At 40.9% G+C, this 271,771-nt stretch overlaps 25 protein-coding genes and 5 long non-coding RNA genes across 58 annotated transcripts; 13 read left to right on the top strand and 17 right to left on the bottom strand.

Moving 5' to 3' along the window:
* Positions 1-1,943: 1,943 nt before the first annotated feature.
* wipi1 (WD repeat domain, phosphoinositide interacting 1) lies at positions 1,944-14,877 on the bottom strand. Of its 8 annotated transcripts, XM_086055631.1 has the most exons (14): positions 14,827-14,877; positions 14,158-14,470; positions 9,681-9,763; positions 8,822-8,991; positions 7,850-7,946; positions 7,240-7,337; positions 6,416-6,508; positions 5,893-5,963; positions 5,620-5,727; positions 5,134-5,295; positions 4,221-4,328; positions 3,788-3,888; positions 3,431-3,531; positions 1,944-2,695 (listed from the first exon to the last, which is right to left on the bottom strand). In XM_086055631.1, the coding sequence occupies exons 2-14, from the start codon at positions 14,253-14,255 to the stop codon at positions 2,645-2,647; spliced, it is 1,341 nt and encodes a 446-aa protein (XP_085911757.1). In that variant the 5' UTR covers positions 14,256-14,470; positions 14,827-14,877; the 3' UTR covers positions 1,944-2,644. The 8 variants fall into 8 exon arrangements, with proteins under 8 accessions (XP_085911757.1, XP_085911761.1, XP_085911763.1 ...); XM_086055635.1 differs by lacking the exon at positions 14,827-14,877 and having other exon boundaries at positions 1,944-2,690; positions 3,381-3,531; positions 14,158-14,656; XM_086055637.1 differs by lacking the exon at positions 14,827-14,877 and having other exon boundaries at positions 1,944-2,690; positions 14,158-14,656.
* Positions 14,878-16,070: 1,193 nt separating this feature from the next.
* On the bottom strand, positions 16,071-22,463 carry LOC147134740 (actin-related protein 2/3 complex subunit 1A-B). Its single transcript, XM_086056163.1, has 11 exons — positions 22,460-22,463; positions 21,505-21,524; positions 21,159-21,282; positions 20,536-20,640; positions 19,700-19,922; positions 19,307-19,414; positions 18,479-18,685; positions 18,109-18,184; positions 17,428-17,618; positions 17,079-17,166; positions 16,071-16,520 (listed from the first exon to the last, which is right to left on the bottom strand). Exons 1-11 carry the CDS (start codon positions 22,461-22,463, stop codon positions 16,515-16,517), a joined length of 1,152 nt encoding a protein of 383 aa, XP_085912289.1. The 3' UTR covers positions 16,071-16,514.
* A 212-nt stretch (positions 22,464-22,675) lies between these two features.
* Positions 22,676-30,535, top strand: prkar1aa (protein kinase, cAMP-dependent, regulatory, type I, alpha (tissue specific extinguisher 1) a). The gene is made up of 11 exons (XM_086056315.1): positions 22,676-22,771; positions 23,775-23,962; positions 24,800-24,958; positions 25,929-26,020; positions 26,107-26,168; positions 26,540-26,586; positions 26,837-26,995; positions 27,157-27,217; positions 27,333-27,454; positions 27,695-27,776; positions 28,278-30,535. The coding sequence occupies exons 2-11, from the start codon at positions 23,789-23,791 to the stop codon at positions 28,448-28,450; spliced, it is 1,131 nt and encodes a 376-aa protein (XP_085912441.1). The 5' UTR covers positions 22,676-22,771; positions 23,775-23,788; the 3' UTR covers positions 28,451-30,535.
* Positions 30,536-42,383: 11,848 nt separating this feature from the next.
* Positions 42,384-46,292, bottom strand: LOC147134738 (ADP-ribosylation factor-like protein 4D). Its single transcript, XM_086056088.1, has 3 exons — positions 45,856-46,292; positions 44,246-44,830; positions 42,384-43,195 (listed from the first exon to the last, which is right to left on the bottom strand). Exons 2-3 carry the CDS (start codon positions 44,687-44,689, stop codon positions 43,031-43,033), a joined length of 609 nt encoding a protein of 202 aa, XP_085912214.1. The 5' UTR covers positions 44,690-44,830; positions 45,856-46,292; the 3' UTR covers positions 42,384-43,030.
* A 1,319-nt stretch (positions 46,293-47,611) lies between these two features.
* jpt2 (Jupiter microtubule associated homolog 2) lies at positions 47,612-52,358 on the top strand. Its single transcript, XM_086056560.1, has 5 exons — positions 47,612-47,838; positions 49,420-49,571; positions 50,414-50,565; positions 50,758-50,794; positions 51,143-52,358. Exons 1-5 carry the CDS (start codon positions 47,783-47,785, stop codon positions 51,406-51,408), a joined length of 663 nt encoding a protein of 220 aa, XP_085912686.1. The 5' UTR covers positions 47,612-47,782; the 3' UTR covers positions 51,409-52,358.
* A 2,015-nt stretch (positions 52,359-54,373) lies between these two features.
* On the top strand, positions 54,374-84,856 carry mapk8ip3 (mitogen-activated protein kinase 8 interacting protein 3). 10 transcript variants are annotated; one of them, XM_086054646.1, is made up of 35 exons: positions 54,374-55,163; positions 56,554-56,823; positions 58,073-58,193; positions 58,469-58,539; positions 59,071-59,153; positions 59,846-59,869; positions 61,247-61,394; positions 62,779-63,013; positions 63,096-63,198; positions 64,588-64,706; positions 65,625-65,636; positions 66,121-66,138; positions 66,869-66,926; positions 67,554-67,706; positions 68,087-68,144; positions 68,910-69,061; positions 69,465-69,521; positions 70,028-70,198; positions 70,487-70,646; positions 72,394-72,444; positions 73,048-73,137; positions 73,576-73,731; positions 74,148-74,313; positions 76,035-76,232; positions 76,340-76,523; positions 76,596-76,715; positions 77,176-77,256; positions 77,370-77,437; positions 78,400-78,548; positions 79,976-80,147; positions 80,266-80,379; positions 81,095-81,133; positions 82,057-82,221; positions 82,586-82,732; positions 83,489-84,856. In XM_086054646.1, exons 1-35 carry the CDS (start codon positions 55,128-55,130, stop codon positions 83,611-83,613), a joined length of 4,074 nt encoding a protein of 1,357 aa, XP_085910772.1. In that variant the 5' UTR covers positions 54,374-55,127; the 3' UTR covers positions 83,614-84,856. The 10 variants fall into 10 exon arrangements, with proteins under 10 accessions (XP_085910772.1, XP_085910765.1, XP_085910763.1 ...); XM_086054647.1 differs by having other exon boundaries at positions 54,375-55,163; positions 61,247-61,298; XM_086054639.1 differs by lacking the exons at positions 65,625-65,636; positions 66,121-66,138 and having other exon boundaries at positions 70,520-70,646.
* On the bottom strand, positions 81,171-88,640 carry nme3 (NME/NM23 nucleoside diphosphate kinase 3). Of its 3 annotated transcripts, none has more exons than XR_015089973.1 (6): positions 88,511-88,640; positions 87,390-87,520; positions 87,205-87,306; positions 86,835-86,947; positions 85,834-86,011; positions 81,171-81,193 (listed from the first exon to the last, which is right to left on the bottom strand). XR_015089973.1 is itself a non-coding variant. In XM_086054653.1 (5 exons), the coding sequence occupies exons 1-5, from the start codon at positions 88,554-88,556 to the stop codon at positions 85,897-85,899; spliced, it is 507 nt and encodes a 168-aa protein (XP_085910779.1). In that variant the 5' UTR covers positions 88,557-88,640; the 3' UTR covers positions 84,904-85,896. The 3 variants fall into 3 exon arrangements, 1 of the variants encoding a protein (XP_085910779.1); XR_015089972.1 differs by lacking the exon at positions 81,171-81,193 and adding an exon at positions 84,904-85,192; XM_086054653.1 differs by lacking the exon at positions 81,171-81,193 and having other exon boundaries at positions 84,904-86,011.
* On the top strand, positions 88,358-91,016 carry LOC147134734 (uncharacterized). Its single transcript, XR_015089974.1, has 3 exons — positions 88,358-88,493; positions 89,163-89,216; positions 89,985-91,016. It is a non-coding gene; the product is annotated as an uncharacterized LOC147134734 (long non-coding RNA).
* Positions 89,929-91,887, bottom strand: mrps34 (mitochondrial ribosomal protein S34). Its single transcript, XM_086054652.1, has 4 exons — positions 91,744-91,887; positions 91,248-91,583; positions 91,075-91,117; positions 89,929-90,345 (listed from the first exon to the last, which is right to left on the bottom strand). The coding sequence occupies exons 2-4, from the start codon at positions 91,563-91,565 to the stop codon at positions 90,047-90,049; spliced, it is 660 nt and encodes a 219-aa protein (XP_085910778.1). The 5' UTR covers positions 91,566-91,583; positions 91,744-91,887; the 3' UTR covers positions 89,929-90,046.
* Positions 91,888-92,269: 382 nt separating this feature from the next.
* On the bottom strand, positions 92,270-96,598 carry spsb3a (splA/ryanodine receptor domain and SOCS box containing 3a). Of its 3 annotated transcripts, none has more exons than XM_086054650.1 (7): positions 96,528-96,598; positions 95,524-95,720; positions 95,271-95,445; positions 95,003-95,190; positions 94,813-94,915; positions 94,552-94,677; positions 92,270-93,784 (listed from the first exon to the last, which is right to left on the bottom strand). In XM_086054650.1, exons 2-7 carry the CDS (start codon positions 95,647-95,649, stop codon positions 93,393-93,395), a joined length of 1,110 nt encoding a protein of 369 aa, XP_085910776.1. In that variant the 5' UTR covers positions 95,650-95,720; positions 96,528-96,598; the 3' UTR covers positions 92,270-93,392. The 3 variants fall into 3 exon arrangements, with proteins under 3 accessions (XP_085910776.1, XP_085910774.1, XP_085910775.1); XM_086054648.1 differs by lacking the exon at positions 96,528-96,598 and adding an exon at positions 96,176-96,353; XM_086054649.1 differs by lacking the exon at positions 96,528-96,598 and adding an exon at positions 96,180-96,353.
* A 246-nt stretch (positions 96,599-96,844) lies between these two features.
* atp6v0ca (ATPase H+ transporting V0 subunit ca) lies at positions 96,845-102,010 on the bottom strand. The gene is made up of 3 exons (XM_086056321.1): positions 101,764-102,010; positions 99,291-99,474; positions 96,845-97,955 (listed from the first exon to the last, which is right to left on the bottom strand). Exons 1-3 carry the CDS (start codon positions 101,837-101,839, stop codon positions 97,751-97,753), a joined length of 465 nt encoding a protein of 154 aa, XP_085912447.1. The 5' UTR covers positions 101,840-102,010; the 3' UTR covers positions 96,845-97,750.
* A 947-nt stretch (positions 102,011-102,957) lies between these two features.
* Positions 102,958-106,923, bottom strand: ypel3 (yippee-like 3). Its single transcript, XM_086056686.1, has 5 exons — positions 106,565-106,923; positions 105,302-105,420; positions 104,912-104,955; positions 104,340-104,448; positions 102,958-104,159 (listed from the first exon to the last, which is right to left on the bottom strand). Exons 2-5 carry the CDS (start codon positions 105,416-105,418, stop codon positions 104,070-104,072), a joined length of 360 nt encoding a protein of 119 aa, XP_085912812.1. The 5' UTR covers positions 105,419-105,420; positions 106,565-106,923; the 3' UTR covers positions 102,958-104,069.
* Positions 106,924-108,112: 1,189 nt separating this feature from the next.
* Positions 108,113-112,972, bottom strand: gdpd3a (glycerophosphodiester phosphodiesterase domain containing 3a). 4 transcript variants are annotated; one of them, XM_086055715.1, is made up of 10 exons: positions 112,346-112,972; positions 112,021-112,063; positions 111,516-111,651; positions 111,002-111,047; positions 110,765-110,883; positions 110,352-110,441; positions 109,649-109,782; positions 109,461-109,520; positions 109,184-109,235; positions 108,113-108,615 (listed from the first exon to the last, which is right to left on the bottom strand). In XM_086055715.1, the coding sequence occupies exons 1-10, from the start codon at positions 112,482-112,484 to the stop codon at positions 108,487-108,489; spliced, it is 948 nt and encodes a 315-aa protein (XP_085911841.1). In that variant the 5' UTR covers positions 112,485-112,972; the 3' UTR covers positions 108,113-108,486. The 4 variants fall into 4 exon arrangements, with proteins under 4 accessions (XP_085911841.1, XP_085911844.1, XP_085911842.1 ...); XM_086055718.1 differs by having other exon boundaries at positions 111,516-111,646; positions 112,338-112,465; XM_086055716.1 differs by having other exon boundaries at positions 112,338-112,464.
* Positions 112,973-114,393: 1,421 nt separating this feature from the next.
* mapk3 (mitogen-activated protein kinase 3) lies at positions 114,394-126,123 on the bottom strand. Its single transcript, XM_086054914.1, has 9 exons — positions 125,606-126,123; positions 122,839-123,021; positions 121,970-122,159; positions 119,923-120,039; positions 119,730-119,844; positions 119,514-119,645; positions 119,184-119,293; positions 117,794-117,922; positions 114,394-117,549 (listed from the first exon to the last, which is right to left on the bottom strand). The coding sequence occupies exons 1-8, from the start codon at positions 125,821-125,823 to the stop codon at positions 117,803-117,805; spliced, it is 1,185 nt and encodes a 394-aa protein (XP_085911040.1). The 5' UTR covers positions 125,824-126,123; the 3' UTR covers positions 114,394-117,549; positions 117,794-117,802.
* A 1,553-nt stretch (positions 126,124-127,676) lies between these two features.
* Positions 127,677-131,237, top strand: nudt9 (nudix (nucleoside diphosphate linked moiety X)-type motif 9). Its single transcript, XM_086054916.1, has 8 exons — positions 127,677-127,826; positions 128,057-128,335; positions 128,828-128,917; positions 129,435-129,521; positions 129,672-129,783; positions 129,885-130,031; positions 130,249-130,333; positions 130,449-131,237. The coding sequence occupies exons 1-8, from the start codon at positions 127,729-127,731 to the stop codon at positions 130,592-130,594; spliced, it is 1,044 nt and encodes a 347-aa protein (XP_085911042.1). The 5' UTR covers positions 127,677-127,728; the 3' UTR covers positions 130,595-131,237.
* Positions 131,238-132,546: 1,309 nt separating this feature from the next.
* LOC147134726 (uncharacterized) lies at positions 132,547-137,331 on the top strand. Its single transcript, XM_086055724.1, has 12 exons — positions 132,547-132,847; positions 133,616-133,727; positions 133,909-134,002; positions 134,137-134,191; positions 134,303-134,443; positions 134,523-134,683; positions 134,921-135,019; positions 135,126-135,271; positions 135,819-135,990; positions 136,092-136,204; positions 136,499-136,583; positions 136,662-137,331. The coding sequence occupies exons 1-12, from the start codon at positions 132,730-132,732 to the stop codon at positions 136,716-136,718; spliced, it is 1,353 nt and encodes a 450-aa protein (XP_085911850.1). The 5' UTR covers positions 132,547-132,729; the 3' UTR covers positions 136,719-137,331.
* A 1,108-nt stretch (positions 137,332-138,439) lies between these two features.
* rabep2 (rabaptin, RAB GTPase binding effector protein 2) lies at positions 138,440-145,831 on the top strand. 2 transcript variants are annotated; one of them, XM_086055600.1, is made up of 12 exons: positions 138,440-138,652; positions 140,024-140,176; positions 140,819-140,889; positions 140,971-141,309; positions 142,058-142,153; positions 142,249-142,347; positions 142,511-142,624; positions 143,286-143,364; positions 143,477-143,488; positions 143,691-143,845; positions 144,295-144,411; positions 144,659-145,831. In XM_086055600.1, exons 1-12 carry the CDS (start codon positions 138,607-138,609, stop codon positions 144,761-144,763), a joined length of 1,386 nt encoding a protein of 461 aa, XP_085911726.1. In that variant the 5' UTR covers positions 138,440-138,606; the 3' UTR covers positions 144,764-145,831. The 2 variants fall into 2 exon arrangements, with proteins under 2 accessions (XP_085911726.1, XP_085911725.1); XM_086055599.1 differs by having other exon boundaries at positions 143,283-143,364.
* An 81-nt stretch (positions 145,832-145,912) lies between these two features.
* Positions 145,913-161,628, bottom strand: atp2a1 (ATPase sarcoplasmic/endoplasmic reticulum Ca2+ transporting 1). Its single transcript, XM_086055598.1, has 25 exons — positions 161,503-161,628; positions 161,286-161,422; positions 159,847-159,864; positions 158,943-159,025; positions 156,469-156,573; positions 155,241-155,379; positions 154,959-155,039; positions 154,802-154,887; positions 154,330-154,485; positions 154,085-154,226; positions 153,512-153,678; positions 153,341-153,429; positions 153,160-153,262; positions 152,950-153,081; positions 152,721-152,846; positions 152,345-152,563; positions 150,783-150,894; positions 150,481-150,704; positions 150,149-150,369; positions 149,652-149,854; positions 148,982-149,067; positions 148,730-148,863; positions 148,452-148,569; positions 147,969-148,086; positions 145,913-146,185 (listed from the first exon to the last, which is right to left on the bottom strand). The coding sequence occupies exons 2-25, from the start codon at positions 161,401-161,403 to the stop codon at positions 146,175-146,177; spliced, it is 2,991 nt and encodes a 996-aa protein (XP_085911724.1). The 5' UTR covers positions 161,404-161,422; positions 161,503-161,628; the 3' UTR covers positions 145,913-146,174.
* Positions 161,629-171,534: 9,906 nt separating this feature from the next.
* On the bottom strand, positions 171,535-197,375 carry nherf1b (NHERF family PDZ scaffold protein 1b). The gene is made up of 7 exons (XM_086055133.1): positions 197,246-197,375; positions 195,798-196,712; positions 179,160-179,330; positions 176,563-176,716; positions 174,137-174,180; positions 172,870-172,980; positions 171,535-172,609 (listed from the first exon to the last, which is right to left on the bottom strand). Exons 2-7 carry the CDS (start codon positions 196,347-196,349, stop codon positions 172,472-172,474), a joined length of 1,170 nt encoding a protein of 389 aa, XP_085911259.1. The 5' UTR covers positions 196,350-196,712; positions 197,246-197,375; the 3' UTR covers positions 171,535-172,471.
* Positions 192,040-194,434, top strand: LOC147134723 (uncharacterized). The gene is made up of 3 exons (XR_015090077.1): positions 192,040-192,168; positions 194,176-194,224; positions 194,312-194,434. It is a non-coding gene; the product is annotated as an uncharacterized LOC147134723 (long non-coding RNA).
* On the top strand, positions 195,738-196,881 carry LOC147134722 (uncharacterized). Its single transcript, XR_015090076.1, has 2 exons — positions 195,738-196,003; positions 196,065-196,881. It is a non-coding gene; the product is annotated as an uncharacterized LOC147134722 (long non-coding RNA).
* A 211-nt stretch (positions 197,376-197,586) lies between the features above and the next one.
* LOC147134720 (ras-related protein Rab-37) lies at positions 197,587-206,727 on the bottom strand. The gene is made up of 9 exons (XM_086055134.1): positions 206,174-206,727; positions 205,243-205,353; positions 202,132-202,173; positions 201,430-201,496; positions 201,224-201,276; positions 200,862-200,927; positions 200,183-200,239; positions 199,988-200,064; positions 197,587-198,779 (listed from the first exon to the last, which is right to left on the bottom strand). Exons 1-9 carry the CDS (start codon positions 206,282-206,284, stop codon positions 198,674-198,676), a joined length of 690 nt encoding a protein of 229 aa, XP_085911260.1. The 5' UTR covers positions 206,285-206,727; the 3' UTR covers positions 197,587-198,673.
* Positions 206,728-213,120: 6,393 nt separating this feature from the next.
* Positions 213,121-223,442, bottom strand: xylt2 (xylosyltransferase II). Of its 2 annotated transcripts, none has more exons than XM_086056296.1 (11): positions 223,208-223,441; positions 219,175-219,718; positions 218,702-218,877; positions 217,608-217,810; positions 217,150-217,230; positions 216,313-216,529; positions 215,843-216,019; positions 215,492-215,748; positions 215,187-215,382; positions 214,697-215,030; positions 213,121-213,461 (listed from the first exon to the last, which is right to left on the bottom strand). In XM_086056296.1, exons 1-11 carry the CDS (start codon positions 223,337-223,339, stop codon positions 213,139-213,141), a joined length of 2,640 nt encoding a protein of 879 aa, XP_085912422.1. In that variant the 5' UTR covers positions 223,340-223,441; the 3' UTR covers positions 213,121-213,138. The 2 variants fall into 2 exon arrangements, with proteins under 2 accessions (XP_085912422.1, XP_085912423.1); XM_086056297.1 differs by having other exon boundaries at positions 213,251-213,461; positions 214,788-215,030; positions 223,208-223,442.
* Positions 220,613-221,896, bottom strand: LOC147134719 (uncharacterized). Its single transcript, XR_015090186.1, has 2 exons — positions 221,652-221,896; positions 220,613-220,760 (listed from the first exon to the last, which is right to left on the bottom strand). It is a non-coding gene; the product is annotated as an uncharacterized LOC147134719 (long non-coding RNA).
* Positions 223,443-225,392: 1,950 nt separating the features above from the next.
* LOC147134717 (uncharacterized) lies at positions 225,393-232,115 on the top strand. The gene is made up of 5 exons (XM_086055999.1): positions 225,393-225,680; positions 226,237-226,346; positions 228,355-228,447; positions 229,464-229,634; positions 231,199-232,115. The coding sequence occupies exons 1-5, from the start codon at positions 225,530-225,532 to the stop codon at positions 231,376-231,378; spliced, it is 705 nt and encodes a 234-aa protein (XP_085912125.1). The 5' UTR covers positions 225,393-225,529; the 3' UTR covers positions 231,379-232,115.
* A 974-nt stretch (positions 232,116-233,089) lies between these two features.
* On the top strand, positions 233,090-237,557 carry LOC147134716 (uncharacterized). Of its 2 annotated transcripts, none has more exons than XM_086056742.1 (10): positions 233,090-233,262; positions 233,566-233,692; positions 234,562-234,663; positions 235,176-235,277; positions 235,402-235,539; positions 235,637-235,774; positions 235,839-235,887; positions 235,983-236,009; positions 236,567-236,593; positions 236,685-237,557. In XM_086056742.1, exons 2-10 carry the CDS (start codon positions 233,633-233,635, stop codon positions 237,242-237,244), a joined length of 1,203 nt encoding a protein of 400 aa, XP_085912868.1. In that variant the 5' UTR covers positions 233,090-233,262; positions 233,566-233,632; the 3' UTR covers positions 237,245-237,557. The 2 variants fall into 2 exon arrangements, with proteins under 2 accessions (XP_085912868.1, XP_085912869.1); XM_086056743.1 differs by having other exon boundaries at positions 233,095-233,262; positions 235,405-235,539.
* Positions 237,558-238,230: 673 nt separating this feature from the next.
* Positions 238,231-252,189, top strand: recql5 (RecQ helicase-like 5). Its single transcript, XM_086056474.1, has 19 exons — positions 238,231-238,396; positions 238,575-238,696; positions 238,777-239,298; positions 239,844-239,940; positions 240,015-240,126; positions 240,208-240,370; positions 240,480-240,562; positions 244,974-245,183; positions 245,256-245,349; positions 246,005-246,041; positions 246,144-246,202; positions 246,812-246,882; positions 247,363-247,453; positions 247,552-247,704; positions 248,493-249,088; positions 249,489-249,531; positions 249,596-249,799; positions 249,889-249,961; positions 251,339-252,189. Exons 1-19 carry the CDS (start codon positions 238,285-238,287, stop codon positions 251,458-251,460), a joined length of 2,964 nt encoding a protein of 987 aa, XP_085912600.1. The 5' UTR covers positions 238,231-238,284; the 3' UTR covers positions 251,461-252,189.
* On the bottom strand, positions 240,581-244,154 carry LOC147134715 (uncharacterized). Its single transcript, XR_015090205.1, has 4 exons — positions 243,956-244,154; positions 243,729-243,854; positions 241,421-241,539; positions 240,581-241,348 (listed from the first exon to the last, which is right to left on the bottom strand). It is a non-coding gene; the product is annotated as an uncharacterized LOC147134715 (long non-coding RNA).
* A 982-nt stretch (positions 252,190-253,171) lies between the features above and the next one.
* On the top strand, positions 253,172-260,138 carry cdr2l (cerebellar degeneration-related protein 2-like). The gene is made up of 5 exons (XM_086055437.1): positions 253,172-253,545; positions 256,142-256,254; positions 257,194-257,342; positions 257,635-257,799; positions 258,388-260,138. Exons 1-5 carry the CDS (start codon positions 253,467-253,469, stop codon positions 259,262-259,264), a joined length of 1,383 nt encoding a protein of 460 aa, XP_085911563.1. The 5' UTR covers positions 253,172-253,466; the 3' UTR covers positions 259,265-260,138.
* A 30-nt stretch (positions 260,139-260,168) lies between these two features.
* Positions 260,169-271,400, bottom strand: arhgdia (Rho GDP dissociation inhibitor (GDI) alpha). 3 transcript variants are annotated; one of them, XM_086055440.1, is made up of 6 exons: positions 271,265-271,400; positions 263,024-263,219; positions 262,807-262,890; positions 261,559-261,635; positions 261,425-261,488; positions 260,169-261,346 (listed from the first exon to the last, which is right to left on the bottom strand). In XM_086055440.1, the coding sequence occupies exons 2-6, from the start codon at positions 263,211-263,213 to the stop codon at positions 261,144-261,146; spliced, it is 618 nt and encodes a 205-aa protein (XP_085911566.1). In that variant the 5' UTR covers positions 263,214-263,219; positions 271,265-271,400; the 3' UTR covers positions 260,169-261,143. The 3 variants fall into 3 exon arrangements, with proteins under 3 accessions (XP_085911566.1, XP_085911565.1, XP_085911564.1); XM_086055439.1 differs by lacking the exon at positions 271,265-271,400 and adding an exon at positions 269,807-269,948; XM_086055438.1 differs by lacking the exon at positions 271,265-271,400 and adding an exon at positions 264,135-264,690.
* Positions 271,401-271,771: the final 371 nt, after the last annotated feature.

The following is a 271,771-nucleotide window of genomic DNA, read 5'->3' as shown; positions in this document are numbered from 1 at the left end:
GTAGATGAATGCTTCTTTTGTTGATTTTTTAAAAATTCTGTTTGTATTTGTTTTATGCTACGTCTCAATTTAATTGTAATTGTGGTTTGTACTTTTGAAAGGAAAACTATTCCAACCAATGGATTGACACTTAAATTATTCTAATTACAAATAAACTCACTGACTTAAGTGACAATTGTTGTGTTTGGCTTTGAAGATAAGGCCAAGTACATTGCTGTCTCAGAGCAGACGAAAGTAGCTGCTGTTACATAGTCCAAGTTCAATGAGTGAAAGGTGCACAGACATCTGTCCTATGATAACTCCTGCGCTTTGTTATGTCATAACTTTCCACGTGATTGTTGGTTTTAAATGCATTACAAAGCTGAATAAAACCATGTCAATAATGTAATAAGGTGACTTCACAGATTTTTTTTCGGGAGGGGGGGGGGTTCAGTCATTTGGTTATTTCCTTTATCCAGAGAGCATTTTTTTGGTCCTCTCTCAGCGGTATGTCTCTCCTGTTTGCTTAAGTTGCATAATGCCACACCAAGCACATGCTGATAACCCAAATGCTTTTTGTTGAAGCCCTGTTAGGCCTTTACAGTAATCTATACAATAAAAAGAAAAAATGAGAACATACAAGTCATAAAAGTAGCGGACCATTGGACTTGAATGTGGATGAAATGTGATAAGTTATGATAATAAAGTAGATGGGCAGTATTATGTCATGGCTGCCATATTCATCACTATTGCCATAGTGATTGTAAGGCTTATCTTACAATCTTATCTTATCTAAGTATAGATCAAGTTCCGTTTTTTTTGGAGCTGTAGAAAATTTTGACTTGTGAATGAAGGTTTGCTATTAAATGGGCAGCTATTAAAAAATCCACTGCTGAATAGCATGCAGGGGTTTTAAGCTTGGTTAAAGCGGGTTGGCTGCTAAAGTGTGGATAATACTTCCGCTGTATTCCTGACTTCCCAGTCTGAAGAGGGACAGGTGACTGGCGCAGTGGTTTGGGCCACCTGATCTTAATAAGAACAGCTATTAGAGCCATAATCAGTCACTGGGTTGGTATGGAGCTCTCGAACTGCCTTTGAGTCGGTATGGGGTCCGAGAGCAACCGCTGAGCCAGTACAGAGTGTTGGAGCCCCTGCTAAACCATTTTGAACCCTAAAGTTGTCACGGCTTAGCAGAGCAGGTTTTGTGCTAACACTGCTATTTCGAACTGTTCCAAACTCCTTCGACCTTGTCTGGTGGAAAAAAACAGCTCCAAACCATAAATCACCATGCTCAAGTGTGTACGCTAAACAAAATGTTAACCTAGCTCCATAACATTGTAAGTAAGCACTAAAATTTCAGGCGTCTACCAGAAAACCAGAAAGACAGGAAAAGCCTGAACAGATTACATTTTTGGGGCGTTTCAGATGCACTTTAAATTGTGCCAGGTCTATGTTAACTTTTACATAAATTTGGATGTGATATGAATACACTGGCTGACTGACTGAACTCCAGAGTAGCATCTTCCTTTATATGGCAATAAACATCTTTTGTTTGTTGAATTGATTAAACTTAATGACTGCGAACAAACAGTATTTAATCAGTTTTTGAGAACCTTACCTTTTCATGTCAAGTATATGTATATAAATATTATTAGTAACATATTAGTATGTTCCCGATGATCTCTTGAAAAAGAGTGGTGCCAACTCATGGTGAACTTTTGACTGTGTATTGGAATATTGTAAATCTTATTATTTATTTTTTTTGCTGACAGCTTAACATACTTATGCAACAATGGTTAACACCTTTATATAAGCAGTAAATCTTTTGAAATTGGACCTGGGACTGATGTTTACTTAACTAAGTGAACCCGCAGCTGTTTCAATAAAAAATGTCAATGCAATCTTAATTTGTTTTGGTTTGTTTTTACTAAAAATGTATTGTGAATGAGAACAATGAAACAAAATGCCGTTTGCCAGTTTTATGCCACTTTTTCTTGTTTATTTGTTTTTGGTCTTGTGCAATAAGCAAATACTTTGCTTTTGTTATATAAATGATAATAGTCACATACAAACATACAGTACATATACATTTTCCAGACATGTATTCAGGACACCAGCACTTGACTCATGTCAACACAGTAAAATAAAATACACATTAAAAATGAGATATGTTACGAATATAAACTAAAGATATTATTTAAGCAAAACATGTTGCTACAATAATACACCTTAATAAAATATCTGTCAAGTAATAGAGTTTTGAAAATCATGGTTACCGTTGTATTGCTGTCCCAGCATGCACCTCAAATAGTCATAAAATACTCAAGCATAAACTCCCTGATTTCCTTTTAAGTTGCCATTATCACTGAATAAAAATGAAACCCCCAATCTCACGGGATATTTTGAGTAAAGTTGGAGGCTTGAGGCCACCTTGACAAAATCATGGTGGCCTCAACAATTATGGTATTGTTCTGGAACATACTACCAAAGTGGCACATTTCTGAAACTGCTACTGTATAAGAGTCTTTTCAATTGTTAGTGCCTTGTTTCAAAGGGTTAAGTCTTCTATTTTTTTTCATCGCTGAAAGAAAAAGTAGCTTGGCACCATGAAAATGATATTCCTGCTCATTCCGCTTGCTTGGGCTTGTATGTGACCTCAACCACCTCACGAGCGCCTTCCCTGGCCAACTCCAGTCCCATCACGGCACCAACTAATCTATCAAAAAAACATGAGTAGATTTATTAGTTTGGTCTCCACAAGATATAAAAGGCAAGTTTTTAATGATGGATAAACCTAAAACTTTGGTAAAAAAAAAAAAAAATCTTAAAAAGTTGCACTTTACTTTTTGTCAAACAATCTGAGGCATGATGCCCATCTGCAATATCGTTCATTTGTGACTTTTTTTTTTTTAAAGGTTTTTCAAAGTCAAATTCACTTGAAGCCTCTGACACACAGTTTCAGGTCAACGTTGTCTAAGAATAAAACACTAAATTTGAAGGTTTATGCAGATTTAATTTTGAATAAATCTGCATGTACTGATAAAACATCATTCCTTTTGACCCTTTTGTATTTTCGCACAGTCGACACCAAAGGTTTAGCGGAGTGACCTTAATACTCTAAGGTTGGATCAAGGTTCATTCAAAAAACATGGCTTGACTAACAAAATATCTTGTAAGATACGCAAACTTTCCATAACTCATCGACCAGTCATCATTAAATGTGTTATTCCTGAATCCAATTTTATTGGTCTTTTGCATATTTCCTAGATTTTACATCTTTCTTTGTTATGTTTTATGTCATTTCCGCTCCATTTCTGCTTCTTGTTACTGTTCAAACTAGTGTTTGTAGAAAACATGCGAAATAAAAACATTGTCATCAGTTTTACAAAGTAGAATGTTACCGGCTTTACTACAACAGGAACTTGCTTAGTTAGCACTTCTGGATGCTCACAGGAGGAAACTCGTTCTCATCATCAAGACACACGGGTCCATCAGCAAACTCGTGTTCTGGGATTACTTCCCCGTTCTTCGCCCCACCATCTTCAGAGTAGCCTGCAGTGGAGAACAGATGAAGCAAACACAAACGACTCAATAGTTTTAATGAGCAAGTATACAACAAAAGAATTTAAATTTGGGTCTCACAAGCTTAGGGCAAGCACTGTGGTTGTGCAGACAAATTTGGCTTACATTTCCATTGCCATCTTTTACATACTCTGCATAACTGTAGTGCAGTCAATAGCTTTCTTATCAGTGTCAGTCAAAGTCTTTATGTCATAGACAAAGTCATCAACATTGTATGGCTACTAACCAGTAAGAGTTGCTGTGATGGGATTAGAAGCTGGTAAGGCAACAGTTGCAGCATATGAGGGACACGCCTGTGCTGCCATCAGGTCATCGACACCAAAAAGCCTAAAAGAGGAAGAACACATTTCTTTATGAACAACTCATCATTTTCTGTATGTAGACCTAGAGCATGTATATTGGACTGTTTCATTAAATGCTGTTTTTTTTCTGCTTACAAGCGCTAAGAGGATCACAATAAATGTCCTTCATTCTGTGACTTTGATTGAAAATTCAATTTGGTCATCTTTCAAGACAACATAAAACTAAAACTAATACCTAAGCCAATAAAATGATACTAAAATGAAGTACTTGCAAAAAATAAATAAAAACACATAAAAACTAACTTTAATGAAAAATACCAAACTATCATAACCCTGGATGCAGCTCTCTGGCCTGACCTGTGATTGTACGCCAACATGCATTCGCCTCCGTCCTGTGGGTTCACATTGTAGATGAAAAGTTGGCCATCAGCTGTCGCCACCAGCAAACGTGGTTGCTTCTGGATCCTGAAACAATGAATTGGATTTTGAAACATTTATAGCCATCTAGGGGTTGAAGCAAATACTCGACCATTCGACACCTCAATTTCATCGTGGCACACATGCTTTAAATTATTATTTGCTAGTCACGGGAAAGAGGTGATGGGTACTCAATGAGACTATCAAGGATAACAGACATCCTTTTAGCTTGCCAGGTAATACATCTTTACAGCACACAAATTAAGACAAACATCTGACATGTCACTAAGATACTTCCAACTTGGATTTGCTTAATTTATATACACTTAGAGAGACTGGGAAGTCACAGTCGGGGTTTTAAAAAATATATATATAATATATAATAAAAATAATATAAATATAAATAACATTGACTGAACTACAGGTAGCACACACATGAATGACAAAAAACTGTATCATAAGTACCCATCAATGACAAACATTTCTGTCCTTATTGAAAGCAATGCACCCTGGGAGCCATCTAAATCGGCGCTAATGCTAATGCTCGGCCGCTAACACTAGCTGACATAAAGCCTCACGTCAGCCGGCAGGAAGTGTCGGTCTGTGTGACTGAGACTAGACTTCATACAGCAATTTTTTTTCTTCCATTTGATTTTTGGGAGAAAAATAATAACTCGGTTATGGTCACCATAAAGTCGCTGGCAAATTTGAAGTTGTTCAACCCCGATAGCCACCTAGCTAATACAATTTGTGATGTGAACTAGGTAAAGGCAGGTATAAATGTCATAAAAGTTTCAACAAACACATCATTGCAGCATGAGCCAAGAGGGCCCTGAAAAAAAAAAAGTCTTACATGGCCAGGGCACAAACATTCTTCTGGCCTGATGTGACGAGATGAACTGTGGCAAAGGCGCGGTCCTGGCTCATCATACCAGATACTTGTGCGGGTAGGTAGCTGCTGGCTGCTGTGAACATCTTCCCCACATAGGCTGACCAAGTGGCCGTCTCGTCTCCACTGTATGCAGGAAAAAAAGTTTGCTTCAGATACAAACGGGTGGAATCGTCGTGTGCTTGGAACTGGCCGTAATGTGTATTCTAGGTGTCTACCCGTACCACAAAAATCTAGGGCTGTTTTTTTTTTGGGGTGCGTACACTCAGCGTAAAACCGGGCGGAACTTCATTTTTGTGCCAGCGCAAGTCTAGTCGAGCTTGTATGGGGCCATGCTGCGCCTCTCTGGGCGTTATTTTAATTAAAGTTTGTATGTGCTTGTGTAATTTTAATTAACAAATGCTTGTGTGTGTGGGCGGGGGTGAGGGGAGCGTGTGTGTGTTTGTGTACCTTGGTCCTACTTGCTCCAGTTTAAAGATATGTACTGTTTCAGTGTTGCTGGAAGCACAGAGGAACTGGGCATCGGGGCTGAAGGACAAAGAGCTTATGTTGACATACCTGCAGACAAAGCACAAACACATGACAACGGTAATTTACATTTTTAAAGCTGTCTTAATCAGGGTTATGACATTAAAAAAAAAAAAAACTTATCTTCATACAGGTCATGCGGTGATTTTATAAATTGATGCAGTATATAGATGCATAATGCGATAGATATCTGACCTCTTCATGCCACGACGGAACTCAAATAGACGGAAGCCCTCAGGAATGGAAAACACTCGGATTACAGTGCCCTAAGAGACAGATAGGATGATCTTTACCCTCCTTTGCAAGAACAATGCACATACAACCAGATGCTGAGGAAAGCTGCACAGGGACTTTCAGTTGTAAATAATGTAGCCACCAGTGGAACACTGCTCAAGGACACTTGCAAATGGTCACAAGGGCCGGGGATCGAACCCACAAACTCTGGTTTGGGAGACAACCACTCTACCAGTGAACCATGCCGCCCTCACATATGGAGTGGTCCTCGAGTTATGAATGACGAACAACCCTTAAGAGTATATGACATTAAGATTCCAAATATAGACAAAATTATCTTTGCAGATGGACTTTTGGGTGGTAGGTATGATGTTTGTACTCTGAATTCTTTTCTTTAAAAGAGGCACATTAGGACACATCGATATTAACCCAACACATGTCAGATTTGACATGTAAAAATGTTCCAAATGTAGGTCGGGATTACCCGCTCGGAGGCGCTGGCCAGTTTGGTGGCTGAGGCATTGAAGCAAAGAGCTGCCAGAGGACTGTCGTGTGCCGGGACCATCGTCACTGTGCTCTGAAACGACCAACAGGATTTTACAAAAGTACAAAATATTTCCATATGTGTTCACAAAAATTCTAATTTATCTGGGCCCGAGCAGCGACCGCTGTAGGAATTCTTCCTGTTATTATTATTCAGCTGATGAATCTTAAACATGCCCGAAAAATCTGTTATTAGTTTATTGTGCAGTTTTAAAAAAAAATGTCTCAGTATCAATTTTCAAACCAAGACACAGACAGAATATTTGACAGTAAAACAGGAAAATAATGTAAAATGATCATTTAAAGGTGCACTTACTTTTTTCCTTATATTTGGCGGTATAATAATCACTATGCAGTTGTTGCAATACAATATGTAGTGTAGTGTATTACAACTGTATTTACCTTGACTTTTTTTGTGGAACATAGTTGAGCTACAATGTTTTGCAGGAAAATTACAATAAATAAGGCCTGAGTTACTGACTGACTGATACAGTATTTCATGTAAATGAATTGCCACTATTGCCATAGTTAATGGATGACAGCCCAGCCATGACACCTTGCCAACATCAACTACTTGTCTGAATTTAAAACTGTAATCCATCTTTTCTTTGTGTAATCACATCATCTGCTCTGGAGCCTTGTAACCAACACTGGAATAATATTACCGGTAGTTATTTTCTGAGTTGTAACAATAGTAACAATAATACATGTACTTTCACTAGGAAGTATATTTGTTTTCTGTCTTCGGGGTTTTTCTTTTCTTACCATATTTTTGGCATCATAAACGATAATCTCTCCCATTGTAGTGCTGCCAGGGTATGCCAGGTAGGAGTTGGAATGATTGGTTGATAGAGCACAGAGGCCTGAAAAGAAGGGATTTGAGTGCAAATGGGAACAAATAACGGAACATAAGAGCAAGCTAGTAGAAAAGAGCTCTTGTATCTTTGCATTTTACAAAGAGAACAACATTGTCAAAACAACTGTTCACACATAAACAATGATTTGTATATGCCGAGCCAGGACCACGCCTATGCGGGTGGGATCGTCTCCCACTGGATGTTAGGGAAGCGACCTCTACTGCAATTCTTAAACCGTACCTTTTTACCCAGTATTTTGGAAGTCTAGTCTGTAAATGTATCATCGTCCTTTTGTGTTTTATTATTTTTAAGTATTCAGTTCTTTTTTTTGTGCTTGATTTTAATGTGAAGTGTTTTAATTATACATAATTTGTATTCTAAAGTGTATTGGGGACATGTACCACGGTAATTTTGCATTTTAAATAAACTGAAAGTCTGTAAGTTTCAGTGGTGGGTATAGTGTTGAAATAATAGTCACGTTCACCCCACGAACCAGCCCATGTACCTCTAAATCTTACCAGAAGGATTGGACGGAATGTTGAGCACAGTCTTGAGCAACTTCATATCTTTGATGTTGTGGATATAAATGGATTCCTCAAGGCACACAACAAGCCTCTGCATGAGAAAAACAAAGACAATCTCTGTGGTATAGAAGTGGTTTATGTGTGTTCCGGACCTCCATTAAAAAAAACCCCACAAAACTAGACCCCATTAGTACATTGTGTAATAACAACATACAAATTAAATCCCTTTTTGTACAGCATTTAAAGTGGAAGTCAACCCAAACATATTTTTTCAAGAATATCTTATATGCAAGCCCACTAGTTGAAACCAGGCACTCTGATTAATATTGCGTTTGTGCAATAAGAGTTAATCCACTCGTTTTTAGCCATCTCTGGGGGCGGCCATTTTGTCACTTCTGTCGACTGAAAATGACATCACAAGTGCTCAGGGCTCAGGTAACGACCAATCACAGCTGACCTGTTTTCCGAGCCGTGATAGGTAGTTACCTGAGCCCTGAGTAGTTGTGATGTCATTTTCAGTCGACAGAAGTGACAAAATGGCTGCCCCCGGAGATGGCTAAAAACGAGTGGATTAACTCTTATTGCACAAACGGAATATTAATCAGAATGCCGTGCTTCAACTAGTAGGCCGGCTGGGAACATATTCTAGAAAAAAAATGTGTTTGGGTTGATTTCCTCTTTTAAAGCAGAATGTTTCACTCATTCACACCGATAAACATTAACAAATGAAATTTTGGTAGCTCTCCTTTCCCAGAATCGAGGAGTGAACTGGAAGTCAAAACAGCAAACCTCTAGTTGCAGCCAGCCACTGTTTTTCAATGTAAGGAGTGGAATAGGAAGAAAACAAAACATTCTGGATCATGGCATCAAGTTGTGATTTAACTAGTTCACAGCAAGAGAAAACAAACGAGGTGTGATTCAAATGGTGTAAAACAAAGCTAAGCTTTGACGCCGCCACCATCTTACATGTCTGTTGAGCTTGACAGCCAGGATATTGTTTGGGTAGCTGTAGTTACAAATCTCGGTGCCTTTCTTGAAGTGATAGATGTTCATGCGCTGCGGCATGGTGGTGCTTACGACGACGACCAGACTGCTAGAGAAGAGACGCTCCACGATGTAGACATTGGGAGCCTCTGCTAGGACAACACAAGCCAAGGAGATCCAAAAATGGGATTAATACTTCTCATTTTCTTAGATATACTCTATATGATTACGTGAGCGGATATCTTGATCTAAGTTTCACAATCAGGTATAGGAAAGAATTAAGCAGTAGTAGTAGCCACACAATCATGATATGTGGATATGATAACAGGACTCGTATTATTTTATCTTTGCATATTCATTGTTAAAACTCACTGTTAAACTCACTAAATTATTGAATATACCACATAATTAGTGGTTCCTTTGTATTATATGTTGTGCCTTTGTTGATTAAAAAAAAAAAAAACACAATTATACTGTACTTATACTATATTGTACTTCGTCTACAGGTATTTGTTGAGTGTAAGAAAAGGAATCTGATTTAATGTGTGCTTCACTATCATATTGACATTTTTTGACAGCACATTGCCTAGCATGTGACATTGGAATACAGGTCAATCTGGAACAGGAAACTATAGATAGTTAAGTGTTGATTTTACCTTTCATGTTGTCATTTATGGTACTTGGAAAATGTCAAAGTGCACTGTGTAATATCAACAAGTAATCCCTACAAGATTAGCTAGTTATTGAGAAAAAATAAGATCCATGTATCAAAGTAGATTATGACGGTACACTGAACTTTTACTCCTCAACTGTGGGTAAAAGGTCTAAGTCTCGTACTAACCACTCTCATGAATGCAGTCCAGTTTATCCACTGTGGTCAAAGAAAACAGCTTGTACCCAGTCTTTGTTCCCAACGCCAATGACCTGTAAAACACACACACACACACACACATATATACACGCAATTAGTGCACTGAATCAAATGTTTCTTAATATATTATCCATCCATCCATTATCTGAACCGCTTAAGGTTCGCGGGCGTGCTGGAGCCTATCCCCGCTGTCTTCGGGTGGAAAGCGGGGTACAACCTGAACTGGTAACTAGCCAAACGCAGGGCACACACAGACAAACAATCCTTCACTCTCACAATCAAGTATATATAAAGTATATTCATTCTTTTGGGGGAAAAGAGTGTACCATGTTTTGAAGTGAACCTGATTAAGGTGGATATTTGGTGCTCTGTGAGCCAGTGTCTGGTGATGTCACTCATGCAATAGATCAGTGAGCTTGCCTGGGCTTCAGAGCCTTCCCAGGCCCAAGCAATCCCACTTTAACAGAAGCAAGTTCAATAACAGGTATCACATTCAGTATAATGAAAGCTGAGTTAGTATTAAATACACAAGCATGCTGAGAACAGATGTGTTATGGTCAACCAAAGTAAGTTTGTGTCGCTGTATCATTGAGCCAACTTTTCCCTCTGTTATGTGGCCATCTGTATTATGGGTACTTGGAAATTTCTCTCTCAATTCCGAGATGTTCGGCCCAATGTAAACTGGTGCTATGATTAGAATCAATTACAATTTCTTACAATCTGCTTTTCATTACAATGGTCCTATTGAATAACTAAATTATGCAGCAACTGTATAGATTATTCTTTAACTTCATAAACCAGGGTATTTTCATATGATTCTAAGGTAAGGGTTAGCATGTGAGGCACTGCTGCTCCCCCTGCTGGCCATTCTCTGCACGAGAAGAGTAAAAAACAAACAAAAAAAAGGGGTGGGAAAAAGTACAGTATAATGATTATAACATTAAATGATGATCCATTTTTGTTCTATGGTCCATGCTTTCCATTCAATTCTTTCATTTTCAATCCAATAATTATCAATGATTTCATCATTAAAATAGCTGAATGTGTGTAATTCATGTTCAAATACATGGGCAGGAATTGCATTACATGTGCCTCCACTTACCACATACACATTCATTGCAAGTCTCACACAGTTGGCGCATGCACTCACACAAGAGACATTGCTATTTGTCTATCACCAATAAATGTGTTTTGTCAAATATCTACGGCATATGCTGACATTCAACAGCCTGTCTAATATATTTAATGATGTGAGTGAGCCAAGAGACAGCAACAGTAAATTCCATATTTTGGCGAAACCTCTTAAATCAAATCCAAAAATCTCCACTTCAATCACAACGTAATTCTTAAGATTTCAAATCCATTATGAACGAGGCAAAAGAATAAAAACGCTTACTGTCCAAAAATGTATCAGCCCAGCTGTAGGAAATAGTAGGCATCTGTTTGCCATCACTTATTTGACTATGCCAGCTGATCAAAACACTGAGAAATTGAATCAGTAACATCTCAAACAGCCCTGTTGTGATAAAAGTGTACTCAGCTGACTTCTCAAATGAAACAGAGCAAGCCATCAGAAAACAAACAGTAAAAATGACACACTAACTTTCTCACCAGCAAGCTGGTATCCCTTGGGAGCATCACATTGGCTATTTTCACCCTGTAGCTCATGAAGTAAATAAAGGATGCAGTGAGTCACTGAAAAAATATATGTACAGTGGATATGTCTACACGCCCCTGTTTAAATGCTGACGGTTTTTGTGATATTAAAAAATGGGGCCAAGATAAATACTTTTCCACAGTTAATGTGACTTATAACCTCTACACGCAAAAGGAAAAAAAATACATATTTTCAAGAGGGGAAGTAAAAATAAAAAACTGAGATGTGGTTGCACAAGTGTGCACACCCTCTTATAACTATGGACGTTGCTGTGTTCAGAATGAACTAATCACATTAGAACTCATTAAACGGGAGGAAATAAACGGTACTTTTTTTTTTCTTTCATCTGTGCGGATCGCTGCGGTCCGGTACTGATCCGCAGCCAGGTAGTTGGGCTGTCATATATATTCCAACTAGTTCAAGATTGGGTGGGGATTAAAATAATAGTTCTTATGACTGATCATTACACTCATTGTGAGGTAATGACTCCTAGCTAGAACTGCCCTATGATTAAATAGCAGCTCTGGAATTCACACATACTAACGCTGTGCATCTCTCCTAATACGCGCAGATTTCTAACGAAAGTTCAATCTTGGTTTTAATGGGACATAGCACATTTTCCAACATGTTTGGGAGATTTTGTTGACATTTTTAAGCATAGTTCCAAAAAGCTATGTTTGGCGCAAATGCATCACTGATCATCATCAAAAGAACACCATACCTGCGGTGAAGCATGGCAGTGGTAGCATCATGCCTTGGGGCTGTTTTTCTTCATTTTGGACTGGGGCCAAAGAGGGTGGCAGAAATTATCAACAGTTCAAAATGCCAGTCAAGTGTTAGCACAACACCTTGAGATTTCTGCTACAAAGCAAAAACTAAATACAAATCAGAGGCACTTTAAATGGTGGCAGGTATCTCCTGACTCCCACTGAACAAATTTGAATGATTGTTCATATTATAGTTTATTTTGAACAAAGCCACATCCCCAGTTATATGACAGTGCGCACACTATTGCAACCACATTATCGCAGTTGTTTTTTAAATTCACTTGTACAGGTTAGAGATCATATTGATGGGTTCAGAATAGGTTCTGAAATTATTTATCGTAATCTTAATTTTATATCACACAAGTGTGAGGTGTGTTGGCGTTTGGTAATAGCAATGCCTTCAGTGCCAGGACATGTTCTGCCAAACCATCTTTTTGACCAGCCTTGTGTTACCTACCCTGCTCATATTCATGTTTACATAACATCTGTGGACTCAGCAGACATAAACATACTGTATTTGGCAGACATCTGTTCCTTTTTATGCATTTGCTGAATGTCTACTCTTCACTCCTGATCAGTCTAAGATCGGTACATTCCTGTCCTGCCTCATCCTGTTCACAGCAAGACTCCTGCAGAAATGCAGAAAATAGAATACGGAAAGTACACGGCACAAAGTAGAGGCAGTATTTCATGAAAATTGCCTTTTTAAAATACCAGGCTGACTATACATCAACCATCAGAGATGAGCATCCATCCTCTTATTGTATAGACCGCTAACTGCTTACAGACAACCATTCACACTTTCCTATTTTTTTTCATGGGTGGGACCCATGAGGCAGTGGGACAACTCATCAAGTTGCTGTGAGGCAGCATTGCTAACCACTCACCACTGTGCTACCGTGGTGCATGATGTCATCTTCCAATTTAAAGGAGTGATCTTTAAAGAACAGGTTGCTATTTTTGTCCATGACCATATCGACTGAATATGAGTATGCTTGCCCGAACAGACAGCATGTGCACGGTGCAAGCAGTTTATCACTCAAATCATTTCAAATGATTTAGCTCACTGCTTTTTTTCCATGCAATAGGCACCACTGAAGCTCATAGATGTTGCCAAATGCTAAGGGGCTGCAAAGGATGCCACTGCCGGACTCATTGAATTTGTTCAAGACTTATCAGAGGTGATTTGAAATAAAAGAGTCAAAATTACTGTCTCAGTTCTATGCATCACATTTTAGAGTCTTACATAATTACACATGGAAAAATAGTTTGTTTTTGGGGGGTTTGCCTGTTTTACAAAGGACAGATGTGATAAGGTAACAGTTTCCCATCCGTACTCAGCACTACAGGGGGGGACAAGAAATCGATGTGTCATTCTGTTAAATATGTGGCGAGTGAAACTGTTTATACAATTTAAATGTCTGTCGTTGTATTGCTGTACTAGTTCTAGATGCACAAGTTACGCCCGATTTTGGTAGACTGCCATCATTGAGCAAGGAAATGCGACATACCGTATGTGTGTGATTATATTTCAGGTACAAATAATTAAAGATGTCTGGTTACTGAATTGTGGCTTTCATCTTACAAGGAAGCATACTTAAAAGAAGCACGGGCCATTTATGTGCAGAATCGCATCATAAAACGCTCAAGCTCTATAGTATATCCTTTGTGAGAACCCTTCTCGTTGTAATGTAGGTTTTGATTAAAACACAAGCTGACTTAATGATAATGATAATCTGTAGGCTAATAGACGACATCAGTTACTTTCTCAGGCTTGAAGGCTGTACCAGAATCATGCAGCTGTTTTTATAGAGGTTGGCCCGCTGCAGCACGTATGATGTCAACACATGAATGCACTGACACTGTGGGTTGACCAGAGGGAAAAAAAAAAAAACATTGACTAGCTGGAATTTCCGTGTTTCTGAATACTCTTCGTAAAGCGACATAAGCGTCAGACTGCATGGAGGATGAATTTCAGACGGAAGCCCCAAACAAAGTCAGACACTTGTGTCTGATTCCTTACGTGGCGTCTTGGTTAAACGAGGCGCATCCAAACCGGATTCCCGGTCCGTCCGGTCCGTCCGGTCCACTAGGCCCACTGGCACCCACAAGTGACTCCATCCCGATTCCCAGCGACCTCCTTCCCTCCCTCCGCCGTGGATTGGAGGCCTGGGATCGGCTGCACCTCTTCGCTCGATGTCGGCGGAAGACGACTCCAATGTGGCAGAAAAGTGGAACGGGAACGTACTTGTAAATTGTCGAGGCAAAGTCGGAGGTTTTCTCCGTTCGAAAAATGCAGTTTCAGTCCCGATATTTTGGGAGGACGGTTTTCGGACCTTCAAGAAAAACAAGGGAAGAAAAGAAGCAAAACAAGAACAGCTGACTGCGTGACGTCACAAACTTGCCTCTTCGGATTGGTTTGTAGCGGAACATGTTTCCACTGGTTTGGATTATGATTGGTCTGACGTGAAGTAGTGTGTTTTCATTGGCTAGTTAGTGTAAGAGGGCTTTTGTTTTAGTCAGTCCATTCCTGAGATGCGGCTGCACTTATCCAGGACAGGGAAGACGCTTCAAGCGTACTTTGTCGTCCAAAACTGACAAATTAAACTAGGATACAATTCGTACATACAGCGTCATTCAAAAGATTGTACACACGCTTTCTCATTCGTCGCTGTGTAGAGTGTGGGCGGACCTGGGATTGGCTGTTGTGGCGTCATCAAAGGTGAAAGCGCAAAGAAACATGCCGCGTTAACGTTGGCTCAAGTCTGTGACTATCAGGGTTTTAAATTAACTTTTTTTTAAACACCTGACAAAGACTCTCTAGAGTTACCAGCCAATCAGGATTTCCACTAGCCATTTTTTTAAACTTTAGGTCCTGTTTTTATCTACCTCTACCTTCTCGCACTGGTTGTGTGTCTGAATGTGTGAAATAAAGCCATTCATGAGGCTGCCAAGGATTTGGGTTAAACGTTTTTGCGTAGCCTGGCATAGTATTCATTGGAAATGTAGACGTCACCGCCACACGGGTACAAATGACTGAGAACTAAAGGGTTGGGCGTTGTTTGAATTTGAACGAGTCCAGTTCCGATTCTACGATTATTTTGATTATTTTTATTCTTTTTGGAGTGTCCATATTATGCCCATTCATTTTTAGCAGCTTGCAGCACAGACTAAAATAACAACGCCCCGTGTCTTATTTGCCTTTCTTGTACTGTTACTTACCTTCTACACTGATAGCAAGGAAGGAGAGCAGAAGAAGTTTGTCCTCATCTCTCACTTCTTTGTTATTCGACCAATCAGTCATCATTTGATAGGGCCACCAGCCATACCAAAATCTTGAAAAATCATTGTTTTGCTTTATTACCTCGCTGTTTTTTTTGTTTTTTTAATCTTGCATGACCTAGTTTAGTTAGTTGGTATATAAGAGTCACAATTGTAAATTACAATGTGTAAGTTTCTTTCAGAAACAGTCATGGTTGGATTGATTAATTTTGATTTCAAGGATTTATTATATGCAACGTATAATCTTAAAACATATTATCAAAGGTGGTACTCCAGGTTAACTTGAACCCTTGCTAAACTCTCTTTGTTCAAAGAACCTTAAGTTTTCAATAATTAGTCCCCCAAGGGACTAGAGGTTGACATTCCATCAGTACATACAGTATATATATGGTATAGTAATAGTGACAGGCTAATATTTGAAATTGACCCCGTGGAAAATGAGATTATGCATCTCAAGGAGCTATTCTTGTAAAAAAAAAAAAAAAAAAAAAATTTAAGTTTACAATTATAATTGTTAAATGACTGTATTGAAGTGATTTGGAGAAATCAATGCATGTAAAATAATAACTGTGAAAAGTGATGCAAAATTGCAATTTCAGCACAGATTTTCTGACAAAAAATAAAAGTAAAAAACAAATCCATTTCGTAAAAAAGTAGGTGAAGTAGACACACTTTATTTGCTTGTGGCTGGCAGGATTTGGCCACTGGGCCATGAGTTTGACGCTTGTGCTTTTACAGTTAGTAAAATAAAGAAATAAAATTGAAGACCTTCTTTCAGACTTAGCAGACTGCTGAAGATATGTCATTGTTGCATGGGCCTCATTTGAGTGACCTTTAAAGAAGTACTCTGTAATGTACTGTGGCAGGAGTTGGGGGTAATCCAAACTATGCGGAAAAGGTTATAGGATGTCGACTTATTTCAAAGGTATTTTATTGAAAAATGATGGTACAGGTGATGCTGACAGTATTTTCCAATCATCTAAATCAGTTCCATTATATCACTTTCATTGTGGTTATTTGCAGATACAGTATAGCCAACAGCAGAGGAGTCTGTACGGATTGGTGGAACCAGACCCATGACCAACAGCTTGCTTTGCGTCAGTGCTGCAAAACAAGAATACATGTTAGAATCAATATCATTTGCTAATTGTGTGATGGCAATAGTAAAATAATACATTGATGTTGTTGCTGACAGTAGCTGCAGACATTCAAATAAAACATATCAAATATGTATTCCTCAAAATTCATTCATCAATCAATGAATATAAACCTCAGAATAGAAAAATGTTGGACAGGAGTGTTTGACAGGTGATTTTTGTCCCAGTACAAATCATCAATTTTCCTAATAGTAGCAACACAATACCATGATAAAAAAGTTAAAAATAAAAAAAAATTTGTGTGTGCAAAGTTTGGTTGATTCAACTACACATTACTCACCTACAGTGTGTACACATTCCCTAGTGAAGTCAATGTTTCATTTGACCCGGTTTTCTTTTGTCACTGTCTATTTTTTGTCCTTTTTCCAATGTGGTGTTTAGTCAATATTGTGTTATCTAATCCACAGAAAACTGTGCCAACAGGTAACTTGTGTGATGTTTGAATACATACAAACATTTGACTATTCTTTATTTTTCCAATAACCTTTTGGCACATATATTCTACCTTAAAATCCCACATAACCATGGCTCCATCCAGTCCCACACTGCTGAACTTCTCCACCCTAGCTGTTCCCTGAACAACACACAACTGCCTACAGGACACAACAGATGTGCACAAAAGACATGGGCATAGGTGAATGGGCATTTTATGTACGATGGCATACATAACAGAAGAGCACAACAAGTAATTATAACATAATTATAATACTATATGTGGAAATGATATCAATAGTATACAAATATGTGGATGAACATAAAAGCACATTGATACACTATGTTCAAATCCAGATGAACAATGATTGATTGTTTTTTAATTCAATGTTAGTGAAGTGGTAAACAGCAATTCCTCTTACGTGATGCTGTTCTGGTGAAGGGTGTCCAACTCGTTGCTGACGTCCTCAGTCGCCCTCTTATCTAGATTACGGAAGTGCCGCATGGCTGAAATGCCACTTTTGGAAACTTGCTTGGGAATGTCTATCTTCTTTACAAGTTGCAGAGAGCCTGGTCCCTTATAGGTGAACTGGTAGGGACAACAGTCATGCCCCTGAGAGAGATAAATGGGTGTTAAATTACCACATCACAGCAATTAGGTGTTAAAACAACAGCTATTGTGTTAAAAACATACTTTGTAAGAACAATATGTGAGTATGCCATGTTTATTGTTTACAGGCAGTTCAGTTTTTATTTAAAGTTCAGTTCAATTTGCTCTATACTGCACCATCCTCTTAAATCTGACCAGCATCTTCTCAATCTTCCCAAATCTATCATTTGTGTGCAGAGTTACAATTTTTTTGTATGTACATATACAGCATATATGTAAAGCTTTATTGAGACCAACTCCCTGCTGAAAACCAGGGCACTGAGATTAGCTGAAAGAAGCAAAAATAAAAAGCTCAACAAAGCTGAAAAGAACTGCACAGTGGGAGTCCTTGTTTCCTTATCAACCAACTTTTGGTCACGGGCTGTGTATAACACACACATGCATGCATGCATGCGCAAAAACACAAGTGTGCACATGGCAGGTCAATAATTACCGCGGCAACAATCTCAGTGGGGCTGACAAATAGGATGCTCAGCAGTGGAAGACTGTCAATAGTCAGCTGTGTTGCCCTGGACAAACAAGTGATCAACAAATAACAGTATGTCAACAGAAAAATATGTTTGCTTCACATTTTCATATTTATAGTTTCATCAAACATCAAAAATCCTATTAGCATCCATCTCAACATTTGTGAACTGGTCTACATATGATTTTTTAAGCAAATTACTGCCATCTGCTGTCTGCCAATGGACCAGCTTAAAACACAACGTTTTAAGTTCTTGTGGGGCTTCAAAAAAATACCATAAACCAAATTAGCCAATAGTTGCTTTATGTATTGAAGTTCTTATCTCAGTAGTACTCACTCCTTTCCCCGGGTAGCATCAGCCACAGTGATGCTGCTGTTGTGGGCCACCCAGGCCAGCTGGTCTCCACTGGGCGAGAAGGAGACACTGTGAACCCAGCCTCCACAGTCCTTATTCTCAAACATCACCTCCCCAAAAGGCATTTTGGCCCCCCAAGCAGTAGGTCCAGGCTTGTCCTCGATGTCCTTTATGTAGGCTGAGAAAATCCTAAAAATTCCAAGCACAGAGTTTGGAGTTAAATTACATTTTAATTTGATCAATTGGAAATGTTGAATGCTGTTTTCAATACTTTCATTTTTAAAAAAAAGCTATTTTCTCGACATTTTCCAGTCCATACAAAAATTATATATAATTTCTTAATACAAGTGCTGTTTATCCATTGTTCTAAAGTTTAAGTTGATCAGAAAGCTGTCTGTCTGTACATTATGTGTGTGCATTATGTGAAGTTTGTATAGAATGGTGCAAAATATTGCTTCCTTGAAATAGTCATGGTAATGAACCCTTTTCAAAATGTAAAAAAATACAATAAAATACTGTATCTCTAACTCAAACAACCGCTTACATGTATTTATTTTTTGCTTTAATTTACCATGGGATTCATTATTTTGGGCTCACCATATGTTATATATAATACAATAATATAATAATAATAATCCACACTCTGAGCACCATATCTGGTTATAGTAGTTATTATTTTATTATTTGACTACTGGTTCAATATTTCAGTGGGGCATATACCGATAGTCATATTTGAAACCTTGGAGTTAATTTAGCCAGTCCAGTAAAAGCACTTCCCTCCTGCACAATTCAATATGGGATTAGGAATACCTGCAGTGGAGGTCCGCAGACCCAGCTGCCAGAAGAATGTTATTGGGATGCCAATCCAGGCTCATGACAGTGGAGCGAATGGGCTTTTTGATGTGCTTACTCAGCCACCTGTTGGTGATGATGGAAAGATTGAAATGAAAAATGTATGAAAAAAAAAATACATTTGGTTTCTACATTAGGTGTCTGAGTCTTCTATTGGACACAAGCAGCACACGTAGCATCAAATTAGTGAGACACTCGAATGGCGCTGTTTTAAAAGCAGAACGTAGCATGTGTTCATTTTTGTTTGTGATATTCCTCCAAGAGGAAACTCATCACAGGTCATTCGATCAAGGTACTGTATGTATGTGTACTGCAGTAAAGTAGGCCTACGTGGGTCCACCTTGCTATTACCAATCATTTTCCTTCTCAAAATAGCAGACAGAGATGAGTCGAGCTCCACTGCCTAAGGCAAACTTGTTCTCCAGAGGTGACCACTTTACGCAGGTGGCCGCGCGGTTGATTCGTACGAGGACCAGAGTGGGCTTCCACGAGCCATCCTTCAGAGTCCACACGTAGGCGTTGCGGTCAGTGGCACAGGTGACGATGCGATTGGACTCAGGTGCCCAGTCAATGCCTGTGAGGTTCCATTAGAGAACAATTAATAACGTAAAGCTCTTTCTTTGGAGTGGAAATCCTAAATTCACTTTCAACTCACTTCATAGTTTAACGGTACAGTCAACCCAAAAATTGTCTTTCCAATATGTTCTATGCGCCTCCACTAGTCTAAACACAGCATTCTAATTAATATTGCATTTGGGGAATATGAGTTAAGCAGCAAAAAACACCCGTTTTTAGTCATCTCAGTGGGCAGCCATTTTGTCACTTGCTGTGAACTGAAAATTACATCACAGTTGCTCAGGGCTCAGTTAACGACCTGCTTTCTGAAGCTGAGTCATGCTGAGTATTATTTGATGGAGTTGATATTTAATGTACAATTACTAAACCTTATTGCTGTAAGCCACTTAAGAGTGCAGATATCAAGGCTGGACACCTGTGTAGGTTGTGGTAATGTATACAGGATTGAGCATCAGAATTTTTGGCATGTGTTACACCTTATCCCCAAATGACACACAATGCACTTGGGAGAGGTAATAGAGGTAAATCAAATACAAGAACAAGACGTCGTTAAACATTTGAAGTTGAAGGCACCCATCTAGGTACTGTCAAAGTGATACAAGCTGTTGTACCTGTGATACGTCCACTGTGCTCAGTAAGCTCATGGATCTTGATCCAGTCTCTGCCTTTCTTTTCATAAATGTTCACCACATTGTTGTTGGGGCTTACTGCAATCTCTGTATGGAAACAAATATTCACATTTTTGTATTGATTTTCAAATGTATTATTGGCTGGACTTCATCATTCCATTCCTATCTGTCTGTCTATCACTAATAGTTGAGCAAAATTTGATTAACTTTCATACACTGTTATGTTATTTTTAAATCAAATCTAGACAATAAAAGTGTTGTGTTGGGAGCGGTGTAGTGTGTCTTTTATCAACTGTAAACCACGATGAACAGTGTGTAAAACAAGACACAACAATACGCTCGGCAGTGCTCAACAGTATCAGTGTCTCTTTAGTGCATTTGCTGTTTTGTAATCAGATTCCTTGTGGTTCCACAGGCAGCATTAATGCAATTACTGGACAGAGAAAATGCATCTGCATGCTGCAGTGTATACAGTTTGTGGACCCGCCCTGTTTTGAAGGTTGAGATAAATACACTATCACAATTGTGCACATCCACAAAGGTTTTCTTAAGGTGTGTTACTCCATAAGAAAGCACACGGGTACAAGTGGTTAACAGTGTTTCACCTACGTGTCCTGTTTTTATTCCAGGTGTGGCAAGAAAGTGGCTCCAGACCAAAACTGTAGCGTGACATGTCTGAACAAAGATGGGAGAAGCTCTTGGAATGTAGCTACCTGCCCAGATGGTCTCCTGAAACAGAGATCGGGGAGGAGCACAGGGAAATACTTTGTTGTGAAAGAGACAAAAAAGAAACAGCATCCACTAAATGTTTTTAGCAATATCTTTCAGCCCTCTTACTTAGCACCATATTTTAATATCACTTATTCTGGTGTACACACAGACATTTAGTCCTTTATGGGCAGACTTGCCTGTCTTGTCGTGTTAATAATTGTTTGAGAAAATAATACACACCTTTTCAGGAGTGGTGCATACTGTGCAAACAGGATTTTCCTTTGCCTTTACTATTTATACACCCTCATCCTAACAAGAAGAAAACTTTGATTATTTGTACTTATCTTGTTAGTCAAAATGCTACTAAAAAGCAGGGGTATTCATTTCCAGCTTCCTCAAGCAAGTAGAGGCAGCAATAATGATAGTCACAACATCCAGGCAGACTAATTGCTAAATGCATTTTTTAGCTTTATGGATCAAATAGCAGAAATTGAATTTGCTGAGTCGATGCGACAAAACAATGAAACAACCACGTACCTTTTGTGTGGATCAGATGAGTAGTAGAGTAGTTAATAGCTGTATATTCGTGGACTCTGGGCAGTCGACACGAATGGAGCTGCGCAGTCGTACTACAAGGAAGTCGGTGTTATTACTGAAAGGAGTGAAAGAAAAGTGGGTGTGTCTGAGTGTCAATGTGGAGTGTTGAGTTTAGCATATGGACGGTGCAACATACAGTATCATTTCAGATGTGTACATGGGCAGGGGTATGTTTGATTATTAGCAAATTTAAGATGGTTGTTTTTAGTCACGCTGCCCTAAATAAATACAATACAACTTAAAACTTACCTTAAATTATATTCATTTCTTTTCAATGGTACGTCTATGCGTTTATCAGGTATAATTAAGGTATTATCTTCCAGTAGCGTGTATGCTGAATTATAATGAATATTATTTATATTTTTTGGGGGTCCAATCCGAATTCAGATTTTATGTATTGCCTTGTCAGTATAAGCCCTAAGGTTGCTTCAATGCCATAAGATGATCGACCCATGATGACAACCAGCTAGCTCTGACTAAACAGCATAAATGCAGTATTTGTGAGGAGCAAAGAAAGAAGGATGGATTTTGCAGCATTTTTGATGATGTATCTTATTTAAAGTTTTCTATTCAGTTCAGTGTGTACCCCGACTCTTACCCATGCAGTCAGCTGGGATAGATTGTGATAATGTACAGTATTCAATAATAAATAAATAAATAAATAAATAAATAAATAGATGGATGGACGAATAAATAAATAAAGTGTGATAATATATTTGATCCGAGTCCCATAGATTTTCTAACTTTCCTGAAGAATACTCCGTCCGTTTTCAGCAGACGGTTATGTAACTGAGCTCCTCATACAGAAGGTACTCTTGAAAACAGGAAGTTAGCGTGAAACCGTGGTAGCGGAAGTAGTTTTCTACGGCCCGAAAAGAAAACAAACAGGGAAAGCTCCGAGCGGGACTTGGTAAGGACTTTTGGCAAGTTTGCATTTTTAGCTGCAAAGTGTAAATGTTTTTGAATAAAAGAAGTGAAGATTGAAGATGCCTCTAGTTGGCATTTTCCATCGTTTTGGGGCGTTAGCTTGTGCGGTTTAAAAGTTAGCTTTGTTCGGAAATTAAACATTAATTGCAATATTATATGGCACCTTTGACTTATTTTCAGACTTGCAACATTGTCTTTTAGTTACTAACACATAGACAGACACATTGACATTTCATTCCCAACAAACAGTTAGCGGTTTGTACTGCTAATAAACTTTATTATAAATAAGCAGAGAGTTAGCTTGAGGAAAGTTAGCGATACCGCATCAGTTACTGTAAGCGAATTGTCTACCACTTTGTGTTCTCCGTGTGTTAGTGTACAAAACACCGTACGTAATGTACAATTTTTTTTTCAACAGTAGTAAATTCAACCAAACACTGTTGCTAGTATTCAATATGTAGCTATATATAAAAGAATTTTATATGTAATACTAATAATACTTCTTTTTTAGCACAAGTGAAAGAGAAAAAACATCATAATGACCTTAGAATGGTATGACTGTATGGGAAAAATAGACCAATGCTATTAATTTGGCAAGAGGGGTTGTTCTAACTGTGCACTATTGTGTGACCATGGATACTGTTTACATCACTTTAATTGCAGTTTATTATGGCAGTTACAGTTAGAATATTGAAAGAATACTTAAAACACTTCCTCTACACCTAATAAAGGTTCCATGATCGGGACATTGTTCCTCTTGACTCTTATTTCTATTTGCGTTGTTTTCCTTTAGGAAGACTAGTTTCAAACTATAAACAAATTAAAAGTTGACCAGTGTTTGAGAATTTAGATTGTTTATGCCATCCCAGGTGCACTGTAGTTTGTAATTATTGGCACTAGGAACCTTTTAAGCATTGCAACCTAGTTCTTTTAAGCAAGTCCTTCCTACTACCTCTAATTATAATTTCTTTCTCCTCCTGTTGTAGATCACAAGAGAAGGATGGCTTCATGTAGTACAAGCAATGAGGATGAGCGCAAGCTGCGAGAATGCGAGGTCTATGTTCAAAAGCACAACATTCAACAGGTGCTAAAAGACTGCATTGTCCAGTTGTGCACCGCCCGGCCTGAACGACCCATGGCGTTCCTCAAGGACCTCTTTGAAAGACTGGAGAAGGTTGTTTTTTTACACAAAAATTCCGATATACATTAGTTAGATTGGCTTTACTATGTGGTTCACTAGGGCTGATCATCATAGTATCATTTTTGACATGATCCAAAAAATGCTGCATTGCAGTACTGACTATATTGCGACTGCCACATTGTTCCCATTGTGGACACACGTCAGTGAAAGAGAGCAGTGTGTCAGCATACAATGTTGCAGCAAAGGTGGAAATACAATTGTGTCATTAGTCAGGATTGCTGTAGAGCGTAGGCCAATCGTGATTCGATTGTGTTTTTTCACATGCCGTTTGCTTAATAACAAGCATGAGGTAGACATACTTGTGACAACTTGGTCTGCTGTCAGCTTAACAAATCTGCAGCGGAAGTCATACGGCAACATTTATCTTTTAGAATATACACTTCTCAAAAGGTGAACTATTTATTCTAGATTGAATTTCAGCAAACTACTCACAAATTATAATGGCTGAAAGGGGAACTCAACCCCGAAATGTCTTTAAAATAATATGTTCTATTCATTAGTCTAAACATGGCATTCTGATTAATAATGCTTTTGTGGGATATGAGTTAAGCAGCAAAATCCACCCGTTTTTAGCCATCTCAGGGGGCAGCCATTTTGTCACTTCCGTCAACTGAAAATGACATCGCAGTTGCTCCGGGCTCAGGTAAAGACCAATCAGGGCTCACCTGTTTTCTGAAGCTTCCGACAGCTAGAAAGCCACCCCACCTTCTGAGCCATGGTGCTATGTTCGTTTATGTACTCAATATTTTTATTTACGAGAAGTAAATGTCATGAAAATGAACACAAAATTATTGCTATTTCCACCAACAGGAGGAGATCCAGCAAATGGTGTTACAGCAGAAATCCACGGACTCACGTGAAGATGAGGTTTCACCACCTATGAATCCTGTGGTGAGGGGCAGGAGCAGGAGAGGTGCCATCAGTGCTGAGGTGTACACGGAGGAAGACGCTGCCTCCTATGTCAGAAAGGTCGGGCGAAAAGGCACTGCTCCAAATTTGCACATAGAAGTGAATGCTGGACTATTGTACCTTGCTCTGGGCACTGAATACGTTTTATTTTTTCAGTTTTATTTTGAGCATGCTCTCGTTTGTGTGTAATGTAAACACGTGGTCATTTGAGTTGGGCGCTTTATGTCACGTATGCAGTGTAAAAGGATGAACAGCCAAGTGTGCATCCGATAGACAAACAGTGGGTGGCAGTAATGCGCAGTATGAATTGGTCGCCAACTGCCAAAAAGAAAATAACCCTTTCTGTCTGTCAAATATTTTGCTTTGCAAATACGAGCTTGCTTAAACTGAAAGTACCTGACATCTGTCCAATCAAAACATAACACAAATGCCTGTTTTGCACAAGAGTTGGTGGAGGTAGATGGTACATACTGTAGATTCCAAAATACATTTTGGTATCCAGTAGCAGCAGCAAGCACAAGTACAAAAAAAAACCCATCACAAATATATCACAGCAAACAAACATTTATGTAAAGTCGTGAGTTAAAGGTGAAATTTAAAGGGCAAATATGCTGTAGTAATTACATTTGAAATTATAAGATATACACGTTTTTGTGGGAGGCTTGTAGAAAGAAAGATTTCCTCAGTCTTTCCGTTGAACAGAACACACTTTTAACAGACGTCTGGCTGGAGACCATCCAACTTTGAACAACAAAATAGCAGGCAAATTAATACGTTTCTGGACTCCGGAGAGAAAATGCTCTCTCTAAACAGAACCGAAAATGAGTTATGGTATGCTACGCTTTACGCCAGTCAGGAAGAGTGGCCTATAAGCTCAAAAGTATGTTAATATAAGTAGTATCAAATATTTATAATATCAAAAAGATTTGTTTCTTTTCACAATAGATTCCTGAGTTTTGACACATCCCTCTAACTCTTTCCCCTCTTGCACGCTCTCTCTTTCATGCGTTCTTTTTCCTTTTTCTACCAGGTTATTCCAAAAGACTACAAGACCATGGCAGCTCTGGGCAAAGCCATGGAAAAGAACATCCTATTTGCCCACTTAGACAGCAATGAGAGAAGGTATCACACCATTCCAGTCGGCGAACTGCTAACAATCCTTGCTGAACATTTTTTTGCTCATCAAACAGTTGTTTTTGGTATTTCAGTGACATATTTGATGCCATGTTTTCTGTCAACTACATTGCTGGAGAGACAGTCATCATTCAAGGTGAACTGATTTTTGGTCTTTATGTGAAGATAAGGCTGGAACGACATGAGTATTTCATATCAGTCAGTTCATATATAAGTAGTAATTATTCATTTAACCCAATCAAAATAAACAATATTAAATGGCTTCGTGAAAAATTACACTGTTGTTGTGTATATTGTAATGTAGTGTAATCCGCAATGTTCTTTACATCCATGCTTTCCTACCAGAGCTGTAAATACATATTTGCGGATAAGGTAAAGATGCTACCCCAAAAGTAGCGTTGATTCAGTTCCATTAAAATTCACTCGTTGTTCATACGATATGTAGCATCTAAAATCGCTCCTGTCACAACAAAACCTCACAAACTCTCTTATCTTTTCCTGTTTCAGGTGATGAGGGAGACAACTTTTATGTTATCGACCAGGGGGAAATGGATGTAAGATTACTTTCGTATTTTTGGATACAACTGCAGACAGCATGCATTGGCTAGTGCTAGTAGAACCGTGGCTGTGTCCGAATGTCCGTCCTTGTCCCCTAAAACCTCGTTCACTGTACATTCCCGCCCATATGATAGTTCCCTCATTCTGTTTGGCGACTCGGACAGCCAGTGAACCACCGTACATTGTACGATGACACTAAATTGTGGCGGGTCGTAGTGACTGCAAGCTCTCTGCATCTCCTTGTAGGTATACGTGAACAATGAGTGGGTGACCAGCATTGGTGAGGGCGGCAGTTTTGGGGAGCTCGCCCTGATCTATGGGACCCCCCGAGCGGCTTCTGTTCGTGCTAGGTCCGATGTCAAGCTGTGGGGCATTGACAGAGACAGTTACAGGAGAATACTCATGGTACGCAGTGCTTTTTCACAGTGCATGATAATATTAATAACGCTAACAGTGTTTATTACATACATATATGTATACTAACGGCCATATTGTACATATTATACGATATACAGTTTGTACTCAGACACTGTACATATCAGTGAAGTATTGGATTTGATTTGTAGGGAAGCACTTTAAGAAAACGTAAGATGTATGAGGAGTTCCTGAGCAAAGTTTCGATTTTAGGTGAGTTTAAATGTTTATTTTGAGTCTTAAAAATGTGTGCATTCAGACATCAGGTTTCTCTTTTAGACTTTTTTTTTTTTTGTATATGCTTCATTTTTCCTTTACTTGTCCACAGAGTCTTTGGACAAATGGGAGCGCCTGACTGTGGCTGATGCCTTGGAGACAGTGCAGTTTGAGGATGACCAGAAAATTGTTGTGCAAGGAGAGCCCGGTGACGAGTTTTTCATCATCTTGGAGGTATACGCCATCTTCTGAGGCTGGATTTGCACTGCATGTCTAAGTGCACAGTTCCGATTCGATATTCACCCAGATAAGTCAGAGCGCAGACTATTGCAGAAACAAGCATTCATGTCAGACACCCTTCATACGCCATAATCTAATGATTCCATTGACGTTACATCAAGAGGTTGACATTAGACAGTCCACCTATTATATTTATTTGTATTGCTATTCAAGTCATCCTTTTTGTGGCGTCAGGGGACAGCAGCAGTGCTGCAGAGGCGGTCCGAGGATCAGGAGTTTGTGGAAGTTGGAAGACTTGGACCATCAGATTACTTTGGTAAGCTCTAGTCAAGCAGAAGACCCTGATATCTCGAATCTCAAATACAATGACTGGATTTACGAGGTGGAAAGCAAAGAATATATACATAATATGATATAATGTATGTGCTCTATATTTTTCTTTCCCAATGCATTTCAGTGGGCATCAATTCTAGGCAGATTTTCGCTATCCCCCGGAAAATAGCAGGGGTCCACTGTGTTGTCAAAAATAATATGGAAAACCTTTAATGGCCAAATTTAGCTGTAGCCCACCCCATCTTTAATAGACGATTCTTTAACTTGATTGATTGACTTTACCCTTTTGACATTGAGCTTTTAACACAGAAAATGCTACTGGTCATTTGTAATCACAGTACAGTACAAACACAGTTTTTGGAAGAATTTTTCTAAACTTGATTATCGTAATGTGTCTGTCTACATTATTGGATACCCTGTATTAAAAATAGTACAGCATAGCAGAACAAAATTTTACATAGCACTGTGTCCATCTTATTTTCAGGTGAGATTGCCCTACTGATGAACCGGCCTCGTGCCGCCACTGTGGTTGCATGTGGACCCCTCAAGTGTGTCAAATTGGATCGGCCACGGTTTGAGAGAGTCCTCGGCCCCTGCTCTGACATCTTAAAGAGAAACATCCAGCAGTACAACAGCTTTGTTTCCCTCTCTGTCTAAACCTCCTTACTCTTGTTTTAGATCCACCGACCAAGGTCCGGTTCATTTTGTATTTTACCTCTTTTCCCAATATAACTGCAGTTGCCTTGTTACCAAAAAAAAAAACGTTACTCTTTTTTTCAGAGAGCACTGTGGATACCTTTCAGAGCTTTGCAGTAGTTGCTATTAGGGCTGCTCGATTAAGCGGTGTTGAAACGTAACCAAATTTTCTGGATAAAACGATGTTGAAAACGTTCAAATCGGCACGTTCAATTTTATTTTTGGTGTATCTAAGTGTAGCCCAGTTGTACTTTCTTTTTTGTGTTCTGTTTGTACATTCTCTTCGTATTTGTACTTTCTGTTACTCTTCTCTTCGTATTAAGATCTCTGTTTTCCGGTGGTTACTTCCCTGTTTGTCATACGCTCACAAGCAGCGCGTTCAATCCAATTCTTTAAATGCGGAAGCGATTGTCCGCTAGCCGAGGAGAAAGCGACACATGTGGGGGATTGTTTGCTGCAGGAGCCGACTGCCGAGGAAGTGAAGTGGAGCGTATGCTCAACTAAGGGAATTGGCCAGGTCAATGGTGAGCTAGGAGCCCAGGATTGAAACTTAGAAATTGCCTGGAATAGAACTGAACTAAGTAAAATGCTGTTAATCCCAATGGATTGTTCTGTGTGTATTAAGTTAAATTGACTGGCATATTGAGTTCAAACAAAGAAAAATTAAGTTTAAATAAAAGACATTCAAAATACTTTATTTTTCATTATTTTTTATTTTTCAAAGAAATCGTAATCGTAAAATCGGGCTTGAGAGAAAATAATCGGGATTTTCTTATTAGGCTAAATCAAACAGCCCTACTAAAATGATAAATAAAATGATAATTTTATATATCGCTGGTATTGGGTGGAATCCTTACATCTCCAAAACCAGCATTTTTAAGGAAAGTTAAAAAAAAAAAAAAAAAAAGATGGCATCTTTCTTAAGTGGAAGTCAACCCCAAAAATGTCTTTAGAAGAATATGTTCTGTGTTCTTATCAGGCTCACTAGTCGAAAACATGGCATTCTGATTCAAAAGTGGTGTTAGGGTGTCAGTGCGAATTTTTCAAGGCACCCCTGTTGATGGCCGAAAACGTCTGCTTCTAAATACGGAAACATTTTTCTTTTTAGTTTAAAATGGCTTACCGTAACAAGAATCCAGAGTCACATTGTGTCCAAAGGTGGAATCCTGCGCTTTGCATTGTTATAAATTCTAAAGCAAATAGTTTAGGCAAATCTGGGAGTGGGGACAAACAGTTTTAAGGTTGATACATTGTTGTATTGGAACTTGCTGATAAATGTTATTTTCACACTTTGACACATTGCTTGCAAACCACAAAAAAAACAAAAAAACAAACGTAATAGGCGAGTGAATGTCTCTTTCTGCTGATTGTGCCTGCCAAATCAAGTATGTTATTTTGTTTTTATTATTAGTGTTTATTCATGTGATAGTTTCATATTTCTGATGATGTCTTTTGTTCTAAGAAGTGAAGTTTGTGCCATAGATCAGCGGTCGACAACCTATGGCTACAGACAGACAGAACTCGTGGGATTAAGACTGAATTTTCGATTGTATTTAGCCAGTGTAACACCCTTTTATGAATATAACCTAGTGAGGTTGAGTGGTTTGGAAAATGAATGGATTTGCAAATTTTGTGGCTAATGCTTTTGCCACATCCAAAATGGTGGACACACTAATATATTTGTTAAAAGGGTTTTGTGGCCCCCGTGTTGTCCTTTCTGGAGGCAACAGGTCAAAATGGCTCTGTGAACATTGAAGGTTAACGACCCCTGCCCTAAATCAACCAGAAGGTAAAATTTTAAATCAAGATTTCCTGTGTGATTTGAGATGTTAAGTTTTCATTCACCCAATGCTGTTAAAATTTCTCAATTTCAGGTTTCCTCCATGACCTTTTATTTAAATCCACATTTTAATGTGTTTGAGTTGTTTTCAAACCATGCATGTGTTATTTGTCATTGTTACATTCCCCCTTTCTTGATTTCACTTGTTTCGAATAGTAGTGAATAACTACTACTATAAATCAATTAATAAAACAATTTAATTTAGAGTTGACGTTTTCCTTCCTTTTATTCCTTCCTTGCATCTGAATTTGAGATTTTTTTAAGAAGTTGCATTTCTGTAATATATACTCCTCCGTGTGTATTTTCAAATTTGATGTACAAAACTGAACAGCAGAGGCGAGGATATCCTGTCTCAGCAAATCGATCTTTTTCAGGCAATTCTGTAGCATACTGATGTGCTGCTTTCTCAGACTCAAGTTAATGTTTCAAAAAAATACAGGCCACTCACTGTCACACATGAGCTTGATTTGAAATGAATTCAAAAACACAATTACATCTCAACTCTGAAATTGCAGAAGTTTCATTGTGCCGCGTGTCGCAGACACAATGCAAAGCGTTTCATCTTAAGTATCATTGCTGAGCTAAAGACTTAAATAAGTTCTTGACACAAGATGCCATGTCAGTTCAACGTAGTTATATAAGGTTGCCTGTCAGTCCTCAGGCAAGAAACAGTGTGGGTTTCAGTTTCCCCTATCACTTAGAATCCACAGACCCCACACTTTCACTAGTGTGCATTGGCCCATGTTCTTTTTTTTTTTCTCTCTCCCTCACTTCAAATTTCTCTTATCCCATCTCACTGTTCATTTCCCCACAATGACTCCGATCGTCGTCCTGTCAGCCTTCATTAAACTCGGTGTTAAACTGAGGAGTCTAATAGGGACATGAAGTTGTGTACATGTCAATGATTAAAGAATGGGAAGAAGCAGGTGACCTGTTTTTGAAGACAACACAATGTATAAAAAAAAAAAAAAGGAATATAATTTTTTGTGCCTCGTTAATTTTCAAATTGAATATTTTCATCATACTGTCTGTAGCTCGCTCTCTCGCTCTCTCTCTCTCTCTCTCCCTCTCTCTCTCTCTCTCTCACTCTCTCTCCCTCCTTCACGTCAATGAATTCTGTAACTCATTCGTTCAATCACTGAAATGTGTCCAAGTTTCTGCACAAGCAGGAGTGTCCTGCCAAATGCTTGCCACTTTTGACCTTCCTTTACAGTCGCGATGTGAGGTGAAGAACAACGCCGCGGTGTTATTTTCTGTTCTGTTGCACAAATTCTTAGTAAAACAATTACAGTTTGGCTGTTCGGCATTGATTGGGTATTCATGCGCAAAACAAAGGACGAAAATTTTAGAGGTTGAAGGAACACAAAAGTAGGTTATGTTAAAGGCCAATTCAGCAGACAAGTTCCATAGACACCCTACTTGGCTTAATTTTCAAAACTGATATTTCAGTCGAACCAAGAAACTTAGTGATTTGGAATTTTACAGTGTGATATGTTTTTTGAAATGGCATTCATGTTCTATATAATCCGCCATAAAGTAGGCACGTGTTCCATTGATAATGTTGCCGACAGTATTCTAAGACAATGAAAGAAAATAAAATACAGAATCCACTGAAGATTATAATGATTATACGTTGAGGAATAAAAACCGCGTGCCAACCACACACCTCAGCTCAAAAAACAAAAAAAAACCTCACAATACAATTTGATATGAAGTGTCTCTTCAGCGCACAAGGTTTCATGTCAAGCACCAACATGAAGCCCACGCAGTAGGCCACTCATTGGCACGTTCTGCCTCAGCCCACTTCTCGCTAAGCAAACGTGTGAAAATATCCTGTCCATCTCGATACATGTGCTCATGTGCAGGAAGAAAGCTGAAAGATCTTGTGCATGCATTTTCAATTCAGTCTTTAGTGTAAACCTAAGAGGGCTACCTACAAATTCAAGGTTTTTGTAAAAGACATCGATTCCTCATTCCCGTGCGATGGTTTGACTTAACATGAAAGGGAAATCTGCACTGCCAGGGATGGAACTATTGTCGCGCAGTGGGAAAGTGCTAACTCACTGCTCTGTACAATCTTTCTGACCAATGGTGATTTTTTTTTTTTCTTTTTAAATAAAGCAGTCCTATTTTTATTTTTTTGTGCCTGCTCCCTGAGTAACCCTGCCTTTCATGCCATGTCGAGGCACAAAACCAGCATTTACCAGGGCGGAAAATTACATTCTTCTTAAAATAGCCAAAAAAGAATGACAGTACAGTATAATTCTGAAGAACACAAAATGCAGTTTTTAAATGAACGTTTGTATTATTAAGGGAGAAAAAAACATCAAAATCTACATGATCCACTGTGAAAAAATGATTTACTACACCTAATAAAAACATAGATCAAGCGTTTTTTGTTTGTTTTGTTATAACTGGCAATGAGTCTCTCACATCTCTGTGGAGATATTTTGACTCACTCTTCCTTGCAGAATTGTTTTTTTATTAATTCAGCAACACTGGAAGGTTTTCGAGCTTTGACGGTATTTCAATCAGATTCAAGTCTGGACTTCGACTCGGCCACTCCAAAAGCTTCATTTTGTTTTTTAAGCCATTTAGAAGTTGACTTGCAGATGTGTTTTCAATTGTTGCCGTGATGCAGAACACAAATGCTCGTCAGCTTAAGGTCGCAAACTGATGGCCAAAGATTCTCCCACAGGATTTTTTTTTGGGAAGCAGAAATCCTGGTTCATCCAGGTCCTGAAGTAGAATAGCAGCCTCAGACCATCACACTACCACCAGCATGTTTGACTGGTGGTATGATGTTCTTTTTCTGAAATGCTTTTTTACATTTACGCCAGATGTAACGAGACATACACCTACCAAAACGTTCAACTTTTATTTTGTCATTGAATATTCTGCCAAACCTTTTTTGGGAATTCATTCAGATGTTTTTTTTCCCCCCTACTTTCTTTATGTTGTTTTTTGGAACTCTGCCGTGGATGTCATATTGGCCCGTTTTCTTCCTCATTGTTGTCATGAACACTGACCTTAACTGAGGCTAGGGATGCCTGCAGTTCTTTAGATGTAGTCCTGGGATTCTTCATGACCACCTGGATGAGTCGTCGCTGTGCTCTGTAGGCTGGTCGCTCCTGGGAAGGTTCGCCACTGTCCCATGCTTTCTTAATTTATGGATAATGGTGCACGCTATGATTCGCAGGAGTCTCAGAGCATTAGGAATGACTTTCTAACTCTTTCCAGACCGATACAGTACTTTTCATCTGTTCTTGAATTTCTTTGGATCATGGCATTTTGTTGTAGGCTTTTTTTATTTTTATTTTTTTAGATCTCTTGGCCGACTTCATTTTGTCAGACAGGTTCTATTCAAGTGATTTCTAGATTGATACAAAAGAAGAGTGTAAAACGATTGCAAATTGCCAGCACAAAAAAACGACACACAGTGTCCTTGAGGATCCCTCACAACAACTGTTAACTTGTGGTGTCTTAAGTACAGGTCAGGATATTTTCAGAGAATCATGAATTACAGCGTGCATATTTAAATGGTTGCCGAAGGGTGACCACTAAACATCTACCAAGCACTCTGGCTCTTGCATGCACACTACAAAAAGTCATTTGAAAAAAAAAAATGTAATAGTGACAATGAGACATTTGTGCAAGAGTATGTGAGAAACTGCTCAAGTTTTTAAATTGAGAGGTGACCGATTATTTCTCAATATCCAGCTGTCAGCACCGTGAAGCTTTTTAAAAACCCGATTGGCATGTATTGCACATTTGTCTTGTCGTACGATGAAGATGGCAGTGTTGATGGTGTCCAAGAGTCATCACAAGGTTCTCGCGATCTGGGTGGATCAAACTGTCGGGCGCATGGGGCAGACAATACTTTACCAAATCACTTTTACGGGAACATTATATCATAGATTTAATCTTTTCAATGTATTATTTGCAGAATGTCGGAAGAGGGATTTCTTCTTCACACTCAAATACACTAAGAATGTATATACGCATAATCGCAGGATGCATCTGTGTCAGCAGGGGTCCCAGAGGATATCAGTTCATCTCACGGTCCATAAACCAAAGCTCATTAAAAATAAATAAATAAATAAATCTCCCCTCCAAAATCCTTTTAGCTGTGCAGGAGGCCATATGGATAATGAGGAATTTCCCATTTCCATCAGATCACCATTAATGCTATACTCTGAGGTCCAGTAAGGATGACAAGAAACATAAATTCTGGAAATGTAGATTGTTTTCATTATTCAATTTGAATCTTTAATGTCCTCCTTTAAAAGCCAAAATTCGAATTTTCTTTTTTTTTCCCCTGAATTTGTCATTCAGTTTGTCAGAGGAGGGCAACTAAATCATACAGTGACTGTGAATCCTCATCCATCAGCTACAGTGTACTATTCATAAAATGTTTCTGTAATATAGTAAGTACAATGTTGAGGTGATTTTATGCAATAAAGGATGACGTTCATGATTGAGCAGGTTAAGCAGCCAGAATATTGCGTTCGTGTTGCAGTGGAGTCAGCGTGGCTCCCTCTCCACTGAAGTCTTTTCCCATTCTCCTTATACTCTCTTCGATCTCATTATCATCAAGCCTATTGATGGAAGGAGGATTTCCTGGTCTAGTGAAGTGGATTAGTGTCCCATGAGAAAAAAACGCAATATATGATGTCATGGTTTTGTAGAGCGAAGAGGCTCTGAATGAATGATAAGGGAGACAGCCGCCCCCAATAGAGAGGGAAATAAACCAGATCATTAAGCTGTGCTTCTGGGTAATAGCAATGACATCACAAGGAGGCAATATAGGAAAATAGAACCCTTAAACAGAAACAGATGGATAGTTGATGGGAAGGTAATTGAAGATGTGTGTGAGTAATAAATACGTTGGTGAGTGATGTGGTAGAGAGCAAACGACAGCGGGGAAGGCAGATGGTGAGGTGTGTCAGAAAATTTCCAGGATTGGTGGCACAAAAGATTCCTTTTATAAACAAATTCTTTCTTTGCCAAGCCGTCATTCACTCCTGAATGGATATTCCCGGCACCCTACGCAGCTCTCAGACACTTTGATGTTGTCCATGTCTTCAAAAAAGTCCCTCTTGGTGACCCATTGGAGCTTGGGAAAAATTAAAAAAACGGAGCCAGGCTGAGTACAGCCACTAGTCACAACTCTTGCCTCTTCTCACGCACTGAACGAAGCATGTACTTGCTACTGCTTCACTTTGCAGGTAGCGTGGATTCGATTACTGCCAGTTCCGTAATACCCATTTACTGAAAATTCCAATCCTGGATAAATGAGAGGGCTGTGTCAGTAAAGTGACGACAATAATATATGGCGGATATGTGAGAAGATAAAGTCAACCAATTCCTTGCACTTTGATAAATTTACGCTTCACAACACGAGAACTGTGAACCCGGAATATTGTTTTTCCACCCAAAATAAGCTCAAATTGAAAACTTGGGGTCTTTACAAAGATCTCAAAAACAAGCGCTGAATTGCAACAGATTGCGCGTACTATTGGTGGGTGTGTTGCGGGCCCTTTTAGTGCTGTTTTTGTAAGTGTAGAATGAGCAATCTGCTTGCTACCCCCACTTGTTAACTTTGTGCTAATTGCTGTTATCACCAATGTCCGTGTTGTTGACGACAGCCGGGAGACGAGCAGTTGAATAGTGAATAACAGGAAGAACACACACGCGCCGCAGGAAAAGAAATACAGTGATTCACAAAGAATTCCTTCCGTGCCCATCTGCTGCGGCGGACAGCTATCAAGATATGTGTTTTGGTTCATGTTTTGGGTTATCTGGTGTTTTCCTGTCTCCTGTTTGTGCATTCCATGTTTGCTCGTCATGTGTTTGACTTTGTTTACAGTCAATAATCCTTTCAAAACCCCAATAGTAGCAATATTCCGGTTGTGCAAGGCCTTGTAAAACACCCACAAAAAGCTGAATATAATCATATTCAGGCTTTTAAAACCCAGAGTAATGGGTTACTCTTTTTTCATTCTAGCATTTTGACCATGCACTTGGTTACCTTTTTTTTTTTTTAGCCGTTTTCATAATTTAATGCAATTTTTGAGACATCCACTGCACTCCTTATCTTACCTTGTCTGCTTCCCTGCTCTTGTCGTGATTGTTTTTTCGCTGACGTTTGCATTGTTTGATTTTATCTAATTTCATTGCATGCTATGTCTTTTTTACTGTATCTTTCATTGATGCCTTATCACCTCATTAGGCTTTAGCCTAGTGGTAAACTTATGAGCACAACTGTATATATCACCATTCACCACTAGTTGGCAGACATACATATACAGTTGTGCTAATTAGTTTACATACCCCGAGGGTACGTAAGTGTCATACAGTATTGCTGCCTTAAGTTGCTTTGTAAATGATATTACTGTATATACTTTGTATTTTAAATAAGTTATAAGCACAATGTTAGTTAAAAATACGATGAAACATGAGGACAGACGGTTTGCAGTAAATCATGAGGTGAAGTCATGATTGTATTTGAAGGGACTTCCTCCTCCTGTCTGTTGGCTTTAAACGGCACCAACAGCTGTCCCCGAGGAGCCTGTTTTTTCGATGTCCATTAAATAATGTGCTTAATGCATTCTGCACACCGGGAGAAGGGCCAGGACAGGAAGAGGCAAATATGGAATTATTTTCTGAGTGGAAAGTACAGTGTGTGCGCGCGCGTATATGGGTGTATTTATTTATATTCCATGTTAGAACTAAAAGGTGAAGGAGAGTGTCAAGGGTATCGGGGCATAAGAATCTTTTTATTGCTAAAAAAAATAACTAAAATCATATATCACTGGCTCTCATAATGAGTTTTGTTTCGAATGAAACTTTGAGCAGACTCTTCTCAAATTAAAGCTGTGCACATTTGTACACTAAGATTCAGATTCAGATTTGCATGGGTGGAGATTTGGATGATGGCTACTATCGCCTAAATACTGCCTATACATAAACATGGCTCACAGATGGCTTGTCGATGTGGTTTATTTTCCTGAAACCTCTTCAAATACATGCACACGCACACACACAGGGGGTCGGTGTCACAGGGAAGCAGTGGAAGCGCAAATCATCAGTCTACCTGACAGAATCACAAACCTCATGCTGCACACTCATGCTGTGAAATCTCCCCATCACGACCCACGCTCTTTGACAGCTGTTTCCCAGATGAGAAACACAGAGTTGACTGTGTCCACGTGTGTGCTAATCTGAACATCTTTTTTTTTTTCCACAGAGCTGGTAAATGCAGATGTGGCAGTTTGGTTGTGCTTGACTCTCAGGCCAAGTCATCAAACAGGCCACAAGATTGCACATACCCATAATCTTCTGTGCAGTGGTTAAGACTCGCATTTTTCCACAAAGTATCTCAGCGCCAAAGCACAGCCTTGGTGTGTTGCGAGTTTTGCCGTAGACTGTTGAGTGTGTAGAGTGAGCTTCGAGATGACGCAATCCTTAAAATAGATGGACCTGAATCGGACAAGGGCTTTAAGGAAAGCAATTCAAGATGTAAGATGATGAAGATATTTTTCACTGCCAAGTGAAACATCTTGCAAACAAATTTTTTTTTTAAATGTCTTTTATTTGTAAAAATTGACCAGAAGGGTTCACTTTAATACTCTTTATACTTTATAAGTATTTATTTATGCTCAGCAAGCAGTAATTATGGCCAATTGTTGTTTGGCTCTCATCCATACATTCATTTTACTCCGCTTTTCCTGTTCAGGTTCACGGGTGAGCTGGAGCTTTTTATCGAGTGAGCACACAGGAAAAATACAAAAAAAACCAGAACATCAAAAGAATTGTGCTTTAAAGGCCGATAGAATCTAACTTTCTCATCAAATGACTGCTCCTCGAGGAATGAAAATAAACATGACACTTGAATGTTTCTTCCGTTTTGTCAAAATGTTCAAATTACAGATTTTCAAGCACTGACAATCAATTTGGGTGAATCCAATATTTGATTTCTCAATGGCAACTTTACTTTTTGCAAATTATCAAGCTATGGTTGTTCTTTTATTCTTATTATGGTTTTCTTGGTACAATTGTAACCCAGGTCTCACATATAGCTAGAGTTGAATGTTTATCTTTGCTCTGGGCTTTTTTCCACGCAAACATTTTTTTTTCAAGAATATGTTCTATGCAAGCCCACTAGTTGAAACAGGGCATTCTGATAAATATTGCGTTTGTGGAATAAGTGTTAATCCACTCGTTTTTAGCCATCTCAGGGGGCGGCCATTTTGTCTTCTGTCAACTGAAATATGACATCACAACTGCTCACAACGACCAATCACGGCTCAGATTCAGAAAACAGGTAAGCCGTGATTGGGCGTTTTGAGCAGTTGTGATGTCATTTTCAGTCGGCAGAAGACAAAATGGCCGCCCCCGGAGATGGCTAAAAACGAGTGCATTTTGCTGCTCACTTTATATTCCACAAACGCAAAATTAATCAGAATGCCGTGTTTCAACTAGTGCGCCTGCTGGGAACATATTCTTGAATAAAAAATGTTTAGGTTAATTTCGGCTTTAAAACCAAAACACAGTTCCAATTAAAGCGTTAGTACCATCTGACATGTTTGTGTGAAATGCTGTTTTACGCCATCAAAGGGCCAGTGAATCATTTCCTGCAGTAAATTTCTAAATTAATCCAGCATGTGATGTGTGCATGCCTTTATAGCATGTATGAACCTTCTAACAGCCCATGAAGGTCAGCCCGTTAAACAGTTGCTCACTCTCATGCTGTATTTCCAGACTGACTTGTTTTCTCAACCTGGCAACCTACATTAAACTAGTAGGTGTGTGGAGTCGTGGCGGTACAACTTTCGTCTTGTTACACAGACAAGAAAAATGACAAATATTTGATAACAATGGAGAAATGGGAGGAACACCCGTGCGTGCCATTGTGTCATATTTTGATGACCTTTGGTACTGACTAAAGATTTTTACATATATAGTGTATCCGTGTGTAAAAACCTTCTGAAATAATCACAAGAATTTCATAACAATGTATTTCTTAGTATGTCAAGTCATCTGTGATAATCTGGTTTTCTCAGTGAGTTGCCCAGACAGTTTCACAAACAGACATACAGTCAGCAGGCAGTCTTTTATTTTGGACTCTGCTACAAAAAAAAAAAAAAAAAATCCCAATAAGTGGTGTACTGGTAGGGCTCTATTCTTGTAGACAGGCACATGTGTGCTCGGTGTAAAAATCTTCATTTTCATTTTCTCTACTTTGTCTCAGGAGATCGACTCTGAAGGCAAACATACTACGAAATGAAAAAGAAGCGAGAGGAATAGTAACCTATGTGCACCCCTAGGATTTTTTTTTTGCTTTAATGTTATTTCTTGGTAAGGTCTCAAGAAAGATCTACAATAAATGAGGAGTTCTTAAGTTCTTAAATACAATTAACTTGCATGGATAATGTCCGTTTTGTGGTATTTTTTCACTAGTAGTATTTAAATTACATTATGTATTTATTCAACTAATGTTTCCATTCTGAAATATCTGGACGACACCATCCACGTTCACTTCAGAGCAATAACTAGTACAACAGGAAATGCAATGAAAAAAAAAAGCACTTACCATCTCACACTGAAATTTGGACTTCAATATATTTTGTGAGGAGCTAAGCCCATACAATATAAAGTAGTTGTTTATTCTCAAGACAGTTCTTACTAAAGTCTTATAAGAATACAATGATAATACGCGGCCTTTGACAACTCAAGGCAATCAACTTTTAAAGGAACAACCATAAACACACATTTCTGAAGTAAACATAAAACACGGATATATACCATACATATTTTATTCTATTTTTTTTCTTCATGCAAAAAAGGCAAGCTACATACTGTATGATTAGTAGCCTGAGGCAGGTCACAGCAGCACATAGGTGACATTTTTCACGTGCTTCACGTGGTGACAGTAGAGATTTTATCTGTGGCCTTCTACACGAGATAACATTTTCTTTCAGATGTCGTGTGTGAACCTAACAAGACAAGACAAACAAGACGACTGGCCTAATGTCCCACGCATGCATATCACAGTGTAATGGGAGGAAAGACAAAAGGCCCACAGTCATTACATTTACATGCACTTCAAAAAATAACCATTACATCAATAAAATACATACTATATGTAAACTGCCTAATCTGTCTGTAAATTTGAATGAGCAAATTTGACCCAAATTCCTCCGGCATGTATGCACATCCGTTGATTGAAAAAACAACTCATAAAAAGTCATATCAAGCAGCAGCAACATCGCAGTAATAGTAGTAGCAATAATGGGAATAATGTTCTCTCCAACACTGTTTACTGCATTGTGTGAAGAAAGATGTAGTATTTTAGAAAGATGTATTTCTGGCCGTATAACTCTTAAGAGGTAATGATATGTTTTAGATTCAATCGTGTGTGGAAGGAGCCTCCCTTTAACTCGCTAGACCTTTTTTGACTTGGAGGCATGAACAATAGATCGTTGTAACGTTGTAAGAAACCACAACTGTTTTTGCAGTTGTTGGACTCAACACCGGCCAACAATTTTTTACTAAATCTTTTAATGAGAATGCCATGTTGCGACTAGTGGTCCTGCATAGAACATATTCTCGTAAAGATTTTTTTTGGGGGGGTTGAAGGTTTTCGTCTTTAATTTAGCTAAAAATGATGTGGTTATTTTATTGGTTGCTTCAACCCCTTGTTGTTGGGTTACAATAGTGGATCTTTTATGCATGCACTGAGAAATGTATTAGGATGAATTCTATTAAAAGCACCTATTTTGCACATATTGTCCATATATAAAATGAAATTTTTCTCATACATCTGGTTAGGAAGTGTGTGGGCCTATGTGGCCCTCCAAGTAGCACTAATTAAAAATTGTGGCCCCGTCCAGCATTTAAGTTGCCCATCCCTGACATAAGTCTTTGGTGGGCTTTCCTATTCGTTTTGCTGACTAACTAATCCTTATTGCTCCAACAGCTAAGTCCCAGTAGGAGGGAGTCTCCAATCAGTATAATTGGATTGACTGAGCGGTAAGGGGGCACTGGAAGATTTGACCAATGATTTACTGACTGTTGGGGGATGGGCCACTCAACCAGTATGCCCCCATGACTGTTTGAAGCCAATGTCTGTTAGCAACCTTATGTGCTTTGACCCTGATGTATGTCTGAATATGCTTATAAGAAAACAGTAACACTGTGGAACTCCTCAGCACAACACCGAGATGAGATTTGTGGCGATCTTTTGTTACTTACTCCACCTTGAGTAATCACCTCCATGTGATTAAGGGTATCATTTGTCCCAGGGATTCTATAGGAAAATGCACTGCTCAGGACTCATGATATTTAAAAAATTGACGAATATTCTCTCACCTTAGCACAGCCATCAGCCGGGTACAGCTGGTACAGGGGAGGTGGTGGTCAGGCACAGTGTAGGATGGGCACTGGCCAAATGTGGGTCCCTTAGTGGTCCAATTTCCAGCTACAGAAGATGCATAACTGCGTGCTTGAGCCACGAAAATTCTTCCGCTTAAACCCTCTGTAAGATTTCTGCCTCTGAGAACTTTGTTTTGAGATCGATGGCGGGACATAATTGGAGCAAACCACACACGATATGATCAAAACTGTTCAATGCCTCATTTTCTATCTTTATGTGTGGGGTCGGTTCACAAGATAAGACATCCTTAAGATTTGAAAAATACTTGTACCGGGTAATGTTACCTGACAGAGCGGCAAACACACAAAGCAAGAGGATTTTTTTGTCCCTATCTTTAAATACTATCACATGTTACAAGCCTTCGCATAGCCCACTGACTACGTTATTGACTGCAGGTAAACATAATAGTCATTGACGCTAGAATTCTAACGTGTATGTACTCCATAAACTGTATGAGCTGATCATTGATGGGGAAAATAGACTGGAAAAAATTCCTTCCTTTTATATCCTTTTTTTTAATATAATACTGACCTGAAAAAAATGTCATTAACCGCGTGATGAGATAAACAAAACATTCATGGTACCGTAACAAGACGATTCTGATAAATACTATCAAATTCAATCAATAATTTATTCATTCTTTGACAATGTACAAAACAAGATATAAAAACAAGTAGAAACTAAACCAACCCCCCAAAACCCATCTGTGACAACGTTGGTGAATTGTGGAAAAAAACAACAACATGCTTTGCTGGTCAGTCCTAATCTGTCCCTTCTCAGTCAGGAAATGTCATGTTTGTTTTTCATGACACACGTCAGCCAGCGTTCCAAATACTGAGCAGTTTCAAGTTTCAACTAAAGAGTAACATTTCCTCCTATGGATAAACAGATGGTCTTTTTTGTCAATCAAAATATTCACAACCATGTACTGGGTGACAACATGCAACATAAATAAAGTGAACAAAAATGACCCTAAAACTACTGAAAAGAAGAGTAAAGCAAATCCTTCAACAGTGGAGTGAGTGCGTCAGTGACTGTTCATCATATATTGCACAGATTCAAATAGAACGGCCAGATGAGGAAAGAAAGTAGTACTCAAATGCTGATACCATCCTCTGTCCAGCAACTCTTCCTGAATTCCATCCCCTGTTCAACAAACGGACTGAATTGCTCCAAATTTGTGACATTATTTCCACTGTAGAACTCCGCATACAACTGCATTCCCGTCAACGTCTCAACGCCACCAATAGCAAAATCCTCTCTCTCATCTCTTCTTCTTGCTCTGTCGGAGTATCTTCTTCCGCTTCAGGATCATCTCGTAGAGTTTCTCCAGGCCCATCTGCAGGCCCTGACCATCCAGCGCTGAGCAGCCTTGTGTGTGGTGTAGTGTGGAAGAGCTCATTTCATGGAGACAGAGCGCTTTCTCCACCTAAGAGAGAGGGAACCACAAGATTAGCCACACTCTTGTTGGGAACAAAATTGTCATCACAAAAAACAAACCTATTTCATACTCATCATGATAAACATTACATGATTAATTGATCACTGAGATTTCAGTCAATTGTGAAAGCATAACAACCTCTCCTAACATTTTTTTTTTTTTTAATCATACATTTTCTCCCCACGGTTGAAAATGTCAAATGCCCGGTCGTATCTGATGAAATATGAACCGAATTGCATTTACAAAACCGATTTTTGTGAGCTTCCAATTTAGACTTGCTTTTTTCTTAGTTCCAAAGTAAGTTTCTGACTCAACCGAGCTCCGCACCTGGTCATCATGGTAGCCCTAACCGTGCTGGCAGATCTTGCATAGTGGGTGGAGCGGCGAGTTTGGCGAGCAATGGATCATTGGCATGAGTTAAAACCACACCCCAAAACTGGTTATTTTAAAAGGGCTGTTAAAAGGACAATGTGGTAATTCTTGATTGTTGGCATATTTAGACCAAAGCGTGTCTGAATTGTTTTCAGTTGTGGAAAAAATGAAAATTACGTCTTCTTTCAGGATGAAGAGATAAAGAAATAGTCTCTGCAGTTCATGAATTTGTGAAGTCGTGTTTGAAGGCTTAAGTTTGAAACTTTACATGGCAAAAACCTAAAAACAGTTTCATGAACAGACCACTGGTCATTCACATTTGCCTGGAAAATGGCTAAAACATTAACATAATTATAACATACCATTAATTGGATATTTGAGCCACAAAGTTTTTTCTTTTTTTTTATTGTCAAGCATCTCTAAACCTGAGTAAAAACATATTGAAATTGTTAAAATCTTCTACTTTGTGTAATTGTCATAGCTTTAAATGACATGTGGGTCACTACAGTATATGACGATAGACCAAACAACAATTCTTGCTAGTTATGATGTATGCAGCAGACACATACAGCAAGCAACAGCATTATTTTATGACTTAAGGGTGTGTCAATCATTGCAATTGTAACACAATTTAATGAAGAAACATACGATATGAAGATTGATTACCTCTGAAGCTGACATGGCAGATTCCAGGTCCTGTTTGTTTGCCAGAACCAGCACAGGCACCCCTAGATTCTCAGCAGACCGACTGATCCTGAGAAGCTCCATCTTCGCTTCCTCCATGCGCTCGGCCTCGGCTGCATCCACCACAAACACTAGGCCATCAGTCCTCCGAGTGTACGACTTCCAGAGAGGTCTCAATTTCTCCTGACCGCCAACATCCCACACCTGGAAAGTCGATGTATTGGCTTTGGAATTCCCCATGGGCACTTTAATGCGTTCCATGTTAAAGCCTTTGGTAGGGATTGTCTCGACAAATTCCCTCAGTTTGAGTCTGTAGAGGAGCGAGGTTTTTCCTGCATTGTCCAAACCGATCACAACAATGTGCAAGGACTGGAGGTTGGGGAGGAATGTGGTGTTGGGGGCAATGTCTGTAAATTGGTTGCCCATGTTTCTGTCCAGACCAGTGGAAGAATCCAGCCTGGGATTTCCACTCCTGTCTGACTTTCCTTGGGAGGGCAAGGGTGGAGTGGTGCAAAGGGCTGTGTGGCCTTGGGACAGCAGACTGCTGCAGCTTCAGTCACTGGAGGCCTGGAGGAGAAAAGAGTGGGGGAGGGAAACATAAATCAGCTTGTAAATAAGAGCGCTGGCCAATTAGTGGTTCACCAAATCTATCTACATATGTGCTATGGTACTAAGTCAAAGCGTGTATTAATGTTGAAAGGATTAAAATAGGCTGAGTACTCAGAAGAGTTAGGAAAAAATCCTAATTTGAATCAACGGCGAATTTGTGAATGGTGCAAATCCCACAATTTGTCATCGCCTTTTCTTTGGTTACCCATGGTTGCGTGGAAAGCTACATCCTTTGAAGCTTACCACGCAGCTTCAAAGGTTGAAGCTCCCCACGCAACCCTGCCCGTAACTTTCATGTGCTCACATCAGAAAACAGCTTTTGGTCGAGTAGTTACTGCGCTATCCTTTTATCAAATAAATACACAGCGACCGTTGCCCTGAGCTTTGAAAGCAAATAAAATATTTTTTCGAAGCCTATTTTCTCCTGTAGCAAAACGCGTTGGCCATTAACAGCGATCCGTAAAGAACTTTTGACAGCAGCTCCTAAAATCAAAAACACCGTCAGTGGTCTGCTCAGTGCTTTCGATATAATTTACTCACTGCAATGACAAATATAAGAAATGTTCAAAATGTCCAATTCCTAACCCTAGTTTTTGCCTCAATTGTCCTTTAACAAACAGCGATGAAATTAAACTGACTTTCTTAGTGGGGTTGCGAAAAAAATATACGCCTACTCGCCCCAACTAATATACCAGCAATTATAACTTTAAAACCCCGTTGTAGTGACAAATCATTTTCATTTGGATAAAAACGTGCGTTTGTGGTTGTAACGTGGAATGCGAGCCGCCGCGGTTTGAAAAGCAGACGGTTGAGAGAAATCGATTTAAACCGGGTTTCCAATACAGTCTATATCAATAATAAGTACACTTGGATAAGACCGTGACCAAATGGATATTTCAAGTAGTTTAACTTCCAGGTTTCGACGTGGAGAAAACTAAGAGACACCACTGCATTTAAATTGCACAACTATTGCAAAAACTCACCTGCTTGTACTTGCACACTGCTTAAACAATATATTGTTGCTGCGGGACTATTCAAGGATAAATACCCAAGTCTAACGTTACAAATTGCAATCCACAGATCCAGCGTTTCAAGAAACCGTTATCAGCAGCGTCTTCTACTCAAACTGCAACTTTACGTGTGGCTGAGAAAGTGACAGACTGACTGACTGAAGTGAAGAAGAAGCAGCAGTAGTGGAAAAAAACGCCCCCCAACTTCAGACATCACTAGCGCACGGTGGCCGACAAAGGATAAAAAAAAATCAATCGTCACACAGCTCAGGACAGGTTCCGACTAATAAATCCTTTGATGCACAGTGCCCGTCCTTTATCTTCTTTTGGGAGCGAACGCTGCCGTGAATGAGTGCTTTCGGTATGTCGTGGGTTAGCGTGATCCATTTGCCACGGGCAGACTTTATTGAGACAACCATTTTTTGTGACAGCTGAAGCGAATTATGACGTGAAACACATTAAAACATAGTAATAGCACCATCTGTCGTATCCAAAAGAAAGTGCATAGTCGGGTCTGGAAGTCTCCTACCACTATTTTTTTAAAAAACAAATGTATTCATTCATTCATTGTGTGAAACGCCTTATCCTCACGAGAAAAAGCAAAAATACAGGTACTACAATTTATTAACAGTGGCGGGAAGCAAAGATTTACAAACTAATTTGTCATTGTACTTGAGTACATTTTGAGTACTGCAATTATCTGTACCTGCGTATTTCTTCGTCTGGTGTCTTTTTACTTTTACTCAGGACTCCAGACTGCCCCCAAATGGTGTCATTTTGCACCTAAAATTTGAAGTTAGAAGTTAGCCCTGCTTTATTCCATACATTTGAAATCACACAGCTCTTCTTTTTGCTCCTGACTATCAAATAGGCATGTTACTTTTTTCAACCTCGCTGCACTTTTCATTCCAACTGGATAAACGAAAATTGTGTTTGACGCAATAGATCAAATTTGTGAAAAATGCTGCTCATTAAGTAAGACAAAAGATAGTTGTGAAATTTAGCTATTAAGTAGGACTTCGTTGTAACAACAAATAAGTAAATAAAAACAATGGTTAAATACAGATGAATACTTTATTCATCCCGTGAGGGTAATTAGTCTCAGCAGCAGTAGTCACAATTAGACAAATAAATAAATAACTAAATGAATGAATGAATGAATAAATGAATAAATAAATAAAGAAATAAAGTTTGCACGTTCTCCCCGTGCCTGCGTGGGTTTTCTCTCAAAAACATGCATGGTAAATTGATTGGACTCTCTAAATTGCCCCTAGGTGTGATTGTGAGTGCGGATGTTTGTCTCTGTGTGCCCTGCGATTGGCTGGCAACCAATTCAGGGTGTCCCCCGCCTACTGCCCGAAGACAGCTGGGATAGGCTCTAGCACGCCCCGCGACCCTCGTGAGGATAAGCGGTATCGATAATGGATGGATGAATAAATAAATAAATAAACAAACAAATAAATAAATAAGAGCAACCCACAATAAAGTAAGAAAAAGTGTTTGCATGTCTTTTCTTCCAAAGGAAGACAAAGACACATTTTAAATTTTGTGGTCCTTTTGTTTCAAAAGGACAGATTCAACATACGGCTCCTGTCGGCTAACGTAAAATAGATTTGACTAGAAAGAGCCAAGGATATTTACCAAGCACGAGCGAACAATACAACAAATAGACTCGTTTCCGTTGAAGCGCTCGAGGGGGTAAAAACAAGCGCATCCCATTACCAGCAGCACGTCATGTTGACCAGTTATATCGCGCGGTGTCACTCTTGCTCCGACTGACACTCTTCGCAACGGAGTTTGGGTGGGAGCAGGCGAGACGAAGGAGGAACCTACAAGTCGTCCAGTTGGCAGAGTGACGAAGTTGTCTTCGGAAACTTGAAGCCTTCCAACAAAACCCACGATGACTTCGACGAACATGTTTCAAGGGTTGGACACTGGGTCAAAACCGAGCTCAAGGTGAATAATGAATGATGTGTTGGAGATAATTGTAATCTTTGATTACTGCTCGACTAGCTCATGTCATGTGAATTACACATACGTCGTAGCTTTTGGTGTCGTTTCCTCCCCTTTAAATATAACGGTGGTAGTCTTTCCGTACATAATCGCTTATTTGGTTCATCTTGAGATGACCCGTTATAAATTGCCCTTGCTAGTAAATTTTGAGAATTAGCATTGAGGCTAAACGAGCAGGCGTTGTCTGCTGCGCCTGCGGAAGTGCGAAGAAGCTCTTCTCTCGTCTTTGTGCTAGCTCATACGCTACGCGGCTACATTGTTCCCTTAAATGATACGCGTGTGTAACAGGGGGCTTCTTAAGATCCATTTATGTTGGTCAGTTCTGTTATCTACTAAAGAATTAAGAATAGCCCTATTTAAATCGTGTGTTGGTCTCTAGTACCTTGAGAAAGTCTCGCAAATTTGTTGCGATATGGCGCCCTTTCCGACCATATGATCATGTTGTCTTGTCAGCGTGGACTATCTGCAGTATGAACTGTGCATACTGCTGTAGCATTCCGGTGTAGCATACAGCAGTGTTTCACAACACACAGACGAGAAAAATCTCATGCACTAAGCTAAAATGTTGCAAAAAGTGTAGATTCTAAATCGAAACGTGTGGTGGAAGAGCATATTCAATTGTTCTGTATAAATATGTACTATATGTTGCAGGCACAGATAGATGAACAAAGATACATTAATTGCATCATGCCAATTGAGTGAAATTGGGTTATTTTTCACTTCACACCGGATGATCTCTCACAGCACATTCATTGGGAATAACTGACGTTCAGAACAGTATGAGGGACAGAGGTCTGTTGCAAATAGCACAAATCCGCAGTGACAAAGCACTACTTGTATACAGTAGAACTGAAACTCAACTCACTTCAACTTGCCGTATGTCCTTGGGACCAAGTTGTCACAAGATGGCAGCAAACATCTACTTCTGATAAATGAAGCTCTTCAACTCACTTCAACTTGTCCTTGGTACCAAGATGAGGCCAAAGTAATACATTTAGTGCTTTTACCTGAGCACACAAGTTAAGAGTAGGCTAGTTTTTCAGCAAATAATAGAGAATTGGTGCCAAAATAAATAACGTTTATGCTGACCAATTGAGTGGTTTCCCGATACAACTTTTTCACTTCCAATACGATACTGATATAGCAGCCTAGAGTAGTGTCTGATACTGATATCGATACAAAACAATATCAGAAGGAATGATGCATGCATTTATCAAACATTTTGGATGTAGACGATATAATCTGATACTGTTTTTGTTTTTTGCTCATATCGAACCAATATTTTATATGAATATCAGATCGGGTTCCACCTAGACCACACCGCTAATATATGCGGGTTCACTGTGTATAAAAATAAACCATTGTAACTCATCATCCTCACGTCGACCAAAATCAAAGGCACACTTAGGTTTAGATAGTCCTAATTTCTATACAGTTTCCACATTAATGACATTAGACCTCATATAATTGAATTGCAAACGTAATTCCCATTTAAGTTAAGATAAGCGTGTCTGTCCTCTGCAGGGTGCTGCGCCCTCCTGGTGGTGCCTCCAGTAATCTGTTTGGTGGCTACGAAGAGGAAGCCCCCCAATCTAGAAGACCTAATAAGATGGCCTCCAGCCTGTTCGGATCACCAGAGGAGCCCCAGACTACACCCAGGCGCTCCAACCCTCCAGGTGAGGCAAGCGTGTGCAAGCGTGTAATAAATGTGGGAAAGGGGTAGTGTGTGATAACTGTTACTTTCATGTGATAATCTCTGCATAGACATCTCCATTGTTCTCCTCTTGAACGCAAGACGCCTCTTTGCAAAGCATTTTCCAATTTAAGCATGCTTTCTTTGACTTGTGAGTCATCAGTATGAGACTTTGTGCAAGGTGTGACCTAATATGACGAATGCTTAAGAAGTCATATTAGTCATAGCAAACCTAAGATGATAAAGGTTGGCTATAAGAAAAAATAATTTGTATTTACTATTTATTTATTTTTTTTAGCCCTGCCATACATGCTAGGCCAATTAAGTATTAGGCAGTACTTTGGTCCTGGCTAAAATAATTAATAAATAAATAACATTATATCATGCTGTAATGGCAGAATGATAGAGGTTCAGAAGCTGAAGCTTTTTTTTTTATATATTAGAGGCATATTTTGATGCCTCAGATGTCATTCCCATTTAATGCTTGGGACAATTTTATTACAGTATATGAACCGAGAGTCGGTGATGTAACCTGTATTTGTATGTTGAAATGGGCAATAGTCTGTAACTAACATACACTGATGTAGCAGAAAAGTCTTCATTACAGTAAACGATGGAATGAAAAACTGTAAGTGAGCACAACCTCTTGTCGCGTGACGACATTTGTAACCTCGAAATGTCATATTTCAGGACTGTCGTAAACCAAGGACCCAAACGTGACATCTTGCTATGATCGTGTACGATGGACAACAAACTGAGAAGAGGAAAAAGGAAATATGTTCACATTAATACTCTGTCCCATAACACACATATGGTGTCATGTAGGTGGTAAGAGCAGCGGGATATTTGGAGAACCTGAACCTCCAGTCCAACCACAGAGACCCGTTCCTCCTGCCGGCCCAACCAGCAACCTATTTGGGTCAGGGGATAGTGCAGATGTCCACAGCCCAAAGCGAAATCACCCAAATAAGCCAAAGGTGAAGTCCACTCACATACTTTAATTTAATTCTGTGCTGACACAGCACCACCAGCTTGTGCAGCGATGGTCTGGATTGACAGAAAGTCAATTTGAAATATGCTGAGTGTCCAATTGCAGTCTTGCGGCCTTCCTTAGAGTCTATAATTTGATGTTGCCAAATGGTCATGATTGTGTTTTGTTTTTTTTAAAGGACAATCTAGCTGTAGGACCTGAACCCGAATCACCAGGTGAGCATCTTACACAAAGCTCTTCAAATATTTAGAATATGTACAACATTTTAAAACATTATAAATGTGTTCATCAAGCTGTCACTGTGTTGTTGACAGTGTCAGCAAATCGCAAAACTGAATAATATTCCTGCTGAATGTGCAATTCGGTTATTTCAGTGGAGGTGGAGCTTTTTATACATTTTGACACACTTTGATTCACTGCAGTTCAGAATTAAAAAAATAAATAAATCACAAATTGTTACATGGAGCAAGCAAGTCTTGCCGTTTACAGCTTTTCCCAAGCAAGGCTTTAGACTTCCTTTCCCCCTTCTGGCATTTTCACAATGGATTTCTTTCACCCTAAAGCAACTGAGGTCAAAGTCAGCCAGTCCGAAGTCAACGTCATCCTGCCTGAGGTTAAAGAGCATGTTGCCTCACCAGCCGTTGTGCCAGCTAAGGAGGAGCCAACTGTTGCTCCGGCAACGCCAGAGCCCGCCCCCTCCTCCTGCCCCTTGTCCACTCCACCCACTGATGACATGAAGAACCACGAGCCTCACCTGGGACCCAAGCCTCGCTCTCACAACAGGGTCCTTAACCCCCCGGGAGGGAAGTCCAGTGTGGTGTTCTACTGATCCTCTGACCCCACCCCTTTTCCTCATGAGGGTCGGCTCCCTTCATGCTTTGTCTGCTCCCCCATGCATCTCATTCCAACACTCGGCACCCCTCATGGTTGTCTCACATGTACACGAGAAAGATCAACATCTGTTGTTCTTGAAAGCAAACACGGACTGATCTGTTGCCCTCAACTTGTTGCACTTTCAGCCTGACTTCTAGCCCCTCACCCCACCCACTTTCACCCCCTTAAGCTCTAAACCTGCATATTACAATCACCGCCTTTCCAATCAACAATCACTACCGCTGTGAAATGGTTCCATCTCCATACTGTTTTTTTTTTTTACATCAGACCCTCTCTCCAATTCCAGGGTGCATAGTCCCTCAAGTTTTGCCTTTTTTGCAAGTAACACGGTGGCCTTTGAAATCACCTTTGTTTTTGTCATCGTAATTATTTTCACCCTCTCTCATCGGTGGTCTCTTTCGTCTTTCCGTCATCCAAACACATGCCTGATACAAAAGGTCTACTGTCAGAACTGATTCTTCAGGGAACTAAATACCCCCAAAAAATGACATTGAATGAAAAGATGAATGCGGTTGTTTACTCCAAAATGTTTGTGTTCCCTTAAGAAATTCCATCATTATTCTACGCGAATGTGTATTTGCTGCTTTGCCCTCATTGCTTGCTTTATCTGAGATCATGCCGTTCTGTTTTTGTTTTGTTTTTTCTCCTCGGGGTTGGCCTCTGTTTATGTTTTAAATTAAAACAGTTGGAGACAGGGAAACTCTGGATGAATCGTGGCTCACCTGAGTCAAGGTGAGCTATTTAGCTATCACCTCTTCACCCATTTCATGATGTACATTGAAGGTATTCTGGCACCGGTCCCGCTTGTGTGTTGATGTGCCTAGCAGCAATGAGTGCAGCAGAATTCAATCCTGTGTATTGCAATAAAATGTTTTTGCAGTTGAATGATTGTTTGAGCATCATTCTGTGAATGGTTGAGCTTCACTGATAGCTAATACAAAGGTGACACTTGCAAAACATATACTGCGCGTGCCCTGAATGTTTGAAGCAGCGTAAATTCAGCATACACAGCAGGTCTTGTTTTCTACGGTTGTTGACAATTCTTTCCCTCACAGAATTGCCACCCTTTGTCTCTGGCCAAAAGCCATCTTGTTCATCTGCAGTCAGAAAAATACATATTTTAGGCATGGTTGCAGCATTCTTTGGATTAAAATATTACTACCTGTGAATTTGTCCAGCTACTGCAGTAATTTGATCATTGGGTACTTCCACCTTGAGGTAGTTGTACAAAAATATTAACGCATGGTCATTACAGTAAGGGTGACCATCACTTATGTCCATGCTCTGAGCTATGGGCTGTTACATAATGTTCCTGTTATTTCTTGACCCATGCACACTGAGAATTGCCTCAAATGAAATGATAGCCCTCCTCCCCAGTGGTGTGCATAATACAGGTCAGACTAACTGTGTGCAAAGGGAGTGGTCATTAGAGCACTTCAGTAGTCAGCGTGGTGAGCTAAATATTTCTTCAATTGACAACTGACAAGTTGTTTTTTTTCCCCACTTTTTTCCCTTTGCTTCAGTGTCCTTTGTTGTGTATACGATTTCTTCCCTCCACATTGCACAGCAGACCAAGTTTCAGTCAATGTGCGAGGCCTTGTGACTCAAATCAATTCAAATCAAACCATCTTGCATTAAATTGATGTTACGCCGTATCTTCAATATTTTCTCTGTTACACTGCCACATTTCCTTTTTAACATTGACATATTTTACTGTGATATTAGTTTCTGACACATCAAAGTACAGCCGCAATAGCCTCATTTTGAATGATTTTTGTTAAATGAACACTTGACAGTGGCAATTCAACTTATTTGATCAATCGTTGTTGTTGTTTATTAATCTTTATTGGTGTAAAGAAATAATGTGCTTTCTTTCATTAGTTTCAGCCTAATGAAACATTTTGATCCCAATATCACGCTTTATTTTTGCTGAATTGTGATAAACCAGATGCTGTAATTGTTGAAATAATGACCAAACTGTAGGCTCATGATGAACTTTTACATAAGTGATAGTAATCACTATGACTGAAGGTTACTTTTCCATACTGCGCAATTCTGATCAACGTGGCTATTCATTGAGCCTTTTTAGCTGTGTATCATCGGCTGTCTTTGTCTGAATAGTGAAGCATCAGTTTCAGAGTGCATCGTCATTATTATTATGTGTCACCGGGCGCTTTTCAGGCCAAGTGCTTTGGAAAATAGTCAACTTCCGGTTTTAGCCTGAAAAATTAAAACATGACTTTCACGCACGTGATGTATTTCACCGAATAACTTGGACTTCAAAATAAGTTTATATGTGAGTAATATGTTGTTTATGTCTTATGGCATTTGGTTAAGTCCATCATTAACAAAACGATGTTTTTTCATTTTGTAACTAATTAAGTACAAATACTTCAAGAGCCCACCTTAGTTACTTTCTTACTACAGAATTTATTTTTTATGACGTCTTTTCGCTTTTTCTCTCTACATTTGAAAACAGATGTGTCCGTTTACTTGTTACTTTGTTTGAATAGACTTGTTACTCTTTTAACCTCTGCGGATGATAATACAGAGAGGTAAGTCAACCGTGGTTAAGATCTTGGCTGACTAATTTAGAGCTTCGGGACTTGCAAGCCAGAAACAACACGAGCAGTAGTGACCTGGGGGAAGGACAGATTCGGAATTCTTGAGATGCAAGATATACCCCATCTGAAGCTTTATTTGAAATGTTCGTTTTATTATGTCATCTTCAAGAATGATTTGTGGCAAATACGTTGTGTCTTTTGCCAGTCCAACCCCCACCGACTTGGCGTTTAAGAAATTCCCTGGCAAAGAAATAAAAATGGTATTATTTATAGTAAAAATTCTATTTTGCTTTTTTTCCCTACTTGTTGTGTTGCTGTGGTTGTGGTTGAAGTGGGCTATAAATACAGTTCTGTTTTAGTCCATTTCACAGTTTGTACTTCTTTTTACGTAGGTTTCTTCTACGTCGACACAAGTAGACTTATACTTCAAGGCTAGCGCATCCGCGCTTTTTAATTTATAGCCTTACCCGAATTTCCGGTGCCTTGTGCTAACTTGATGCAAGCGGCGTGACGTCATTCCCAGTGGGTCAGCTGGCTCCTCCATCTGAACGGTAGCGAGAACCTCTCCCATTGGGAGACATCACCATCACCTACCGAGCACGAAGAGAAAAAAAATGTCACAAAGCTCTTCATAGTGACGTCAGTCGTCGTTGGGAGTCTTATTATTCTGTAAATTAATTAACGTATTTATTTATTTATCCCAGTCAGCAATGGCTGGGCTCGGTGGCTGCGGCTGCTGAGAGGCAGGTGCGGCATTATCGACGAAGGCATCTCTCCGATCATTCGGCATGGCCCTGGAGAGGCCACATCCACTGGAGAGACAGCTCCACGGTTCCACCGTCGCTGAGGTCGCTTTATTGTGCTATTCGGAGGGAGTCAACTAGCTGGGCCGTGACACGACGAGCTGGCGGCGAGGAGTAGGAGGAGGAGTGGCCCTCTGTATATTTTTCGTCTATTTCATTCGCCGGGGTGACTGTTATGCGGAATTACACGTTTCTCCTGCGTTGACTTGATCCAAAAACACCTCAACAGTCGACAAGGCCTTTGAAAGTCCTCATCTGGCTCAGCGCAGCCAGCTGCAGCCGCCAAGATGATGGAGCTACAGATTGACGAGGTGGTCTACCAGGTAGGACTGATTTTCATGACAGCCTAGGATGGGGAATTTTGGGAACGTTCAAAATTGGAAACTTTCCATGGGAATTACGGGAATGTGTTTTTGGAATGTGGGAGGAAGCCCAAATACCTGGGAAAGCCCACGCAACACGGGCAGAACAGACAGACTCCTCACAGGAAAGCCAAAAGCCACATCTGCCTAAATCCCTTTTTTTACATATTTATTTATTTTTATTTTTGGGAGCTGGCTAAAGTAAAGCCTCTCATTTCACAACATCATTTAGAAACAGTAATCCATGCCTTTGTTACACCTCGGCTGCATTACAGTTAAATAACTTTATTTTGAAGTCAGCCAGTCCTCCCTCAAGTATTTCCACTTTGTCCAAAATGATGCTGCTCGCCCCCTAACTGGAGCTCGTAGGAGGGAGCACATAACTCCAATTCTGGCCTCCCTTCACTGGCTCCCTTTACACTTAAGAGTATATTTTAAGATTACATGATTTGTTTTTAAATTATTAAATAGTCTCGCCCAATATAACCTCTCTGAGCTTGTCCACCCCTACACTGAGTTGGGAAACTGAATGGAAAGTTATCATTTTTACATGATTCTGTATACATAAACATGAACGTTTTCTTTGGCCGTAAGCAAACATCCACACAAAATAGATGGCACACACAATCACACTGAATTGCTTAAACAAAATATCCACTTCACTTGATCCGCGGTGTATCTGAGCCTCTGAAGCGTGCAAAATGAAGAGCACCTGAGGCCTCAATTAAAGAAAAACCTGTATGCCAAATGCCAATGTACTACTGTGTCCTGAAATAAAATCTAGCTGTCTTTGTCGATATTATGCTAAAATATATTTTTAATAACTAATTAGGTTCCCTAAATTAGAAAACCTTCAGTTTTTTAACTTCCTGGTTCCTTCCCATAAATTGCCATACTATTCTAACTACAACTGCAACTAACGAGTATTTTAACAATCTATTAATCTGTCTATTGTTATGTCGATTGGTAAATTAAACGGGAAAATAAAATTCTTACCCCTTGGTCAAAAACAGGAATTTATTGAATTACCAGTGCAGAAAATGCAACATACATTGATTATGTTTCAGTTACTGGTTTGGTCCGTAACATGTATGAAAATTGGCAAATGTGTTGATCATTTGTTTTCCAAAGTAAAAGCAGATGTTTGTAAATAAAGATAATTACTCTGATTTCACGGAGGGGTACAGAACTCTGAGAATATTTGCTGTCGAGAGGCTGAAAAAGATTTGGACAATTACAAATTAAACAAGGTCTCAAAACGATGAATTAATTTAGTAATTGATTAGTTGTCGATGAACTGTTGCAGCTCTATTTTCCAACTTTTCCTGGACTTTTCCAACCCTATTACCAGGACGACTATGGCTCCTGCACCGTAATGTCGGAGCGAGTCTCGGGCCTGGCCAACAGCATCTACCGGGAGTTTGAGCGGCTTATCCGCAGCTACGACGAGGAGGTGGTGAAGGAGCTCATGCCGCTGGTGGTGAACGTCTTGGAGAACCTGGATGCCGTGCTGTTAGAGAACCAGGAACACGAAGTGGAGCTGGAGCTCCTGAAGGAGGACAACGAGCAGCTGATCACCCAGTACGAGAGGGAGAAGGCGCTGCGCAAGCAGGCGGAGGAGGTGAGTCACCCTCGCCGGCTCTCGTTGGGCCTCCGGCCTCATCACGACCAGAAAGCGCAAAAGTTTGTTGTGACATTTGAGGACTGCAATTCCCATGATCCTGCTGCACTTGATCGGAGGCGAGCAAGAGAAAAACAGAGGAGGAGGGGAGGACATGATCATGGGAAACCAATACCAGAAACAGTGGGTCTGGCGCTGTAACCTGATTTGTGCTAGCAGGGAGTAGAAACAGAGCAACAAAAGCTGAGAGAACTAAGTAAAATGAGATTTGGAAAGTCAAGCAGTTCATAGAATTTCAGAGAAGAATGTACTGTATATAAAGAAGGGGTCTGAGTAAAACAATGGCTCGCTCCGGGAGGAAAAGCAGCAAAGAGCGGCTCAGATTACAAGCGTATTAGACTCAAGCTAGTGCTAAAAAAAGACAACAACTCACTTTCTCCTCCTTGACATACCAAGATGTGCAGAAGATTTATTGACATTAAACTCGGGCTGAAAGTCAATCGATTATCAATTATTTTGAGTTTGTCATGACGATGAAAATGTTTTTGTTTTTTTTCTCAATTCAAAGTGGGATCCCGCTGATGTGCACTGCATCCACGAATGATAAGGCTATAAACAGACAGGCACTATTTTACAAAAGCACCGTCAGTATTGGCAACTTATCTTTTTATTTGCTATTTTTAGTAACTTTAGCAACGACCCTTTAGTGACATTTTCTTTTAAAGCGACTTGAGACTTTAATTCTGCTGACAAATAGACAGCATGTACGGAATCAGTTCAACATTATTTTCCCTATAATAACAAGCTTTTGACCAGAGGTAGGTGCTTTCGAGCTGCAAATATTTTGTAGTTTGCCATATGTACCAGCCAAGTTATGCAGTATGATGTGACATCTCACTTTATATTTGAAATAGTTAAACATTTAAAATGGTAATTTAATAAGGGTCCTGTTTCTATTCGTTTTTTTGACTTACAACATTTTTCCAAAGCACTTCGCATTTATTTTCGTATTACCTGTGGAGAGATTCATATTTCATTATTTTAAAAAAACTGTTGGAAAGCTTGTTTAGTATCACGTGAAATAAATGAAATTCCACTTGGATGGTGTCAAAAAGCAAAACTTGCTTTGAATAAATTGTCATTTGTGTTTTCTATAAGTGAAAGTGTAAAAGTGCGTTAGTTTTCTTCGTACCTTTGTGCTCATTTTGATTGAAAGCTTTGCTGTGCTCACTTGTCATATCTCCTGTAGAAATTCATTGAGTTTGAGGATGAGTTAGAGGAAGACAAGAAGGACCTGCAGGTACAGGTGGAATTTTTGGAGCTGCAGGGCAAACAGCTGGAGCTCAAGTCAAAGAACTATGCTGACCAAAGTGAGTTGACTAAAAAGCTCACTCCAAGCTCAAACTCGTTTGTAACCACATTAATAGCAGCAAACACAATGCTAATTGAACCGATTTCTGCTTTTGTTATTGCTGATAAGTGATTCATTTCACAAAAAATTAAATATAAACTGCAATACTGAAAATTGAAAATATATATGATACCAGTTGAACTGTATTTAATTAATCGCAAGTCATGATTTCTTTTTGTTCCTTGGATATGATATGCAACGATACTTACTGCAATTGATTTGTCTGTTTTTCAGTCACACGATTGGAGGAAAGAGAGTCGGACATGAAGAAAGAATACAACGCTCTGCACCAGCGCCACACTGAGGTAAGTGCGAACAGAAAGAATTCATCTTCACAGTGTTCCTCGTGAACGTCATAGAACAAGCATTGCGTTGAAAAAAAAAAAAAAGTGAGTTGACACGTTGATGAACAGGCTAATGGGCTATGACAAGTTCTAATGTGACATACAGGCATGAGTAGTGTGAATGCTGTGTTTGAAAGATTATGCCTCAGAAAGACTATTATATTTTTCCTGAACCTTGACATATTGTATATTGATTTTGCAGTTTTCCTTACACCTTTTTGACCATTGTATTACGCAGTTAAATAATGCGTGAATCATTTCAAATAGGCAAGCACACATTTTTTATTACCAAACCAGGAATGCAACAAAACAATAATGATGAGCCTCACTGAAGTCTTTTCTCACTATTTGCATCTAGCATGAATCAAATTGCAAAATAATGAAATGAATGTCATTTTTGCTCATGCTAAGTTTCTGACAGTTCTTTTTTTTAACCATAATCTTTTTTTCCTTTGCACTTCTTCCCTTCAATTTCATGCCGTGGTATTAAAGATGATCCAGACATACGTCGAGCATATCGAGCGCTCCAAATTGCAGCAGACAGGAAGCAGCCAATCAGATGGCAGTGGACGAACGTGAGTTGTATGTGTGTGTGTGTGAGAGTGTATACACGTTGGTGTGGGAGTATTTACGCTGCGTGTGTGTTTTTGTGATGATCTCAAATGTGACTTTCACTCACAATGTTGTAATGTTTCATGTTTCATCATATATGTATCAGGCCTCTCATTTCTTCATTGCACTGCTGCTGCCATTTGTTTGTCAGGGTCCATCACGCAAGCGTGTGCATATGCGCACGCCGGGTTTAGGACTCTTCTAAAAAGCTTTTTTTTCCTGAGAGGAAAAAAAAGAAGCATTTAATTTGCCTGCTTGAAGCCCCTAGCAAATCAGTTCCAAATACTTTTGAGCGTGAGACAATCTGGTGCCGTTTCTGTTGCAGAAGCGCAGATTAATCGCCTCCTGTCCGCTACATACACAGCAACACTAAAATCTCTTCAAGCACAGATTGTCTCACAAATCGTAATCCTTCCGGGGCAGACATTCATTACATTTGGGACAAGAATATGAGACAGATATAACTGAACTTTAAGAAGAGAACTAAGAAGAACTAAGTAAACAAATGCAAACAATAACATTTACTTGTCATGTGACATTCAAGAGTTTGGTTTCACGCGTCTTGTCATTTTCCGAACGTGTGTCTCTTGCTAATCTGAGACTGTGTGTCCTTGTGTGTCTTGCTGGCTTGCTCTCTGTGCTGCTGTGTGCACAGTCACCGTCACACATGGAGGAAAAGGTAAATCCAACATGGTCATGCAACTGCCCTCTCTACCTTTTCTCTCAAGTCCTAAAGCTGCCTGCTCGGATTTGACTTCCCGGCTTCCCCTTGTCAAATGCTCAGCATGTTGTTTAAGGACAGAATGCCCAACGCTGATAATGACTTTTAAGCAGGCAACAACTGACAGTTTTGGTTATGTTGCATTCTGGAAAGCAAACATTGACAAATATGTGCTCAGGTTTATCGCGTTCCTCCATTTACTTTGCCTCATCATGTGTTTGTTTCCATTTATGTGCCTTTTCTTCTTGTCTCCTTGGTCTCATGGTTGTACATTCATTTTAAATGAAGCTATAAAATTGAATAAGGCAAGTGACTTGAGGATTACTTTGCTCTTTTTAGTATGCTTGATTATTTTTCCATAGATTATTCTCATAAGCAGGCTAGTGGCCTTGATGGACAACCTCTAATTAGCATTTAGGATGCTAATAACGATGAGGATATTAGCACAGCGCCATAGTGGCTAGCACGCCTGTCTCACAGTTGTGAGGTTGTGGGTTTGAATCTTGGCCTTCCTTTGTAGAATTTACACCTTCTCCCTATGCTTGTGTGGATTTGCATTCCAAAAACATGCATGTTCGTTAATTGAAGACTAAATGAAATTGTCCATAGATGTAAATGTGAGTGTGAATGCTTGTTTGTCTATGTCAAGATAGTACAAATATTAGACGCTTATAATGTGTTTATCAAGATTCCACACACATAAACATAGGACAAAAATATATGGGACATAATTTAACATTTCCTCTAGTATAACTCAAGTGTTTATGGCAGCTTCAAACGATGTCAGACAAATAGAGTTCAAGTAAACTCAACACTGAGCAAGTGAAACTTCTTAAAGAGGAAGTCAACCCAAACATGTTTTGTTTCCAGAATATGTTCTATACAGGCCCACTTATAAACCACCACCAATCATGGCTCAGCTTCAGAAAACATCTGAGCCGTGATTGGTCATTATCTGAGCCCTGAGCAACTTCACTGTCATCTTCAGTCGACAAAAGTAACAAAATGGCCGCCCCCTGAGATTTCTAAAAGTGGGTGCATTTTGCTGCTTCACTTACATTTCGCAAACTCAATATTAGTCAGAATGCCGTATTTCAACTAGTGGGCCTGCATAGAACTTATTCTGGGGAAAAAATGTTTGGGTTGACTTTCTCTTAATGCCAAAAGGATTGTTGAAAGGATGTAAATTTGAATTGGATATGTGTGTTTTTATTTGCATACTGGGCTAGAATTCAGTCATATTGAAAACAATAACATTAAATGTATCTAAAATATTCTGAATGGACAACTAACATTTGATCTTTGTGTGTGTGCGCATGTGTTCGCTGCCAACAGTAAAGCAGAGCGGCCGCCATCGTTGAGCCTGTACCCCAGTGGCGAGGGCATGGTACGTGGGGGTCTCGGGGGGGCTAGGATGATGCCCGGGAAAGACATCTGGCAGGTCAGCGAGCTCGGCCAGTCTACCTTCAGTTCGGCCTATCAGGTGGGACAGACAGCGGCCATCTCTTTCCTGCACAACCGCAACCGCCAGAGGTGGGGGACTTGAGTCACATGGCCAGTTTTAGAACTTGGGACTTGCTTGGCTAAAACTTGACTTCGACTTGAACTGCATAACTTGACAAATCTTGCCCGTTTACAATTGAAAATCTGCATTTTCAAGATAGCGCGCCATTTGTTTTGTTTTTGAAAGAAAAGGTGATTTTTTGCGTAGGTCGGGCACACCTGGCAACCCACCGGTATGCTCTGATGCTGAGCGACCAACAAGTATCCTTTCGTAGTATATACTCTAAAACCCTCAGACAGGTACGCTACGCTAACGTTGCTGCTCAAACATTAACTAAGCTTCATGTCGCTTATGCGTTTCATTGAGAAGACAGTAAACAACAATAAAGAGAAATTTGAACCATTAAAAAAAAATATGATTTTGAATGTTTTCGTACGACTAACTAACGCAAGTACAGACACTGAAGTGCAAACTATCTAATGTCCATAAAACTGCATATTATGACTGAACAAGATTGTATGACTTGATTTATGAGTGGCTTATCCCAAATAATAACTTGGACTCAACTTGCTAAAATTTACTGGGGGCTCAACTTGACGCGCTTGATTTTTACTGCAACCATTTGGGACTCAAAGGTTGAAACGTATGACTCGCACTTAAGTGACTTTCCCCCACCTCTGGCAACTACTGCTTGGGTAGTGGTTGCGGGGCATGGCCAGACTTACCGCTGACCATCCGGAAAGCCACACCTCCAAGGACCACCCTTTATGCCTGCTTGTATCACTCTTGATGCAATATAGTTCTCATTTTAACCCAAACCACGATTTGTTTACGTCTGTGCCGACTCAAGCAAGCCAGGGTCCTTTTGACGGCTTTCCTTTTGAACTTTGTGATCATTTATTTGTGATCATGGAGCTTCTGCCTTGTGTGCTCGTGTTTCAGTTTTGTCAGCTTTTGGATGGTTTTTGTTGTTGTTTTTTTTACATGGATGTCTATGCAGATTGCATAGACAAAAAACAGCTGCTGTCATAATGTGTTGCGGAAATTATGAAAATGTGTTAATTCCATGCATTTTCCAGAGACCTCTTACAAATATATATATTTTTTTTAACGAGCATATACATTAACAAGATAAAAAAGATAACATTTACACGAATATAACAGTCAAAGGACTGAAAGATGAAAAAGGAAAACTTTGAGATGTTTTGCTTTGTTGATAATATCTGTTAAAACCCCAGTTGTTGAGATAATATGGGTCACATGTTTTCGCTGAACTCCATCTTTGACTCGACCTCCACTGTCTGTTGCTCATACTGTATGTACTTGTCTCTTGCTCCACTCACGCTGCTGTCACACACAAAAGGAGGATGGATCGGAGTCTGACTCCGTGGCGGCTACCCCCAGCAGCACTGGAAGCAAGTCCAACACACCAACCTCCTCCGTCCCCTCTGCCACCGTCACCCCTATCAACGAGGGCTTCCTCCCTCCCTCTGAGTTTGATGCGACGCGGGCCGGCAGCCGGGGCAGGAAAAGCGCCAAGCGGCTCAGCCGTAATATGGAAGTCCAGGTTTCCCAAGAAACCAGGAACGTGAGCATCGGTAAGGTCGCTGATGCTAGCTGAACTAGCATCCCCGAACCTCAAGTGTTTGCTTTGCGCGGCTGAAATGTTCTGTTTGGCAGGTATGGGAAGCAGCGATGAATGGTCAGAGTTTCAGGAGATCATTGATTCTACTCCTGAGTTGGACATGTGTGTGGATCCCCGATTGTATGGAGGAGGAAACAGGTTCGACTTTACTGGCTGCATTGCATGCACACAGCATACTGCAAAATATTATCCAGGGTGTCCCAAAAGTCACTTTACACTTTTCTTTTTTCTATTATGTATGAGGTATCATTTGAACAGACGTGAGGCCATCACAGTTGTGTCAGTGCTTCAACAGTCGCTGAGAACAGTTTTCACAACAGCAAACAACTATAAAATTGCTGGGAAATATTTAATCTGACATTTAATGTATATGCCTGTAATATTTCAAAAATAATCTCATAGTCATATGCTATTGTAAGAATTAGAAGAAAATATTGTGCACTCTAAATCACAAATTGACTATTCAGTTTGTTACTGGAAAAAAAAAGCTTTTTCCCCCAAAAAGTTGCATATTTCCTTCTGACTGTGCATTCCTTTTGATCAAAAAAATCCTACTACAGGACAGTTTCTGACTGACCAAATGCAAAGAAGCACAGCACAACACAACAATTCACTTTTTGTACCTAGTGTATGTTGGTCATAATGCTACACAGAAATAAGTCTAGTTTGCCATGAAAAGTACAGCAGTCAGTGTTAAGGCATGTTTTCAAAAGGTTCATGAAAAAATACAGCTAAAAAGGCTTAAAACAGTTACACTGCATTATTTCATTATATCATTATATAGCTCCATATGCAAACAAACAGCATAAAAACACAGTTGGAACAAACAAAAACAATATATCCCCATCTCAACAAACAGCCAGTGTTCTTTACAAGTGGATCCAAAATTGAATTACAAACGGACAGCTGGCCACTTACTGTAACTTTGCTCCCTCTCTCTCTGTTGCTTCTTTGGGGCGACATTTTTCTCTTGCTCAATTTCGGAATCCTAATGCAAACCAAAACAATTTGATCATATGAACTGTGAATGACACATCTTCATTTGTCCAGTAGGGGGCGTGACAGTTTCTTTAAGAGACGGTCTAATGGCTTTTGACATTGTCAACCATTGAGCATTGCAAAGATGATGGCAGCATTTTCAGTGCTGCCAAGGTAATTGGCATCCATAGTGCTTAATGTATGTGACCACACCGCTGAGTGTTTTCAAATAGAATCGTCAAATGTCATTATAGCAAGGCATCTTGTAGTAGCTTCCTGTGATGCACATTGACTCAATGTCGCACTGTCACGGTTCACTGCTTTTACACAACCAAGCTATCTGGTGGGGGAAATGAGGACTGTAGAAGACATACACATGTGCTGTCCACATAATATATTAATATTACTATATATAAAAATACTTACTTGCACGACTCCAACCAAATCATGCTATTATCCTCGAAAAGGCTCTTGTATTGGATCTCATTAAATGGTACCTAATGGATCTAGGCTCAAATAACAATTATGGGATATGCGTTGGTTTTGCAGCCCCTCCCAAGGAATAGTGAACGAGGCCTTCGGAATCAACACGGATTCTTTGTACCACGAGATCAAAGACGCCAAGTCGGACATCATTGGCGACGTCGATGCCGGGGCAGAGCTTCTTGGTATGAAAACGGCAATAAAATGTGTAGCCTCCTTTACATTGTCTTGAGGTGGCCGCTTGAATGCTCACATGCTCACGTTATTGTTTGGAGGGAAATACGAGCAGAGGCATGCGTGTGTGAATGCATTTGACATGGCATGGCTGAGGCTGGAAAAAGGCTGGTATACGCTCTGCGGCTACAGCTCAGCAGCTCATGCGTCACTGCAGTCTTCCTGGGATCCTGACTGGCAGCTTTTGTAATACACGCTGCTTCTTGTTGTTTTTTTTTTCATGTTTGTCTTGTGCAAATACAGCAAAACATGAAAAATAAAGTACCATCTTTTGAGCACCGAGTACACATTAATCTCGTGTGCTTATGATAAGATACTAAAAATATTTGTAATGTGTGCACAGATACCAGAAATTGACGCCGATTTAGCATTTTTTTGTAGTTGCTAGATTTCGCCACTTTTTAGACTACTGTAGCAAAGTTTCCCCCACAACAGCCGCTTGCAATATTTTAAGATACTTTTAAAATTTGTTTGGCAATCTTTATCAAAAATTTAAAAGTGACTTAAATGCTAAAATGCACACATTTGCCCTCTGAGCGACCCAGTTATTTTCTCTTCAATTTTTAGCAAAAAGTAGCATCGCTGGAAAATGAGTCAACAGCACTGACACTGCAGTTAATTTCTGATCGTCTTTGTGTTAGCTAAAGAGATACTACAATAAGATTATTTTTTGCTTCATGTTCTTATTGGGGCTTTGGAGGCAAAAAAGTGGTTTCACATTTTTTTTCATCAGTCTCAAAACAGCCTATTTAGTGTTTTGAATTATGATCCAATTTAAATGTGGACGTTGAAGGAAGTGCTTATATTCTGTTAATCTCCACTTTTTTTTCTTTTGTCCCTTTTTGTGCTTCCGCTGGTGACACCCATAGGCGAGTTCTCAGGTGTGTATTGGAACATGTTCTTTTCTTTCTGTCACTCTCACCTTTTGCTACTTCTAATAGAAAATCAAAATTAGAAGTTCAGAACAATTGCTTGAAAATCATTAAGTGTCGCAAAAGTTTCCAGATGCAATAAAGCCCCACACATTATTGAAACTGGTAATGTTTGTCATTATGATGCCGAATTTATTGTTAAATAAAATATGTCCCTTGTGTAAATAGTACACCCTGAATAATTTATTATAATAATATCTTATCAATCATATTATTATTCAAATTATACATTTTAAATACGCTGCTTTTCCCTGGACCTGTTCAAAGTTCACCGGGCAGAACAGCCCTATTTGATGTTGGAGTTTTTTAAACCTCCTTATCTAAAGTGACTAAATGTTTGACAGCGTCTTCTCTCTCCAACCTCAACTTCCCTTCTTCTCTATCCGTCAACTTTCCTTCCTCTGCCTTCGCTCTCTTCTTCTTTTGCTTCCAGTCCGAGATGATTTCTTCGGTAAGGCGCTTTGCTTCTGCTCATGCTTATGTCATTTTTACTCGGCTGAAAGCCCAGTTGTGATACTTGTTGTGTGGCTTTATTAATATTATTATTATTATTTTTTGGCACATTTTACCTTTGTTTTCGTCTGCCGGCAGCTAGGCCACCTGTAAAAAGCTTTTGAAAAAACGAATTACATTACTTAAAATGATCATCACATTAATGTTTTGAACATATTTGGTTTAACAAAATTACATGTGGATCCATTTTATGATTATTTTTTTTTAAATTTATTATTATTTTTAATGCATTACTGGTAGTTTTACTTCAGATGTTCAGTGTTGTAGTAACTTGCTTGTTTCCTTTTGAGTAAAAGGTTTCTTGCCGTGTCCAAATATTTACTTGGCTTATGTTGCATTGCACAGCTTGCTTGTTAATCATGTGTGCACCCCAAGTTTGTGATGTCAGCAAACATTTTTGACACAAATGATAGCAACACTCAATCAGTAAAGACAATATGCTTATTTCCCCAATGGGTTTATTCAGTCTTTACCTAATATTCAACACGTAACATTTAATACTGATTTATTCTTCTTAATAGTGTTGAAATAAAACATTGTGTATTCTATGCGGGTTTTTAATCATTTATTCCACTTACGGTTCATGCAGAAAGACTGGAAATGATTTTAATTTTAACAAACGCATACATACGTGTGGTGGCGTGATGAGTAACAAGTGTCTATTTCAGGAATGGGCAAGGAGGTGGAGAACCTGCTGACAGAGAACAAACAGCTTCTAGAAACCAAGTAAGAAACTTAAAATTGCCCCTCATGTTCGGCTGTCAGCATTATGGGCCGTAGTCATATAAAGTTAGAGCTATTGGACTTTTGGGTAACATTTCAGAATGAACCTTAAATACACTATAACCTTTCCAAGTGGATTTGTTTTTCTTGTGTCCAAATGTTTAATGTTTCGGGCCTTTTTGCACAACTTGCTCTTGTTGGGTCAGCTAACAAGGAGCTGAATGGCAAAATTCCAAACAGGCGTTTTATCCATGAATTGGACCGTTACATTTCCTGAGTCAATTGAAATTGGTATTTAAATCTTCATCATGCTGTTTACATCTGTTTAAATCTTCACAGTCGATCAACAGTACCTAACCTCCTTTGAAATTCTCACTAATGATGCAAACTTAAGGTTTAATGCATGCAAGTATCATTTCCAATATTCATTTCAAACTACATTTTAAAAGTATTTCATTAAAAAAGATTGCCGTTATATTCGTATTCCATTCGTAAAGTATCCTTAACATTCGGAATTTTGATTTGTCCCTTGTCTCCATCCCATTTTGGGATCATGAGCAATGTTTTTCCAGTAGACTCGAATGTGCTGCTATGAAATGTCTTGAAGTTCCTCTCCTTTCTCTTTCACAGAAATGCTCTCAACATTGTTAAAGATGATCTTATTGCCAAAGTGGACGAGCTGTCCAGCGAGCACGAGGTGCTACGGGAGGAACTGGAGGCCGTGAGGCAATCCAAGAACAAGGTGGACGCCAGAGTCAAGGAGCTGGAAGAAGAATTACGAAGGTGAAAATGATTGTCGACTAATATGAATCTTAAGAAAGAATTGTGTTGGACAGATTATTTTTATATAAATGCCATACATATTTTAGGCCCGTCACCAGCGAATCCTTTTAGAATTTATTATCCTTTCAATAAAACCATCGAGTAATCGAGTTAATCAGATGGATTTGCTGATAAAGCCCACACAAAACCCTCATTCAGTAAAATGCACTCAGGGGTTGATAGCCATGAAGTTAAAATCCAAGTCAGCGAGTGTTTATGTGTGTTTGTCAATTTGCAATGTCAAAAAAGGACCTAATTTGAAAGTACATTTGACATCTTATTTCCTGTCTAGTTACTAGTCACTTACACGTGAGATATATTTTTCTATTTTTGGGCTGCAGGTTAAAAGCAGAGGCTCTTGGAGCATCTCGGGACTCCAAAGATGAAGGAAACGATGATGTGAGTCTTCCTCATTTCTCACTATACTCTGCATCTGGTACCTGAACTAATAATATCATACGTTTAAAAAAGCATTTTCAAATAAGTAAGGCTTAATTAAGGCAATCAAAGTATACACTTTTCCACCACTTATTTTTAACACGGAGTCTAATGTGCCCCAGTGAGACTATGTGAGAAAGTTGGCCCAAAATGCCGATGATGTGTGTGTCCGTGCTTTCGAGCCTTATTACCTAAAATGACCTAAAGCTAGAACCTTTTTTTTTTTCTTTTTTTTTTTTAAAGTCAAACTGAAAATTTTGATTCTCCAGAGTAATCACAATTTTAGTAATTCAACCATGCACTTTCTATACTTATTGCCATCATTAGCATTGTGACTGAGCTGGAGCCTTTCCCTGCTGACTCTGGCCGAGGCAGTGTTTTTTTTTTTTGCCAACCAATCACAAGCCTAATCTAGACAAATACATTCACGCTTACACTCACAACTATGGATAATTTAGTCAGTTAATGAACTAAACATGCATGGTTTTCGAATGCGAGAACATACAGACTGCACACCGGTAGTCCAGAGCTGAGATTCAAACGAGAATGTCTTAACTGTGGAGCAGATATGCTAACCGCCACTCATATTCCAAATCTTCTAAAGGCAGATTTTTCTGATACAACTCTTAGGATGGATCATGTCTCATAAGATGACCTGATGATGCAGCTGTGCAGTATATGTAAACATTTGCTTCACTATCTAAACAACTGTCATTCGTTGCCTAGTTTTCATCACCCATACAAGATGGCGATATGACCATGACCCAGAGGCGGCGGTTTACCCGAGTCGAGATGGCGAGGGTGCTGATGGAGAGGAACCAGTACAAGGAGAGGCTGATGGAGCTGCAGGAGGCTGTGCGGTGGACAGAGATGATCAGGTACAGTATGGAGAGCAAAGAGGAGAGTCCGGAAATAGTACTAGTGCTTGTTATGAGGGGCCATCATTCACACTACTGAAGCAATCTCATACAACCAACTCCAAAAAATGTCAACCCCATGCACTGCTGAAATGAATTTTCACATGTACAACTGAAATAGCTTCTTAGTTCATTTGATGATAGTTCATCGGCAACAAGTTGCCACAATATATACTATTATTATATTAGGACTTGGTCTTGAGCAAAAAACAACAAATAGGTGAGTTTTTCAGCAAGTATAGGACAGTAGATTAAAGAAAATTAGAAACAAAACCTGGAATAGATTGTGTTCAACTTTCGAGCTTCCACTGGACACTACTTACTGTTACAACGATGTCAACATATACTACAATCTCTTCTCCAGGGCTTCACGTGAGAGTCCTGCAATCCAAGAGAAAAAGAAGTCTACCATCTGGCAGTTGTAAGTTTCTGCTTTTAAAGTGGAAATCGACCCAAACATATTTTCAAGAATATGTTCCCAGCAGGCCCACTAGTCGAAACATGGCATTCTGATAAATAGTGCATTTGTGGAATATGAGTTAAGCAGCAAAATCCACCCCTTTTTAGCCATTTTAGAAGGCAGCCATTTTGTCATTTCTGTTGACTGAAAATGACATCACAACTGCTCAGGGCTCAGGTAATGGCCAATCACAGCTCAGCTTCAGAAAACAGGTCAGGTGTGATTGGTCATTTTCAGTCGACAGACGTGACAAAATGGCCACCACCAGTGATGGCTAAAAACAGGTGGATTAACTCTTATTCCACAAACGTAATATTTATCAGAATGCCTTGTTTCAACTAGTGGGCTATCATAGAACATATTCTTGAAAAAAATATATGTGGGTTGACTTCCGCTTTAACAAACTTCTTTATAATCTCCTGCCACCCAAAATGGACTCCACTTACAATACGACTGTATCCCTCCAGCTTTGCACGTCTCTTCAGCTCATCGTCCAGTCCTCCGCCCGTCAAGCGTCCGTACTACAGCGTCAACATTCACTACAAGTCGCCCTCACCGGCGGGCTTCCCTCAGCGCCGCAGCCACACCATGTGTCAGATCTCCACCTCCAACCGCACCTTGGAGTTCTTCCCGGAAGAGTGAGCATGCTTCCTGCTCCGTGTCAACGCCTCGCCGCTTTGCTCGCTTTTTGCTAGTTTCAATCTCCTCGTGCACGGCAAAGAGAAAAAAAAATGGAGTTAGAGTGATCGCAAAAAATACGATGTTTAACGTATCGCGATAGGTGAGCCGTGATATAGCGGGGGATTACTGTATTGTACAAAGAAGGCGAGGCAAATTTCTTTCTGTCTGTGTGGCTGTGCTGCCGGCTGCCCGCTAACGCTTGGCTTTCTCTCTCCTCGCTCCTACCACCTGGCCGTTGCTTCCAGACTGGCCAGTAACGGTGTTGCGTCTCTCCTCAGTGACTCAGCACTGTTGGCCCGCCGAGAGCAGCGGCGGGAACAGTACCGGCAGGTGCGCGAGCACATGCGTCGCGACGACGGCATCATGCAGGCCTGTGGCTGGAGTGTGCCGCCACGTTTCAAACAGGTACACGTCAGCCCAAACCACAGGTGGTCCTTCTGTGCCACCTCATGGGCCGGTGTCAGATTCCACTTACCGGAGGACTATCGTCCTCGTCCTCGCCAGCTCTCCATCTGACGGATTAGAACTTTCCGTTTTCCCCTGCCCGCAGTAACGCGGCCTCATGGGGGGGTCGGAATCTCTCTTTAAGCCGGCATCGAGGTAGACACGTCTAGGAACTTACTGCCGTAGTATTACGAGGTCAACCCGTCTTCCGTCGCCCACGCGCTCTTATTGAGTGGCACTTTAGACTTAAGGCGAATGATCCGACCACTCTTGTTTTTAAGGCAGCTCTACCTCTTAAGAATCCTTAGCATTTATTATGACTTCGAAAATGTAGCTTTCCTTGGTAGGATGGCTCGGGTTTGTTTACATTGAGCCGGAGTAACTATTTGAATTCATTTATGGCATATACTGTTATTATGGGTGCAGTTATTCATTAAAAAGGTCGAATGGTTGAAATAAAAGAAAATAATGAGGTGACAAAGATTATTTTACAATTTAAAGAAAAATGTAATAAAGGAATTCATAAATCATACAATAATCATGAGTCAATGTTGAACACGCCAGATGCATACTACAATCAATAATCATGAACAATTGTGAAATAAAATGGTTACAATAGTCAAATAATAATTGGAAATGATTAATACGAATAGTGATAAACGATAATCAAATAGGAAAAGGGCATCCTTTTATTGTAATACTATGAAAATTATATTACTCATTGGTCTTATAAGCAAAAAAATTTTCCATCCAAATCTGAACTCCCAATAATTGAGATAATTCAACAAAATCCAGCTGTTAATTATTATGGAAAGGAAAAACCTTTATATATAAATAATAATAATAATAAAAGAGCATGAATTTAAGAAAATGATTAAAAGAAATAAATTGGCTTAAATGCAATTAAAAACATAAATGTGATAAAAAGGAAAAAATAAGCATTAGTCTATTTTGGGTGGAATTAAGATTGATCAGTTTTTAATTAACATGAAGCCTAATTCATCGACAAGGTATTTGGAATGCGGAAAAGTAAGCTGTCTAACTGGCTCTCTTAAATGCAATAGTGTTTTTCCTAATGTTACCTTACCTTACCAATTGACTGCCCTCCACTCGGCTCCTTTTTGGTATAAGCAAACCAAGGATTCCACTCCTGTTGTTTGTTTCTTAGAGGGGATTAAACTCACAAGTCTTCTTTTTAAAAATTAGTCGCAAGAGAGGATTGGAAAAGTTTGCAAATACGGGGACCATTTCGTGTTAACTGAATCTAGCTCCTCTTTAAACAAATATATATCTTTATACCGTGACAAATATACTCAAGTTAACCTCTAAAATCAGTTCAGTGCCCAGCTGTGATAGTGATACTGCCAGCTCTAAGAAAAAGTTCGTTTTAGAGCCATAAGTTGAGTAGAACTTAAATTGGACTAAGCAAATGAGTGACTGAAGTTTTTTATGTAGACATTGAAAGAACAAAAAAATAGCATGTGTGTTAGTTTTCCTTTATGTTTTTTACGAAATATAATTTTACCGTAATGATTTAAAACCCCTTGACAATATGAGAGTGCTGACTCTTTTTTTTTTTTTATCCCCAAATGAGAGCTGTCAAACTGTCACAATAAAGTATATACTTTGGCTGGCTGGTTGTACTTGTGAAGGGCCAGAGGTCAGAGGTTGTTGGTCGGCAGGCGGCTCTAACTCTGGTCTCCCACAGACTGCTGGTCAGACGGACAGCGCTCAGGACAGCCAGCTGAAAAGACAGCAGGCAAGTGACGGCAACTCGCCCAGCTCGAGTGTCCTTTTCCCCGCAGCACTGACTCATATAACAGAAGAGCAACGTAAACGGACGTGGCAACCAAGGCATCAGAAACATAAATGTTTTGCACACTACTGTACTGTACTTGCTGTTCTCTAACAACGAACTGAATGGCAAAGTTCACAATAGGTGTTTGACCTATAAATCGACCACAAAATTTCCAAACATGTCCACAGGCTTTCTGTGACTCTTCCAGTCCCTCTGTATCGCTGTTCATATCATCATCTTTATTATACATGGCGATTGTTTACAATTTTGTATATTTGTATCCTCTCGGTCAGTTTCAATTCCAATGCAGTCAAAGTGAGAAAACAAAATGCAATATGAGTTGGTAATAACAAAAAAAACACCACAAACTGGCGATTTAAGTGGAATTGTTGTCTAATGAATGTTGTATGCATAGTTTACATGTATACAGAAAGTAGACAAGGTTAATATTTTGTTTTTTAATTATATCATGGCCAGCCACACAGGACGCGGATGAACTATGGAGCTGGAAGCACACAGCAATTAAATACTTTGCTTGGCCTTCATGCTCCTTTTTGCTTTTAGACCACCAGTGAGAAAGAGGACAACCGCATGAAAAATGTTCCCGTCCCCGTCTACTGTCGGCCCCTGGTTGAGAAAGACCCCAACAGAAAGGTAAATTATTCGGTTGTTTTTTTTCCTAATAAACTAGACCCAGATGGAATTTAATCACTGCACTTTGATTCTTTGACCATCAATCAAACTATTGCTGTTACATTTATCTGGCTAAAATAGTATTGCACAAAAGAGCAGAACTGATAAAAAGATGCGTGTCAAGGCCAAAGTAAATTTGAAATTAAACTATCAACATAAAAAAAATAAATGATGATATAATCCAAAATCTGATCTTCCTTCGGGGAGGCTGGACAGCTGTGATGATGCTTTAGAATACGACAATTACAGTATTTTGACTTTTTCGAGTTACTAATTTCCATTTGTCAATCTGTTTTTTTTTTTTTCTTTCACGTACTAGTTCAGAGTGAATCATCTAAGATGTTTGACCTCGATTTTTCATCTTGACTGGTTATGAGCTCTTATTTGTGCCCGCCTCAGCTGTGGTGTGCCGCCGGAGTGGACCTGACAGGCTGGAGAGCCAGCAGCCAAGAGTCGGAACCATTAAAAGCGGTCACCAGCGGAAGCGACCCTCTGCAAGCAGAGGAGAATGAAGGAGGCAAAAAGAGCAATCACAACTCTCCTGAGAAGAGGAAGGTGAGCCTGCCGCTGATCATTGCCTATCAGTTCCTTCTAGTAGTGGAAAATGATTATAGAAGATTTAAGTTGTTTTTCCAAGTGTATTTACTTAACTTGGGTATTTATTTTTCAGATAAATTTGTATTCCCTACATTTGAAAACTGTGGTTTTTACTTTGTCAAAAATGGCCTGTTACTTTTTTCAAACTCTGACGGGCCCTCAGAGTGACCATGACGTAAATGTAAAATAATAAATAAAGAGCTGTTCTGATGACAATGCTTTAACAGTAGCTCTTTCTTATATTTTTCCCCCAATTTTTTTCAAACGTTATGGTAAAAGAGGGTCTCAAAATGCCTGGCAGTGAAGAAGTTAAGTAGAGAATGCATACTATTGCCACCTGCCGTTGCTCCTCTAACACTCCTCTCTTCCTCCAGTCCAAGGAGCTTCAGGAAACGGACACCATGAGCAGCCGTGTTTGGATCCTCACCAGCACCCATTCCGCCAGCAAGGTGGTGATCATCGACGCCAACCAGCCGGGCTCTCTCGTGGACCAGTTCAACGTCTGCAATGCTCACGTTCTTTGCATCTCCAGTGTGCCAGGTGAGGATGGCACCTTCCGCCAAATTCCTCTGACACAAAGCTCAGAGACTTCTTAACTTCTTCCATGGCCTCTCCCAACTTCTTCGTTGCCATGCTGTCTGCCGATCACAAAAAAAAAAAAAAAAAGAAAAAATACCTTTAGAAAATGCAAAGGAAAAGAGACTCCAGAGGTAATTCAGTTTTACTGGTTGTCAAGCACATTTCCTGAAAAGTGCTCAAATCTTAAAAAATAGCAGAAATAATCCTGCAGATTGAAGCTTTACTTTCTTGCAAAATTAAACGCCTTTCCAAGGAGCTGGGATGTCAAATTCTGTCCATGATATTTACAATACAATACAATACAATTTTATTTGTACAGCGCATTTCACAACAGTTAGGGCTGCCCGTAACAAAGCACTTTACATACAAACAACAACATCGCCATAATATTTGACAGATTGGGAGCCATCTTCAATTCTTTTCAACTCTTTTTAAACTCTTTTTAAACTCTTTTCGTGTGTGGGAGCGGGTCGATTGCAGCGTGACCCTCCCCCGGCCGTCATCTGGGCTGCTTCCACCGCAAAGGTGCATGCTGCCACTGTTTCCGCATTTGCATCTTAGGAGGCGGCCAGTTTGTCACTTCTGTCAACTGAAAATTACATCTGCTCAGGGCTCAGGTAACGACCAATCACGGCTCAGCTTCAGAAACCAGGTCAGCCATTGTGATGTCATTTTCAGTTGAAAGAACTGAACTTTTAACATTTTAACCCGGCTGAAGCGAAGCTAGACTTACCAATGATTTGTAAACTCACCAACCACTTATTTGAACTATTGTTCACTTATTATTTATTATTTGATGCCTGTTTGCTGCCGCTGAACAACAAATCTAACCAGAGTTTTTATAAACATTAAATTACTCCTCAACCTTCCATAGTCATTGTTGGTACTTCTGTTAATTGGCACTTTATTATTTTATAATTAAAAAATATATTTTTCTTAATTTTCTTTTAATCGCTCTCCTGGATGAACTTCACTCGTTTGTCATTTCTTTTGTTAATTTGTCTTTAACAATTTCTGTTTATTATACCGGATGCCCTAATTGTCATAACCCATTTCTTTGTTTTATGATTTGACGATCAAGCGGCAGCCAAGCAAAGGCAGAAACATGTACCACTACATCTCTAGTATACAAATCTTGATAAAAATCTATTTAGGATTACATTTTTTTTTTTAAGTATAAAATTGTTTTCTTTTTTATACTTTTTTTAAAAGTATTTTTTTTATACTTTTTTTAAAAGTATAAAAAAAAAAATGTAATTGTCCTTATACTTTTAAAAAGTATTAAAAAAAAATTGTTAGCACTTCGCACCATATCTCAAAAGTATTCTCCCTCTTTAGCACATGAACACAAAGTGATTAATAGGGAAGTCAAGTTTAAAATGTCTTGTTAAAAATGTTCTATGTGCCCCCACTAGCGCTCAGGTAATGACCGTCACGGCTCACCTGTTTTCTGGATTTGCTCATGTGACATTCGCAAGCTGAGCCCCGAGGCACTGCGATGTCTTTTTCAGTCGGCAGCAAGTGGCAAAATGGCCGCCCCTGAGATGGATAAAAACGGGTTGGAATTTGTTGCTTAATTCATAAATGCAATATTAATCAGAATACCATGTTTGGACGAGTGGTTTGAAAAGAACATTTTGGACTTGACTTTCTCTTTAAATGTTTTCTTTGTGTGTACACAGCTGCCAGTGAGAGTGACTATCCAGCTGGTGAGATCGTCTTGGATCCAGGTGATGGTGGTGCAGGGGGAGGCGAGGATGGCGGCAGCGTGGAGGGTATGTTGGCTGGTATCACGCTAGTGGGTTGCGCCACTAACTGCAGTGTTGCCCGTAGCAACTGCTCCTCACGCACTGACACTCCCATAATGGACAAAGGACAAGGTGGGCACCTCCCGAAAACTCCTGCATCTTTGTATTAAGCGCAGAGAGGTGAGACAGTGTCAGCTCTACCAGGCGTCAGGTTAATTTTGAATGATGTTGTGCTTTAGCCCCCGCCGCTCCCCCCACAAGCAACAAGATTCTCCCAGCACAGTCTGCTGAGGAGGCCACAGAGGCCACCGAAGTTCCAGAGTCAACGTCCAGTCACACACAACTCAGGTCCGCACCTTCAGGGCCGTTCATGGAGCACGTCTTCACCGATCCGCCGCCTCGTTCAGCAGATGCCTCTGACAGGTGGAATCAAAGTGTGAACATGCGGAGACAGTTAAAAAGAGACAGAAGTTAGCATGCGCGTTGTCCACACAGGGCCGCTGGTCAGTCCAAAGAAGAAACGACAGTACCTCCAGAGATTGAAGATGCTGGTGAAGAAGCCAAGAATTACACCAGCATGGCACCCACCATGTGGCTCGGGGCCCAGAACGGCTGGTAAGGGTGCACCTGTTGCATGCTGTATAGCAACGCAGGGCATTTCATGCCAATTATGGAGCTAGAGGGGGGGGCCGCAGGGGCACTGGCCCACTCTGAAATACGCTTGGACCCCCCCCCCAGTTAACAGATATTGACTTTTGGTATTTTGGTATTTGTTTTTTCCACATTTCCCCTGGTCCTGGCAGTGAATGATTTTTTTATCAGACTTTTCTGAAATTTTTGGGTGTTTCTAAAAAAAATAAAAATAAAAAAAAACGTTTTTATTGTGTGGACCTCTTGAGATATCCTTGGCCGACCAAGAAAAAAAATGCTAGCTCTACCAGTGCATGCCATGCTTCTAGCGAATTACATATTGTAATCAAAGCTCGCCCAGAGACTAATTTCATTTTACTGATTTATCATGCTTCAAACATGACAAGCATTTCAGTTTGTATGACTCTTTTCTGTCACCCTCCAGGCTTTATGTCCACTCAGCGGTTGGCAACTGGAAAAATTGCCTCCACTCCATCAAACTCAAAGACTCTGTGCTCAGCCTGGTGTAAGAGCAACATCATTTCGTGTTTGGTAGTTTAAGGACATCTCTCTTTTGTTGTTGTTGTTGTTCCCAGTGAGATTGAGTTTCTCCAATGGTGTGCTTTCTCGCCACTGCAGGCACGTGAAGGGTCGTGTGCTGGTGGCCCTTGCTGACGGGACCCTCGCCATATTCCACAGATCAGAAGGTAATGCTTAATTTTATGATTCATCTCAATCCTAATAGATTGTTAAATCACCAAATTCTGTTTTAAAGTGGAAATCAACCCAAACATGTTTTTTTCAAGAATATGTTCCCAGCAGGCCCACTAGTTGAAACACGGCATTCTGATTAATATTGCGTTTCTGGTCTATGAGTTAAGCAGCGAAATCCACACGTTTTTAGCCATCTCAGGGGGCGGCCATTTTGTCATTTCCGTCGACTGAAAATGACATCACAACTACCCAGTGCTCCGGTAATGACCAATCACGGCTCAGCTTCAGAAAACGGGTCAGCCCCCAGAAATGGCTAAAAACGAGTGGATTAACACTTATTCCACAAACGTAATAGTTATCAGAATGCCTTTTTTCAACTAGTGGGCTTGCACAGAACATATTCTTGAAAAAAATATGTTAGGGCTGACTTCCCTTTTAAGCACAATACTTTATTGTAATTACAGTATGAATGATTAGGTGAAAGTTTACTTTGTTTTTTTGATAGCTTTCACAAAGTAAGGCGCTATCAGTGTTGGCCCGTGCATTCGTAACCCTTGGGGATTTACCCAACCTAATCGACATTTTAATACCACCACTATCATTTCACAATTATATAAACCATCAATACTATACAAAAACACAACGTAACATCACAGCTACATCAACAGCTAATGTACTTTAAGTAACATTGGCAGCTCTACTAAATCATGTTTCGATGACATGGTAACTTTCAGAAGCACGTACTGGAAGCAGGACAACTGCCTGGCATGCTACGAAATAAAAATAGACTGATGGGATTCGATGAATGCAATTTCACGAAACAAACATTAGAATTTCAGTTAATACTAGGTTCGTACCGATAAATACTGTATCGGTCAGTGCTTCTGATAATCCTTCACTGCTGGCCCTGAACTCACCACTGAATGCTATGATTGAGTTTGCCGTCTTCATGCAGACGGCCAATGGGATTTGTCCAACTACCACCTCATGGACCTGGGCCGACCTCATCATTCCATCCGCTGCATGGCCGTCGTGCACGATAAAGTCTGGTGCGGCTACAAGAACAAGATCCACGTCATTCAGCCGAAAAGCATGCAGATCGAGGCGAGTCTCGTCTTTTCCCTTCCTCGTCTCGCGTAAAACAGTGTTCATGTCCTGTCGGGTGGTGTGCGCCACGTCAGGTGAAGTGATGGTACAATTGGTTAATGCAATGGGCTAAAGACTAGGAAAGAAATTACAATTGGCTTAACTGTACAATTCCAAAATTGGACACCAGAGTTCGCCAGTGAAGGCCAGGCCTTAAGTAGAGTATAAAAAGTTGCCAGGTTCAATGCAACAATATAAATAAGAGTGTGATATTGATTTCATCAAGATTACATTGCAGATCATGACAAATTGCTATTAAGGAAATTTAGCCCATGTGTATTATCACTCTCAGAAATATCACACGTGTAAAGAAATGTAACCAATGTTATACATGTTGTCGACTTGAGAGATTGAATGAGACAATATTTGTATTAACCTTATTTCATTATATTTTACTGCTTGAGCATAAGGAAATAATAGGTACTTTGTAAAGTCTAAGTTGGTGAACTGTAAAACAATCCTTGTATAGACTTGTTCTCGGATCAGAACTTGCCCAGGCTTGCACCACCGTTGCAATGCCTTAAAGCGGAAATCAACCCAAACATATTTTTTTCAAGAATATGTTCCCAACAGTCCCCACTAGTTGAAACACGGCATTCTGATTAATACTGCGTTTGTGGAATAAGAGTTCAGCAGCAAAATCCACCCCTTTTTAGCTATCTCAGGGGGCGGCCATTTTGTCATTTCTGTCGACTGAAAATGACATCACAACTGCTCAGGTAACGACCAATCACGGCTCAGCTGTTTTCTGAAGCTGAGCCGTGATTGGTCGTTACCTGAGCCATGAGCAGTTGTGATGCCATTTTCAGTCGACAGAAGTGACAAAATGGCCGCCCCCAGAGATGGCTGAAAACGAACGGATTAACTCTTATTCCACAAACGCAATATTTGTCAGAATGCCTTGTTTCAAATAGTGGGCTTGCATAGAACATATTCTTGAAAAAAATATGTTTGGGTTGACTTTCCGCTTTAACGGATGGCCAGCAACTCGATGTGGTAAAGCCTTTTTCTGGCAGTCGAAGCACAACGTTACAATAATTTAGCGGAACTTGAAGTAAGAAGATGATGACTGGTGGCGAAAATTCTAAAACCGCAGATACCACAAGGTTGCGGCTTTCCATTTGTTCATGATGACATTGCTGAAAAGACGATCTTGAAGCATATATTGCTTTTTGTTAGCTGTCGCGCGTGAGGTCAGTAATGTGGAGACGCTCTTGATAGAGGAAGAATTTTTGCCTTTTTCTGCTTTGCGCTTTTTGCTCAGCTGAAAGGATCTCCTCTTCATCCTTTGCACACATCTAAATTGTAGCTATGATAAGGTACAATGGTCCCGATGGTCCCTCGGATAAGCGCAATCTGACAGTCCCCTCTTCCTCCTCCGACAGAAGTCCTTCGACGCCCACCCACGTAGGGAGAGCCAGGTGCGCCAGCTGGCTTGGATCGGCGACGGCGTATGGGTGTCGATCCGGCTGGACTCCACATTGCGCCTTTACCACGCCCACACGCACCAACACCTGCAGGATGTGGACATCGAGCCCTACGTCAGCAAGATGCTTGGTCAGAGGACGCCTTCTGTAGAGACTCATGGATGGGTGGCTAGATAGCTAATAGCTAGCTAGATACTTAGTTAGTTAGTTAGTCACATTCTGCCTGACTACCGTCTTGTGTTTCACAGGCACCGGAAAGCTGGGCTTCTCATTCGTACGCATCACAGCTCTCCTGATTGGTGGAAATCGCCTGTGGGTGGGGACTGGAAATGGTGTGATCATTTCCATCCCACTAACAGAGAGTGAGTGTCAGTCACACACAGCTGTCGGGCGTTTTTTGCATCAAACGTGCAGAATGAATTGACTGAGAACAAATAGTAAGCATCACAGCAGTTGTTCACATTTTTGGGGCCTTACAATCTTTGTTTTTGTCATGTGTTTGTTGTGAGTTTAGTGTCTTTACATTGCAGCGCCATCATTTAGCTCCTTAATCTGTTGAGGTTGAGAACATTTTGGGTTGCTTTTGTAAATTCGGGGCCTTTCGGCTTTAGGTTCAGATAACTCATTCACAGCAGAATATTTTGTGTATCAAATCACATTTACGTGACTGGAGCCTATCCCAGTCGACCACCGTGCCGCCCTGAATGGAAACAGTTAATATAAAAATGTTAAATATTTAACATAAAGCCATTTTTTTTCCATTTCATCTTACGTGTCAATCTTAAGGTCCAAATTAAGAAGCGCAAAAAAAAATGGTGCTCATCCAAATGAGGTTTGGCCTTGGTGGCGGATCTATTACTCCTGGAAAAAGAAGTATTGGAAAATAAAATAGTAATCTCTTCCATTGACTTCCTCTTTTCATATGAAAAGGCCATCAGTGTTGTCCCCTGAGTGGCTTCCCCTCTTCCTCAGACACTCTGGGTCCTAACTGTTTCTGCTACTGTTCCTCTACTTTCTCCTCTGCTCTCTTTCCTCCTCCTCCTCCTCTTCCATCTCCTCTTCCCCCTCCTCCTGTAGCGGTGGTCCTTCACCGGGGACAACTCCTGGGTTTGAGGGGTAAGTGGGAGTGCTCCTTCCTCCCGCTACTGGCCCTCCTCTTCACTTGCCTTTGTGTCCCTCGAATAAGCAAAAAAAAAAAAAAAAAAAAGTGACATGCAGTAATCGCAAAATGTTAGGGATAAATGAAAAGATGCACTATAACCTCTTCAGCTGAACTTTGACCTTTTCTAAACTTTTAAACGTCCGTTTGCAACTGATCCGTGTTTCAGTAATCCTTGTCAGAGAACAACAATTTCTTCAAAAGAGTACTGAAACGTTGAACAATTTAACGCACGTTCAAAAATTTTTAGGTCAAATCAACTTCACCCGGGAAAAGGTTCTTGTGCATTTTAGGTTCATCCTGAAATTTCGCCCAAAAGCTCAATATTTCTAACTTTTGTGAGTAGTGTAACTGCAGGGCCCTTTTTATTTGTACTCTTTTTGTTCATAAATGGCTTCGTTGTCCATAATAATTAATTTGATATTTAAAACTGCATCAGCTTTCTAACATGCTAACTAAAAAAGTAGCAAAGGTCAACGCTATTGGCTGCAAACACAGCATGCCAACATTGACCATGTGGCATATTGTAGCATGTTAGCATCCAGGTCCAACAGTGCTAAAGGTCCAATTTCTCTTAAATGTGGTCGATTTGATTTATACTTATACAGAACTTCATGACACTCCCTTGGTTGCTGGTTGCTTTGCATGCTGTTCATCTTTGCCACACTGTGTTGATGACTTCAAAAGTATACAGTATGTTGGTGTGGCTTATTGCATGCAGAAGATGTGCGGAAACCCATCACTCTAATTTGCAACTGGTGTTTTTATTTGACCTTTTTCAGCCTCTTTCCTTAGAGCAAACTTGTACTGCTTGTATATTTGGACTAAATTACCATATTGACATTGGCAAGTTTTTTTTTTTTTGGGGTGGTCCTTTCAGCCAACAAGGTGTCACCGACATCTTCCGGAGGCGTGATCCACGTGTACGGCGACGACGGCTCCGAGAAAAGCAACGGGAGCTTCATCCCCTACTGCTCCATGGCACAGGCGCAGCTCTGTTTCCACGGACACCGCGATGCTGTTAAGTTCTTCGTCACAGTCCCCGGTAGGCCTTGTTGATGCCGAGTCAAATCGCTGTATAGTAAATGTAGGTTTTAATAGGCAAAACGATTTGTGAATCCAAACAAATCCTGGAAGAGTTTGTGCTCAACTTTCCAGCTTTAACTGTACTGTACTGCCGTCGATTAATTTTCTATCCACTTTATGTTTGATATCTTTTTGTGTGTTCAAATATATGTTCAATCCATTTAAAAATGTTTTTTTAATAAGTTGAAGACAAGACTTGTATACTCATAGGATTTGAAGTAAGAAGCAAACAGATTACGTCAATATTTGTGTACCACTTAAGTAAAATTGAAAACATTTGTACAGCACTTTTGTTGAATCTTTCACGACACATTGTGTTCAAGGCAACGTTCTAGCCACGCTGAATGGCAGTGTGCTGGACAGCCCGACAGAGGGTCCGGGCTCCACGGCTCCCCCCGAGACGGAGGCCCAGAGTGTTCAAAATGTGTTGGTGCTGAGCGGCGGAGAGGGTTACATTGACTTCCGCATAGGTGAGTGTTCACTCAGCAAGCTGTGAGCATGCTTACAACTCAAAAGCACTTGCATCTCAAATCGTTTCCCATTGAAATGACTGGAAATGCCATAAATCCGTTCTGCCATAGACCCCCGTCCCCTAAAAAAATGTAATGTGTGTTTTAGCAATCCATAATATTGTGCTTTCTAAAACCATACCGTCATGACATAAAAATAATTTAACAATTAAACAGTTTTTGACACATTCCATCAATCAAATGGTCATAGTGCTTCTCCTGCTGGTGTGCCCCACTTGGCCACCTGGGGGCAAGTACTAGTTGGGCGGACAGACTTTTCATTGAGACACTTTAACTACTCTCAGCTCATCAGTACGCCACTAATATGTCATTCTTCGCAGAGGATAAAGAATATACGACTCTGAGTACTGTTATCTTAATTTATTACTAATCTTATACGAGTCTGACTTTCTATGAATTTGTAGAAAAAAGGCAACTTTTAATTCCTATGGCACTTAGGGGTAAACATGGTATTTAACGTTTATTTGAGAGTCCTTGGAAAAATCTATCCCGGGCTTGTAAGGTATCACTAGACCCAAAGAGTTCAAGAACAACCGTTCTATAGCCCTTGTTCTCATTAGGGTTGCGGGTGAGCTGGAGACAACCCCATCTTGATTTTTGTTTTAGCTTTTTATATTGAATCCATGAAAATCAATGTAGAGAAGTAATTGCACAATCTTAACATGCTGTTTTTGTCTTTTTGTGTGTGGTCCCCAGGGGACGGCGAGGATGATGAGACCGAGGAAGGAGAAAGCGACGACGGCTCCCAGGTGAAACCTGCTTTGTGCAAAGCAGAGCGGAGCCACATCATCGTGTGGCAAGTGTCTTACATACCCGAGTGACTTCTCTAACGCTATCTCCTTCCACTCAAACTCTGTAATGTAAATCCCTGGTCATGTATAAGTTCTCCCTTATAAATCCATCACTGTACAAGCTGTGCATCGCCCCTTGTGCCCCGTCAACGACTAACTTTAATGCCTTGTACGTTCCTAATCTGCCTGCCATGCTTTTACTGTCCCCATCAGGGCATTTGAAATATCATCGTGGGCCTTGTAACTCAGCTTCATAACTACTTTACCTCCCTACGCCTCTTATCTGTCGTGTATTCACTCTTCAAGCACTATCTCCTATATTGTCCCGCATCAGCCCCACGGTTCCTTCCCCTTCCTTTAGTTTGCCAACTGGTGAACAAGAAATCCTTCTCAAAGCAGCTCGACCCCCCCCCCCCCTTCCCCCTTTGTATGTACCAAAAACATTTAAAAAGATTCTGAGACTGAGAGATTACAATTCAAGTAGCCAATAGTTAGATTTCATCCATTACACTTGTAGTAATATTAACAATGAATACATACAAAGTGATTACTAATGGATGGGTTGGATGGTGGAGGCATGTTCACCTCAACCTTAATGTGGAAGTTAACCCAAACTTATTTTTCTCAAGAATATGTTCTATGCAGGCCCACTAGTTGAAACATGCGAATAAGATTAATATGAAATATACGTTTTTAGCTATCTCAGGGGGCGGCCATTTTGTCGCTTCTGTCGACTGAAAATGACATCACAGACCCTCAAGGCTCAGATAACGACCGATCACGTCTCGCCTGTTTTCTGAAGCTGAGCTATGATTGGTTATCCGAGCCCTGGGGGTGGGAGGTTGTGTGATGTCATTTTCAGTCGACAGAAGTGACAAAATGGCCACCCCCGCAGACGGCTAAAAACGGGTGGATTTTGTTGCTTAACTCATATTCCACAAACACAATATTAATCAGAATGCTGTATTTCAAGTAGTGGGCCTGCATAGAACATATTCTTAAAAAAATGTTTGGGTCGACTTCCACTTTAAAGAGATATTTGTCAATAGAAACAGGACCCCTGGTAAACCTGCAGCTGCCTGATGTAAATTTAAGATCTGATGTCATTGCGGTGCTTCAGGTGACATAAAGCAGGTGGATTTGTTGTCACTGTGTGTACAGGTCACTGTAAATGTCTACAAAGCCCATCCTCTTTGGTCAATATGGAAATTCATGCATCGATCTCTGTGTGTATTATAAAATATTAAACATACGTGTGATGATTAACAGCAAAGTTGATGCGTGTCTAAATGCAATACATCACAATGCAAACGCATCAAATGACGAGAAATGAAGAAATATTTTATTCTAGCAACTGCAAGACAAACCAAGCTTGTATCATCATGAACAAAAGTAATCGACTGAGTAGGCTGGATGTTGTAAAATGCCCAAAACAATAATAATTTACAATAATATAGACAATTTTCTAATTCAGCAACGGATATTTTGAGACAAAAAACAAAATTATGGCTGCCAAAGGCAAACACTGGCTTGTAATGTCACTGTTGCTGTTTTAGAAAGCCATGAACAGTCTTTCCTTGACATGCTCGCTTTTCCTTTTCTTACTTTTCTGGTGTGCAAAAGAGAGCAAAATCAGTACAGCTGTCAAACTGATTCAAGTAAACACATTGCACACATCTTATTTGTTCCAATTTAGGTAACTAAGCTCACAGCAAGAATGAGCTCTAGTCATTTTTTAAAAGGAATATTTTAGAGTTAAAGGGAAAGTCAACCCCAAAATTTTCTTTACAAGAATATGTTCTATGCAGGCCCAAAAGTCGAAACACGGCGTTCTAATATTGCGCCTGTGGGTAACGTTATCTCGTTACCTCAGCCCGGAGCAACTGTGAAGTCATATTCACTCGACAGAAGGGACAAAATGGCCGCCCCCTGAAATGGGTTAAAAACGGGTGGATTTCACTGCTTAGCTCATCTTCCACAAACGCAATATTATGTAATCAGAATGCCATGTTTAGACTAGTGAAGGCATAGAGAACATATTTCAAAGATTTTTTGAGGGGGTTGACTTCCACTTAAATGTTTTGTAGGAGCCACGTTTTCATTCAACTTTATAACGTGTGAGTCATTTCTTGTCCCCTATTAGTTATTAATAACAAAGCTGGTGTTCAATGTGTCTTATCTCAAGTCTTTTCTCCTCAAAATTGTAGCTCTAATATAAAAACACATATTTTGGTCAAAAACCTCAAGTACCTCTAAGCGACGGATGCCAAAGCCTGATGACAAAGCTGAAATGCAGAAGCCACATCGTCGTCCTCAATAGATCCAGGGCGTGCTGTTGCGCTCCCACAGCTGGAGCTCGTGCTGCTTGAACCACAGACAGATTTCCTTCTGGGCACTTGGAACAGAGTCGCTGCCATGAATCACGTTCCTGCCAGCGTACAAACACACACATCACCACACTGAATAATCATTGTTTTGATTGGGGTTATTGCTCGGGATGTTTTTTTTCTTCTTTTTTTTATAGATTATCAAGCAGCCTAGATATGGATATTTAACACATGGCTGCAAACAGCAAGTTTACAAAAGCCCCGTCAGTGTTGCTAACTTCACAAATTTTCTAGCCCATTGGGTGACAATTTTTCCAAAAAGCGACAAGCAACTGTAATCCTGTTAAGAACTAGACAACATGAGTGGAATCATTTTCCTATTATGTTCCATAGGACAAGTAAGGAGCCCAGTCGAATGCAATCATAGAATCAATTACACGACACATTACTAATTTTGTGTATTTATGCAATTTATACATGTTAACAACCGATCATGGCTCTCCTTCAGAAAACAGGTGAGCCATGATTGTTTTTTACCAGAGCCCTTAGACACTATGATGTCATTTTCAGTCCACAGCAAGTGACAAAATGGCCGCCCCTGAGATGGACAAAAACGGGTGGATTTTTCTGCTTAACTCATATTCCGCAAATGCAATATGAGTCAGAAGGGCGTGTTTACACTAGTGGAGGCGCATGGAACATATTGTAAAGGAAATTTTAGGGTTGATTTCAGCTTTAAAGGGGCGTGGTCAGAACTGCGCCTGGCCTATGGTACGTTTACTTTAACCCTTTCAACAGAGAATCGGTCAGGAGTACCGTTGTGCCGGGAAAATTATTTAATTGTAAGTGTGAGGGGGCCTGGGCAAGCGAGATCTGATACAAATACTGTGTACCCCACGTAAGTTGAGCATCAGTTGTTCCTACCTTCCCACATCCACGCAGTAGTCTCCACGAATAGTCCCAGGGAGGGACTCAGCCGGGTTGGTCTCGCCCAACATCTTACGTGCTGTCTTGACCACATCAAGACCCTGCCACACCTGAATCAACACACAGACATGTATGCAAGGAGCATTATTACATCTGTTCAAAGTAGAGGCGCACATAGCCACAGCAAGTTGAATTACTGTATGCAAAGAATTCATGAAATTACAGTGGCACGAGCCGCTTTGTTGATGTGCTTGCTTTGTTTAGCAAACAAAAATGTGAGAAAGGAGGAGTGAGATTCAGATTCGCTGCCACTTGAGTGAAGTAATAAAAAAAAAATGGGAGCTATTGTAACACAAGATCATCTCACCATGGCAACCACTGGACCAGACCTCATGTAGTGAATCAGTCCACTGAAGAAAGGCTTGTCCCTCAAATCCCAATAGTGGTCCAGAAGAAGATCCTCTGACACCTGATACACACAAACACTTGGTGTCAAAATTAATAATAAGAAATAAGGCACAACATACTGTAGGTGGTGTTCTCTTCTTATACCTGCATAAGTTTGAGCGCCACCAGTTTGAACCCTTTCCTCTCAAAACGCTGCACAATTACGCCCACCAGTTTCCGTTGCACCGCGTCTGGTTTGATAGCGATAAAAGTGCGCTCGTTCACACCAGTCCAGCCTGGAGAGAAAGCAACCAATAAAACCAAATGTTTGCATTCAGTTTGACCCCCACAAGCAACAGAGGGGAGACTGTGCTATGAAACTGAATATAAATGGTCATATCATCATTCATTGGTGATGCCTAAAAGCAGGTATGCGAGCATGTCGATTCGGCAGCTGATCCAAGCGCCGGAGTCGGATCACGTCTTTTATCGAGTGGCACGGATACCCCTTGCACAATCGTTATTTTTAGGGACATGGGTGATGGAAAGGAATTCCTGTAATCCCCATTTCTGACGTAATTGAGAAAAGCGCTAGATTAGCCTCCATTTCGTTTTGTTCGTTTTCAGAGTTCTGAACGATATATGGCCGCAGTTTAGTCAAAAATAAGAATCTGTAAAATATGGGAATATCTGAAGTAAGAACGTTTGGGACGAAAGCCATCTCATGCGTCCGAGCTTTTATTTTGTTTCAGTGTAACACAAAACGATGTTTATTGCCTTTGTCGTTTTTAAAGCTATCAAACATGAAATCTTAGTTCATGCTTTTTCAGTCTGAATAAATAATTTTATCATGTAACCGTTTTGAATTTTTTTCTCTCTCCTAAAATACCCACTTAAAGGCGACGTTTTAAATGCAGTTACAGATGGGGAGATCATTATTTAGTCCCCTGCTGTATTTGTAAATTTGATCATTTGCAGTTTAGCCATCAGAGGGCACTGCACTTATACATAAACCACGGCAGTCAACACCCTTCCCTTTCCTGTACTGTATTTCACTCCACTCTGCAGCGTCACGCAGAGACTACAAAGCCTTGTTTACATTCACCATGGAAACCGCTAGCCCCAAAATGTCCGCCAGATCCCACAATGCTACGCGTTTCCCAACTAACTTCACCAATGACTCCCCACGGGCTAACCAAACACACAAGTTAGCATTCAGCGCAAATGCCATCACCAGCCGAAAACAAGCACGCGGCAACGAATTAGAAGGTACAAACGACACCGACCTGACTGGAAGATTTGCGAAAACAAAGAGAGAAATAAGCATATCATGGTAGCTGTGGACGAAGTTCACTTTCAGCGAGCAAGACTAGAGTGCACATGCATACTTTTCTTAGGACGTGTGTTCAGAGTCCCGTGTGTTCAGAGTCCTTGCAGCAAAATAAGCACATACGGACTATCTCTTTAAATTTGTCGGTTATTTAGAAACTTAACATGTTAATGGAAAGCACCTCATATTATTTGATGATGCAATTAGAAATACCTTTGTCCTACATGGTAATAATACCCTAACTCGACATGAAATTTTCACTATCTTCCGGGACCTTAGTGTACAGAGTTTAGTTGCGGCAATTTGGACTTTTTCCGCAATTATTTTAAAGACTTATTCCAGAATGTGTTATTCTTCCTCATGTTCGACACACAACACTTTTTCTTTTCTTTTAAGTAAGAGATCATATGCTGTGTAATTTAAAAAATGAGCTGCATCCTATATTTCCACTGAGAATGATAGATGAGATGTTTCTAGGGCACCTTTGGTAAATTCAGTTCGGACATGATTTGGAAAGGTACACACTTGTCTATATAAAAGGTCCCACAGTTGACAGTGTATGTCGGAGAACAAACCTATGTGAGTTTGTTGACTTTTTGTTTTACTAGTGAGGAGAGCACAGCTGGACGCCTCTTCAATAGCATGGTGGCCTGAAAGACAAGGTAACACAAGCATTCCACTTGAAAATGCTCAGCCTGACAAGATGTATGACATTTGGTAGACATGCAAAAGTCTCATGACGCCATGTCCCAAAAGACAGGAAGTCAGCGATTTTAAGGGTCATTTCTGTTCACAGAAATAAGAATCAACACACACGCACACAAATAATTGATTTGGTCTGTTTAATAATTATATATTTTACATAAAACACAGACATTGTGCCATTTTGCAGTCAACATGGCCGTTCTGTTGAACATGCAAGCCTGTGGACAGAAATGAGACAGTTAACGCATGAAAGTGCTTGATTTATTCAGTTTAATTGTGAAGTTTTGTCTACTTACCTTCGGCAAAACGGCACTTTGGTCCAGATGCTGGAAAAGGTTGGAGCAAACGCTTCGTTAGTCATCGTCACATAAAGTTGAAGTGGGGGGAGGGATTGATTGGCTGTTACCTGAGCAACTGTGATAACATTTTCAGCCGACAAGTGGCAAAATGGCCGCCCCAGAGATCGATAAAAACGGGTGTGTTTTGCTGCTTAATTCATATTCCAAAAATGCCATATTAATCTGAATCTCGTGTTTAGACTAGTGGAGTTGCATAGAACATATTGTGAAGAAATTTGGAAGGATGACTTCCCCTTTAAGTCATGGTCGTACCACATAATCATACTGCTGTAATTGGTCTTGAGAGTAAGAAAAAAAAAAAAGTACACAGTACATTTAAATGAATTTTAATAATATATTTAACAAGTAATTTTACACATTAAACAGGTCGGTTCCAGATGATAGAAGCACCATATCGTTCCCGTCCTTCACTTTCACAATTCTGGACATCACACAGCCGTCTCCTGTCTCACCCTCTTCCCTTGGTCCTGACTCCGGAAATAGTCTTTGGTGAGCACCACTTCCCTTTCTAAAGGCAGAAGAGGCTCCTCTGCTAGTACGGTGCCTTCCATTTGCTTGTGTCGCGCCAGCTTCATGGCACGGAGCAACGGAGGGTAAGGGACGTAACGCACCGGAGGATCAGGAAGGGGCACAAATTCCTTGAACTGTTGCTCGATGTGCTTGGGAACGATGCGCCAGTCATGGTACATCACTTTGTCGACTTCTTTGACCTCTTTCTCCATTTTTCCTGACAAATACACAGATTAAGATGAATTATTGTCAATTTAGGGATGATTTGTGATAGGAGTGTTTTAAGTAGGGCCCGACCAATCTGGATTTTTGTAGGCTGACGCCAATTGGGCAGAAAGAAAATTTAAAAATCAGCCGATTATTTAAAAAATACTAATTCACACTAAGTAACATACATATATGTATACTTATAGACATTGCATCTTAATGGGCATATGAAAGGCTGGAGAAGGATGTAATTCACATAGAATAACATTCTGGCAGCCATGCATTAGTCATCATAACACCAAAATGAAATTAGCAAATGTACCAATATTGGTAGCAAGACACCAATAATGCAATCTAAGCATGAATATAATATTATCAACATATATTTTACAGGCAAATGTGAGGATGGCTGAGAATGTCATTTATACTGAGTAATGTTTGGCAAACCAGTCCATTACTTCCTGCCTGGACCTATAGAGCAGCAATTACTGTTTCATGAGAAATTAAGATTATATTGACAAAACTTTGGTAAATATTAAATATCTGCTGGGTTGAGTCTTAGTTTTGAGTTAAGAGCATGTTTAAGGAAGTAAAGGAATTAAATTCTCAAGGCACTGTATTGCTTCACTTGAAAGGGTGCAAAAAAGGACCACTGATGTACAATAAATGAAAGTAACTAATTGTGACTGGCAAATGTTTTCTGGGCATAGTTTAAATTTACGATACTACTGTGGCTTACCTTTATATGTGAGGATGCCCCAGGCTTTTCCATGATCCATGTCCTTTATTTTTTTTAGAAAATGAGTTTGAACAAATATTAGTATTGTAGTCATAAATGGAACTGATCGTGTTGAGGCCATCACTGACAGTCTGCCACAATTGCCTATCAAAACCAAACGAGACTGCTCTTACCTCAGCTGTGTAGTCCACCTTGACTTTGGTGATCTGCCAGTAACTGGGCTCCGTGTGGTCCTCCAGCCACGATTTACGAGTGAACACGCGGCCCACGCCGAACATCCGCATACCGGCCAACAGAGAGAACAGGCGACTCTCGCGGCGGACATCCTGCCAAGCCAGCACGGGCAGCATCTTCCCCGTGTGAGTCCGCGTCATGGTGTCGTAGTCAAGGGCGTACTTCTGCGAGTCCCGCGGTCGGTTTTTCAGCTCCCGGTAGGCGCGGATCTTCCGAGCCATCTCTGCTATGAGACGAAGACGCTTTTTCTTCACCATGGCTCTGTGTGTGAGGACCTGTGAAGGAGATGCCTGACATCAGTGTATGTTGTTAACTCTGCAAAACCATGATGCACTCTCTGTTAATGACTCTCGTGAAGCAATCCCCATCTAAAGTCGCTGGTTGGTTATGGAGCCATGATCAAATCAAATGCAAACGCCGGTAAAAACAAATTACCTGAAGTTTTGTGATAAGAGATACAATTTCAATTGACCTCCGCAAAAATAACACGCGACTTCCGCAGTGTTGGTCCGTCAGTTAAAGGGTCCGTGTGAATTATTTGCAAATGGTTCCTATACTTCTTGACATTCCGGTGTAGCTGACAACTGTCATTCTGTACTTTGCTGCCTCCCTCCCGATACTTGTGGTATTGCGTGCTTATGTAATATTCCAATTTCTTGAGCTCGTGAACTTCTGTTTAGTTTCGCTTTAAATTATGAAAACAACTAAAATAAAACCACAACTTTATCTTTCGATGCTCGAAGTATTTAATTCCAAAAAACGAAGTTCTTTTTCTCACTTACATAATGGTGTACAAATTATCTATCAACAGTTCTAAAATATTTTCAGATCTCAATTAATAATTTGTTATAATAATGTGTGTTACTAATGCCATCCATGTGCTTGCAGCCCCTAGACTATCTGTATAAACTATGAAAGGTTGGCGTCTGTGTTATTACAGTTGTTCACAAAAGAAAACATATTTGTGCATATTCAGTATTCACTTTAATTTCATCTGAAAATCATGCTGTTGAAAAAAAACTAAACAAGTGAAAGGCCTTCAAATAATATGTTAACCGTTAAGTGAAAATGGTACATTTTTTCCTTTTTTAATCAAATGACACAATGGTAAGTGCTTGGATGCATCAATAAAAGACAAATACGTAGTGTGAAAGACCACAAACATAACAGCAACAGTTAGACTATCAGATCTGCAATCATCTTTTAGCTACTACTGGAAACAAGAGGCCTTCTGGTTCTATCGCCACCCTTGATGTACTGTAACAGAAATATTCCAGTTTCTTCAGAAAGTACAAAATACTTGTATGCATTGTAACTTAGTGGAATCAGCCTCCCATGTGCTGTACAGTTTTGCGTTTTCAATAGTGTTTCCAATAAAATAAAATAAAAAATGTAACGTAGTTGTTTTATTACAAATGACCTTCTTTAAAGTGTTAAAAAGTTGGCTAAGGTATTTGCAAAGTATACAAAAAATATTTTAAAAGTTCTCAACATGATGTAGAAGTAAATAAAGGCAGATGAATGTAACACTTATCGCCAGAGTAAAAAGAGTGTTGGTCCTTCTTTTGGAACATTTTGACAAAGTGCACTCAAAAGTAGTCCACTTATTCTTAATCTGACAAACAATATAACCAAACTGCAGAGGGCAAGAGAGGCGATTACCTTGATTAAGTGAGTGTCAGTTTAAGTCAGTTTAAGAATATGCACTATTTGCATACCAGGCAACAAAGAACATAGCTGCAATGCTCATTCCGAGCGACCCACATTTTCAGAAACCCACCCAAAATGGCCACCAAAATATAGCCAGACTTCAGTGTTACACTTGACAGTTCGTCCTCATATTAAAAAACGAATCACTGTTCATGAAGAGCAAGAGAAATCTACAGTTGACGTCTTTTTTGCTACAGTAGTCCTGCAATGGATACCGTGTGAGTGATGGGAACAAAGACGTTTTTGTGGCATGAGAAGACCATTCCCTTACGGTTACTTTCTTCAATACTGCGAGCCACTTGAAGGATAAGTTTTGAGGCAGAGATTTTAAACTAGTGGTAACAGTAACGTCTGCCTGGTTCAAACGCAGGATGTCAAGTCCAGCGGCACCTCTTCCTCTGGCTGGTCTCGGGGTCGGACGTACAGCCCTCCGAGTCGCTCTCCGAGGACGACGGGCCGGCCGAGGGAGGGACGGCCAAGCACGGGGAACGTTCGGGGATGTCGGCCATTTCGTCTGCGGCGCCGCTGTGGAGATTGAGCAGCCAACCCAGTTTGTTATGCAGCAGGTGGCGAAGCCCCGGCGGCAGGGGCAGGACATCCAGGGTGTCTGTGCAGTCCGGCAGGAGCTGGCGAAGGCGAGCGCAGCACAGGTACAAAAGGGAAGTGGGCACAGAACAGGATCGGATCACCTTCATGCTGCTTTTGGCTGCTGTGGAGCACGCCATCGGGTAAAACCTTTTGTTCTGGAGATCAGTGGCAGCAACACCTAGTTGGACAATGGAGACATTCACATCTAACTATTCATATAACGTTTATTAGACAGGTAGTGTACATTCTATGTACTATATGTACGTGAGATATATAAGATAAACATTAGATTTCGTATATCGTCACTGTCCTGTGCAAAACAGGTATGCCCAAATGTCTTCTTTTTTTTTTTTTTTTTTTAATTTTCACGTGAATACATTTGACATTTCACATAGCCTACACTTTTTTGCCAATCTATTGAACTGTTAAGTGGAAGCCTGCTGCCGCTTTAACTCACTTTTAAGTTTTGCTTATCTTAACCAGAATCCCGTGTCACATTGTTGCCACATTGACTCGGCCATCTTAGTGATGATTACATAAACGGACGAAAATCCACTTCTGCCTGTGCTTAGTCCCTCTTTTTTTTAAGTTTCCCATCTAATGTCATCAAAACGGACATTTGAGAAAGCACTCTTTTCACTGACTTGTGCTAATGCTAAATAATAATACAGATAACGAGCAGCAGCTCACACAACCTCGAGTGGCCACCAATTTGCAAAGACACTTTTGTATGCAATTATTAGAGTTCGTAATAACTTTATTTCCGATAATCCAATTTTTATGCAGTGGTTGGGTATGTGTCCCCACAGAATTTGTGCATTTTTTTGAGGGGGCATCATGTGCATCTATTAAGCAAATATCTGAAAGAAAAGTGCGCAACCAATTTAGGCATTCAGAAATTAGCATGTGTGGTTAAAATATTCCACTTCATTCTTTTAAACTTACCTATGCACTTGCGATTCTTGAAAAATGTAAGTGTGCCATGCCACGTGTCCAAATGAATGCCAATGATAGAGCCCTGGCCAAACCAAGAGGAAAAGTTCATCTTGTCTCCTTTATGATGCAACAAACCTGTCCAAAACAACGCGACATTAGATGTCTGCCTCTGTATCAAGAACTATTGATAGCTTGTATATTAAAGTCTAAAAACAGAAGTTGCTTAATCAACATGCTTGCATTAGTTTTGTTCAGAATGGAGGCTTGTACCAGTGTAAGACAGACCCCAGCTGTCCACATCTTTTCCCAAAAGGCTGCAGAACGAATGCCTGTATTTGTCAAGGTTGACATCAGAAGTACCGATTCCAACCATCTGGGACAAGTGACAGTTTAGAGAACAAATCCACTTAAGCTTCATGACAACAAAATTGGTTTCCATTATTCCAGCCCGTGCGCATACCATGTCTGTTCCATAAACGGGGGACGTCATCTTGATTTCCCAAAAGTGTTGCCCATCCGCCAGCTCCTTGGAACCACGGATTGCAGCCGTGCCGCAGCTGTACTCGGAGTGAAAGTTGACTTCGCGATTGTCGCAGCTCAGTAATGTTGCTGTTGATCGGCTGCCGGCATCCCAAACCCAGTCAAAATCTAAAATGGTCCAAACAGTCAAGATTTAAAAATCCACCGGGATACACTAACAATGCATCCCACACTATAGTAGATCTGACCTTGATCATTCTCTCCACAGTGACAGTCTTTGACTTGGTAAAAACCTTGCCGGTGATGGATAGTCTCAGCCTGGTAGTCGCAGCCACAGTAAGACTCTCCGGTCACGGGCACAGCGCTGGGCACGGGATGGACCATCACCGCCGAGTAGTCAGCTTCCGAATCCGAATCGCTGTACTTGAGAGCGTAGAGGAATTGACAGGAATGCAGAGCTCATTCATTTACTCAGCATCTCAGTTACAGATAAGTGCTAACCTCCAGGCGCTCATAGCCCCATCCGTCACTTTCCGAGGCCAAGACAAGCGCTCTGGCATCAGCATCTCGCCGTATTCCACCCCAAACGTATCGCCAAGCGCGGCTGTTCCTGCCTCGTCTGGACATGGCAGCAACGAGGATCTTGACTCTCACTTAGCGGTCACGTTGAATCGAGATGCTAAGGTGTCAAACAGCATCTGTCCAGCGGCCGCAAGAGGACAAATGATTTTTAATGGTGAACCCAGTGACTTAATCATCTGATCAAGTGTGATGAAATACAATCTTGTAGCACCCGGTCAGCATCTACGTGACGTACTAATTTTAAATTAGGTTAAAAACTATTTAACAATACAAATGTTCACATTCTGGATGGTTGCATATCATCATGTGATGCTTGTTTTTTTTCCCCATTTTGATCATCGAACCGAGTGACCGCTTATAAGCAACTATTTCGATATTAGCTTTTTTTTTTCACTGTTAAATTGACTCACTTCATAACGGTTATTTTTGCTGTATCCGAATGTGTTGAACACAGACTTAACTATCAGAGAACGTGTGGCTAATTTCCCATATACAATGAAAATGCAAATATACATTACAAGCTAGTTAGCTTTGGTTGGCTACTATAGTAGCATTGTAGCATCAGCGTTACCTGCCTGTTGGCGACGGAACGGAGAATCTTCATTAAAGGCGCATATCCAGAGCCGACGAAGGAATGTGTGACTGTATGCTTTGTATTTTTGCGTGACCCAGTTTTCTTATAGTGCGATCGTAAACAATAACATGCAAGCGGATATGGAGCTCAGTCTGCACTCAGCGCCTTCCCTTTCCGGAAGTTTTCAATGGAAACAATAAAAATAACTATGAATGAATTAGGCGGTTAAATACTTATAGTAATTTATACATACGCTATTACATGTTTTATGCAATGATGTCATCATAAACTGGTCATACAACAAAGCAGCATTTAATATAATACACAAATAAATTGCAATATAATTTACCTTAAGTGTGAATAATGGCAGGGAAATCATTGATATTTTGTAAATGATCGACAGTATTACATGAATGTGTTTTATTCCTGCTCTAAAGTGATCGTGAAGGTCACAAGTGGAGAAAAACAAGTTGCTCAACCTGTTTTCTCCATTTACCTTTCCTGTCACGCACGACAGCAAGAACTATGTTGCTAATTTTCATCTGAAGCAAACAAAAAGTAACATTTGAAAATGAATCCTTTGGGATTATGTTTTCTCTAAAAAAAAATCCTTTTAATCTGAAGTCAATTGGACTCGATTTTTAAAGAAATAGCTTGACTACAATGTTCTGGAGGAGGATGAGTTTTATTTGGAAATCTGACTAGCACAGTTGAACAGTGACCTTGAAACAAACAAAATCAAGACAGCAGCACTACAGGTTGACAATAATAGTGTTTGAAGATGCCATAGTAAACATAAATTCACTTGCACACATGATGCACTCAGATCACACGCACTTTCAACTTCATGCATGAAGCATGAACATGTGGACATCCTCCATTAATAAATCACACTACATCCAGAGGAATTTCAAGCACTTTGAACAATTACCAACAGTGCGGTTACTCTAACTATACACAGATAATTTATATATTTTTATGTATATAGGGTATTTAATAAACAGTACTCCATTTAGACAGTTTCATAAAGTCTTCATAGCGTTCCATAAATAGCAAAAAAAAAAGTTGACAGCTCTTCACTGCTGTGATTCAAAAATGGTCCCCAAAAAGAACATTAAAATAATGAAAATACTGATGTGCACAACTCCGCTGTAGTGTCGGATAAGAGTGACAAAAGCAGAAATTAAAGTAGGGTGTTGTTGGGTGGTGGGGCGGGGGAAATGAACGTTGATACTCAGCACACCACAGACTGATTACTACATTTACAAGGGGTGACCACTGTACAGGATAAGATCAGACAACACATCAGGCAGACTGTCCACACATCATCCCACAACAACCAACATCTTCATGCTCGCTCTGTACACCGCACCTGACACAACTGGATGGCTTGAAAAATACAATTTGGACAGATCACAACTATTGATGACACAACTGCCAGGTCCAACGGCGACGCGCCTCAGCTTGCCATCCCATCCTGTCAGGCCCTCTTGGTGTCATGGAAGTTGGTGAAAATCTATTTGTTCTCGCTGCTTCAATGTGGAATGAATGAAATGGCGCTGGTGTGGACGCTTATTTTGTAGATAGGATAAGAGCCACGATCAGGCCGTAAAGCCCCAGCACCTCGGCGAAGATCAGGATCAAGATCATGCCCACGAAGAGGCGGGGCTGCTGGGCCGTGCCTCTCACGCCGGCGTCACCTACGATGCCGATAGCGAAGCCGGCCGCCAGACCGCTCAGGCCAACACTCAGACCGGCGCCCAGATGGAGGAAGCTTCTGTTGAAGGAAACAGAAATGATAGGTGAAAACATGGAACAAAAGGTCCAAACCAATAAAGGCACCTTCCATGTCAGTGTGCTTAAAGTGGAAGTCGAAAATGTTTTTCACAATAGTATGTTCTATGCGCCCCCGCTGGTCTAAACATGGCATTCTGATTAATATTGCATTTGTGGACTATGAATTAAGCAGCAAAATCCACCCGTTCTTAACCATCTTTAGGAAGCGGCCATTTTGCCACTTGCTGTCGACGTCATCATCAGTGGGGTGACAAGGAAAAATGAAGGGAATGTTTGGAATACAGCAATGTGACAGACACAGCTGTGCTTTGTGGGGGCTTGGAAAAAGCTAGCAAGCAAGCAAGGCGTACCGTCAACAAGTTGCAGTACGCTAGGTGTGTCGGGACAATTGGACGAGATCTGATACAACACAGTCCGCCTTCACAAATGATCATAATGCTCAATTTTGATTGAGAGGTATTCATGTAGCTATATCTTCATTGTTGAAGTTTGTAGCGGGCTCAAGATGAATCATACAGAGATGTGAGCGCATGCCTCTTATTCAGCCATACAGTAAACAGTAAACTACTCATAGGAGACGGGGAACGAACCCTGTCCCTATTCCTGACGTGAATAGAAAAAAAAACAAAAAACAAAAAAAAAACTGAGCACTTCATGTGCCCCGATATTTTTTATTACTGCATAAATTAATAGATTTAATCCTAAATATAGTACCAACGCTTAAATATTTTAAACTCAATTTACATAACGGCAAAAATAAATGGCTTACAGGTGATTCGATTCAATTTTTTTTTTTTTATTTGTCAAGCAATAATAAGGATTCAGTCGGGCCACTCAGCAGAGCCAGATTGAAGAAGAACCCTTCTAACGTCCGCAAACAACCCAGGCTAAACTTACAGTAGCTCCTGCTGACATAAAAAGATTTTAGTACAGTTGAGATGCATCACTTCAACATACTCCTTGACGCCAAATACTACTTTGCCATTAGCCATTGCTGCTATGCGAGTCTTTCAGCAAGTAATTACCTTTGTAAAGGCTGAATTTTTGACACAGGTTTTGCATTGGAACTCATTAGACTATGTAGATGTGCTTTATGTTATAGTCAATGTGACTACATTTTGCAAAGAGGCATCATTTATAAAATCTTGGTCGAAAAAAACCCACACACATCTTAAATGAATGAATTCATGACGGTTGTTTGATTGCATTGGCTTTTCAGATAATTCGGCTCTTGTAGAGTATTCCAACTTAGGCACGCCAGTAAACATAAAACCCCGTGTTCAGACAGCAGCAGTCCGTATGTGATGATTCTTACTTGTAGAGAGTGACCCTCTCTGAGATGTTGTTTGCTATCAGCACTGCCACCACCAGACCGTAGATGGCGATGATACCCGCCATGACCACAGGAATGATGGACTTCATAATGAGCTCCGGCCTCATCACCGACATGGCAGCGATGCCTGTGCCGCTCTTCGCTGTTCCATACGCCGCACCTAGAGCTTAAGGAGAAAGATGTGGCTAACTGTTAACAGTCCTTTTTTTTTTTTATGTTCACAATGCAACACATTGTGATCACTAGGTGTCATTTTAAAGTGTGAAAAGTGAAATTATAGCTCAGACACACTGGAAGCAAACAAATACACCACAGCAACTCCTCTTCTCACTTGATGCAGTAGGAATGTCACCTCACTTTTAAGCATTTGTTAATTAATGGGCATTGAATAATAACACTTGTTTTCATTGCTTGGGACAGAAAACAACCAACATGTAGTGATTTTTTCTGCTTATGATTCCAAGACTAAGTAAATGGTGAGCCATTTGCTATGAGTGCATCATGCAGCAACACTGCTGGGTCGTCTAATTTCTTTTAGTGGCTGGAGAGGAAGAGGACGTCACTTCTATGTCCAGTTGGTCAATAAATGAAGATATTAGGCAAATGTCATATACTACACTTAATGGTATTGGATTTAAAACCATTCTGAAACTGCAAAACAAGTAAAGCTAATCCTGACTGAAGTGATGATGCTTTTGACCGATTGTTTATTAGTGTGGTTGTAGTTTTCTGTGGTCGTATAAATCCACATTTTTAAGTGTCTTAAATGAATCCAACTATAATAATTACAAATACCTCTCAGGATGATGCAATATAGAGTGCAAAGTACAACCGCACTAATAAACATCTAGTTAACTTAAGATAACTCTGGTAGTAAGATTATGTTTGTTTTTTGTTGTGTTGAAACCTGAGTGTTGCTTCAGTCTGTGACAGCAAGACGGGAAACTCAATTTAAGGCCAACAATATTACATTTTATATTTGATCGGGCCATGCTTTTTGCCGAACATTAAAATTGTAGCCCGTTCCTGCTATTTTCACTTAGGTCCATGTTATCTCATTCTAAATTAGAAACAATATTCATGCTTTTGTCTCCTCCTCTGTTTTTGTTGTACGAACTGTAAAATATTACTTTATACAAGTATAGATGTGTTATCTATGTGCAGCACTTTGTGAGTCCTCTCTGTGCTATATACTGTAAGTGAAATGTGCTTACTTTACTTACATTTGTGTGGTACGTACAAGTACAGGTTGTTTGTAGTCGAATGACCAATTTCATTTTATTACAACTATCCTTGACAAGGTCACTTTTAGGTGTTTCACAAGCATCAAGCCTTATATTGTATGCCACAAGTACAGTGGGCTTTTAATATATTCTCAAAGCAATTTAATACGGTATTTAACATGTGGCTACAACGCGTGTCAAATTTGAGGCCCTGGGGCCAGACTTGGCCTGCTTCTTTATCTCACCTGGCCCACCAGACCAAATCATGTCTATTTCACATAACTTGCTGAAGTCTTTACCAAACTTGCAAATTGTCTTCACTTTTAATGACACTGCGGTAATGTGAGCATTAATCCGTCTCCAAACCCTTTTTTGAGATAAATGAAACAATAAGCGAACAAACTATTTTCCTTCGGATTATAAAACTAGTTATCCATCAATGTGTTATCTACATGTAATATGATGAGGTGACTGCATATTGTGACACACACAAATGCATAAACATAGGTGACTAGTCCAGGCTGTACCCCCGCCTATTGCCCAAAGTCAGATGGGATTGGCCCTAGCATACCTGCGATTCTCGTGAGGATGAGCAGAGCAAAGAATGCATGGATAGATGGGTTCAGTTAGTACAGAACCTCTGAGTTAAATCCTAAGCACACTGACGTTGACATCCCTGGGCCGAAATGTTAATCCAAACTCCGACTGGACATAAAAGGTGGTGTCCTCCACTTTTCCAGACAGTTGGATGAAACGCACCGGGTGTACGCTATGCTCCTCGCCCAATGCATGTCAAGCAAGAGGCCCTCACGAATGAATGAGTGGACGTGTGCTTTTCTCCTTCCCTGTCATTCAGTGACATCAGGCCTCAAACAGCCTCTTCTCTAATGCGTGCGATTCCATTCAAAACGGATAATCGAAATGCGAGAGCATTATTTCAGACTATATCCTCAATATTACAGTGTATTAGACGTCGTTCAATCCGATGACAGCCGATCTAGCATCAGCTGTTGGTCGCTCGCTTGTTTCGACAAAGGCCGGGTGGTAGCAAACCGTCCCCCGCCTAATGACACGCATCCCCTGCTAGTGTACGAACCGTCAGCACTTCTTACTCAATTCGATCGCGCTTAACTAAACACGCAGCCGATGTTTGCGGTCACCGATTCGGATTGCAGCGCAGGTGAAGCTACTGATGAACATCAAATGTCAAGCGAAGAAGCAGTTGTAGTTACCACTGAAAACCATGGCCGCAGAGGCTCCCATCACAGCGAAGAAAGGCGAGTACTCGGGGCTCTCCTCGGATGACATTCTCGCAGTATTTACGGGCCCAAGAAGCGACGTTAGAAGATTCTCTTAGCGTTTACCTCTATCCCACCGTCAGCCTCGGACAGATTTGAAAAGGGAGTGTTGCCACAGGCTACAGCAGGCTAGAGAACCGGTGCAGAAGGGGAAAATGGCGAAACGGAAAAAGTCACATGACGAACCGACTCGGAAGGAACCATTTGTTAGGATTCGGGGGTGCTTGACGCCATAATTATGGAAATATACTACTTTAATGGTAACATTCAACGCCCTGTAAATCCTTAGAGATAATATAATTTGAAGTCATTTGAATGCATGCCTCTAATTAAAGCAGATTGATGGACGACATTACATGTTCTGAGTAGAATGAACCGAGTTTATATAGTGGTATATTCTGCTGCAAGTGCCTTACCTGCAGTTCAGCCAGCAGCGTACACTACATTTGTTTTAAACACTACTTTTTAGCTACACAAACACAAAACCTGTAAATATACATTATAGCGAAATAAAATAGTCTTCATAGAACTCCCCAAATATTATTATAAATGTTATATGCTATAAAATAAGACTTTTTTCTAAATTATGGCCAACCTTTCAGTTGCAGGCTCTTCCTGGGAAAATATGTCCGTAATGTGCTCCATTTCTAATGTTGTTCACTTTAGTAAGAATATACTTAATCGAATTAATTCGACTACTCTTCAAATAGATTGGCCACAGTTCATCACGCATTTCTGCAAACTGAGCTCTATTAACATCCTACAAGACTTTGTTTTGAACTCTACAGAAGCAGCTTTACAGTCTGGCAGGCTAGTGTTGACTCACTGAGAAGGTTCTGGGTTCTAGTCAGCAATTTGGCCTTTTGGTGCAGTGTTTGAATCAGCCTTCCTCCCATGGGCCAAAATGTGCTAGCCAAATTCATCTGTGACTAACCTATTTCCAAATTCATCTGTGACTAACCTATTAGGTGTGTATATTTTGAAGTCATGTACTAGACTGATTACATTTCCTTTTCCTGTGCTTCTCCTTAGCCTAGTACAGAATAAAATGTATATTTTATAAGGAAATTGATGAATTCATTGGCTCAAATTCCATACATGCTAAAAGCTAGGAAAAACTAACACACATTACAGATGGACTGTATTTTAATGAAAGATCAGATTAAAATTATACTTTAATGAAAAGAAGCAGACAATAAAAAAAAAAAATCACCATAAATATGATATATAATCCTAATCACACATTGCTCAAACATGATTGAGTACATGGAGCTACAAAGGGCCTCTCATTGTTACACCACACAAACACATAGAGGCTAACTCGAGAATGTCAGCAAGTTGTGGATATCCTAATTGTGCAGGTAAAACTCCAGGTATACACTGCAAACACAAACTTGAAATTCAGTCCCTGTGAGGACACTTCGACTAAAAATCAAATGATCAAATTCAAGCATCTGACGCCTACCAGAGAGCCAGTTCTACTATTGACACACCCAGTCTTGACTAAATATGTGCTCTTTATCATCCCAAATTCCCCACTGAGCTGAATGAACAAGTATACACATACGTACACACTCACACATACCTACAAGCAGAAGATATTTCAGTTTTAAAATTACCCGCAGGAAATGTGTATGGGCATGTTACCATTACTAATTCAACAACTTGTAAAATTGAAGTAACTGATCTTTATATAAAAACAGAAATCATAATTATTCAAAAATAAAAACGGCTTCATCAATTCACTTGCATAATCTGCGTCTCAGCCAGATATTACTAAATCGGCAATATAAATTTAGGAGGGGAAAAACAAAACAAAACAAGGATGCCAATGCAAGGTCACTGTTGTTTGACTTGCACTGGCCTTAACCCTACCAAGTGAGTCTTGCTTATTGATCACTGATAAGAGGTTCATCACTCAAACACACGCCTAAAAATCCAATAACCACACACGTGCCCGTGAGTTATTCCACGCACAAACCCTACAGTCATTCACACCTGCCCCAAGAACAACTAGCAATTGGGATTGCATGATCAGAAACCTTGCTGTGGCTGCTGGAAAACACACAAGAAAGGAGGAAGATAAGGCATCACATGCTATTCATGGCAAAGCCATAGAGAGTGAAAGTGTGGCACAGCGATGGCTCGAACGCGGGATGAGGAAGCTACACTGGAACCCTGCTAAGACGAGGGGATGCAACTTTGAAAAAAAGTCATGGAGAACAATGAAGATTTCCCGCTCAGTCCCAGCCGTTGTCTTTGATCATGTGGGACAGCTCAATGATGTACTTCCCTTCCTTGTACTTCTGACTCAGTTCAAAGGCTTGTTCCTGTAAAAAGGAGATGTCGGTCGTTAGGACAGGAAGATCAAATACCATTCCAATGTTTTGCAATCTAAAGCTCTCATCTACCACAACAGTTTTCATTTTTTGCACAACACAAAACAGTGCAACTTGTGCATCAAACACAGATGCATTCTGACTATTCTGCGTGCATGCACAGACGCTTACATATTTCCAGCCCAGGGTGGTGTGACAGTTTTCACAGTAGATATCAGCCACTGCATGAAGTCCCGTGAGCAGCAGCCTTTCCTCTGCCGGACCACAGCCAATGTTCACCCTGAAAATCATCAAACAGCAGACAGATGTCCTAATTTGCTGAAACCATACAGTCATGCTTGGGTGGCACAGAAACAATGACATTTTGGAGGACTCAACAAACTAAGACTGAAATTAGATGGACTGCGTTATTTTCAGTGATTAGATCGTATCGTCAGGTCAGAGCCAGTGTATTACTGACCTACTAAACCAACAGCAGCATAGCTAACACCCAACTTCAAGGTCCACTCAAGAGTAAATCAAATTATCTGTGCACTATCACATTTGTGTCAACTTGTCTGATACTGGGAAACTGTTAAAGCTATAACTGGACTAATTCAAAAATAAGAACGGCGGGGAAAAAAAAACATTTCGATCCTTAACCTATGGAATTAGTCGAATGAGAACAATTTTGACCTTAATGCTGATTAATGAAAGTAAATTAGTTTAACATCAAAAAGTAATACTGAAATGAAAATACTCACACAGAGTTGAAGAGGTAAGCTCTGCCTTGACTTCCTTGGAAAGACTAGGCAAGACAAAAGAAAAAATCAAAGATCAAGAAAATATTTCAAGGCTATCTTGGAACCTAACCAGATCTTGAAGGTTTTTAAGTACAATTGTAACAGTTTCACCTGACAATTAATCTATGTTACAGTCAGAGATTGTCCTAGACTCTGATGATGACAGCAGTGTCTACATTATTTCTCATTTTCACAATTGAAGCATAGGGTGTAAAAGGTGAAACTATATTTCTTGCACTTTATTTACACATACAAGTTGTGCGGAAAAAAATCTCAGAATTTCCCATTTAGAGGATAGTGCAGCAGTGCACTCAGTGCGTATGGAAATACAACAAAAGGGTGTCAACTGACCTTCGAGATTAAATCATCATGGTTGGCCAGATGGGCGCGGCAGTGCACACAGCTGTAGCGGCGGTGGCAGGAGTCCAGGTAAGCCTGGAAGGTCTTAGCTTTTGTCAGCTTCACCATATCTGGGGAAGGAAAGGGTTGCTACATTATTCTTGCTCATGCAGTTCTTTCTGAGAAACATCCCTGTGTCGATGATGATGTCAACAACAGTATGTACTGATGAAGATAGACAAGGGAACACTTTATTGTATAGCCCAGTGACTTCCGACCGGGGTCCCACGGTGCACTAGTGTGCTGTGAGAGTCATCAAGGATGCCGCGGAAAATGATCTTTGTTCATCCATCTATGACAATGACATAAGAGTTGAGTTGTCCCGTTGTTAATAAATTCAGACAAGATCATCATTTCCGTCGTCCTACCTTTTTGTGACGTTTTTGTTTGCTGATGTGCCGTGAGATTTTTCGAATTTAAATTTGTGGCTTGTCTCAATCATGTTTGGGAACATTGCATTAGTGTGCTGTGAGAGATCATCAGGTGTGCTGTGGGAAATTATCAAATTCTACTTAAAATTGTTAACTCCAAAAAATTTCATTAGCCAAATAGTATAACTGCCTAAGTCATTTTTAATTTACTTTCTGTGTAGATTCCCAGTCTTCCAGGTCATGTAATCTGAAAGAGTGAATTGAGCAAACTGGACTGTTCTTGTTCCATCAATGTCTGCTTTCATAACTGAATAATTCTATTAGACTGACGTTATCCGTGTATTTACCTTTTTTCTTTTTGCATTTCTTGTTTGGTGGTGTGTCACGAGATTGATTTTTCGAAAGTAAACTGTGCCTTGTCTCAATAAAGGTGATACTTGTATAAACAACAGTATTTGATAGCAACTTGGTTTTGTTTTACAATTGCATGGAAAGAAAATTTAAGTTGGCTCAGTCAGTGCACGTACAGCATGGCCAAATCTGAAGTCACACAAGCAAGAGTTATGCTCGGACATGTCTATCGTTGGCATCCTCCTTCAACATAGAAAACAGTTTGCAAAATCAATCGCCCCCAATTCGACTTGGTATGATAACACCACCCCGATTTTGGCATTATGCACAACATCACAGGGTCTAAGACACAATACAGTAACCTGATCGGATCGATCACCACCCGCTCGGACCTAGCCTGTTTTAAGTTAGCATGTTGACTAGCTCCGCACTGTCACAACATTGCAGCAGCTCAATTGCGCACTGCAGCTTCTTCCCGCATTTAGCCACTTACCTCCTGTTGTCAGGACTCTTCTCTGCCTACACACGGTGGATCAATTTGACTGTCAGCAGAAAAAAAGATAGACGAAAACAGTCCGGAGCGCAAGTTGGGCTCACAGCAATAGTAGACCACGCGTTGACGTCTCACAATAAAGACAATACAGACAGCTTCTGTTTATGACATGCGTTGCCGTGTTCCTTTGTAAAATGCAATCGTTTCCAAAGAATATTCTTCGTTAAAAAAAGGTGCTATATTCGACAAAGCTGGCAATTTGTCAGGTTCGTGACTAATTGCACCGCGGACGGATGAAAAATGTGGTTTGTTTATGAAAAGACAGTTAGGGGGAAGTCTGAAGCACATGGGAGGGAAAAACAAAAGATTTGGACCAATAGGAGCTGTGGAATAAGCTTTAGAATGTGGGTCAACCAATCAGATTGGATTTCACGTGAGCTCGTTCGTACTGTTCCCAAAGCAGCTTATAATTTCCTGCTTTTGGTTTGGGGATTCGGGTCCAATTTACAGTAATTCACTGCACTATACTTTCCCCCTATTTGTCCACATTGTTAACGGAATGCCTACTCTTGCATTTAAAATATTTTTGCAGGGCATTCTATACACTTGAAAGTTTGAATTATTGTATAATTTTATATACTATTCATAAACGTCCACACTAGTTTTAATTTCGCTGTAAAACGTGACCAGAAAGTATCCTTGTTGTGTTATACACTACGTTGTATAGACCTAACTCAAATAAGTGCAAGGATAAATGTATTTTTAAGTAAAAGTTAAGCCCAAGACCAAGGGTCACAAACTTTTTTGAGAGCTGTTTGGGCAGTGTCTAATGCGAAAGGCTAATATTAGAAATACTATACTATATTCTATTTGATAAACACTTCTGAAAAAACGAAATTGCTGGAATTACCTATTAGTATTTTTTATAATAGGTATATAATAGATACCTATTATGTTATTATTAATACTTAGTGATCATCTATCTGATTAATTGATGATTTTTCAAGGTAGGAATTTTAATATGTAACACTCTAGAGATCTCTGTAAGTGTGATCATTTTTACATTTCTAGGAAATCAATGTCCCATGACTTTAGTGGATACGTGGTGCCCAGTGTCACCTGCCCTAGTCTAACGGACAAAAAAAAAATCATACTTGTTTGACACATGTAATTTTGCAATGCTGTATGCTACGTTACCTAAGCAACCCATTGCAGATTACATTTCTCAAAGAATCAGTCATGCCACATTGCCAAAACCATTGGGCTCTTGATCAGAACTTAAATATTTTTGCAATTTGAGAAGTGCCATTCAGTACTTGCCCACAAGCAAGTTGAATTCCCCTGCTGGAGGAATACCTTTTCTCCTTGAAATGTTGACATGACTCCGCAATGACCCATTCATATTCCATTAACCCACTTGTCCCATTGCAAGGCACAGCTAATCGGGTCAGAAAAATACAGCCTTTGTTCTCTCTCTAGAGACTGTTTGATTAATACCACAGCAATGTGGTCAGACTTTGACCATGGTTTGGAAAAGTGAACACACCCTTTTTGTCCTTTCTATATTTACTTCTTTGTTAACATTCTCATTATGTTATCACATTGAAACACACAATTGATAATCATACGTTCAGTACAGAAGATTATTCATTCAAGTAATGACAAAGTAATCGCAGTCTTATCATGAGGAATGAGCTGTTAGGTCACATTGCTAGGAAATGTTAATGTAATACTGAGCTGTGTCTGGAAGATTATTGGTGGAGACTGTGGAAATGAATCAGTCGTACTATAAATGAGTAATCCTGAAAAATTTGCCAGACTGTTCTGACACTTAATATGAGGTTCTTGCTTTAAGTCTTTCAATCTTCGTGCACCAAAAAGCTGCCATTTATGAGGTATTGTGTACTTCAGATGTGGCGAAGTCACCCCTCTTGAGTGTTTCTGAGGAGGTAGCTAGACAGAAGCGAGGGATAGTCACTCATCACCCCTGTTGCCCCGACTTCGAATGCCGCTCTTATGTCTTCATCTGTGTTGCACACAAACAAATGCACCTGCAAAGTTACAAAGTAAAATGTTAACCAAAAACTACCCTGGAGTATTGTGACATATTCAGCACGACAGTACTGGAATATAACATAACGAATTGACACGCGTGTTCTATCATTCTTCGGAAACAGTTTTATACAGATACACTCATCGTTTGTTACACAAGATGCTGCTGTATTAGTGATGATTACCAGTGTCAATCGGTCATTTGAATCACATGCTCACAAGTTATCAAATCCTTCCTTAGCAAGCTATGGACACTTGTCATTTTTTACTCCCCTGAAGCAATCTCATTCCTGTGTGCAGCTGTAACAAGGTGATTTGGTCTTCAATTGTTTTCACACTAAAACAATTAGGAGGCCACTCATGGCCCAACTACGAGGGTGAGCTCATCCCTGCAGAAATGACATCAGGACAGCGCAAAAACACTCACTGTGGTGGTGTGTGATCTATATAGTTTGGATGAACTCACTCATTTAATGCTTTTGGGGTCTGAGTTATAAGGTCATGCATGACATATTTGTCCAGTTGTTATTCATCCAATAGAGGTTAAAATAGACAATAGCGTCATACCTGAATTCCACGGGCTGCAAGATGTTTAAAGAGACTCTTCCTCATAGTTACTCTACAATCATGAAAAATGTCAACGTTAGCCATTTTGACAAAGGTTGTGAAAATAACTCATTTACTTCAGGGGATGCTAGTCAGAGAAAACTGGTGAAGTACTTAAACTTTACATTTTCAAAAAATTGAAAAAAACATTTTCTATACTACTAGTCTTCACTTCCTATAACAGCCAACTATTTGAAATGCAGAACGAGAGAGGTTAAGAAAGGATTCACTGTCTCACTTTTCTATTAAAGTGACGATCAATCTGTTCCTCAAAATGTTCTTCTCAGGAATAAACGTCCTGCGCACATAAAGACAACGAATTGGCACACTTGCAATGTAACAAACACGTTGCAAATTTTACGCTACAGGCGAGATAGGATGAAAGTAGATCAATGTAGAGTTCCAAAGGTGGTTTGCACGAGACACCTGTTAATTATGCGCGGCAGATAGAACTGCAATAAACTCTCTCCCAGTGGCACAAAGGGCAGCAGGCCGCTGTAGAAGAGGAGAAGCAGTAGCACACCTCGGTATAAGGAAAAACTGTATGGCATGGCTCCATTCTAGATGAGAAAGAGAGAGAGAGAGAGAGAGAGAGAGAGAGAGAGAGATCACCATTTAGATGAACACATTACTAATCAACTAAGACACACTGTAATAGGACACTTTGTTAGGTAAAGCCCACACAATTAGCTGATTCAAAAAATCATCTATGCTGTTTTGATTCCAGAAGTAATCGCACTTGACTTTAATCAAAGTGTGTGTATATATATATATATATTTGAATCTGGTAAAAAAGAAGTGCTCATATTGAGAAGAAGACAAAAATGACGTTACATGCTGCTCGCTGTTTACAGGGGACTCAAGTCGAAATTTGTCTCTATAATAATATGTTCTATGGGCCTCTACTAGTTTAGAAACAATATTCTGATTAATATTGCGTTTATGGAAAACGGGGGCGCATAGAACACATTATTGTAAAGAACATTTTGCACTTGCCTCCCTCCTTGAGAGCTAGCTTGCGTTGGCGCAATTAACTTTTACGCTAACAAAACAATGTTCCCATAGCTTTGTAAAACATTGTGAACAAATGAGAATAATACATATATTGTAAGGCTTAACTTCCATTCACCGTTTTGCGACATTTGCTCAAGATTCTTGAGTTCACAGAGGCCCAGACAGTAATCTCCTCCCTGTGGTAGCGTTTCACCAGCTCAGACACCTACACAAACAGGTTTACAGTTAAAGTAAGGCAAAAGTCTGACTATTTGAGCCTCTCCGTTTTCATATACCGTACACTTTGCTTTAATCAAAGGGAACAACACGTGTGGATGAGTGTGAAAAGTGCAAATGTTCAACTGTGAGGATACAAACTGCAAAGCTTATTACAGATGGAACTTTAACTAAATATTTCCTAAAGGACACTAAAGGTTATACAGCCATACAATGAACAATGCTTTGAATGACAAATGACGCATTTTGAGCTTCACATTCGTTTTTTTGTTCGTAAGGAATTGTGTGTGTGTGTGTGTGCATGTGTGTTGCCTTTTCTATCAACTGGTTGTTGTTCTCTTTAATTTCAATGCTAATTGGAATCTCTGGGAACTTTCTGAACACATCCTCCAGCAAAGTAAACTTCCTGTCAGAACCACCGCTGTAGTGACCTGGTGGGCAGAAGGCATGACAAAGATGGTGACTTCACACACACGTACTTTTTAAACATTTCGCTTGACTTGTTTTTCTTGCCACTTGTTAATAATCTACTCTATTGGAGTATCTCACCTGCATAAAACGTCAACTCAAGCCTCTCCTTGTACAAAGGTAAATCCTGAAAAAAAGCCAGAGAAAGAACATTTAATGTGTTTCACTACAAGAGTTATATACGATAGCTAAGAGAATAATGCTCAACTGTGAATGCTCGCATTGTCAGAGACACAGTATTAATATGATAAAGTTTAATCTGGTGGTTGTAGTATTCAGTACTGTAACACTGCACCATAATTAACAGAAGAATAGAATGGAGTAGAATCGACTCGACTGAATATACGGTATTGATTCCGTGCAATGCGTTGCATATAAATGAGTTTTTTGGCTGTTATACATACAGCCCCGTGGAAACGTTTTTGCCTCCTTCCTGATTTTTTTTTTTTTTTTACACATTTATCATGCTTAAATGTTTCTAATCAAGCCAATCTTAAAATCGCACAAAGTCTATCCAAGTAAATCCGAAATGCAGTTTCAATACATAAAATAAGAAACCATACAATGTTAGTGACAGTCCTTTCTTTTCTCCCACCTGAATGCTGACTGAAGAGATGGTGATGTCATGGCCTGTCTGCCTCAAAAGATTCTCATCATGTGACACAACCACATATCCATCATGCGTCAAGTGACAATCCAGTTCCAACATTTGCGTTCCTTGCGCCACTGCGCTGCAAATTAGGAAAAATAATGTTAGGGGTTGCGATACATGTGTTTTTGCAATGCACTTTAACGTACAGCATTGCCATTCAGGCATTTGCATTCAAATCTTTTGACAACAATTACAAGATGGCCCCTAATATCAGACAGTTAGTTAGGTTCAAAAGAATTTAGATAATTTTGCCTTTTTACACAACCACAATGAATTAGAAATAAAGATGCAATTAAAGTGCAGGCTTTCAACTATATGTCTGACAAAAATATGGTATTCAATCTCGGAATAGCAGTTGGTTTATGCAGAGTACTCCATCAAAGAATTTGTGTGTGGGGGGGGGTTAATTTATTAATATATATGTTCTAATTTACTATATCATACTCACTGAGTGAAGGCCTCCATGGTGCTTTCTATCCGCTCACCACATCCTGTTAAAACAGGAAGCAATTATCATAACAAACATCTACCTACTTAATCATTGTTAGAAGACCAAATGATAACACTTGATCAATTTTCTTTTTCCTGTTAGGTTTTATTTAGTTACAGCTACTGCAAAACTTTTAAAGATTGACCACGGCTGTATGAGACAGTTTTAGCAAAAGTCCTACATTTTTGCAAGAAAGATCTTATTGGCTACAGCCACTACGCCTAAAGACGCAAGGCTAAATTTACGCTCTATAAAGCCTCCTGGAACTCACTCACTTGCTTACCTCCTCTGTGGGAGATGTGTGTACAGTAGAAGCTCATGCATTTCCTCTTATGAAGAATGTGAGGGTTCTTCAGCAGGTATAACGAGGTGAGGGTGTACCCTCCCAACGCCGGGAGGACGGCACACCAAAAACTTCTCATCTTCTTTCGAAAATCTCTGCAAGTGCCCCCCTCGAATTGAACCGATAAAGTGATTTCTTGCTGAAAATGTCAGTTTCAAGAGAGAGATGGTTGATCCAAAAAGCTCAGTAGAAGACTACCTGTTGCTCCTGCTTTTTAGCCACCAAAGAAAATCTTGACAGACAGGTATTGCTGTCAGCGCGACATAGTTGTCGCTGCACAATCTTTCTTCGTCTCGGCTTGGCTCGCTGCAAAGACGACTGGAAGCAGTGGGGCTGTAAAAATGAGTTAATGATGCACCCGAGCTGACCCACAGCTCACCTTTACCTTGACAGCCTCTAAGTCTGGGACAGCACATTTTCTCTCTTTTGCAAGGCAGGTTGCAGTATCACACCTTTGTTTTTGTTTTTTTCTTTCACTATCAACACAGGGCAATGTCCACTATTGTTGCAAGCACCACTACATAAACTTTCAATGTTTATTTTTGATCCGGTCAGCAAATACAATACGAAGTTGTTTACTCTCTGTAATAAATCTGGATAGAGATGTACTAATTGGGATTATATAGTGAGTGATGTGAGTGAATTTTGATTTGCTGTGCACATCACTGATAAATTTCTCCATGAATGCAGTCCAGAGAGCTGGAATGTGACCAATAATAGAGCGAAAGGCTAAGACAACTATGAAGCATAAAAAGCCTGGTGTTCACCAGCACAGAGCAATTTACTGCAAAATATGACGAACATTTTTCCACAATAGCAACTTTGGACTACTTTTGAGATGTAGAATAAACAATCAACATACTCTATAAATAGTCATTTAAATTCCTAAGATGGTGATGTCAAGCTATTCAAATGTAGGCATGAGAATGACCGAGGTAAAGGGCGGTGGCGTGCCGGGACGTGTTGCAGAAGAGAATTTGAAAGTGGCGCAGCTGGAAAAACAAGATGGCATAAAGTGAGAGGTGGACTGTCAAGCGCAGTTTCATAGTAAGAACACGCTGGTTTTGTAAAGAGATGTGATTTTATTGTTTGGCGGATTAGAAATGTATTCAAGTGGACATGTTTGAGATGATTCATGTAGAGCAGTGATTTTTAACTTGTTGGGTTAGTTTAGTGACAATGGCTTCCCATGCAGGTTCCAGGGTGAAAACAGTTGAGAACGACTGATTACGAGAATTGGGTGGGTAAATTATGGCCTGTGGGCCACGTAGAGGTAGGCCAACCACTTCGGACTTGGCTGCAAGTCGATAGTGAGATTGAAGATCATGGTTTCTTGAAGCCAACAGAACATCATCTGCTAAAAGCGGAGATGCTATACCGGACGCCCTCAATGCCTCGGCTGCACCTCGAAATCCCGTTCATAAAAGTTATGAACAGGATCGTGACAAAGGGCAGCTTGTGGAGTGGGTCGTCCAGTGACCGAAGGGTTGCTGTGGTTCAAATCACAGCTTCGGCTGTCCGCCGTCCTTGGGCAAGAGACTGAACCACAAGCTGCCTCCAGGTTGGTATTATAAATGAGAAACTCTTCTCAATTGCCTTACATGCATGGTTAAAAAAAAAAAATAATAATAAAAAAAAAAAACAACACTTTTTTTTTTTTTTTACACAAATACTATACATAATACTAAATATTGGTCAAATATTGTTTTCCCCTTGAGCACAAAAGTAATTATTTAGACGCCATTTATTGTTTTGATGGACAGGAGGTCCATGAGCTGATTAGTGCATCCCAAAACAACAGACTTCTATGATGAAAACACTACTGTAGTTCATATCACGAAAATTATGGTTATTATAATTTGTGGCACCAGATGTTTATTTAATTGATTATGATGAATTAAGTCATGACCTCAAGTCTAAATGACTCAAATTACAAATGAACAAAAGATGAAGGATAAACAGAAAAAGAAAGGCCAAACCATACCAGCAACAGTATCAGGAATTTTTTATTCAATTATATGTAATATAATTTTGTTGCTTTGTTAATCATTTAATTAATATCCATACAATATACATACTACAACCCTTAACTCAGATCTCTTTGACAATCGACAAATAAGTCTTTTAAAAATAATTCCTTATAAAGAACTTGGAGGGAAAATCCAAGAAAAAAAAAACAAAAAAAAAAACTTAGACTCAAAAGACTGTCAATAATTATCACACGCATAAGAGAAATTAGGGGAAAAAATGAAAATAAAAACATTCTAATTATATAAGATATATAAAAAAAAAAGTGATACAACTTTAACTCCCTTTTAATTAAAAAAAAAAAAAAAAACTCACCAGTATAACAACAGTAATAATAAGAACAACCATTTTTAAACAACGATATCTGGAACCAGGCCGCATGACAGACGGACCACTAGAATCATCAATACTGTGTGAATGTGTATGGCATGTTCAAGTGCAACATTTCACAGACACACACAGACACACTACTCAGTCAAAGTGTGTATGTGTGTGTGATTGCAAAACCTAGTCCTCCTGGTGCGGAACCATGGCGACCTAATCTGATGTCACGTCAAGGAAAAAGCAAGCAGGGTTGGTGTACTGATGGCTGATAGATATTCAAATGAAACAAACATTATCTTTGTCAGACCCACTTTGCACTGGATTGGACTTAAAAAAAAAATAGTCTCACATAAGAAAATGCACAAATAGGACCCACACAGAAGGTTGGGAAAACAAAAATCTTGGCTGAATGATACTGTAGATAAACATACACACACACACAGAGTGCGACACTTAAAGCCGAGCGAGCAGGATCCGACACGGAGGGAAAGACTGAGGACCAAAACGAAAAAGTGCAGACGTGCTGATTGGGTCGCGTGATTGGTCGAAAAAGTGGCGGCGGATGGCATAAGTGAAGTCGTGGCTGGAAAAAAGTGCACGCGGGGAGGACGGGACGGAGGCAGCCCTTTGAGTAAAGCGTGGCAAGTGTTGGGAAGGCGAATTAAATTTCGATAGATTTCACCACATGTGCACAAAAAAAAAAAAAAACGTCACACCCATTGTAGGGACAGTCATAGTTCTGGCTATGGCTTCTGAGAGAACAGCGACACTTTGGACGACGTTTTTACAATGAGGGGGCTGAAGCCAGCAGGCGGTCCAGGGCCGGATCTGAGCACGTTGGTCCGCTCTCTTTACATTGATGCCAGTGCAGTTACTGAGATGGACCCATGGGTGGCGCTCCACCAAGCAGCAGTAAGTCATGACACAGACCAGAAAAGAGAACCCACAGAAATAACACACGCACAAGCCGTCTATGAGAAACAATGCCACTTGTTAGCACAGTGCGGCATGGTCACTATGGCAACTGGACAAACACTGGAGAAGATGGGAGCACAAGAGAAAACAAAAGGAATACACACACGCGCACACACACACACTCAGCTACTACAGATTGGTGGCTTGGCTGAGGGCATTATGGGGAATGGTGATTTAAATCACATGCAGTTTCCTCAGTAGTCACGAGAGGGAGCCGCTCTTGAAAAAAAAAAAAAAAAGTCCAACTACAGTTACTTTACACACAAATACACACTCACACATTTACTGAGGCAAAAATGATTCAAACCTGAAAACACTTCCTGACTTTGACTCATTCATTAGAGCCCATTAGTAGATATTTTGTTTCCATTTGGTCCTCTGTGACAGTTCAGTGTAAACGTCAAAACAGCACAGTAGGATGGCACAATCCCGCCATGCTCCAGAATATACTACTCACATAAAATTAGGGATATAGCACTTTGAATTTGGAGTAAATTTCAGGATGGACCTTAAATGCACTATAAATGACATTTTCTGTGATTTCTGTATCTGTCGCAACCTGCCGATGTCATCTTGGTCTCATGATGTCAAAATGCTAAACCCCAACTTTAAGTAGCGCATTCTCCCTTGTAATGATGGTGAGGAATAATTGAGATAAGACAGCCAACTGAGTTGCAATGCAGTAACAGGATGCCATGGCGGCTGGCTCCTTGGTGTTAGTATTGAGCGGAGGAGGGAAATGAGTGCTTAAGTATAACCACGCATGCGTCTCATCGGTGTCTTATGACTGTACAGTGGTAGTATTTGTGCTTTTACTGGTCATACAACCTCTAATACAGAATAATAACCAAGTAGGTGCACATTGCAGAAAGCACCCAAGCGTATTCTGGAGTTTAGCGGGACTTGGCGAAATGACTGAATCCATTGACCACACCTCTGTGTGACTAACTTGATGCAAAAAGAAGGTGAGCTCAATCCGTCTGCCCTTTGTCTGAGCTGTAGCTCAAGAAATGTTTCAAAAACATAACACGTGGTCACTTCCCACACTAGATCCTTGCATCTCTCATCCACTTTGGTTAATTTCAGGAATGCATGCATTCATATGAACATCATTTTGAAAAAACAAAACAAAAACCAAAAAACTAAACCTGCAAACATGCCAGTGAAAACATTTGCCGCAAAGTCAAACGTTTAAAATGACTTGCACGGATGAATCAGAGAACATATAAATACAAGTAAGCTGATTTTAAAGCAAACAATTGCATACAAATGAAAGCTGTGATGAGCCCACGTAAAAAGAAGAAAAAGAAGCTTTTTTTTTTTAATTGTTTTTTTTTTTTTAAAGTTTTTGTATTTTATGTACATAAACCCACACAATAAGCAACCCCCCAATTTTTTTAGCCCTCAATTGCAAGTTCTAATGTAGCAAGACATAGTAATGGTGTTGGTTAATAAGGAATATTCGTTTATATGAGAAGAGCGACAAGAGAGCTGGAAAAAACAAAGACGACGAGATCGATTGGGAAATGAAAGGTGATCATGATGTTGAGGGACTGGACGAACCAGGGCACAGGAAATGGAAGAATGTTTTTAAAGGAGCGGGGAGAGTAAAGAGCAGAGAGACATGACGGCCCCACCTAACCACACAAATCAGAGTTGAACACTTAGCTTTCTTGCAGTGGAAATGGAAAGAAAAGCAGCCAATGTTCATAGTTTGTATATTTTCCTTTCTTGAGGATGCATTTTCTTATATTTAAGCATGTCATCTGGGGGTCTTTAGGTTCCAAGACTGTGGTTGGCGCTGACACTCTTTTAGACTACAGGAAGGAAAGAGGAAAAGGGAAAAAAAAAAAAAAACGGGGTTCATCCATATTCTCTTTAGTCAAATTACTTTCAAGAGTGAAATTTACTGTGGAATAGTATCAACTCCCATTCTTTTTTATTTCTCTGATACAATATTGCCATTAAGGTACCTTTGCGAGTCCCCCGTTACACCAAGTCAAGTTGAGATTTTGCCAAATGAAATGGTGCGTTCGTGTGCGTGCCTCTTTTAGAACTTACCCGTGTGTCTCAGGAGCCCTGATAGGTCTCCTGGAAGCGAGCTGTCTCCTCAAAAATGAGTTCCTTCAGCTTCTCCTTGGGGAGGTCATCCAACTCCATGGTGAAAGTGAAGGGCTCTTCTGCCACTGGCTAAAAACATATGCACGCACAAGCGAGGATTCCGTCAAACAAGACTCTCAAGACGCCCTTTTATATGATGAGGTCCGTTATGGTTTGGTGAGGTTGGTCTCAACAAAGCACAAAAGACACATATGCGCCACGTACGACAAAGAGTCTTTCATTTTTGATAGGCTTCCAATTTTAATTGGTGTGGTGCAGTGCGGACGTTTGTATTGGTATGGTACAGCAAAATTCAAGCTAACTGCAATAAAAAAAAAAAATTCAAAGCACCCAAGAAATGAAAAACACTCACATTCACCAAAGTGCGTGACTTGAAATGAAGGCAAATACTTACACAGTCATCGGGAGGACTATAACTATTAGGGATAACTGACAAAAGCATTCGATGAAGAAGTGCTGATTGCCCGGAACTGATTGTTGATTTATCACATCTTGAGGCAGCCGAGGCAAAATGGTAGTGGCTGCATCCAGTGTGAATGATTAACTTTAATGCATTCTAACGATTGCACAATACAGTGAGATGTTAGTATCATTTTTGTCCACTTGGTGTTGCCAGTCTCATGTTCTACATAATATCCGTAACTATGAGTGTGTCTGGCTTTGAAAAGCAGGTTCAGGCCTCGTGTGTGTGACATGCGTGTCAGCGAATAAAAGTAGAGCTGGCTATTGCTATTTTTTTTTAGCTCAGATTAGCCATAGACAGTCTGAGTGACTTGGTATCAGCAGTAGCTCATGTTTAAATGTGCTAATGTCTTTATTTTGTTCAATAAAGCAATTGAAAGTAAACCAACGGTTGTGTCTATCCTTGACCACTATGCCGGAGCATTACAATACTGTGTAACTAGCGTTAGCAGGCCGTATTAAATTAGCGAACGATGTTTATGTTACCTTGTGTTATGCTATGTCAGTTCTGCTTTGTAGCAGACACATTAACTCTTTATCTTCTTGTCTAAGTGTGAAATGACCTCAAAAATAATAACCTCAAACATTTTCTGTCTTTTAGGCACTTTTTCCTTCTGGCTCACCAGCATCCTGCCAACTATTTCCACACAAGTACAGGGAAAACATGCAAAAGGATCCCAACCTACGACCACTGAACTGTGAGGCGCACATGCTATCCAGTCGTTCATTATGCCACCTTTAATTTATCCAAATTATAATCATCTGAAATGCAGGCAAATGTTCGTCCATTCTAATAATATTGGCAGACTAAACAGTGCAAATTTTGTGTGAAAGTATGCAGTGTTTTTTGTTTTTTTTGTGGGCATACCTCATCTGTGGGGTCATAGTACTGCTCCAGATAAGGATGAGCCAGCGCCTCCTCAACACTGATACGCTTGTTGGGGTTAAAGGTCAACATGCGGCCCAGCAGGTCCAAAGCTGTATTTGGAAAAAAACTTGCATTAGAGCAGAAATGACATACAATGTGAAACCCCAAACAAAAAACAGTTTGTTTCGGTTTATGTCACTTCAGGGCTGTAAACAATATTTAAATCACTTCAAAAAAAAAAATAAATAAATGGGATTATTTGATGTATTTCTCATTGACCGATGAATGAATGATTCTTAAACTCTCATGTCCAATCTCATGTTACCCGACCTTTTGAGTCGCCTCTGCTGAAAATCTTCTCCCAGGGGATTTTGGGCTTTTCGGGCAGAGACTGCAGATAGTTTCGGGCTTTCGTGTTAATGATGCAGTTCAGATCTTCTTGGGATGGAGAGCCAAGGACACCTACGTGAAGGAGTTATCAGGAACATTTTTAAAATGACTACTTTAGGCGTTTCGAGTTGATGAGACACAAGGCTGAGAGCTCACCCAGAATGTGGTTGAGCTGATCCAGGTAATGCTTCCCAGGGAAGATGGGCTTGTTTGATAACATCTCAGCCAGGATGCAGCCCACTGACCAGATGTCAATGGACTTAGAGTAGCCCTGAAGCACACACGTAGTCAACAAGTTGACAAATCCACTCAGTCAGACGCAGACACGCACAGGCACGTGCGCACTCACCTTTGAGTTGAGCATGATTTCTGGAGCCCTGTACCAACGCGTGGCCACGTACTCGGTCAAGAATCCGGTGTGGTCGTGCTCAGGGTCGGCAATCCGCGCCAGGCCAAAGTCACAAATCTTGGGGGGGGGGAATGAATTGTCATCAATCTTTGGGGTCAATACCTCAAACCTTATTTCGCTGACAAAATGGCTAAAATCTAACAAAATGAAGCTTGATCAGGCTCAAGTCATCATGTTACTATGATGAGGTCAAGTAAAAATCCAACATGCAGACTAAACTACAATTTTTTTTGCAAAGTCATCACATCGAGAACAGTTGCGGATCAATCATGCAAACTTAAACTTAAAAAAAACAATCACAGTTGACCTGTTTTCTGACTCTGAGCCATGATTGGTCGTTGTGGTGTCATTTTCAGTCGACAGAAAACAAAATGGCTGCCCCCAGACATGGCTAAAAAGGAGTGCATTTTACTGCTTATCTCTTATTCCACAAACGCAAAATTAATCAGAATGCCGTTTTTCAACTAGTGGGCCTGCTGGGAACATAGTCTTGAAAAAAATATGTTTGGGTTGACTTCGGCTGTAAATATTCCACAATATTGTATGTAAAAATATTGAACGAGATTAGTACATCTGCATCATGCAAATGTGATTACAGCTATTTGTGCTGAAGGGCCACATGAATTTTTTGCTCTCGAGTAAAATGCATCTGAAAGCCAATGCAACAGGTGCCGCTTTTGTTCTCTGCTTCCCGCATGATCGGCTAATCCGAGGCTTCGAGTTTGCCTAATGAGAGCTCACAAGTGTGCTGAGAAGCTGAAAAACAGACAGAGGGGAAACTACCGGTTTGCAATGTAAATTTGAAACAACGTAATGAAGGAGCCTTACGCTAGAGCAGACCAGACCAATCTCTGACAGTGACCATGAAGTCAAAGTAAAACGCAAAATAATCATGCAGTGCTTTTATTTTGAAAGTTGCACTTTTGAAGAGCATATATATCACAAGCAAAGTAGCGAGTAAGAACTACGACTTGTGTCTGAAGTGTAGCTAACTTAGCGACTTTTACAACCCAGCAAGCAACTCTTTTCCCCCCAAAAAAGACTCGCAAAAATGTCAACAGTGGTCCTAATGTTAGCAACATTGTTATTTGCTACACGGTGTAGGGAAGAGGGCTGAGACGATTTGGCCTGACAATACTGTACGCAAATCTCCAGTTTCATAAGAATCATAAGTCATCATTGTATCATTCTACATCACTGTCAATATTATACTTCCCACTTATCTACCGGTATATATTTGTAAGTCCTTATTAGGAACGCCTAATATGAGTTTTTAATGTTATAATTTTTAAAGTGTAAAGAGTGACCGCTTATGGGCAACCATCTTGCCGATTGCTGTTGACTAAAAATGACATCCCAGTCGCTCAGGGCTCAGGTAATGACCAATCACAGCTCAGCTAGTGAATGTCACATGACCAAACTCAGAAATCAGATGAGCTGTGATTGGTTGTTCACTGGGACCAGAGCAACTGTGATGTCATTTTCAGTAAACAGCAAGTGGCAACAACCACAGCATTGTACAAATTTGAATAAATGTTGATTTTTATACAAATATCCCCTTGAAAAACATTAAATAGGCTAGTGATAGTGAATACAATACGTCCACACAAAAACACCCAAAGCAGTTTTTTCTTTGTACTTTTGTATAATACCCTCTCCCGAATTGCTGGTATCCTTTATTATCAGATTGAATAATATGAATGAATAAAGATTCAAAACATAGCAAAAGTGAAATCACTTTTAAATCCAGGTTAAAAATGATGCTCTTTTTCCATATCCATGATTAAAATATTTCAAAGTGCTTTTTTCCCCCTCCGCCTCCTCCATTTGAGATATTTTTTATTTGTATGTTATTATTTCCTTTCATGCGCATTATTAATGGGATTTTACAGTATATACTCGTTACCCGATTGCAAAGAGCTAAATAACAGGATGTGGGTGTGTCGTATACTGTATGTGCACTTGTGCAGGACTGGTGAGGGCTGACCTTGAGGTCACAAGTGGTGTTGATGAGCAGGTTGGAGGGCTTGAGGTCCCGGTGCAACACGTTGGCAGAGTGGATGTACTTGAGTCCTCGCAAGATCTGGTAGAGGAAATAACAGACGTGGTCGTTGCTCAGCTTTTGGCTCTTGAGCAGCTTGTACAGGTCGGTCTCCATCAGCGTCTGCACAATGTAACTGGAGGCACACTCAAGTCAAGGAGCATTGCGGAAGCTGTATCCAATCGAAACATACATTATGTAACAGCACTGTAAAATTGACTCTGCCGTCATGCCGGTCGACAGAACAGTGGGTTGAAGTATACATTTGGCAGAATCAATCAATAACAATCCTCGATACATGTCTGCCACAAACACGGAAGTGCAAGGAGCTTGACTTATAGTACAGGATTTCTGAACTTCCGTACCTCACCTTGTAACATCTTACCAGTCTTCTGTCAAAAGTACAATCTGTGATTTGCTATTACTTTCCCTTTTGCAGTGGTGTTGCACGTGGCTCCAAAAAGCACAGCAACACCAAATTGTGAGCTGTAATTATTAAATCAACCAAATGCAAGTACTAGTGTGGTTTAACGTCAACTAATGAAAAACTAAATAGTGACGCTGGGCAAAGTGTCTTCATTATTTTGAGTCAAATTGAGGAACACTTAAATCCACCAATTCCGCCTCTATAATTTGTGAGATACCACTAGTTGCTTCAAACCTAAAACAGAGGTACAGCTGATAATTGGCAAAGCTGTTTTTTTTGTGTTTTTTTTTAAATAATGACAGACCGTGAGCAACTGGCGAGAAAACATGTGACTCAATTGTGTACGTGACCAGGAAGAGGAAGATAAAAGCTTGAAAGGAAAGGATACACGTCTCTCATATTGTCGATGTGGCGAGCCCTTAAAATGTCATTGATACCGATGATATTCTCATGGTTGAAACGCAGCAGGATCTTGATCTCCCTCAGTGTACGCTGGCAGTACGTCTGGTGCTCAAAAGGGCTGATTTTCTTGATGGCTACGCGCTGGTTTGTCATGTGGTCCAGGGCAGAGCTGGATGTGGAGAAGAGAGGCACAAATCAGGGCTCATGTTACACACTGCAGGATTCATACACCACACCGGGAATGCAGTTGATGAAAGGGCGTTGGAGAAGTCTGATCTGCAGAGATGAGCATGTGACACATCACTTTGCTGTGAACAACTGGGGGTGTATGCTACACCTACAACATTTGGAGTAGGTGTACACGTGAAGACGTGACCAGGTAGAGCTCATGAAAGAGCTGGATTGTGCATTTAAGGGACGCACAAATGCATCTTAATCAAAAGAACATTCCACTGTTTTTGCAACCTAAATCACCTAAAACCTGACATGAGAAGTAATCTTGCTCCATGCAGCTGATATGGAAAAATTCTTGAGATTTTTTCCAAGTATGCGCTAACATAAAAACATGCAAGCCCCCTGTAACAGATTCGGGTGCCAGTATGTGCATAAGACTTCTGAGAAAACACAGTGCAAATTCTCACACAGTATCTGGAGCCGGGTTAGGCCTCAATTGAGCACATAAATGCAAGCAGAATAGGATGATTATTTGCTTTAAAAAATAACACTCTGACTATTGGTGCATTCTAATTGGAGAAAGTAGTAAAGTATAGCTAAAGGCAGATTAAAGATTTGAAAGCTAATTTACAACTCATATTTGTCTATTTTCATCTTTTTTTTCCTTGAAGAGGACTGTATGTTATACCTGATACCTGAAAAAAAAAATGTTTTCCTCTGCATAGAGTCATTAAAGCACATCTATTTCAGATATTACCTCTCTTTGGGTGTCCTAAAATGCACTATACGAGTGTCCATGCATCCATTTTTTATAGCAACACTTGGAGGCAAAAAACACAAGCAATTCATCTATTAGTGAGCATTTATTTTTTATTACGACCTTTTTACTTTTAGGCTATACATTTCTTTACTTGCCGCTCCTCACTCTGCCAAAATAAACTTGTTACTTTTTTAAAGTTATGCGAATGTCGACACAACGTGAGGAAAAAGATGTAAATAGAGAAAGGCAAAGTCAACGGCAGTTGAAATTTTGACTGACTGACTGACATCTTGAGGACTTAAGGCTGAAAAAATGCAGAGAACATCAACATAGAGGTACATGAACCAGACAGCATTACCAACGATGACAAAAAAGAAAAAAGAATGAGGAAAAAAAAAATCTTTGGAGAAAAGTGAAAAAGAACAAAAGCGAAAAAATGAAAAGTTGAAGTGAGAAAGCCGTAGATTTGTTTGTATTAATACCGTAGTCAGCTTAATTACTTACTGACTTGTTTACACCACACTTGTTTGGTAGAATTTAATTACGTCATAGTGAATGCCAAGAGACTGCAAGTCATTGTGTTTAATAAGAAAACAACTTTAATTGAAGTAGAGAAATTGTCTTGTAGATTAATTAATGGTTAATTTGCGTTTATTTAATCCTAATATTTAAAACCAAAACCTCTGTCATGAACCTGATATTGTTCACTGTAATACAGCTCCATTTTATTGCTTGTGTATGTTTAAAAAATGGATAGGAAGAAGACCTTGAAAAAAAAAAATCGCAATCGCAAAATTGAGAGGGGGCGATTGCAACTACATTTTTTTAAAAAATCATTCCGCCCTAATGATCACTCATGAAAGTTGATGGGAGCGAACCTATTTTGTATGCAGATCACTTTTTTTTTCATTTTGCAGTTATCAAAACAGTTAGTCTAAAATTGACCATAAATACCTATTAATTTTTACTGTTGTACTTTTCAGAGTCTCTACTTTTTTAGTTATATTCACATATAGAAGTTGTGAGTGAGTACTTTCTCCACCACGCTACTGAAAGCCGTCAGTCAGTGTGCCTAAAATATCCACAGTGGCAACAGAATCGCATGATCGCGATGACACAAACCATAACAGAACTCAATGTCGTCACAATCCTTCTCGGAGATGATTGTACCCTGGAGTGAGCCCAAATGCCCCCCACGTAACTTGTGGCCATGTTCGCAGCTCAGCAATGACTTGCCACTGCAATCACAGCAGTGAGTTGGCAGTGATCTCGTATCGTGCGCAACAGGTTTGCTCAACCTGCCCACACAGGGCTGCAGATCACCAGCAGCGATAACAGGAGAGGGGAGGCCTCGGTGCGAGTCGCAAATCCCATTTGCATCCTCTGCAAAACCGTTTTCTGCACAGCCGATTATTTTTAGCTATCGGTCTTTAGGCGGCGACCCATGGGATTATGGTGTCAGTTGCACACAATCGGTGACCAACTTGAAACTGCGGCTGGATTCTACTTGAGGAGGAAAAACACTGCTCGGAGTCGGACAGCAAACTGCGTCCTGCGCCAAGCTTCTCTATAGCATTTCCTGTAAAGCTCATAGCCACGCCTGTAGCCAGTTTGCTAACCTGCTAACCACACAACAGGCTGATTTATATCAAGCGACGTCCTGATGCAGGACACAAGGTGACGTGTACATGAAAACATGGTTGTAGTTCGGTGGGGACCAATCTCTGAACACTGCAACAACGAACTGTCCGATACCGGAAAAACAACTGGCACTCTTTTTTAAGAGAGTATGCTTAGAGAGAACAAGTAGTGTACTCACCACACCATTCCGTAAGCCCCCTCCCCGATGTAAGACAGGTTGGTGTAACGGGGGCCCACGTCGAATATTTGGCCCTTCACAGACTCGGACGCGGGTTTCTGTCCCGCAGCCCCCGGCGCACCATCATGCGCAACAGTGCCAGCCGCCCCGGCAGCAGAAGCGCTGTTGGAGGCAGAGGCTGCGGCCCCGACCGCTGCGGTGCTGCTCGAATCCGCCATTCTTCCTCTCCAAGCCGCGCCTGCCTGTTCCTGCTCTGTCAGGGAGTTTTCACCGAGGGACCAGCGTCGCTCTCGGCAAGCGTTGACGTCTCAAGTTGAGGCTTCCACAGACTGGAATGTTTGGAGCAAAGAGAAACGGGGCCTCTCTCGACACCACCCGTAGTGTAAACGGATTGCGTGCGCGAGCTCGGATTTGGTCGGAGCACAGAGCGTAAATGCGCGTGCTGAGCTACGGTGATGCAGTTGCGTTAGATTTGTTCACCCTGTTTACTTAGCCGAGCGGGGTTATGTCTAATTTAAAGTTCTCTTAAGAGGCACCGCCTGTTTAGCTTCTCTGTGTGACTAAAACAAGCTCAATTTACAGCATTGAATAGTGCAACCTTGGGTGGGCGTGACCAGTTATGTTGCTGAGTTATTCCACGGAAATAGATGTATGAAATTGACACATTAGTTCTGATTTCATTGTTATGCAACAACTTTTAAGTGTCCATGTGTAAATATATATATATATATATATATATATATATATATAGATATATAGATAGATAGATAGATAGATAGATAGAGTGTCCTCCATAATTATTGGCACCGCTGGGTGAAATGTGTTAAAGCCTTAAAATGAATTCAATTTTATTGCAGAATTATACTCTTAAACTGACAATTGTAGACATTTTTCACCAGACACAGAATCAAGCTCCTCCGACGGCATCTCATTCCCCAGACCTCAACCCCATTGAAAACATGTGCAGGGGACTCAAGGGGAGAGTGCAGATCAGGGGTTCAGATTTTGGCACACATGATTTGATTTGTAAAATAATTATTTCTTCTGACAAATCGAAGCATAGCAGTGACAGCATCATGCTTTGGGGCAGATTAGTTTTTTTTCAGAAAGAAGTGGGACCTTACTCACGCGGGAGGGAATAGTAAACATTTTGAAATACCAGTAAGTGTTATGTTAGCAGAAAACTTCCAGGCTTCAGTTAGAAAGCTGCAGGAAAAGAGGAACAATATCTTGCAGTATGGCAATGACCCAAAGCAAAAGTCAAAATCAACAAAGGAATGGCTTGCACCAGAAGGAGATTAAGGTTTTGGAATGCCCCTGCCAGAATCCAGTCCTGAATCTGATCAAACAACTGTGGGTCGATCTGCATTGGGCTGTGTACAAGCAATTCCATTCAGTCTGACAGCTTTAGACTGTTTTTGCAAAGAAGAGTGGTCAAATATTGCCACATCAAGGTGATAAACTCCCACCCCAAAAGACCTAGTGCTGTAATTAAAGCCAAAGATGCTGCAAAAAAATTATTAGTTTGAGGGTGTGCATGATTATGCAACCAGGTTTTTGTACATTCATTCATTCGTTCATTGGTTCATTCATTTGAAAAAAGCAATTAGGTTAGCTAGTTCCATATTTTATATCACTAAAACCTGGTACTTGAACATGGGCGTGCAGACATTATATATAGCCATGATAGATGCAGTGGGAAGCATAGCACTCACTCGTGTTTACATGTTCAAGCACTTAATCTTGACAGCCTACAAACCTTAGATAAGGAAAACTTGCGATAAAACAATTCATTTCATCAACCAGTATATTTCTAAAATGATCCATATTATGTACAATGTTAACATTAGATCAATGAACAACATTTAATAAAACCATGATTACGCAAATTATCCCTTTAGTTTAATTTAACCTCATGGAACACTTTATAATAACATATAATAACATCCCCTCATTAAAAAAAGATAATACATTGATCTCTATGGAAAAGAGTGTACTTTGACCGCACCCCTTGGTTGCGTCATGACGCAATCAGTGAGTGCACTTCCTGGTTACGCTGCGAATGGTACGTGACATGTTGTTTATAGAGCACTCACTTATTTATTGAATCCTCTCCACTAGGAATGATACGTTTTGCATTGCGACAAAACTGGCTCACTCCGATTCGTTTAGCGCTCACCATTTTAGACTTCCCGTATACAGTCAACACTTACGGACTCAGGTTTGGATTCTAGTCATAAATACTTAAAGCTGCTCTGAGTAATGGAAACCGTTGGAGATACACTAGACTACTTCTAGGTCATAAATCACGGGTATTGATGCAATTGGGTGGCTATTATTTTTGCTATAGTTGCCATGGCCATTTGGCCAGTTGATGTCTTTTTCTTGCCTAAACGATGTGTTCAATTCGAAATGATCTTTACTTTATTCAATAAGTTTTATTTCCTGCAGGGCTGTCATCCCCTGCTCAGTTGGCTATCCTTTCAGAGTCAATCCATCCATCGCCCTCATCAGTTCAAGTTGTTCTAACTGCTCCAAGAGTGTCTCCACAATGAAATCTTCAGCACACATTAAATCCAGATGCCCTGAGTACCCAGCCTCCAAAACCAAGCGCTTCCCGGTGAGTGATTCCCAGGTGGACTGGAGTCAGAGCTTGCCAGGATATGATCCGGTCAACTATACTCATCCTTCAGTGGCGAAGAAGCCGACATGGGCAGATCCTGAAATTGGGTGAGCATCATATTTTGAGCATGTATTTTGAGCAGTGGTGGGCCATGCATTTGGTACCTGGGACCTCAATGGGGATTTACTCGACTTAATCCACCTCTTAGTACCACCACTATTACTGCAGAATTATAGAAATCATTAATATACTACAGAAATATGCAGTTTAACAGCACACAAATGTGCCACACACATCATATGGAGCAGTTCAGAATGAATATAATGAAAATGAAATTAATCAATTAAATTAAATTAAATGCATCTTACTCACCACTAGAGTGTGTGTGTCTACCCCCCAGCCCCCCTCACTCTCTATATAAATGCACTTCTATCTATCTATCTATCTATCTATCTATCTATCTATCTATCTATCTATCTATCTATCTATCTATATGTTTTTGCCGATTGCTACATCTGTCCTAGTTGTCTTTATCAGTTGCAAATGTATAGTTTTTAAATTTGGGAAAATTAAAATCTCTATTTTTGCCTGTATTGCAGCTCATTCTCTCCACAGTTCAATACTTTGGATGGCGCTGTGGACAGAAGAAGCTTTGAGGGCTGCTATAAAGTGGAATATGGAAAGCCACTGTAAGTGAACCAAATATCAAGAGAAGTAGCTCATGCAATGCTATACCCCAATTGGACGGTGTCCAATATTACTTTTAACAAAACGAACTTGTGATAGTATTCTGTCTAAGATTATCAATAGAATGAAAATGACAAATCTGCAATCTTGCTATAATATATTGTAGTTTTTATTATCATTACCTAAATTATGGGTTTGAATGATCATGGTATGAAGTAATTCAGTTCTGATGCGTTTAAAAGTTACAATTTTGATAAGGTTCAATCACAGACACATGAAAGGTTTTTTTTTTCCAACATCGAATTTTCAAACTACAGTACTGTACCAATAGAAATCTGGGCTTGTGTCACTTCCAAAGTTTTTGATTACTTTGGACAATGTAATGTTATCCATCAATCCATTTTTCTATGCTGCTTGTCCTCATGATTTAGGGCGAGAGACATTGTACACCCTCTGGACTGGTCGCCAAGTCGATCACAGATGTCATGTGTTTTATCAACATTTTTTACACATCTTTAGAAATCCTCATGGACGCACAGGGCTGATGGGTAGAGGTTTGCTCGGGCGATGGGGACCCAATCATGCTGCAGATCCTGTTGTCACAAGGTCATACGTTTTTTCCATTAATTACTGTACTACCTAGACATACTGTAGCAATACTATATCAAACCTTCAGATTGCACCTCTTCTAAATTTAAATCTAACCTTCTGCCGGTTGCATCTTGGATGTACTGTATGATGTATGTTGTCTGACAGATGGAAAGTAGATGCTAAAGGAGAAAAGATTCTTCACCATGTCACCAAAAAGCCCATCCTGCAATTTGTATCCATCAAGAGAAAAGATTGCGGGGAGTGGGCCATTCCAGGCGTGGGTGGCTTTTTCCACATTTTGTTGTTCACTTTCCTGTCCGTGTTATTTCTGCCACGATTCTCGGGGATAAAACTCACATCCTGGTGTCTTTTTTGTAGGGGATGGTAGATCCAGGGGAACAGGTTTCTCTCACGCTTCAGCGAGAGTTTTCGGAAGAAGCATTGAATTCGCTGGGAGTGCCGCCATTAGAGAAATCTAAAATTCATGAGCGCATCACCCAACTCTTCAAATCACCCAGTCTTGAGGTCTGCAACTGACAAAGGCAGAAAACATCATTTTTACCAGCATTTTTGTCAAAAGAAAAATGTGCATATGAGTTACAAACAAACATACATTAATGATACAAAGTAAAATGCTGGTAAGCTAAATGTGCTTACCAGTTTGAAGTCTTCTATTACATTGAGCCCGGACATGATCAATTAATTTTTTTTTTTAAAAAGTACTGCTTATTTTGTTGTGCAGGTTTTTAAAGGATATGTAGATGACCCTAGAAACACTGATAATGCTTGGATAGAGACTGTTGCGGTCAACTTCCATGATGAAAATGGTATGTATGGTTTGAAATAATTCAGTGTTTCATCATGCCATCAACAATTTGCGGGACACTTAAGTAATTGCTATGTTTAGTAAATATATATTTTTCTCTCTTTGTTTATACGCAGGCAACAGTGTGAGCGAGCTGCCGTTGCAAGCTGGCGATGATGCAGGCCAAGTACAGTGGGTTGATGTGGACCCGTCCTTCCCACTCTATGCAAGCCATTCTCATTTACTGGAGCTGGTTGCCAAAGAGAGGAAATCTCATTGGTAGCCACTGGCGGCCATAACAATGCTGGAAACGGTTGTGCAGTGACATCTTGAAGTGTATATATGTATGTCTTAATTGATAACAAAGAACTTCACATTTGTTTGCCTCTCTCGCCAGTGTGTGCAATGCACGCACACTGTGCAGCAACATCTGATCCGGGGGAAGCTTAACATGAGACAGAAGACAAGGCGAACATTATTTCTGTTGCAGAAAATTATGCTAATATATTCATTGTGTACAAGGATCACATCAACCCAATGTGGTCATGTGAGAACAACACAATTAGCTTCATTAATCCAAATGTGATGAGTACAATCACAATGAACTTGCGCAGGCTAATCTTTACACGTGAACAGAAATGAACGACCACAACATTTTCATCTTTACCAATGCAATAAGTGACACAAATATGTATGTACATATGTACTCTATGTACAGTATATCTCTGGATTGATCATCATGCTCCATTGTTAATCCATGTTGTGTAACCAAGTGATTCATTAACTGTATTAACATGAGTTGTCTTCTACTCCTGTAATTACTTTTATAGCTGTGCCTGGATTGAAATGTGGAAATTAATCAAAACACTTCTACAGTGCGTACTACTGTTTTTTTTTAAGTGTTTGAAATTAAACACTTGAACACATTTATAGATGGTATTTGTTGAATTAATTTCACTGTATGATCTTTGAAAGAGGAAAGAGGAAAATGTTGATTCACAAAGAAAATGTACTGTATGTATACAAGACCTATCCCTCTTTTAATCTGCCATAGCAGAAATATATTCTGTAGTTGGCAGATCATTACAATATCACTCACATAGCACTATAGACGAGTTTACAAGGTGTATCAGAAAAACTCCATGTCTGTTGTCACAAAGACATCAAATCCAAACTACAGGTTTTCACCTTCCAAGTAATTCCCCCCTGGAGTTTAATGCACTTTCCCAGCCTTCTTCGCCACACCTTCATTTAAAATGTAGGAAAATACACTGAGCTGGGTCGGGTGAGCAGAGAGACTGCTCCAGGACAGCGATATCATTCTCGAGGAGGAACTGTCGAGCGCTCAAGGCACTTTGAGCAGGCGTGTTGTCATTGTGAAGCCGCCACAATTCTCGCCTCTTCTCACGCACTGAATGAAGTAAATGCGAACAATCTCTCTGTCGACGTGCTGGTTGATAATCTCGCCCACATTAGTAGTAGTATCCTTTTTTATTCAGTCATCATACAGCAATATATTCCACAATACACACACTGTAACAATCAACAGTCATATAAAGAGAGGTGAAAGAATGGCACGGACAGAAGCAAGTTCATATTTGTCATTCTTTCTCACTACAAACGTATTTGCTTAAGCTTCCAAATTTAAGTAAAAAACAAACAAAAACATAACAATTATTTATAATCTTAAAAAATATCACATTTGTATGAAGTAAGAAAGCGATTGTGTGTGTTTTTTTAAATAATAGTATAAGCCTCTTAACTTCATAAAATTTGATTTAAATAAAGGAGGGTCATTATGAGCGTAATAATAAGTCTTAATAATTAGCAAAACCACCATTGCGTATATTTTGTTGTTGTGAGTTTGTTTTTGTGAGTTGATCCCCACAACAAAAACAAGGGGAAAACTTATATTTGTTGTTTGGTTTTGAAATATATCTTTTGTGACACTAGTTCTGGAACATATATATAGATCTCATATTACCTTTTTCTCCGTGTATCTAGATTATTTGGTGGTATGGTACCAATATGAATGTTAAAATTTGGTACTTTTGCAGTCTCAAACTTTTCACGTTTAAATCAATGTAGAATTTAATGTACGATTCCATATTGTAAATAATATAGTTTTTTCATAATGAACTGAATTAACTACTTCATTAAACAATAAGCCTATATTGAAGCGAAACGATTGGTCAGCTCGTGCTCAAAAAAATACATTACCCACAAGCCATTGCGACAAAAAAGCCGCTCAAGTAGACGACGTGGCCTGATTATTACGTCGTTTTCCTGCGTTTCATCGTAGCGTACCGGGGCGATTCAAACTAGACATTCAAGGAGCTTCCGCTCATTGCAAGTTGCAACTGCGGCTACAGATGGTTTATTAAGCTATTTCTCAAACGTTTGTATTTGTAAGGAACAATGTCTGGAAAAAGTAAAAGCAGAAGTGCAGCAAATGCGGACTCAATATCTGGCGGTGTAACCTGCGATGAGCGCATTTTGCGGGATTGTCATCAACTGTACACGGAACCCGACAGTGGTGAGTTGGCAGAGCATCCCGTTTATTAGCGAAACGTTAACCCGCGGGCATGCTAGCAAGCCGGTCGGGGCCTAACTGTTTGCTAGCTAGTGTGTAAACCGCAGTAGTACTTTGGAGATCGTTATCGTAATTGCTCGCGTTTGGGCCAAAGCAAACACTTGCTTGTGTGCTTGTTACATCATTTTAAGTTCAACCTCTGGGTGGGATTGTTTGTCATTACTTGCCTATAGTCTATAGTCGTCGTAAGAAATTCTGGTTTGCCGTAGAAATGTGATAGTTAACATATGTCTTATTTAAACCAACAACATATCTTTATTTGCGTCAAGAGATGGAGATCTGCTCCTCTTTACTGAAGCTGTATAGTTGGATCTAAAATAAAAGGGCGCTAACTGCCTTTCAAAGATGCAGGGCCACGCCCCCTGTACATTAGAGACAAAAAAGAGCAAATACTAAAAAGTAAATAAATAAATAATACATTTGCAGACATCTGCTTTTACTTTGGAAAACCACAAGCAAACCAGTTATGAATCAGTTTCATCAATCCCTCTCGCGTCTTCTTGCTTAAACAATACGAAATAAACAATAATAATTTGTTAATGAACAAAGATCAGGAAAAACCTTTTTGTAATGTAATGCACTTTAATGCACAATGCATTTTCCCAATTATTCAATTAATCACTGGAATAATCTAAAGAGTTATTGATTAGATAGTGAGAGCCCTAGGGGAATCACTTTCATACCGCTTAACATATTTATGGTTTCCTTTAGGTTTGATTGCAGTGGCTGAGTCTGTTGGTGTAAAGTTGCTTCCCCCCAGGAAAAAGATCACTGTGATGCTGATGGGCAACCACTCTGCTGGAAAAAGCTCCTTCATCAACTGGTAAATCTTATTTTTTGGGGGTGTGCGAGCAAGACCTTGCATCTTTTTTTTTTTTTGTAATTCATAAAGTTATTGCATTTTTCATCCCAGTCTGTCAAACTAAATTTCATTCTGTAACATTTAGTCATTTACCCCTTTTTTCAAATTTGATGAATAATGATGTCCTCTTTTTGTCTTTCAGGTATGTTGAAGAGCACATCCAGCGCACTGGTGTTGCTATCGAGACCCAGGGATTCAGTTTTATTACAAGTGGGCGCAAGCGAGAATCCCTCACAGTGAGACTTCTTTTAATAAGGCCAAAATAAGCAAGCTCACTTTCAAGCATAATTCACTGTGTAATGCCTTCAAATAATTTAAACAATACTTACTTGCTCGATGATGACAGTGATCAATCTCTGTCTTCTTTTAGGGAAATGCCACCCTTCATCTATATCCCCACTTCAAGCCTCTGCAAGAGTTCAAAGGTGAGCTTCCCAAGACAGTCTCTCCATGTTTTAGAGCAGGGGTCACCAATACAAAACAAAATAAGACATCTGAATTGAATCATCTCCCCCCCCCCCTTGTTTGCTCTCTAGGTGTGTCAGAGTATCTGAGCACAGAAATCTGCACGTCACGGCAGAAACGTTTCAGCCTGGTGACTTTTGTGGATTCGCCTGGGTTGGTGGATGGTGATATGAAATATCCCTTTGACGTGGATGAAGTTGTCCTGTGGCTAGGTGGGTCAAGGCCTCTCAACATAGCTGTCTTTGCTGTGTAGTGTGGTACAGTAATAGGGTTCCCCATGTCCTCACTCAGGTGATCTCTGTGACCTGGTTCTGGTCTTCTTTGACCCGATGGGTCAGGCTCTGTGCAAACGTACTCTCAACATTGTGGAGGCCCTGAATGACAAACAAGGAGATCGGCTGCGTTTCTACCTCAGTAAGGCGGATGAGGCCGGGGGAGAGTCTGACAGACAGGTAGGTGCAAAGTCGATGGGCCTGTCCCCACTCTGCATTCAGTTAAATAGAAATACTTTGGTGATGTGAGAAATGCTGATGTCAGACTAGCTGGGAATGTGCACTAAGTCCAATAAGAGACAGTGACGAAGGACATCAAGCAAGTTTTGATTACATTTATTCTCGAAAAATCAATCACAGATAGGAATCGCGTCATTATGCTCCATCTCACTCTATCTTCCATGTCTATTCTTTCAGAGAGTAATGATGCAGATTGTCCAAGAGCTCTGCAAACGACCAGGACTTAACAAATGTGGTTTTGACATGCCTACCATCTACATTCCTAATCCAAACAAGGTACATTTAAATGGCTCTCCGCCTTTTAGCCATGTATGTGCACAAATTGTCCTATAGTTTGAAGTGCCTGATGGGTGGTGGTTGTTGTTGTTGTTTTTGTTTTTAGCCGAGCCGTTGTGTCAACCAGATTGAGGAAGTGTGTCGCACCATTGAGAGGACCATCAATCAGACAGTCCAGAATACATTGAACTCTCTGGAGAAGGACTGTGACATCATTAGTGAAGCCATCACTGATAAAATGACCAATGACAGGTAACACATAAAAAAAAAAAGAGAAATAACAATAATAAAATCTTTTTTTGTAAAAACTAGGGATGTCACGATATCCAAATGTAACGATACGATATCACCATATGAACTTCACGATCACAATATTGTGGGGAGATTGGCAATATATAAAAAAAACCCAGACACTGTATAAAAACCACACAAAATTGTAAAAAAAAATGCTCATAATAAAAAAACAAAAAAAAAACATCACAATGTTATATTTTTGTACATAATGACAGCATTCACAAAGAAATCCATCATGCGCTCCTATTGGCGATTAGCATGGGTCATAAACATAGGTGGCATCAAATTAAACTGTTTTAATAAACCAACCACCAGAGGGTGCTGGAACTGCACAAATGCAGAACAACTTGGGATTTTAAACAGTTTTGTGGCAATTAATATCGTGGCATGACGACAACGTTATATCGTGGCAATTTTAATATTGCGATATTGTGACATCCCTAGTAAAAATAATCTTGTACTGTATGTCAGCTCTCACATCTCACATGGACCTTCCATTTCAAAGGCAGATCAGTGTCGAGAACCGACGGGCGCGCTGCAAGAGCTGCTTTCTGATGCTACTGGGCTTCTGCATCCCCATGACTCTTTTGGCTGTACTGCTGCTGGGCACTCTATCCAAGGAGGTGCTGGAGTTGGCTTTGGGTCGCCAAGGCATTGAAGCCCTCTCCCTTTATCTGGTTAGTGTCCTCAGTATCTTACCTGTCATTTTCTTGTGCTGTTTTTGTTGACTGAGCTGTCAGTTCTGAAGCAGTCATGGTTGTCTCTTTTGACCCCCCAGGTTCCTGTAGTGCGCATATTTGAATCGATGTCTAGAGAGCAGCAGCTTTACGGCTGCGGTGCCATGGTCCTTGCCTCCTTCCTGCTGTTCATCATTGCACGATTCTCTTTCAGGTACCGCAGTCACATCTCGATTCCATTATATTAAGAATCCGTAATAAACATTAAAGCGCAATCCTTTGGTACACCTGCGCAATGAAAATTATGAGATCCCCTACTAGAGATGCAGTAACAGTAATGCCATTACACATATAATAATGTATTTTTAGTCAGAGATGTATGTAAAATGTTATTTTATATTTATATATTATTATTGTATATTATATTATAATATATTTTATTATTGTCCAGTGAGGGTGATGGCCTAGCTCAATCTTGATTGAATTCTTGCTGTTTTGCTCTTTATAGGACTCAACCAACTCTGTCGGGAAAACAGAAAAGACAATTGCAGGAGAAATTGGCCTTTGTTCAGGAGGTGGCAAAGACCAAAAAGGTAGTGCTTGGTTTCAATAATACTGGAATAAAAAACAGCATTTATATGTGTTAAATGTTTTATACTTTGGCCTTGCAGAAAAAGCTGTATGAGGAGTATCTGCGGCAGAGTGTCAGCGATCATGACATGAACTAAAGACTGAAATAGACACAACACGGACCAAACATAAATCAACAAAAGAAACACTGTCAGCTGGACAAAGCAATAACTTTTGATGAGAATTCCGTTTGAAGTACACCCACAGAAACCTCCTCCATAGACCTTTTTATTTAGACAATACCTCTGTGAAAAATTACCTGAGAAGAGTCAGGCCTCACAACAGGCCTTATCACTTTTTATTCATCAACTATGGACGATTAATATTTGTTCTTTGATTCTGCTCTACTCAATCATGATGTCAGACTAATACCACTCTGAATATGTTAACTTTTGCAAAGTATTTATAATATTTCTTGATCAGAGATACTGAACTTTGGGTAATAATCATACGGCACTGAGTTTGTATGAGTTACTGCTTTGTTTGTTTGTTTTTTACAGTTAGCAGCATTTTATACCGTTTTTGGTCAGCATAAATTTTACTTCATTTTCATCTTCATCTTCATTTTACTTCAAGTGCAGAATGTTGGAACAAAAATATTAAGCAAAAAACCTTTTCGCTAGTATTGTTAATTTCGGCTTTTCATGTTTCCTTTTTTTAAAGATCTCAAATGAAAGAAATAAAGTGTTCAACTTACAAAACTTTTGCTTTGTCTTAGAATTGATGTTCAGAACTTTATTTTCCTCTCTGCTGCTACTTTTTTTTAGTATTTTTCACACCCATGACTGTCGACAAGCCGAACTTACTCAAAAGCCCAAAGGATGAAAATATAGCTTCAAATGATAGAGTGTGTGATTTTCTTTGGAATTAAGAACAAATGTCCGTTTATTTTTTATGGAAAATTGTAAAGCAAGTTTCTGTATGTACGATGAGATGTAGCTTTCTCACTTCAGCTAAAATAGCTCCTGCCCCATTTTCTAAATGGAATCAAGTAGGCCTCTGATGTCTATTGAAATGTGATCTGCAAACTATTGTGCGCTCAGGTTACAGTGAATTCATTATCATCAGCAATGCAAATGTCTATGTTGTTGTTAGAAACCAAATTAGTTATATTAATGTTTTTTTTTTTAAATGATGGCAATATGGATGTTCAATAGTTGTCCCTCTAGGATTTATGGAATGTCCATACACGACTGAAAACTCCAGCAATTCAAGACCACATTAAACACTTTTATCACATTTGGCTTAGTATACAGTCATATTCAGCTCCAAACTGACGTTGAATTCACTCAGTATATTTATGCACGTGTTCTGTCTAAGCATCAACGATACCAATTTTGGTCACTAGATGGTCTCCTAGCTCAGAATGAAGAAACGACTGTTTACAAAAGAAAAATACTGACAGTATTTTCCTCAAATCATACTAACACAGTATCCTATGCTAAACATGCTCAGTCGATACTGTCATGATTATTATTTAGATTTACTTTTCTGTTAAAGAGATAACATTTACAGGTACCATTGTTACGTATTGTATTAAATTAATGTATTGGTATTCCGTTTATATACAGTCATTAAAACAATATTATCATTACGGATTTATTAAAATTGTGCAGCATGTATTCATGCAATTTTATGCAGTTCATTTACACAACTCAATATGTAATCAAGTGTAAAATTTAATACCATGACCATGATTGCTGGGATGTTTTTTTATTTTATTCTTCCTTCTGCAAAGTCCTTAGTGTTCAACTTTTTATTTTTTGGTCACAGTGCAAATTCCAAGCAGAGAAAGAGAGAGACCTAGGTGGACACAGGAAGGAGGTTGACGCGATTTCCGCAGACTTAGACCGGGGAAAGTTGTTTCCTGAAGTTGAAGCTGTACTAGTGATCATTTCCACACTACAGTCTTGGTGTTTGTTAAAATGCCTTGCGCAAGTTCATCGTCATCATCCGTCAGGTTTTGGTTGTGACATTTTTCATCTGATGGAGTTGTCTGATGAAAGGATGAGCTCAAAGAGAGAAGACACAGGTACAAATGTACACAAATACTGCATGGGATGCGTGACATGTCTCGCATGTAAGCGGGGTGGATGTGAATCGATAATTTCAAGAACAAACGAACTTCTCACTCCACTTTTATGAAACCTGTTGAAGCAGCAACTAACCTGACAGTGTTAGCATTTAGCATCACTAGCTCGCCGGTGGGCAGCTGATACTTTCCTGCACTTCACTGTTCGCCACCGGTGTGCGAGCTTGGTCGATCATCTCACTTCTTAGATATTAATAGAAAATTGGTCCTACAGTAATAATAAACAATGTCATTCATCAAGTCTGCTACCGATGTAACACACTGACTTCGAGCTTATGACGTCATAGATCGTACGCTTAGCCGTTAGCTTCCTTAGCCTGTCAACTTTCAGTAACTCCTGTCCTGCAATATGACCTTCTCGTAGGCTATGTCTATGTTAAAGATATACGTCGATATTTATTTTAATTTGTGAGCAGTATGACTACTGCTCCTACTATCAGTCAACTAGTAGTAACTGATTGATTGTAACAGTTGTGACAGAAAAATCCAATAAAATTGCAATAATGCATGAACATGCAAATCGTCGACGGAAAGGAAAAATCTGATTGTTGTAATTAACTTGGGTTGAATGACAGTGGGAATTATTTTTTATTTATGTAGGATGACAGCGGGAAATATTTTTTATTTATGTATTTATTTATTTATTTATTTTAACTTTTTAATCAGCAGACCACAAACAGTGCAAAACAGACAATGGAGCCAGTCAAGTTGATAGATCAGCAGGAAACGAAAGCTTTGTTCACCATGTGTCTGCATGAGTTTCCTTCAGTCCATTATTGTTGATGGATATTTTTGGTCTGTATTCTTGTGTTCCAGCGCAAATGTAAAATTTTAACAAAATATCTAAATTGACAAAAAACATTTTTGGGTGGAGCAGCACTCTAGACTAATGCTTAGCACATGGACAGTTCTAACATTCACTGTTCATGCTTGCATGGGTTTTCTCCATGTACTCTGGCTTATTCCCACATTCCAAAAACATGCATGCTCGTTTTATTGATAACTCTAAATTGTCCATCGTTAGCTAGCCTCCAGCTCAAGCGCTATAGAAAATTGATGTAGATATATTTTTTGTGAATTTTCATCCATTCTCAATCACTTTGTTCATCAGCATGTCTTTCCGACTGGAGAGTCAGACACACAGTTTAATTTCCCCATTTAGAAAGGATACATTAAGTTATGTTACTCGATAGGTTTTTTAACCAATTGTGTTTCATCAACCATGGTACCGGTTTTGCCTATATTCCTTGATTCCATTCCGACTGACACCAACTCTTACAAAACATCAACACCTGTTTGCCATTTTATAAGTCATCCTTCAGGCCCAACTGGCGGAGTGTCGAGCGCAGGTTGAACACTGGCAGGGTGTGGCGACCATCTGCGAACTGAGCAAACGGGAGGAACTGGCAGAGCTGCAAAAACAATGCGATCAAGAGATCCAGTCCCTTCAGGAGGCTCTCAGGGGTCAGTGCATGTTTACTTGTGATAAGCAGTGCATAGTATACACAGCCCAGTTATTTGACAGAGAAACAACTGTGTGCCTAAGTTTTAGCCATTATGTGTTTCACAATTGCTCTAAACAAAGGAGCCCAGCATAAGTTTGAATATTACTCTTTGAAACATGCTTCAGGGCTAAATACAACTAAACTAAAGGTAAAAATTATGAGAAATGGAAAAAGAGAGACAGAGAGAGAGACAGCTTTCTTGGCCAACCATACTGTACATTTTCTGTATATATGACATACATGCATTATAAATGGACATTGTTCGGAAAGTCTTCCTCCATCATTCCAGTATCTTGCATGCTTGGTGAATTAAAGACTCTAAATTGACCTTAGTTGTTTTTGTGAGTGTGAATGCTCTCATCTTGGTGTCCTGCAATTGGCTAATGTGGACAAATATTATAGAAAATGGATGGATATTTGTTTCGCCCTTATATGATAGCATTCTGGAGCCCAGTGGGCCCAAGAAGCAAACATTAATAAAAATCGAAGACCTTTTATATAAGAGAGGCACAACCACAAAGATCAGTCCATTGTAGACAAAGTTAATCTCCCTTGTGGATAAATTAGTTTGTTTTATCATTATTTCACGATGTCTTTACAGAGACGGCAGCGCAGTATGAGGCCAGGATAGCCGCTCTACTTGAGGGGAGGAGAACAAGTAGCCAGAATCAGGTTAGTATGTCATTATTTATTTACTCTCTAATTTTCAAGTTGATCAGATTGAATGCGCACTCATTGTTCTTCATCCAATAGGGGAGCGGAAAGAAGGGCAAAATGGATGCAGAGGCAACCAGCAATGATTCCCAGACATCACCAGACAGGTTGCATTGCCAGCAAGTCGACTCGGAACTTGTCCCGGAGGGAGAAGCCCCGCCGATTAGTACCGAAGGATATTTTTCCCTGCGGAACTGCGACTCGGCCTCGTTGTCCTCGTTCTCCATAGACACACCCTCCCTACCTAGAAAGCTCCACGCTCAGGAAGACACAGACTCTCTGGCCTCAACCGGAACTCTGGTGCCGGAAGCCATCTACCTGCCGCCGGCAGGCCACCGGCTGGTCACCCATAGCGACTGGGATGCACTCAATGCTCAGGTGGGGTTTCATATTCTTACACACGCATTTATTAAAAACAAGCACATGGCTGTGCGAGATATATTTTATGAAAAAAAATAAAAATAAAATAAGACTAGCAACAATTGACGCCCACATTCATGGACAATTTACTGTCATTAATTACCCTAACATGCATGCTTTTGGAATGTGGGTGGAAGCGGGATAACCAGAGGGGGGGGGGGTGTCCCCCACAAGCACAGTGACCACATGTAAACCCTTCACAATGTTGCTCCATCCAGGGGTCACCAATACCTGGTAGCCCCAAAAGAATACACGACTAGCCTGTGGGGTGTGGTCTAAAAACAACTCACCAGTGGTGGACCATTGCAATTTCCTAGGAAAAGAAGTGATTATTTAAAATGTACACTCTCTAGATTTATAGAAACACATATTGCATGTTGATATGTTTAGGTTTTCTACCTTGTTAGTTCTTGTGAGAAATCATTAAAAATGATCAGTGTCTTTGCGTAGATGAATATCACGCATTATTAATTATAACAAATCAAGGTAATTGGAGCAAATTTGTTATTTCAGATGTGTGTATCACACAGCTTGCCCTTAGCATTAATCAGTGCCCAAGAACCAGCTCTTAGTTTCTAAAAGGTTGGTGACCCTTAGTTTACGTGAATCAATTTTTGTACGTAACAAAGTGTTGAAGTGATACTGCTTGAATGGAAATCAGGGTAATTTGTTGTCCAAATTTTAAAATGAGATGTATGTTGGACAGTTGTCAGAGTTGAGAGGGGAGGTGAGTCGACTCTTGGATGCGAAGGAGGATCTGGAGAAAGAACTGGACACACAGACCAACCACACACACAAACAGGTAGAACATAAACAGAGAGACATCCGATACTTGCACAGTAGGGGTGCTGTGCAAATATCCCATTTGTGTGCTTGTGTCTATGTGTGCATCCTCAGGTATCAGTGCTCCAGTCTCAGGTCCAGTCATCAGAGGCGCTTCTTCAGGATTTACAGAAATCCCTCAGCCAATCACAAACCGCAGTCCAGAGTCGACTGGTGAGCGATGACGTTGATCTTATTTGGGCCGTGCATCACTCGTTCTCCATTTTTCACCAAGTGGATGAATGTTGATTTTCAACAACTCCTACGCTGGAGTTGTGTTTGCATATGTCGTACATGTTCAAAAGCGCATGTGTGTGATGTTTGTGTGTGAATCCAGTCCGAGCTGTCACTGTCCCAGAGAAAGGTGTGCTGTGAGCTGTCCAGGCTGAAAGGAGACACGGTTGAGGATGAGGTAACAGGCCCCACCTCATCGCTCCCAGCATCACGGCAGGTGCCGTAGTACTGTTTACAAAAAAAGTGCTGCATTTTTGAACATTTAGCCGCCCAATTTACTTAAAGCAGTTTTAAATGCACAAAGACAGAAAACAAATGGGTAAACACATCAAATATAATGGAACCTCCAAAGTTGCCATAAGTGGCAATGTTTGGCGTTGGACCAAAATGTTTTTGAAAAATATGTCTCAGAAGTTGTCCGCAGCCGACGTTTAATATACTGTTACATAGGAAAGGTTGTAGCTGCTCAGTAATAGAGTATATGAGCAATAAACCTGATTTAATACCGCAAGGCTTACAGCTATACGTAATAATGAAAGCTCCACTAGATGACACTATTGCCTTGCAAACACTTTCCTTTTCATTATTTCGCCTGTCAGGCGTTTCCAAATGGTGTGTAGTTTACTACTATTACTGTACTTTATTGTCCAGTGGTTAACTTCTCTTTCTACTTGTGTACGTGTAGACGAAGTTTTTCCCCATACAGTTAGCTAATGTTTTGTGATGACAGTTTGAGCCTTGAACATATGAATTCACTTTTATTTTCCACGGCTAAAAATGTTTAGGAATTAATTTTATTGTTAACAATGAATTGTATCGGAAACGACATGACACCACTGGTGTGGGAGTTTACTGTTGCACTCTTATCTAACCAGCAGGCAGCGCACTGTGAGGAACGCCTCCGTATTGAGATTGTCAACCTGAGGGAGCAGCTTGACATGCGGGCGGAGGAGAATGGTCTGTAATAGGATTGCCCCTGGTTGTGTGGTTTGTGGTTATGATATACTTGACTGACACATTTTGAATTCTTTGTCTTTGTTTTACCTGCTCCTACACGGAACCTCTTCAGAACTTCTAGAAGGTGAGTGTATGAAGCTCACATAGGATTTATTTTAAACATGGTTCCTTTTTTTTCTTTGGCTATGCAGTGCGCTTCCCTAAAACGTACCCGTGTGCTTCCCTCCAAATGCTTTAGAATGTGAGATATTTTCATGTATGATATCATATAAAATTGCACTTACAAATGGAACTTCATAGGTGTCATTTGTGCTTGCGTTCCACAGTGCAATTCTCCAGTTTAAAAACAGAGACGGAAAGGATCCAGGCCCAGAAGAACCAGTTTCAGGACGAGCTGTTGGCCTGCCGCACTGAACTCGAGGCCCTGCGGGTGGCGCTCTCTCATGTGCAGGGCAACAACAAAGTGCTCAATAGTGATAATGTGAGTCAGCTTCTCTATAAACATTTGTGCTCAAGAGAAGCAATGGAAGAAAATCCACCCACAAAGTTTGACGGGATCCATACAAAATCTGCTGTTGCAAAGATAATCATCTGTTTTGATTGACTGTCACACAAGTAGTCTGCATCCGTGGTGGAAATATGTTGTAAATATTTTGCGCCCCTTATGTTGCTAAATGATAACATACAGTATATGAGTTACTATTGTAAACAGCTCTCAATATGATGCATTACCTTTTTAAAATCCTGTAGACTACCATCTCAGCGTAGGCTGCAGTGGTCCACAGTCTGGAGTGTATTTATGCACCGCATGCAAACGATTTTTTTGCCTTTCTCTCTATGAGCGTTGTGGGTAGCCACTGCATTGCTGTGAAATGTTCTATATCCTAATGACCTTTGGGAGATTTAACATGACTTTGGTCTGGCTGGCAGGAGGCCTTACATCAGCAGTGTCTGGAGCTGCGCAGCCAAGTGATCAGCCTGCGCTCTCAGGTCGACACCAGCCAGACTGTCCAGAGAGACTTTGTTCAGCTCTCTCAGTCACTTCAGGTAAGAAGTAGAGCAGGGATGAGGAAGAAAATATTTTGCCACTCTACTTTGGTGACATCGATAGACGAATAACGTTATTTGTAATCAATTAATTACTTTCAATCCAATTACAGTAAGTAAAATGTGATCATTTTGCCCGTCGTACCTGATGATTTATATCCCACAGTGGTTCGTTAATAACTGCACAAGAGTTATAATGAGCTTAAAATCAGTGCTATATTTGACTCTGCTCTCTCTCGCCTTTCAGGTGAAACTGGAGTTAATACGGCAAGCGGAATCTCTTGAACAAGTCAAGGAGATCCTGGAGGAAGGAATCAGTGAAGCCGATTCTTCGCCTGCAGACGCCTCCTGAGTCTGCTGTAGCAGGCAGAAAGCAGTGACCAAGCCAAAGGATGGACCAATTACCCTCAAATAAGAGCGGCAATGTGGAACAAAAGCTGTTTTGAAGTCATCAAGAGAATGACAGCTGCTGCTGTTCACTCATGTAATTTGTTGACCATAGCGAAAACGCAGTCTCGTACTTAAACCATGTCATCACAAGAGGGGCAGCTCTGTTTGGGGTTGAAAGATATTTTATATGTTTATATTTTCACATTATTAATTACAATGCAAAATGCTAACATAACATTGTCAAATAAAACCAAAAGGTTTTGCCACTAAAGGTTTAGAGAAGTTAATAATATTTCTCCACTTTACCCTCTCATCACTGAACAATGCTAGAAAGCTTAATGTTTGTTTGATGTCAAAACAAGCAGGAACTTTGTGAATGGTGCATAACCAGCAGAAATGACTAGCTCATTATTTAAAGAGCCAAAGTCTATATCTGGACTATTCTACTACTCCACTACATAGCCGAGTAAACAAAGTTTGGAAATGATAGTTTTCCGTTTATGTGTGAAATGGATAAAGCATTTTTATTGAATTGCATATAATTTAACATGGGATTAAAACAATATGCACCCTGTTTTTGTTTGTAAACATTTTGTAATCATCTGTCCAGCCTCTTTGGAAAGAGGACACAATGCAATAACGGTTCATGAAGTGATAACGGCAGTTTCTGAGGTTTCTGGAACTCGTGTGTTTTTAATTTGTGTCATGACTTAGTAGTGTTAACTTTTCTCCTTTCAACCAAAACAATGTCCTTATTTCCAGCAAATGATTGTTGTAGCTTATCCACTTACCTTCAATATTTAACATTTTCTCTTTGTATAGAAAACATGAGGTTGCATAACCATGGACACCAATTTTGGACACCATTATGCAATGAGAGTGATCTATGAAACATATCATTTTTGCTAGTCAAAAACACTATTTGAAGAAATCTTCAAATGTCAATTTCCACTCAAATATAATACATAATGACTACATTCTGGCTGGATATTGTCAGTGAGCAGCAATAAACTTTACTTATGAACTTTTATATGTGGTACCTTGTCTGTATGTTTTCTTGTCCCCTATCAATTACAATTCAAACATTGGAAATACACGCAGCTATGCAACATTCTTTAAATATCTTTATTCTTTAAGAATAGAACACAGTATAATAATTAACTCCGACCTATGTAATAATTTCAGTACATACTCAGAAAAAAAAAACATTTTGCAGCTTGGTGTATTTTCAGATGGCCCGTGCATGTTCTGCTCTATCAGATCACATCGAGTGACTGTTGGCGCAATCCCTCTTTCGCTTTCGGTGGGAGCGCTCAGCCTTTTTTGTCCGCTCTTTCTCGCCTCTGTCGGTTCAACGTTGGTGCACTTTGTCTTTAGACTTTCCCTGCAACGGTAAACAAAAGATCATCAATAGTGAAAATTCAACTCTATTCATCTTTGCTGTGCACATTCTTGTCAAAATCAGCAGTTTGTGATTGTCATGCTAGAACATTTAAATTAGTCTTGTTTGCGAGCAATGTAAAAAAAACCCAAAAAATAGGGAAGGGCATTGGCAAAGTTTTATTAATCATTTTTTTAACCTTTTCAAAAGCATGAAAAAAAAACATTGTTCAATGTTCTGAGTTCCTGGTTCAATGAGGGGTGGTGTTTAGAGCAGAATCATGCAGTCAGAAAGAATTGCATTTATTGTCTCAATTAATTTTGTTCTTCATCAGGCCACAAGCTTATGGGTTTCAAATGTTTTTCCACAATTAATGAGATATAATCCAATAAAAAAAAAGATAAATATTTTTCAAGTTTGAGTGGGGAAGTAAAATCAAACAACTGAGACAATGTGGCTGCTCACCTTCATTGTTATGGATATGGTTATGTTCAGAATAAACCGATCCAATTCAAACGTTGGTTTGGATGTTGGAAATGACAGTGCGCAAACACCTTCCACCATTTAAAGTGCCTCTGAGTAACCCCGAATAAAGTTCAGCTATTCTCGTCGGGTGTGTACACTTTATATCCTGTACGTTACGTTAAATAAGCATGTCCTTTGCTGGTTGCAGCCATGTACTACAATGCTCTCCATTTGACCTAAATTGCTTCAACACATGATTAATCAACAATGAGTTGCACTCGGCTGACTATTTATGAACGAATGAAACATGCCCATCTCTAATAAACAAGATGCCATTGTCATTATAAAGGATTTTTGAAGCTTTACATTTGCTCTCAGGCCTCCATGCTATAATGCTGGAGTGACTCCTACCATGCAGATTTTGAGCACATACATTTTTCTTGTTGAAATGTTTGACCTTTTCCGTGGTTATGATGAATATCATCAACTGTTCCAAAGCGCCTGATGCATTCAAACATCAACCTTGATGAAATGAATTGAGATTGATGACAAATTTCACAGACGCATAACAGGACCCTTCATTCAAAATGACTGGCGTTTGTTATCGAAGTGCCATAAATGTTTTAGTAGTTGGTGGCAATAGCAGAGCTGAGAAACGTAACCAGCCATCATACTTTTTCACAGTAGAAAATGGTATTGTTAAATATTTAAATCCTTTTAATACCTTGTTAACTTAATACACTTTGATTTATTACCTAATTTGGCAGAGACTGCAGCAAGCATCAATTAAATGCAGTCTATTACAAGCAATAACCTTCAGTGACATTTCAATATTGCAATTAAAAAAAGTGCCAACTGCATTGTACTATACATAAAACATAGCAGAAATACTTTAACACTAACATGAAACTTCATGTTAGACTTTCAAGGCATGCATAATGCTAAAAATGCGAAAACATCGAGTTGAGCAATACCTTGTCTTGTTACAGGGGTTTGGAGGAGAGGGTTTAGACTGGATTGTAAGAGGGGAACAGTTAAAAAAACATCCAAAGGGAGGGAAATGAAATATCATTGGAAGTGTTAAAGAAGGAGATAGAGGTTAAATTTTGTTGATGCATGAACATTAATCGGGTGGTAATTATTTTTCTGCATTGTATTTAACCTAAAAAGAAAATTAAAACAGTTGTCTCCGGCATTGACCAAATGTAAAAAAAAAATGAAATACTACTGCACAGTACTTCTGCTCGCGCCCTTGTAGAAAATACAACAAAAACTGTAATAAAAATAAACAAATAAATAAATGAAAGAAATATAAACCTACCCTCCAGATATGTGCGAGCCACAAACTTGAGGAGCTCATCAATTAGAATGACTGGGAAGGAAAGCTTCAATACCACAATCCACTGTTCCACGGTCAAGTGAGTGAGCTTGAAGATCATCTACAGAAGACACAAACAGCTTTTCAATACCCTTTTGTAAACCAGAATCATTAAAGATGCTGGTTACTCACACAAAACATTATTCTATAACACAATACACTGATTGTGTTCTGTGCTGGAGTACCAGCATGATCTCCTGCCAAATGTATCTGAAGGAGCAAGGAGACCACAAAGGCCAAAAGTTGCATGTACTTTGATGGAAGTTGAATTACGCCTCACTTAACAATTTGTTCATCATCACCCTCATCCTCAAGGACTATTTACGCGATGGGAATACAAGTGAGGGCACGGAGCTGGGAGGGGGAACGTGTCCCTTTTATGAGTAGATAGATGAGAGGGGCAGTAGAACGGGAGGTCAGACTCACGGGCAGCGGGTCCACATAGATGATCATAAAGTGAAGGGACATGGAGAGGGTCATGGCAGCCACCAGCCAGACGTTGCTCCAAGGGGGCATGCGCACCAGGGACTGGTTTTCAGACAAGCTGGAGGCAGACAGAGGATGTAAGTCGATTTTGAGGTTGACTGGTTTAGCTTGAACAGAAAAACAGTGAATTCAGTAGGTGTGTTTTTCAGCTAAAAAAAAAGAAAGATCCAAAAATATGTCAATTGCAAATACGAGGGGTTACACTGTTTTTGTCGCACCTATTTAGAGCGTTGCACATCTCAATCGTGACCAGCACAGATAGAGCCATGGTCATTGGAGGAGATGCCTCAAACACATGACAGTGGATCCCGGCAAAGTCCTCATTGTCGTCACTGCACTGCATGAAGTGCGACTAAGGACAAAGAAGACACCAATTCATAATCATTATATGGTAGTCTCCTAGATGTCTATACCAAAGGATTGGGTGCGCTATTTTCTCAAATAGAATGCTCCCGTCACCAAATACCAACCAGTTGGTGGAAGGAGACCAATGGGCCGTCTTCGCTATACAGGAACCACCAGGCAGCAGCGGCAACGGTTGCCGCACCAACATAACCTGCAAAACATTTGACGTGTTGAAGTCCATGTGGCAAGAAAACTCCTTGGATCAGACATGTCTGCTTTTTTTTGGCACGCATGCCCTTCACCTTTTAGTATTGATTTGCCGCATGACAACATTCAGACTGTGGTGTTACCTTGGCAACAGCGCCATCTAGATATAAATGGCATGGATGGAGGGTGGATTGGAAACTTAGTTGTTAGACTTGGAGAAACCAGTCAGTGTCTTAAGGTCAGGAAGGATGGAAAATTTCAATACTGTTCTCTCAGTTCTTCATTGTGTTCAACCAACCAAATAATTGTTTATCTGTCATGTCCGGGACTGCAGAGATTTGGCATTTTCAATCAAGTTCATGTTTGATATCTTACGGTTGGCCCCTCTCTTCCATTTTGAAGTTGACATTGTAATTTGAGCTGGGCTCATCATTAGAACGCAGCTGACTTTACAAGTCAATTCAGTACCTACCACAAACAAGTGAAGGTAGCCCGATGGGAAACAGTGGTTTTCTACAATTACATTTCATGCGGTACTAATCACAGAAACACATTTATACAAAGGAAGCAAGTGGAACCGTTTTGTACCTCCGATGGCCAGATATCTGAAGAATAGCCAACCAGAGATCAGCGGCTCTTTGGGTGATCGAGGAGCTTTGCCCATGATGTCCAAGTCTGGAGGGTTGAAGCCCAAAGCAGTGGCAGGAAGCCCATCAGTCACAAGGTTGACCCAGAGCAACTGAACCGGGATCAGAGCCTCAGGCAGGCCCAAGGCTGCAGTCAGAAAGATACTGAAGAAATATTGAAAGGGTTAGTTTTAGCATTCTTCACCTTGCCAAAGTATGAATACTGGTTAAATTCGGCTAAACAGCTTCACTCTTAGGGGCCATGTCTCTATCTTACTGCTTGGCTTTAACTCAAGATGAGGAAGAAATTATTATATTATTATTATTATATAATAGTGTCTGTATCTTCTGTGACTTTGTTGATTTTTAACTCGGTATTCGAAAGTGTTTTTATGCGAGCCTGTCGTCTCCGAAACAAAGCGCTTATCCTGTCAAGGATGACCATCATCAAGTACTTACCAGACAACCTCGCCTACGTTGGAAGAAATGAGGTAGCGAATGAACTGCTTCATATTGTTGTAAATAGCTCTGCCCTCCTCGACAGCAGATACGATGGAAGAAAAGTTGTCATCAGCCAGGACCATCTCAGAGGCTGACTTGGCAACTGCAGTGCCAGAGCCCATGGCGATGCCAATCTCCGCCTTCTTCAAGGCAGGGGCATCATTCACTCCGTCTCCGGTCTGTTTTAATTATGGAAGAAGCATATATAGAGAGGATGTTAGTGGGAAATTGTCATCGACCAATTGGAACACTTATTCCATGTCAAGTTCAGGGAATGTTTGTCTCCTCACCATGGCAGTGATCTCATCAAAGCCTTGGAGGAACTCAACAATTTTCGATTTGTGGGACGGTTCCACCCTGGCAAAGCAACAAGCCTTACGGACTGCGTTCTTCTGGTCATAAGAAGACAGGTCATCAAACTCACGACCGGTGAAGGCCTTGCCGGTGACGTCCTCATCCTCAGAGAAGATGCCGATGCGGCGACAGATTGCCACTGCTGTGCCCTTGTTGTCACCTGAGGAGACAAAAGCAGAATAACTGGCTTTGTCTTCTTTCAAGATTCAAGTTGCGGGAGAGCCTGTGGACTACTGACCGGTGATCATAATGACACGAATGCCAGCAGCTCTGCACAGCTCGATGGAGCTCATGACTTCCTTTCGAGGAGGGTCAAGCATACCAACGCAGCCCACAAAGGTCAAGTCAGTCTGATGGCAAAAAAGAAAGTTTTGGTGACTTCTTCAGGTACTTACTTTCTATTGATTACGATAAGAGTGCCTTCTGTACAATATGAAGTAATATGGGGCTATTTATTGAAGACTAGTTTGGAAATTTCCATGGCCCAAACTCTAGATTTCAAGGACAAGTTTACGCAAGCAATAACATTGAGTAGCACCCCAATACAAGCCAGTAAGGTACAATGTACTTTTCCTGAGAGTATCGGTGTTCACTAGTCATCTTCCAAGGTACATTATACACTCATTTATTCCAAAGAGCTAATTATCAAAATCAGTGGTTATGACTGCACCTTTTCCAAGTCCATATGCGGTGTTCCAAGCAGAGGTGGGCATTCCGTCATTAACGTACGCCCGTTTTGCTGACAATTGAGGAATGACGGGACAGCTTTTAAAAATGACGGACTGACGAATGACGGAAGTGGGTTTTCATCCATCAGTGTAATAATCACTAACCATGTCCGTCAGCGACAGTTAGTCAGTCCATCACTGGCGGAAGCACCATTTTTTTGAGAGAGGACTGATAGACGGATCAACGGACTTATGACGGACTTAACTGACGGACTTAACTGACGGACTGGCAATTACAATTCAGTTTGTCATGAAAAATGACAGACTGACGAATGACGGATGGGTACACCCGCTGCTAATGGATGACGAATGATGGACCAAAAAAATTGAGTAAAATGCCCACCTCTAGTTCCAAGGCTGTAAAGGTCAGTACTTTTTGACTGAACCATGGCAGTCACAAGTCATTCTAACCCAAAAGGAACGATGATTTACATTCTTCAGAGAGTAGCTGAAGGCTGCAAAATGAGTACACTGCTTTTATACCTTATTTATTCATCATGGTTCAAAGCTGCAAATGAGGTTTTACAAAGCTGCTGAAGTCAGGAATCAAACATACAAAAGTATTTCCTTTGAGGATATCAAGCCTAAGACAAGCCAATTGTATCCCTTAAAGAGTAAGTGAACGCAAACATTTTTTTTCCAGGATCTGTTCTATGCAACAAGCCCACTAGTTGAAACAGGGCATTCTGATAAATATTGCGTTTGTGGAATAAGTGTGAATCCACTCTTTTTTAGCCATCCCTTTGTCTTCTGTCGACTGAAAATGACATCACAACTGCTCACAACGACCGATCACGGCTCAGATTCAGAAAACAGGTCAGCCGTGATTGGTCGTTGTGAGCAAGTTTTGATGTCATTTTCAGTCGAAGGAAGACAAAATGGCCGCCCCCGGAGATGGCTAAAAACGAGTGCATTTTCCTGCTTAACTTATATTCCACAACCCCAAAATTAATCAGAATTTCAACTAGTAGGCCTGCTGGGAAAATCTACTTGAAAGAAATATGTTTGGGTTGACTTCCGCTTTAAGGTGTTTTTAGTCCGAGATTATATCATAGCAGGGGCTGTCACTCACCTCATACTCTGCAAACCTGGTGGAGTCCTCCAGGTTCATCTCCTCCTTCCTGAGAGGCGAGTCGCAGGTGGCCAGCGCCAAACAGCGGAGGGTGTCTCGCCCTGTTCCCCACTCCTTGATTACTGCCATGATGTGATCTTTGACCGGCCCAGTCAAGGGAAGACGAGTGGTGCCCACGCGAACGTATGAACAACGCTCAATCACACCCTCAGGGGCACCCTGGTAAGGCATTTATAATGTCACATCATTTTGATGTGTCTCTTAAGAGGTGAGGTAAACATGCAATTCTGACTTGCTCAGCTTCTATTCCAAGCATAATTGTAGCCTTTTCAGAATAGGAACGGCACTGTATCATTTGTGTGCATATGTCGCTCACTTTGACAAACATCTTGTTTCCTACTGGGGCTTTTCCAGATTTTGCTGGAGAACAGTAGACTGACATGGACTTTCTGTCTCTGGAGAACTCCAGTGTAAATTCCTTCTTCATCAGCTGCTTAATCACCTGTCAGAGAAAAGTAGAAAATGAAAGCTCAGTTCAAATTCCTGGATGTTATTTGTCTCAGTGAACTGACTCACGGCAGACTGATGGATTTTTGTGGACTTACGCTGCAGCAAGCATTGGCTCGTTCCACCCTGGACAGGCTACGCACTTCAGTGTTGAACACATTCATCTTCTCCACCAAACAGCTGAGAGCTGTTTCAGTGGCCTCACCCACCTTCTCATAAATCCCCTTGGACTGCAAAGGAGAAAGTTTGTTATCGTTTATTTGATTTGTAAACTCCTTCAGCTGTGATCTCTTTAGCACTCTACCGACCTCGTTGTAGTCAAGCGAGGAGTCGTTGCAAAGGGCGCAAATGGTGGCCAGCTCCACCAGTCCATCAAACTGCCCACATTTTACACTCATGCCCCTCCTTGTCCTAAAGAGATTGATTTTTTTGAGTTTTGTACAGTTTTTTAAAAAATTTTATACAGCACGTGTACATGCATACACTTACACTTCTCCCTCAGGTGTGTATTTTGAACCAGAAATGTCAAATTGACCGAGAGTGACATTGTCATCGTCCACTTTGTCGATAACGAACATCTGCGAGGGAAGAGTTTTTGCTTCAATTCTGCTTCTACCAGAAGCTTTATACTGTGTGAGAATGAGACATGTTTCAGCCTACCTTTGTCACACACATCTGATTGGTGGTGAGGGTACCCGTTTTGTCCGAGCAGATGACCGAGGTGCACCCCAGGGTCTCTACAGAAGGCAGGCTTCTAACGATGGCATTCTTCTTGGCCATGCGGCGTGTTCCCAGAGCCAGACAGGTGGTGATGACGGCAGGCAGACCTGGGATGGTTAGACGGACATTTTAGTCTCACCTATGCAGCTACAACACTCTTCTTGGCAGTCTTTCTTTTTTGTGTCCATTCTTCAAGAGCATTTGTTATGCCAGAGGTCTCTGATGTTGGACCTTGATCACAATCTCTACTTCACATATGTATGAATACGCAGTCTAGAAGATCCAGATTCATATTCAATCGCATTACTTGTATTTTTCAAATACAAATAGCAAAATAACATATCGTACCTTAACCTTGTATAGCACTGTGGTGCATCTATCACTTCATATAAAAGTGCCCACATTTAGTATTTAATAGGTCACGAGTTAAGGTATCATATGAACAAGCTACTGGAGTTGAATTTTAGATATGATAAACTCCATAGGCAGGCCAATAAAATTCCTGGGGTTTACCTTCAGGGATGGCAGCCACAGCTAAAGCCACAGCAATCTTGAAATAGTAGATTGCGCCACGGAACCACGAGCCACCGTGGACTGGGTCATTAAAATGGCCGATGTTGATTATCCACACGGCCACACAGATGAGGGAGATGACCTGGACAAGGCAGAGGAATACACACCAGATCGGCCATTGTCGTTTTTTAAATATTCATTGGCCATTATCATGATTGTTTTGATGTCTTGTTTGGGGCTCCCACCTTGGAGAGCTGCTCCCCAAACTCATCAAGTTTCTGCTGCAGAGGAGTCTTCTCCTGCTCAGTGGCAGCCATCTGGTCACGGATCTTCCCGATCTCAGTGGCGACGCCAGTTGCCACAGCGATGCCAGTGGCTTTTCCAGCGGCAATGTTGGTGCCCTGAGTGTAGGGGTTGAAGTCATTTTAATGACCTTTCTTTTTTTTTTTTTTTTTTTTTACAGCAGACATTTTGACAGAGTAAAATGGCAACCAAGACAGGGTAATGCAGTGATAGAAAACTGATTTCCACGAAACATTCTCGAAGGGTGGTGGATGTGCCCAGGAGGAACCAAGCAAAAGCTTGCTATCTATTTTTAGCATGCAGGTGCGTTTTCCTGACAAGCCAGATGCAATTAATCAGAAATGTTATCTATCTATCTATCCTTTCCCAGAGGTTATTATGAAACATTTGGGCTAGTATGAAGAAGACACTCACAGAAAACAACATGTTCTTCTTGTCCTGGTTAACTGCTCGTAGGTCCGGGACGGCATCAGTGTGCTTGATCACGCTGACTGACTCACCTGGGAGACACACAGACCACAGCGTCAGTAACACATTTTTACAAAGTACGTCCATGTATGACAACACCAACCAGTGAGAATGGACTGGTCCACACGTAGGGTGGTGGATTTGATGGAGATTATCCTGATGTCTGCTGGGACTTTGTCACCAACTACAAATGCATAGAAATGTGCAAAAAGACCATGCTCGTTAAAACTTGGCATAGTGATTCATTTAAGATAGAGAGTACCGTATATATGTTGATCGAGTATGCTTATGGCTAGATAGATGGATTAGGTAGTCAGTCAAATGCAGAAAAAAGATTTTAAGGAAGATTCTGAAATAACAGAGCAGGTTATGATGGGGAACTTACCAGAGACCTCCACCACGTCACCGGGAACGATCTCCCTGGCCTTAATTCTCTGCACACTCTTCCTGTCCGCCCGGTAAACCTTACCCATCTCAGGCTCATATTCTTTCAGAGCCTCAATTGCGCTCTCCGCGTTGCGCTCCTATGAAAAAAAATATACTGCCATCATTATGTATACTGAATATACAATACTCACCAAAAGGTATGGCACTGTACTATTTTATTCATTTCCTGATTCAATAAATGTGGCCGGTGAAACTGAATGATTGAATCTTCACTGTCATCGCGCATAAGATAAGATAAGATAAGATAAGAAGGCCTTTATTGATCCCACAGTGGGGAAATTCTCAGTGTTACAGCAGCAAAGATATAGGTCACACAGGGACGGCGGCATAATGTAGCCATTAATGTATAGCATTAATGGCAAACATTCAGGATCAAACCTATGTAAATATACGCAGTAACATGTGTATATACACACCAACATACATCTAAATAAAAAGTATGAGGAACACTCATTTTAGCCTGTACATAGTACAGAGGAAAAATACTCTAACTAAGTGACAGTGCTGCAGTGCTGTAGTGAAATGTGAGGAACAGAATACGAATGAATATGCCCCCCCAAAAAACAAGAAATCAGGAAGGGTCAAATTCTTTTTTCACAGCACTGTACATCAATACAAACAGGAGTTAACACCCCCACTCCTCTCGTTGCCCCAAAGTGTAAAGCCCTCTCCCTCTCCATTCTCATACCCCTCATGTGTGAATCCTTGTGCATAGTTTCCAAATGACTGCCACAGTATTGATGCCCTGCACTCCTCCGTCAAACACTGCATACAAACATGTATGGTAACATGATCATTCTTCTGTAGGTATTTTTACATGTGTAGTGTAGAGTCTTCAAGGCATTTCGGCTGTAAGTCTTCCCCAGGCCCCCCGCCTCTGCAGCACTACAAGCTTGGTTTAACCTTTCACCCCCCCACCGCTTTGCTGATGTCATGCCACTCATTCTGGCTTCGCATGAACTTTAAGCTCTCGCAGCGGCTCTGGAAGGAGCACGCCGTAAAGGACAAAAGGACTGCGACCTGAACACACCGCTCTTATAATTTATGTGCAACTGGTTCTAAGAATACGAGTCTATTTAGGTGAGTGTAAAAGACGGCCTTCGGGGGGCAGGTATGTGTCCTTGAGACTGCGATTGTTCCTGTGCGCCTTTGTGTGAGTCACTGACCTGCCACACGCCAACGACGGCATTGGCGATGAGGATGAGGAGGATGACAAAAGGCTCAACGAAGGCTGTGACTGTTTCCTCACCTTCCTCGAACCAAGCCAGTACCTGAGAGAGGGAGATTCAACACTCAGTGAATTTCCACTACCGTATATTATGTATATTTACGTATATTTACTTTCTAAATAACCAACGATGCGCTTACCACCCTACACCGGTGATTTGTGGTTACACGAAAGAATCACTGAATTAAATCTTCAAACTGTGCAGAATATTACAGTGACCTGAACATTTTTTAAATCCACTATTATACAGTTTTAAGTACAGTTCAGTTGTATTTAACTTTTAAAGGGTAAGTCAACGCAAACATTTTTTTTCAAGAATATGTTCTATGCAAGTCCACTAGTTGAAACAGGGCATTCTGCTAAATATTGCATTTGTGGAATGAGTGTTAATCCACCCGTTTTTAGCCATCTGTGGGGGCGGCCGTTTTGTCTTCTGTGGACTGAAAATGACATCACAACTGCTCACAACGACCAATCATGGCTCAGATTCAGAAAACAGGTCAGCCGTGATTGGTCGTTGCGAGCAGCTGTGATGTCATTTTCAGTCGACAGAAGTGACAAAATGGCCGGCCCCAGAGATGGCTAAAAACGAGTGCATTTTGCTGCTTAACTTATATTCCACAAACGCAAAATGAATCAGAATGCCGGGGTTTCAACTAGTGGGCCTACTGGGAACCTATTCCTGAAAAAAAAAACGTTTGGGTCTGACTTCCGCTTTAAATAAAATGCAATTGCATTTAATCTTTGAGAAAGTTTTTTTCCCCCAGCCATTTATTTAGATACAACTACATTCACAATATTTACTCCAACCACTTACGGTTAGTTAGTTATATTTGGTGTAGAATAGCATTGCAAATAAACACACTGTATAAAAATCTCTGACAATGCCAATGAATCATTTTTTTATACATATTTTTGCATGTGTGCCTAATGCATGCGAGAATATTCAATTACTGATTTTTACAGTATAAATTGTTTGCTGTCATATGAATTTGGAACATCTTTGCTCCACGTGCTCCTCCTCGCCACTGACGACCCAACACGTTTGCACTTGCGTCGCTGTGCGTGATGGGCTTCGTGGACACATGAGTCTGTTTTGGAATACTGTCATGTTGACATTGACACAGATTAGTTGCAGGCCAATGGAGCAAAGTCCAAGCCATAAAAAAAGTTCTCACACCTCCTTGGTGGAATCCAACTTGTCATTTTGTTGTATCATATTGCTCATACAGCCTTTCCAAAAGTTCATCTTCACCTTGTTGTGCAGCTTCACCTTGCCTCCCTTCAAAGACAATAGATCTCCAGAAAATTCCAAGCCTGTCAGCACATTGCAGTAGCAGGACGTTCCTGTGTGTATGAATAGGGCAGCCGTGTGCTCCCAGTATTTACTGTTCTCTCTTTTAGAAACCATACATGACCGAATCTATTGCTCCCGTTTGTCATCGTAACAATCTTGTTGTGCAACCCAATCCCCGCCTCCCTTCAGGGTCTCAATCTCCCGCTGCTGCAAGCCACCCCTCGTTCCTTCCATCCCTGACCTTTGTCCAAGGATATAGTTTCTCTTCCTGGGTTGAGAATTTCTTAAAATAAAGCTCCGGCCATGCGTATGTATACGCAACACACACACACACACACACACACACACAGGGGCGCGCTTTTTTTGAAGCCCGCCTTTCTCTTCCTCACACGCATGCATACACATCGGCACCATCGGGCCTTCTAAGGCCATCGTGACAGCCGCCGTGTAGGCAGGCCAGAGGGCAGAGATGGGAGATTAAGACAACGTGTGCAGCCTCCCTCCGCTAAACTGTTTTGGAGAAAACCACAGAGGCGGGAGGAGGGTCGCTTTAGCTCTGTAGGAGTGAGGGCACGAGTTGTAATGCAACTGAATAACTGTGAGCTACAGGCAGGGTTTATCAGGGTTATCCATGCTGAAATTTCAGCTTCAACAGTATTGGCACTTCTTAATATGAAGACTTTGATGTAAACTTGTTGTTGACGATAATGCGTTATTGAACATTGGACAATTGGTTACCAGTTCTCTAACGCCGTGACCACAGCATTTTTTTGTTTTCTTCCTTTAGACAGTTAAGTACTTTCAAATAAAGACAAAAAAATATTGTGTTCCTTTCAATGATAATACACGTTTAAAGGAAGAAAAAAAGAACTTATGATCGTGCCATCAGAGAACTTAAACTGCAACACTTTGGAAATGTCTAATGACACTTGAAATATCATATTGTGTAAGTGTGCGCTGAATTGGAACCCTACTATACTTTTACTCCTTTCCTACTATACTTTTTCAAATTTAATCTACTGCATTAACCCCAGCACCCAACCCTACACCAGTCCAGCAAATAAAAATGTGACAATTTGCTTTTACAAAGCGAAAAGGAAAATACTCAAACTCACAAAAGAGATGCAGGCGGCCAGCAGTAAGATTCTGACCAACAGGTCCTCAAACTGTTCCACTACCAACTCCCAGATACTCTTACCTGGAAGAAATGGACAAAATGACAAAAAAATATGCCCTGCACCCGTTGAATTAATTAAATTACACATGCATATCAGGGGTTAAATTGATAAATTGACTTGTCGACAAGTCAAATTTACTACAGGTCGGCTAATCGCTAATCACTTGTTTTTGGCATCTTATCTTCCGATTTGCCGATTTACAGAAGTGTAACATTTTATGGAGCAGTGAAACCAGTATGCCGACACACTTCATACATCTGTGCTTATCCAACAGTAAGAAATTAAGATGGCTGTGTGTGTTATGTGTATTATGCTACTAGCGTGTGGAATTATTTCTCCAAAAATGAGACCCCTATACTCAAATAAAATAAAAGCACAAGTCAAACATGCTACTAATCAAACAACCGCATTCAGAGTAATGGTTAGTTGTTTTTGTTGTATTTGTTTTCATCAAAATGTCTTTATGTGGAGACAGCTTGTGGTGCAAAAAGCTTGGGGACTGCTGTGCTGTGCCGTGCTGAAAAAATACCAACGACGTCAGGGATTAGTCAACTTTGTCGACACCCTTCATCACATAAATATATTTAGATTTTTAACCCCGAATGCGAAGTAGATACACCAACCAGTTAGTTGACTGATCTGTTAATCTAAAAGTGTAATTCCAACAATGAATTTGATTGTTGCTGAGCATGCACTGTGATGGATTTCCAAGCAGCTGCACAGAGCACAAAGGCCATGACAGGTGCTAAATGAACGACTGTAGTTTATCAGAGTGTGCAAGAAGCGAGCGTAAGCGTATGGCACTGATGCTTCAAGCTGGATGACAGAAAGCCAGACTCACCCTCCTCCGCTGGCAGCTCTGTGGGTGAAGAATGAGAGATTCGAGAGATTAGCAGGGCCGAATGACTATTTGGCACATTTACCGCACTGTTTTTTCATTTCTGTGGTACGGGACTCCACACAATATTTATGGAGAAATAACAATGGATAGACTTTTGCAACCTGTTTATGAATGTGTTGACACAAAATCCTTGCTTTCCTTGAGATACGGGTTTAATTCGTGACCATGCTTGCAAATCATCTTTCCTCATTGAAATGAATGGAAATTGCATTAATCTGATCCATCCCGCTCCAAAAACAACCAAACAAAACAAAAAAAATGTTTTCATAATCAGCACATTACCACTCTATGATATTGTACTTTTTAAAAACATAGTAATGACATCATCATTTTGCTGTTTGCAGCCTTGGCGACCTGGGGGCAGTATAAAACAGACTGACAAGCTGAAGTGAGGAAGCCATAGATTTGTTTGCATTTTTATAATCTAATTAATGTTCACGCAACATTTGTTTGGCTAGCAACTGAAACTGAAGTAGATAAACGTCTTTCATATTAATTCATGGCTAATTAATCCTTTCATTCGTTTGTCTTTGTTATAGTGTAAGACCCAAATATTTATGTATAATAAATCTGATACTGTTTATTTTAATACAGATAAATGTATTGCTTGTGATTGTTAAAAAATACTTAAGAGGACCTTAGAAAAATAATAGCATATTAAATCGCAATATATATTTTTAAAAAATCCCAATCACGAATCGTTCAGCTCTACTGTATGTACAAAGTACTTTGTACATGGACGCCTGTACAGTATAGATGTCTCAGCTCCTCTCAGTTCGCCCGGAACTCCTCACAGAGGATAAAGAATATGTGAATGTGAGTATTGTTTTAAAGAATGTCTGTGTGTTTATATATCAGTTGCTCCTCGTTTCATGTTTGTTTTTGCCAAAGTGCTACTTATGGTGAATTGATTTAAGTTCACTGCCACCATGCAACACTTGAATCTCAACTTTGTGCTCACAAGTCAAAGCAAAGCGATCAACTAAATAACCGCTTCACTCGAGGCGCCACTGTATTGTGGCTTTAATAAATGACCTTCTGTGACCTTAACTATCCTTTTGTTCCATCTTGCTGTCACAATCCACGTGTGGACCAAGCAGAGTCATTTGTTCTCTTGGTCCTCCTCCAATTATAGATAATTGTAAGACAATTACTTAAGAATTTTATTGTCCATTAAATGTGTTCTTCATTTTCCCTCAACCACAAAGTCACATTCAAAGCAAGATCATCTATCTGGTGTCATGTGCATGTGTGTAAACCTCTCAGCTGCTCCCTGTGCATTTATTTTCCCTCCTGGATATTAAAATCCTGATCGCTTTGAGTCTGACTACATTTGAATGCTCCATCCTTGTGATCATCCATCCATCTCACTCCCTCACCGTTGTAACCATACTTGTCCAGGTTCTTCTTGAATTGCTCAGGCGTCAGGCCTTTGTCCTCGGTGACACCAAAGTTGGCCAGAACCTCCTGTGGCTCTTTGGTGTGTGCGTTCTCCATCCCAGCTGAAGCGGAGAGGCTTCGGGACACAAGGACAAGTTAAACGCGCACATACTTTAGCGATACTCACAAGTGCAAAGTTGAATGAAATTCACCCACCACTTTCTTGAAGTGTGATGCTTGCGAGCAAAAAGTGGCAACCCCCCCCTTGCGTTCACACTGACTCGACCCCCTCACTCTCTCACGCTCTCTATGGGATGTTGCTCTCCTCCAGGAGCCCCGGACTGACAAAAAGTGCAACTTGGCAAACTGCTCTCAAAAGTTATATACGTGTGAAAAAGTTCCCCGATTGGTGCCTGCTCACCATGCGCTCGCCACTCATTGGCTGAGAGTGCCGCAAGGGGGGAGGGGGCAGAGGGCAACAACTGCAGAGGGGGTCCACTGGGCCAGCATGCTGGAAATAAGATGTGTAAAAGAGAGACAACCAGGAGGGGTGACACTTACTGAATGAGAGCTAGGGGACACTGATGGACACGTGGAATGACTTTGTCTATGCGCGTGCACATGTTCACACTCATTCACTTAGCTGGGCATTCACAGAAATGCATAATATGATCATGGCGTTTGATGTGTGAAATCTGAAATTGACTTGCGGAAAGTCATCTCGTTTTTTAGATAACAGTTGTTGGCTCGCTGAAGGCCCATTTGCTGTTTTACATTCAGAAATGGGGTGGTTTTGCACTCACATTAAATTAAAAATAAAATCAAATGATGCATGATGTGACAGTGAGTAGTAGGAGGTGTTGGAAATACAATTGCATATGTCATTTGAAAAATCATAAAAATGTGTGTGTGTAAAAATTGAAAATTGTAAGTTATTACTTTGTACAATTAATAAGTAAGAATACATTGAGCCTGCTTATTTTGTCGCATGAAAACAAAATCTTTGTTTCATTAGATGATGTTCATAAAAATGTCATTTCTTTACGTACATGTTAAATATTGTAATAATACCGATATCGCACTTTTTTCCAATATCGTGCAACCGTATGTTTAGTATTAGTGGTGTGGAACAGTAGCTGTATCTTCTACCATATTAAGCCGTTGACATGCTTCACAACATCAATGAAAAAAAAAAAATACATTGGAAACACGTCACGATATGACGCAGTGCAGTTCTACATAAGCTACACCCACCATAATAAACATCAATCGTGGTATGAATGACTGAAAATGGAACGTTATCTTTGTCATGGCCTTTTCTCCACATAGCTCTGGTATTCTTTCTCATTAAATTGCGTTATGACTTGTGACTGTATCGTTGGCCTCGGGTCAAAACCTCCTATGTCACAATTTGGTAAAATTAATATTTTTTCACAAATCTATACTACTGGTAAGTTATTTTTCAGAAATTATTGAGCAATCTTAAGAATTGAAAATGGCTTGCTCTATTTGACAATGCAATGTTAATGGTTGAACAAACATGTCGTTATGGGGTCTGCTGAAAAGATGATTTTGGAGGTACAAAAATTCCACCTGATGCCAGTGATATATCATATGAGCCATTGTTTTGGCTATGCTGACCACAAATATTACACCAGAATGCAGTGACCAAAGTTTCTGTTCCTTTTCCTCTTGGTCCTCACTCCATCATCATCCACAATCACTTTCTCTGTGCTTTTGTCACTCTGGCCCATGTTGCGTGTCCCCGTCTCCTCCCCGTGACCCGGGGTGTCGTCTGGCATGAGCGCAATCTCCCTTTGGGATCGGGTTGCCGCGGCTCTTTCTAAGCGCTTAACGGCGGTGAACATAAACATACATACTGTACCTACTGACAGGAACACATACAAAGGGGAGGTACTGTAATTGGACCGGCTGTTGATGTAGATGTTTCCATTTAAAGGAGGATTTCTACACGTTTTTCAGCCTAAAAATATACACAATCAACATTTGTAATGTAGTATGTGACAACAGTCCAACGTAGCATGCAAATACAGAACATAAAAATGTATTACGATGTCTTTTGACGAATTGTATTCAATTGTATTATTATTCATTTGCTGACAAACTTCAACATTTCAAAAACATCTATCTGTCGTATATTAATCTAATCCTTATTAGGGCCCCCGTTAGCCGGAGCCTGTCCCAGGGGACTTTATCGAGCGGCGGGGTGGACCCTGGACCGGTCGGCACTCAGTCGCAGGGCTCATATAGACAAACAACTAACTATGGTTGACTCATTTCATTGCATTCACAAACACATTTGCATTATGCATTGTGCTTCTCCATTAAATAGATTATGAGCATATTAATAGGAGCTTTAATCGAATGTGATGTAACCAGTGTGTGTGTGTATGAGAACTTGTTGGCAGGCAGTGTGGGAGGCGGGCCTGCCCGTGGCTGCTAATCACCGTGATGGATCCGGGAAGCCCTTAGCAGGAGAAGAATAACGGAGGCCAAAAGTAGTAGCGGGGAAAGCAGCAACGCGTCTGTTTAGGAAGTGTATAGTCTGTGTGGTATAATTAACGGAGGCTGGGCAGCTGGGGTTTGAAGTACCCCACTGTAACTGAACCTATAACAGCAGTTGTGTTCCTCTGGTATAAATAGTGGCGTGGGCATGTGGGCAGGCAGCTATGACACAATGGCAGAATTTCACTGTTCTTTCAGGGAGGTTCGAGAATTTGACACCCTGCCGGCAAGGACGCCCCCAACCGGCTCCCCAGATGCTTCACTGAGTCTTGAAGGTTACATCAAGGTGGGCATGGGAGCGCACTGTATTTATGAGTGATGTAATGACATTTGACAGAAGTAATTGGATTCATTTGGTATAGAATGAGAGCACTGTGAAAAAAAAAAGGGAAAGAAAAAGAAAGTTGCAAGGGAACAAATTTAGACAAAACTTTAAGATAGGCAACTAAATGTTTTACGTTTTGCTTTTGTGAATGTTGGTTTTCCTACATTTAATTTCACTGTAAAAAAATAAAACTTTACAGAATTGTTGTCTCTTGCGTTAAACCCCAATTTAAAGATTTAAAGCGGAAGTCAACCCAAACATATATTTTTCAAGAATATGTTCCCAGCTGGCGGCACGGTGGTCGACTGGAAGCACGTCCGCCTCACAGTTCAGAGGTTGTGGGTTCGATCCTGGGTTCGATCCTGCCTCCCTGTGTGGAGTTTGCATGTTCTCCCCGTGCTTGAGTGGGTACTCCGGTTTCCTCCCACATTCCAAAAACATGCATGGTAAGTTGATTGGACTCTCTAAATTGCCCCTAGGTGTGCTTGTGAGTGCGGATGTTTGTCTCTGTGTGCCCTGCGATTGGCTGGCGACCAATTCAGGGTGTCCCCCGCCTACTGCCCGAAGACAGCTGGGATAGGCTCCACCATTCCCCGCGACCCTTCTGAGGATAAGCGGTATCGATAATGGATAGATGAATGTTCCCAGCAGGCCGTCTATTTGAAACACAGCATTCTGATTAATATTGTGTTTGTGGAATATGAGTTAAGCAACAAAATGCATCCTTTTTTAGCCATCTAAGGTGGTAATCACCTGTTTTCTGAAGCTGACTTATGATTGCTCGTTATCGGACCCCTGAGCAACTGTGCTGTCATCTTCAGTCGACAGAAGTGACAAAATGGCCGCCCCTTGAGATGGCTAGAAATGGGTGGATTTTGCTGCTTAACTCATATTTTATATTGATCATATTTCCTTGTTTCAACTGGTACTCCTGCATTGAACATATTTGTGAAAAAATATGTTTGGGTTGACTTCTCCTTTAATTAAGTAAAAAAAAAAAAAAAAAAACCCTGACTTGCCCAAAGTCAGCTGGGATAGATTCCACTCCACCTGCAATCCTAAATATGATCCAAGGTATAGGAAACAGAGGGATCCATAATGAAAATAATTCCAAGAGCTTCAATGTAATGGTAGGTGTTGTGTAGTGGAGGTAATCATGTGTAGAGCTAACCAGACAACAGTCACTTTGTCATGTGATGAATATTAAATGTTGAATGTGCAGACAAAAGGTCACAATAAAGTCCTTCTAGGAAAGTCTTGCACTGGGAAGCCATCTTGGCGCTAACACCTTCAGGTGGTTATTTCAGGCTCTGCTTTTTTTCTAAATGACTTGCGAAAGCCTTCACTGCGAATCTATCTGTCTATCCATCTATCTATCTATCTATCTATCTATCTATCTATCTATCTATCTATCTATCTATCTATCTATCTATCTATCTATCTATCTATCTATCTATCTATCTATCTATCTATCTATCTATCTATCTATCTATTTGGACAGCATGTCAAGTGCATGTCAGAATGTTCACATGTCACGTGAAGCTCGCTCGATGCCCGGGGGCGAACAGACATTTTTCACGGCCCGAAGCAAATTTTGTGGGCGAGGGCTGTCCCTCCCCGCTATATAAGTTCTCAGTGGACCACATTTCATTTGTGGTGATTCGGCGCAATTGCTGCTACTTTATTGATAATATTTTCCCGTTTCTACCACCACAACGTGCTATTGAAGTTTACAGTCGTGCAGAATCGCTGACGCAAGCCCGTTTAAAATCAGAGGCGGACCGTTCTATAGACGAGTACTCTTTTTTTCCCTCCGAAAAAAAGGGCGAATGACGGACGACGGAAGGGTACCCACGCTGCAGACGTATGACGAATAACGTACGCTCATTTTTTAGTAAAATGTCCAGCTCTGACTACTACTACTACTACTACTACTAATTTTAAAATATAGACTTGTTGGCGTGGGCATGGCTTCAGCCTCTCTGTCATAGGATACGATTACTATAATAGTGACAGGTTAAATCCCAGTACATGCTAATAGTAATCTAAACAATTCTCTGGCCTGTGATCACTATCCTTTCCTGGCCCCGCCCTGCCCCGCCGCACCACTTTGCCACTGTGTGCCCCTGGAATGTGACCCCGGTGTGGATGCGCTCCTAAGCGTGAGTGTCCCTGAGAAGTGGTAGCAAGGACACACTTGAACCCTCCTTTCACGGGCAGGAAAATTGTAAACTGATGAAGTGCCAATTCCTCCACGGAAGATGCGTTTGGGCTTTGCGATGAAACCGATCCAGAAGGCCCAAAGGTAAAACACCCACACACACAACACATCTAAATATACATGCTCATATACAGTACACTTGGTGCACGGTGTCTCTTCGAAGTGTTGTGGTTTTGTTTACAGGAACCTGTCCAGCGTTTTATGAGCTTCTGACATCAGTGAATGTCTCATTAGCAGCTTGTGTTCTCTATATTTATTTGCCTCTCACGCTATAAATGCACACTTGGCTTCATTCTTATTGGCTGCTATGGACCAATGATCATATTAATGTTTTCTTTAGATTTTTTTTTACACTTTTAAGTGAGAACGCCACAGGCAAGCGCATCTAGTGTGCAGGATGAGGCCATGATGTTGAATGGTCATAAGTGGATACACATTCTGCCAACAAGTAGAAGAGCTGGGCCACAGAGGCAGGTTGGCAATGAGTGGACGCAAGGGAGACAACACAAGAAACAGTGCGTGATGACAGGATGATTGATGAGTGTTTGGCGAAATGAAAGGACTCGACTGTGAAGAAGTTAAAAGAGACACAGAGGTGAGCGGGGGACGACACTTTATGACCGGTGATTATCACCCTTTGGCTTTTTTTATTGTCCAACGGGGGCACTGTTATGTTGTTTACACACACAAACATCCTGAAGGAGTTGTGCAAATTGACACTAACTTTTTTGTTGTTAGATTTAGCAACTTTTCAAACTAGCTTTAGCAAATATTTTTCAGAAAAGCACCTAGCAACAGATTTAGGCGCTTTTAATATTTGAGTGGAAACTTTTCCAATTTCTGAAAAGTAATTGCTAAAACACACAAATTTTCCTTCTATAGGACTCGCCTGTTTTAAGAAATCTTGCAAAGTCAAATGTCCCACTTCTTTTAGCCAATCATTTTGCATACATTAAGTAACATCGTCCTCATTTCATTGCCAAACCACAATGTAGCAATTTGTGACTCAAATGCGAAAAATCACACATCTAAACAACACTTTTTTTTTCTATGGCAGTCAAAAAAAACTGCCTTCTGCAAAAGTACGTCTTAAGTTGCTAAATTGACTCCCACCCAATCATTTTCTGTAGCGCTTGTCCTCACGAGGGTCACATACGAACTGCAGCCTACCCCAGATGACTGTTGTCAAAAGGTGGAGTACACCCAGGACTGGTTGCTAGCCCATTGCGGGGCTCACATAGATAACCATTCACACCCACATTCACACCTATGGACAAGCTAGTGTTTTCAATTCATCTAAAATGAATGTTGAGTATCCTGAGAAAATCAACATCAGCAAGGAGAGTGCGAATTCGAATCCGCTCATCAGGAATGTGAGGCGGATGCGCTAGAGTTCAACAACCAAATTTGGCTTATCGAGCTGAGCATCACTAATATAAACATATACATAGTTTTAAAATGTGCATGTACTTTTCAATTCTGTGAGCACCTTATCAATCTTTCTAAACTACTCCAATCGTGTACAAATGTGACTCGGTGTAAACCAAAAAACAGACAGACAGTTATTTAGACTGACTGAGTGCATGGCATGTATCAGACAGGTGTGTGAGCGGGTCTGCGTGTGTGTGCAGACATGAAAGTGTGAGTGCACATGTAAGAGTGTTCGTATGCAACAGGTGTTTAGTGGGAATGGTGCTAATCTTTAAGTACTGTCCCACCAAGCCCTATTCCTGGGACACACACTCACGTGACGATGATGCTTTTATGATCCCTGTAGGAAAGCAATTGTTTTGAAGTCAGTTGTGTAACACTTGCTAATGATTATCTTAAATTAAGAGCATTTAAACAGGTAAGTTTCAATGTATTCATCGCACACTGTACGGACAAAATAAACACTGCTTAATACAATATCTTAACTCATTCTAAATTTGGGCTTCGATGTCAAACCTCCCAACGACATTTGGGCAGTGGCGGGCTTTGCATTTGGTATCTGGGCCATCAGTGGGGACTTAATCCACCTCTTAAAGAAGGAAGTCAACTCAAACATTTTTTTTTCAAGAAAATGTTCGATGCAAGCCCACTAGTTGAAACAAGGCGTTCTGATAGATATTGCGTTTGCGGAATAAAAGTTAATCCACCCATTTTTAGCGATCTCTGGGAGCGGCCATTTTGTCACTTCTGGCGAGTGAAAATGACATCACAACTACGCGGGGCTCAGGTAACGACCAATCACGGCTGACCTGTTTTCTGAAGCTGAGCCGTGATTGGCCATTTTCAAAAGTGACAAAATGGCCGCCCCCTGAGATGGCTAAAAAGGGGTGGATTTTGCTGCTTAACCGATATTCCACAAATGCCACATTAATCAGAATGCCGTGTTTCAAGTAGTAGGCCTCCTGGGAACATATTCTTGAAAAAAAACATGTTGGGGTTGATTTCCGCTTTAATATCGCCAGTATCGATTAGAGAAACCATTCCTACTGAACAAAATGGCAATATAACAGTATCAAACTCACCAGAAATACTGATTATTAAATGTGTTAATGTGGGCAGATGGTTGCAAATGTGTTAGCTAGTTGAACTTTCTTGCTTTTGCCAACCAGTCCCATTGCTAAATTAGTTTAAGTTACGCCAACCGGCACTACTGATCCGAAGGCCCTGGGCTTGACACTGCAACACGCAGAGGCTGAAATCTGATTGGACAGCAAAACCTAACAATCCCATACAAGAAGTGGAATCAGTGTAGCCAAGAAAAATGCTACAAAATGAAGAGACTATTGGGGGTAACTTAATACATTTCCATGAAAAAAATATTCAAATTTAGGTTGTAGATGTATAATATGTGAGCGTTTAGGGCTAATCACAGCAATGATTATTATGCGATGTGCTAGTGGTGAATTGTCTGATGGTGAGCTGATGGCGGGATCACGACTCTGCCGTAATAAATCAACGGCGGCATTCATGGCGCTCCAGGGCAGGAGCCAAAGTGGTGAAACAGGAGCCAGGTGAATAATATAACATTTAGTCTGTCAATGCTGCTTGGAAAGCATCCTCAGCAGCGGCTTATGGAAGTCGTCACAAACAACAATGACTGTCCGGAATTAAAGCGTTTCAAATTAAATTAAAAAGTTTGAAAATAAGATTCAAGCACACATGCAAAATGGACTCCATTTGACTGAAAATCCATGTAATTGAGAGTGAAAAGGGGTGGCGGCTTCAATGAGACGCAGAAAATAGTTAGCAGAACAGAAGGTCCAGTTTCTCCAGTGCCAGTTGACAACACTTCCTATTAATAGTGACAACTGTCCTTGGGTATTTTTACAAAAGGAGATGTGGTGTGTGTGAGCTCTGTACCGTGGAGTCAGACAGAAAGGGATGAGGCTTTCTTGGAGAAGATGAAAAAAAATACAAAAAACGGTTGTGTTACAGGAGCCTCGCACTGCGTGCGGATAGTACGTCACACTTCACCCGTTGACCTACGTCTGGCCTCTCCTCCATCCTTCGGAGTATTCTTGATGTCACTTCTTCCACGAAACTCTGCTTCAGGCAGTCATTTTCTCCACTGCGCGCACACACGTGCACACGCACGTGCACACGCACGCCGGTCTATTTTTAGCACGCCGCGATGTTTGAAGGTAGAGCCGGGTTGACCCTTAGTCTCACCCGAGCTTCAGCCCTTACAAGGTCCCCAGGGTGGACACGGTTGCCAGGCGACCCGCCGTGTTTGCAACTCAGCTGCGGATGTCCAGCACATGACCTGCACCTGCCCTTCATCATCTTCATCATCCATCCTCCTCCATTTGGTCCTCATATCATGTGTTGGAGCTTTGAAAGTACATAGATTCTTATTTTGTTGCGAGGAAACAGTTGATTCATTTGGCTATGTTTCATTACAGTGCTAACCTAGATTGAGATGATGAATGATAAAAAAAAAATCCACTGAGTCAAGTAGTGTCAGGTGACCCACTTTAGACCTTTATAACAGGGCACAAGGGCCACATTTGGTTTTTAAAACGGACAATGGGGATGTAGATTCATTTTTTATTTGACTGTTTTAATTTTTGAATAAATAATTTAACCAATTATTAAATATAAAAAATAAATACACATATACAACTACCTCATTTTGGATCCCATTTATTCCCAGGAGGCTCTGACCATCATTTACATTCAGTCTTTTGAAAAATGATAATTGTGATTATTCCTTTTTGTACTTCTATTTGCCTAGGCTAGGGACATGACTAACATGAAGTAAGACTCAGATGTGAGTGGTAATGAGTGTTGTGTGATGAGTTATGCTGGTAGGCTCCAAGGAGAGTCGAGGAGTAGGAAGGTCGCGGCGATTAGTACAAGACAGCTGCTGGAGACACACTTGACCCACTGGAGGACACGCGAGACCACAGACGGACCCTCAAGTGGACAAATATGGCAGACAATCAGATGTAATGACGCATTTTGTTGCTGGTAAGTGAAAAGTGCTTCTTATGCCCCTGAATCTGTAATGCAAAACACTGATTAGATGTATCTTACATTTGGGAATTAGACCTTTTACTTTTAAATCCAACAAACATATTGATTTACTTACCCATATTCTGGATTATTCTACTTAGTTCCTGTACATGAAAACAGATATCTGTTCTTTCAACGCCTTATGTATGTCAAAAATAGTCTTATTACCTTTTTCAACTGAGTCTTTTATTCACACAAGTATCTGTGTTTCTCCTGCCTGTGATACTTACGCTACCTTTGCTCAAAGGTCAAATGGACAGTTTGCCATCAAGTCGGTAATTGTGTGCCTTTTTCAAAAAAAATGTGGAAATGTACATTCACTACTTAGAAAAAGATAGATTGTACGATTAGGATTACGTTCAATTTCATAATCCAATAAACATTACAGAGGTGTTAACTGATGCAATAAATTGCAAAACTGGCCCCATCATATTGTGAGCTGTTATTTCTTTTAACAATTATATGGCGGTTAAAAATATCAAAATGTTCCAAGAAACGTTGTGTTAAAGGTTATTATCATACTTTGATACTGTAGAAATTTCTTGACAAATTTTGATTAAAAAAACCCCAAAAAAACTACATGCCTTTTTATGTTCCCAGAGTAGTGATCACAAGCCATTTGATTTTACTGCAGGATAAAATGTTATTGTATATGTAAATAAACATGACATTCATAAGATAATGCTTTATTACAACAGAGACTCATCACTCACTGCTTACACAGGCCGGCTTGTACAACAACTTCACACAAGTCCATCAATCATTTGGAAAATAATCGCAATACTGGACAAAAGCGCACAATCTAGAGACATTCGTCAAGACATAAATGATCTTGAACGAACTACAAAATCACTGGAAATAAATGAACATTTTACAATGTCTGTTTTTTTTTTTTTTATGAGCAAATAAGACATGTTTAAAACGTGAAGAGTCCAAAGTTGAGCCATGTCGATCACAGACTAAAAGGTGTGAGGCTTTATCTGACTTTCATTTTGGAGTTGATTCTATTAAAAATGTAAAAATATACATATGTGATATATACATACATTATAAGAGAAGCCCCTTTTAAAATCAGACTCTTTAAAGCTATCAGTGCGCGTTTTCACCAGTTAAGACCCCATTCTCGAAGGACAGCAATATCATTCACCCTACTTTTTTCTAATATCTTATAAAATTGTGCTAACATGGAATCAGATGTGCTGTTATTAGAAGCAAATATCTACACAAAAATTATTGTTTAACAAGAGTACAGAAATACACTTTAAGACGCTCGATCCACTCTGACTGATTATCTGATCAACTAAACTGATTGTCAGGTGAGTGGGTGTAGCAGCAGGCACACGCGCGCATGCGCACGCACGCACGCACGCACGCACACACAAATTCAACAGTCCAGTTGTCGTTCATGGTTAGTAGTACATTACAATTAGATCATTTGTGGAATATCTTTTCATGGATAGTAATGAAGAGACTAATATGACTTTCATAACATGGAATTTCTCTTCTCTTTAAAAAAAAGAGGGTCTTTATGATGCTTGTGGGAATCATTGCAACACAAATGCTGTTGTAGTTGGAGTAGTAGTTGTGCGTCAGGCGAACTGAAGGCCCTATAGGTTGCTGAACAGTTCATTTTTCTTGGTCCAGTCCATGGCCGGGGCTCTCTTATTGGAGCGTTTCTGATGGGCCAGCTCCTTCACCTGCTGCAGGCTCATGTTCAGGGCCGGGATGGCCTCCGTCGCCACACCCTGCAGAGGGAGAGAGCCAGACAATTCATTCACAGTTCATTCATCCAAAATGCAGCTAAAAAAAAAATGGACTACTGTAAAATCCTGTGAATGATGAATAAAAATACATTTTTGACTCATCCAATGTTCATTCGTTCATGGTCAAGTTTAACAAGATAACATGTGAAGAAAATATGTGGAGAGGGGTGGCGTTAGGTGTTGGGGGCGTGGTTCGCCGCCTCACAAGACCGCCACTGCCTCGGCGATGTACTGTGACATACCTCAGGTGGGGTGCTTGCGGTTGGGGTTGTGAGTGAGGCGTTGGATGAGGCATTGGATGGAGAAGGGCTGACCGACATGTTGGAGTCCCTCTGAGCCCCTCTGCCATTCACCTGGCAACACAAATAGTGACATTAAAAGTATTGAGAGCACAGTCCAGGGAAAAAAACATTAACTGCAATGTGCATGTACTTTTCTGTTGAACAATATATATAATATTTCATTGGTTTCTTTTGTATTCTATTCAGTGATTGCTTTTGCCAAGCCACAGTGGAGTACCAAAAACTACCACAAAGAGGCAGCCTTGTGTTTGTGGCAGCTTGAGGGGCTGTGAAGTGGCTGTCAACTTTTTTGAAATAATGACTCTATTAAAAGACATTCATAAAAAATGACAACACACTGAATATACAGGCATTATGAATGACTTTGTGGAAATGTGCAGAACGGATGGATGTGTGTGGGACTTACTAATCACTGAAATTGTAACTGTCTGTAATTTAAACCATCTGTGAGCTTGAATCGGAATTCATTAGGGGAAAATATCAGTAAAATTCACGAAAGCAGAAAACCACCGTGACATGTGCTTCCTGTGAGGATTTAATGTTCAAAAAGTCACATGTTTCCGTCCTTTTACGGCACTCATTACCCCAAATGAGCTGATGTGACGACTTTGGGGAGGACTTTGCATTGCAGCACAGAACAACACGCCACTAAACATGAGCTTGTAAAAGATGTCCAACTCCAAGAATTTTTAACCCAAACCACCACCCGTCTAAAGTCGACACAGTCCACCTGACACATGACCTTGGTCAACACCACTCGCCTTGTTAATCAGTGTGGGTTATGTAACGATAGAGGACCGGCAATGCTGAACATACATTTCCAAACATATCTTGGTTAATATGGTCGCTCGCTAGCTCATTTAGTTTTCCGTTGACTTGTTGAAGAATGCAGACTAGGCTTCAATATTTGCATGGGATTTAACATTAACAGTATTCCTACAAAGTTACTTTTTTTTTTTTTTTTTTTCATTTCGGAACATGTTACCAAACGGGATTCCTCTCTAATGTCATTTTTAATAGACAGCATATAGGGCGGAGCCTTCTCCACACCGCAGACAATCACAGGAAAAGTGCGTTCAGTCCAAGTGGAACTTAGTGATTAATAACTCATCAGCACGTCACTTCTCCGTGGTCGCGGAGCACACATGAAAGAAACTTTGACCTCGTCCCAAAGGAATGATATTCCATCATGCTTTGCAAGCCTCACCTTCTCATCCAGTCCTCCATTGACACCAGGCTCGGGTAATGGACCTGTCGGCATAAAAAAAAAACAAACAAAAAAAACATGATCTCTCAGTGATGTTTACTAGATTGGGATACTTTCACTTCCAGAGAGCAGAGAGCTCCGTTTGCCTTTTGCACCACCGCCGGCTACTCTATTACATTGCACAGGTATGACCGCATCATCTATTATTCACACGTGGCTCATCTTCAATGAGATGTTCACTGTTGAGCTCCTCTATAGCTAAAGTGAACCAAAGTCCTTCTAAATGTCACACAACATCTTTTTCTACCATGGAGCTTGTATTTCTGATACAAAACATCCAAAATTTCAGCCATCCCTTACCTTCCATCCTTCAGGTCCCTTTACACGGCTGGTGATGGCCTTTTAGAGGATTTAATAGCTAGTCCTTCGGTATTAATCTGTGCCTTGAGTCCTCCTTGTTTATGTACGCTAGGTGTGTGTGTGCTGGATTATTATGTCGGTGTGTGCGCCTTGTCTTAGAAAGGAGCCTCTCCATGTCCTCACGCAGCTCCAGGCTGAGGGGCCACTCGGAGTGAACTCCTTGGAAACCAAACAATGGTGCAGGCTGGCCAGTGTGTGTGTGTGTGCGTGTGTGAGGGCAGTGGAGTTAAGAGTCAGCGTAGGCAGGTGCCCTCTAAGTAGGCAGCGTGCGAAAAACCGCCGGTTACCCGGGAAACGCCTCACTCCAATATCTTCCCCTGCAGTGCATTTGGAGCTTTAATGAAAGACGGGGAGAGTGCCCGTCATGGAAAGACTCCCGAAGTTTATGAAACATTTGCACAAGCGTTGGGTGACGGCACTCGTGGTTCTCACCGGGCCCGTAATGCGGCGCCAACCAGCTCATCCACTGCTTATTACTTAGGGGGCCGCGATGAGAGAATGTCCAGTATCTTTTAAATAAATGTTTTCTCGATTGAGTGCATTTCTTTCTTTTTCTCACGGGTTGCCATGCCGACGACTGGGAGCACCATGACTACATGAGGAGTGTCTTGGAGTTGAAGTTGCACAATTTGGACACACACAACCATGCGCACACGTGACTGTGCTGGGGCTCCCCCTAGGGGCCTTGGCAGGAAGAAATCAACTGAAGTACGGACATTTGAAAAAAAAAAAAAACAAGCATCTCTACTACACCTTTGACCTCTCTGGGTAAAAAGTAACTGAGTACAATACTATCTACATTTTAAAACCCAAATAGAGTCATGTCTGATCTTAAATTTATCAAACACAAAGGGGGTCAAGAAATTTAGTAATGGGAGGGAACAAATACTTGTACTTGTACTTATGTACTTAATTTTTCAGGTATTTGTACTTTATTTGGGTAATTATGTACCTGGCAACGTTTTGCATTTACTCCCTACATTTAATAACAGAATCAAGTACTTTCTACTCCTAACTTTGGCAAAATGGTCTAATTTGTAGTTTCAATCTCTTTGGATAACAACACAAACATAATAGTGAGAGCCAAAGTGGAAAAAAAAAAGAACAGTGGCAGTAGCATCATGAACATTCTTGACTTGAGGTAAGCTAGTCCCCATCCACGGCCTTAATTAAAATAATTTTTCGAAGCTGTCAGCTACAAGAATTATTCTTGGACGTTTTGCTGTGCCATCTGAAAAATCAGCAGCTTCTGGTGTTCAAATATTTTGTCTAACCAGGGTGTTTTTTTTTTTTTCGTTATTATCATATCATCACGCTTTTTGGTAACATACTGTTCTGCTCATGCAGAACCTTTTGCCAGTTCAGTCCTGCTTATCGTGTCCGAATCTAGCTTGCAGCAAAGCTGTGCACTCTGATGTCTTTCTTCTTCTCAGTGGGAGCACTGTGCAAGTTGACAAAAGTGGGGACTGGGGAAACTACTTTGCATGCAGAGTATTCCCCCCCCCCCCCCCCCCCCGCCAGTTGTGCCAATTGATCAAAACCGATATTGTAAATAAGTGACAAAAATCTACTTTTAACTTTTTGCACTGAAGTACTCTTCAGTCTGTATTTTTTAAAAACTTTTGGGTTGACTTCCACTTTAAGGAGTTAAATCAGCACTTCTGCTTTTACAAGAGTACTACTGAATTAAAAAGTACTTTTGCTAAATCTGAGGAAATCACTGCGCTGTCTGTGATTCTTGGCAGAAGAAGACGAAGAAAGAAATATGAGCTGGATAAAGAGAGAGGAAAAATGAGAGAGTGTGACAGCAGCTTTTAGGAGCCACCCGGAGGCAAAGTCCTGCTTTTTTAATGCCTTCAACCTCGTTGACAACACAAGGGTGTCTCCTGACAATAAACGTTGCGGCGGAACATTCAAAGATAAATGCAGTCACTTGCTGACTTAGTAAAAAAATAACTGCCGTCAGATTGATGGTGCAATTCTGTGCTAGGGGCGTGTCCTCTCACCGGTCAAGTGGTCCAAGGTGGGCACCACTCGGCACCTGCTGAAGAAGGCATCCGCGTCGGGGTCAACCACGAGCAGGCGGGCCTCGTCCCCGCCGGCTTTAATGGTCGCTACCACCTCGGAGTGTGTTTTGCCCTCCACCGACACGCCGTTCACCTGAGGAACGCACACGCGGGGAAAATAAAAATATCGCCGGGATTTTCTTTGTTTCCCACACAGGATTTCTTTGTCAATATTATCACTTTGTCTGCTCGAGGTCAGGAAATCCTGACTCCGAGCACAAACGCATGGACACACATTCTTTCAGACAGCAACTTGGACAAACCAGAAATGCGTAATTGATATCCATCAAAAATAACCAGTCGGGTTTACCACTGTGAGACTCTCATGTGACCGACTTGATGTAAAGGCCTTAAGTTTGGAGTCAGTGCTGTGGCCTGAAATCACCATGGGAAAACATGTGAGAAATGTCTCAGAGTGTGTGTTTGTGTGCGTGGAATTACGTCACAGGGTGGACCTGCTTGTCTAAGCCAGTCCCACAGAGGAAGCTGGACAATAGCCGCTTGGCCAGTAATAGCAGCAACAATGGCGGTGAGCTCCCCTCAAAGCCCACTCCTCAGTGGGTGGTGAGGCTGTCTGGGGGCCCTTGGGGGGACTGGAAGCCCCTCACCAGACCACGTTAAATCCGTGCAACCTCTATGACTCTTTATTTCTGCACTTATTCTCTAACTTATCCCCACACTTGTGTGAATTACGAATGTGACTTGTGGTTAAAAATAAATAGGTAAATTAGCGATCTTGTGTTAGCTCTAGCTAATCCCGGCTGATTTTTGAGCAAGAGGCAAGGTAGACACGTACAAGCAACCCGCTCACACTCACTTTCACACTTAGAGTATAGTCACACTCATGGACAATTTAGAGGCTTTCGAGTTTCTGGAGCGTGGGAGGAAACATGGGGAGTACATGTGAACTCCACACAGGAAGCCAGAGCCAAGATTCAAAGCAGAACCAGCAGTCGCCCTGCAATTGGCCAGCTACCAGTGCAGAGTGTATCCAGCCTTTGGGAAAAAAAAGTCAGCTGGTACAGACTCCAGCTCGAGCTAATCCTAATGAGAACAAACAATATAGAAAACGGATGGATGGGAAAATAGTGTTATTCACTGGAACTCCAATAAAAGTCTTCATTGATTTAGTTGCGCTTTACTCAAGGGCACTTTGTCACTACTCAACTGTTGCCTTGACAGCTACAAGTTGTGTCAAGTTGCCGACTTTTCAAAGTGGTGGTCTTAAAAACGGTCACCTTCGAGGCTCCAAGCCAAGTCCTGACAGGGCGACTACTGTATTGCCTCCCAGTCCCCAGTACAGACTGAGGTGGTCGTATCCCAGATTCTTTATGAAGCTGATTATTGCACGGTTAGACAATTACACTCCGGGGGATTTCAGACCTCACAGAGTGGCTATTAGCTCACATTCCTCACATTTAAAAACTATGTGTTGCATTGTTTGTTTTGTTGTTTCTCTTCATTCAGTATGTGGAAGTCTGTTTACTTCCTATTTGTGTTCAATGCTCACCCACTTGCAGTTAAAATGTCAATATGTCGTGATAATTTTTGTTTCTGGCAATTATCCCCGTCGCCTCTCATTTTGCCGGTGCAGTCTCAATATTTGTTGTTCCCACAGAGCAGAGCGAACATATGCCGGAGAGTTTTGTTGTAGGTCCTATTTGTATGTTGCTGCTCCGTGTTAAAGCAGCAGTTGTTTGCAGGTTTAATAAACGTAACATCTGCTAATTTCAGTTAGCCCATCTATGATGTTTTACCTTACATGTTAGCATTAAGCTAGCGACTTTATGTTGTACGAAATTATATGCAGGTTTGGTGAAGCATTTTGGTGTTTAAATCTATAATGTTTGATTCTATTTTTGACTTTTACAGTAAAATTCAACTGGGAGTGACAAATAAACACCAAGAACGCCTTCCTTGTCATTTTGGAGCCTTTGTTTCTTCTCCTCAAGGTAATGTTATAGCTTTTATTTTTTGAAAGTGAGAGAGAGGCGAACAGGTGCTAAGAAATACTTTAAAGGGTGTGTTTTTATAACTTTATGTGTATTTTAATGAGGATATATGTTTTTCAAGCATGTGTGGGTGTGATTATCTAAAAATGTTTTAATGTATGGTCCCTCTATATTGCGAGTTTTCACCTATCGCAGGTGGGGCTTTAACGGGTTTACTGTATACACATCAGAGTGAAAATTTTGTTTGCCCTGTGGGACAAAAATGACACTGCATTATATTTTTAAATATATTTTAAATAGGAATTCAGTTTCCCTACACAGTATATGAGAAGACATGTTTTTGCTTTAAAGAGTGAATCCTCATTTCATGCTCTTGACATTGAGGCCCTGTCTACACGTAGCCGGGGGTTTTCAAAACGCCGGATATAAGCCTGCGCTTATCCCTATCATCCACACGTCGCCTGAGTTTTTTCAGTAAAAACGCAAAACTCCGGCCGCAGTGGAGATTTGCGGTTGCTAAAAAACCCCGGCTACGTGCAGACAAGGCCTGAGTCTAGTTTCGGCTTTGTGGTAATCAGTAAGTACCTGGACTATCCTGTCTTTAGGCTGCAGGCCTGCCCTCTCTGCAGGAGAGTTTTCATCCACAGCTCTGATGTACTGGCCTGGCCGCGCCCGCTCACTGTGCAGGTTGAAGCCATATCCGTTTGCCTCTCGCCGGATCACGCACAGACGTGGCCGCAGCCCGGGGCTCACCTCCTGCAATTGGACAGAGGAGAGAAAGCAGATTTTGTGAATACGCTGCGCGTGTACACGAGGCCTGGTGAATTGTAAATTCTCCAACCGTGGGGGTCTGCTCGTGAAGAACGAGAGGCACAAAGATGACCGAGAGCTCAAGGGAATCGTTAAGCATGAATATGATTCCCAGGTCAAACATGCAGGAGGTTGCTGCATGCTGATGTGCTCAGCAATGTGTTTAAAACAGTCCTCAATATATGAAAACTGCACTTTGAGGAGGCCTCGTGACACCAGCTGCTCGCCAGGAAGGAAGAGGTTCTTGAATGGAAGCGTGTGATTGGACGGAGGTTTTGAGGAGGGGTAACCAAGGGGCACTTGAGGAAGGGAGCACTTCCGGCGTGTTTCAGGAGCTTAGGAGGACAATGGATTCTAGGCGTTGACCTCTAACCACCTTGTCTGGTCCAGTCTCCCTCCGGGATGGCAGGACGCGTTATTGTCATCCAGGAAAAACCTCCTAAATCCCTGGACCTCCCTTCCGTTGCAAAGACGAAGCCGGTTCTTTATTTAGCTGAGAACACGCTAATAGATTTTGAATTAAGCAATCAGAACATTGGACGAGTTATAAGCGTGACAGCGCATAGGAGAGTGAAGTCAGGATAACCTTTTGTCACCGTGTCCGAGCTACTGCCCTCTGTCAGGGACAAAAACGTACAACCTCTAATTATATCGAAATGACTCATAACTCATATAGGAGAGCTGGCAAGAGGCGCCTTGAGTCAAGCTATTTTTTTTTTTTGTCCATACTGTATTCCATAATGCTATGCTTGACTGAACATTGAACAACTAGTAGGCTATACCGTAGTAATCGATAGTTCCAAATTTGGTTTATTGTGTGAGAATTGATTATCATGACGTATGACCATGTCTTTTTTCAATTTTAATTTGGCCTTTATTTAACCAGGTAGGTTTGTTGAGAATCATTCGTCATTTACAATGACGACCTGACCAAGTGGCAGCAAAAGAGGCAGTGGCAGAAAAGTGACAGAAGTAATAGAATAGAACAAGACTTTAATCATCCTGCATTGGGAAATTTAGCTTTTCACGAAAGCTAGACTACAGCTAAAAACTAAAAAGGGTAACTAGTTCAGATGGGCACCATTGATTCATTACGATATTCCAACGCCATGTTTGTCATTCTTTTGAAGGATATAATGTGTCATTGCAGTGGTTCTGACGGCACTCTGTTGTCAACAGTAACGCTGAATGAGCATCTTTGCGCGTGTCGAGTGCCAACTGAGTGTGCTCAACATGTGTTGTGCTGATCAGATGTGCACCCGATAAGCACTTTGGACTTTCGACAGACGGGTCAATCATTACACTAAAGCGATTGTCTATGATTTGCCATCCTTCACCTTAAGTGCCAAGCAGAGCTGTTTACGCAATCCAAAGTACGCGGCACATAGGAAAGTGATGAAGCTCGCCTTTTTCCCGATCTTCACTGAGTTAATGTTCCGTTTAGCTCGCCTGAGTCACCATGTTTGTCAGCCTTCTCGCCTCAAGAATTGTATCTACTACATACAGTAAGACAGCACATCCTGTCAGGCGGCAAGTTAAGATAATCAGTTCACCGCAAGCTACTGTTTTTTTGTTGTTGTTTTTTTCCCTTAACCGTGTTTACTAAATTCATATTCCACAACCACAATATTAATCAGAATACCATGGAATCTATTATTGTAAAGAAAATATACTGTCCGGTACATTATATTAGTGCTCTTCGTGGGAGGGCTAGTGTGAGAGAAACTGCAAAAGATTCCAGCAGCGGGGACTGCAATGAGTGGAATTTGCTGAGCACACAAAAGCCATGAAGGTGACTGAGAGGGACATGTTGACGTGGTTCTGTCGCTCATCACCCTTCGTGTTATCTTTATTGAGGCGCTCATTGCAGGTGCACGGCAACGATCCGATAAACACAACTAAGAACTCGTTCAGATGTACCGGATGTGTTAAAGCTACAAACACAAAACACTGAGGGAGTGTAAAGCTAATTACGAACTGATAACTCCTTCACATACAATCAAGTGACTTAAGGGACAGCCTTATCTAGGGCTGAAAGACACAAAAAGCAGCGGAAACCTCTGCCAATGTGGAGTTTACTCCACAGTAGCATTTCCACGCTTCCGTATATGTGCTAACTCACATTTCTTAATATGTTGCACTATTCAACTGGATAATCTCTATTGGATGAGGAAGCGACAGCAACATATATGGACATAAATGAGTTAACCTGAAGCGATATGCCAGGTCAGGTGTTATCCACACTAGAACGACAATGAAATCGGTAATTATTTCTGCTTTCACAAAGATAGCATCAATATGATTAGCATTGTGGTTGCAGTTTGAACAATATATACAATAACAACTATTCTACATTTTTTTTTTTTTTTGTCAAAGTGATCTATTGAATTCATGGAAGGCATCCGTTGTTGCAACAACGAATCTCCTGCCGTAAGTTCAATGTCGTGTGCTGAAGCACTCTATTGTGTGGAAGAGCATTGTTTCAAGATTAGCAACCTCTCAGTGACACAAACTTTCCCTCTAAGGAGGGAAGTGTTGCACAGGAACTGTTGACACATCTTCTCTCAAAATGCTTCCCTCTGCTTTGACCAACTTCCTGACATCAAAGCAAAATCTAAATACAAACCCTTTAAACGCAGTAGAAAAAAAAAAAAACCTGCACACACACCTCTTAACACTGGTAAGGAGCATTTTAGGAGAGGAGAGGTAGTGTTTGAAAAAAAATTAAGAAAATGATATACGGTATGTTTCCGTGGCGAGCACAACTGTTGTGAACAAAAGGTGAACAACATGGAAATCAGGAGAGGGAACCAAATCTGAAACACAAACAAGCTGACCGATGAGTCAGGAACCATAATGTCCTCACTGGGATCAGACAACATCTGGGAGGACAAGTAATCCAATTAAGCCCGCAGCTGAGTGTTTATTTCCCTAATCCGCTTCTAATCCGTCACTCACTATCTAGGAGGGCATGTTTTCACCGTCTAGTGCTGGTTTGTTTGTCAGCAGGAGGCAAAAAATACCAGCAGGACCACCATAAATGTTGCTCAAGGGAAAAAGCAGGAGTGATGTAAAGAATCACGCTCAGCTTGACAAATTTGCTGCTCCAACAGGCCTGCAGCTATTCACTCCATTAGAAATCTGTCGGAATCGATATAACGGATGTACGGCCTAGCTAACAACAGGCAGTTGAACTATAATACATTTGCATTTATTTTCTGACGACGTTTTACTTTTACTCCCTACATTTGAACACAGCTACCTGTCATTTCTACTCCTTATTTTGCAAATTAGGTGTGCTATTTTTTTCAACCTAAGCAGATGACGACATTAAGGTGAAAAAAATGTAAATAGAGGTGAAGTCAACTGTAGTTGTGATCTTGATTGATTGAGATCTTGGGGATTTATGAGGTGGAAAAAAAAATTGTGACAGCAGCAACATAGAGGAACCTCAACCAGGGAGTCTTTTTTAATGACAATAAAATATATGACCCTAACCCTATGCTCCACTGTATTTGATACTTTATACGAGATAAGGAAATATTTAAACAATACAACCTTTTCATTTTTCTTGTGCAATGGACAGAAAACTGCTTGGTGACACCTGTTGTGTTCTTGTTTTTTTCCTGTTATACTATTACTAATACAAGTCCAAGAAACAATGACGAACTTGCTTGACGAACATACAGCTGCAGGCCAAAGAGGGAGGGAACGCTAGTTAGTTTCTGTCTTTTAAGCAAGATTGACACTTGAAAGGAAAGTATGACGTATGACATATTGCGGGTACCACAACGCAGTACTTGTAACATGTTAGGGTTAGGCGATATGACGATATTAGATCGTTAAGCGGTTTAACGTGTTCACGATCTCATAAGATCGTTTGATAGTCTACATCGCGCATTCGAAACAGTTGAGCTTTTTTAAAAAGTTTTAAAAATCGTGATCTGATATTTTTGCCAGATCGCCCACCCCTATAACATGTAAACAGGACTATGTATGGACAACTTATAAATGTGATACATGTTGACTACTTCAAACTTTTAGTTGTGGTTTGTCTATTCAGAACTGGCCACCAAGTGAATTTTCCATCCATTATCTGTACCGCTTCTCCTCACAAGGGTCGCGGGGCGTGCTGGAGCCTATCCCAGCTGTCTTTGGGCAGTAGGCGGGGGACACCCTGAACTGGTTGCCAGCCAATCGCAGGGCACACAGAGACAAACATCCGCACTCACAATCACACCTAGGGGCAATTTTAGAGTATCCAATCAACTTACCATGCATGTTTTTGGAATGTGGGAGGAAACCGGAGTGCCCGGAGAAAACCCACGCAGGCACGGGGAGAACATGCAAACTCCACACAGGGAGGCCGGAGCCGGGATCGAACCCGCGACCTCTGAACTGTGAGGCGGACGTGCTAACCAGTCGACCACCGTGCCGCCTAAGTGAATTTTCCATCTGAGTCAATCATTTGTAGCAGGAAGGTAATATTGTAATGACTGACTAATAGTTAAGCAAATGTAATATGAAACGTATTTCCGTTGTGAAGAGAAGAAAAGTGGAAAATACACCTTGTCTTCTACTATACATTTATGATTACAAGAGCTGTATCAAAAATGTTGCTGTTGTGATAATGCTATGTTCCCACACAGTACTTAAACAAGATAACCAAAATACTAGAAACAACATTTAATTTGATCCAGCATCACCCTAACCCTACCCTATTAAATCTATAGTCCATCCATCATAATATCGATCAAAACTTTATAAGCTCATTTGATTGTGAAAGTGTACCTAATGAGTGCACATGTGCAGCCTCTCAGGCAACTAAAGCAAAGTGTATACTTTCAATCTCGGCTTCTGCTAGGCTTTGGCATAAAAAAAAAAGAAAAAAAAGAAGTTGTGTTCAATACCAATCATTCCGAAACAATGCCAGGCCTCATTTTATATTCTACAATCACATGTGAGTCACAAGATCGCATCTGAATCAGATGCGCCATTGAGTCGCTCATCGTTTTTCTTGCTTAGAAGCTGAAGTTTGCATTTTCATCTTGATACATTTTGGGGGTTGGTTCTGGTGTTGGCGGAGTTCACACACATATTTGAAAAATAATTTGTTAGCTGTAAACTTTAGTCAAATGCCCATTTGTAAGGAATATGGCATCAAGGGAACGGTCCACACCCCGGAATCAGAATGGCAACTCCCATCTGTTCGTCATCCTCCATGAATCAGGAATTAACTTTCCAACGAATGAACAGACAAACATATATTGTATGTTAACGTAACAACTATTATCAGTCGTATATGAGACCAGTACTGCCACACCATATGCAGATGATGTAAGTGGACGCTTGGAAACCACCATCAACCCTGTATAATGATGCTAATAATAATAATGCATTAAATGAATTGATTTCTACAATGATTCAGAGGGTTCATTCCATGCTGATGTCATGTAACTGTCTGCCTCCGCCTAGATCCAGTCCACCAAAATCATGTTACACCACTTGCACCACAACTTAGACCTGTTTTCACCTGGTCTAAAGTCTAGTCTACTTTCTGTCACCAACTTGTCCGGTGTTTTTACGGCAGTTGCACGCGTGCCTGTCGACAGAAATAGGGCTCAAAATGTCTAAGTGGAGGTTGTTGTTTGTTTTTACAATATAAATTGGCCTCCTTCTGTGCAAGCATCTGCTACAGTAAGCTGCGCTGATAGTGAAGCTGTCACGCTCAGCTGGTCACTCTTTCAAGTCTCGATTTCACTTATTCTCCTTTGGTTCCCACCCCCTCTTTGAGAGGGGGCGGCGCTCCCGCAAGTTTGGCTCCTTTGATCACGCATAAAGAATAACCGCACAGTGACACTCGGCCAGGCGCCATGGTTACTCGGTGACATGACAAATCAGGCGGCCTCGTTGGCCTTGTGATTGTCATGTGTCGTTTTTGGCACAGATTAACAACGCCCCAGACGAAGGCACTAAATGTTTGATGGCCTGACTATTGTGAACCTGGTCCCCTTTTTAACAACTACATTGCAGGTTTTGTGCTCTAGAGTGCATGGAGCGCACCACTCTCCCAGGCAAGACGGGGGTGTTGGATTTCAAGCGGTACCATTGGACCAGCTGCGAGGCACGCAGAGGAGGGAAACAAAGCAACCTACTGTCCCCGACTTCCATTCCAGGATGGGACAAACTCCACAAAAGACACCAAAGACACTACATTCTCGAGAGGGTTCCCATTACAATAGACACAATAGGGGAAAAGGCCTGAAAATAGACAATGTCAGTCAACACAGCAGGGGTAAAGGCTGTGATAATACAAAATGGGGAGATTTGATTAACAGACTGGGCTCTCTAGAACAGAGATCCCCAACCACCGGGCCACTTTGGACAAAAAAAAAAGTACAGTACTTCCGGTTTATTTATCTTACATCTGTCAGGTTTATCGTGGAGGAGGACCCAAATGCAGGAGGCAAAAATCATGTGCAATATAAAGTATTTAATGTAAAACAAAAGGCAAACAAGGTGCTGGGATAATACTAAACTAACAAAAATGTCAAAGACCCAAATAACAAGGAACTAAACAACTAAACAAACACTAGGACTAGGACTTTGACAACATTACAGAGACAGGATAGAACAGACGAACCAACAAGGGCTGAAAGAAAGCGGGGAACTAAATACAGACAAGTTGACGATACAACGAGGTACACCTGGACAAGACACAGAGGGTAGGGGGGAGCTGATTGGCTAACACCAGTTGAGTCCACCTGTGTTTATCATCCCGGTCCGGAATGACAAGCACAGGTGGACTCAACTTAACGAGAGACAGACAAGGAACACAAGGAAAAACATGAAACTACAGTCAAAAACCAAACTCGAAACACAGACCATGACAACATCCATCTATGAGTGACTCTTAACGCATGTCAAGTTCCCAAACAGAATAAAGGAGACTTGCACCTGCATAAAAATATAGATGAGCTAAGCTCACATGCGGCATCTACGAAAAGTAGAGCCCTATAAGTTCCATTTGGTTGTTAATTGTCGTTTGGCTATCTGTGCCATGTGATTGACTACCGACCAGGGTGTACTCCACCTCTGGCCCAAAGTCTGCTGGGATCGGCTCCAGCTCACACTGACCCTGAACAGGATAAGCAATCGAAAATGTGTGGCGGATGGTTTGTTGTTGTTGTACAGTAGTTAGCAGTGGTAGAGGTGAAGTGTTTCTTTCAGTCTTTTTAGCTACATGTGAAGAATTGTTCAATTCAAAATCAATCATGACTGAGCTCATAATCATCTTTGTAAATATATATACGGTAGCTCTTGTGTTTGATCTTATGTGATTGTGGTAGTACCCTGTAAGTAATGATGACGTCATTTAGTGTATTTGAGTCACGTCAAATGGATTTGCAGCAGTAATAATCTAGGTAGAGGCCAGCAATAATGGTAAAACTATTTGCCCTGGCAAATGATCTCCAATAAAGTCATGGATTGATAAATTATGCACATAATAATCAGCACTTTAGTCACGACTGCATATAAATAGCTACAATATTATATGCATATATCTAGTGTACATAAGGTGGACCCAACATACAAGTATTTCAAGATACTATGGGCTAACAAAACTAGCGTCGCTCTTTTAATATAATATCCCTTCAAGCAATGGATCTTTAGACACAAACGGTGCAACAACACATGTAGACAGAAAATTTATTGAAATATTTTTAAATTAAAAAAACTGTTTTTTGGGGGTGTTTTATTGTGTGGATAAAATATATTAATGGCATTTCCATTCATTTCTCTGTGGAAAGTTGACTTGAGATACGAGTGATTTGGGTTTCGAGCAAGGTCATGGAACAATTTAAATCCGTAAGTCAAGGCATCACTGTACATAGCTCTACATTAACACAATGGAGGGGGGGCTACAATATTATCTCTATTGCTTGGTGGGAATGGAGAAGGACAATTAGGGGTGAGTCTATTTCAGGGTGAGCAGCAAGTCATTTCCCCCTCCACCCTTGGCAGGGTGCGGCCCTCCCGCTTATTGTCCGGCCAGGGTGGTGAACCTTTAGCAGAATGGAATGTGGCATTGTGGACTCTCGCTCCGGTAGCGACAAAATCACTATCACCAGAAGCACACCCACCCACTTTTACACACATGGACACAAGGCCCAGGTTTCAAGCCCTGCCTGGGCCACAGTGGCCTTGGACTCATGACAGTACAGAGGGGCCGTTGTTTGGACTGGCGTCACTAAGACGAATTAATGACACGGAGCATTATGATTTGCATACGTGACAAATTGAGACCAACTGTTTGCATTGAGTGTTTTACGAAAACAGTTGTTTTCTCTTGCTTGATATGAGTCACAGTCATTATTTTTCATGATAATCATTCTGCCATTCTGTTGCATTTGAAAAGTTGTCTTCATATAAAAACTGACAATGAAAAGATCATCCCGTTAACATTTTATTTAAAATTGTATTCCAAGTACAATACAATTGAACAGTTTGCGTAATATCTGATCCAATAAAATGATGTAAACAATATATAGTATGAGCACTGTGCATGCTTACGATTTACGATCAGTATTTTTCAAACCGCAATCCATGCCAAAAAAACCCAATTCATTTCAAAATCGATCCAACTAAAATAAACTCATTCTGAGGTCAAAGGTTATACTGTCATAGTTTGTTGGCCAAGTTCAACTGTTACTCAACTGCTGCAAGGATTATTGTTCTTTGTTTCATAATAAGATTCCCTAATGAGTTTTCGTAGTTCTCTTGCACTGAAGACTTTCAATCAATTAGTTGTTGCGTGCTGCTGCTGGCAGCAAAAGCATCTCGTACCTACTTCAGAGAGGGAACATGGCTTATACAGGCTTTGACAATGAAATATTAAATACTGCATGTGAATGTGACTTTGGTCACCGACAACGTAGTTGTAGCTTCATTGTTTACTTGGAACTCTATGTGACACTGTGCAGAACTTTGCTTGCATAAAAGCCATCAAAAATTAGAGTTGAGTCCAGTTCTTCATGGGGTGATTTGGAATATTTTAACCATGTTTATCATGCCACTTGCTGCATCATCATAGCATCATAGCTCTACTTGCTAACAGAATGAATACATATTTCAAGTCTACCAACCACATCATGTGACGTAAAACCCAAAACAGTGAAACTAGAAAATCATTCAAGTAAGGGTCATTACAAAAACCTTTTTTTTAAAGCTAGCAAGTAGTCACACAGTGAGGAAAAAAAAACATTGAAAAATAAGTGTCGTAATTGGTAGTGAACCAATTACAATTCAATCAAACTGGAAGGTGGTGGGAGCATCCCACCCCCATTTAACAGAATCATAGCAACACCAAAATTGCCTGACAACACGCTTGAAATGGCACTTTCTTATAAATAATGCAGAACGGGTACATTTATAAATGGATCGCTGCATACTCAATGCTACAAAATCCTCTAGCAGACTTATCAAATGGTCCATTTCCTCTGAAAGGCAACAATCAACAAAGGTTAGAGGCGGGAAGGGTGACTCCGAACTGTTATCACGTAAAGTCACAAAAAGATACTCGCGCACGTACACTATGTGCAACCATGTGAACACGCCAGCCCTTTCAACATGAACTCTATCGATAAAAAAAGGACCGGCAGCTCACTGATTCACATAGTATATTTGATCCTGCATACACACGCACACACGCACACACACACACATTCAGCGTCATGCAATAGCGAGACGTGAACAATACCCGCTTGAGTAATACACAAACTAACAAAAACACTATCAGCTGGAATTTCTGTTTACTTTGAACCTTGACTAATATTTAACCTGTCTATATCTGTATCTGTTACCTTTTATTGTTTTATATGTTTTTTTTGTCATTGCAGTTGCTGCGTTATCTCGGGCACAGAATCAGTACACTATCAGCAAAATGTTCTTAGTCACTGGGCCCAAACTGTTCCGTTCATTGCACTTTATTTGCAAAACATAAATGTGTACGCAATCATCTTAATGCCATTCTGGCAACTATTTGATAATGTTTAATAGTCATATAAAGGACATTGTACACTATACTATATAGTACATAACTATAGTATTAGTACACCAAACCATTATAGCTAAAGGAAGTGAAACTCGATGAAAAACTTGGCTGCTTAAGTATCCATCTAGCTGCCGTGAGCAAAATTACACAAAAACTACAATTTCTCAAAACGATATTGCGAAGATGGGCCTGACCCAAAATTGAGCGCACTGCTTGGCTGCACCAGTTTGCTCTGTGAAGATCATTACATCACCTATCTGAAGCTGAGCTATCCATGTAGAGCTCCACATACTGTAACTGGCTGTCCTAAAGCAGCAAACAATCTCTCTGATGAGGGCGTGTGTAGGAGGACAATCAAGAAGACAAGGTGGGGTGACCTTCCACTGATAACAATGACAGGAAACCAGAGCAAATGTTCTGCACTCCTTGGAGGGCAGAGACTCCCAGACAGTAACAGAAAAGCTCTACAAAATATCCAGACTCAAATAATGACTGCAGCTGCTGCTAATCTTCACTAACTGACAAATGAACATCAAAACGTGCCCTTTATTATACTCAAATCTTATCGGGCTCTTCCCCAAGGCATTCCGTCAGATGCTGAAAATGAGGAGTGAAAAAGGTAAACTCAGATAAGAAGCTCACAGAGCGGTATTGAGATTCAGGCGCATAGGTCGTGCAGTGCACTCGATACTTTTGAATATCACATTTGCATTGCATCATGGGCACTTTGGGTACTTTGACCTTAATCTCTCTCTTGATGTATTCCAGTTCTACGCCATAAAGACTAGTTTTTTTTTTGTGTGACTTATTGTCAGTTGACTATAAATTGCCTATTGATTATTAATTGATAAGAATTCAGGATGCGCCGATACCCGTATCAGTAGTATTGCAGCTACTGTAAATCTGTACTCATACTCATAAAAATGCTCCGATATTACGACTGATATCGACCTGTCATATACATTACTATTAAATTCTGTCCGCTCCTGAATGTGCTGTGTGCCGTTTGGCAGGTAGAGAACAGTTGACGCTTACAGTAAACTAACACAAAATAAAGAGAAACACATGCTGTGTATGCCCTGCGACTGGCTGGCGACCAGTTCGGGGTGTAGTCTGCCTTCGCCCGTTGACGGCTGGGATAGGCTCCAGCAACTCCCCGCGACCCTATATAGGATAAGCGGTTTGGAAGATGACATGACATGCTGTGTATTTGAGCAAACTCATTGTCTTGCTAATGTCTGCTAGCTTAATGCTAAAACAAAATGCAAAACGCTATAGACCAGCTAACAAATAGCATTGATGTTACGGTAGAAACATTTAATTCAGAAATATATGTAAACAAATGGTGCAGAGACATACAGAAGGATGATATAAGGCAAAAAATAGTAATATTACTGCATCTTTGACGCGACTTTCGTCTTTGTGTACTTCATCAAATCTTTATGCATCGTCTGCATGTGTGCACAACACTATACCTCCGGGGCAAGTGGAAATGGATTAGTCCATGCTATATTTGTGAAAGCCATGCTATGTGCAATAAAGGCTTATGTTTTGAACCAATTGTGCATCTGTAGCAATAATAATCAGATATTATTTTTCAGTATCTTTACAAATAAAGAAATTGATCATTAATGTCCTCTTACTTTTTCATGCTGGCTAGTGACACTGTGAAAAAGAAGGAAAAAGACATATTTAGCTGCTGGCTGTGGACATGTTGACCCCTCATCCACATATCACCACTGATGCAAGCAGTGGGCTCAGACAGTATCCTAACATTATTGTTGCCTAATCAAAGCTTTTATATAACTAAAGTGTGCAGGCGCAATCAGCTATTTTAAAGAGACATTGGTTACTCCAAATACAAAGATACAAAGACTCTGCACTTGTGCACTGCTAGGTTATGTTGTTTGATTACACACCGCTTGTTCCCATGTTTACTCTTGACGCATTGTGCAGATGACCTCATGGTACAATTCACTTGGACGTTTGTTGGATTTTCCCTCCAGGTTTCTGCTCTCTGACGTTTGTAGGGAGCACGCGTGAGTCTGCACAAAGGTACTTTGGGACCAAACTCTTTGTAGAGCTTGCACAAGTGGAAATTGAACTCAAGGGATAAAGTTCAGAGACTCTAGTGTCTCAGTGTTGCATTCACCTCAGAATGTGTTTCTACTACAACTATACAGCCCGGGATTTTCTCTCAACATCCTGTTCGGCATTCCTGTGCCCGAACCCTGCGGTCCAGCCAGGGTGACACACACACACACACACTGCTGGTTTTAGCAGCCACACTGAAATCCAAGCGCGCCTGCCTTGACTGATTTTTGAAGTAACACAAAAGAGGGTTCGAAGAGCAAGGCCCTCTCCGGAAGCCATGGAGAATCTTACAAGGTTGCCATGGTTACGCAGATGCGTGAATTTAAATGTAAAGATGAACTTACTCTAGTTGAGAGCGAGACTGCGCACGCAAAGCCTGCGAAAATGAAAGTCACAATGGGAGAGCTGAAATCGGCTCAAAAAAATAAAAGAGGCTCTGTCGTCATCATCAAACAACGCACAAAAATACACAGTCAGTTTCAAAGGTCGTTTCGTTGCTTGCTTACCAGGTACTAAAGCTATCAGTACTCTGCACTGACGAGTGCAGACAACTAGCAGTACAGTATCGCCTTTCTCAGTTATAACTAAAGATCCATTAACTCATCAAGTTCATCTCAGTTCATTTTTTTCTCAACGGTAAATATATTTTGAGTTATTTATTTATTTATTTATATTTTACAATTGAATGCATCAGTTTCAGTTGGGGGAAATATGGCCAGTTTTTGTCAAATACTGCGACCAACAATTAATCAGAAAAAGAATCAACAGGCTTAAAGTGTATTTACAGTAAACGTTGTTTACTTCTGCTTCCCAACAACTAATTCTGTTCTCTTTTTGAGTGTGTGATTCAGATTATAATCAGACTGTTTGCGAGAAGTAGTAAATTACATAAGTTTCCTTTAAGAAGGTTTATCCAAGGAATGAAACACAATTGAGAAGTCCAAGAGTGTATTTTTAATGCAGTTTAATGCCTACCGTAAATAATCTAAAATACTTTTTGCTTTCTTCTTTCTTCTAGTCTGCTTCGCACGTCAAAATCGACTGAGCTTAATGTTAAATTTCACCACAATCACCTAATCAACAAAGAAAGTCTGTGGGAAGGTTCACCCTCAAAATGACTTGTTTTTGAGGAAATTGCTTAAGTAGTTTTTGTGTGTAATCACGCTAGCTTACAAAGAAAACATAACCTTGTTGGTGAGGGTGATGACTACACTTATGACCGATAGCATTGAATATTATTTAAATCAATAAATACTTACTGATCAATTGTTACATTACAACACCCCTGCAGTTTGTGAGCAGTACGGCCTCCTCCATGTGTGTTTTCATGCCGATCAGTGACACTTAGAGTAAAGAATAAAAAACTCATTTTATTGCCGGCTGTGGACATGTCGGCTGCTCATCCACATATTACCACCAAGGTAAGCAAGCAGGGGGCTCAGACATAGACAGACGCAAACAGCCTGGGGGGTAAACATTGAGAATGCAGTGGAACAGTACACAGATGTTCCACAATGGATCGAGACGCTCTCGTAGTGCTTTTTAAATGAACCCCAATGCGGCGGTCACAGTCTCACACACGCAGACACACAAACAAGCCCGGGAGCAAGATAAATAAGAGCAACCCCAGCAACAAGTGGCCACTGTGGAGGGAGAATGTGCCCATACAAACAAAGATTCAAAGTCTCCAAAATTTAATTTAGTGTGATTTAAGGAGATTAAGTAGACAACAAGTTTGTCCTGCTTTTGTGGTTTGTTTTTGATTGTTAAATATTTGGCTTGGATATAAAAAAAGAAAAAAAAGAACCTTCGCTGTGGTGTCTCTATACATCCGCTCATCAATTTTCAGTCAAACTCATCCTTCCAAAATATTTGAGAGGAGGAAGTTGATGGACCCTTGTTCTGTTTTCATGATCTGAACCACACTGTTTGTCCTGCAGCACCCACAGCAAATGTCCAGCCAGCTTGCCCACGGCCAAGAGCATGTGTGTGCGGCTCACTACGTTAGTGACACAGAGGAGTTATTCTTCATGTCGCTCTCTCAGCGTTTAATCTCATTTGCAGGGTTCACTCAAAATGTCACCTGAGGCTTTTCCACCTCCACTTTGCCAGCTTCTGTGTTATAATACGCACACACCAGACACAACACATGCACTATACGACAAATAACAAATTCAGATTCGTTTTTATCATTGAAACATATCTTTATAATTGTGGTTGCAGGTTTTACCGTAAATAATCTCTAAAATGCTATCCCTCTTATTTACAAACAACAACCTTGATATGATGTAGTGCTGTTCAATATCAATTATTCTGAAAGTGACAGTGACTTCTTGGGTACTGATTAATGTGAAGGGCAACTAGTTTCATACACACATCAGAAATAATTTTGCACAAATTATCATTAATTAAATGTTTGTCATAGTTTGTAATATCCATCTATGTAAACACACTGATCATAGAATTATTTCTCACAATTATTATCAACAATAATTTAACAAGGTAGGAAAGAGATAAATATCATATCATAAGCTTAAAAGCACAATTGCCCAAGTCATTTTTTAACTTCCTGTCACAATCTGAATTAAAAACATATCAATGTGCTTCCTAAAAAATGTTTTCTTTTTCTTGCTGTCTGTGTAGATTGTCAGTCATCCATCCTCGTCAAGGTAATCGGAAATCTTGAATCGAGGTAACCTGACTCTTCTTGTTTGTTGAATTTGTTGCATGTATTTTTTTTCTTGTTTTACAAAAAAACATTCTAAAATGACTTTGGCAGGTATGCTACTAGGCCAGGGATGGATAACTTAAATGCTGGAGAGGGCCACAATTTTTCATCAGTGCTCCTGGGGCGGCTATATTTCATAATTTTTTATTTTTTTCTATATTTTCAGGATTTCCCCCCCCCCAACCCCCCAATTTCATGTTTTTTGTGGAACATGTATATCGAATGAATGAGAGTTTTTGGAAGATTTTTGGCTGATTAATAAATAATTAATACACATATGTCCGTTTTTTTGGTCTTTGTGTCTTCTTAGTATTTGTACTACGTAGGTAGGTATAATAAAGATGATAATAATGTATTCAATGTATTGATTTCTAAAATGATTCAGAGGGTTCTATACACGCTATTCTCATACATATATATGAATGAAATACAATGACATCTACCACACATATCTGTGGAGCTCAGAATCTGCCTGTACCTTGATTAATTTCAACAAAATCGTGTTACACTACATGCGCCACAACTTAGACCAGCTTCCAGGTGGTCTAACATCTAGTCTACTTTCAGCCACCAAATTGTCAAGTGCGCTCGAAGCTTGTGAAATAAATGCTCTCAGTCCGCCGGAATGCCCAGCATGGTGCAGCACAGTGTGCCAAATTCCAAACACGCTAAATGCTTGCATAGACACGAAAATCAAGATGTGCCAGTTTTTCACCCGAGTGTGTGTGTGCTGTCCATGAAATGAGAGCCCTATGACTTTGAACATCTTGGTTAGCCTGTTACCTGTGGTTAGCACCGTAATCTGGAACGTACTCCACCTTCCTCCCACGTTCCAAAAAGATATGTTATGTTATGTATATATTCAACGAAGACTATGTATGTGTGAATGAATGTCTGTGAATGGTTGTTGGTCTATGTGTGCCCTGACACTGACAGGCAACCAGTCTGGGGTGTACCCTCCAACCTAAAAGCAGCAGGGTTTGGCTCCAGCTCACCTTTGGCCCTTAATGAGGATAAGTGGAATATAAAATGGATGGACATTATTAAATGAATACCCAGCAATTTGAAGTAAGTAGAGTAGAATAAAGTAAAGTAAATATTTCAGGTATCAGCACTTTACCAGAGTATTTATTTACTTTTACTCCCTACAATTGAAACCCGATGATAATACAAGAAGGAAACTATTCTATGTGCAGAAATGTTTTTTTCCCTGTCGTGCTAATTTATTACAGAGACGTTGGATATAATTGACTGTAAAACTACAATCTTAATTTTGTATTTAAGCATTTCTCAGTGTGTATTTATTTATTTTTCATTTAGGCACAGTAGTTGAATCAGTACTTTTACTTTCAGCAGTGTTTTTTTTCTTTTTTTACACATGCATCTGTAGTATTTTTGCTTAATTACAGAGTGTGAGTACTACCAGCTCTGTGTCCATCACTTACTCTGCTGTCAGTGTAAAGTCAGAATCCTTTCTTGTAGATTCCATTCTTATGATAGTGCAAGTGTACCTGCTGACGTTCCTGAAGCGACTCACCTTGTCTGAATTGACGCTCAGCTTCCTCTGGACGTCCCCGTGAATTTCCCCGTTACTGTCCGGTACGGGTGTGCTCCCCCTGGACCCCCCGCCTCGCTCCTCCTCCGCCTCGACGCCCTCGGATCGCCGCTCATCTCCATTTTCTGTCCCCTTGTCCTCATCCTCCTCTTCCCTGTGCTTCTCAGCTGCCTCTTCATCCTCGAAAGGTAACGGGACCCCGTCGTTGACGTACTCCATCAGACACTTGATGTTGTGCTTCTTCAACAGCTCTTCCGTGTCCGGGTCCACCACGACAAGCTCCAGCCGGCCCGAAGTGGCTCTTATCCGGCCCACGACTTGCTGGTGGCTCTCGTTCTCCACGTCGTCCCCGTTGACGAACACCAGGCGGTCCCCGGCGCGGAGCCCCGACGATTCCGCCGGGCTGTCGGGCTCCACCAGCCGTATGAACTGGCCGGTCTTGCCCTTCTCCCCGTGGAGGTGGAAGCCGTAGCCGTTGTCGCCTTTATCCAGCGTGCAGAGCCGGGGCCGCAGGTACTGACTTTTACTCGGCATGGTCGGCTGCTTTTCGGTGTTGGCCGCGGCTCAACCTGTTGCTCGATACCCGGTGGAAAAGACTCGAGGGGCGACCCGGAGGGATGCTGCTTCTTCCTCTGAGTGGGGAGCGTCAGACGAAGAAGTGCGAGCGCCTCGAACAAAATAGCCGAGCGCTCTTTTCACTTTCACCGAGTAACGGGTTCAAAGTCTGACTGGGGCTGTGGTCCTCTGCGTGACCCGCTTGCGGCGTGGAGCGAAGGTCCCGGTCCAAAAACTCCGTCAGCAGACTCTCTACGGCCCAAGTTGAAAGTCCACTCAGGAAGAGGGAGGTGCGTTCACGGACCAGCCCAGCTGGCCTCTTCATGCAAAGCAGTCGCAAAGCTATGGGAAACGGGTCAACGGTTGTTTCATTAGGTACACTTGCACAACGGATCGGATCCAATACAAAAGCTAACGATGCGAATAATGTCCAGTTTCGCTTTGTTTGGTGTTGATGTTTTATAATATGCTGGCATGAAGTAACCAAAATAAAAACATTACATAAATACCAGCTCCCAGTGTGATGCACTGCATTCCACACCACAACCTATTAATATTAGGCTGTAGGTGTAGGCTCTAACACTCGGTAGTGTCGAAAGCAGTACTATTTGAGCTCATGGTCTTATATTGGATTCAATTAGATTGTACTTGTACTGTTTTTTCTTTACTTTTTTAATGACTGTCACAAACTAGATAGATAGATAGAATTTCACCACTTTCACAAACTACAGAAACACTGCATGATTCATAATTTTATAGTCTTAAAGCTCTAATTGTGCGTTCCCTTGCCTATGCTCAGGCCTCACTGCAGAATAAATTTGGACAAAAAGTCCTAAAAAATATTTTCCATGCAGAGAGCTGATAAGCACACTAACCTCCAACGTGGAACTGTAAAGCTGTTGGAGAATCAGCACTGATAAGTACGTGTGCTTAAAGCTGTGCAGCTCCTGGCTCAGCTCATTAGAAGTAAAGGATTGAGAAAGTCCATGCAAGCTGATGCACACTGACTCATACAGTGGATGTGAGAGGAGGAGGAGGAGGAGGAAGAAGAGGAGGTGTGAAGGCTGGTACAGTGAATCACAGATGTGCTCCATGTTTACAAACGCAACCACATACTTCACTTCATACAAGCCGGGAAAAGAACCACGGTCATCATCGCAATTAAGATATCACGCTTCATGTTAAGATATAGAAAGAATGCAGCATCACCACTGTGGCCTGTAAATACTGAACATTTATGGATACACTTTGGGCTTGCACAAAATAAACAGGCTCACTGCTGCCACGCTGTGGCTTATTGTCCGCAGCACATCCTGACTCCCACCGCTTTCACTCAAAATACTGTACCAACACACGCACACACATTGGTATAAAACAGCACCACATACATTACAAAATATACTTTATATATGATAACAAAGCACTTTTCCATGGCACTTTGTGATCACCGTGACACCTTCAAGAAGGAACAAATGTGACAAGCAAACATTGAAAATGAACATTGTACAAATCAAGACAATACAGTGCATGGAACAATTACAGCTTCTGTACAGTCTCCACAACAACATCCATTGTAAAAAGGGACACGGTTTTGTTTCAGAGTGTTTGTGAAATAAAAATGTAAATGTTTTGGGGACTCTCTTAACAAGGCAGGAAATAAGCTCCGGTGGAATAGTGGAAAGATCCTGCAGCAAATCATTCAATAAAGCTCAGGTATAAGCCTCAAGGTGATTTACAGACACACAAACACACAACGGGCAGGAGCCCCTCCAACATTGATTTTATTCTAACAGCATGACACATGTGAACATGTCCGACCGTGATGCATTGTATGCACACTTAGTGAGGATAAAGACTGTAAGGCCAAAAGGGATTCAGTTCACAGCCTCTGAAAAGTGACATGAAAACAAAAGTCATTATATTCCCCATCAACAGTCATATTGATTGTTCATATAAAACTGAACCAAGCACACTGCAAACATTCTCCTCATTTTCCCTGCAGACGGATATACAGTAGCTATTCATTTTGTAAATTCTGGCTTTTTCGTTTGATCACAACTGTCACCACAAAAGACCACGACACATTTCTACAGAGTGATATTCACATTTTCGATAAGGGATGGCAATCGCCGGATTCACTGTCATTCAGTTGAGTGGAGAAGAGGAGGACGCTCACTTCTAAGGATTAGTGCCAGGAGTGGTTTTACTTATCCCCCCCTACCTCTCTCTGTCTTGATCCCCTTCTGTGTGTGTGTGTGCGGGCGTGTGTGTACGTCTGTCTCCCAGCCCAGAGTCGGGTTTAGCTACACAAGGCTGCAGCAGCCGGTCTTGTGCTTCTGAGATTCGATGTAGTCATGTATCTGGAATTTGGGCTCATTTGGCTGTTGGGTAGTTCTGTGCTTCAGCTCCCTGGAAGAAAGAAAGAGAGCATGTCAAATATTGAGGGGGCGGATGAGTGGTGGGATGGAGCAAATCGAGTATATAGGGAAGGTTAAGAAATGCATGTGAGAGAGGGCTCTGTTTTTTTCTCTCCCTCAATCTCAATGTACGCTCATCAGACAGAATATTTTTATCCTTGCTATCTAATGCAGAGGGGTCCAATTTAACCACATCTGAGTTATGGATGCCCTTGGACGGACAATTGTAAAACCATCTATTGAATATCTGAATATGCTCTTGATCACGACAATAACGGCCCCTGCAATTGATTATTATTTATTTTTACAAAGAGATGCTTGGAGTCTTAAAAAAATGTCCACATTCACAACCACTGCCAAAGCATATTTACTTCTACATTAGCTTTATTGATGTTTCTTGCCATTTAAATTCAGCAATCCCTCCTTTATCAGAGGTGCTACATTCCAGATCAGCAAGGATTTATGGTATTATTTATAAATATTTAGAAGTTTCTGGCATTCTCTTAAATCAACAACAACTAATACAGTATATGCATATGAGGGGCAGTGATTATTTATACCCACTTGAGGTTGCAATCCACACATTCTTAACCATAATTTCCATGACTGTGAATGTGTGTATACCTTTAAAAGGTGGGTTTACTCAACTGAGTGACATGGGAGTGGATGTATAAAAACAAACTGATGGCTGGGTATTTCCTGGCTAAAGCATTATCTACTGTGATGGTGTCATTTGACGCAAGCGGCAGGTGTGCTAAAAATGTGCTTCAGAGGACTGACTGTGTTTTGTTAGCGTTTGTTGAATGAACCGATTGGACGAGCACCAGGGGCAGTTTCCATCATCCCTCTATCAAAACCACCTGTTATGAATTACAACTCGTTCTAACTAGCTGTGGTAGCCAACAATGTATATTTTACCTGAGACGGGCAACAGATCATTTTTTGGTTCTCTGCTACAAAACGACTGAAACAGAAGCTGGATCCAGCTGTATACTGACACCCTGCGATTTCCCGTGGTTACTATGGTCACCACATAGCTGTTGTCACATTGACGTCGGGATGCATTTTCACCACCCTCCTACCAGTTTTTTTTTCTTACATATAGGCTGCATTTTTAATCTAAGCTTTCACTGTGACAACTGTCTGGTTGCTGAAGTTATTATTTGATGTTAATGTCAAAACATTGCTCACCACACTTACTTTGCGATAGCTAGAAAGGCCAGCTCCACATTGATGCCGGTCTTTGCGCTGGTCTCCATAAATGGCACTCCATACTCCTAGGACAAGACGTATGAGACTATTTTGATTCTAAGTTTAAAGAAACACATCTGCTTGAATGAATTGAAAGAGGTGTGTCCCAAGACTTTTGCCCAGATAAGCGATTTGGAACCTTACCTTCGCCAACTTTTCCCCATCCTCCGTCTTGACAACCCGCTCTGCGGCCATGTCTGACTGTAAGGCAGCAGCATAAAAACAAGACATTGGCCCCGAAGTTGGAGGTCAGAGGTCATAGGGTCACTGAGCTAATTGTTAGCTGGCTCACGATGTCAAGCCCATTCACACGGCTTATCCTCTTATTGTTGCATGACTGCCAGACAAGAGGACGTTCCGGAGCCAACGCTCCCGCAGAGTGAAGGGGTGTCACAAACTTCACCACCAGTGGAGGACGCAGCTGCTCTCACCACAAATTAGCCTCATTGACATTACATGAATCCCCCTGAGCAGTGGCTTCTCCCAACCACCAGAGGGAGCCTTTGGACAGTTTAGTTATACTGTTGCTGGCAGCAAGGAGACTCGTCGTCACCGGAGTGCATTGTGCAGAAAATGGTTTCCAGCAAGGAAACGCTAGAAGCAAGGGATTCTGAATTTATGATGGGCTTGTTTTGAATGCATCATGTCATGGACTGGTTTTGTGTTTTAAAACATTAATGAAGGAAATGGAAACACTCAGCTTCATGTTTGTGATGTGTTCAGATATGAGCATTTTTCTGAACATGCATATGAGGAGTAAGTGATGGTACATTCTCCTCCTATCCTTTTTGTGGAACACAAAAGAAAAGGAAGGTTTGCTCACCTTGTTGCCGAGCAACATGATGACCACATCCTTCTGGGCATACTCATGTACTTCATTCAGCCAAGCCTTTAAAAAGTACAAACAGATAGTCAGAGCAGTAATGTGTGATTATCTTACAAACAAATATCTCAAAAATGTATCACGCTTGTCCCCGGGGACACGTCCGTCAATCAATCGCTGTGAGAACGAACCACCGAGGAACACTTTGGACTGCTTTTCATGATCAAAACTGGCCTGCTTTGATAACATTGTGCTGCTTCCGGTGGAGGAGGGAATGTAAGCCCTCGTTGTAGTTTGTAAAGGGGCTTTTAGGAGCAGGAAGTTTACAATACAAAGGGAGCAATTAGCCTTAAAAATCTTACCCTGATGTTGTCAAATGATGGCTTATTGGTGATATCGTAAAGCAGAAGTAGTGCTGTGAAGAGCAAAAAAGAGAGCCAGGTGTATTGCAATAACACTTGGCTAACACATATAGGTAAATGCTCTCAATGAAAAGTACAGCATATCTTCGAGAGGTGGCTCCCCCACTTACACAGTATGAGGAAGTAAGCTAAACGAGGAAGGCTACCTTGGGCATCTCTGTAGTAGGCGTGTGTCACGCTTCGGAATCTTTCCTGGCCGGCTGTATCCCAAATCTGAAACAAACCACATAATTACACAGTGACTCAAACAGAAATGCTGCCATACTGAACAAGTCGAACTACAAACAACCAATGGAGGAATGTACCATTATAGCTCAAAATAATTAATCTAGTAAAAGCCAACTTGTTTACATCATCTGAACGGTTTTTATCATTTTTGTCATCGTCACGGATTAATCCCGAATCATTTCACATGTGGTAAAATAGGAATATTTTCATTGTCATGGTTATATGAGAATGCGTGCTATGATCAGATCTTGGTGGCAACCACTAACTGTAGCTGTTAAAATCAATGTGTTCTTACATCTTTCTGCCACACAAATGATGTTAACTCTGTGGGCGCTGAATTCTGCATTAACGGCAGCATATGACGCAAGATGTGCAGGAAACCATTTGAGAGACAAGCGGTTAAGGCTCCAGCTACCGCAGAGGTATCTAATTCTGTCACCTCCCACTCCTGTTCAACAAACAGGTTATGAGGATCGCCGACTAGGCGCCTCTGCGTGAAGAAATCTGGTAAAGTCCCTTCAATTTGTAAACCCTCACAGATGAGTCCGACATAATCCGTTGGACGTATGGGTGAGCATGTGTGCTGCAAAATAGATGAGAGGAAAGGCGCACTCGCTCACCTGGAGTTTGACTTTCAGGTTGTCGACATCTACCACTTTATTCTAGGGGCACAAGCAAGAAGAGCCGTGAGACATGCACCGCATGCTTAACAGAGCAGAGTGCCGTGAGTAAACGGCACGGAAATGAATGACGTACATTTGAGGGGACTAAAAAAGCACAAAGGCTCAGCGTGTGGCTAAAGAAAAGAGACAAGTACAAGTGGCTTGTAAACGCCGCCAGAGAAAGCCAATTGCAAAACGCGCACGACAACATCAGTGAGTAGGACAATGGGCAGAATATCAACTGACTCCCACTGTTAATTTCCTGCTAACTCACAAGGCGGCAATCTGATTTCCTGGGCAAAGTTTGGTTTTAAACAGTTGCAACCACTCCAGCCAAAAGGAAAATTAAAATACAGAATATTGTAAGAGCCAACATTCAAATCCTGAGAGCAGTTTTAACACTTCCAGTTGCCCCGGTAAAATATTTGGGGATAAACTGCACTACTTACAGGAAATACACCGTTACGTCTATTTAGAATAAATGTGTTCTATAGGAAACCACTGAAATAGAATTGATCTGTTCGGAAATCAAACTGTCACCTACATAAAAACAATATTTGACTTCTTAACTGCCATACAATTGTAAAACTGGGACCAATAAAAATAATACAATTACAACTTTGCTACGCTCGCTTCCTCGGCCACACCACTGTACACTTATTTGGATTCGATGAGAGTTGTACAAAATAATAAATCACCAGAATTGACATTGTAATCTGTATATTACTAAAACTAAAAACTGATTTCTGAAGGAGGATCGCCATCACTTATATCCGTTTGTGGGAGCATAAAAAAAAAGCTCTTTATTTTTGTGCAGCCACAGTATTGTTGTATTTTATGGCTAAGATTCATTCAGGCTATTTAGCTACACGAGATAAACATGTTTAGTAAAACAACATATCACTACACCGCTCTTCTAACTACTGAATAGAAAAGTGAAAGCACCCTCACTTGAAATAAAACAAACACTGTTGTGAAAGTCGTTAGGTCCTATAGCCATCTACAGTCAGCACATTGTGGTTTGTTAACCTTTCACAACAATAACCTTCCCAGCAGAAAGCAATTCACAGATAAGGGAAGTGTGAATACGAATACACTTTCAATATGTGTTTGAAAAACAACACAGTTGGGGGTGGGGGTATGGGGAGCTCAAGATGTGTTCAGATCTTACAGCGGCAGCAACCTGCTGAAAACTGTGCTATGGCAGAATGGACATGGTTCAACCCTGCATTAGTTGCCATGGCTTTCTACCCCCTCCACCCCCCACCCCCAATTATGATGTGAGAGGAGCCTGCATGCTGAGTAACTGCTACAAGGAAGCATGCCGAAAATAGACCAGCCATGTTACATGCTGACACAACAGCACTGCCTGCCTTTTCATGCTCACATAACAACCTCAGAACTCAACTGTTTCGCTCGGCTTACTCCATTTTCCAGCAGCTTTAACCTCGCTTTCCCGGCCACGAGAAGCCCGAAGCAGACTATTCATGACTGTGAATGAACAGCGCGGCGGTGAATGCATCGCTTGCTTCAGTCTCGCTGTCTTTGTCAGTGGATCCTGAGCACAGGACCTGTTGCTTTTCCCTGAGTGGTGGAAAAACAAATGGTCCTCAGTGGAGATGATCCACAAAGCTCTATCTGACGGACAACCACTACACTCCCTAATGTCTCTCTCGCCAAGATGATACATCACTCTGGCTAATGCAACACAATTTCCGTCCGAAAGCACCCATCGTTGTCTCGCCATTAGTGTTTTGTGTTGATTGGAGGGAAACACAAGGTTAAGCGGGATCACTATTAAGAGACCACTTTTGTGATTATCACATAATGGAGTGGTGATTTGGATTCCAAAATACTGTACAGCTACCCTGAGCCATCATGAGGTTTGTAGGGAAAATGAAATAGTTAATACAAATAACGTAGCTTTGTTGCTCTACAGTATATGCTATGCTCTATGTATCCACGCCATTGATACAACTACAGAAGAACAGCTTTGTGTTCAACTACACGTGCACAATTTTACACTGAGTGAGACAGACGACATCATTATTTCAGTCAATATACAGTATATACCAGACTTTATATACATTTGATTGGCTGGATCAGATTGGCAGATATTTTACATTTTATAATAGATCGGTAGTCAGTCGTAATGTCATAATTTGCCGATCGATCAATGGCATCACTGATCGGTTGCGCAAAATAAGACATTACAGCAAACACAAACTCATTCACTCCAGGGATGTTCCGTGCCGCCATTGTTATTAATCTAAGGTTTCTAAGCATATACAGTCAGTTTCTTTTTTAATTTTTTCTCCAATACTTTTAAATAAATTGTTTGTTTTTTTGTCATGGTTTTCCCCACATTTTACTTGTATTTATACATTTCATTGAACATCAATAATTAGCAACTTTGGGCTATTCGTGGGACAGGCCAGTCCCGATTCCCCACGAATAGCCAGGGTTGACTGTACAATAAACAAACTAATTGCTTAAAAGGGGGAAATTAACCCAAAGAATATGTTCCCAGCAGACCCACTAGTTGAAACACGGCATTCTGATTAATATTGCGTTTGTGGAATATGAATTAAGCAGCAAAATCCATCCGTTTTAAGCCATCTCAGGGGGCGGCCATTTTGTCCGCCAATGTTTTTATTTGATGATGTGCTGTGTTTGTAAAAGATGTGCCTTGACTCAATACTAGTAATAACAATAATAGGTTAGGAAAAACTACAATAGAGGATGCTCAAAGGTCAGGTGGTAGGATGAGTTAGGACCTTCCCCGGCATTGAGCTTAGGAGACCATGATGTGGGCGTGCACCCATGTGAGGAGCAGCCGGCGGCTCCTAGCTACACAAGTGGGCTGTGAACTCCACTGGCTGCCTGCTGACAGGATTTGTACATTTGGTGCTATCGTCACACGCTGATGGAAGCGAGGTGATAATTGGCACACCCCGGAGTGGCTCGCTATTTGCTCTACAGTTGTCAGAGTAACAGGAATAGGAGACAAATGACAAATGTGAGGAAAAGTGGGCGTTTTTCAACAGGATCTCTCTCACTCTCTCTCACCCTAAAGTCTATTCCAACGGTGGCAATAAAGTTTCCTCCCACAAATGCCCCGTCTTTAAATCGCAGCAAGATGCACGTCTTTCCCACGGAGGAGTCTCCCAACAGCATCACCTATCGATTAGAACAAAAACCATCAGCAGAGGGAGGGAGCCAGTTTGAGGTTACAATTAAACGCAAGAATGCTTTTGATAACAATTGCAATTCAACAGTGGAGGAAATGAACGCCGAGAGTTGAATGAATCATTTTGTGTTGAAATATTTCACAATAGAACATGCTATTGCACAAGTCTAAGATGAGTTTCTTGGGAAATATGATGACTATGACTGCGCTGAGGTGCCACCAACATGTGACACTGTCAAACCTGGTTTGGATGTTTACAGTTAAATCGTGCTATAGAGAGGTATTCATTTCATGTGCCAATATGGCTGTGCAGTGGTGCATAACTGCATTAAATCATACTGAGAGCCCTTTTCAAAATATTGCTTACCATATGCCAGAGGGGCAAAACGGTGCAAATATCTCTCATTATGATGCACTGTAGCTGCAACTACAACAATACACATTGCTTACTTCCCCTTATCCATGTGTGCCCATGAAGTGCCCTGCGGCCATTGAAAGTGCTGATTCACTTGAACTCACCACGGTAATTAATTGCTTGGTGCAATCTAACTCCTATTGTGTGAGCATCTTGAACAGTAACAGGTGTGTCTTTCCTGCTTTTGGGAATGGGAGCGGTGCAACAAGTACACCCTCAACAAATATTTGCAGCAGCACATATGGACAAAGGGAAGATTTACAGTCTTTACAATGCCAATTAAAACTTTGGGTCTGCTCTAAAACAAGACAAACACTATGCCAGTATATGTACACTTTGTGGTCACTATGCTGTATTACGTCTAGAAAAACAGATAAATCATGGCAAATACACACCTTGAAGGCAATATCATAATACTCGTTAATAGAAGCGCACCGCTCCAACACATATTTGGACGTCCCGTTTTTAGACTGCTTTTGCGTCAACGATGCCTTCCTGGTGGACATCGCGATGGCAAATGATGCGTTCACGGAGCCAAAGCCACTCTAGTCCGCGATGTAGTCCAGTAAGGACGCACACAGTGTTGCGTGTGGATGTGTGTATGTTGAGTGTAGATCTCAGTCTGTGTCTCTGGCGGTCTCCAGCCCTTTTGCTCGCATGCTGTGTGGTCCCAAAAATGATGATCGCCAGGAGGAAAAAAATGGGAAAAGCTCACCCTTCAGCGTTTAAAACACAAAATAAATGTTAAGGGGGCGGGGGGAAACGCGAAGGGGTCAATTTAGAAGCATCCAGCAGTCATGAGAGCGGAAAATGACACCCGAGCGGAAACATTTCTCTGCTTTGCATCCTGGCGTGGGCAGACGATATGATTGAAAGTGCGCACGGCGGCAGCGTCTACTGTGTGTGAGCGTGTGACTGCGCGCGCACGTGTGTGTGTGCATGAGCGTGTGTTTTCATGAGTGAAACATCATCTGGTCCAGCCCCCAGGCTTTTGTACCCAAAACAGCTGCAGGGGTCAGATGAGACGATAGCTGACTCATCCGTGCCACAGGTGTTGTCCATTCCGTTTAATGGGCATACAGAGACTGTTTTTATTTTTACTGAACTCATTTGAACGCCCCTTGAATTAGAACATTTCATTCATGACCACAATGAAGCTGTCACTGTTATAATCTTGCATCGGCTATTTGTGCTATAAATCATTTCCCACTACCCTCTTCTTCTTTTGCTCTTGTCAAGAACTGATGATTCTATTTAAAAAGAAGACTCGGTTGCTTAATTCAAATGTCATACGTGTCAAATCGTTTCACCAAGAGTCAATTTAACAATTCAATATGTACAAGCATTTTCCGGCAGTATTTGTCTCTCCCTAGCGTTCGTAATAAGAAACTACTTTGTCTGCATGGTGCGCATTGATGGCAATTTAGCACTTTTGCTGCCTTTCAAACCAGCCTAGCATCTCACCAAATCACACACACACGCCAGCACCTGGCAACACATTAAACTAGTATTAAAAAAATGTTCGAACATGTTTAGCAACTTTTAAAAAGTGACTGAAAAGCAGTAATCCATGCCTTTTTCCTCTAAATGAAAAAAAAATCTTTGTCACTCAGAAAACACAGGGCCAGACTATCTTGCCGCAAAATTGCATTGTGAGTTGTTAAATTCACTCAATACATTTCATATTGTTTACAATTTAAAATGTGATGATAAACAAACAGAAATAATCTGAAATAATCAACAAATAGAAACTTGTTGTTGGTATACACTAATGGCTCCTTGACTGATTTTGGAACTGGCTCGTGCACAAACTCAGATGTGCTAACATTGTATGCTTATAAGAAGATAATAATGACAATCTGGGTATCTAACAAATCAAAGTGCAGCTCTGCTTACCTTTTGACTTTGATGTATGGTCATGGTTTACCCCTCCATGTCCAGAATGAACATGAATGGTGCTCGCGTGACTCCACCACTGGCTAATTTAACCATATCACTCCCCTTTAAAGGGAAGGTCATTGTTTATGCATGCTTGCTTTATTCATGATGGAACATGTTATCAGCATTAGAAATATAAAGTAATAAAGTCATTTTCGAGGTTTTATTAATTTAAGAATTTGAATGTTTTACATTCCGCTCCCTCACTGCTACGAGCTTGCAAAAATTTGCTTTTTTTTTTCAGACTTTACATTTGCAGAGGATGATAAAGCTGATATCTTTCCTCAAAATAAGCATCTACATGAAGAAGAGTCGACTAAAAATAAAACCTCTGAAGATATTTTACAATCACTATTTAAATGCTGATAACGATTTATCACATAAGGCAAACATCAGCAAGGGTTCCGTGAAAGTCTTACTGTTAATATTTTGTGAGATATGCCACCAAGTGTGAGTCAGTCTGAAGAGAAGACCTTGATCTTTAAATGTCAAAGCTGACAAATATTTATGCAGGAAAATGCCAGTGTATGCTCGCCGGTTACAACATGTGCAACCAAAAACTGCCTTCACAAAGGTATTACCTTAATGTTTTATACATGCCATACTGCATATAGCAAGAAGATATTTTCATTGTAGCTCTTGATTTGGATCTCATTAGGTAGTGTCTGGTTGGCATACATTATTGACATTTTTGATCCTCTCATGCCAATGCGAAGCCAATAAAATACACAAATATTACAAAGACACTTTTACAGCTCCAGTCATTGCCCTTGAATGCATGCTGATGCACGGTGCAGCAGGAAATACACATCAAGCACCTTCGAGCTAATTTAAATGGCAACGCCAATTTATTACATTCAGACAGACTCCACCGTGCTGCTCTATAAATGCAGCGACATAAAGCCAAGTGCCACATCATACAGTACACTGAGCCGTGCCTCTTGTCTGGCCCTCCTCCCCCACGTCAAAAAGCATAACATCGTCCTTATTTAAAACGCCACTGCAGCCAACACCCAGAAGCAAACAGGCTGCTTCCATACAGTTCACTGTTACAGCCCTCATCACAATTACAGAATCATGACAGGAGCATAATTATGCTTAATAACCAACCTTCCGTCAAGAAAACCCCCACGGGATATTGAGAATAGTAATGAATGCAGTGAGAAGATGAAGCTTCTTGCCACGACTGGTCCATTTCTGCATTTACTTAAGAGACTCAAGCAATCCACAGTGAATTGAAAGAGAAAGAAAATAAACAGGCCTCTGTTATGTCATAACTTGAGTACAAACAGCCCGCCGTGAAGCTGTGTCCTTCTCATCACTCAGATGAAGGCAGCAGCTTGTGTGAGGGTGGGGGGTGAATCTTGCGAAACAAACTCTTGGTGAGTGGGTGCATGGCAGGAAGTGCACGCACTGTGAAACTGATGCCCACGGTGGTGGAGGTGAAGGACCCGGAGATGAAATGGCCCTGGCCCTACTGGTCTTTCCCACGTCACTGTCACCCACTACAATGATGTGTGGAATGTAATAATGAAAGAATCGTCATATTTAAAGTGGAAGTCAACCCAAACATTTTTTCACGAGAACATATTCTATGCAGGCCCACAAATTGAAACATGGCATTTGGGTTAATGTTGTGTTTGTGGACTATGAGTTAAGCATCAAAATCCACCCATTTTTAGCCATCTCAGGGGGGCAGCCATTCTGTCACTTCTGTCGACTGAAAATGACATCACAGTTGCAAAGTGTTCAGCTAATGACCAATCACAGCTCACCTGTTTTCTGAAGCTGAGCAATGATTGGTCGTTATCTGAGCCCTGAGCAACTGTAATGTCATTTTCAGTCGACAGAAGTGACAAAATGGCCGCCCCCTGAGCTAGCTCAAAACGGGTGGATTTCTCATATTCTACAAATGCAATATTAATCAGAATGCTGTCTTTAGACTAGTGGGCCTATATTGAACATATTCTTGGAAAAAATTGTTGGGTTGACTTCCACTTTAAAGATTTCTCAAGCTCTCATAACATCAATATAACTACAACCACAGACACAACAATAAACACATTTCAAAAACTGGGCATTAAGATATAAACACTTTTATATACAGCTCTTATCCTTATTGAATTGTGCAGGTGTAGTGAAGTGTTTGACACCACATTGAAGAATGCAGGCAGTATTGTCGCCATGGTTATGGTTTCATTGCGCCTGGAGCTCATTGGCAGCAGATGCTCACATCTTTTGCCGACATTTATCAGCACCTCCTCCTCCTCTGGCCTTCTCCTTCTTCTGCCATAATATAAAGACAAAAACAAACAAAAAAATCTTTATTAAACGCAAGTGGTGAGGCATGCATTTGGTACTTGACTCTTCAATAGGGACTTAACTACGTTATGTGTTCTGTTGTATTATTATTTTGTGTTAAATGTTCTGTAAAGGGCGGCACGGTGGGCGACTGGTTAGCACGTCCGCCTCACAGTTCAGAGGTCGCGGGTTCGATCCCGGCTCCGGCCTCCCTGTGTGGAGTTTGCATGTTCTCCCCGTGCCTGCGTGGGTTTTCTCCGGGTACTCCGGTTTCCTCCCACATTCCAAAAGCATGCATGGTAAATTGATTGGACTCTCTAAATTGCCCCTTGGTGTGATTGTTTGTCTCTGTGTGCACTGCGATTGGCTTGCAAACAATTCAGGGTGTCCCCCGCCTACTGCCCGAAGACAGCTGGGATAGGCTCCGGACCGCCCCGCGAACCTTGTGAGGATAAGCGGTATCGATAATGGATGGATGGATGTTCTGTAAAGCGCTTTGTTACAGCTGCAGATTTTGTGAAAGCGCTATATAAATTGTATTGTACTGTTTTGTATTGCCAGAAACAGAAAGGCCTTGATGGCCCACCACTGATACAGGCAGTGTTTTAAGTTACTGTCATGCAAATATAAAAAGAATAAAACTAGTGAATAATAAAACTCATGAAGTAAAACTACTCACTAATTAAAAACAAAATTTGCAGTTTGTTGGCAAACTTCGTTTTTTTGCTACATGCTAGCTATGTAATTCATAATAATGGTCATTTTGTACTGAGCAGTCAGACACTTTCGCATTTTTCACTAAGTTCCATTTAAGGTCAACGTCACTGCTTATTTCCTCTTGACTTCACACAAGATGATTAACACTCCAAATTGTGTTCGACTTTTGACGCATTTTATTCCCAGAACAATTTCGTTGAAATTGCTTTAAGTACTTCAATCATGTTGAGTGTATGGTTTTACCAATAGCTTGTACTGCGCTGTGACCAGTCCAGGCAAATTGTTACTATTTTGTGTTTATTTTAATAATTCAACATAATTTCTTTCCTTTTTGGCATTAAAAACTTTCTTTGGTAAACAGGTAGCATTCTATCACCAGGAAGCCTTTGGGGAAAAGATGACGAGTTCGGGTTCATTCTGCATTCTCAGCAGCTTTGACACTGGATGTTTCCATGGCAACATAAGATTCCTCGAAGCGGGCCATCTATTCTGAATTGCTCGGGCCATTTAAGAGCGACATAATGACTCTCATAATAATAGTCCTAATGCAGCAGATGAACACATACACTTGGCTATATTAATTGTTAAACATTACCCAATTTATACTAATTACCAACTGCAGCATTATTTCGCACTGGTGACTAATCAAAGAGGAAAATGCAGCACAAGTTCTTTTGGTGGAATTTTTCTATTTTACTGCACAACATTGCATTTTAATTTTTGAGCTCAGCTTTTCATTTGTACATAACATATTTTAAAGGAGTAGCAATACACTGGAAAATTGTCTCGAAAGCCAAGGGAAAACTCCAGCTCATCTTCCTTAGTTCTGTTTATCCCATCCAATCGTTTCTTAGAGCTGGAGATCATTGCTCACATCAATTCATCTATCATGGCAGGCTCATATGCTTGGTTACCCTGTGGATAGAATTAGGAAGGAACAAACCTGACTAAAGTGGTGTTAACACATGTTGAGCATTTGAACAAGGAAATTACAAGAAAGTCTGCAGTCCTTTTTATTGACATTTATGTTCTTGTTGGAGACCCAGCACAACGGTACAGTATACATGAGCCCACCCCAAGACCTTTTTAGGTTACCACAGCAGCAAGGACGGAGAACTCAACCACTCCATCATCGACCAGGAAATAAAATGTAAGTAGCTACACCACATTTTGATGCGAGCTTAAATTTCAAAGATGCATGGACTTGTTCTCAAACAGTACACGGTATAAAAATAACATCTGCAGTTCTCTTTTTATAGACGGGCTTCATTGAAGCAACTGTACTGTGCAAGGTATACAAGGTCACTTGAAAAACATTTTTAAGAACATAAAACAAAAAAATCACATTACATGTGTTTAAATTGCAAACTAAGATGCAGACTGGGCAGGCAGAAATTGCACATCTTGGGAACCTTTAATCCTGCAGTAAACAAGTCATCTCAGTTATAAAGGCAGCTTTGATTTATCTTAATATCATTCTAAAAAACAAAAATAAAAGCATACAGTGTTTACCATTTCTGGCCAGAGGACTTGAAGTGTTTCTTACTTGTGTGGAGAGCAGACGCATGCACACAAAACTGCATCTACACCAATACACAGGCGGCATGAAATCTAACATGAATTAGAATTTCCTTGCTATATTGGCTTCAAAATTAGAACAAATTCCCTCCGCAAGCAGTGGCTATAGAACAGATTAACACACATTTTAAGCGCATATGGACATTGAACGAAGCTATTTGCGAAGGTCCCAGAGCTTTTGGCATTTACACCAAAAACTTTTTGAATTTTCAACGTATCAATACCTTTCGTGAGTGACCCACAACTATTGCAAATAAACAAATGACCTTTTTTCAGCTTCTCCTCATCACAATGTAATCAATTGAATTTTGCGTAGAGTTATCTAACAGTATAGTGCACTTCGACTGTACCATGCTTCCAATATAAAATGCTTCAAAATAAGCATAACATGACACACAGGTCTTGTTCTGTCTTGAGGTGAGAACAAAACACGGCAAGGGGATTGTGGTTGAGTTTAAACTGCATCTGGACTCCGAGCAGAGAAAGTGACCATTTGTGAAGGGTGATGTTTCACTCGCCCAACTGATGTCAAAATAATAACGTTAAAAAAAATGCATCAGGCAGTCATGTCATCCAGCAAACCAAGAAAAATCTCTGGGCTTGCAGTCGTCAATGTGCAAATTTCCAGCATTCACCTCTCGCAAGTCATTCCTACCGAGAACGTTGTGACTCTTCAGTGCAAGATGTCATGTTGTTTTTGTGGCCTTTCGTTTTGAATCAAACCTCCCACACACAAAATGTTCTCCTTGCAGCTTGCAGCCTCCAGCACAGGCATGCGCTTCCTTTATGTTTGTTCCCCCCCCCCCCCCCCCCCCCCCAACTGGTGCTACCTGATTCTCCCGTCACTTTTAACTGGGCCCAGTTCAGACTTGGGGTCCGGGGACAGGGAGCTCCAGTTTGTTTTGGAGCACGGCACCAAAGCTGTGCAGGATGAAGTCTGCGTGGCGCACAGGTCTCCAACAACCCAGAAGTTGGCCACACTGCGGTCAACCCACGCTTCAAGTTGCGGGCCCACCAACTGGGCATTTCGTTGCGCTTCCTGCATGGCGGGCTCCTGAGGTGGCAGCTTCAGTATGGAACTCAACTGCTGGAAGCTCTGCTCCAGGTACAAATTTCCTGGCGGACCTGCGTGTAGCCAACTGTCCTTATCTGTAGGTATGCATTCACGTTTACAGACAAAGAAACAACAATGAAAAGTTAGTTTTTGCAGGTGATAAAAAAAAAATGTACTAAAATAATGAATCGCAGTCAAATCCCATTAGGTGAACAACAATCCGGAGCAATATTCTTATAGGAATATATTGCTTCTTTTTCTCTTCAGTCTGACATTTACAGTTTATTAAGTCTGACATTTATGCCATCTGACTATATGGGATTACTCGCACAGTCACCGATCGTCTAGTAACATGGTTTCAGATCACATTCCGTGACTGTGTGAATGTGATTGTGAATGGTTGTACATCTCAAGATGTTCCCTAAGTTTAACTGGCAACCTGTCCACTGTGTAGTCTACTTTTCGCCCCAAGTTAGCTTACCCTCTAATAGGTAAGCAGGATAGAAAATAGATGGATAAATGTTATTGTGTAAATGTTGCAGTGCCATGATCAAATTGTTTGGTCAAATTTAAAGCACAAGAGTGATTACACTGCCAAGAATTGTATCCTATACAAGAGTGTCTTAAAAAAAACAACATCAGAATCATTTAGTGTGCAGGAAAAATAACATTGTATTACTAATGCTGGTGCCAACACACCAAGAGAGTTACCTGTTCCTGTACACAAACAGTAGACTTCTGTACTACTTATCCTATTCACGGGCGCAGGAAGCTGGAGACTATCCCAGCTGATTTCGGGCAAAAGGTGGACTACACTCTGAAATGGTTGCTAGTCAGTCACAGGGCAGATATAAGGACAAACCACCATTCACACTCACAACATGAAGGAGTGGGAAGTGACTAATATACAGTACCTGTAATACACCACAAAATGCAGCTAAAATGTAATTATATTGAATGTAACATTCAATAAATTCTAGTTTGTTACCAGTTTGATGCTAAAAAAAAATTGGGGAAAAAAGGGAGGACATTTCAAAGCCTCAGATACCTGTACTTGCTGGGCCTTAGGTAATATTAAGATACTATTGTAAAGAACATTCTGCCATCTTGTGGTTTTTCTTTGAACTTCAGTCTTTACAACACCTGTTGCAGCGTTCCGAAATACAAAGCCTAAATATCTCAAAATATTGTTTACTTTCGTGCTTATTAAAACAGTTAGCATATAAGATGCTAACTAGACTGTAAACAAGAGTTATTTAGCCTTTGATCCTAATAAACACCAACTAATAATAACATTTTTAAAATAACAAGAGCGACATTTCAGCCTCACCTTTGCGCACTGGCTCCTTATCTTTGAAGCTCAAAGGCATGATGAGAAAATGAACTTGGGCCACACGCTCCCACTGTTTCAATACACGTACCGTCCAAATGCCAGGCCGCAGAGGACGCTGCAGCGGTGGCTTGTACTGGGTGAATTCTGCATCTGCATCTATGGTAATGTCATAAGAAGCTGCCACAACCTGGGCGGGGTCAATCCACACTATGGTGGCTGTGAGGTTGGGGCCGCGAGCCCATTTCTGAACTGCAAGTGGTTCATCCAAAGGACCGATGATCCCACCAAAATTACGAAACACTCTTTCCTTTGGATCCCATTCTGTGCCGATCTGTGAAGAGAAAATGATCGAGTTTATATGACTAATATATATTGTCATTGTATTGTTTATATTCAGAAAAGCTCTCTCAGTATTCCTTTTTTTTAACTAAAAAAACCCAAAAGGAATGTTGGATACATATGACGACGAGCCCCTCAGTGTGCTCACCTCAAGATTTTTGAGCCTTTCAAACCCCTTAAGATTCTTCTCGAGCACCAGTGCCGCCTGGGGCACAGCCCACGTCTCGATTGACTCCTTGACCTTTGATCCCGCAGCCCGAACGTCCTGACGTATCAAGTACCCTTGAAATCGGTCGTCATAGAAGTACAAGTGCACTGACAAAGGGTAACCGATAGGTTCAAACCTGTTTCGATGGGGGGGAACAAAATATTGTGTAAACTACATCGCAAACTAAAAAAAACATGTGGTATAATTGAATCATTTTATCATTCCAAAGAAAATCATTCCCTGACCTGCAGGCCTCTTTTTTGCCCTGAGGTGTCGCAAGACTTTTCAGGCCCAGGCGAAACAAAGAAGCGTGAGCAGTGAGCGCCACGTCACTGAGCGAGCCGACGCCATCCATCTGCTCAAACTGGTTCTCCCAGTACGCCTTAATGGCAACAGTTCCTGGTGCATACTGGCCATACAAGTGGGTGTCCAGGATGTCAATGGCTTCCTGGTTCACTGACGACTCAAATTTGCGTGCAAAGAATGTCGGTCGGGACAATTGCTGTGGTTAAAAAAAAAAAAAAAAAAAAGTAGGAAAACAATTAGTGGTAATACAGCATATGCAATACTGTCATGTCTTGTGCTGACTCCCTCACCTGGATTCGAATGAGGTCTTGAGGTTTGAAGTCATTGGGAGAGCAGCCACACCAATCCACGATGTGCTTGTACTGGCATTTACAGCCCAGTTTACGATTCCAGTTGGTCACACGAAGGTTGTTGTCCACCAGGCTGTCGCACATGTGACTGTTTCCGAGCACAGTGTGGAAGAAAGACTAACAACAGAGCAGAAAGACAAACTTGGTAATATAACAGTTACTTTCAAAACATCTTTGCAAAATAGCTTAGTTTGGACATGATGTGGTATTTAACCTTTTTTTTTTATGATTTCACACTAAATTTATTGTTAGATCAGGTTCAAGAACAACATGTTGCCTAACACGGTCAGATGACACACGTGAAGCTTTCTTTTATCCTGTGCACAATGGGGTGTCACTTTATCTTGACGCTGAGCTAAGCAGAAGCAGAGCTGTAGCAGACTATGACGGCCCACCTCAGGGCTACTCACCTCAGCAGGGAGCAGAGTATAGGAATAGAACTGCTTCAGTCCCGACACCAGGTCATCCTGGGAATTGATGACATACTCCACAAAGCGGCGGGTGAGTGCAAACCAATCCGAGCCACCTGACACCTCAAGGCCATCTGGGATGTTGCGCTCTCCCAAGCGCCACATGTGGTTGTCACACTCGTGAAAAAGACGATCAAGGCCCTGCTTTTTAATAAACCTTGAACACAAAACAAGTAGCACTGATTGATTGAGGAAGCATTTGTCCAAAACAGATTTGCCACAGATTTGTGAATGCCAGGGGAAAAGGATTTTTGTTGCCCACTGATCAGTGCCATAAGTAATGTAAACTGCTCAGAAGGTGCTTTACATTTAAGGAGATGCATTGACCCATTTATTGACTGTCTTTAGTTGTCATTAACATCTTACTAGGCAGCTATGAAAAAAGAGGAACTTATCTCATCAGCATGCTGCTGATCACCAATTGTTGATAAGCCGCAGAAAATGTTATGCTAGTTTGTCTTCACTCTTGAAATCCAAGCTAAACCAGTGTGCTAGCATGGCTACATAATTGCCACTCCCTTTTATCAGCTTCATTTTTTTCCTGGGCACATTTCATTAGGCTCTAGTAAAGGTTACACTGTATTGTCTGCTGAATTAATCAATCTATTCATCCATTATCAATGTTATTAATAATTGACAAAATGTAACTATTATTACAAAGCCATAAAACGTTTAATAATTGTGCTTGGAAAAAACATGTATTCCATCTAAATGTGTGGATTAAACTGTTTTTTTTTTTTTTTTTTTTACAATGTATTTTAGAGCAAGCAACCTCACCGGGCGTTCTCTCTGCCATGGGACTTGAGGAAGTTCTTGTCTCTGTGCTGTGATAAAAAGGCGACCAGCTCGTCATTAGTCCTGTTGCACAACAAAAAGAGCAAGGGGAGTATTACATGAAGAAACAAAAAAAAAAATTCTTCGGAAAGTACTGGAGATCACACATTTATGAAAGGAAAAAAATGTTTCATGGAAACTGTAAATCAGAGGTTGAGTAAATTTACTGTTAGCCTTATGGATGACCCCAAATGAATTGTGTATTCCAAAATGAGGAGTTGAATCACAATCACGATGTAACACACAAAATGTTGATACATAAATAGGGGCGATACTTGAGGAAACAATGCTCTGCATCAGTACAAATAAAAAGATTAAGCAAACTCCACAAGGTTTTATGGAGACTTTATATTTAGCGGGTTATAAGGGGTTATTGTTTTTTATAAAATTAGCCCACCAACCTGGTGGGGAAGTCTGTGCCACTGAGGTTGATGAAAAAATCCCACTTCCAGTCCAGCATGGAGAGAAGGTCCTGCATGCTGTGCAGGTACGCCTTCAGCAGGCTGGCACCACCCCAGATGGTCACCATCCTCCAGGGCGTCGCACGTATATTTAGGTACTGCTGGGCTATTTGGAGGACCTCCCGATGCATGTAGCCCGACCGCTGGAAGGATTCAGAGCGTGAGGTCAAAAGTGGAAATAAGGGTGGGTTTTTGTGACAAGCCCACAAGCCATGCTGGTTCACGTTGACACCTCATGTGTCATGGCAAAATGATATACACACATGAAATGAGAATGACATATTACAACACTAAACACAAATCATGAAGCTAAAAATAAATCATAAATCTCGGAAAATAGAACAATGCATTCCCTTGTCAAAATGATATTAGGATAAATCATCAATATTCTTATTCAGGAGAAATTGCTCAACAGGGATTACGAATAAGAGGGGAAAAACTATGCATGCATACTCACTACCACTCTATTAGAACTGTATGAGTCACAACTAAGAATAAATAACATTGGAGTTACATTTGCTGAATCAACATCGGCTTGTTTCCAGACCAACACACCCAATTAAAGTTTCTGGCGTGATAAGCAGTGTAAAGAAATGAATCATTTGTGGACAACTTGATTAGTCAAACTAGACCGTCGAAAAACACCAGACACGAATACTGCAGCTCTCCTCTTACCCCGATCAATTTAAAAGAAAAAAATAGTAACGCAGCTTATATAAATGTTAGAGTGCAATGTTGTAGTATTTGTCAACTCAATCAGCAGCAGGTTGGCCTTTGAATTCCAACAGCACGTGATGGTGGAGTTCACTAAATCCAGCTGCTAAGAATAACATTGCTTTATTCTAATCCCCTCAACCATGCTGTTAAACCTGAAGGATAAATGCAACCTACATCACAGCAGTGGACAAGTAAACACATTTTTGAGCTAAGTGCAGCCAACACCAAGAAAAGGCAACAACAAACAAGACTGCAATCATTTTCCTACAATTTCATGAGCATTGTGCAATGTTTTAATGCTAGTAAAGACTTCTTACCTTGTCTACGTGGATGTAGTAGTAGTGGTCAGAGTGGTATATCGCTTTAATGAGACGCTTGAGCTGCCGCACAGAGCGTCCGTGGACCATCAAGACAAAAACCACACGGACGGGCTCGTCTACCTTGTGCAGGCTGTTGTCCAGCTCGCCAGCGGACTGAACAGCACTTGATACACCTAATAAAGGAAGACATTAAAAAAAATAAGTCTGGGGTTCGTGACTTAAAAAAAAATAATTCAGAATAACAATGTATAGACAACAGTTGTATAACTACACTTAATTAAATCTAATGTGCTCAAAGTGCTTGACTTGGCTGCCCTTGTACGCATTGAATAAGGTCATGATATTTTTCACCAGACCCAGACGGCAATACTTACATCAGCTGATGATAAATACAAACGGTGTGGACTGGACAGCCTGCATAACACGCACAATCACCCAGATATGTGTGCATAGTGTGGCGGGGTTCTCACCGAGCTGAGGGCAGAACTGCGGAAGGGCATCTGGCATGAGCTGCCCGGCCTGATGCATGCACACAATGTTGGCGATGTCCTGGCGACATTGCTGTGAGCCGGCGCGATGCAGGGCAGACCACGCATCCTTGCCTTTGATATCACATTTGGGCTCAAAATCACTGCTGGGGGATTGGTGCGCCCCGTCCACGCTGCCTGGTTCCCCTGGTAAGGCGGCAGCAGGTAACCTGGCAACCATCAACCCATCAGCACCACCCCGCAGATCACTCAAGTTACTGGACGGGTCATGGGGCGCTACACCATCCAATCCGGTGCCCGTTTGCCCCTGCTCGAGGGGATTCTTAAGCCTGATTCCCGGCTTTCCTTGTCTTCGGCTGTTCCCTTTTCTTAGCGCACTGGTTGCTGTGCCTCCTGTCCTTTCCGGCCTGCCCTTCCATCTGCCCTTGTTACTCCCAGACAACGGGTTGTGTCTTTCTAAAACCGTGGCATCCCTCTTCTGGTCCTGGTTGTTGTTGTCGGGCAGTTTAGACCGTCTTGTTTTTTTCTGTAAAGAAAAGCTGAGAGTGAGCGAAAAAAGGGAAACCATAACAAAATCTAAACCTATTGAGCACAAATTTTGATGATGCCAGAAAACCTAGTAAGACCACAAGTACACCTCACAGCAAAGATGTATTTTTAGCTTGGTTGATCATTTTTTTGTCCTTGTGTTTTTTGTTTTTTTAAGATATGTAATCTGCACAAGCATTTTGGGAGATATGCACAAACAGTGAAAGACATAACAAGCCCAGTGAATCACTGCAGAAAGCTGAGCCAGCCCCCTGTGGCAAAGATTGCAGGGGGAAAAACATGTGCTGGTGACGTGGTCACACAAATTCCACACACGCATAGAAACAGCATGCAAACCTCAAAAAATTTTTATAGCTTGAAAATAATAATCAGGGAGCTCCACCACCCAACAGACATTGAAAGACATCCAAGTACCGGTATTTACAGTGTGCATAAATTTAGACTTTGGAATGAATAATTTGGCTTGATGATTTATGTGTGTGAGACAGCTGCATCTTAACATTGCTACCACAACTTCCCTACAATGTCAGAAGCATAGTCTTGCTTATTCTCATTGGACTTCATACACTCAATGTTTTTATGAGTTTGGCAGTTTGACCCTATAATGTTTCATTATTTTCATTGGGGTTTTGCAAGGTAAACAAACTGGACAGGATGAGTGTGGAGGCCATCATTACCTGAACCGGTTGCGCTACACCTTATAAGGTCCACTGTACTTAAATTTCAAGCACTGTACAGAGAATGGAGGCAATCATGCTCTACTGTCGCAGAAATCCGCCCCCCCCCCAAAAAAAAAAAAAAAAAAAAAACGACAACTCGGTGCTCTTGCTCTGGGACACTGATATGTTGCACAAAGGGTCATTCAAAATACCTGCATATGCTATATGTGCTCTGAGAGGAGGAAGTGGGTTGAGAGTTTTGTGCCTCTGTCATTTGATGAGGTAGGATCTGAGCAGCCTCGCCTCCCACAGCTGGCGGGCCTACTGCCCAAAGATGACAGAAGCAGGCGAGGACCAGAGCTGTGTGGTGGGACAAGGAGCCAAATAATACACTCATCTGCTAGTAAACTGCTTGTCAACAACTACAGCACCGTCAGATAAAATCCATCACAGTAGCAGGAGGTAACCTAAGAACAATTATGCCTAATTACAAATATCATACGAAATTGATAGCTGAAGAGTTTATGACAGATGAACAAGAGTGGAAATGGCATCATTTCATGATACTTTACATTGTTGTTAGCTTGATGCTGTACCCAAGCAAAATACTTGTGTTTGGCTTTTAACACCAATAAATGTGACACAATTTCCTGAGCAAATGTTCTCACAGCTAAAGACGAGCATCGTAATGTAGCTAACGTTTCAATTTTCCTTATCAGGCATTAGCACAGCTTTTAATTAACACCATCGTGTCAAAAAGTATTGATTCAAAGCCAAGCTAGTCAGCCTCTTTGCTTTCCAATTAATGAGGAGGAAACGCATATCAGCATCGCCATTCTATGAAGCGGGCAGCAGTACCGAGCGTAAAGTTCTCGCTAATGCTGATAACGATTTTTCTGTCTTTTCAGTCCTTCCCCTTTTGTGAAAGCTTTTAATATAACACATTGTGATGACTTGGTGTTATTAGGGTGTGCTTAAAATTAACAATAGGCACATCGCTGCATAATTAGATTATGAAAGAAGCAAGTTTATGCAAAGAACAAAAGCTTGGAACATTTTAGTTCAACTCGCCTGGGTTTAGTACTTTAAAGACGTGGGAGTGGGGTTTCAGTATAAATTCTTAAAGATATACTTGGACATTTAACTGCATCTTTCGTTCTGTGGCAACTACACATATTCAGCCAAGGTTAGCATGAATAAAATGCAAAACCTGAACTTATTATGATTAAAAGAAGTATAACAGCCTTTCACCTCAGATTCCAGGTTACATGACAGCAGGGATGTCCAAACTCGGTATTCAAGGGGCAGTGTACTGCCTGTTTTCCATCTATCCAGGCTGCAACGCACCTGTTTCAAAAGATCATGATCGTTATCAAGATTCTTCAGAGCTTGCTGATGAGCTGATAATTTAAATCAGGTGTGTTGCAGCAAGGAGAGCTGGAAAACGGTCAGGAAAGCGGCCCTTGAGGACCGGAGCTGGACACCCCTGCACTACAGCATCTGAGTGAGAGAGTGCATGATTTACAGGTTTTTCAAAACCCAGTAATGTTGACCAAATGACCAACACAAGAAACATCCCAAAAATGCCACAATTATGCAAAAAATAAAAATACAGTAATTCATCTGTAAGGATTTGGGCTTTGGAACCGGAGCGTCATGGTTGAAGTTATTGGAGAGATGCTAGTCTGCTTTATGACTACTGTCAGCAATGTTTGCACCACTTCCAATCTGACATCTGACCTTGCATGCAAACACCTGACTGTCTGTGTGGTGTGCGACACAAATATAAATGTGTATGTTTAATTTCCTCTTGAGGGATTATAATAAATATAATAATCCAACCACTTTCTTATCCTCATTAGGATCACTGGGGAGCTAGTGCCTAACCCATCTGACTTTGGGCAAGAGGCTGTGTAACCCCTGGACTGGTCACCAGCCAATCGCAGGGCAGATATACACAAACAACCACTCACGTTCACACATATGGATAATTTAGAGCAGGGTTTTGTTACCCAACCTTTATTGTGACGTTGCACATTTTTACCATTACAAAAACCTCATGGCAAACCCGGCAAACAAAAATGCATTGATAGCTAAATAAATATACACTATTTCAATTATATTAAATAAACATTTTGGGAACAAAAAAGTCATGGCACACCAGCAAACAAAAATATATTGATAGCTGAATAAATATACACTGTTTAGACTATACTAAATAAACATTTTGGTAACAATTATTTTAAAATTCAACACACAGCTTTGGAGTCTTCAAAAACCTACTACGGATGTTTATGAAGACTGAGTCTCCGCAGATGACCCAAGCAAGCACGCAGAGAATTTATATGTAAATTCCACAGAGTAAGATCGGAGTCGAGATTCCAACCCCGAAACTCAGAACTGTGAAGCACACGTATCATATGCTGCATAATAAGAATAATGCATGCACTTTAGCGCTATATTCCCCGTGATTTCTACACAGTACATCGGTCTGCAATAGGAACTGCTCGAGTACTCAAGTGTACGAAATTACGATGCTGGTAAAGCAACATACGTCTAGTCGTTGTTGGTGTAAATTTTATGTTTAGTTTGTTAATCGTCAAGTCAACTACTAGCTGTCTAGTGACAGCCAAGGCTGCTTCAATTGAGTCCCAGCGAAGCTTCTACTCAGCTAACCTCCCTCAGCTAGCTCTGCCCAATCTAAAGTGACGCTGAGCTAAGCTAGCGGTTAGCGGCTACTGGCGCTCATATTAAACCAAACGTAATCCGCGTCATCCCGGTAAATGAACGTATGGACCGTTTCTCACCTGCGCCTCGCCCTCTTCCAGACTTTTCAGGCTCCACACGACGAGACCTTGGACGAGGAGGATGGTTAAGGCGGCGGCAATCGCTAGTTTGTATCGTCGGAGGAGCTTCTGCACTCTCGCGCTGGCCACCATTTTTTCTTCGACTAGTGAACTTGAAGTAGTGCGGGGATGGCGTATTCCGAGCTGCGCGCACACGCCAAGTGTTGCGCGCCTGTCCTGTCTTCTCCTCACGCTCACGACTGCTCAGTTGGAAATCCATCCTTGTGTGCTCCACTGTACGGTTGTCTTAACTACAACACTTCCACAAAATGAGTATATGTCCTGATCAAATTAAGTCCTCTGTCAATGGCTAGATGTGGTCACACGTAAATCCCCCAAAATTAAAAAAGTAAATTCAAAGTACTGGTTCAGTCAACTACTGTACAAATGCTGGAGGAGCCCACAATTTTTCATTGTGCTGGGGGTCACTTAGGACCATGACTTCCTAACCAGATGTATATGGACAAAATATGTGCATACGTTTACTATCGAAACCCAACAACAAAGGGTTTGAAGCAAACAACAAAATGAACAAACGGTCACTTTTTTTTTCCAGTGCAAAGGGGTCTCGCATAAAAAAAAAATCCATTCAAGGACAGCACAAAACTGCTGAATGAGAAACCAAAATTAAGTGAAAACTCATTTTGTACACTTTTTTCTCTCACAAAATTCATCCGTCCATCCATTATCAATACCGCTTATCCTCACAAGGGTCGCAGGGCGTGCTGGAGCCTATCCCAGCTGTCTTCGGGCAGTAGGCGGGGGACACCCTGAATTGGTTGCCAGCCAATCACAGGGCCCACAGAGACAAACAATCACACCAAGGGGCAATTTAGAGAGTCCAATCAATTTACCATGCATGTTTTTGGAATATGGGAGGAAACCGGAGTACCCGGAGAAAACCCACGCAGGCACGGGGAGAACATGCAAACTCCACACAGGGAGGCCGGAGCCGGGATCGAACCCACGACCTCTGAACTGTGAGGCGGTCGTGCTAACTAGTCGACCACCGTGCGCGCTCACAAAATTCAACTCACTTGAAATGTTAATATTATTGAGGTACTATGCTTGTCTGCATAGTAAAAATCTGCAAAAAGAAAAAAAAGGACTACTCACATCGTAGCATACATAGTGCAGTGTAAGACCCCAACTAAGACATGTCTGCCATCTAGTGGTGATTTGTGATATTACAACTTAAAACTACAGTCGATCCCTCCATATTGGCAGCTCACTATCTGTAGATTCATCTAATTGTGGCTCAATTTCAATTTTTATTATTTTTTATTTTTTTATTACTCAAGCGGCCTCTCAGAGTGTGGTCACGGGCTGAACGACAGTTGTACATCCCTGCACTGCATGCTCATTAATTTGAGGATATTTGGCTTTCAAATGTAATTTCATTCACCTAAAATCCAGGTCAATCTAATTTGACCATCTAAAAGTTTTTGAATGCACATGTCTAGATATTCATTGTGTAAGTACTTTTGCATAACTTGTAGTTCTGTGACAAGGAGCTGAATGGCAAAATTCACAAGTTTGTTTTTGTATTGTTCTGTTTTAATATCGCAGGACAGCCACTTGAATAAATTGATGGGAATCTGCAGCCTCTCTCTGTTATAACCTGCTGATGACACTCCCAGTGGCCACTTCCCGAAGAACATCCTGTTTAAACTACAACCTTAACACTGTTGGTAATTGAATGTCTATTGACAGTGTCAATCAAAAATTAAGCAATCACTATCAAACCAAGGCACAATTACTAATGCCAGCATCTTAAATCTTGTTAAATTGCTGTTTACGTGTGAAAGTAGAACCCTGATTACTAATTGTACACTTTGGCTACTTGTGTGAGTCAAACAAATCATCTCAATACGGGACCCCCGGTTTCCAGGGTAACAGGAAACCAGTTCAAGCATTTAGACCTCCAAGCTGGAGACCTCTGTGGAGGAAACGGGAATGACATTAATCTCACTATTACATTTGTAACGCCAAACTAATGACTGGTGGCCTGTGTTGAACATGTAAAACATATGCAGATGTACTTTTTTCTTGGAGTTAACCAACCAATCAACCAACCAACCAGTAAGCTGTCTGTAAGTCTGACCGCTGTCCGGTGACGTCAGCGTGCCTCCACCGGCTCATAAACGCTGTGGTGTGTTTACAGACTGCCGGACACTTGGAGATTCGTCTTGCAGAGCGCATGTGGACTGTCAGCCTGTTGGATTACACCATGTGGAAGGACTACGAATCTTGGCGCCAGTACGGACGCACACATCTAAGAAGATGACAGCTTTGGTGTTAAACCTGATGGGCTCAGGGACATCTCTGAAAGCAACATTAACTGTTTACACAGCAGAAATGTCCGCAACTGCAAGTCCAACCATTCCCTCCTCTCAGTTGACATCGGATCAACTCACCGTGGTCGCTGCGTGTTGTGAGTACATTTGTAAAACGCTTCTGTTGTTTCCAAACAATTGTTTGTCCATTTGTTGTATTGTATTTAAGTTTGGATTATTTCATATGATATTTCTCAGTGTAGCAAGAGAGGACACACGATTTTTATGACAGAACACATAGCAGGGGTGTTAAACTTAATTTCCCTCACACAAATGTATAATCACCTCGTCATGTTATTACACATTTTAACAATTCCTTTAATTTTAAATCAAAAATATGGGAAAATGTTGTCTCGTGAAAGTAAATGTGAAAATAAATGCTTGTAAAACCAGTTGAAATGTTGAAACTGTAATAGTTCTTCATTTACAGGTATGTCACAAAATACACGCAACGTTGAAGTATTGTATAAACAGGCTTTCGATCAATTCAATTCCAAATGAGTGAACTTTATTTTAAGTGTTGTGAAATCTTTTTTTTTTTTTTTTTTTTTTTAACCATTAGTCTTTCGCAAATTGTTCCATGGGAGTAAAGCAGCAAACTAGAGTCACGGTTATCTGAGATTAACCCTTTCTTTTTCTCCTGCTGTCACACAGTTTCCTCCCTGGTGTTTTTTGTTGTTATTGTGGTGCTCCTGTCCATCATTTACCGCAAGGATCCTCAGTGCTGCAGATTGTGCTCCTATCAGGGGTCACATGGCGATATGGTAAGCCCTTAGAACAACATGAATAAGGAAAATAAATGCCCTTTTTGTGCTGAGTGATCTTATGAAGTGGTCCGCATGTTTTGTTTTGAGATGAGCCTGAAAAAAGCCAGGCCCTAACACACCATGTGATCCAAGTGTGTCGCAATTAGCAAGTGTCACTTTCGATTTGCAGAGCACTGTGAAAAGTTCTATATTAAACCTGATATGATCATTGTCTTATAATGAATTTGCCACAGCCAATTGCATTGACAATAATCGATGTGTCATCATCAGAGCTATTTTTGCATTGACGTTAATTTAAAAAAATGAAACTGGGTTCAAAAGTTTACAAACTAGTGGCATCTACGCAGATGTATTTTGTTCAGGGTTTGTTTCAAGAATGTGAGGAGCATAATCTCAGCCAAATATGCACTATCAACCAAAGATAATGACTTTGTAAAGCTGCCGGTGATAGCGCTGGTGAAATGTAAACACGGCAAAGAGGTAACATTTTCATTCTTTCTGCTTCCTCTTCCTGACTTCTTCCTCACCTCTGTGAGCCGCAACAGGGTGAAGTTTGACTGTTATCTTCTTATTGCAGGGACATGACTCATAGCTCCTCACCACAACTGACAGGAAACTCTGTTCGGTTACAGTTTTAACGGAGAGCCTCTGTTAACCGCCACCAAAGAACTAACAGAGCGTTTCACCAAGAACAAACTGAGTTGAACTGAAGCTTCGGCCACATGCGGTTGATAAGTGTACATATAGGCTGGTCAAGAGTCCATCCCCATCCTGTAAACCGTATACCTGAGACCATTTACAATAACTTCCAGGCGGTGTTATAATTTGACTGCAAATTAATGATGCAGTCATTGAATTGATTTGGGAGTTTTGCTATCAACACTGTTTTTGAGCAAGAGTAGAGATCAGACATTCCACAAGGGAAACAAACACAAACGGACTTGTCCATTGTGTTGCTATGGCACATTTCCATGTCTTCAACTTCATCGTCACATACCTTTCCCTGCTTCAGTTTGCGCCATGAATAGCGGACAGACCCTACTGTGGGTGTTGGGGACACAAGGAGACAATAGGTCTCCTTTTTAGTTTGCGCTGGTGAAAAAGGCACGCTGCCCTTGGGATCCTCCCCCGACTTCAGTGCTGATTTTACACGGTTGTGCTTTTTCACACAAGCTGAGTCAATGGCAGAGACAAAAGGACAACTCTCCTTTTTTTTCCTCTTTCCTTTTTTGCTTCTTAAAACCACGACCCAGTGAGGGAAAATGACCCCTGACATCACGTTTTTAGTGTCATCTCTATCTCCCTGAAATGATGTGACGGTTATGGCAAAGGTCATTTGCGTGCGTCACTTAAAATACAAGTGATGTCATTGTGTATCGCGGTCTGGGAAAAGCTGGATAATTGAATGCAACCTGAAATTTTCATTTGGAAAACATCCACTTGTGTGCGGATTTGAGCATCCCTTATTCCCCGGCTAAATTTAGTCAGGCAACAAATTGACTTTGTTGTAACGCCGCCGTAATATAGTGGAGTGTGCTCGTTAAGCGGTACCAACTGCGGTTAAAAGGGGAATGAAGAGATGCTGAAAAGGCCACACTGTGTGGTTTGTTGCCTAGGGACTCTGATGACACAGTAGGACGCCATATTGTTCCCCAAACAAAGGAGACTCATTTAGACCCAAGACAATTACCTCGTTTTACTCGCAGGCTTTTTTGCCCGTCTAAGATGCAGACACCTCATACAGTGAGACGTTGACAGGTTGTGTTGTGAAAGGGGGTGGGAATGGGAGGAGGCATTGAATTCAGAGGGTGGTCGTCTTATTGATTAGATAATTTATGGTATTGCTAAACCAGCTAGTGTCCACAGTGGTTAAACAAGGCATGAAAATCGGGCCAAAAGGAGCAAAATCGGACTAATCGAGGCATTTGGGAGTGCTTTGTAAATGTATTGGCTGACAGATGCTTTTCCAGTTTCAGACATGATTTTATAGCTTCTTGTTTTACAGGATGCTCCTCCTCAGTACTACAGCAGTAGACAAACACTTGTGGGATCACCTTGTGTGGAGCAGACGCACTTTCCAGATGCCAGCAATACTAATGTAAGTGAGACATGGCGTGTATTTGTACATGTGAGCACATGAGAATTTAGTTGGGACTTGCACAACATTTGGCATATATGATGTGATCTAATATAAGAGCCGCATTAAATATGGTTGAAATCGATAATATGCTCACTTTGGATAACACTGCCAAGTATAAGCGAATTAGTATTGTGGTTCTAAGTTGCTTTAGTGTTTAAATGACACTGCATCATAATTAGTTTCCAATGTTTTGGTTTGAACACTAAGCAATATTAGCAAAATACTAGAAATCGCTGTCATTTAGATGCATTGAATTCTAAACATCAAGCTACAATGATAAACATTGTATATGTGCATTATTGTTGGCATGTAAAGTGCTTTGTTATAGCTCTAGCTGTTATGAAATGTGCTATATAAATAAAATTGTATTGTATTGTATATCAGTCAAAACCGAACATTATTTGAAGAATTTTAATACAACTCGTGTATTGGATGTTGTTATACATTGTGCAACCTAATAAAGAAGCTATCGTGTATGTGTATCATTTTCAGATTGGGTTATTTTTTGGCAATGCAAATGCTCCCTTCGCAAAATAAACACGATAAAAAAAGAGTGAACCTTGCTGTAACAAACCATCCTGTGAAATGGCTCTAGCATGCGATTAAATAAAGGAATAATAAATGCACCTGTTCCTATTAATTACTTTGCATTACTTTTTGCATGTACGCCAACTAAATTTTTACGAGACAATCTTGCTATGTGCTATTAATCAAACAAAAGGGAACTGCACCCATAGTATACACTCTGTATGCCCTTTTTTAATAACAATACAACTATCATGTCATTGGATAGACTCATTATTATTTGGCTTTACAATAAATGAATAAATAAATAGACACACACATATAATAGTAGTTTGTGGTTTACTTAAAAATGGCAAAATCATGACTGGGACAATCATTGACACATGTGTCCCTATTCCCTAATAACGACCCCGTTGTGTTTTATGACCTGTGTGTGACAATATGTGCAGGGGAGTCAGCTGTTCTATGTCGACCTGCCCTCCAGCTACAGTCTGCCCTCGCTGGAGGGACCCCTGCCCAGGCTGCCCTCCTACGAAAGTGTCCGAAAAAAGGATCGCCAGAGGCAGATCCACATGATGATTGCAGACCGCTTTGGCCTCAATGGACCCATTGAGACAGAGGTAGGATATATTAAAGTTGATACAGGCACAATGGAGCATTTCATGTTTTATGTTTAAAATGGGGGCTCAAGATGAAATTGCTCCATAATCATGAAGATCATATTTTAGGCCCTCAGCTTGGGCTTTCAAAGGGCTGATTATAATATCATCGCACAATCATAAAGTATTGTATACACTACAATCAGAGGTCGTTGGAAGACAGATTGCATTCAGGGCCGAATACGCAGAACATGCTATTAACTCATCGAACGCTCACTGGTGGCGACCACGTTTCAAGGTTTTACAGTGTTGATCTTTCGCTGAGCCTTTGACTCGCTTGAGCAAACAAGGTAATGATGAGAAAAAGGCACATCAAACATAATTAAAGCCAGCACCCTGAACACAAACAGTGTCCGAGGGAGCTGCTTTGTACTCAGGTCATTTTTTGCCGCTTTGACCTATTCTCCTTTTCCTTAATTAAACACTCCCGAGTGTGACTGCTTATGTTCTCTCAATATGATTGATCAGGAAGCACATGCACACATAAAGCTTCCCAGTCATCCTGTCATGGGTCATCGAAATGTCCTCCTCTTTTCAGACTTGGTTAGACTTTCAATGGATGCTTCTGTAATTTCCCCTGTTTGCCCTGTGGCCCAAAGCGTGATAGCAGTAAACTTTGTAGCCTTGACTGTGTATGATGGGCATACTGGACAGAGGTTGAAGAGTCGCATGCGGGTCCCAGAGCAATTAAAAGATAAGGGGGGCTCAGCCTCCCAGATGTGTTCAGAGAGATAGAAAACCATGTTCTGGGTGGTTAACTTGAAATAGATAAACTGTTAATGTAAATACAAACAAATCCACAAATGTATCTTATTCACTTTCTTCAAACAGTACCCTGTACATCCTGTTATACTTCCATCTTATTGTAGTTATTAAGCATGCAATTCAATATCACAACTCCTTAGAAATGAAGAATTGCTGCAAGAGATAACACAATGTTGTTAATGAAGGGATCGGTTTTAATTAGACAGCAAATCAATGCTCAAATAATTGTAGCAAGTGGATTAATGATACTAATTTGGTTTAACCTCATTACCAAAAAAAAAAAAAAATCCAGACTTACTCTGCTGATACCAGATTGCTTTACTTTATCTTTAACTTTTAACATACCCAGCAAGTACAAAAAATAGCAATCTCTACTTCACTATAACCTCAATTACGGCATTTACAGAATATCTCTCTTGTGCAACAATTTACCATTGAAAATCGCGTGGATATTAACGTGCTGCTGACAACAAGGCAAATACAGCCATGTCGTCAATAAATGCCCAAATGCATTCCCTGAATGCTGGCAATAAGGCCAATATAGTCACACAGTCAATAGCATCCTTTGAAACCAGGAGCACTATAAGGAGGGAAGTAATGATGATTCGATGGGCCCTAGGAAATAATATTTTCAATTTGCGGCAATGACTTTGCCCCCTGCTTGAAAGTAGAATCTTATTATAGAGCTCTACATGGTATACTTAGATATTGTATACGTAAGTTTAATCTTTGGTATTTTACTGTCCAAAATTCTTCACAGCCACCTCCATCATATGAGGAGAGTGTCCGTCAGTCTGTGGAACTTCCGTACAACATCCTCTCATCTAGTTTGGACGCTTCTACCACGCTGCATGACCACTCCAACTCTGCACCTGATGTTCAATGTGAGCAACCTCAACCAGACAACTCTGAGAGCAGCTACAACGTTCTTCCTGTATGATACTGACTCCGTTCTGAAGACGTTTGATGAATGTGACTAACTGGACAAACGAGTGGAATTCAAATCCATAAAACGGTTTGGAACATTGTTCACAAATCTGTTGACAGAAATACCTCAAGACTGACTTCTGGTTATCAGGAGCTGGGCAACCAAAGAGCTGCTCACATTTTTGTGCAAAACACGGAGAAAAAAATACTTAATGACGCTGGTACAACTTGAATAAGATGGTGAAATGGAGACTGTATGAAAATGTGGACAGAAGGACTGAAAATGTCAAAAAAGGTTGTTGTTGTTTTTTTTGGTCATAAACATATTGTATCTGTGAAAGTTAATTTGTACAGGGCAAAAAAACACCTCTTCTGATTTCCAAGTGCATGAACCTTTTTGAGTGGACTTAACTTACAACCACCATAAAATAAATGGGGCACATCCCTGATGTTGACATTATGTAATTCCTTTAAAACAAAAATAACAAGACCAATGGGAACCAAATTACACTGGTCAACAGCAAATTTAATCAGAGAGAGATTTATGTGTCCCTAAATTTATTTTTTACGTTGATTTCATAAAATGTCTTCATTTGACAAGAGAAAAATGAGGTAAAATTTGTTTATGAGATATTTTTTTTGTTTTTGTTTTTAAGTTTGACCTATAAACACTTGTGCAATATGGATTTTACCATGTGTTGTAATTAATAGGTATGACATTTCAGAAAATAAATTCCACCTGTTGCTGAACCTAACCCTTAATTCATAAATACTACTAAATATATAATATATATTACATATTATTATTATTATTAGTAGTATTATTAATATTACGAAAATCTTATGTGCTTGAGAAAACACAGAATCAGCGCAAAAAAATGATCTGTTAAAGTCTAGGAAAAAAAGTCACCTGCAAAGTATTTGAGTATTATATGGAGGATGCTGGAGGACGGTGCCGGCAGCAGGTACACAGAGTATCCAGCTCTGTACCAAGCGCTGATGAATGTGCTAAATGGATGGATGGACTGATGATGATTATGTATTCCCATTAATTTGAGCAATGTATTACACCACACAAACTCTCACAGCTACATTTACTGGATATCGCATTGAGAATGAGTGCAAAACAATTGGCATGTATATCGCCATTAAATCATAATAGAAAGGCGTTTACTGCCATTTTCCATCCATCCATTTTCTATGATGTTTGTCTTCATTTTAGCTGCAGGTGAGCGGGAGCCAATACACCTTGTTGCCCTAACCAACATTTTATCCTAAAAATTCGGGAGACAGGTTGTATTCGTTCCAAATATTACACACATATAATTAACACATTTCCAAAAGCCTTCAAGAGCTTTGTAAAATGGAATACAAAAGAGAATGTAGGAATGCGTAGTTCTCTATTTAGAACTGTCATTGTTACAGCGGCCTACCTCACAAAGACACTTTTTAGCCTGCTTTTTCCCAGAAAATTCTAGTTTGTGTGAGTATATGTATGTATATATATATACATACATACATATATATATAAGCGCCAGAGAGCTGATCAAAAAAACATACTAAAAATAATTTTCATTCTTATATAGAAAAATAATTAAGAAAATGAATCACATTTGTTGAAATTAGAACAGCCCCTTTACAGCTGCAGTACTGATATCGAAAGAAAATGGTTTGCTATCAGTAGTGGTACTGACAGCAGACAGTGGTGACCTCATCACTACCTTAGGAACATGGCTGCCGAGTGTGCCCACAGTCGTGTCGGCAATCGACGGGAAAAGCCGAAGTTCTCCGAAGAGTCAAGTGTCAGTCCAATAGGTAAACAAGGTCAGACTCTGCAGCACTCAGTCGACGAAAATTGAACGAACTAAGTTGTTTCCTGTGGCGTGTCACACGAAAGGTAGGTTATGTGTGTTTTGAAACCAAATTTGCATCGAAAACGTCCTATATATCAACCGTTTTGATAATGTAGCGTGCATAATGTGGAGGAACGGTGTATTTTATTGCACATTTGGTGCAGTCACCAGTCAGGTGTGTAATCTTGGTGCGTCACGGAGGGGAAAGCTGGATGGCTCATTGCTAGCGCATTAATAATCATTATACGTCTTTTTAATATGAACATTTATGAATTCGATTTTTAAAAGATTTCTCTAAAAGGTATATGAAATACGTATATCTATATATTTTTTTGTATTTTTTTCAGCATCGTCACATTACAAATCACACATTTGTGACATTCATCTGGAAGGACTCCCATCACAGACAGCAAGATGTTTGAATGTTTTCACTTTATGGTGGAACCCATCAAAAACATGACAATGAAAATAAAGGTAACTCATTTTCTCCACAAAGTGCACCAGTGTTTAATGTGTAAACTCGACTTGCTTTTGGTTCATGGTCACCTTGCTGCATGAGTCAGTTGACGTACCAGTATCCTTAAATCTTTCATTGGGCATTCAACCCTATTTGTTAAATTCTAATTGGGTGTCTAAAAATAACCCCTAAGCTATGATTGAAGCATAACAAAATACAATTACGTGTATATACTGTTAAGAAAATATAATTATGAGAATCATTACGATGATTCAAATCCTTTGTTTTGAATGCATGCACACCAGAAAGTGACATTTTTGCATTTCTAATTAACGTGGTATGGTGCATCCATTCAAATTTAAGTTGAATGCACTGCATGCAGTTGACGCTTAAAAAAAAAAAAAAAAAAAAAAGCGAGAGAAAAGGAGGGAAAGAGAGTTATTGCATCTCAGGAATGGTTGACGAGGTGAAACGTGGCACAAAACTTGGAGGGGATGGGTTTTGTTCTCTGCTGACAGGTAAACAGATAGTCACTATCCTCGATGTCTCCTTTCCAGTTTGACTTGAATGTAAGGCAGCAATTAGAACATCGTCACTAAAACAGCTCTTATTGGCACCTTAAGGTTGCTTAACTTGCTTTTTCTTTCATTAAATGATTTAACTTTCACCCGGATAAAACACAAACACAGTAGCTCTCAAAATACCCAGGTTTTATGTGGAGGGGTGTGTGTGTGGGATTTGACCCAAGTCTTAAAAAAAAATCCTCCAGTTTGCACGGTGGGATCTTGAGAAATGGATCCCAATACATATACAGTCATCACTTCTTCTATATCGACTTTTCAACACAAAATCTGTTACAGACAATTGTACTCGATTTCCCTTTCAGGCATCGAACGCCAAATCCAAGAAAAAGAAGAAGATGGACTACTTGGATGATGACCAGCTATTTGTTGTGGAACTGGCTAGAGACCTTGGCCGAGTGTGCCAGGTGCAATTAACAGTGCATACACCAGTCACATAATTATAGTTAACCTGTGACAGCATGTGTCAAAGGTATCAAAACAAATGAAATTAACATGCTACAGTGACTGTATGGCAATGTGTCCACTCCACTCACATATGCAGAAGTATCATCTAATTATGATGATTCACCAAGAGATCATAAATGGCTCTGTGATCAGTCCTGCTTTGTCTCTGCTTACCAAATTTCTACCTATAGTGGCCATGTGGCTGCATATTTATTTAACTGCAGAGAGTGTCTGTTTGGGTGAAGGCATTCATTTATCATGTTACATGTAATTACTGCTATGGATCATCTATTTGCAAAGTTTTATGTTTTCCAGGACTTGACTGACCAAATGAGACGGATTGATTAATTACTACAAATTCACTAATGAAATCAGATATTAAATGAAAGTAAAGGATAAGCATTTTTGGCGAACTGACCTTGCCAGATTGTGTGAGTTTGACTAACATGCTTCTCCGCTGTGCTCACTGAAGAGTTCATCAGTCCTGGAGCACATCTGGAACCAGGATGAGATCTGGCCAACCCCTCTTTGCTGGATCTTCATTGTCGAATGGGCTTCCATGTTAGAGAAAAAGGTAATAATCTGGGTAAATGGTCCTCCTATGGCGATATGAGATAAGGTCCTTAAGGGATGGTGGAGTAGTTCAGGGTTTTGCACAACTTCTACTCACAAAAACATGTGGGGTGACTTTTTGTCAGCAGAAGAGGCCCATGCAGACCGATGGCTGGCCAGAAACTGATTGTGACAAAAAGTGTCATCTGACTAACCGGCAGGACATGCACAAGGCCAAATTAGGCCTCCTCGAATGGATGAAAGACCTGAGAACTCAGCCTGAGGCAAGGATCTTTAACTGATTTTGTGCCTCCCAAAATTTCCATAGCAAAATAATTCCCCACATCCCCCCCAAAAACATTATTATTGATTGTTATGTAGCAAAGCGTTTGGCCTGGGGAAACAGTGGCAAACATCCTGGAGGACTTGAGGTCAGCTTGGCGTTGGGGCCGTGTGCCGAACCTTCTGAGTGCCATGGAGCTGGTTCTGTGGACTGTGATGCTGAAGGATTCAGATAAGGTCTGTTCATATTTGAACTGATATGTATTATAGCGAAGATTGAGCTTTCATTTTGTACCCGCAGGATGCCATACCGCAGCAGTGGTTGATGTGGAAGCAGAAAACAAAGATTGGTAAAAACAAAATATGATATATGTGTATTTAATATTTTGTTTTAAAAAATGATTTGTGATCATTTTCACGTCTTTTAATTTGCTTTTGTTTTCAGGTGCTATATCTTACATTCCTCAGCCAGGTCAGTGGCCTTCTGTTGATCATTATACCACCACTCAATTAGCTGATTGTCTCCAATGTTTAAAGGGGAAGTCAACCCCAAAATGTTCTTTACAGTAATATGTTCTATGCAGCCCCTGATTATTATTGCGTTTGTGGAATATGAGTTAAGCAGCAAAATCCACCTGTTTTTATCCATCTCAGGGGGCGGCCATTTTATCACTTGCTGTCGACTGAAAGTGACATCACAGTTGCTCAGGGCTCAGGTAAAAACCAATCATGGCTCAGCTTCAGAAAACAGGTGAGTCGTGATTGGTTGTTACCTGAGCAACTGTGATGTCACTTTCAGTCAAAACAAGCAAGTGACATAGTGGCCGCCTCCTGAGATGGATAAAAACTGGTGGATTTTGCTTCTTAACTCATATTCCACGAACACATTTGTAATCAGAATGTCATGTTTAGACTAGTGGGGATGCCTACAACATATTACTGTAAAGAAAATTTGGGGGTTGACTTCTTCTTTAAACACATTTAAGCACCACTTCATATGAATAAAATTGACTTTTTTTTCGGTGGCAGTATGGGACTGGATCACAGATGCTGCAGGTACAGTGTTAATTCTAACAGCGTTTATGTTATTATAAACCTTACATACCCTATCTTGTTGTTAATTCAAGAATTGTATGTTCTGTGTCAGTGGAAGTGACTCTGAACCAAGATACAGCAAATCCGGATCTTCTCATCTCGGGTGATGATAAGAGGATGCGTTGTGGCTTTGAGAGGAAAGATACTCCCAACTACCACGAGCGCTTCGATGGCTGGTGGTGCGCTGTTGGATCGGTAGGCTTTGAATCGGGCCGCCACTACTGGGAGGCAGAGGTGGGTGAGCGAGACTGGCGGCTGGGTGTGGCCAAGGAGTCCGCTCTTAGGAAAGGTTTCAAGTCCCTCAACACCGACACGGGTTATCTGACCCTGCGTCTGGAAAGGGGCACAGAGCTTAAGGCACTCACAGTGCCCTTCACTGCCCTGCCGCCAGGTCTCATCCCACGAAAAGTGGGTGTCTACCTTGACTACGATGGCGGCCAGCTGTCCTTCTATGACGTGGACAGACGTGTCCACATCTACACTTACAATGAGAGCTTCCAAGAGAAGCTCTTCCCACTGTTTGGCACAGTGGAGATCATTAATGATCTGGTGATAAGGACCCCTGAAGCCAATACTCAATGTCTCTGCGCCACATCCTGCCTGTGGGGTTGATTTCTTACCTTGCCAACTTTTCCTTCAACATCCAGTAGATATGCTATCAAGGAGTAAAAAGGTTACAAGGTTATGCAAATATACTAATCACTGGGAGGAATAAACGATCCTGCTGTTAGAGACCATTATTGTGCTTTCAAATAGCTTCAAGGTGTGACCACTCTCTATGCTGCTGCTACTTTCCTCGTTCCTACAATCAAATTAAAAACTGTGCTCACATATTTGGTGTTTGGAAGGAGAACTGTAGAATCTATGTTGTCATGTACTGTAACTGTAATCATTCACAGAATAAAGCAAATTCATGTTGATGGTACGGTGCTGTCTCTAGTTTAATTAAACGGATGTCACATTTGCTGTTTTGTAATTATAAGGATCATAATTGTTTGTGATGGAATGCCTATAGTGGCAAATGTAAAATATATGTGCAAAATAATAACATAATGTACAAATATAAATATTGAGAAACTGACCATCATGCTGTTTGGCAATGGCAACACATCATTGACAATTACGCAAACTAAATTCAACATGTACACTTACTACTTAACACTGACCAAGAGTGCCGAGTTGAACATGTTTTCCCCACAGTTAAACAATCACTTTGGAAGCCTAAAAATATATTTCTTATAATGAATTAAGTGATCATCTAGTTACACAGTAAATTGGTTACGATAGTCATGGACTTCCTTTCATTTGTTCATCATCACAAATTCAAATTCGTTAAATTTTGAAGACATTCACAATTTAATATAAAAGATAGCATAGCATTTACAGTATTTTTTGAATATATTCAAATATAGCCTGCAGTACTGCATTTGGAAAAAAAACTCGCATTGAAACTAATAATCGTATATTTTGTTTGGCTCATTACCTTTTTTGTTGCCACAAACATTTAAAAAATTATTAAGTCTGTTATCTAAATGATTTAATCGCGAAAATGATTCAAGTTAAGTAATTCACGGATTCGAAACAGTTACAAGAAGAGTATTTGGAGGCTCGGAGATGATGTCATCAATGTGCGACGCAGTCACCGAGTTCTAATGGCGGCGCAAGCGACGACAATAACTTTAAAACAAGCTTTAAATACCCATTTTGGGTTCGAGCACTTTAGATCTAAAGTGCAGGAAAATATTATCAAAGCAGTTATCCGAGGTAAGTAAAGAATCAAGTGCATTAACGAGTTTGCTGCTTTTCATTAATCTCTTTGCTCAACCTATAGCCCATGCAAAACAAAGGAAAATACACAGTTCCCAACTTTAGGTGTGACGATGGATATGAAGTCTTTCTGACAGGTTGTTGTTAGAAGGATTAAAGGTGTGTCTTTTTGTAGGTGGCAGAGATGTGTTTGTGTGCATGCCCACTGGGGCAGGAAAGTCCCTGTGTTATCAACTGCCTGCTGTACTGGCTGCAGGCATCACTCTAGTTATTTCCCCGCTAATTGCTCTTATTCAGGTCAGCCTGGTTTCATAATCCACTTTTAAATCCGCTATAATTATTTTCTACTCACCACTGTTTCTATATTTTTCTTCTAGGACCAAGTGGACCACTTGAGATCTTTGAACATCCCTGCTTGCTCCATCAACTCCAAGCTCGCAGCAGGCGAGCGCCGTATGATTCTTGCTGATTTGCAGAGTAAGAGCCCAAAGCTCAAGCTGCTCTACATCACACCAGAGATGGTAGCCTCTCCATCATTCCAGCCTTACCTGACTGACTTGTGCTCCCGGGGCCTGTTGTCCTACCTGGCAGTGGATGAGGCTCACTGTGTCTCCCAGTGGGGTCATGATTTCAGACCAGACTACCTCAAACTGGGTGAATTGCGTGCTCGCTTGCCAGGGGTTCCGTGTGTAGCGCTCACAGCGACAGCGCCTAAAAAGGTCCAAGAGGACATTGCTCAGTCCCTGAAGCTGCATCTGCCGCTGACTTTTACTACGCCAGTTTTTCGATGTAATTTGCATTATGATGTTATCTTCAGCGAGCTTCTTCCAAATCCCTTTGTCCACCTCCTTGCTTTCATTCACAAGGCACTTGCTCTTGGTGCCGGCTCTAATGGACAGGTTAGTACTGGTCGTTCAGAATGCATGAATACACGCATAGAACCAGTTCACACATACATAAGGCATGTACACCCAGGAGATAGGCAAGAGTGATCAGGTGCTGCTGAACAGTTTAGGGCTACAGTGCTTTGCTCAATGGCACTTTGGCTGTTCTAATTTAAATTTTTACACGAATCTGTGATGCAGCTTCAAAAAACCCTCAAGAATCAAACCAAGAACTGTTCACCCAAGCATCCTCACAGACACATAAACTTTAATTAGCCCCATGAGTTATTCCTAAATGTCCTTGGGTCTCTTGAAAGGTGCTAAGTAACGCTAAGCTAATAGTTGTTATTTCTAATACAATTATGTCTTCTGTTGTATGCTGCACATAATCTTGCTTTGATACAGATTTTTCATTACATAATAATCGTGGCCAAAATAATTATAATAACCAATATCTATATCATGTTTTTTTTTCTCTAAGGGGAAAACGGAGACGAGTATTTTAGAAAGTAAGGTATTCGGTCCTGCAGAATGCTGATTTATATGATGTTCTCGGACAGGGTTGTGGCATTGTCTACTGTCGGACCAGGGAAGGTTGTGAAACCGTAGCCCACCAGCTTACCAAGCTTGGTGTCCTGGCAAAACCATATCATGCTGGTAAGTCTTCCACTGTGCGATATATGGAGGGACTGGGAATTAAATAGAGAACACTTATTTTCATTTACGTGCAGGTCTGAAGACAGGAGATCGCACAGAGGCCCAGACTGACTGGATGCAGGGAAAAGTTACTGTTATTGCAGCCACCATCAGTTTTGGTATGGGTGTAGACAAGGCTAATGTAAGGTAAAGCACTAACTCTCTTGGTTGTGTGTTTTTTTGTTAAATCTACTTTATAGCTTCAGGGTCTTTATAATACTACCACAGATTTGTCGCCCATTGGAACCTTGCAAAATCCATGGCCAGCTACTACCAAGAATCTGGGCGAGCAGGGAGAGATGGACTGCCGTCCCTATGTCGCATTTACTACTCCCGCAAAGATAAAGACCAAATTATGTTCCTCATCAATCAGGAGGTTGCACGTAAAAGGGTCAGTATAGCAGCAACTACTGCAGCAGTAAAAAAAGAAAAAAAGCAGAGCTTCTGTTGATTTCACCATAAGTTCACCATCATTTAAAAGGTGTGACTTTTGACTGCAGGAAAAACGAAACTATGCAAAGGAATCGGACAACGCAGCCATTACAGACTTTGACGCCATGGTGCGTTTTTGTGAGCAGGAAAGGTAAGTGATGATGTCACGCATGATAAGCATTGACTTTATTGGCTTATACTAGTATATTCAATCAAATATCTTTGGCAAATAGCTACCACTTTGCTTAATACATGAGCACATTAGCATGTTTAGTGCTGCATAAGCAAGGTCTAGTAGGAAATGAACTGGCTTCATTTCCTTTTATGTACAGCAGAGGGCAGACTTGACCACTTAATGAGCAAAACCTTTTGGTTTTTGGATGCTCTCCAACAGCCAAGTACAGCTCATTACAATAAAGTTAAGAGAGGCAGTGAAAAACATTTTGTGTACTGAAATATAAAGAAAACGCGTGTACACCTAAATCATCATGTTGATTTGCTTTTTGGGTGACATGTTTAATTATGGTTTGATTGTGTATTGTCCTCCAGCCAGGAGCGATGTTGTTGTGCATGGCTGATTCAAAGAATGTTGATTGTCCTGATAGTCAGCTTCAGAAGGTGTGTTAGGCAGTGAGTCAGGGCATCATTGTGTCAGTTGCTTTAGAGAGTTGCTCCTCTCGCTATCTGGACACACCCGGCCTGACCTAATTTGCATCGATCACACTCCCATCACAGGACGTCTCTATGAGACTTGGCAGTCTTGGCGCAAACCTGTTTTTAAGTTGACGAGTGGTTTAAATGAACTTAACGAGGAGAGGTGGTGTACAAAATGGATGGGTGTAGTTTTAGATGTTTGTCCGCTCCTTTTTGGCCTTGTGGCAACAGCAGCAGCAGCAGTCAGTCGCGCAGATCAGGACGGCCATGGCAACAACAACCACTGCAGGAGCAAATAAACAATCAACTTGACCAGAATCCAGATTCTTATTCACACCAGAGAGCGGAGACTCACAGATGAATATTAAGAGGATGAAGAAACCCCCGAGCTCGACTGGGTTGGCATCCGGCAAACTCTGCAGCTTGGCCCAAATCCTGCTTAGAAGATTCGCTGCTTGGTCTTTAGGGTCCATTCTAATGAGGCAACAATAAGCAAAGCATACATTGTTGGAATACTTCAGAATAGTTTGCACAGAATCCAGTTTGTTTACTTTCCTTCTCTGTCATCATTGTGTTTTGTTTTTTTTTGATAAAGGGAAAGTGGGAGGTGTGTTATGAGAGAGCAAAACAGGGTATTAACTTGTCTGGTAGAGGGGTAAAGGAAAGGAAAATACTAAAAGAAATCATCTAAAAAATTAAACAGTGAAAGTCAGAGAAACTCATGAACCGTGCCCGGAATGACAATAGCTTAATATTATGTTCCACAATTTTTTGAGGCAACCATTGCAATCAAACTTCCAAAAACAGGCCACTTCAGAATGAGTGTTTTTAGCTTTGTGTTTTGGGTCATTATCCTGTTGAGACATGCGACTGTGACCAATCTTTATGACACTGGGCAGCACATTTCTCTGTAGAGAAATGTTGATAGTCTTGATATTCCATTGTACCCTGCACAGATTCAAGTCCCCCCTTGTGACAGATGTAGCAATGCAGCCCCGGAAGATAACAGCCCCTTCCTTGTTTGACAGTTGTCAGTGTCATTTTCTGGGTATGCTTCATTTTTGTGTGCGTGAACATAGAGATGATGTGTCTTCTGACATTCTCCCAGAAGCTTTGTGGCTTTATGGTTTTATTATTTCATTTCTCTGGATTTCACATTGTAACCCCCACAGTAGCCACCGTTGTTGCATAATAAAAAATAAGATGACAACGTCTGAGTGTAGATGTGGCCAGGCATCTTGAGTAGGGTTAATTGCCAACACAACAGAGTAAAGACACTAGCTGGAATAAACACATGGGTAATTTGGAATAAAGACCGACCATTTCGAACTCATAAAGGTTATTATGTTGGAGACCTTAATGACATAAAAGGGGGCTTTTGTAGGGTCATTATATCGGAGGCCGAATGTCATTATGCGGCTGCCATGGTACCAAAAATAGACACCAGTGGGATTCAGGTACAAGTCCACATTACAGTCTCCACCAGGGGAAAAAGCAATCTTACACCTACGTTTGCACCGTAGGTCGGATTTTTTTTTTTTAATCCGACTTTTTTGTGCAATTTTTCATATTACATTAGAAATGCGACCTCGGTCTGAACTTGTGCGTCGCCAAAGTGACTCGTATGCTCAGAAGAAAAGACGACGTCACTCACGACGTAGCATTTACGGTAGTAAAGTGGTCCAGCGTGTCGTGGCATTTCTACAGTGTAGGAGGTAGAAATACTTGTATTTGTGGGAAGTGATGAGACGAGGCTTTTCGAGCTCATTTCTTAGTGACGTCACTAAAGGTGACGGCACGTCATAACCGCCCGTAAAAAAATGAACCGATCTGAACCGTGGCTGAATTACTACTATCACCATAAATGTCCACTTTATGATCCATGTTTCAGGTGGGATTAAATCAAAGTCAAATATAAAGTCAACACTGTTACTCAAAACAACTTTGCGGATTCGATCCCCTGCTGACAGCAGTTTCCCTCTGCCCACGCGGAGCGCATGTTGGGCTCCGGGTGACGTCATGTCGGATATATGCGACCTGGCGGTTTAGACTGCGGTTGCATTGCAGTAAGTCCGATACGTATTGGACCACAGTGACCCAGGTCGCATTTGAAAAAATCGGAATTGAGCCGTTCAGACTGTCATAAAACAAAACAAAACAAAACAAAAAAATCTGATACAGGTCGCATATGGGCAAAACAATCTGATCTGGGTCGCACTAGCCTGCGATGTGAACATAGCCGTCATAGCCGAGCGACTGTTTACAAGTTTGAAAACATCTGTGACATCTAGGGACACCATCACTTTGGTCCAGGCCATCTTCGTCTGTTTGTTTATTTACTTTTAAATCTGTTGAACCGCAATTCAAAAGCAATGTCTGATTTGTTAATTTTTAAAACTTTATTATTACTATTTTTTTTCCTTTTTGCTATTAGCATTTTTCTTTTATTAACAAAGGGGTACCAACAATTTTGTGCACGTGTGTTAAAGCCCACTTTTTACTATTTGCAGTTTGCACTATAATGCCAGAAACACACACCCGTGCTTGTTTTTGTTTCCACACACTCACCAAATCCAGACTGACTCTCAATACAGTATGTAAAACTCGGTTCTGAGCAGACATGTTGACGGCATGGCATTTCTCCCTGAAGGTCTTACTCTTACCTGGATGTCTGTTTTGTTTTTGTTTCTGGAACAAGAAGTTCATCCTCCAGAGTTCCTCAGACGCAGCATAAGATTAGCTCTCATATTGAGATTAGGAGATATAATTCTTCAGGCACAGATGGTAATCTGCAAAGAAAATGACACAGAACACACAACCAATGTGCTGCTTTTCTTCATCTTTGACTTTGCCTTTAGTTTTAGCTGCCAGTGAGTATCATACTACTTACTGCCGTTTGTTTTCTTCCAAAGATGTTTTTCAGTCTAAGATGAGAGTAGCAACGAGTGTTTTTGTCTGCTTCCCTCTTTCCCCACCTCTTTTGTGGAAGCTCTTTCTCTGTCTTCTCATGGCTGTGTTAGCAGCGTGCCCCTTTCCTGCAAGGTAGTCTGCATGTTGTAAAGTGGCTCCCAGCGCCGCCTTTGTTTTGCGTGCATGTGTGTGCGCTTGTGTGAAGTCAGACTGTTATGTAATACAGGCCCTAACTGAGACTTGCTGCGTGTTTTTCCTTATTAAAAATATAGCAATTGTAGGTGGAAAACATGAAGAAAGACAGCGTGCACTTTCTATTAGTACATATTTATTGAAGATGTACTTAAACTGGCAACATGGCCTCATTAAATTTTGATTGAAGTTCTGACTTTTTTTTTTTTTTGTGGTTGAAGCTGTCACTAACTTCCCCACTAGGTAGCGCAACTCCACTCCATAGCAGTATGGACGTAGAGCTAAACTTCCCATTGCCAGTTGTTTGGTCCACAGGCAAATGTCACTCCCACATTACAATGGAATGTTGAGTGGAATGAGAAAGAAAACAAAGGAGGCATTTAAAAAAAAAAAAATGTGGTTGACGGCAACAGACAGAATCATTTACGCTGTTTATGTTTCAAATTTACCGATCTCAACACACAGCACTGTACTGTGCCATGTTGAATTTTTCTACTTTGTGTAAGTCAGTGATGAATTATGCAGCGTTGTGTTGACATAATGTCCCATCGTGACTATTACACCCTGCAATGGAAAGCTTGGTCTGGGTCTACCGAACCAAAGTGCAATGGCATATAGAAATAAAATGTACTGCTTGTTGGGGAATTGCTATGTGTCCAAGTTTGAAACAGAATCAATGATCATATGTGTACAACTGATGCACTAAATAACGCCAGGTAGATACTGTAGATGCTTCTAAGTTCTCAAACAAGGATCAGGACTATGACTATATTGACTTTGCAATATGTTGCCTGTCTTCCCTTTAGTTGCCGCCATGCCACCATTTCCAAGTTTTTCGGGGACCAGCCACCAAACTGCGCAGGTGCTTGCGACTGTTGTTCCAACCCGAAAGTTGTGCGAGCCCAGCTGGAGGCGGTTTGCAACACCAGCATTGCAGCTCACAAAGAGCCGAAGCAGCCATTTGGTTTCGATCAGGAGCTTTATGGCGGAGGAAAGAGGGGCTACGGCTTTGAGAGGCAAGTTCACCTTTGTGACATTGATTTGCCACATTTGCACGGTACGATTTGGTGACATCTCGCACCTCATAGGTATGACGAAGTAGGGGAAACCTTTGGTGACGATGAAGCTAAGAGGAAAAAGGAATTCTCTGATCTCTTCAAGAAGCAGATGAGCTTAAGGAAGGTATTTATAATCATGCACACGTAAACTTGCCCCCTCCTGAAATGCACTGTGTGCGCAGCGTATGTTTTTCTTCTTAACATATGTTCAGCAGCTGTTGGCATCTTGGTCTCCCTTAACTAAGGCCAGCTGTGGTATACAGAGGAAAAAAAAAACAATCTTCAGCAACTTGAGCTGGTCCGGATAGTTTGCAACTCTGTAGTTGCCCCTCAGCCCGATCAGCAGGCGAAACATTTCCAGACAGTTGCTTCACGTTTGCAGATTGGTATCATCTGTCATTTGCTGTCAATTAATACTAAAAAGCACAAATGAACACAATATTACTTTCAACATCAAGACAAATTACAGTGAAGCATGTCAGTCCTTTATTTTTTATTTATTTTTATTATACGCAAAGAAATTACCCACATTCCGCTTGCTGAGTCGGCAAACTTTGAAGGGTTGAAACACAAAATGATGGAAGGATTCTAAGTGAGGATTATTTAACTTTGATTCTTCACATACATTGTCTTTGGCGACGGCAGACGTTTGGAATAGTAAAACATTCAAATTGATTTTTCTGTTGGATTATCACCTTAAATGCATTTGTTTACCAATCGATGTGACTCAATCATCTTTGTATTTAATGTGCATTCATCTCATTCTGTTTTACTTTTAGGGACTTGACAGTGAGAAGGATGACTTTATTCCTCCAGGTAAAAATTTGAGTATTTATTAATAATAATGATAGTTTATTGTTATTATTATTGAGAGGACTCTTCAGGCTCAATTGTTCCGTTCTGGTAATCATGCTGTAGATGCTGACTGCCCACTGAAAGAGGCGAGCAGTCAGCGGATCCCCAACCTCCCCGTAAAGGTACTGCACAAACACATTCCTCACAGCTATGGCATTAATTAGCACAGTTCCTGGAATTGAGTGACTCATGTGTTGGAAGTTGTGAAAAGAGTCTGCGTAACCTTGGAGATGTTAATTGTAAAGGCTGTTACAAATGCAGCCAACTAGAAATCCGACTGTATTTTAGTCTTCAACTTCTTCTGGTGCATGTTACTCTTAGGTTAACTGAACACTCTAAATTCCCCATGGGCAGGAAAGCGAGTGTGAATGAGGTGTCTTAAATGTGCCCGGCGTCTTGGCGACGACCACTCCAAAGTTGACCCCGCCCCTTCACCACTGACCCAATGAGGACAAATGATGTAGAAAATGGAAGGAAGGAAGTAAAAATAATTTGCTCAGCATATACTGAATCTGGTGTGGCCTCGCCTTACTTGCCACAGTGCTTTGTTTATCTATATGTGACAGCCCTGTGATTGACTACCAAACAGTTGAGTGACCCACCACTGTCACCCAAACCATATCTAATCCAGGAAGCTGGAGCCGACATCTTTTGTTGTTGTTGTTGTTGTTGTTGTTACTGCTCAGCATTCTGTTCAAGGACAGCATTCAAGGATTTAAATTGTGTTTCAGTCCAGAGAGCACTGCCTGACACTCCTGCAAGAAGCATTGTATGGTCACCAGGGGGCAGACGACTCATTCCGGTAAATATATAGACAAAGACATTTTGGTTAAATTTAGACTTAGGTTAGATTTCAGTTGGCTGGGAACCTTTCTTCTAGTACTTTCTGTTTGGGTTCATTTAGTGACTGACGAGGTCAGACATAATTGAAGGGATAGAACTGTTTGGAAATGCTCAGTCAATTAAAGGCACAGGCCACCTGGGCAACTGGTAAGAAATGTTTGGCTCTTTTGTCTAGCATTTTATGTTAAAATTTTTTGCGTGTGTGTGTGTGTGCATACTGTATAATAGTAATTTGTGTTGTTTGTACCATTTTTATTGGTTGATAACCTGCTTAAAGTGCAAAATGAAATTGCAGTAAATGATCCACAAGTTGTCATGCACCAGTTGTACTGTTCCCATTCGGAGGGGAAAATATCAGTTATCAACCACGTGTAGTTAAACAATTTTTCTAAAGTATGTTTTTTTTAATTCCAGTGTATTGTGCCTCTTCCCACTGCAGTGATCCCCGGTCCTTAGCTGTGGATATTGAACTTGAGGTGTTCAAAAGAAGCAAGTCTTCCAACTTGTACAAAGCGGCAATATTAAAGAAGGTTCTGCCCGACCCTGCATTACTATGTTGCTGAGTAAAACAAGGCTTGTACCAGGATTCATGACTTCCATTTTGACTGACTGTCATTTTGTTACCAAGGTGTCCGAGTTGAAGAAAGCACCTGCTGTAAGAGAGGAGGAGAAGAGCCTCATTGGTAGCGAAACCATGCTAAAACATGAAGAGCAAACATCCCCCTCTACTTCCTTTTCTGAGGATCTGCATGGGTTCAAATCTGCATCTGAAGTCTACTCAGTGAGTTGGCGCAGCTCACATACGTACTAAATATTATAACCAAGTTTCCACCAGGTGCTATAATTTGCTTTGGCTGCCCATGGTGCTGTTAGGAATGGGAAACTCGCATCAGGGCGTAGCTGGCTAGTCACATGCCAATGAATTTGACAAAGACAAATAGCACTCAGTGCTTTTTTTTTCCCCTCTTGACTGTCCATTCTGTGGGAAACATTTTGGACTCACCAGTCTCAGAGGATGTTCATTGAGTTGTTTAATTTTGTAGAAAAAAGCAGATCACAGACATGACATAAAGGTGCCTTCTTGTGCCCTGTGATGACGGATTTGATTGACAGCCACTCTAAATAGGTTAATAATTTACTATATTAACTGTTTAAACTGTAACTATATTGTAAACTATGATCCAAAAAGATTGTTGACACCAATATATTTTTAAACAACATAGAGATGCCACAAGATGGCGCCAAAGCCACATTTTATGAGACGTGGCTTTGCAGGGTTGGATGTGGATGCTGAAGTCGTAAAAGGCATTGAATCCATCCATGAATATGAAAATAAGGCCTGAATTGGTCTTAAAATGTCTCAAATCAGTCTTTCAAAAGTCTTCAATGTTAACAAATAAATAGGATTTCATGACTGTAAATACAGTCGACTCCCACATACTCGCGGTTTGACACCTGTGGATCCACCTCATTTTCTTGTGCAAAGAACTGTCAGTAAATTTGTGACGAATAACAGCAAATGTGAGGGGGTTCCAAATATTCATATTTTGTTACTCATCATTCCTCCAGATGAAACGGAAGAGAGTTGGAGCAGGCCAGAGGGGCTCGTCCAACCCCCTCCTGGCTGTAAAAGAGCTGCTGAGCGGCTCCATGGTGGATAGCACGTCCTGTCAGGGAACACCAAGTGGCATGATTCTACCGGCTCCACTAAACAAATGGTCAGATGAGCCTTTGCCTGTGACATCATCCATCCGAGCGAGAGCTAACGCCGCTGCCTCCTCCGGCACCTTCAGCAACGCGACAGAGAGAGGCAGAACCTGGAGCAAGAAGCAGCAGAAGCTGGAGGAAGCTGCAAGAAGTTCTCACTGCATTTCGCACTATTTTGGCAAGTCACAAACAATGAAGGAAAGCCAAGCACCGGAGACTAGCATCGTGATTTCAGATGACGAGATAGACCGGGAGCAGCACTCGCCTGTCAGTCTGGAGGCAGACCGGGAGCAGCACTCACCTGTCAGGCTGGAGTCTGAAAGTGCTGCTATGGAGCCAGTTATTCAGGATGCGATGCCAGCACAGACCAGACTGGGGGTCAAAGTGATAGATGAAGACGATGATGAAGGAGTGACGGTTCAGCAAACGTCGGAACTGAATCCACAGTCTACCAGGGAGTAAGACCACTAGTTTGTTGATGAGTAACTAATTGTCATCTACAATGTGGTATATAATTGAATAGGGTTGAGCAATTCACTTTTATTTCATTAATAAATTCAAATCGACATTGTAATGTCAGTTTCAGAAAACAGGTCAGCTGTCATTGGTCGCTACCTGAGCCCTGAGCAACTGTGATGTCATTTTCAGTTGACAGAAGTGACAAAATGGCCGCCCCCTGAGATGGCTAAAGAACATATCATTGCAAAGATTTTGGGGGTGTTGACTTCCTCCTTAACATGTTTTTCTGGCAATATAAGCCAATTTTTTGCAGCACTCCAATTTGATTTTGTAGATGACAAAAACATTAGCAGATGTCTGCACCTTCTCCACTTGTACTAATTGCATTTCATTTTTCAGAGACCGCACAACAGAAGACCACAATGCAGCTGTGACACATGAGGTACGACCCCATCAGGGTTTAGATGCGTGTCCCCCCCTCTGACTAACCACACTTTCCCAAGCAGGCGTGCGCTCACGAAGCCGTACAAGAGCAGCCTCCCCCGGCAAAACGAGGCCGCCTGGTGGACAAGAGCGACAGCGGAGGCACTTTAGGCCCCGCCGTGCGCACGAGGAAGGAGCCAGCGGCGGCTGTGACGCTGAAAGAGGCGGCAGACGTGGTGGTTCGCTACCTGGACCCTTTTTACACTCGGGGGAAGTTTGCCAGCAAGGTGCCCGATGAGCAAGTCTCAAACTAGTCTCCAATTCCCCAAGGGGAGCTTGCACAAACTCAATCATGTTTTTGTTTTTTTGTCGGTAGGACCTGTTCAAGTCCTTCGCTCGCTATTTGTCTCACCTTATCGCAGAGGGGGGGACTGTTAGAAAGGGACAAGGTAAGACGATTACAGGAGGTCCTTCGTTTACGTATGTTTCCTGACATATGACCTTTCAAAGTTACAACCACTGTACTAGCTGTTTTTTGTTTTAGATTTGACCTACATATTAATTTTACAAATATGACTTTGACTTTGAGCCGGATGTGCTAATCATGTATCCACCCTGCTCCCTAAAAACAATTTTTGCCACATTTTTGCATCAGTTCAATGGATATTTTGCCACTCCTTGTGGTGTGTGCACATTGGCCACCTGGGGGCAGTATAATACAAACATGGTGTTACAGGTAGTGTTTATGAAGGGTTACATGGAGAAATATTAAAGAGACGGTGGGGCCGGGATGGCCATGTTTTCACTAACAAGTTCATTTTATCTATTTTTTAATCAGGAAAATGGAAAGAGTTGTCATTTTCTATTTTATCAATACATTTGGGAGAAATTAGGAAATAAGTGACTCCATGAATAACACCTTGTTAATGAGGAGAATGGCCGCGCCCCCTACCGTTCTATCCTTGTTCGGTCGGAGTCACCGGAGGAACTGATTACAAACTCTCCATTGGAAATCATTGTACTTTCATTGCTTATAACGTCCAAAAACGGTGATCAATGGGCACCAAAATTTATGTGGACATCCTTACTAATGACACTTCAACATATCAAAAGGATTAACCTCTCCGTGGCTGATTTATATGAGAATGAGGAAATGTGGAAGTGAGCAGAGCTGCATAGATTCATGCTGGGACGAGCACACACTGCTTCTTCGCTATAAAAAAAACAAACAAAAAAAACACTGCTTCTTTGCTGATCACAGTTAGGACGGGCGAGGCATTTAACACCAGTCAAGATACTTACAAAGACTAAAGTGGGAATGAGTGGATGTGCACATTTATTTGGATGCGGAATGGCCACAGTTTTTCAACTGGCAACACGCCGTCCAATGAAGCGAAACAGTACGTTCCAATTCGGCCATACTCGGCTGTGCAGTCAGCCTTCTCGCTGGAACTTTTTGTTTGCTGAACATTGACGCTTGTTCGATGAGGTCTCACCTCACTCTCACACCGCTTCACTCACGCCGAAGCTGGCGGCTGCAAGCGGTGTCGGACGCATGTGACTGCTTGGGAGGCAACCCCGCGACATGAAGACATAGGCTCATGATCACCTCCACACGCTGCGCGGACAGGAAGGAGCTAATGTTGTTGTGCTAACACCTTTTATTTTAACAGCCTGAAGCTAGTTGTTGCTATTAGCTGTACTGCATCATAATAGTTATAGACCACAGCAATTTTTTACTTTTGTACAAATTATGTGCTTTTTTTTTTTCTTTTCTTACTTACAATTGCTTTTGCTTTCTCTCACTTGTCTCTGTTGGCCCTCAGTGAAAGCAGAAGCCAAAGCACTCATCAGGCAGTTCTTCTGCGAGGTCAAACGCTGCGAGAGTGAGGCGGATTGGAAAGACCTTAAAAGACTGGACTCCTGTAGCACAGCCAATCAGCAATGACCATGAGGAAATGAATAATTTGGGGGATTTCTTTGTTAGTGCCTTGTTTTGGTCATATGGGCTCAGGCTACTCGAAACGCACTCGCTGACTAGGTTCCGCTTCAATTGCTCGAGCATTAAAACTTTTGATCCTCTGCTCTTAAACCCCTTATGGACAAATGGAAAGATATGAATAACAATGTTCTTGTTTTGGCGCAAAGTGTCTGATATTTTGCTGTATTAAGACTGTTGAAAACCATTTCAATGATTTTGCTCGCGTTAACAGTTCATCCAAAGAAAGAAATGTTCTTTTTATTCTTTTCTTTTTTTATATACCGGTGTATATATATTTGTAAAGATTTTCATTAGTAATGTTTTACGAGTGAACCATAAGAGGCCTGTGGAGATAAGCCAAAGAATATCCCCACCTCAGAGATCCTCAGTGTTTACCTGTTTAAGTAGTACACAAGCAATTCAGCATTCCAAGTGGTTATCATACGAACAGCAAGGGACCCCGTTGCAATTTTTATTTTGCCATCCACATGGATGCCAACATAATGTAGGGTACACTACAATGTGAAATAGTCCGTGCTGGAGGTTAGGTTAAAGGGGTCTTTGATGAAGGAGGCGACCACCTTGTGTGCTCTGTGGTTGTGGATGCTCAGAGATAGTAATGCACGTCACAAGACACGATCCGTGATGATTAATAAAGTGGAATGTCTTCAGCTGGGCCGTACATATTGACATTGATCCTGTGTGTCTTTACTTTGGGAGATTAGTGCGGAGGGCTCTAATGTTTGCGCTGTCATGTAAGGGTGACGTCACCTCCAGTTGTGGTGCGTTCAAATGCTCCTCGTAAAAGCTGGTTGGATGTGATAAACTATCAGCTGATAAACTATCAGCCATCTTGTTAGATCCTTTTTAACGTGTTGAACGCGCGTATTATGTAAAATAATTTATTTGTATTATTTTAGTATTTTGGGGGATCAAACTTAAATGCAGGACAATTACGTCATCGTATATGGAAACCTTTTAAAGCAATTATTCAAATTCAGCTTGGTAGATCCATGTACTAGTATGCTCTTTTGTCCTCACTATGGTGCCCTAGTGTTTCCCAATCTTTATTGAGCCAAGGCACATATTTCACATTGGAAAAAAATCTCTTGGCACACCACATAGCAAAACGATTCACAAAAAGTGGATATACAGGTTAATTATGTACCTTCTGTCATCTAGTGGAAGAGCATTTGATTGTTTTGCCTCATAGTATACGTGGTTGGCATAGATACACAACAGTTTTTATTAAATTTAAAAAAAGGCAAAATAATTGATATTGGATGATGTCCCACGGCACACTTGATAATCTCTGGTTGAGCTCACTTCCCCAGTTGATCTACTAGTGCACAGAAATGTCATACAGTATTTGACATGGACTGTTATTGTACTAGTGGGGTAACTAGTCTTACTAGTGGGAACATAGGTACTAATACATGGTTAACTGGATGTCAAAAAATATGTAATATATGCTCAAACAGCTTGGTCCTATAACGTACAACACATGGATGTACAAGGAGTTCAAATAAAGCAAGAAAAAAAATCACAAAACATAAATAAACAAACTACAACACCGGAATTTACTTTCTTCTATTACTGATAGTGATAAAGATTTAATTATTGTTATATTTGTCAATATAATGAGGATTCCCACACTCAGGCCTTAGCGTCACGCATTTCCCGAGCTCCTTTGAACGCCTCAGCTGCACAGAAGAGCGGACGTACATGATGCTCATCAAAGGCGGATGGTACCAACACATAAGAAGCACCTCTGTTCTTACAAACCTCACTGCGGCCCGCTGATGTCAACTCATTGACCAGCCTTTCTCCGTCATAGTGCCACTCGTCTTTTGTTTCAAAGGCTTTTACGTCCTCGCAGAGGGTTAACGTCACCACGTTTTTGTGGCTTGTCACTTCCGGGGGAGCCTCGGGGCGAATTAGCCGATCACCGGTGAACAAGTTGGGCGTCCTCGATGCTCCGTGCGGGCAGGATGGAGGAGTTTGTCACGGAGGAAGAGGAGCCATGGTACGACCAGCATGACTTGGAGCAAGGTGAGGCTTTATTTAGATGGTTATAGATTCACGACGAGGGGATGGAAATGTCTTATATTGGATGCAAGTGTGTGTGTGTGTGTGTGTGTGTGTGTGGCTGCCTTCGCTTCCTCTGCTATCAATTATTTTCATCTTATCAGTGCAATTCTCCCTTCAAAACAACCAACCTGTTTCTCCACAATTATGGTGATGATGTGCCCAACACTCGGGCTAATTAACACATATATTCTGTATTTTGAAACTGTGCGTTAAAATGACATGGTAAAACGGTATTATTGCAAGCAAACGGCGAGTTTGATTAATCTATGTATGCATTTCACTGGACTGCTGGCCTCAGCATCACCCCAGCTCCTGATTACCTGCTGACCCAGAGAGCCAAAGCAGCTTTGTGGCTCATCATTGCACACCAGAAACATCCCACTTGATGTTTTTCTGCACCAAAGTCTGAGATCATTAAGCCCCCCTTTGCTTGATCTGATTAGGCACCCAACCAGTCCAGACCAGACTTTAGTAGCTTTGCTGTAGCTTGCACAACCTTCATTCAGTAGTTGTGCATGATTTTGCCCCAGGACTGCTGCTCTTATGTAATGTTTTCTGCTATATGGTGACCTATGAGGTCATTTTGATCAGTTAAACATATGCACATGCTGAGGAAGAAAATGTCAAGTCAATTTCATTTATAAAGCACTCGGACCGTGTGATTTGTCGATATATCAATTTTTGTTTATTCGTCTTTTTTTTTTTAAGTGATGTAGTTCAAAACCTTTCCGTGCTGCTTCCACTAGCAACATAGCTACAAACAGAGAGGCTAGTTTACACAAGCAGAGGTAGTATTGCCAAATGAGAGATTTGGTTTCTGCTTATAGGGACTCTTACAACCACTCTACACAGTGTAAAAAAAACAAAAAAAACACAAATAGTGACTTGACTGCTAAAATACAATGAACTCGTTTTCACATTGAACAGAGGCGCCCCAAGAGAAATTAAATTGCCGTGAGTCAACCTTTGCGGATTACCATGACCTGGATGACTGAGAGTCTATACAGGACATAAAGAATACTTTTTTTCAAATCAAAATTGTTGGTATTTTTATTAATAGTGAGAAAATAAGTTAAAAATGACTCAGGAAATTATGCTATTAGGCCAATGGTATGACAGCTTAACCAAAGGATTGGTCATCATCACAGTAAAACTGAAAATCAGTGCGCATCATCATCACAGAGGCAGAAATCTAAACTGAAAAACAAGAACATGTAAACGAGCTGTGTGCAATCTAGCGTTGAAAACAACAAGTACATCACAGCGATGGCAAGTCATCTTGCTCGGCTCGTATTTTCAGAGCACTGCTGAATGACATAACAGGGCGCGCGCCAGCCGTGAGAAATAGAGCTGACGAGTGGATGCTCCATATCTCACAAGCTCATTAGTGCCTCAGCCACTCGGGCCCTCAGCTGTTAGCGTTAATGTGTTCATCATATTTTCCAGCCTAGTATGATTTGCGCTCATGTTCGCTAATGTACCAACAACTCTCACGCTCTCTTGCCTACGTCTCCCAGTGTGTGAAGCTCTCTTCACACTTAATCTTTTCATAATAAGGCTTTTCTGTGTACCACATTTGAAAAACCGCAGTGCCACGTTAGAAAGTAACGCGTTTACGTAAGTATTGGCAAAATTGGTTGTAAATTTTATGTTAAAGCGGAACTCAACCCAAACACATTTTTTTTTAAGAATATGTTACCAGCAGGCCCACTAGTTGAAACATGACATTCTGATTAATATTGCATTTGTGCAATATGAGTTAAGCAGCAAAATCCACCCCTTTTTAGCCATCTCGGGGGGGCGGCCATTTTGTCACTTCTGTCGACTGAAAATGATATCACAGTAGCTCAGGGCTCAGGTAAAGACCAATCAAAAAACAGGTCAGCTGTGATTGGCCGTTACCTGAGCCCTGAGCAGTTGTGATGTCATTTTCAGTTGACAGAAGTGACAAAATGGCCGCCCCCAGAGATAGCTAAAAACGGGCCGAATTTCACTAATAAAGTAACGTAAACTAACTTAGTGACTTTTAAAATGAAGTCATCAGTAACTTAGTTACTTTTAAAGTCAAGTAATCAGTAAAATAACTAAGTTACTTTTTCAAGGTAACTGTGGTAAAACTGTTAAATATTCTAGATTGTCCTGATTGGTTCTTTATATGTGCCCTGTGATTGGCTGGCGACCGGTCCTTGGTGTGTCCAGCCTCTCACCGTAAATCAATAGGATAGGTTCCAGCTCATCTGTGACATGGATCAGGATAAGCAGCAGATAACGGAAGGATGAATTGTTTACAGTTCAGCAGTGTCTAGCAGACAGTTTAATTACAATTGAGCCTGTTTCTATTATCCTCCTTGACTGGTAAGTCCAGAGTGACCTCGCACCCACGTCCAAAGTCGTAGACCCCTTGCCCCCGATCCTGCACGGCATAAGCTGTATAAATGATGGCAGACTTCATTTGCGCTCCGCAGCAGTGTGTATTTTATCTGCTTGTAATTGTGTTCTCTTGGATCCGTCATTTCCCCGTTGTTTATCTTTATCCCGCTTCCTCGCTTCTCGTCAGATTTACACCTGGCAGCGGAGCTCGGCAAAACCCTGTTGGAGCGGAACAAGGAGCTGGAGGATTCCCTTCAGCAGATGTATATCAATAATGAAGAGCAAGTGCACGAGATAGAGGTAAACAAGTCGCTAGCTAGCCACTAAGCGCTGACTGGATAGCTAATAAACACATAACCTATCTTAGCAGTGACGGGCATTATATTTTCCTAAATGGGATACACTCGATTTAATGCACCTGAACAAACCACCACTACCATCATAGTTAAAGAAACCATTGATACGATTAAAAAAAAAAAAAAACACAATCTACAGCACACTGTGTTACATCCGGATTTTATAGCATGACAGAAACATAATAAAATAACATATTTCTCTCTTACCATAGATCCTGATTATTTTATGTACCGAGCGGCTTAAACAGCTAATATATGGATTTTTACGGGCTAACGAGCTTCATGCCACCAATACATTTTGGGCCAATCCTAATTGGCAGGAGGAAACTTGATGAGAAAAATACCAAAATCCCTACTGAAGTCTCATTGAAAGGTACAAAAATGCAGTGATTGCCTCAAAAGCTTGTGCAACAAAATATTAAGTTAAGGGTACCATCATTTTAGTTCAGGTTGTATTAGGCCCTGTCTACACGTAGCCGGGATTTACGTCGTCACCGTGCTACAACAATGCTTTAACGTCATTGTGCGACTTGTGTTTTCCATGCGAGTCAACATGGATTCTCGCGGCGCTGCGTTGGTTATAGCCATTCTCGATGCGCTTCTCAACCAACCACAGCTTCTCGTTGAAAGGTTTAAAAGCAATTCTGACCTCTTGTCGGTTCTCCCGAACGAGTTTGGCGCTTGTGTGAAGTGACGTCAAAGGACGGAAGTTATTTGGCTAACTACTGCCACCCAGAGGCTTGGCAGTATACGGTTGTTAAAAAACGTGTAGACAAGGCCTTAAACCGCAGTTCGAAAGAAATGTCTGATTTTCATGACATTTTCGTTTATTATTTACGTTTGTGGGATTCAAGTTGTTTTATCCGTATCTTTATTTTCGCAGTACCTATCCAAGCAGCTGGAGATGCTACGGGAGATGAACGAGCAGCACGCGAAGGTGTACGAGCAGCTGGACGTGACCGCCAGAGAGTTGGAGATCACCAATGAGAAGTTGGTGCTGGAGAGCAAGGCCTCGCAGCAGAAAATAGACAGGTGAGCCCCACCTGCCGGCGTGACCTTTTGAAAATATCACTTCATTCATTTGTCTTACTCATAAGTCACCTGAACCTTTCTGAGAAATCTTGTGTACAAGGCTACGAATCGAGCTTGGAAATAGTTCAGAGGGAGCCTTTGTCCTTTCTAAATCTGCTACTCCAGTGGGTAACAATAAATCCCTGTACAGCCGCGAGCATGGTATGCTGAGAAGTAAAATCTCCCGTATTGATGACATAACAAGCACTCTGTGTGCATGCGTGGGCTTGTTTACGTGTACGTGCAAATGCAGGTTGACGGGCACCATGGAGACCTTGCAGGGTCAGGTGGACAGTCTGACGGGTCGGGTGGAGGAACTGCGCACTTTGGAAGAGTTGAGGGTCCTCCGCGAGAAGAAGGAGCGCCGCAAGACGGTCCACTCGTTTCCTTGCCTCAAAGAACTCTGCACTTCACCAAGGTTACGCTAAACTGCGTATTTTAGTAGATTTTCATTCAGAAATGTATATGACGGTGACAATCTGGGTGAAGGGGAGGTTATGAGATGGGTCTACAATTTGCTAATAAGTAGGCATCCAACATGCATATCAACAATCATGACCAAAAGATGTACTTTATAATAATGAACTTACATCTGATGCTATCTGTTGGTGTATAAAGCAGGATTAAAGTGGATTTCACATTTAATCTTCAGAAAAAACTAGGCTAGCCTTGAAATACTTGCTTTCACTCATCATCTTTTACACCCTGTCAAACATAAGTGTTTCGCCATCTAGTGGCTGACAGTGAAATGACATCCTAAATAAACTAAAGCCAGAACAAAATAGGGTTATAAACCTGTTCAAAACAAATCCACAAAATAGCGGGACCATGAACCTGGAATCTGCGATAGAAGTTTTTTATTTATTATTTTTTTTGTTTTACTGTACATGAATAAAGTTTCAATGTATACATTTTAGTAAACATTACTCACTTCCCACCAGTGAAGGTTACAGGTCTCCGTGTATTGCTCTTCTGCCTAAATGTGACAATTCCTGTTTTTTTGAAGGTACGAGGATGGTTTCCTGTTGGCCAACCCCGGCAGCGTGGACCTCGCCGAGAAGCAGCCGGCGGAGGAGGAGAACGAGCGCCTCCGAGACATCGTGACGTCGCTGCGTGCGGCCATGGCCGCCGAGCGCTCCCGGAGGGAGAGCGCCGAGCGGGAGTGCGCCGCCGTGCTGCACGAGTTCGACCGCCTCGAGCAGCGTCTGCTCGGAGCCGAGGGCTGCCAGCTGCGAGTTCGCGAGCTGGAGGCCGAGCTCCAAGAGATGCAGCAGCTGAGGAAATCCAGGGCGTGTCTGATGGAGGACGGCATCGAGACGTTGCTCGGCAACGGCCCCGAGACGGACACGCCAGATGAACCCGCCGTCCTGGACGCGGGAGGTGAAGTCGGCAGCGGCGATCCCGGAGGCCCCGTGAGGAAAAGCTGCAGCGACACGGCCCTGAACGTCGTCACGGTCCGCGACCCCCCGGGGAGGCGCCAGGCGGGGCGCAAACGAGGCATGTCCATCCTGAGCGAGGTGGACGAGCAGTACCACGCCCTGCTGGAAAAGTACGAGGAGCTGCTGGGAAAGTGCCGGCGCGACGAGGAGAGCTTTTGCCATGCCGAGGTGCAGACGTCACGCCCCGTCTCCAGGGACCCCTCGTTGAAGGAGTACAGCTTGGCCCCCTCGGGGGCGGCGGCGCTCTGCTCCCCGCCCACTCCCCCTCACGCCCCGTCCACGCCAGAGGCCTTGGAGGGCATCAGCAGGCAGGTGGAGCAAGTGGACAAACGTCTGAGTCAGAACACGCCTGAGTACAAAGCCCTCTTCAAGGAGATCTTCTCCCGCTTGCAGAAGACCAAGAGCGACGTGAGCGCCACCAAGGGCAGAAAAAGCGGCAAATGAGCTCTTTTGTGCAGCCATACATCCATTTTCTGTAGCGCTTATACTCACTTGGCTTCAGCTCATCTGCCATGAGGAAAAGCTTGATAGAAAATCAATGGGATTGTTTCTAAGATTCTTGATTTTTGCTCGCTTCTAATAAGTGATCGCCTCAAGACACTATGGTTGCTGGATATTTATCAGATTTCTGACGGTTTAACGTACAACTATTTGTGTGACGTGAAGTAAATGAAACAAAGCAGATTTTCTGGATGTGGTCAATTAAATGACTCCTACGTGTAACAAAAAAAGGTTGGGACAGGTTTTTCTGTCCTTTTTGAGATTTGTTGATGCACTTGTGACTTAATGCCTCAAGCTACTTCTGTATGTGGTATTTAAAGCAAGGTTTCCCCAACCGTTATGAAGCTATGGCACATATTTTACATGAAAAAAAATACTCGACATAAACCAAACACGTCACAAAGTATAGACAGAATACCTCGTCTCAGTTTACAGTACTCACAAATTGCCTCGATTTGAAATTGTCAACGATTATTCAACCTTCTGCCATCTAGTGGAGAAGCATTTAATTGTTCTACCTGTCACTATGTGACTGGTATAGAGAAAATAATTCATTTAGTAATTTTCAGAGCAATTAAGTGAAATTTTACCATTGCACAGGGGTTGGGACATACTGTCTCACTGAACATGTCGAATTCTCTTGAAAAGGTGGATTAAGGTAACCTTCTCCCCGAAACATTAACCTTTCCCTCCCATAACTGCCACACTGTACTGCCTTTTTCTCCAAAGCATGCATTGCAAGGTGAACAAATGTTTTTGCTGAGTTCATAACATGCTGTCAATTTTCTGTTGATTAAAAATTAAAGCATTTACCATGTTTTGGTTTTCTGTAATGAAAAAGGACACGTTTGAATTTCAACATTTTAATGTCATCACAGGAGCTCATTACACTGGGCAGCATGTAGCAAAACACTGATTCAGACCCCACCCAAACATCAGAAAGCTCAGAATGAAGCTGCAGCCTCTGTCACATTATGAAAAATACAACTGTATAAGGAACCGGTCAGCATCACGTATGCTCGGTGGGAGATGGCATGTCCTCACTGGGTACTTATGACACCACGTGGGAGAGTGTGAATGCATTTAGAAACTGGAGGCACAGTCGGGGACGGGAACACTTAATGGTAGGAGCCGGAAGCATGTTTGCCTCCTGTAGACATGCTTGAATGAGATAGTTAAAAAAGTGATTCAAAATGATGGAAAGTTGTATCAAGACCTTGTTTCCTGGTTGAGTTCAAACCTGAAGCAAATAGCGCCGTTAGGTTTGAGCTCCTTGTCCTGAGGGTTCATGTTAAAAGGCCACATGGCAACCAACAAGTTGTGAAAAAAAAAAAAAAAAAAAAAAAGCATCATGAGCAGGGGGGGGTAAGGTGACCAAAATTCCAAATAATTTACCAAGATGACAAATCTGCTCAAAGGCTTGATAGTAGGGCTATGTCCCAAGAACTGTCCAGCAATGATTGAAAGTGACCGTACAGTGGCCCCACACAACTCAATACATACAGCAAAGCTCCTGTAGCTTCCCCAAGGCAGATATGGTGATCATAAAAAAAAAAAATCACATTAAAAAAATTGACAAGAGGGATGAAGAAATAAATCATACAAAAAAATTGGGACTACTGATTCCTAAACAAAACATTACAATGTGCATTGCTTTTGTCTCCATTTCCAGAATTTCATTTTTTATACAAAGCCGAATTCAACCGTAAATTACGTGCGAGGGAGTACGTGGACGGAGGGGACATGAATGGGAAACGAAGGAATGACAGCAAGAGAGGAAAGAAAGCGGAGGACGCCGACGTCGCAGGTGGTCAAGGTGGAGTCATTCTTTCCAATCCTTCTTGATGGTGAGGCTCCACTCCCAGGACAGATGGTCGTGTTTGTCGTCGTCGGTGAACTTGGACTTGATGTTGTACGTGCCGCGCGCCAGAATGCCTTTGGGCGCCTCCTCCAAGGTGGTGAGGAACTCGTACTCCTGGTTGGGTCTGGGTCCGTAGCTGCCCACCATGTAGTCCGACTTGTCAACTGGACACCGAGGGCAGGGCGGTTAAAAAAAAATGAGGAACTCAATACGCCAGACTGTATTCAATTAGGTGGGCTTACCCTTTACTCCTTTCCTGAATGACTGCTGAATGTACTTCAACCCCGACACAATCTCCTTGTTAACCTGCAAAGATGTCACACCTCAGTGGGCCCAACACATGACAGACGGGCGTCTTACGGCGCCGCGCTCTCACCTTGAAGTTGACCTTTATTTTGTACTCCACGCCCTCCTTCAACACAAACGGATTCTTCTTGAAGCTCTCCAGATCTCCTGGCAGAGACGCATAGTCCAGTGTGAAGAGAAACATTTCATCCCAACAGAGACATTCCACTGGGGCTCCTCATATTTGTGGCTCAACATTTGGAAATTGTTCTGGAGGGGGAATTTATCCTTTGCTTTTTTTTGCTAAAGAATTTACCCATACTCAATCTTGCGGCAAAGTAACTATGTTGAAATAAGAGGAGGAACTTCATTTATTCAGACCAAATAAAAAAAATATCTTCAAAAAAATAAAGTGATTCGCCACCATCTAGCGAAAAGTTGCACAGGTTAAATTAAGACTATCCTAAATCCTTTTACAATAGCGCTGTCTAAATTACAGGCACTTATCGCAATAGTGGAATAAAAGGTCTTGGTCAGTGTTGTGAGCCTATTGTGGGGGAGACTCTACATTAAACTATTCCGGATTGAAATTTGTCTGGTGAAGCACTATAGAAGACTAACTATGCATTATGATTATATTATCATCGTCATTATTTCTATCATCCTCATCAGGAACAGCCTGAGAAAGTTGTAGTAACGATGCTGACCACCAGATGGCATTCTTCATCACGCTGTGTGGAGTCAATAACAGTAGCATCAGTTAGTCCATGAACCATTTTAGGCTGGATAATAAGATTTATGTTATGGTTTGGGGGACACTTCAGGTTTTTTTTAAATACATTTAAAGCCAGAATTATTCACACCCTAGACAATATTGGGTTGCAGTATCCGATAATTGGGCTGAATTGGAGCCTTTTCCACCCTTCCGATCATATTAATTCACACAAAATAAAAAGCCCATCTGGCAGATGCAACGCTGTTTATCATGTTTGCACACATAAACAGGAGCAAATCTGGCACTGTTTCATGTTGATCTGAGCCCGTTGGTTGTTTCAAGTGTTCAGGAAATATAAGCACAATACATGTATTGTATATTCGGTTCAAAGCTAATGATAAATTGATCAATGACTGCATTGATCAGGCATATGCAGGTGGTCGATATTTATACAGCCTCAGTCTTAGTGACGTTTGGGTTAGTGGCTCCAAATGAATGAGACAAAATGCATCTTAAAAAAAAAACAAAAAAAAACAGTCTGTTTGAGCGCTTTACTACAAGCAAAATGACATTTTAGAATGTTTGCTTCTTGAAAACACACTGTTACATTCGACACACACTCACCCTGCAGGTCAAGCACCAACGGGTGTGGCGCGGCGTCACACACCAGAGTCATTCGCGTCACCTGGATGTTTGGCGTGTTTGGATCTAAGATGGAGGAAAAGTCACAAATGTACCCGAGGTGAAGTAACTTCCAGGTTTACAAATGAGCAGTCCAATTCTCAGCGGCACAAAAATATGTCATCATTAAGCGCCGTGTTTGCTGGCAGAGATCTCTCACCTCCACTCACGGAAGTGTTGCCCAGTAACGCCTCTTTGTACTTGCGCAGACTCTCGTCATCTTTGTCCAGCTCCTGGATCTCCTGCAAGCTCTTCGGCGCCGGAGGTTTGTAGTTGACCGTGGCGTCCGTCTCCTCGCTGGCGGCGGCGAGCGCGGCCAGCTGTTCGGCTGTGGGTTCCGACTCCGCCATGGTGTGCTGATCCCAGGGAACAAGTGGCAAGAAAAGTCGCTGGGTTAGGCGGGTCGACAAAAGAATGACGTGATAAATAAACACTGACCGCGGGAGATTGCACATCAAAACACTCCCATTTTTTGCTATTGACTTTTTGAAGGTTTGAGCACCACATGGCGTCGCGGAAACAGCTGGAACGGTGGTTCTCAAACTGAGGTCCCAGTGATACACGAGCAGTGTCTTGGGGATCCTTAAAAATAATTTGAGTTGCCTTTGATTGATTAAAAAAAAAAAAAAAAAAAATTCAAAACAGCTGTGCGTTTGCTTACAGTCTTTCAAAGAGAGAAAGAAATGGCAAGAGAGGCACAGCGTGAGATATGGAAATATTTTGCTGCACTGATGTTCCTCAATATGATTAGTAATCACCGGAAGTTTGAAAACAGCTGTCAAGTACAACGCTATCTAAGGCTGACAAGGCACAGAGATCAGTGTGAGCTTCTATTTTCTTCTCTCTCTCACTCACTCACTCACTTACACAAACACTTGGGAGGCTATCATTGGCCAGCTGCACACTCACACCAGTCACTGCTCATTAGAAGCAAGCACACTGAGACTGTGAGCAGAGACCACCACAGCGAGACCACACAACAACTTGCCTTGATTCATGACATGTCAAAATATTGCTCAATGGCCTATTTGGTGTTACATTTTCCTTTTTTTTTTTTTTTTTTAAACCAAATGGCAGAAAAACCTGAAACTTGCTCGCTTGGTGTGTTCAATCAGTTGATTGGTTGGCAAGCGCCCTCTCTTTCGCTTCCTTTTCTCACGGTGAAAATAAACAAAAGTGAACCAGGATTGCTCTGATAAACCTCCTCATAAAATCGGCACGGGAAGAACATAGGTGTCGACATGAGGCATACATATGCTGCGCGGACAAACCATGGGAACATATCGACGCCTGCAGCAAGCGGGAGGCAGCTGGACGCCAGCCTTCTCATTACACACAGTCAGTCTGGTTCTTGTCTCGCTGTCTCCACGGTAGCACCGTTGATCCGCTTGCAACAACAGAGGAAAAGTGACATCCATCAATTGGTTTCAGCTCAAACTCAACCGCAGCATCCATTGCCTCACTGACACGATTTATATTCTCGTGACTCCGCCCTCTAATACCTCATCATGTGTGACGGTTGTGAGGAAAGAACTCTGCTTCCTGTATCTCACAGAAGTCAGCCAAGTCAGGCCCCGACAGGTCAATGGAAGACCAGAAAACACCAAGCAAAGAAGACCCCCAAATATTTTTCATTATTCGTGTTGACTTTATTTTTGTTGCAAATCACAGTTGATGTCGCTAAATGTCGGTGGTAAATCACCGTAGGAGATCTGACAAACCACTCAAAGTCAAACAAGAACGGCCGCAGAATCTCAGCCGAAACAACACCCGAGAGTTCTTACACTGAGGTGACGGTCGTAAATCACACCGCAGCAAACGGAAAGTCAGCAGGACCCGCATTTGCAAGTCAGGGGCGCTCTGTGCTTTCATTAAAAAAAAAAAAAAGATGGGGGGGGGGGGGGAATAAAAGAGTAACTCCTTCTCTGCCAATAAATAGCGAGCAATGGCTGCTTGACTGTTTGTTGTTGAAGGAGAGCGAGACAAAGGGACAGGAAAATGAGGCCGGAAAACACAGTGCCGCCGTATTATTTGGTAAGGAGCAAAGCATCAGGTGGTTTCTCTCACTTCCTCTACTCTGCTCAAGTGCGGGCCTACGGTGACAATTGCAGCAATGTGCTACATACCAGATATTAGCGACCTCCCACAAGATTATGGTTGGTTTTTTTCTAGCTTGGAACGTGCCACCAACAGTGGCTGGTTCCATTAACACGGTCATTTCAAAGAATAAAAGATGAAAAATAAGATGCAATTTCTGTCCCGCGTTGACAGAAATTTCAAATAGTAACTCACAAAATGTGGTCCGGATAAAAGTGCGCTGATGGATGGTCAACTATGAATCCAACACTCGTAAGTGAACTTTAGGAACGATGACCGCTACAAATCTTCAGCCGCTTTAGAGACTTTTATAACTCCAATTTCAAATAGCTTCTCATGAAATTGTTTAAGTTGGGCCCAGAATAATATTTAAACGGATTTCATGGAGCCCTTTCAGTAAAATATACAAAAGTATGCTAGTGGCTGCTTCCAAAGAGGTGCCAGCTCCACTTCTTATCCAGGCCCTGGGAAGAAAAACCAAAGATAACATCATAGTGATGTATGTATGCTATTAAAAAAAAAGAGAGGATTATATTATCTGAAGTGGTTAATATTGGCACAATTTTCCATTTAAATTAACTTCTCAAATGATTGTTTGACTGGAAGAGTAAAACACCCTAACGTACAATTAACCTTATGGCCTGATGTTTGTTACTCCTAAATATGAATCAACCAATTCAGGCCAATATAGAAGCAAAATAGATTAGCTCCATTTTATCTTGTGATGCACATTCTTCCAGTTTGACTCAACACGCAGACAACAACTGCGTCGATTTTACTGGCCGCAGACCGTGCTCATTGTTCGGTCCGCAGACGCAATTGTGAAGCCGTGAGAGCGCCCAAGCAAAACGCTGGAGCATGTTGTCGGCCCTCAGCAAACAGCCGCTCTCCAGATCGATGAGAAGCTGATGTCGAGAGGTAAAACTGAGGTTTGATTCGCAACACCACTGTAGAGAGTGAGATTACAGTAAATGGGATTATGCGCAACGACGCATCGCGCGACATGACTGGCAAGTAGCTGGCTAAAGAGGATTCTCTTGATGAGAATTATTAGTGTCAGAGATAACTGATCTCTCTCTCTCTCTCTCTCATTTGTGGCCTGACCCACGGGGACCTTTTAAGGCGGGTTATCTCAATTATTTCTTTTTATTTTCACTCTTCAAGATTTCAGGTTTTTTTTTTTCAATAGCGTTGCCAAGCACGCAATAAAATGACTTTTGATAGGGACGCATTTCTGCTCGGGTCAAAGCAATAGTTAAAGGAGTTTTGAGGTGACATTTAGCTGCCTGCGGCATCACACCACTTCTGAAGCTGCCCTTTCCGACATCTGGGGCTGTTTTGATCCTTTGCGACCAAATGGTCCCACTACTGTTTTTTTTTTTTTTTTGCGGACCGATACGACATGATATCAATAAATATCAAATTTAAAGCCTACCGAGGGAGCAAAGTGAAGCCTTTGCAATTTGAAATTGGCATCGCACTACAGTGCGATGCCGATTTGAATTCGATTGATTGTTCAGCCCTAGAAAGCACCGTTAAAAATGAGGATTTTTAACTAGAAAATGCAAGCATGTCACAACGCTATTGGGCCTTTTTTTCCCTCCTTTCTGGCTACACAAACCTCATTTAACTGGCTTAATGATTCATATCCTCTTTACTGCTAATACTCAAGGCGCAATTTATAATCGTTAACTTGCCGCCTGTGCACATAACTTGAATTACTGTACGGATTTTTTTTATGGACGGTGCAGACGAAGACGGCTCAAGTTGTTACATGTGGGCAAAAAGAAAAAGTTTAACTGAGTTAAGAACTGGCAGACAAGTCAAGTAATGAGGAAGTGGTGCACCCAGAGCTCCTGCAGAACTGATGCAATGCAGCGGAAGTCCAGTCGATGACAAAAAAAGGTTATGCAGTCAAAAGGGAAGAAAGAAATTCTTTAGGTAGATATACAACCTTGTTTTAAATGATGAAAAGTTACTGCTCGGGGATCAAATAGTCTTTTTGTATTTTTTCAACTGAGAAGGCCATCGCGAAAACAGCCATCGGCACAGGCGTCTAAATCGCATCATCCACGCAAACGCACATAAGACGTATGCAACTGGCAGACATATAGAAACAAAAAGATGACTATCACAGGAAGGAGCAGAACAAATAGAAGCTTTAAAAATAGCCCCTGAGAAATCCCTACTGGCAGTGGCAGGAAGTTGTGACAGAATAGGATAGCAAGGTGCCCAGCTAAAAGGTCACAGACTAAGGCTAGGTTCACACCGCAGGCAAATGCGACCCGCAAACACAACGTCGGGTGCGACGTCGTCTCTTCTTCTGCGCATGCGGGCCACTTTGACCACGCATGTGTTCATACAGCAGACAAGACCGAGGTCGCATTTATAATGTAATATGAACGCTTACCAAGAAAAAAAAAATCGGATTTTTAAAAAAAATTGAGCATTAAGACCTGCGGTGTGAACCTAACTTAATTCTCCCATAAACTGACCCACCATCCAAACCGAGACCCCCCCCACTTCATTCTCGCTCACCTTTTTTTTAGTGCACAATTACTTGTGATTTAATCAACAGCGCCTCTGCTGGTTGCAGCCAAGTACTGCAATTCATTCCTTGATCTAACGAGATCAACAATCAGTTTTATATAATGGACAAAATGCTTCAAAATGAATTGATTGCTTAATCTATTGGCTCCTTGAATTAATTTTTCCAATTTCGCATGACTGGTCTGAAACTTATTTTTAAAAATGTATTACTGCAAACAATGTGAGGGGCAAAACTATTAAATGCTCTTCCACTAGATGGCAGAAGGTGCACAACTAACCTGACTGATTATCTTAACTAAGTAATCAGATAATTTCACATTGCTAAGCACAAATCGTGCGTTTCAGATGCAGGTATTATTGTTGTCCACTTGGGGTCACCGTCCTCATGTTTCACACAATAACATCTGCAACTTTTGAGTGTTAAAAAGATAGGGCCTGGCCTGGTGAGTGACATGGGAGTCGGACTCAAGTTACCGGCTGACTGTTAACTGGCTAATACCCAGCCTGCGTGTTGTGGGCCTGAGCTTCAGCTGTGGCTGTAACACCTTGTGTAGAAAATGGGCTTAATACATGTTTATTTTGTTATCTTTTGTTCAATATAGCATTTGAAAGTGCACTGGCGGCTGTGTCTACCCTTAACCACTTATGGGAGCATTTCAATACGTTTTAACTAGATGATGTTGATAGAATATTAGCTATATCGATAACTTACTTCGTGTTGGCAATTGTAGATGTACCGCTTTGGTGCGTCAGTAAGTTTTTTAAATTTTTTTTAGTAGACACATTGCACTTGGTTACCCAAGGTTAACCTCAAGAGAAATACAAGGAAGAGAAAGCATAGACCAACAAAACCGTTTGTAAGATTTCATATCTTATTTATTTGTTCTTTTTTCTTTCTTTTTTTTTTTTTTTTTTACATTGGTTTTACTTTGAAGCAATGTGGGCGTTTGAGCAATCGGGTTGTTTTCCTGTTCGGTCAATGTATTTAAAACACAGCCGTGTCAGTAATTTGTCACCTGAAATGTGCACATTTTAAAACTGGATATTTAAATTGGAGTTGGGCAGTTGGACCTGTTGTGTAAATTTAGCCTAAGGGTTGGCCGACATCCGTGCTAAGTGAGAGACAACCGTGTAGGTTACGAACGTTTGCTGAATAATTCAAATATTGTCAGGATGACACAACTCATTTGAAAAAGGCATGGTAAACACCAGATGCTCCCAATTAGAAATGTGATCAATACTTTGCTTTAAAAGTCACACAAAAACATGCAGGTCAAACTGTGGCTAACATTAGCTGTTATCTGGTGTACACGTTGTAACTTATAAAATAAGGTAGAGTGTTTTAGTTTTACACAAAAAATAAAATAACTATAGCCTAGATGCCAGTGGTTTTACTCTGGGACAGAATTTTTCAAATCCCATTTTTCTTTAAAATTATAAGTTTGTAGCCCCTGTCAGTCTTAAGAACCAAAGTTAATATTTTTGGATAGTTATTGACAGAATAATTGATAGGTTCCACTGCATGCTTGAAAATCAAATATACTGTGTGACGTGATGGTAACACTTAATCGCTGAAGCAAGGTAGAAACAGAAGGAAGGATTTGGAATAATCACCTATCAGTCACAATCACTTGGAGCACATTTGATCCAAATAGGTGTGATGTTTACACACTTGCCTACGAGAGATTAAAAAAAAAAACACAACAACAACAAAAACATTCAAATGTTGATATTAGATGTGATCCCTGCATGGAAATTCATCCATTCTGACGAGAGGGGGGGAAAAGAGTTGAAATCCAGGAAGTTGCATGGAATCTTCCAGCAAGGCCACATCGGACTTAAGAAAAAGTGGTCCGCTTTTTAAGCTTTCGTGGACCAACTAGAACAAACACTTTTTTGCATTAACTACCTACCCCCTTGTATTAATATGAACAATCGAAAGCAAGTGAGCGATATCGCACTACCTTTGCTTAGAACAAATTTTACACCCGGAAATGCAATGTAAGTTTTTTTTTTTCCAAGCCACGCCACAGAAGCACGAATTTCAAGATTTAGCAAACAGTGCAGTAGATAAAGAACACGAAAAACAAAATTAAAGTCTATAAAGATAAACGAAATGTTGCTTTCAACGCCCCTGTAGGAGGAAGTTACTCTTTTCTCAACTAAATAGTCTTCTTAATTCGGGGTTTCTGGTTGAGTTGGCACATAGTTATTCTTTCAGAAGCTACTAAAACAGCTTAATAATCACACAGAACGACTGAGTAAAGAGTTTGTCGAATGTTTCATTGAGTCTTACCGTTGAACTGGCTCTTGCTGAGGGTGGCGAAAGGGGCTCAAGCGAAGTGAACAAGACAAGTGACACCGGAGAAAAAAGGGAACCCGCGAACTGGCAAAACGACATCCGGCAAATACCATCAAAATAAAAGTATTAAAAGTGCCACACTTACTCGTTTTATGGCGCATTTTTGCTTTACTTGTTTTTTTTGGGGGGGGGCAATCAATTCAATTCCATAACATCTTATTACATTACATTATATTATATTACAAAAGTATTCACACTGTAATCAAGTGTAATATACTCGGACTAACTCATTTAATAGTTAAAGTAGAAGTCAACTCAAAAAATGTCTTTACAAGGTTAGGTTTTATGCAGCCCCACTGGGCTAAACACGGCATTATGATTAATATTACGTTTGTGGTATACGAGTTAAGCAGTAAATCACCCCGTTTTTGTCCATGTCAGGGGGCGGCCATTTTGCCACTCGCTGTCGACTGAAAATGACATCACAGTTGCTCAGGGCTCAGGTAGCGACAAATCATGGCTCAGCTTCAGAAAAACAGGTATTGGGTTGATATCCCCTTGAAGAATAAGTTTTAAAGGAGACTCTGAAATGTAATTCATGTCATATGTCCATTGTGTACTGCATGCTTTGATAACTTTGCACAACAGGAACTTACACACAAAGTAGTTGACCCCTTTTACTATGTTACATGTTGGACACAGCTTCAAGCTACATTCTAACAGAACAATCAAGACTGAATAGACAGCAGGTCCTGCATTACAACCTGGACACAATTTAACAGCTTTTTGTTTGCTTAATTAGCTAATGATATAACAAAATTAAAAATACATCTTAGTTGTATGTTTTTTCAGATGAAATGTAGAAATTGAGCAGCTGAGCGCTCTGCCTATATGACGGACTGGTCTGTCTATCCGTCACTGACGGACGGCTGTTTTTTTTAATGATTGACAGGAAACAATTTAAAATAGATGGACTAAGCATAGACGGAAGCCCCTTTATTTAGTCCGCCATTCGTCAATATTCCGTCATTAGTCTGTTTTTGGTGGCGAGGCTTCGATGACCATGAGTTGTCGTTGGGGGACAGATTTGAGTGATGGACCAGGCTGTGAACAGGCTTCTAAAGCGCTGTGAGTCACTATTCTTATTTCTGCGACGGACGCCCGTTTAAAATGAGAGGCGGACCGGCCTATAGTATATACTATTTTTTTCCCCGGAAAAAATGGCAAATGACGGACGGCGCAAGGGTACCCACGCTGCAGACGGATGATGCTCATTTTGTAGTAAAATGCCCATCTCTGGTTTGTAGGTAGGGAGAAATCTATGTAGCCCCAGTTAAACACTGCAGATGCGCCACTGAATTGTGAATTCTTCTAAAAACATGCAATGCAACAAAACTAGCCCTCATTATATGGCGTTACATTAAGAAAAAAGTTGTGTACTTGTTAACTTACCTCCTAGCTAAACACATTACAAATGTGTCCTTCTGTGAATTTCACGCATTCTAGTTATGCAACCACAAGCAGGGCAGGTGACTGCTGCAAGATGGCGGACAGCTTGACGTTTGATCCGACCGGCAAGAAGGAGTCTAGCGTATTGCTTTAACCGGAAGTGGTTTGCGTGACAGGAAAAAGAATAACTAGCCCCCCCCCCCACCACCACCAAATTTTACAACGCTATAAAAGAAAATAGAAGGGTATAAGGAAGAACTTGTAACCGAACAAAAAACACAAACTCTGCAGATATTTATTTTACAGAGTCATGAAACGCAGTAAGAACTTAGACAAGAACATCGACAACTTCCTGCGTCAACTCGAGCCGTCAGAGAGCCATTAGGTCGTCTCGTTCTTAGTACAAACCGTAACATTTAACTTGACTTCTTTTCAAGAGCAGGGCACACTTCGAGTCAAATGTATTTATATAGCCCTTAATCGCTAAAGAATCTGAAAGGGCTTTACAAA

This window comes from Filicampus tigris, chromosome 16, assembly GCF_054856515.1.
Source record: "Filicampus tigris isolate MCC_2025a chromosome 16, RoL_Ftig_1.0, whole genome shotgun sequence".
Classification (NCBI taxonomy): domain Eukaryota; kingdom Metazoa; phylum Chordata; class Actinopteri; order Syngnathiformes; family Syngnathidae; genus Filicampus; species Filicampus tigris.
This window is presented reverse-complemented; position numbering and strand designations above follow the sequence as displayed.

Bases quoted from the DNA above. Each gene is read 5' to 3' on its own strand.
- ypel3 (XM_086056686.1), bottom strand. From the start codon at position 105,418: ATGGTGAAGCTGACAAAAGCTAAGACCTTCCAGGCTTACCTGGACTCC. The intron at 104,956-105,301 runs GTCAGTTGACAC...TGTCTTGCCTAG, and splicing joins ATGATGATTTAATCTCGAAG to TCTTTCCAAGGAAGTCAAGG. The intron at 104,160-104,339 runs GTAAGCGTCTGT...TCCTTTTTACAG, and splicing joins CCACCCTGGGCTGGAAATAT to GAACAAGCCTTTGAACTGAG.
- xylt2 (XM_086056296.1), bottom strand. From the start codon at position 223,339: ATGGTGGCCAGCGCGAGAGTGCAGAAGCTCCTCCGACGATACAAACTA. The intron at 219,719-223,207 runs GTGAGAAACGGT...TTTTCTTTACAG, and splicing joins TGGAAGAGGGCGAGGCGCAG to AAAAAAACAAGACGGTCTAA. The intron at 213,462-214,696 runs GTGAGGCTGAAA...GCATACCTACAG, and splicing joins TAAGGAGCCAGTGCGCAAAG to ATAAGGACAGTTGGCTACAC.
- atp6v0ca (XM_086056321.1), bottom strand. From the start codon at position 101,839: ATGTCATCCGAGGAGAGCCCCGAGTACTCGCCTTTCTTCGCTGTGATG. The intron at 99,475-101,763 runs GTAACTACAACT...TTTCTCCTTAAG, and splicing joins TGCGGCCATGGTTTTCAGTG to CTCTAGGTGCGGCGTATGGA. The intron at 97,956-99,290 runs GTAAGAATCATC...TTCCTTCAACAG, and splicing joins GAGAGGGTCACTCTCTACAA to AAGCTTCCTCCATCTGGGCG.
- cdr2l (XM_086055437.1), top strand. From the start codon at position 253,467: ATGCTCCGTGCGGGCAGGATGGAGGAGTTTGTCACGGAGGAAGAGGAG. The intron at 253,546-256,141 runs GTGAGGCTTTAT...GCTTCTCGTCAG, and splicing joins CCAGCATGACTTGGAGCAAG to ATTTACACCTGGCAGCGGAG. The intron at 257,800-258,387 runs GTTACGCTAAAC...GTTTTTTTGAAG, and splicing joins GAACTCTGCACTTCACCAAG to GTACGAGGATGGTTTCCTGT.
- LOC147134738 (XM_086056088.1), bottom strand. From the start codon at position 44,689: ATGGGCAACCAATTTACAGACATTGCCCCCAACACCACATTCCTCCCC. The intron at 43,196-44,245 runs GTAATCAATCTT...CCTCTCTCTTAG, and splicing joins CTGCCATGTCAGCTTCAGAG to GTGGAGAAAGCGCTCTGTCT.
- arhgdia (XM_086055438.1), bottom strand. From the start codon at position 264,281: ATGGATGTCACTTTTCCTCTGTTGTTGCAAGCGGATCAACGGTGCTAC. The intron at 263,220-264,134 runs GTTTGTCCGCGC...CCCTGGGATCAG, and splicing joins GGCGTCGATATGTTCCCATG to CACACCATGGCGGAGTCGGA. The intron at 262,891-263,023 runs GTGAGAGATCTC...CCTCCATCTTAG, and splicing joins CAACACTTCCGTGAGTGGAG to ATCCAAACACGCCAAACATC.
- prkar1aa (XM_086056315.1), top strand. From the start codon at position 23,789: ATGGCTTCATGTAGTACAAGCAATGAGGATGAGCGCAAGCTGCGAGAA. The intron at 26,587-26,836 runs GTAAGATTACTT...ATCTCCTTGTAG, and splicing joins TCGACCAGGGGGAAATGGAT to GTATACGTGAACAATGAGTG. The intron at 27,777-28,277 runs GTAAGCTCTAGT...TCTTATTTTCAG, and splicing joins TGGACCATCAGATTACTTTG to GTGAGATTGCCCTACTGATG.
- mapk3 (XM_086054914.1), bottom strand. From the start codon at position 125,823: ATGGCGGATTCGAGCAGCACCGCAGCGGTCGGGGCCGCAGCCTCTGCC. The intron at 119,646-119,729 runs GTGAGCTCTCAG...TCCTTCACGTAG, and splicing joins TCAGCTCAACCACATTCTGG to GTGTCCTTGGCTCTCCATCC. The intron at 119,294-119,513 runs GTCGGGTAACAT...TTCCAAATACAG, and splicing joins CAGCAGAGGCGACTCAAAAG to CTTTGGACCTGCTGGGCCGC.
- LOC147134717 (XM_086055999.1), top strand. From the start codon at position 225,530: ATGACAGCTTTGGTGTTAAACCTGATGGGCTCAGGGACATCTCTGAAA. The intron at 228,448-229,463 runs GTAAGTGAGACA...CAATATGTGCAG, and splicing joins CAGATGCCAGCAATACTAAT to GGGAGTCAGCTGTTCTATGT. The intron at 229,635-231,198 runs GTAGGATATATT...AATTCTTCACAG, and splicing joins ATGGACCCATTGAGACAGAG to CCACCTCCATCATATGAGGA.
- mrps34 (XM_086054652.1), bottom strand. From the start codon at position 91,565: ATGGTGAAGAAAAAGCGTCTTCGTCTCATAGCAGAGATGGCTCGGAAG. The intron at 91,118-91,247 runs GTAAGAGCAGTC...AAAAAAATAAAG, and splicing joins AGGTGGACTACACAGCTGAG to GACATGGATCATGGAAAAGC. The intron at 90,346-91,074 runs GTAAGCCACAGT...TGTATTTGTCAG, and splicing joins GGGCATCCTCACATATAAAG to GAAAAATGGAGAAAGAGGTC.
- LOC147134716 (XM_086056742.1), top strand. From the start codon at position 233,633: ATGTTTGAATGTTTTCACTTTATGGTGGAACCCATCAAAAACATGACA. The intron at 235,278-235,401 runs GTAATAATCTGG...ACTTTTTGTCAG, and splicing joins CTTCCATGTTAGAGAAAAAG to CAGAAGAGGCCCATGCAGAC. The intron at 236,010-236,566 runs GTCAGTGGCCTT...TTTCGGTGGCAG, and splicing joins ATCTTACATTCCTCAGCCAG to TATGGGACTGGATCACAGAT.
- wipi1 (XM_086055631.1), bottom strand. From the start codon at position 14,255: ATGGAGTCACTTGTGGGTGCCAGTGGGCCTAGTGGACCGGACGGACCG. The intron at 7,338-7,849 runs GTAAGATTTAGA...CCTTCTTTTCAG, and splicing joins CATTCCGTCCAATCCTTCTG to GCCTCTGTGCTCTATCAACC. The intron at 5,728-5,892 runs GTCAGATATCTA...CTTTGTCTGCAG, and splicing joins TTCCGTCGTGGCATGAAGAG to GTATGTCAACATAAGCTCTT.
- mapk8ip3 (XM_086054646.1), top strand. From the start codon at position 55,128: ATGATGGAGCTACAGATTGACGAGGTGGTCTACCAG. The intron at 61,395-62,778 runs GTGGGACAGACA...CACACACAAAAG, and splicing joins CCTTCAGTTCGGCCTATCAG to GAGGATGGATCGGAGTCTGA. The intron at 73,732-74,147 runs GTGAGCCTGCCG...CTCTTCCTCCAG, and splicing joins ACTCTCCTGAGAAGAGGAAG to TCCAAGGAGCTTCAGGAAAC.
- LOC147134726 (XM_086055724.1), top strand. From the start codon at position 132,730: ATGTCTGGAAAAAGTAAAAGCAGAAGTGCAGCAAATGCGGACTCAATA. The intron at 134,192-134,302 runs GTGAGCTTCCCA...TTTGCTCTCTAG, and splicing joins GCCTCTGCAAGAGTTCAAAG to GTGTGTCAGAGTATCTGAGC. The intron at 135,020-135,125 runs GTACATTTAAAT...TTTTGTTTTTAG, and splicing joins ACATTCCTAATCCAAACAAG to CCGAGCCGTTGTGTCAACCA.
- nme3 (XM_086054653.1), bottom strand. From the start codon at position 88,556: ATGATATGCTTATTTCTCTCTTTGTTTTCGCAAATCTTCCAGTCAG. The intron at 87,521-88,510 runs GTCGGTGTCGTT...CTTTCTCTCCAG, and splicing joins TTCGCAAATCTTCCAGTCAG to GCTGGACTGGTGTGAACGAG. The intron at 86,948-87,204 runs GTGAGATGATCT...GTGTTGATTCAG, and splicing joins CTGGTCCAGTGGTTGCCATG to GTGTGGCAGGGTCTTGATGT.
- gdpd3a (XM_086055715.1), bottom strand. From the start codon at position 112,484: ATGAGAAGTTTTTGGTGTGCCGTCCTCCCGGCGTTGGGAGGGTACACC. The intron at 109,521-109,648 runs GTGTCTCGTGCA...TTATGTGCGCAG, and splicing joins CTGCCGCGCATAATTAACAG to GACGTTTATTCCTGAGAAGA. The intron at 108,616-109,183 runs GTATGACGCTAT...GTAACTTTGCAG, and splicing joins TTGCAGCCCGTGGAATTCAG to GTGCATTTGTTTGTGTGCAA.
- LOC147134720 (XM_086055134.1), bottom strand. From the start codon at position 206,284: ATGTCCACCAGGAAGGCATCGTTGACGCAAAAGCAGTCTAAAAACGGG. The intron at 201,277-201,429 runs GTAGCCTTCCTC...TGCTCTTCACAG, and splicing joins CTACTACAGAGATGCCCAAG to CACTACTTCTGCTTTACGAT. The intron at 200,065-200,182 runs GTAAGGTTCCAA...GTCTTGTCCTAG, and splicing joins ATGGGGAAAAGTTGGCGAAG to GAGTATGGAGTGCCATTTAT.
- rabep2 (XM_086055599.1), top strand. From the start codon at position 138,607: ATGGAGTTGTCTGATGAAAGGATGAGCTCAAAGAGAGAAGACACAG. The intron at 143,846-144,294 runs GTGAGTCAGCTT...TCTGGCTGGCAG, and splicing joins AAGTGCTCAATAGTGATAAT to GAGGCCTTACATCAGCAGTG. The intron at 144,412-144,658 runs GTAAGAAGTAGA...CTCGCCTTTCAG, and splicing joins AGCTCTCTCAGTCACTTCAG to GTGAAACTGGAGTTAATACG.
- nherf1b (XM_086055133.1), bottom strand. From the start codon at position 196,349: ATGCCGAGTAAAAGTCAGTACCTGCGGCCCCGGCTCTGCACGCTGGAT. The intron at 176,717-179,159 runs GTACTTACTGAT...TGCGTTCCTCAG, and splicing joins CTAAAGACAGGATAGTCCAG to GTGAACGGCGTGTCGGTGGA. The intron at 174,181-176,562 runs GTGAGAGGACAC...TTATGCCGACAG, and splicing joins CACCTTGGACCACTTGACCG to GTCCATTACCCGAGCCTGGT.
- recql5 (XM_086056474.1), top strand. From the start codon at position 238,285: ATGGCGGCGCAAGCGACGACAATAACTTTAAAACAAGCTTTAAATACC. The intron at 238,397-238,574 runs GTAAGTAAAGAA...GTCTTTTTGTAG, and splicing joins TATCAAAGCAGTTATCCGAG to GTGGCAGAGATGTGTTTGTG. The intron at 240,127-240,207 runs GTAAAGCACTAA...ATACTACCACAG, and splicing joins GTAGACAAGGCTAATGTAAG to ATTTGTCGCCCATTGGAACC.
- spsb3a (XM_086054650.1), bottom strand. From the start codon at position 95,649: ATGTCCAGACGAGGCAGGAACAGCCGCGCTTGGCGATACGTTTGGGGT. The intron at 95,191-95,270 runs GTCAGATCTACT...GGACCATTTTAG, and splicing joins CTGTGGAGAGAATGATCAAG to ATTTTGACTGGGTTTGGGAT. The intron at 94,678-94,812 runs GTACAAGCCTCC...TGTTTTGGACAG, and splicing joins CTGGGGTCTGTCTTACACTG to GTTTGTTGCATCATAAAGGA.
- LOC147134740 (XM_086056163.1), bottom strand. The intron at 18,686-19,306 runs GTATTCCTAATC...TGGAATTTTTAG, and splicing joins TCTGCGGACCTCCACTGCAG to GATTTTCTCAGCCTACATAA. The intron at 17,619-18,108 runs GTAATTATTGAC...TATCTCTCTCAG, and splicing joins CCACTGAGATTGTTGCCGCG to GGGCATGACTGTTGTCCCTA.
- jpt2 (XM_086056560.1), top strand. From the start codon at position 47,783: ATGACTTCGACGAACATGTTTCAAGGGTTGGACACTGGGTCAAAACCG. The intron at 50,566-50,757 runs GTGAAGTCCACT...TTTTTTTTAAAG, and splicing joins ATCACCCAAATAAGCCAAAG to GACAATCTAGCTGTAGGACC. The intron at 50,795-51,142 runs GTGAGCATCTTA...TTCACCCTAAAG, and splicing joins ACCTGAACCCGAATCACCAG to CAACTGAGGTCAAAGTCAGC.
- atp2a1 (XM_086055598.1), bottom strand. From the start codon at position 161,403: ATGGAGAACGCACACACCAAAGAGCCACAGGAGGTTCTGGCCAACTTT. The intron at 154,888-154,958 runs GTTGGTGTTGTC...TGTGTCTCCCAG, and splicing joins GGACCAGTCCATTCTCACTG to GTGAGTCAGTCAGCGTGATC. The intron at 148,864-148,981 runs GTTGGTATTTGG...CTTTGTCCTTAG, and splicing joins TGGTCTCCTTCCACCAACTG to TCGCACTTCATGCAGTGCAG.
- nudt9 (XM_086054916.1), top strand. From the start codon at position 127,729: ATGATACGTTTTGCATTGCGACAAAACTGGCTCACTCCGATTCGTTTA. The intron at 128,336-128,827 runs GTGAGCATCATA...CCTGTATTGCAG, and splicing joins TGGGCAGATCCTGAAATTGG to CTCATTCTCTCCACAGTTCA. The intron at 129,522-129,671 runs GTCATACGTTTT...GTTGTCTGACAG, and splicing joins GCAGATCCTGTTGTCACAAG to ATGGAAAGTAGATGCTAAAG.